Source organism: Phasianus colchicus, chromosome 9, assembly GCF_987193195.1.
Source record: "Phasianus colchicus chromosome 9, bPhaCol1.hap1.1, whole genome shotgun sequence".
In the NCBI taxonomy this organism is placed as follows: Eukaryota; Metazoa; Chordata; class Aves; order Galliformes; family Phasianidae; genus Phasianus; species Phasianus colchicus.
In genome coordinates, this window is record NC_143444.1 from 2,363,730 (window position 1) to 2,586,393 (window position 222,664).

Genomic DNA, 222,664 nt, shown 5'->3' on the forward strand with positions numbered 1-222,664 from the left:
ATAATAGTTATGACAATAAATATATATGAATGTATGTAACAAGTAATGCACAAGCAATTGCTTGCCAGCCCCCATCCGATGCCCAGCTAGCCCTCAAGCAGTGGAAGAGAGATGAACTCGCACCCCCTTCAGAATCCCTTCAACACGATATCATATGGCATGGAATATCCCTTTGGCCAGTGTAAGTCAGCTGTCCTCACTCTGTTCCCTCCCAGCTCCTTGGGCTCTTTGCTGCAAATGGCCTCAACTCTGTGCAGCACTCCTCGGCAACAGCTATAAACATTGGTGTGTTACCAGCATTGGTTTTCTCCTAGAACCAAAACAGCATCACACCAGGCACTTGAAGAAAACAATTTCATCCCAGCTGATACTAAGACAAACCTACAGGAAATTACATGTGGAGGTGCAGCACTTTGCAAGAAAAATTGTGCAATTCCTTCCAAATGTCAGTCCTGGCAGCAGAATAAGGCACAAAGCAGAGCCAGGGGATGAAGCCTGGGTCAGGTGCCAGAGGGAGAACTGGAAAGGTGGCACAGCCCACCATGCGTCACACAGTGGTGTCCAGGAGATAGGAAAATCACCGCCAGCTGCTTTTCTGCACTGGCTGAGTATGAAAGCTATTGAGTGCTTACAGCAATGAATCAGTGCAGAATCCATAGCATAGGTTACAGGAAAATAAGTTAGCAGGAGGGGACAGTACTCAGTACACACGGGAGTAGCCGTGCCTGGAAAGCCAGTGTCCACACGCCAAGTACAGTTCAGGCAACCAGTGCTAAACTGAGCAGATGGCCAATGAGCAAAATGCCCAGCATCACTCACACAGTGCAGCACTTACAGCCAGGCTGCTCTCAGGACACAGAGGGGCTCTGGCACCCCATGCCTCTGGTAGTGTTTAGTTCTGGCAGTGCCACCATGGGTGCCCTCTGGCTGGCACTGGGTGAGTTGAGCTCCTGCACAGCCACACTAAGTGAGGTGAGGGGATGCCTCCACCAGGGACCTCATCTGCCCTTCTCTTCTGTTTTCTGCAATTTCTGAAGCAGAAGGGGAAAAGCAGGTGTGGGGCCCTGGCTCTGGGTGCAAGCTGAAGAAGGAAATGAACTAGAGCAGCAGCAGATCACAGCATTATGTGAGGCTGCCCTGCTTCACACCTCCAGTATGCACACCATGACTTCCAAGCCCACAGGAAGGGCTTTGTACTGCACACCTGGGTGCAGCGAGCATGGCTCGAGGAGCTTTTCATATCACTGAGTCCAATACCTTCAGCACCAAGCAGCTGGTGCTTCACCTGCTTGCTGAACTGAGCACTCACAGATAGAGACAGAGGCAGAGAAGGAGAAATGTCCTTTAACCTCATACATAAACACAGGTTCACCTGGGAAGTTCTGAAGAGTCACATGAAAAAGGCATTAGGAGCACAAGCAAGTTCAGAGCCATTCATCATTCAGAGCAGAGACTGTCATGGTTTTGTGATTTTTGGTTTTCGGTATTCCACATCATAACATCATGTGGGGCAGTGGGAGTTTAACTGTTAATGCTCAAGCTCTGGGTACCTGCCTGGAAGAGAAGAAGAACTACGTTCCCCAGGGGACTTTGCGGTCACAGAGAGCCTCGAGATACAACTCCTGGCAAGGTCACCTGATGCGCTCTTCTTTTGCCTGCTCTTCGTCGGCTCTCCTCCCCTTTTCTCCCTGCTGCTCAACTGGACTGCGCATCTCACCTCAGCTCTCCGCGTTGTGGTGAGGCCTACCCACCTTTCGGACATTCTCTCTCTCTCATTATATTTGATTTATTAGCTTTAAATTTAATTATATTGTATTATAGTGTGTTATCTTGCATTCCGATAATATATTTTGTAAATTAGTTGGTTTCTCCTCAAATCGTTGCCGCTGTTTTTAATTATTTTGGGGTCCCCTGTTCCCTTTTTCCAGAGGCGCGGATCTGCGGATCCCTCTCCCCGCTAGTCACGGAACTGGGCCGAACCAGCCCATAAACCGTTGACAGAGACCTAAAAGCGCAGTGAGCTTCTGGGGATCTCCATCCCTGCCAGATCCCTGGAGAAACCTGGGGGCTGCAGGTCACAGCTCAGCGACCGGAGGCTGTGGCTATGACAGGCATCTATGAGCAGAAGAGTTCCTACGGCAGCCCTGGGGGGCAGAAGGATGCAGGCACATGGAACACACTGATGGAAGTAAGCTGAGCACAGAAGGAAGGAAACCCAGCCTCCACACACAGCCATTGCCTTAAGTGCTGGCACATCCTCTGCCCAGGGTCACAGTGACAGCCACAGCTCTGCATGGTAGTAGGAGCAGGGGCACAGAACAGTAAGTAGGCAGTGCTTCAGAACACCCACAGCACCTGCAGCACTGTAGGCTGCCTTGTTATCTCTTCTCAGTTTGTCCCATCTGCTACAAAAATGTTCATACATACCTTCCTTGCTATCATACCAGAGATAATAACAGAGGAGATGTAGAATTGCAATACTTATGTAGAGTAGCAATGAACTGCTGCTACCACTGCTTTTTGTCTCATAACTCTGTACCAGCCAACTAGATAATACCTGACATGAACCACAGTATCCCCCAACAGATATCCTTCACCCAGGCTGCTCCTCCTGCTCGTGAGGGAGGAGGAGAGGGATTGTGATGAGCATAGAACAGCCATGTAGTGATTTTAAAACTGTGTCCTTCTGAGGACTAGGAACAGTTTGGGAGAGCTTCTTGAGCAAAACATGCAAGAAGCAAAAACATGGTTTGCAATAGAGAGACCTTTCCTAAAAAGGGAAGAGATAACTCACACAGGGAGTGCACAGCTGTTAAGCTATCAAGAAAAACTGCAAAGTGGCTTGAAATTCAACACGATGCAGCTGATGTTACTGACTAGCTTACATCTAGAGAAGACATTCAGAGAAGACATTCAGCGGCATGAGCTGAGTGTCTCTGAAGCGTGCCTTGTAAAAGCGTGCGTGCTGCCGAAGGCATTGCACCGTGGATGCGACATGCTGGGGACCCGGTGAGTCAAAGGTGCTGAGCAGGCTGTGCTGCATGCAGCCCTGTGTGGGGATTGCCTGGGAAGTGCGCAGAGAAGTGTGCTCTGCAGGCAGCTTCTGGCCTGTGGTGACAGCAAGGCCCTCTCTGGCCGCAGGGAACTGGCAGCAGGCTGCCTTTGGCAGGCACTGAAAGTCGGATGTGAATAGAGTTTTACAGAAGAATGTGATACATGAAATACCCTGAGTTTCCAAGCAAAGTCAAGGTTACTTTCCTAACAATCTTCACAAATGTTGGGCACAGGTGTTTAGCCAGGATGCCTCCAGCATCTGAAATATAGATCTAAAATGTAAGGATGGAAAAGTTAGGAGAAAATGAATTCCCAAGTAGCACAGAAGATAAAAGACTATCCTAGCTTTTTGCTGAAGGCCGGCTGATGAACAGGAGTCCTCTGGTCCAGGAAGAAAATGCAGAGTGCTCTGGTACAACTATGAATGCCTGAACTGAAGAAGCAAACATCAAAAACACATGCTGGTAGGACTACAGGGGCCTCAGCAACAAACCACAGCAGACAGGACATTGATGTACCAGAAAAGCATGAGATCTGCATAGATGCGCTGGCATTTCATCAACTGGGGATAAATTTGACATGACAGAGAGCTGATCAGAAGGAGATATTGGCTGCAAAAACATTTGATTACAATGGACTGTCACCTCCATTTTCTTTTCTGCTACAAGGAATTTGCCCTTGAATATAAACCTTGTAAATAAGCCAGATTACATTGAATTTGTTCATCCTGCCTCATCCCTGTCTGCTAACTGAATTAGCTCACAAATCTTCAAATATTTGCTAACGAACAAATTTGGTCAGACAACTCTTCTGTGTTCTGGCCTTTTTCAGAATCAAGTACTTGTGGTTTTCTTGCTGGTTCCCTTGTGATCACTCCCAGCGATGTGGACACCGATAGAGAAACTTAAATTGGGTGTAACCCTGCAAAGCCTTACCCAAAATATTACCACTAACATCTCATAGCTCATGTTTTGAAAAGTTTGGGGATGTAAAAGCATGATGTCCTTTAGCAGATGAGGCCATATCACAGAAGGGGTTATGCATTCACCAACTGCATTGCTCAGGAAGGCAGTGCCGTGGTATCTTTACCATGTACAATGCAACTTGACCGCAGACAAACAGAGAAAGCTGTCAGTGTTTTTTCCAAACAGTCACCGCAAGTGGAAGACAGCCACTGCCTTTCTAGAAAACCCCAAGACTCCTTGAATTTTAGACCTCATCTAAAAAAAATCTCTCCTAATCCACGAACAGCCCTCAGTATATACTATGAAAAAGAGCAAAAATTTCCCTCAAGTTACTTGGCTGATGTAAAATGGATATTCCTGGTAGAGATATGAAAATGATAACTAGAACAAGAAGGATACATCATAGAATGAATTAATGCAGCATTAAAAACAAACTGTCTAACGAGCAGTGACTGTTTTGCTGAAATGTAGCTTTCTGTGATGGAAGATTTTTATCTGAGCAGTTAGGCTCACCAGACTCTGAGAAAGTAGACATCAGTTATTCATAAAGCTTTGTTTAAATCATATACTGCAGGTTTTGATTCCATCTTTTGTGCTACAAAAAAATTAATAGAAAACAATCAGCCTGAAAGACAAATAGCTCTATGCCAAAGATCTCTAAGCACTTAAAGAAGAACTGAGAAATCCCATACATTTTTCTTCTAGCTAAAATAAACCACATACCCTGATGGATGGATGATGGCAAAATCAAAATAGTCTCCTCAGTGGCTTTTCTCCCAGCCTTTGCCTCTTTGAACAGATGTTTTGAATACTCTGAACATCCCAGACACCATCCTCAGGTGATGTATTTAGTCTGAATTGCACTGAAGTAAAAGTTTTTTCATATACATGAAAACAAGGTGGCTATCTATGGAAAGTTACATAGATTGCTTTGAAAATAACATCTCATATTTATTTCCCTGGAAATTACAGCAGATACAATGAGAACAATAACACTATTTGGTAGAGCAGATTCTCATCTACAGAATAACACTGTTCAGCATAGCGCTCATCGTTAACTACCCATTTTTGCCAGTGATGAACAGAAACCTGCACGCCATGCTGTAAAAGCCTGCACCAGTGGAGATGACCCACTGTCTCTGTCACCACTGCTGAAATGCACCACCCACCCTTCAGTGTGCTCACATACACTGCTTGGGCTCCATAAATGTTCAGCAAACGTTGCTGAATGCCGATCGGTGCCATTTTTTTCCTGCATGGAGGAATTCAATGATATATTTTTGTTTCATACACACTTCTGAGACAGACACCATTCTGTCAGACTGCCCCTCTGCTGCCATTTGCCGCACAGCAACAGCTTGTAATGGAGTATAGGTGGGAAGGTTCAATCTCTATTGCTATCCCACCAACATCTGCCTCTGATGGGCCAATATCTTACAATAGAAAGCATTACTCTTGGAACAGCCCTCCATATTCAATGGATTTAAATTTTATCACTCTGTGGTGGTAAATTAAGGGTAAACATCACAACATTCTGCAAAGGGTGAAAGGGTGTTGCAAAATAAAGGGACTAATGTACTCCTTGCATCTTAATCAGCTAGACAGTGAATGGGGGTAACCCATCAACTCAGTTGGTTTCAGATTAGAAAAAGGAAGAAAACAATCCTGCCCAAGTCCTGGTTTCATAACATTCCTGAAGTACTGAAAGACATTGATCTGGGAGCAAGGACTGTAGTTTTAGGTTTGCTAATAATCACTGCTATCACCTGAATTATCACAACAAAATTAATTCATATTTTTAGGTTAAGCATGAGCAACATGAACAGCACAAGCAGCACAAACAAGGCATTATTAAAAAAACTCTGCTGGCAATAGCAACATCTATGTAAGAGTTACTTGGTTAACTTTGTTCTGAAGCTTTCAACAGAGATCGTGTAGGTAGATTATTTGAATGCATCCACATATTATGCAGTGGGGTTTTTTAAAGCTGTTCTGGCCCTATTTAAGGTAATTTTAACTCGAAGGATGAACAACAGCACTTGTAGATCAGAACATCTGGTAAAAGTCTGCAATCTGCCAGGGAGTCTTGTGAAAGAGTAATCATTCCAAATAAATGTTGCAGTTTTACACCAAGACAGTGATTATAATAAATGTAAAAACTTTAAAAGAACAGAAGTAACATCACATCCCCAGAATCATCACTAGGCAGCCGTAATTTCTGCAGTTTGCTCACAAGTCACAAGCAAACTACTGTCCTGGCATGAGGCTAAGACTCCAGAGGATGAATGCTGTTTGCAGGACACTAACAGGGGAGAAAACAACAGTTTATCATGTTCTGTGGGTGTCTTCATTCTCCAGTGAGAACATTCTTGCATTCATAAATGAAATGAGAGAGCTACGTTTGAGACCGTTTCCATGAAAAAGTCATATCGCGATGGACTTCAAAGAACATGACCTTATTTTACAGCTGAGCTAATGCAGCTGTTGCCTTTCATTTGAGGGTCACACGGAGAGACTAACGTTTAACACATGCTTTCTCACACTCTGCTATTTAGTAATGTGATTTTGCTATAAAACATGGAAAGCTGTACTTAAATGATTTTGTGTTATCCTAAGCTGGTATTTCAGTCAGATACTACAGCACAACATTGAAGATTGCCCTCTTTGTCTCTAAGAAGATACAAATTTAAATTTTGCTTTGATTTTGTAATTGGATTTTAAAATGACCTTCAACAATACAAACAACATCATTTCTTCTAATATGAAAGTACTGGGTGAGAACTGTTTTGAACAGCAAGAATTATTATATACATATATTACATATTATATATAAAATATTATATATTTTTCATATAAAATATGATATTATATTCTATATGCCTTAGCTTTTAGACTGCAGTGCTACAGACTGTTTTTTCCTACTCTCACTCTCATAGAAATCTATGCTGCTTAAATGATGAGCAAGAGAAAGCCGACAAGAAAAGCAGGAAGCTCACAGAACTGATTTCAGAGTAACAAGAGCTCCCCACTCCACTTCCTCAGCACTCTAATCTAAGAATGAAACTACCCTCAGGAGGGAAGGGATTCAAGTGGAATATCAGCTCCAGTGTCAGGAAGCTGGAAAAGTCTCTTGTTGCCTCTTTGTATAATTATGTAATGGCAAAGCATTACCAGCTGCCCAAACAGGACTCTTCAGCAGATGGTCATGATACACAGCTTAGTAAATGGAAACAAATCACATCTATTTACAGTGAAGTAACGTCTCTAAAGAAATCATCCCCGCTCAGCAGTCCTGTGTGAGAATGGCAGCAGGTTAGCAGTAGAGCTTCCATCTCACTGTTTTATTCTGCTTATACAGACCAGGGCCACAGGTGAGGGGCAGCAGGAAGGCACTCCTGCATCATCCACAGCTGCTGCAGCCTTTCACCGCATTCGAAATCAGATCAGATATTAGGAAAATATCTAATCCAAAAGCTTTGGAAAAAGCTGCCCAGGAAGGTGTTGGAGTCATTGTCCCTGAAGTGTGGAGCTGGGGCACTCTGGGAGGACACGCTTTCCTGGGCATGGTGGTGATGGGCTGACAGTTGGACCTGATGATCTTAGAGGTCTTTTCCAACCTTAGTGATTCTATGAAAAAGCATCAAGCTCCACCTCAAAACTTGCCTGATGGGAAGGCTCTTCAAAACCCTCAGCGATACTGTCCTTAGGAGCCTTGTTTTGATTTCCTGCCTCATTTTGCTTACACATTGCTTAGAACTATTTGACTTTAGGCTGTTGTTTTCCTTTAGCTCCAATAACCCTCTTCAGCTCACCTTCCCAGTCCTTACTGCCTGGAGGTATTTACACACAAAAATCAAAGCCCTTCTCTGCTAGAATTAACAAGCCAAACTCTTGTAAAGAGCTTCCTCCTGCATTTTTCCATTACTTGATCTGTTATCATAGCCCCTCTTCTCACCTGTCATACTTCCAGTACCATTTACACAAGCAGCTCAAGCTGCTCACAGCATTCCAAATAAGACGACAGTATTTAGTTAATATTTTTATTTTCTCCACTTTCACTGGATGGAGGACACTGAAGCCCTTAGATGTGCTGGGTTAAATATCATCAGAAAATCTCAACAACATGTCACAATAACTGTAAAGTTTTATCTGGCCAAATAATGAACTTCTCTGAGCAGTCTGAGCCCTCAGGAGGAGAACATTGGGGCGTTACCATGAAGTAAGGCGAGTCATCAGTCCAAGACAGTGCTCTGGAACATAATGTTACAAATATAACATCACCCCTAATACCATGCCAGGCTGCTGCAACCTCTGCGAATTCCACAGTTCTTTCATTCAACCCCTGTAGATTCTCAAGTACAAAAACACACACTATCTGTTGGCAGAGGGAGTTGCTCCTGTTCCCCTCATGACTGTATATTCCAGTTAGTCTCGCTGCCTACAATCTGGCAGCTGATTACTGATGCTAAACTGTATTTCTCACACATCCTGTGTCTGCGACCCAGCCTGTTACCATCAGTACACGCTGGCTGGACAAACCAATACCTCATCTCCACCCATAATGAAGCATTCATTTATGCTTTAAATGCCTCTCAGTCTTTATTTGCGTTCTCTACAACCTCCTTGCACTTTACTACTCTGGATTCAAGCTTTCCTGTAACACTGCTGCTAAACTTCACATTAAGATATGAAATGTAAAGTTTACCTTAATTATCCCAATTTATCACTGGATCTAATAATGCATCTGATCAAAACAGAAGGCAACTGCCAACGCTGGATACCTATTTCAATTCTGAAGTGAAACAAAAGGGCTCATCACATACCTACATCACATAGAAAGAGGGCAATCAGATAGTAGTACCAGTCTGTCCTTCATCTTTTCTCAACAAAAATGATATGCTCAAAAATTCAATGATCAAAGCAATATTCAGATTTTGTACATATTCTGAAACTCCTTTAGAATGGGAAATGACTTCACTTTTACATTTCTCCTGGGAGTTTGTAAGCATTGTCATGTTTAAAATCTATCACATACAGGGAAAGAAACATCTTGGATTCTTTGTAGTATTTTCACTAAGTAGTAAATTAAAAAGAAGGATTACATTACCACAATATCTAATATTTTAGGCACATATGTTGATGTCACTTCTTTCTACTTTAAATGTCTTGTGATTTCATATTAAAACAGATTGATTTAGAACAAATACAAGACTTTCACTGGAGGTGTTTATCTGCAAATGCAACTTGTGCATCATTGTTAAATTCTAAGATGAATTTCAGAAATTGAGTGTAGTCCTCCTGCTTTAGCTGCTTCATACTTACATCTATACTAATAAATCTTCCTACTGGTAGATGTCAGATCTTACAGATACAAAAGACCATTTCAAAAGTTTGGAACTCACCTAGGTTTTGAACTCTCTACCACGAAACGTGATCTCCTGTTACCATCAATGCAACACTCAGATGTAATGTGCCTGTGAAATATATAGTACAGGTGTTAACTCACGTAACTCTAAACTTAAATGGTTCCTAATCCAATTGTGATTTTAACCCTCCTCTTTTTTAACAGGTAAAACAAGCCTTTTTCACACACTACCCACTGTAACACAGTTACAAGACTCATTCCTTCAAGACTAATAAAAACACTGATTTTGCCTTTCTCTAATCCTGCTTCTGTAGGCCCTTGATAATGTATCTACTGATTTATCGAATTGTTAGATCCTTGAAACTTAAATCCAGTCTTCTTTATATCTGGAGATCAATCCCTCTGAAAAAGTCACATGCATGGCTATGGTGCACATCTGCCTGTGTTTACTGTTTCTTGAAGTGGTAAATGCCTAAATATTAACTCACATCCTTACACTAACACCAGTTATAAGAATATGTCCGATCTTTACAGAAAGGAACACAGCAAGTAATTTGAAAACACAGACTGAAGCTGAGACATAAACTGAACATTAAAGAAGTACACTGAAACACCATTATGAGCATTTACTCAGCGTAGCCATAAAGTAGGATCTTACTGGCGCAGACTCCAAAAAACTGTATTTTACTTTGCAGGTCAGTTCCCACAGTAAAACAGAGCATGTCCGTGAATCCCCAGCACTCGTTTTAGGCTTTTAGTATCTTTAGTACCTGAATAGAAAAGACAGCTGTTCTGAGTCCAAATATATACTTACTAACATCAGTATAGTGATCAATCCCTATGGTAAATGGGATTAAACAGTCTCTGCCAGACACACTCCTAAAACTGAAAGCCACAAAGATGAATCACTAGGCTCTTATAATTTCAATTTAATCCAAAACATAACCTTAATTTGTAGTCTAGATGTGGAATGAATCATTAAAACACAACCTCCTCCACCCATGCCCCCCTATAGAATCATAGACTGGTTTGGGTTGGAAAGGACCTTTAAGATCATCTAGTTCCAACCACCCTGCTACAGGCCTCCTGCTGCAGTCCCTGCAACTGCCAGTCCCATTTAACACTTTGAGCTTTAAAAAATTGTCAATGGAGTTCTTGGAAATTTTATCATTCTAAAACATGACCCATCCTCAAGCATACCTGCACCTGGGGAAGGAAATGAAAACCATTTCAAATCCCCAGCCCTGACGGCAGCTTCTAGTTATAGCAGCCCATACTGTAAAAGTGAATAATCCAGGGGAGGTAAAGAACTAAACTCCCTGTCAGGACCATTCCTGCTCCCATCTACTTGTGCCCATGACAGTCAGGTACTTTAACAGACTTTCAGGTTTCTAACAACTAATACTTCACTTCTAATCTCAGATTAATGACACGCAAACAGAGACCAATGTCTATAAATTTCCTGACAGAACAGAAAGCTACAAGCGAGTAAATCTGGTTATTTTCCTCATTTTGCCCTGCAACTCCCTCAGAATGCCAGGCTAAAAGGCTTGCCTTTGCTGCCAGTTATTCCAAGTCAGATTTAGATAAGCACTGCACAACCTGTGCTGTAATACAGCCTCATTGAATAATTTACGTTTTTGGAGTGATCTTATTTGTTGCAGACACCTGCTGCAGAAGCCTTCCTTACTTAAGACAGTGCCATTTCTTGTACTCTGTTATATTTTTCTACCTGACAAAATCCTAGTCCATTACATTTATTTGCATACTTTTAATAAAGAACTCTGTTTCATTCAGTAAAAAATCTTTTCAAAAGTGGTGTATTTGCACAGTTAGACTTTCCCCTTAAATACAGATATTTAAACAGACTATTTCTGCTTCAGCGTATGAGGCAAAATCTTGAGCATGCGTAAAGAAAATTATTTATAGTAGCCTGAGTGAGATGTTTAAGAAAGATGATTCTTCATGTAACAGGAAAATTACTTCACACTAAGTCTGAGAATAGAACAAAAACTTGCAATGCTGTCTCAGATTCTTCTGGTGACACTTTGCAAAAGCCATGTAAAGAGTGGTGTCTGTTTCTGGGAATCTTTATTAACGATCCTGTAGATGGGGATGAAATCACTGCAGTCTAAAATAATTTTCAGCGTCTTTCAACAAGAGCAACAAGAGTTGCTGCTCATTCAGCTTCTGCAATTTAATTGGGAACTCCCTCTTCAATTCCTCCAAGTTTACCTCTTTCTCCTATCCCACACACCTCTCTCATGTTTGTTTTCCTTATAATTCTGTTCATTTGCAATCCTCACATCGGTCAAACCTCTTGTGACTTTTTTTCCTTCCTGTAGCTGAATGTCTTGCTTTCTTCCTGCTTTTATACAGTAGGAGAACTATTTCATACGCTACCTTACTGAAAAAGAACAAACAATATGGAATGCAATTCATTTTGTGGGACACTTTAGATGAGGCAGTAGCCGCTTTTTAGTCTGTCTAGATTGAAATCAATAACCACTTCAACAGACTAACTAATATACTTAGAAATAAAGGGGAGATTAATAGCTGTGAGTTAGTAGCATCCTGCACCTGCACTGTCAGATACTGTCCTTGAAAGATTTCTCCCCGTAACTTGCCGACATGGAACAGCCTGGTTGCATGACTCAGAGCATGCATTCACACAAAATGTGATCCCAGCCTAGTTCAATCCACGCTCTAGCTTTGAGACAAAATCCTGTACATTTCTTTCAGAGGAAAGATTTAGAATCTGCAGAAAATAATTATAATAGCTATTGAGTGATGATTAGAGATAAGGTTTCAGGTTATGTATATGTCCATGTGTTACAGCCAGCAGACCGGCCTCCCCTCTTTCTTCTCCTCAGGATATTCAGTAATGTCTGCAGCTGTGAGAACTATTACAGGGTCTTCTGGAATAAAAGCTGTTCTCCGACTGATTCAATAGTCCTATAAAAATAGCACAGACACCATGCAGATTTCAGCTTTCATCTTCTATCTGCTGTTATTACCTCACCTGATATCACCGTGTGGAAAAACATAATTTTTAAGTCAGATTCTTCTACTTTTTACTTTTAAATCAATCTGTCAACATCTGAGGAATTGGAAATGCAGGAAGTCTGTGTTTACATCAACTGGACAATGACTGTGACCAACTCTTATTACAGCAGCTTGCTAGAGATGAACACATTGCAATACTCCTGCTGCTCACAATACTCATATATCACAGGAAACCAGTGGTATTAATATTCTTAAAAGTAATTAAGTCAGTATATTTAAGTATTTTTCAAAGTTAACTCTTTTCTCTTCTTCTTTTTTTTCTCCCCTTAGAATCAAATAAAATATGCAAATAAGATGTAACCAGCACCTGTAAGTGAAAGCTGATTGATCACAAAAGGTAATAAAAGGAAAATTTACCAGCTGCACAGAAGAATTAATTTGTAACCCCATGCCCCTCCCACATTAGGACTTCTTCCTCCTCTGCATTGTTCTTCTTCCTCAACCCTTCAAAGAGAGAAAGCAAAAGTGTGCCTGGGATTCTTCCTAATTCCTCTTAGGAACTAATTTAATTAAACTCTCAACACTCTCATCTAATTTTTCAGTTACATTTCTTTTACAATTCCTACTACGTAAAGATTAAAAAGAGATACACTAATCAGTGAATATTCAGTAGATCAGCACTACCCTAAAAGCACTCTCTTCTGTTTTCTTTTCACTTGCTGCACTGTTGCTCAGCTCACTTTCTCTGTATAACTCCTGCTGGCACATCACTACTGCTATTGCAGCCACCTGAGTTCTCACAGGGATCCATAGTATTCCAAATGTAACTTGTTTTTAATGTAGAAACTGTACTTTGAGGATACGAATGGGTTAACACTGGGGATCAATAATAGGACTGACAAGCAATAAAGCATGAGTCAGACCAGACTCAGGCTGACACCATGACCATTTTCTTGGATCTTACTGGCATACATTTTCCGTGTGAATCTCACAGGACATGAGCACAACCCAGAGAGCGCTATCATGAATGTAACTGGCTGATGAACTCAGAAAAAGCCACGACCTGGAAAGGCATAAGAATATAGCTGAGTAATGGGCATCAGCATGTGGGATTCATTAATCAAAAATTAAATTAAAAAAATAGTGCTGTAAATGTGATGATCTCAGTATATAAGCAAAGCAATTTATTTTATTTTTAATGTGCTCAGCCTGTGAAGCTAGAAAATACTGATAACATTTGGGATACACATAAAAATATTTCATCAAGGGCTCATGCTGCCTGAAGCCTTTGTCTAATTAAATTACTGGTCAGCTCATAGCTACCTCATAGAACTGATGATAAGTTTTTATATATTTTGCCTGAAAGACAAAGCAAACATTACTTTTCAGAATGTTATAGTGTAGAGATAAAATGTTCATTGAAAATGTTGGTTTTCTGACCAAGTAATATCTTCTCAATTACTTACTTGATTCGAGTCCTTTTATAAAAATCAGCCTGTTCTGAAATTAAAAAACAAAACAAAACAAAACAAAACCATTTTCTGTCAAACTGAATTAGGCAGGGTGGTTAACTGGAAATGTTTTCCTTCAAAGTGGTCTAAAGTGTAAAGTACTGTGAAGTTGCCATGTTTTATTAAATTAAATGAAGCCACAGAGTGGGTATATTCTGTAGAGTATTAGGTTTTTATAATAGTGAATGGAGAAGCAATGTTGACACATCAGTGTTCTAGCTTTAAAAGCCTACATTCAAAAGTACCAATGTGATGAATGAGGAAGGGTTTGCTGATATCCTTTGTGTCACATGTACAGCTTATCCAGAACATGAAAATCACCTGACACTTCAAGATAGCTTTGTGTGATTAATACTCTCTTTCAAGAAAGTTTTGAATAGAAAGCTAGTATTTCAGGGGCTCCAAAGGCCTGACAACAGAAAACTGTAATTTAGAGTAAAAATAATTTTGTGGAATATAAGAAATGCAACATTTTTAGGTGGAGTCTGTTGCAACTTTTCTTACAAAATGAAGTGAAATTCCTCTTGTAAAACAAAACCAGACAACTAGATATTACATGTGTGCCAATTGTAAAATGCTGGTCCTTGACAGCACCAGATATGTTGCTACACATAAAGATTTAATTTTTAAATGTCATTTAGACACTCAAGTTTCTAAGAAGTCTTTAGCTCTGGGCATTACCAGTAGCCATTCCTAATACTCTGAATAGGAAATGGATGATAACAAAGGCTTTTAGAACCGTTTAATGTCTCTTTCATTCATTTTTGTTGCTTTGCATAGAATAGATATAACCAATTTGAGATTTGACTAAACTGTATGATTTCTTGCCAACACCTTGGCAACATTTCTATTCAGCTCAGGGGAAAGTGGCAGACACTCAGTGCACAAGTGGCGAATTATATATTGCTGAATGAATTGGATCTTGAATATTTTTGGAGAAGAAACACCATCAGTAGCAGATAGTACTGCATAATTTTAGGCTACTGTCACCTAAGCTTCTTTTGACAAGAAGAAAATATACTCAACATTTGCCTATAATGATTTTTTATTGCTACACACTAACATCTAATGTGTTCCAGATACATTCAGGACAATTTGTTCATTTCACTCAGTGATCAAAATGTGTTTTGACTAGTAAGTCTCTGTTTATTTTGTTCAGTAATCTTTTTTCTTAATGGGAGTGTTTTCCAGATGTTGTGTTAGTCTAGTCATCTGGGATCTCTTCCAATACGTGTGGAAAGTTTGCTGTCATAGGCTGTCACTGGCAGTTTTGTTTAACAAGCAGACTAATTAGTTCACCCCAGCGTAGTTATAAAGTGATATATAAGGCATCTGAAGCATCCCTGAGAGCAGGCACATTCTATGTTAGGTAAGTGTAATTCCTTTCTCTACTCAGAGCATTCTGATGCAAAGAAAATGATGGGCTGGAACAGAAGGAACACTTTTTCCTTTTTGAAAGAGATTTACCTTTGCCCTACATTTTCATTTGTCATGCTTAATATTTTGATGATGGATTATGTTTATAAAAATATGCAGATTAATCACAATTTTGACAGTATTGATTTTGTTTCTAGATTTATCTTTATTGTAGTCTTAGAGGCTGGTGTACCAAACTCCACCCATTTCAAATGTGGAGACTGACTGTAGAGCTCACCTAATAAAGAACTGCAAAAAATCCTCCCATTTGTTAACAATGAATATTCCTAGTCTTACTGAAAAATTTAGCAGCTAATTAGCTACTAACTATGAGAGGATTAAAGGAGTAATTATAAATTACCAACCTCTCCTGGAGTAATTATAATGTGAGCTGTATGTTGCAGTGAAACTCATGTTCTGTATAAAGATATGCATTTCAAGTTTAACAAATTCATTATTAAAAGATACAAGAATTGCATGTAGTGATGTGAAATTATTTCTTTTTAGAGATGATGTCGTACCTGAAAGTAATGATCATATGGAACATAATTTGCGTATCCCTGGTGGTCCTTTCATTGTCCCTGATTCAAGAAGTGGCTTCTCAAGGTACTGTAACATCCAGTTGAAGGGAGGCTGCCAAACAGATCCGGAAAATGATAAGAAAGCTTCAAAATGAAGCTTTGAATTTATCTTCTTAAAAATACTGAACTCTAAAACTTTTTTTTTTTTTTTTTTTTTTTTTTTTCCACACACAGTCATTATGATTCAGTTTTATTTTCATTGAATAATTCCATAAATTAATTTTGGTAGAGCACAGTCCTCTGTTTTTGAGAAATAACATATGTGTGAATATCAGGCAAAATTCATATGAGTTTATGTCTCTTCCTGCAGGCATATTCTGTTGATCCTGTTGTCCTTATGCTGATATATTTAGCAAAAGTGATTGGCAATATACTTCAAGGAAGAATTTAGAATTATAGTATTCATAAACTTGAGGTAGAAATACCTAAACAGGACAGGCTGGGGGAAAGGAATGTGCATGTGGGACTAAGTTCTTTGCCAGTAAATGCAGAGGCTGATTTTGGCAACTACATGTGTAATACTGCAGATTTTAATTTACTCTCAAAGCTCTGCAGTTGCTTTGTAACTAAAGCGGCCCCATGAAGAAGGAATGGAAGGACTAGTAGCCTGGCAAGCCCCCTGCTGTCCCTCTTCTCAAGTAGCTCTGAAGTGGTTACACTGATAACACAGTGTATCACTGGCTTGCAAAATACATTTTATTATTACCTGTGAATACTGAACATAAGGTCTGCGCGGGTGAGCAGCTCAGCAGGGCTCAGGCGTCAGACACCACCTGCAGGACAGCAATGTCTGACACTGCACCCCCTGAAGTCAATGGGTGCCTTCATACTATTTCCAGCAAAAATCAGATTCTTGCCAAGAGCAACTATAAGCACTGAGGTGCTTTCCATGCTTCACAACTGAATTGCTGAGAAATCACAATACAGGTTCAATCTTTTGTTATGCTGAGCTCTACCTCCACCTGCACAGTGTGTGTGCTGGTAGCAATGGTTGTCTTTGGTGTTGTGTTGTGTTACATGTTATTCTTTGTTGTTTCCTTGTTGTTCCTCAGTGTTTCAGCTGGTTACCCAAAGTCTGTTGTAGCTCGCTGATTGTTCAGCTTTTTGTTTGTATTTAGGGACACTCCACTTGCGGTCCTGCATTTCCAGAAGAAGTGATAGAGCACCACGTTAGAGGGGGACTCATGTAGTAAGCCCAGATGAATATATGATCCTTTGGAAGCAGACCTCTGATGTCTTGCTTGCCACCTGTGGCCTGCACCACATATTTATTATCTGGCATTTTGCAGCACTGCAGCAGTCAAGCTGTAATGCCAATGTGAAATAAGCACCTAGGTTGTTCTGCTAGTACCAACCTTTTCATTAGTAAACAGAGAGCACTTTGTAGAAGGTTGGAGGACCAGATCTCAACTTCTCCTAACCTCAGGGTCAGCACCAAATTCATCTCTGACTTTGGAGGAAAAAAAACCAAAAAACAACCATGTGAAGGGCAGGCTTAAAACTGGCAGTAAAAATGGCTCTGGGGACCTATATTTATTATGGCAGTGCTCACCATTTAAAACGTGAGCTGATTTTATTACAAAGAACATTACCAAAGTAAAAATCAGACAGACCTAATGTATCTGTCAGATGTGCTGGTGCGGGCCCACTTCTGTGGCCATGCTTAGAGTGAATTTTAAGATAGAAAATGAAACAACATAGTGCCTGATATATTGCCTCAGATAAATTGGAACAAGCTAGTCTGAATGCCATAACCAGTGCAGCCATCACACTGAACTGGTCCTCAGGATTTACTGCTTTTTAGGAGAACAGGACAAACCAGCCCAGACAGTGCCCATCTCTGCTGCCTGCCCACGGGCCAGCCCAGGGATCAGCTCTGATCTGCAGGACTTCCAAACGGGCTGCGCTGGCTCACAGCTTCCATGGCTCTGAGTGCAGAAATGGCATTCTTTAGGGAAATGTAAATCTTCCTGCTTTGCCATTCAGTTTCCTCACATACCACCTCAGTTTGGCAATGTTTACACTGGTGTCGTGTGATTTTAGATTTATGGAGCTGTACAGGGAGATGTGGGGAAGGGTATTCTAGAGAGCATGTCTGCCACTGTGATTATAGCTGCCAACACTACAAGGAGTGCTGCCCTGACTTCAACAAAGTCTGCACAGGGGGTAAGTTCCCAAACACAGCCAGCTCCTATCAGCAAAGGCTTCTCCTGCTTGCACCAGCCTATGTCCTCTGAACGCTTAGACTCTTCTTTTGGTTTGCTCATCCTTGTGCTCCTCTTGTCTATGTATAATTCTCCCCCTTGAAAACTTGGTGATAACCTCTCACAGCCCATTAAATGAAAATTTTGCATCTGCAGGTTGTCACCAAGAAAAGGGGTTTGCTTTTTGGAAGAACAGAGCAAGAGAGGGATTTCCCCTATTGCTTGTTTTCTCCTCCTTTGTGCATTTGTACTGTATTTGTTTGTCTGTAATATAAAAAAAATAATAATAAAAAAAAATTAAAAACAAGTTCAGGTGAGAAGGAAAGTTTCAGGATCTTTCAGAGAAAATTTCTGTGGCAGTCCCACCCAAATTTAAGAGGAATGGAATCTGTGGGGTCTGATCCAAAGTCAGAGGGAGTCCTGACAGAAACTGAGTGGATCAGAACTATGGCTGGAGTGTGATGGATAAGATGAATGGACATGTATTAGTTTGTGTGAAATTTATGACTGTATGGCATAAAAAAATACAGATACTTCAAACTTGTTCTGTTGGAGAAGTTCTCAAATTATTTTCTTATGCACTACCCATATGTCAAAAATAGCAGGGCTTTAGATTAACATAGTTACACTACAGTATAGTTCTAATAAGATTAAAGGTGTGAGACAAAGATTAAAGGTCTTAGATCTAGCTGTACAGGCTAACTATTTTAAATGCAGAAACAACATTACCTGAAATGATCATTCTTTAAAAAATAAAAACCATTTTATTGCTGAGGCAAACGTGGAATGAATCCACTGGCATCAGCAGAGTGCTCCACCTCCCCACTGGTCCAAAGCTTCCCAATCCTGCCTATGCAGCAATCCTAACTTTGCTAGATAATTACTTAATTGTAAAATACAGTTGTATGCAATAGATCATATGATAATTTTGGAAATACCACGTGATGGTTAATTCTTAGCTCAATTCTATGTGATGCTAAGCAACCTAAACAAACAAACAAACAACCCTCCCCCATCCCCACCCAAAATGTCCATTTTAGGTCTAATTTATTCCAATATAGTTCACCAACAGCTAAGATACAGTACTTGCACACTGACAACTAGTGCAGTCAGTCATAAAGTATGTAGGCCCTATTCTTTTTCAGAAATGCTATGGTAGACACGCCACTGTTGATGCAGCGCAGTGTCATCATGCAAATCCTTTTTGAAAACGTGGCTCAGAATTATTTTCTTACTGATTTTAACCATCATTCTTGAAACAACTGCTATGCGATTAGGGAAACAGCACACGTTGCCCAGAGAGGCTGTGGAGTCTCCTCCTTGGAGATCTCCAAAGCCACCTTGACATGGTCCAGGATGCTCAGCTCTGGTGGCCCTGCTAGAGCAGGGGACGACGAGACCTTCAGAGGTCCCTGGCCGCCTCAGCCATCTCTGGTTCTGTGAAGTCTTCTCTGATGGGACCTGTCTAAAGCAAGCTCCGTGGTTTTGTTTTTATTCTGCCACAGATCCTAAGTGGTCTCAGTACCCCCAGTAGCACAGCACAGTTCTGGTTATATGGCCTGATCCAAAACTCATTGGAATTAATCACACAATCAAGTTCTGGGTCAGACCAGAATAATCACGTAGGAAACTGGTCTTTAAATCAGCTTAAGTCACTGTAGAAAGGTCCCAGTGTCACATATGAGCTGCACAAGAATATTAACTCTGTTGTTTGTTCTGCCTTATGTAGCAGTCTCCTGCAAAGGACGTTGCTTTGAAGTCTATCAAAGAGGAAGAGAGTGCGACTGTGACATAGACTGTAAGCGATACGGAAAATGCTGCCCAGACTATGACGAGCACTGCAAAGAATGTAAGAAATTTCTTAATCACAATGTTTTTCCTATATATATTTAAATTTATATACCTTGGGCTGCTGTGAACCACACAGACCTTGTTCTGGTTATTATCCACGTTCTCAGGTGAATCTTTCCATAAAATTAAGCCAATCCTACTGCTGGCCAATACACCTAAAGTATGGCATTCCCAGTCTCCAGGTGCACAGCAGTTTATACTGAAATAGACTCCGTCCTGAGCACTCCTGACTGAATGCGCAGAAGAAGATAAATGTCTTAGAAATGTCTTGAGGTGAATTTGCTGCCTCTGAGGCTGCTTAAAACCTGCTTTTCTCAGCTGTTGTGCCAGGATGCCACCTGATTTAAGTGATATTGTCTACCATTTTGTCAGTGGTTGCATTCCATCTTACTTTCCTTTTTGCTTTTTAATACCTGTGATAAAACCCCTTCAATTAGAGCAAAGTTCCCCAAAGGATTACAAGTGTAACACTGAGACTGCAACGGGCATAGACAAAATGAAAACACCTCACTCAGAGCTGCTGGTTGAGCAGATCTCTCTCTGTGACTCAGAAAGAGCCAACAACTCTACCTTTGAGGAAAGCATGACCTCCTGGCTTGGTGGTGGCTCTGCCCCAGGCAGGAGCACATGTGAGTCCCACGGGTTGCATCCAGCACCACACAGCAGCTTTCAAAGTGACAGCAGCCACTGCTACTTTGGTTTGCTGCTAATTTTTGTCAAAACAGCAACAACAGATAACAACACAAACCCAAACATTCCCAAATCCACTCTGCTCTCTACCAACATTTTAATAATTTTGCTATCTGTGAGTAATTTATGTGTTTGTAACCAAAAGAGGTGTTTCTGCCTATAGCAAGGGGTTGGAACTATATGAACTTAAAGGTCTCTTCCAACACAAGGCATTCTATGATTTTTGATTAGACAAGTTCTCAGAGCATAAAATTCCACTTAGAATTCATGTTCTTCCCACCTGAAAATTCCTGTTAGCTTGGAATGCCTCACCTCTCACCTCTGGGAAAAAGATTGCTCAGGTCTGTGATAAACACTTGGGGATCCCAAGAGTATTTTTCTCCTTTTCGTTTCTCTTTTTCCCAATAATACCCTAAAAAATCCCACGGACAATATATAATATAAAAAAAGATGCATATGGAAAAGTGTCATTGAAGTTGTGTACCACAGTACCACCTTCTTAGAACAAACATCTCTATGCGATCCCATTAACAGATTGTGTCGTTTCTTTCAGTACACACAGAAAAGCCAGTGCCCAAGACTCCTCCCCCAAACAAATCGACGTCTAAAAGGTCGTCTACAGATGAGGAAAAGAAGCCAGAGGAAGGTAGGAAGGATATGAATGAAACAGGGTGGGTTTTATATGAAGGGACATTAGAGACTGTTTTCCTGCTCTGGAAATAGAAAAGTGATGCGAGACATTACCAACCTTGGAACCACTCAGAGTATAAATTAATTACCTCACCTACACTTCAAGAAAGACTCTACTGACTTTGCAGAGTTTGCTTAAGACACGATGGGGTGTGGTGACATCTCCTGCACCCCTATTTGATTTCCACACATATCTTCAATAAGATAACACACCACTGTCAGTTTTGGACAATATCCACTGCAGGAACAGGAAGGGTGCTGTATCCTGGGACAGTGAAGATCTGGCAGAACCAGGACAGAAAAACTTCCTAACAGGTTTCTTTAGCTTTAATCAAGTCAGGCATCCTGCAGCTTCAGAAAACACACATAACTTATTTTCTACTGAATGGAAAACATGCTGCATTCCTGTGTTCTTTGATACTCTATTCCAGCATTATTAATGCTAACTTGGGAGATCCCTTTGAGCTTGAAACCTTGAAGTAATAACAATGAAACAAGGCTATAAGTTAATACTGGCCAATAGCTTAACCCTTAGGTTGTTTTTCAGTTTTGACTGTTTATCTTTTTGTTGTGGCAATTTCCTGTTGCAAAGTCAACAAAAATCTAGAAGGTCAAATGGAACAAAATTAAGGAGAAGTAGACAACAGGACTTCACTTGACTGTTGGTATTTCAGACATATTAGGTAGGATGAAATTCTATTCTGTAATGCTCTGCTCACACTGTACTGTCTCTGTAGGGATTATTTCTCATACTGCAAAGTCCTCAGTACTTCCAGCCTGCTGAATAACTGTCAGCAGCAGCTCAGATCTTGAAATACTGTTTTTTAGGGGATTTGTTCAAAACAATGAGGTCCAAAGTCACATGCTGCTCTTGATTTTTTCAGATTTTCAAGAACCAAGTGTCAATTTGGTTGTAATGGCAGAAAGAATTTAAAGAAAAATAAAAAGTCAATCAAACAAAAAGAACTCCACAACAAAACTGTGAAAACAACTACATGGCAAAACACCACAGAGACCCCAGTAAGAGATCAAAAGATTAAAATGCAGAAACATTTTTTGTTAGTTTCTGCTGAATCTATCTATATCAATAATTTGACCCGGGTTCATGTAGCTACCTATAAAAGTAGAGTCTTTAAGCTGCACGTCACAAAGAGGAAAAATACCAAAGACACAGCACAGGAGATGTTATTAGGTATCTGTACTCACAAAGTTCCTTTTCCTCCTGTTTCTGTAACTCTCTCCATCAGGTCTAGGACACAGGTGCAGGCTTTATTATAGGTAAGGACAAAAAGAATAAATCAAAGGAACTGACAGTGAAGGGAAGTGTTCTTTTAAAAGAACTATATTTTATAAGGTGGGTCTCCCTTTCCATGAAAAAAGATGGAAACATTATATGGCTTCACATATAAACACCAATTTTAAATCTTTCCTATTGAATTAAGAGTCATTACAGTTTAATCCATGGATGTCCAATCTTTCGGCTTTCCTTGGCAGAACTGAATGAAGAGGAATTGTATAGGGCTGCATTTATGGAGGTTGCTCGGAAAGTAATGCCTTCTGATTACTTCCTTGGAAACTACAATCAATACAGAGAGCATAATAACACTATTTAATAGAGTAAATTTTCAGCTACAAAATGCTCTTCAGCACTGTCACCACTGATGTCTAAGAATTTTCAGCAGTGATGAACAAGACATGCATGCTGCACTTGTAACAATCTGCACCAGTGCAAGTGACCCACTGCTGAAATTCATCACCCACCCCTCACTGTGCTCACATCCACTGATTGGTCTCCATAAATGTTCAGCAAGTGTCAATGAATGACAGTTTTTTCTGCATGGAAAAATTCAGTTCCACCACTTGGCTTCATATGTACTTCCATGTCAGATGCTGTTCTGTCATATTACCCCTCTGCTGCTGTCTGTTGCATGGCAGCAAAATGTAATGGAATCTTGGTGAGAAAGTTCAATCTCTAATGCCATCCCATCAATATCCACCTATGATGTTGTGGGAAGATAAAATAGGAGGCATTTCTTTCAGAGCAGCCCTCATAAAATATATAATATAGTAAATATATATAAATAATAAAGCTTATTTTATTTTTTAAAAAATTATTTTTCTTTTCACTGAAACATATAAAAAAAGTAGCAAAAGCATAAAACTAGTGGAATATGTGACCCGGTTTTTGTGAAACCAATGCATCAGCCTGGTTCAGTGACAGTGGTTGTAATTCATATTGAGTACTGGAAGTGTTCATCAGAGATTTTTGATAAAATTTTAATCTTCCTATGCTTCATTCTTGAAAATAGCTGTTCACAAGTGTGTACGGCCAGAAAGTGGTTACACGACTAAAGCATGATTGTGAAGCTAGGGGTATTTCTTTCTGGTAAGAGAGTACATATAGATGTCTGGTAAAGAGACAAAGTCAGATTTTTTATATACATTCTATATCATTTGAAAATTAACAGGTAATGGATTTATGTTGACTGAAAACCCAGTTGCAAATTAACAAAAAAATTGATTTTTTTTTTTTTTTGGCCATCTTGAATCCTTTCCTCAAATACCTTCATCAAGACAGAAAGCATGGCTGCGCGTTTTCCAGTGTTAGCAGGACGGTGTTCAGCCAATGTGTCAAAATCCACAAACTGATTCAACACTGAGTTAGCACTGCACTCTACCCTCCCTGTGCCTTGCATTCAGCCCAGATGGGGTCATAGTGCACCAATGTTCAACTGGTGCTGAGTAACGGTTGTGTGCACTGGGCTGGGCAGAGCAGAGACACCACCATAATGGCATGGGGCAGCCACATTATGAACTATGCTGGTGTGGGTTGGATGTGCCTGGGTTAATCAATAGTACTAAACAAAACCTAGGTGCTGCATAGTCCCAGGCATAAAAAAACATTCACAGTCCAGGTTAGTTTAAAGAATGTTTATGATTCTATGAATGTATCTTTTCACTTGTTGTAACAGGTATTCATCAAATTTAACATAGGTTTTCATGTACTTTTATAAAATGGCAAAAAACAATGGAGGTTTCAACAACTGTAACACAAATTAAGTACAGTTTTACGCAGAAAGCTTTTTTTTTTTTTCAGCAAAGGCTATTCACAAGACAAGCAGCTATTTCTTATCAGTGTAGTAAAAAAAATAAGAAAATGTGCATGCATTGCAATTCCTATGCCATCCTATTACATCCTATTATATCCTATTACATCCTATAACAGATACAGGTACTGTGACCAGTCCTCCTCCAACTACAAAACAGCCTGATACAACAGCCCCAACCAAAGCAACTACTACTAAACCTACTCTACCAGCTACCACACGTACTACCACAAAACCAACAACAACCACCCAAAAGCCAGAGGAAACAACCCCTGAAGCCACAGAGGCACCAACAACTCCCAAGGATGAAGAGACAATCCCTCCAACTACTGAGGCACCAACAACACCCAAAGCTGAAGAGACAACACCTGAAGCCACAGAGGTGCCAACAACACCCAAAGCTGAAGATACAACCCCTGAAGCCAATGAGGAACCAACGACACCCAAAGCTGAGGACACAACCCCTGAAGCAAGTGAGGAACCTACAACACCCAAAGATGAAGAGACAACCCCTAAAGCCACGGAGGCACCAACAACGTCCATAGATGAAGAGACAACACCTGAATCCACAGAGGCAGCAACAACACCCAAAGATGAAGAGACAACCTCTGCAGCCACAGAGGAACCAACAACACCCAAAGCTGAAGAGACAACACCTGAATCCACAGAAGCACCAACAACACCCAAAGCTGAAGATACAACCCCTGAAGCCAATGAGGAACCAACGACACCCAAAGCTGAGGACACAACCCCTGAAGCAAGTGAGGAACCTACAACACCCAAAGATGAAGAGACAACCCCTAAAGCCACGGAGGCACCAACAACACTCAAAGATGAAGAGACAACACCTGAAGTCACAGAGGAACCAACAACACCGAAAGCTGTGGAGACAACCCCTGCAGCCACAGAGGCACCAACAACGTCCATAGATGAAGAGACAACACCTGAATCCACAGAGGCAGCAACAACACCCAAAGATGAAGAGTCAACCTCAGCAGCCACAGAGGAACCAACAACACCCAAAGCTGAAGACACGACCCCTGAAGCCACAGAGGCACCAACAACACCCAAAGATGAAGCGACATCCCCTGAAGCCACAGAAGCACCAACAACACCCAAAGCTGAAGACACGACCCCTGAAGCCACTGAGGAACCAACAACCCCCAAAGATGAAGAGACAACACCTGAAGCCACAGAGGCACCAACTACCCCCAAAGATGAAGAGACAACACCTGAAGCCACAGAGGCACCAACAACCCCCAAAGATGAAGAGACAACACCTGAAGCCACAGAGGCACCAACAACCCCCAAAGATGAAGAGACAACACCTGAAGCCACAGAGGAACCAACAACACCCAAAGCTGAAGAGACAACACCTGAAGCCACAGAGGAACCAACAACACCCAAAGATGAAGACACGACCCCTGAAGCCACAGAGGAACCAACAACACCCAAAGATGAAGACACGACCCCTGAAGCCACAGAGGAACCAACAACACCCAAAGCTGAAGACACGACCCCTGAAGCCACAGAGGCACCAACAACACCCAAAGATGAAGCGACATCCCCTGAAGCCACAGAAGCACCAACAACACCCAAAGCTGAAGACACGACCCCTGAAGCCACTGAGGAACCAACAACACCCAAAGATGAAGAGACAACACCTGAAGCCACAGAGGCACCAACTACCCCCAAAGATGAAGAGACAACACCTGAAGCCACAGAGGCACCAACAACCCCCAAAGATGAAGAGACAACACCTGAAGCCACAGAGGCACCAACAACCCCCAAAGATGAAGAGACAACACCTGAAGCCACAGAGGAACCAACAACACCCAAAGCTGAAGAGACAACACCTGAAGCCACAGAGGAACCAACAACACCCAAAGATGAAGACACGACCCCTGAAGCCACAGAGGAACCAACAACACCCAAAGATGAAGACACGACCCCTGAAGCCACAGAGGAACCAACAACACCCAAAGCTGAAGACACGACCCCTGAAGCCACAGAGGCACCAACAACACCCAAAGATGAAGCGACATCCCCTGAAGCCACAGAAGCACCAACAACACCCAGAGCTGAAGACACGACCCCTGAAGCCACTGAGGAACCAACAACCCCCAAAGATGAAGAGACAACACCTGAAGCCACAGAGGCACCAACTACCCCCAAAGATGAAGACACAACACCTGAATCCACAGAGGCATCAACAACACCCAAAGCTGAAGAGACAACACCTGAAGCCACAGAGGAACCAACAACACCGAAAGCTGTGGAGACAACCCCTGCAGCCACAGAGGCACCAACAACATCCATAGATGAAGAGACAACACCTGAATCCACAGAGGCAGCAACAACACCCAAAGATGAAGAGTCAACCTCTGCAGCCACAGAGGAACCAACAACACCCAAAGCTGAAGACACGACCCCTGAAGCCACAGAGGCACCAACAACACCCAAAGATGAAGCGACATCCCCTGAAGCCACAGAAGCACCAACAACACCGAAAGCTGAAGAGACAACCCCTGAAGCCACAGAGGAACCAACAACACCCAAAGATGAAGAGACAACACCTGAAGCCACAGAGGCACCAACAACACCCAAAGATGAGGAGACAACACCTGAAGCCACAGAGGTGCCAACAACACCCAGAGCTGAAGAGACAACCCCTGAAGCCACAGAGGCACCAACAACTCCCAAGGATGAAGAGACAACCCCTGAAGCCAATGAGGAACCAACAACACTCAAAGCTGTGGAGACAACCCCTGAAGCCACAGAGGCACCAACAACACCCAGAGCTGAAGAGACAACACCTGAAGCCACAGAAGCACCAACAACACCCAAAGATGAAGACACAACACCTGAATCCATAGAGGCATCAACAACACCCAAAGATGAAGAGACAACACCTGAAGCCACAGAGGAACCAACAACACCCAAAGCTGAGGAGACAACTCCTAAAGCCACTGGGGCACCAACAACACCCAAAGATGAAGAGACAACCCCTAAAGCCACAGAGGCACCAACAACACTCAAAGCTGAGGAGACAACACCTGAAGCCACAGAGGCACCAACAACACCCAGAGCTGAAGACACAACACCTGAAGCCACAGAGGTGCCAACAACACCCAGAGCTGAAGAGACAACCCTTGAAGCCACAGAGGCACCAACAACACCCAAAGCTGAGGACACAACACCTGAATCCACAGAAGCACCAACAACACCGAAAGATGAAGAGACAACCCCTAAAGCCACAGAGGGACCAACAACACCCAAAGATGAAGAGACAACCTCTGCAGCCACAGAGGAACCAACAACACCCAAAGATGAAGAGACAACCCCTAAATCCACGGAGGGACCAACTACACCCAAAGATGAAGAGACAACCACTGAAGCCACAGAGGCATCAACAACACCCAAAGCTGAGGACACAACACCTGAAGCCGCTGAATCATCAACAAACCCAAAAGAAGAAAAGACGACCCCTGTAGCCACGGAGGCATCAACAACACCGAAAGCTGAGGAGACAACACCTGAAGCCACAAAGGTGCCAACAACACCCAAAGATGAAGAGACAACCCCTGCAGCCACAGAGGCACCAACAACACCCAAAGATGAAGAGACAACCCCTAAAGCCACTGAGGGACCAACAACACCGAAAGATGAAGACACAACACCTGAAGCCACAGAGGCACCAACAACACCCAAAGCTGAGGAGACAACCCCTAAAGCCACTGAGGGACCAACAACACCCAGAGCTGAAGAGACAACCCCTGAAGCCACTGAGGAACCAACAACACCCAAAGATGAAGAGACAACCCCTAAATCCACGGAGGGACCAACTACCCCCAAAGATGAAGACACAACCCCTGAAGCCACTGAGGAACCAACAACACCCAAAGCTGAAGACCCGACTCCTGAAGCCACTGAGGCACCAACAACACCCAAAGCTGAGGAGACGACCCCTGAAATCGCTGAGTCATCAACAAACCCAAAAGAAGAAAAGATGACCCCTGTAGCCACAGAGGCACCGAAAACACCCAAAGCTGAGGAGACAACTCCTGAAGCCACAGAGGAACCAACAACCCCAAAAGATGCAGAGACAATCCCTGAAGCCATTGAGGCATCGACAACCCAGGTAGTCAAAGGAACAACCCCTGAAGCCACAGAGGCACCAACAACCCCCAAAGCCGAAGACACAACCCCTGCAGCCACGGAGGCTGTGGCTACCCCAAAACCTGAAGAGACAACCTCTGCATGCACAGAGGCCCCAGCAACTCCCAAAGTTGAAGAGTCAACCACTGAAGCCATTAAAACACCAACTCCTATGGCCAAAGTGACAACCCCTGAAGCCACTGAGGCACCAAGAACTCACAAAGTCATGGAGACAACCCCTGCAGCCACAGTGGCCTCAATGACTCCCAAAGCCAAAGCGACGACCGCCAAATCCAAAGAGACCACATCCCCTAAAGTTGCGAAGACAACCCCTGTTGCCACAGAGGTAGTGACAGCCTCAAAAACCGAGGCCACAGATCGTCCAATGACTCCTAAAACCAAAGGGACAACCCCTAAAGGCACAGAGATACCGACAGCACCTAAATCTGAACAGATAACTCCTGAAGCCGCAGAGGCACCAGCAACCCCTAAAGCTGAGGAGACAACCCCTAAAGCCACAGAAGCACCAACAACCAAGGCTGATTCTCCCACCACTCCCAAAGCTGAGGAGAAAAGTGCTAGTGCCACAAAGGTGCCAACAGTCCCCAAAGAAATAATGCCTAAGGCCACAGATGCTCCAATATCCCTGTCTGACTCTCCCATCGTTCCTGAAGTTGAACTTTCTACACCTGCACCCACAAATGTTAAGCAAGGCACAACTACTATATATAGCAAACTAGTAAGTATAACTGATAAAAGTGACAAAACAACTAAGCCTATTATGACCCCTGTAACCATGGAGATCTCAACTAAAAAAGAAACAACCACAGAGAAAAAGGAAGTAACAATACCCAAGAAAGACAAAACTACAGTGCTTAAAGACCTTTTGAAAGGTAGAAGAGACACAACTACTGTAACTATTCCAGATACAACCCCTGCACCCAATCAAGTTGTTAGTACAACAGCTGTATTAGAAGCAACTACCACATACAAAAGGGCTGCAACAACAGCTACAGAAGGAGAAGCAACCCCAGGTACACAAGACAAAACTCCCACAACAAAAGAGACTTCACCATTTACAGCTAAAAGAGAAGAACATGCTGTGGGAACCATAACTGTAACAACATCAGCAGCTAAAAGCACTACACGAAAGCCCACTATGCTGCCAACAACTGCCGAAACAGATTCAACTCCTAAACCTGGGGAGATTGTGACAACAACTAAAAGAGACACAACTATGGAAACTACACGGGCTGCACCAGCAGTTGCTGAGTGCATCATTCCCTCTAAAGAGACAACAGCTGGTGAAAAAGAGATGACCACCCTTGCCAAGGAAACTAGCTATACTACTGAAAAAGAAATAGAGGATGCCCCTGAAAAGTCCCCTAGCCTTGACAAGAAAGAAGAAACTACAGTAATCAGTGGTAGAACAGCAACAGATAAAAAAGACACAATAGAAGAAATGTTTCTTGTTCCTAGAGGGACATCCAAACCAGCTATACATTTCCAGGAGATTACTGACACACATGATCGGCCTTCTCGACTGAACCCTGAAACCACACCAGTAGAAGAGCCGGAGATAAACAAGCCTTTAATACAAACTGCAGACTTGCCAATTTTATCTGGAGGAGCAGAAAGTAAGTGTACAAAACTTGTGAGTAAAGGATGTGCAAGTACTTTCTAATTAGACCACTCTCAGCATCCTGAATTCTAGGTAGTACTTTATTTTTCAGTTGTGTAGTTACTGAAATTCCTCATGTACTTCAGAGCATGATTTTATTTTGTGCTCTTATTTCGGTCCTGCTGAAAAATATTTGCTGTAAATACTGTGGAAGATGGAAACAAACAAAAAAGATATAAAGGAAAACCAAGATAAATTTCTAAGCCTTATGAAAATACAGTTCAGGAAACAGACTGAATCTACCTAACTTGGGTAGTAACATAGTCACTACCCAAGTAGTGTGGTAGCAGTAGTATAGTAACATAGTTGGGTAACATAGTCACATAAGTAAGATAAGACAGCTTTTTCTTATTTTCTTTGTTTGTACATTTTTTGCCACAACTTCTTTGATGTCCTCACTATGTATATATATGTATATATATGTATATATATATATACACAGTTCAGAAGCTCTTGGGCACTTCTAGATCCAGATATATATATATATAAATACAAATAGGTTTTTTGAATGAAAATACTTGGGATTTTTGTTGAAAAGATATCCTTCCTTTACATTTAACTGAAATAAATGTAAATGCACTCTTAAGAATGAAGGATGTGAAACTTGTTAGGGAAACTTGAAGTAAACATCTGTAAGCATGAAGGAATTGAACGTGAGACACAGCATATGAAGCACCTATAGACCTTTATCTGAATTATAGGTACTGAGGTAAACAACAAATGACAATAACTGCACGTAATTGTGTAAAGAGCTGGTCTTACGTTCCTTGGAGGAAAACACGAGAGTTAAACTTTTCAAGAATATATCCTGAACAATGCCCAAAGAGAGCCCTGAACTTGGTCCTACAGAGAAAAAAATTACACTTAACTGTGGTAGCGCTGCTTCAGGTGGTGGGGAGGCAATGTACTTTTTGTTAAAAGAACCAACCATCCTGAGACTTGCTGTTTTGCAGTGGGGAAGGCCAACGAGAAGGACCTGTGCAGTGGGAAGCCAGCGGATAGCATGGTTGCCCTGCCCAATGGAACCCTGGCCGTCTTCAGAGGTACGCAGGCCCTGCACCCTCCATTGGCCTCACTGTTGCTGAGGGGCAGCAAGTGCAGGAGACACCTTCCCCTCCTTCCCAAGCTTTTCTCCGTGCATTACTGTCTGGCCACGTTTCACCATGCAGGCCATGACTCCTCCTACCTGCAGGTCACTACTACTGGCTGCTGAATGGCAGGACCCCACCAACAACCAGTCCCCAGCGGATCAGTGTGGGCTGGGGCATCCCATCCCCCATCGATGCTGTCTTCTCCAGGTGCAACTGTGATGGCAAGACTTTCTTCATCAAGGTGGGAAAAGTAGGGAGGCTTTGAAGCATAGCAGTGCTTCCTTGTGGAACCTTGTGCTTCAAGGCTACGTTGCTCATTTTGTAGAACATTCAGCATTTTCACATGTGAAATTAAGCAGTTGAAGTGAAACCTTTCCCATGTTCCACTGCCTCTGCTTCGGCACTGTGTTTCTCAGAATGTCAAATTCTGTGCTTTCTTCCTGTAATTGCTTACTGATCAAATATCTGTCCATTACTATGACCATTATTTCCAAAAATCCCTGTGCCCCCAAAAAAACCTTCAAAATGCAGTTATTCCACTGAATCTTTCTTTTGCCCAAATATGACCTAAGTTTGCTCCCACTACTTTACCCATCCTTAAGGAATGATAGATGCATACCTAATTAAGAATGTTATGCAATTAGAAAGCAAACTGTTCTGTTTAGTTATCATTATTCCAGATAATTTCTGAAACACTCACCCCTACTTAAAGGCACTGCTAAATTACCATTGTAGTTGTTTGTTTTTAGTGGCTCCTAAATACAAGGATAACAAGGCAGTTCTCAAAATGCTAGCATTACAATTACTTTTAATATCTGCGTTGAAGCCCAGTTACCAAAAATGAATTTCCTCTGAAGTTCATATTTTGCTTAAATCACTAGGGTCCTCTATACTGGCGTTTCACTAATGGTGTAATGGATAAAGGCTATCCCAAACCTCTCACAAATGGATTTGCAGGGCTAAGTGGGAAAATAAGGGCAGCCCTCCCAGTGGCAAGTTACAATGGCAGACCAGAATCTGTTTATTTTATCAAAAGAGGTAAGTCTCATATTTCAGATGTTCACAAATGATCAAAATGTACTCAAATTACATTAGTGAGGAATAAAACAGTTACTGACTGATTGACATATCTCTTTCAAAAACAGATATCTAAGTGATATCAGAGTACACTTGTCAAACTAGTCAAAACACAGCCTAAGGCTATAAACATCCCTAAGTTCTACAAATTTTTAAGTGCTTTTCAAAATATATCAAATTGCATGAGATTACATCACAGAAGACAAACATAAAAATAAGTTTTATCTGATGGAAAAAAAAAATCAGTCTCAAATTAGTCAAAGGAAAGGTTTAGACAATCTTTTTAGTTCAGAACTAATGCATGGAAATTTACTTCATTTCTTTCATTCTTAACTATTTATCCTGTTTCAAATGAGCATAATTTCCTTACTACATATGAACAATGTATGGCAACAGAAGAATTGTTTTGGAAACGAAAGAAAGCTTAGGATAATTAAATACAAGTCCTTTTCTGGACTCTAGCCTTCCCATTACCTACTCCAAAGAGCTGGTCTTACCCTGGTCTTGATAAATAGGTACAGTGGCAACCAAAGTAGTTCCCCTGGAACTGTACTTAGTACAGTAATGTTAATGAAGTTGCAGGAGTTATTACTACATCTAGAAGTGTATGTTGGATTTAGAGAGCAAGGCTTTTACATTAGAATGTAGGAACGGATATAAAAAGCAGCAAGTTGCAACAGCATTAGACAGCTGTAGGCATATCGAAGTGATACTGTTTTCCTGCCCATTACAAAATACTATCCAACATCACCACTGTTATCAAGCTGTTTTTTTTTTCTGTTTTTTTTGTTTTTAACATATTAAACCAATGTCTGTTTTAGATGGCAACATGCAACAGTATGTATACAGGCAAGAACCAGCCAAGAAGTGCCAACGGAAAGCACGCATTACCATAAGATACCCAGCTTTTGTCCCAAGACTTGTAATAAGGAGACGCTTTCAACGTGCAGTAGGAATGCCAACAGTTATTCAGACTGTCAGAATCAATCCATACCAATCTGGTAACTTATGTTTATTCATTTTTTTATACAACCATTGTAATCTTTGTAGCTTCTGAAATGTAACACTGTTCCATTTTTTTCCTAATATAATACTTCAATTTTTTCTCAATCTAATATTTCTTGTTTGCTCTAGATAATACAAGTAAATGATAGCTTTTGGCAGACACACTGTGACACTTCCTAACTTTTCTTTTGCTTGCAGGAGTTTTGCGCAAGGAAATCAAAGTGACTGCCTACTGGAGAGGGCTCCCCAAAGTAGTTCACTCGACGATCTCAGTACCCAACTACAGTAAACCAGACGGCTATGATTATTATGCCTTCTCTTACAGTAAGTTAAAGCTAACACAAGTTACTCTATTTCAAAAGACTAAGGAGCGAATGAGTAGGAAAGAAAGAAGCCTCTGAGCTTTCTAAAGCACAAAGTTACAACTTGTGATTCTGCATCACTAATTTTGAGCAAGCACTACTGAGAAGCCCTGAGAAATAAAATGTTGCCTGTAATTGAGAGATATTTCTATTCAAAAATCGAGTTACAGAACAGCTAGTAGCAATGAGGTACAATAATTCAAACTATATAGTTGTGGAATGCATTGTCCTAAGAGTTCAGATTTATAAAAAGAGAAAAATCTTGACACTTAAATGAACAATTATATATCAAAATCCTTGGACCATTATACACTGATAGATTTTTCACTGGCAACATGACCCATTTGATTTCCCAGGAAATAATTACTTCTAGTTCCAGTGTAAGAAGATCTTTCTCAGTCAGCCAGGATCAGATAAAAACATTTCTTGAAATTTTCAGTGAAAAAAAAAATTTAGAAGTATTAGACATATATCCAAATACAGGAGGATACTAAAATAAGTTTCTGCCAAAATAATTTGATAACTTTAACGTAATTCACACTCAGGGACCACAGAAGTTCCCACTTTTACAACTGGTGCAGGACTGTTTTGTTTCCAGTTTGTTTGGTTTCTAAATACTTAAAACTATTTCTGTGCTCTAGCAGTGCTAGTGTCTCCTGTATTCTCTATTCTTGTGACAGACTTAATTATTAGTGGTATTATGGCAATTAAATTTAGCTAAACAATGATCTACATGTCAAAAAGTTGAGGCTAAAAATGGATTTTTATAAAAATCCTTGTATAGAATTGGAATGAAAATCTACTGTTCATACCTAACAAAATTAAAAGGCAGGCTTTAATTTCAAGATTCTTTCTGTAGCTAATGAAATTTAATTCTGATGTCTATTCATTTCAGACCGGTACTACAGTTTGGATGTGGGCAAAAGAATAGCAAGACCTGTAACCGCTCTCACGGGAAAGACTGTATCTAAAGACTGGTATAACTGTCCTGAAAAGTGATGCAGAGCAGAGGATTTTTTAGAAAAGATACCATTTGAATTTTGACAGTTTGTCTAATTTTATTAATAAAGACATTGAAATGTGTGCACACAAATCTAAGTATAAAATGCTGCTTTCTGCATTCATTACACTAAACCAACCACAGGCAAACTGGCACATTTCTATACACAGCTGTAATTACAGATCATTTAACTAATATTGCCTCTGTTCAGGCCTCCTCTGCCTCCCATTGCATGAGTTACACCTGTGTTGGGAAAGAAAACAAATGAATTAATAGAAATCCTTTTCAGCCATTTAATCAAACATTGATGCATCTGACGTTTCATCCTCCAGTAAGCAATTGCTATTGCAATGAGACACTTCCTTTCTGGAAAAACTCAATCTCCCTCTTTCTCCCCTAGAGCCTGCTGATATGGCTATATTATACTTCTGTCATTAAGAGAATCTTATCGACTTATGGTCTATCTCAGGCTGTTTGGCAAAAGAACAAATATGGCATTCTTGCTATATTTGATATCAGTTACCTGATAATTAAATTAAAAATAAAAAATAATGTTAATAACCCTTTTGGTTGTTAACAGCAAGGGTGATAAATGATTAGGAAAATCTATCCAAAGTCATCAACCTCTCTTAGAAAAATTTCATGTATTTCAATGCTACTACTTCTAGAATGTTAACATAATACTAAATTAAATTAAATTTGACTAAGGGTTTTTTTTAATACTGACACAAAAAATGTCACTTTGGCTTTAACGTATGCCCTAGAAATATTTTTTAAAGACTTTAAAGACTCTAAAATTTGTAAGTGTAAGATCTTTTGCCATTCACTTTCTATTGGTAAGAACCAAGTGTCACATAAAACGTTTGCTTATTACAAAAATGCTTGGACAAATATACAAAAACCTAGAGCTTTTAGGATAACATTGAAAGCTAGGGCAGGGATGTGGTATTATTGTCTTACAAGCAAACATATGCATAGAAAGTAGAACACATGTGGTCCCCAAAGGAACAAAGTATTAAATACTAGTTTGACAGGGAAAAAAAGCCCTGAACACTTACCCCTCTGTCTGTTGAACTGACGACCACGAACACCAGTTCTTAATGTTGGTGGCTGAAGCCTTACACGTCGAAACAGCTTAAGCTGATTACTGCTTGTGTCTGTGAAGAAGTGGAAGTACAGGGAAGAATATCTGTGTTTAGTACAGTTTTGCACCATTAGTGTTTACATGACTTGATATACATTATGCTCTTGAATTTACCTAAAAATTATGAAGGTGCATCCTATTTAATAGACATAATCTCTGATATAAATAAAAGCCTCAGAACATGTAAGTTTGGTATTTTGTTCATCGTCTATACTATCTGGTAACATGGTAACAGAATAGTGATAAACATCATTCTCTGACAATTTAATTGAATAAAAACTATTTTAAATCTGACATTGGATGCAATCACCTATGTATCTGGAATTTGCTTACCATGGACACATTAGTTACTCTGGCCCAAAATGATAAAATGATTTGCCATTAGGACTAAAAACATATAAGCATGTTCTTATTTTAAGTAAGGCTTGCTGCCTTATTTTGTATATCTTAGTCATTAGCAGCCCATGATCCTACTCCAAAAAGTTCTCACACTTAATGGAACTGTGCAAAGCAACTTCAGTTTCCAGTAATTAACCAGTACCTGCAGAAGAACTAGATGGAGGATCTTGACTTGTAGAAGGAAGATCTGACTCATCAGATGCTTGAACAGATTCCTCTTCTTGCTGACTATCAATTTCTAGGCCAGCTTCTGAAGTAATTCTAAAAGAGAAAAGGAGGCGGGCAAAGGATGAAAAGAGATACAAAGGTACCCAGTGTCAAATAACTCAGGAAAAAAAAAAAAGTCCTCATCACAAAGCAGAAAGATTTCTATCCAAACATCTATCCCCAGAAATTTTCTTCTGTGCCCTCTGCCCCTAATTATAAGAGATTCATATGGCTTTGAAGTAAGTAAATAAATATTTTCTTTGATATGTAGCCCAACATACGATGTATACATAACATTAATTACCTCCCAGAGAAGGTCTCAATTTTGTTAAAATGCAGCTTGCCATGTCGTTTACATTTACTTCAGTTATAAAAAACTGTTACAAGACAAGTAAAACTCCTAAGATGTGAGAAATACCTGTCGACTTGCTCTCCTGTCAAGCTAAAGGCCTATTCCTAAGCACAAACATAATTCTGTGAACCATTTAATTTCTCTGTGGATATAATTCACTAAGAATTGGGTATTTGGTAGGAAACGATTCGTGATCGTAACATCCGAAAACCCATCTTGAGTAACAACTGCTCCTCAAAAGCACGATATAGGCAGACTGTATAATCCAAGCTGGTGCTGCATCAAGAAACCTGTATGGCACATGTAACCTGCAGCAGTAATATTATGTTTACTTATGATGAAACCAGTAATTAGTAGATGCAAGTTTTGAAAAATTGTGAATTACAGTATTATTATTTTGCATCCAATAAAAATCAAAATGTATAATAAAAATATAACCTCCTTCCTTCTAGATTCATAATTTATTTGTTAACAATACAAAATACAGGAATCATTATAATATATTTTAAAAAAAAAGCAATAGCAAGGAAGGAGATAAATCATTTATCTATGTCTATCAAGTTCTTTAAAAAGTCACTAATTTTCTGCCCTTCTGGACTGGCTTAACAAAATGACTACTGTACGAGTGATTCTCTTTGCTGGCCAACAGAAATGCTTTATTTTTATTCTACAAACTCCAGTCACTCAATCTGTGGCCTTTACCATCTCTATTTGACTACCATAGGGCCCTTCACGTTATGAACATTTACAGAAATGTCTTTTATTTTTTTAAGGTGACATGTATTAGCAATGTTAAATCATAGAATCATAGAATTACTCAGGTTGGAAGGGACCTCAAGGATCATTAAATCCAACTGCAGCCTAACCACAGTACCCTAACTCTAACATTCCTCTGCTAAATCATATCTCCAAGCAAATTACCAGATGAAAAGCTTTGCTTTTACATGAAAAGGTAAATAACATTACTTCGCAAAATTGCCAAAGCTTGCTTGAGGGTCCTTCATACCAGAACAGGTTAAATCAAAACTTAGTGGATCACAGGCGTATTTGAATGAAACATCATTAAAAAACTAAGGTGACTTCAAGTCAAACAATCTAGTCACAGCTTACCCTTCAGATTCTGCCTCTGCAAAAACTTCATCCCCATCATCACCTGCTCCAGCCTCTGTAGTTGTGGACAGATTGCCAGTAGATGTGGTAACCATTGGAACAGACTGAGAAGCATGCTCTGAAGCGTCAGCTGATGTACTTTCAGTAAAAACTGTAACTGTACAGGAAAGGCAGCTTAGTAAGCATGGAGTTAGCTTGAATTTCCTAAATAAAATTTATGGAAATCTTAAGCACAAGGAAAAGCTACTGGAATATTCCTGACTGTATAATCCTTTTCTGGAAAGTCAAAGTTTCAAACTTTTACCTGCGAGTTTCCTGCTGCTTACCTGGTGCTGCTATTTGTAAAGGTGTTGTTGGAACACTACGACCGCCTGATTCTTCCTCATGAGCAAGGAAGAGTGGGGTTTCATACATTCCCAAACCTGCAACACACAATGTTGCAGTGACAATAAGAACAGACAAAAAAAAAAAACAACCAACAGACTATCTACTGTCTTCTCTCTATACACTTGATGAAATCCAATTATACATATTTACATTTAAATATGGAGATATGTTACTGCAAGTGGTTTTGTCTTACTGCCACAGCTAATTAAAATTTCTTAAAAGGTAGCAACTTGATAAAAATACTACCACTCACTTCACTTTAGCCATTTCTTCTATGCTATTATTTTGCACTGACCTTTCTTCAAAGAACAGTATACTGTTCCATGCTGACAAGGATGCAAAAGAAAGGTACCAAGTCAGGACAACAGCGAAGACAATACAGACAGACTGTCTGATCTTCTCTTAGCAAGTAAGGATATACCCTGAAAATTTCTTTTTAATTGCTATTTTCTTCTCTTATTTATATCCATCTGGACAAAGTGTCCAGAATACAGCTAGACAAGTATGTGAACAACTGGGTGATGAATTCGGATCAAAGGGTTATAGCAGATGAACTGCATCAGGCTGATGGTTGGTCACTAGTAGGATATACTCCACTTTAGGGAAAGTTTCCTTTAATGTTTTTATACGCGATCTAGATGCAGGACTCAAATGCATACTAAGTAAGTTCACAGATTATATTAACTTAAGAGGATGTGTTGACTCCTTTGAGGGTAGAGCAGGACTGAAGAGAGATTTTGACAAACTGGAAGGCAATCAACAACTGCATGGAGTTTAACAGCCTCATGTAGGATGGGACAACCTTGCTGTACGTACAAACAGAGGGACAAGAGGCTGGTGAGCAGCCCTGTGAAAAGGGATCTGGGGGTTATGGCTGGCAGCAAGTTGAATCTGAGCCAGCAGTGTGCACTGGGTGCATAAGGCCCAGAACTGCTAGCTGGGTGAGGTAAGGGACCACCCTGCTCTGCCTGGCACTGCTTTACCTCAAGCACTGTGTGTGGGTTTGAGTGCTACAAAGTAAGAAGGACATAAAACTATCAGAGGACATCCAAAGCAGGGAAATGGGAATGAATCTTGGGAGCAAGATATGTGGAGCTGAGGTCCCTAGGTTTGTTCAACCTAGGACGCTAAGAGGAGGCTTCATGGCAGCCTGCAGCTCCCTCTGATCTCTGCTCTCTCATGACAGCAAGAGAACCTAAGGGAACAGCATGTGGATGTGCCAGAGGAGCATCAGGTTGTGCATTAGGAAAAGACCCTGCACTAGAGGACAGCAGGCATGGCCTCAAGCTGCCGGAGCTCAAGGAGCATTCAGACACTGCTCTTACAGATATAGTTCAGATTTGGGGTAGAATCCAACTCTCAGTTCTACAAACAGTTACACAAATTTACTACAGAAAAGCTATTATCAATAGGAAAACTAAAAGAAAAAAAAAAGGCACCCCTTCAATCCTCCTTAAATTAAGCTTTATGCACCTAGCAGTCAATCTGCATAAAACTGCAGCTATGATTCTTCACTTCAGAAGCTGTCTTTCTCACCCACAGAAGCTTTCTACTTTTAAAATCATATTAAAAATAGAAGTATAGAACCTTGAAGGAAACACTTTCCCATTTTCCACTAGTCTGTCTGCTGACAGAGAAGCTGCAAGTACCCAAAATAGAACTGCCTTTCTATGAATGAATTATTATTCCTTCTGTACTCAAACAACCATGGAAAAGTAGACAGAAGCACAGAAATGACTTACCTCCTTGTGAAGCAAGCTGACCAAGGTCAGAGTGACTTGAACTAGTTTGTGGCATATCTTCAGGGGGTCCAAATCGGAATCGAGGAACTCCAGCTACCTGAGGGGAACTATCAGAATAAAGATTTAAATAATTCTGCGATTTTTCCAAATACAGGGAGACAGGGACAAAAAAAACAACAAAACTTTCTAAACATTACAAGAGAATAACTTACATGAGACAAAATTAATCAGTAATAACCATAAAAAACAGCTAAAGTACTAGTAATTCAATAGCGATGAGTTTCTCAAACTTATCTGGATTACACCTGTAAGCAATACAGGAATGGAACGGAATATTGAATATGAATGGAATATTCTTTGCTTACTCATGCTATGAATCCTCGCAATTTTACATGGATAACTGAACATGCAGAACCATCTCAAAACTAGAACCTGAGATAGTCAGTAGCACAAATATCACAAATCTATCCAGTTGCTACTAATTGTTAAAATATTAGCACACGGACTGAAAGAAATAAATAAAAGATCCTTATTTTATGCACATCTCCTCCTTCTTGGGTCAACATGCTGCCATACAGTGTAGATGACCTCTTTCCTAATTTGTTGCTAACTTTCGCAATACAGAGTTTAATATCTGCTTAACTGCAAATGTAATATATGTCTATACTACTTAGCATGTCACTCCAATCACAAGTTCATTTCATTTATTTTCATTCCACTAAGGGAAAAAAATGCAGACACCAAAAAACTACTCTTTTATTTTTAAATTACTACTTACTGAATTGCTTCAGCAAATCCATCTGTACGGTGTGGAACTACTAGAGTTGGTGTGCTCGGAACTGTTCTGTCCTCATCATCAAAGAAGTGCTGCTGCTGGAAAAAAAAGAGGCTGAACTGAAAGCCCACAATGTATTTCCAGTTCCTATCTAGTCAAATAAAACATACTGTTGAGCAAAAAACCCCAAAACCAACACCAGACTTAACATCTGAAATGCGTAATTTCAGATGTCTGAATCTGAGCTAGTTATACAGATTGCGCTAACGGGTGACACCTACTGCATGAGAATACTATGTTGATGTGTCACATCTCCCTGTTGACTACAAATAAATCTTCAGGTGACTCATTCATAAAAAGATAGAAATGACCTGTCTTAGTTTGGATTGTTGTAACATAACCTAATATATGGGATTCTTCACAACATGAATCAAATCATCTGTTTTCTATGGATTTGTATCCTTTGCTCTTACATTACCTACAAAGCCAGACATCTCATCTTCCTCCTTCTCATATCCTAAATACAGCGTTCTCTTCATCTCTGGAGAACATACATTAATTGCCCTGCTCCTTTAGTGAGAGACTGAAAACTACTTCTTTCAATAATACATTAACTGTAAAAGACTGACTCTAAAAGTAAGTAATTAAAAATGACTTGGACAAAATAAGTTCAACTTTAAGAAAAGTTTCTGCTTTCTTGGACTTTTCTCAAGTTTGTTTTCCATTAATGCAGAAATTAACGGCACTAAGATGTTACCTGCAAGGCTACAGAAGTCATGCCATCCCTGACTTCAGTAGCTAGACTTCTTAAAAGAAAACAAAACAAAACAAAGCTCACCAAAATAAAACTAAAGAATTACAAATATATCCTCAACACAGGATTTTAGTAGTAGACTTTCATGTACTTACCATTCCACCTATACCAGGAGTTAGCTGAAGTCCACGTCCCACTGACTGTCTTCGAGTCATCTGGATTCGCTTTACAGCAAAAAAAAAAAAAACAAAACAAGTGTGAATGCTTCTCTAGAATTCTAATAGCACAGAGTTATTCAATCAGTAAAGAATAGCAGCTACATCGGTAATAGTATAAAATTATATTTCAGTATACAACACTGCCCAATACAGCATCATATCTCTTTAAACAGATTACAGCAGCAAATAGCCAGCATCTCACATCTGCTGCCTGGCCTAACCACAAAAGAGAAACACACAGATATAAATCTTGGATACACACTATTACTGTTTCATTCAACTTTCTACTGAGGACAGAAAACTTGGATGCAAAAATATAATGGTCACAAGCCTCACAACAAGTTAACAGTAAAGCATAATTTCGTAGCCATTACATTTTTTTTTAGCAAAATTTATGTTGAGATGTTTTCATTTAATAAATTTATGCTTACATCAAAGCAAATCATCAGTCAAATACTGAAGGTGAAAATTTTAGCTTAGATAATGAATACGGACATTCCTTTGCCCAATCTGTATAGGGGCAGAGACTAATAAAAATCCTAGCAATCTGAAATACAGCCTGTTCAAGAAGAGGGTTTTTTCTGCATTAACAAATAACGTTGGTATAATCACTTCAAGATACAAATCCATGATGAGTACTCTTCTGCTTTCAATATTCCTTCTCCAGCCATAATCTGCAGAATGACAAATGTTAAATCACCTTGCCCAGTTTCCATTTTCAGGATGCTAAATAGATATGATCAATTTTTACAATTTGCAGAGTGCTCAGACTTAAGTTAAGTTAAAAAAAAAAAACATTTTAAAAAGGTCCTTCTGAACTATTTTATACCTGGACTGGGGGACCTAGCTCTTGAGGAGGAGCGTGAATAGTCAATCGTGGAGGCAATGGATGTGGTGGTCTACGTGGTGACTGTGGTGGCCGAGGGGCCTGTCTCTCTGAGGCAGATGATGGCTGCTGTTCTCTAGAACTTTCATGAGGAAAAGTGGACTCTGCTGCACTTGTACTTCCTTCACCTAAAAAATATGGAAATTCAGAGCATTAAATTTATGCCATCCAACATTTTTCTGAGTTGAAGATATTAAGTCTTCAAATTCTGCTACCACATTTGAACAGGCATTTTTTACTCTTGTGTAAGTGGAGACTGCTCAGTATTATTTAAAGTCATTTCAAAGAGGATTTATGTCAGCTAAGTCACCACCAGCACTGAAACAAACCACTGATTATTCAAGCAGTGATTCACATGGAGGAGGTTCATCTTTTGAAACATCATCAACAGCTTCTATAGCAAACTAAGTCTACTGTGTTTTCAAAGGAAAGTAGAATATATCTAGAAGAGACCACTTCAAAATAATCCACATTTTATGTTACATTGTTTTACATTATATTAACTTTTTAAACACATGCAAAATCACTTATGTTTTTTCCTTTACAGACAGATTTTGAAGAAGCAAGAATTAACCGTACAGCTATTTTGAGAATCTGCTGCCCTCTGGTTGCTTTCACCTCCTCCCATGCTTTCCTCAGTTTCTGTTCCAGGATCGGTACCGTCAGCACCCTAAAATCCACAGACATAATGGTTTAGCACCAAACACCTACTAGCTGTAAAAAAGACTATATAAGCAGTGTAAAAGTATTCGGAAAGTAAAGAAACATATATGAAAAAATCTTCAAGTTATTTCTGTAAATTTCTACAAAATTATCTAAATCACAGAATCACAGAAACACTGAGGTTGGAAAAGACCTAAAAGATCATCCAGTCCAACCACCCACCTATCACCAATAGTTCTCACTAAACCATATCCTCCAATACAAAATCCAAACTTTCCTTGAACACCTCCAGGGTTGGTGACTCCACCACCTTCCTGAGCAGCACATTCCACTGTCTGACCATTCTTCCAGAAAAGCAGTATTTCCTAACATCCAGCCTAAATCTCCCCTGGCGCAGCTCGAAGCCATTCCCTCTAGTCCTATCACCAGTTACACAAGAGTAGAGGCCGACCCCCAACTCACTACAGCCTCCCTTCAGGTAGAAAGCAATAGTCTCCCCTGAGCCTCCTCTTCTCCAGACTGAACAATCCCAGCTTTCTCAGCTGCTCCTCATAACGCCTGTGCTCCAGACCCCTCACTAGCTTTGTCGCCCTTCTTTGAACCCACTCCAGGGCCTCAATGCAGTGAGGGGCCCAAAACTGGACACAGTACTCAAGCTGCAGCCTCACCAGAGCTGAGTACAGGGGGACAATCACTTCCCTGCTTCTGCTGGCAACACCGTTTCTGATGCAAGCCAGGATGTCACTGGCCTTCTTGGCCACCTGGGCACACTCCTGGCTCATGTTTAGCTAAGCATCAATCAATTCCCCCAGATCCATTTTCTCTATACAGTCTTCCAGCCACTCCACCCCAAGCCTGTAGCATTTCCTGGGGTTATTGTGGCCAAAGTGCAGGACACGGCATTTGAACCTCATCCCATTGGCTTCAGCCCAGCTCTCCAGCCTCTCCAGATCCGTCCGTAGGGCCTCACTACCTCCTGGCAGATCGACACTTCCAGCCAACTTGGTATCATCTGCAAACTTACTGAGAGTGCACTCGATGCCCTCATCCAGGTCATCAATAAAGATATTGAAGAGGACAGGCCCCAGCACCAACCCCTGGGGAACACCACTTGTAACCGGTCGCCAGCTGCATTTAGCTCCATTCACCACCACTCTCTGGACACAGCCCTCCAGCCAGTTCCTCATCCAGCCAAGAGCGTACCTGTCCAAGCCACGGACTGCCAGCTTCTGCAGAAGAATGCTGTGGGAGACAGTGTCAAAGGCCTTACTGAAGTCTAGGTAGACTACATCAACAGCCTTTCCCTCATCTACCAGATGGGTCACTAGATTCTAGAAGGAGATCAGGTTGGTGAAGCAGGACCTGCCCTTCATGAACCCATGCTGGCTAGGCCTGATCCCCCAGTTGTCCCACACATGCCATGTGATCTCCCTCAAGACAATCTGCTCCATAACCTTCCCTGGCACCAAGGTCAGGCTAACAGGCCTGTTGTTCCCCGGATCTTCCTTACAACCCTTCTCATAGATGGGAGTCACATTGGCAAGCCTCCAGTCTTCTGGGACCTCACCAGTCAACAAGGAGCACTGATAGATAATGGCGAGCGGTTTGGCTATCACCTCCACCTGTTCCCTCAGCACTCTCTGGTGAATCTCATATAGCCCGATGGACTTGTGGCAGTCCAGTTGGAATAGTAGGCCTCTGACTGCATCCTCCTGAATTGTGGGGGGTTCAGTCTTCTCCCCAGCCGAGACTACCAGGTCAGAGAGTGGAGTACCCTGAGGATAACTGGTGTGACCTTTAAAGACAGATGTAAAGAAGCATTCAGAACCTCTGCCTTTTCCTTATCCATGAGTGGTCACATTCCTAGCCTCATCCAGTAAAGAATGGAGATTCTCCTTAGTTGTCCTCTTACTGTCGATATATTTGTAAAAGAGTTTCTTGTTCCTTTTTACTCCAGTGGCCAGGTTGAGTTCAAGCTGGGCTCTTGCCTTTCTGATTTTCTCTCTACACTTCTTAACAGCTTCTCTGTACTCTTTCTGAGTCACCCGTCCCTTCTTCCACAGGAGGTAGATTCTCTTTTTCTCCCGGAGCCTCAAGAATAGCTCCCTATTCATCCATGCTGGTCTTCCTCCCTGCTGGCTTATTTTGCGACTTACGGGGACAGTCAGCTCCTGCGCCTTTAAGCCTTCCTTCTTGAAGAGCAACCAGCCATCTTGGACTCCTTTGCTCTCTAAGACTGAATCCCAGAGGACTCCCACTACTAGTCTTCTGAACAATTCAAAGTCCACCCTCCAGAAATCCAAGCTAGCAGTTTTGCTGCTCCCCCTTCTGGCTCCACCAAGAATCGAGAACTCTACCATTTCATGGTCACTCTGTCCAAGACAGCCCCTGACCTCCACATCTCCAGACCTTCTCTGTTTGTGAACTGCAGGTTAACAGGGCAGCTCTTCTCATAGGGTCTCTCACCAGCTGCATCAGAAAGTTATCCTCCATATACTCCAGAAACCTCCTAGACTAAATGAACACAACTGTAAGAAATGTTAAAAATTTTGCATATCTGCATACACAAATGTGAATGCAATAGTCATCATCACTTAATGACAATGAAATACTGCCTTATTAACTTCGCATCCATAGTAATTGATGCTGTGTCTTATGTTTTACATTTTCATTCAGTTCTTTTATATATTCAAAGCTGACCTTTTTCCTGAGAAAAGACCAGTTCTAAGAGAAATCATCATCATCATCTACTATATAGCCTCAATTTTCTGGGAGAAATTCACACTACGATTTTCAAATATTCAAATCTTTACAGTTGCATTACAATGGCAATTTATTCCAAGTGCTTTAACGAACTATAAAAAAGTGCAAATCTCACCTCAGCATCATCTGCTTCATACCCATCATTACCATCAGCACTACCAGTTCCTTCATTACTGTCATCACCTTCGTCTCCCATCCCTGTGTCTTCATCATCATCTTCATCTTCCTCTTCCTCATCTTCATAATCCTGTGATAGTACCATAAAAACACCTTACAGAAACGCTGAAACAGTGGGAACACTTCATATAGGGAAGTGGTAAACTTCACTTGCTTCACATACAGAGACCACCTTTGCTTGTGGAACTCCTCTATCTGAAGATTTTCAGCATTTATCATTTGTAGACTGGTTGTATGTATTTTCTGATGACTGGCGGGATGCCAGACATCCACCAGCTGCTCTCACTCCCTCTCTTCAACAAGGCAGATGGACAAAACAAGATGGAAAAATTTGAGGAGCAAGATAAAGATGGGGAGATAGCTTACCATCTACAGCCACAGGCAAAACAGAATCAACTTGGGGGAGAAAAAGAGACTTGGTGGGAAGAGTCCTATAAGCAGTATATTGTGATGGACAGTATAGACTCTACAAGACAGACAAGTAGGGCAGGTGACATAGAGGGCAGCACTGTATGAAAAGGAGTGGTTGGACTGTAAAGCACTTCAAGCTGGGGACAACATGGTTGAGAGTTTCCAGCCCAGATTAGAGAGATAATAAAGCAGAGATTGTACAAGTCTACTACAGATCACCCAGTCAGGATGACAGTGCTGATGCATTATTCTATAAGGAATTAAAGGAAATCTCTAAATTAGTTGCCTTTGTTCTTATAAGTTACTTCAACTTCCCAGATGTTAACCAAGTCTATCATGAACAAGTTCAGGAAATTCCTGAAGCACAATGAAAATAATTTGTGATAGATGGACTAAGGGAGCTGACTTGAAAAGTATGCTCCTTGATCTCTTCTTTGTGAATAGAGATGGACTTGTGAGTGAAGTAATACTCTGTGACTGTCTTGGCCACTGTGCACATAAATCTTTGTCTCATACAATAAGAACTAGCAGTAAAGCTACTACCCTGGATGTTGGGGGAGCAGACTCTAGACAGCTCAAGAAACTGATTAGTAAGATCCTCTGGAAATCTGCTTTTGAAGCCACTGAGGTCCATAACCATTTTGTTACTTTTTAAAAGCCATTTGTTAAGAGTGTATGAACAGACAACTCCAATTTGACATAAGTGAAACAAAGGCTGCACAGGGCTGGCTAGGCAAAACAAAGATTACCTCGTGGAACTCAGAGCCATTGTAGATTTTTTAAACTTAAAAAAAAAAACAACAAAAAAAGAACCAAAAACAACAGGTGAAATTAACAAGAGTCTTTAAAACACTAAACATCCAGGCAACAGAAACACAGACAACAGTTACACACAAAAAAAGAAGGATATTTTTGATTAAATTAGTTGTGCAAGATTAGCTTTACAGTTGATCAAAGACAGAAAAGGTAAGTACAATAATTCCTAAATAGAATTAATTCCTCAATATACATACTTCCTGTTCGCCTTCATTTTCATCATCATCATCATCTTCATCATCACTATCAATCACAATGACATCATCTCTCTTGGACTGACCATCCTGAGATGAAGTAGTATTTTGTTGATCTGACTGAAGAGGCCCAAGATCTATTGGGATAGACTGAGAAGTTTCTTCACTATCCTCCATGGGAGCATACTCTCCCTGTGTAACACCCTGTAGAAGATAAAAGTAAATTACAAAAGGAAATCAAATGCAGCGTACATATTCTTTAAAGTGCTCATCTCAAAAGTGTCCTCTGTATTTCTAGGAGTTCCCTGCTTTCACTTCTAAGCTCAGTAAAATAGAAGACCTGTTGAACAACACAAGTATTTCGACCTTCACTTCCAACTCTGATTTGGGATGTGGGGCCATCACTAAGTGCATTGTGTTCATATAGGATGTATTTGAAAACACAGCCATAAAAAGCATTTATTGCTAAACATCTATCACGTCTTCTAAATATATAAAGGATATGAGGGAAAATGCCTGACTTAAGAGTACTTACCACTGCTTAAAGAAAATAGATTTCACAACTCTACAAGGGACTAAGCTAAGTTAGAGAATTACCATGTGCTTGTATCTAAAGATAAAGAAGTTTAAATACCTGCTTTTCACTTATATTTAGCATTCCTAACACAGCTGTAGCATGCATTTTACAGAACTAGAATAAAAGCAACTTTTTTTTCCTTTGTTTATTATACAATGATCCAAGGACACGTCAAATATTTCTTTAAAACTAAAGCCAGAAAGCAAAGAAGTAAATAAAGAAATGTAAACTCCAAATCTGTTTTCATACTGTGATACATTTAACCTCTATGTCTCAGCTTCACTACACAGCCCTGGGGCTAAAGATAGGATTTCTAAAATGTCATATTAAATTGCATTTCAAAATTGTAAAGTCTCCTTAACATTCTCACTGTCACTTATATAGCTGCACATAGAGTGCAATTAATAGAGTATCTATTCTTAAAGACAGCAAGTTTAAACTTCAAGTGGTTAGAACTGTTTTCCACTGACATTCTGAAGGATCTGATTTGCGAGTCCTTTTTCAAAAGCATTGTATGACATAATAGTAAAAAAAAAAAAAAAAAAAAAAACCATTTTTTTTTTTGCTGAAACTATGATTTTTTTTCTTTTCAAATATGCTTACTTCTCCAATAGAGTCCTGTGAGTCTTGATTGTATGTTTGAGCTTCTACTTCACCATCAGTGCTTTCTTCTGCTGTCACTTCCTCCTGAAAGACCATATACTTTTCTTAAGACATACTGTTAATCCTAAAAATCTGATTCTCTAGCATGTTAGACTTCTTTTCTATTCCTTTTCCCACAGAGATTATGGGTAACATTTTTTCTCCTTTTGCTACTATTCCTTAGTTTTGTTTTTATCTAGCACCTCTGATTTCTCTGTCCTGAAATACCATCTTCTCGTTCTGGTTCACTGGACTGACTCTCTTCAGTGTCCCTAGATCTACCTAGAACCAAACAAAATCCTTAGTTTCCTATTCAGTCCCTATCATCTCGGCTAATTAAGTGATAATCTCATTAGAATCTTGCCCTTCTATGTTATGCGCCACCCCTATCCTGCATTGCTAATGAAGTGTCTTTATTCCTTTACATTTTTCAGAAATTGGCTGCTGTGAGGAGTCTCAAGCTCATTCTATTTTTTCACGATTCCTGGTTCCCTCACACCAACATTTCATATGCATTGTCTCTATGCTTTTCAACAAAGCACTTTGTCTTTGCTTCTCTGGCATCTCCTCAAGCACACTATTTTCTTCCACAATGAGTAGATAATGATCTTTCAGACCACATCTAAAAATGTGTTAACTTCTTCCTCTTCACTTGCTAGGCTATGGCTCTCTCGCTCCCCACCCATGCTCCAGTTCACTACAATTTGTGCTAGCCACTGTAGCTGGGACAACCTCTGCCTTTTAAGGCACCCAAACATGCTTCTTATCTGATAGATTCAAGACTCACATTTAAAATTAACTGACTTAACTCTGAAGTACTGTACTTCCTCTTCCCATTAGAAATCAACCAAAGCAGCAATGTACTAGCAACATTTTTATGTTCTTACAAACCTCAGGTCCAACCCTCTGTATGCTTCTCAGTTTCTTTGGAAGAGGTACATCCACTGTTTCCTCTGAAATTTGGTCCGAGTTTTCTACAGTGTTATCTTCCTCTTCCTCTCGTGGACGTTTAGACAGTGAAGAACTTGGGGTAGCTGAAACTTAGAAAAAAACTCTCAGTTATTTGCAGGAGAATATAAATGTACAAAGCAGAAAACTGTAAGGTTTGGTATTTTACTCTGTAAAACCAACTTTTTCTGCTCTGAATAACAGAATTGGAACTGTTTTGTTATCTTTTAGGACAAAGAAAACATCAGTATGCTACATTACAAATCTTATGTTCTTGGATCCATATTCTCTAACTGGACTCCAATGTAAGATTCCCAGGGTTACAACTAAAATACTTTTTACCACATCTTTGCTTCTGAAAAGTGCACCTAAGAACTAACAGAGTATGTACTGAAAAACAAAAAAGCTGTTTACAAAAGTGTTTTTGGGGAAATAACTGAGTTCCATACTATGTGTGGCAAACAGACGTAAAACAATGCACTACACAGAGTAGTTTTAGTGTTCTCTATATCTCAAATTCCAACTTAAGTAGTTTACTCAGGAACCCTAAAATTAACCTTGCAACAAAGCTACTGTGGAAACAGGAGCAAAAAAGTTTAATGTATCAAACCCCAAGACTGCTATGGATAGATACACATGAGTTTTAATCCCTATTTAAGGAATGTCATGACAATAGCATTTCAAGGGTAGCTCTTCTGAAGGTTTATGAAAGTTTATGAAAGAAGTCCACTCAAAGAGATTGTGCAGAACGTGCTATATAATAAGGGAAAAAAAAAAAAAAGAGTGCCTTGTCTGAAGTTAGGCCCGGTTTGACAACGGAGCTACTTCAAAGGAACTGTTCAAGAAGGTAGGCCAATAAAATGAAACCAACCTGTGCCAAACACTGCTGTAGAAGTGGACGGCCTCTCTATTTGAGAGCTCTGTACAACTTCTACAATGGTAGGGGATGGCTCCTGATTAGCAGGCTCAATCTGAGGATGACTTTGCTGAGTGGGCTGCACAAAAGCAGTTGCTTGAGTCTGCTGCTGAACAGTCAAGATGGGCTGAGAGAGAGATGTCTGAACATTAGGACTGGTGGAACGCACAGAGCCACTAGTGCTTCCAAAGACAGGAACATGCTCCACAGGTCCTTCTGATTGCATAGCTGAAAGGCAAACAGTAGTACATTCAACTGTCATCATATAATTTAGTGAGGTTCACATTCTCAATTTCAGAACGTCCTGAATATGAAATGTTTCTCAGATTCAGTTAACACTGCTTCTATCCATGCTCAGATGAGGAATTGAGAACTATGTGGCAACAAAAGTGTTCATAAGAGAGCAGTATTTAAAGAGACATGGTAACAATGAAAGTACCTCAAACATCTAGTGAGACTTCAAGGAAAAAACAGCATTTATGGCTGCTGTAGATCGCAGTACTACTAAAATGCTCACCTTCCTGAGTCTCCACTTGCGTTGTAGGCATAACTGTGGCTGTTGGAGTAGTGGTAGGATTAGTGACCGTAGCAGGAGTAACCATTGGACGGATACTAGCTCTTGGAGTAGATTTATTCCCAGCTATAGCAGCAGCAGTCACTTTACTTGGAGTTGACACAACAGGCGTTGGCTTAATATTTGCTGTTGGTGGATCTGAAGTGCTAGCACTGAAAAACAAGATATTGGATTCATCATAGAAGCACAGAAAGCAAATTCTAAAAATACTGAATTTAAATATATTACCATATTCTGAAATATTCATTTTTAAAGACTTTGAATTTGAAAACCTGACAGGACATAACAAGCTGTCTTGCAAAATTTGCTTATATGTTAATGAAAAAAAAAAAAGGAAAAAACAAACAAACAGGCCCACCATCCCATCAGTAACATCCTGTCCAGCTTAGAGGATTGACAGGCTTCTTCAAGGGTAATCTACTAACAATCTGTGAGCAATCTATAAGCAGATCAAAAGGACAAGCACAGCTAATAATGTTAGCTGCACTCGTTCTTTGTTAAGGTAATACAGTTTATATTAAAACTAACTGGTTCACTAAATACAGAACAATATAATCTCTTGACTGACATGGGGATCAGTCAAATTTTACAAGGCATTTTTGAAGATCGGAGTCTTAGTTTAAATGTATGATATAATAAAAATTAAAAGGGATTCAATTCACTAAACTTAGTAAAATGATAATATTAAGCATTTTGGAGCTTGGTTGCTGTTTCATTTGACAATTTTATCTGCTAGTTACGATCAACTTAGTCCATTTCTCATGTCTGAGCTCATTGCACAAGGAACTTTTCCCATCTCACCCTCCACTCCTACAAATAGGGTAAAGGTAATAACCAAAATTGTACAACTTTATGAATCTTCAAGTATTTTTGAAGAATTTGTCAGCCTTAGTGTTCTACAAATATCTTGTCCCTGGTAGTTACACGACAATTCACACTTGGAAAGCTTTATTGATTAATGACTAAATGGGTCTAAGAAAACAGGAAGAACATATGACAATCAGTATTTTAAAGCTGGTTAAGAAAACTTGGAAAAAGCCAATTGTTTTCTTAAAAAAAAAAAAAAAAAAAAAAAAAAAAAGCAACTAAATGAAGATAAAAACAAAAAAACCCAACAGCAGAAACTCTGCAGAAAACCCCAAGCCCTTTAACTCACATTCCTCTTTCACCTGAAGCTGGAGTAGACTTGAGTGAAATTTGCCTCTGCTGCTCTGGAACCTATGAAGTAAGAAACAAAAGATATAAAGCATATAAAATACAAAACAGAGTAGGCAAGTTGGTAGAATACTTCAGTGGACAAATCTTTCCATTAACAATTGTTTTTAAGAACATCTTTGTTAGTGTGCCTAATCAGACTCTATGATTAATCAAAAGTTCTCCCAAAAACATCACAGTAATACCAAGTATGCGAACCAATTCAGTAATTTCTTAAATGTTTTCAGCTATTTTTTGAAGCTGTTGAGACATAAAATACTGCTAATAATAGCTGAACATACATACAAAAATATAAAAAGCATAGTGAAAACAACTTATCAGCTAATCCCCTTTGATCAATATAACTATATGCTTGCCAGCTCTGGGTATGTTGACACTGGCAGGAAACAAGTTTTAAATTAAGTCCCAAATCCTTACTAAAGCCAGCTTACATATCTCCAAAACCACAAGTCTGGGATAATGGAACTTGAGTAGTGCAGTTTGCTAGGTTCACTGCTATTTATTTATTAAGAAGAATTTTCATCTACTGTTTACTATTAGATAAACCAGCCTTCAGCTAAAGTTCTCCCATATGAATACATTAAAAAAACAAACCAAGCTGTACAACAGTGCTAGTGCTGAAAGCTGCTGTATTTCAGTACAAGACACATAAAAAGGCTAACTTGTTCTCATGCAGCTATCTAGACAGATTCTGTACCTTATTTGTAGATTCTGCTGGCTCATCTCGCTGTTCATGGTGTCGCTCCTGCTGCTCTCTAAGCTCTCTTTCCAGACGGCAGATTCGACCTTCATACTGTGACTTGAGTGCACTCATCCGTACTTCCAATTCAGTCTTCTGTTCTTCTAATGAATTGCTCTTCTGCTTCCACTCTTCATTTTCTTTAGTTAGCTGTTCTTTTGTACCTAATTTAATAGGAAAGGATCCAGCTTTGCTACTGTAAAATTGCATACTAGGTCTCTGCATGCTGAATGCCCATTTGATTTTATAAGACGACTGAATAATTTTGAAATCCTAAAAATGTTAAGCTTTAGGAGGAGGCTCTTCAAGACAATTTTAACTTCTGCATGTCATTCATTTAATTGCAATTAAATAAAAAATTGAATATAAAAATATATCCAAAAAATAAATAAGCAAACAAGATGTTTTAAGCACGTTCTTGCACAATAATTCCTCTCAATATCTATTTAAAATAGAGGAAGCGGGATATTTTGCACCTGTAAATTCTGAGGAGACAAGGGGAGAATTACTGAAGTCTTTAGGAGAGTCCATGTGCTGTAATCAACAAGAGAATCAAAAAATTGGCTGGCCAAAATTAGGCAAAATTTTGATTCCCCAAATGTACAATAGTTATGTACCTGCACCATCTCCTTAAGGAACTAAAATTTCTCAATCTTAGAACAATTTTAAGACATCTGATGTAAAAAATACTGTTAAGAATACTGTCCGAATACTTCCCCAGAGGAATATTCAAAAACCCAAACCGAAGACGACACCTTAACAGAAAAAAAATTAATACCAGCTAACTGCGCAATTTTCTGCTTGGCTGCGAGAAAGGTTTTCCTAGTTTTCTCTTCCTTCTCAGAGATTTGTTGCCTAAGCTGTTCCTCCTGTGTAGTCTTCTCTTGCAGATCTTGACGAAAACGAGCAAGTTCTGACTGTAGCTGTGATACCTGCTCCTGAAGATTTCTTGCTTCAGTTTCCTTTTCTGTTATAGTCTATAGAAAGATTGGCCACAATGAGCTATTTCAGAAAACAATGTTTCTGTGTGTACACACACCTATGTGTGCATGCACACAGACCACCATCATCATGGTCTTCACAGTTACTTATTTAAGACTCGAGTAAAATTCCTCTGAAATTCCTTGCTCTGTTCTTACCTTTTGTAAATTTTCAACCTGATTCTCCAAAGTCTTTGTCTTCACTTCAGACTGATTGAGAGAGTCTTTCAATTCTTGTACTTCCTGGACAGAAACTTGTTCTTCTTGTTGCTCTACGAAAGACTGAGTTGCTGCTTCGGCAACCATCTGAAATATGTCAAGTGGTATCAGATTGAATGGTGCTGTCCAGTTAGAATGTGTTCACTTTCACAAGTTGCTGTTGCATGCAAACCAATAATTTTAAAAGTTCTGGGTAAAACACAGGCATTCAAATGTACTCCAGTGTTGTGTTAACAACATAGCAAAGTATTAAATGATATTCAAACTAATAGCAGTTTCTGAGTTAAGAGCATAACTATGTAATCTTCTGCTTTTCCCTTTGCAAGTAAGTGCTCATGTTACAGCATACTAAGGGAGTGTATAATCCAGCTAATGACTTTTACATGAAAACACACAACTGAATTTCTTTGCAAACAAAATCTTATCTACCTTATCATGCTGTGCCTTCAGCTCCTCATACTGAGTCTTGTATCTGCGCCCAATTTTCTTGACCTGTGTTATAGTTTTCACTTTTTCCTGTATATCAGCCACTTTAACATCTAGTTCTTTCTGCAAAGTTTCCTTCTCTGTCCTTATTTTGGCTACTTCATCCTTCAAGTTCTGAAGAAGATTCTGGCTTGTAGTCAAGGATGCATTAGTTCTAAACAGCCAGAACGAAAAAGGAGATGCAAGTGAGAAGTCTGAAATAATATACTACAATATCACTCATTTATGCAATACTGCAGGCACCATCCACAGTGAACTGTGTTCTCAAGGATTTTACAGTACAAATGTTTAATGTATTTTAGAGTCTCTTTAGCTATGAGACATCTTCCAAAACAATTCTTATTTCATTTGTATGTTATCAGGCTACATTAAAAAAAACAAAAGTTTAATAATTACATGGAAACAGTGAAGAAGTTACAATTCCATATGCAATTTTATTATAAACATTAAGCTTTGCATCAAACGTTTTACTGATTGACTTTTACAATACCTGGCTATTTCAGCTTTAAGCCTGCCTGTTTCTTCACTCATTTGCTGTATACGCTTGGTATTTGCCTCCTTCTCTGAAAGTAGCTTCCGATATTCTTCAAGATCTGTGTCCTTCTGTTGACTCAACAAATGCTGAAAGGTTGACAAAAACAGTCTGCATCAAGTTTTCACAAGATGATTAAACAGATACATTCAGGAAATCTTTTCAAACAGAGCTATTATTTTGTTAGCTCTGAAGAGAAGGACCTGGGTGTCCTCGTTGATAACAGGTTGGCCATGAGACAGCAGTTGTGCTCTCACAGCCAAGAAGGCTACTCCTTTCCCTCTACTCTGCCTTGCTGAAGCTACATCTGGAGTACTGCGTCCAGTTCTGGACTTCAAAACTAAGGGTTTGAAACAAACAAGGATCTTCTAGAGAGAGACCAGTGGTGGGTAACAAGGATGAGTAGGGGCTTAGAGTATCGCCCATACAAGTAAAGGCTGAACGATTTCAGACTGTCAACCTGGAGCAGGGATCACTGTTTAAAAATACCTAAAACGTGGAAGTCAAGTGGATGAGGCCAGGCTCTTTTCAGTGGTGCGCAGCAACAGAACAAGGGGCAACGGGCACTAACTGGAACACAGGAAGAGGCCTCCCAGAGAGGTTGTGGAGACTTCTTCTCTGGAGACATTAAAGACCTGTCTGGATGGTTTCCTGTAAAACCTACTGCAGCAAACCTGCTTTTGCTGGGGCAGCTGAACTCAATGATGGATCCCTTCCAAACCCTATGATTCTGTCATTCTGATTTAGTCTGCCTACAAATTAGAACCTATAAAACATTGCTTATGCAGATTTAAATTTAAGTACATTTCCTAGTTTTCTGTTGCTTTAATTATATAGTTTTGTGTGGGTTCTTTTGTTTTAAAAAATGTTTTGGAACTTCTTCCCTCTTCTTTCTCTTCCAAAACACTTCTTAAAATGTGCATTTCCCACCTGTGTTCGGGTTTTCCAGCGTTTGACATCTTCTTCCAAAAGCTTTTTCTCTGCCTGCAACATTCCACTTTTCTCACTCAGTTCAGCATTAGACTCTTGTAGAGGTAGAATGTCTGCCTCAAGCTTGCGTACCTGAAAATCACCGTTGGAGATTAAACTGAATCTTATGAGACTCAAGAAAATGGAATATCATAGGCTTTGCTTAATGACTATAAGAAAGACAGAGACAGCAAAAAGACTATAGATAAAAACAAAACATCCCCAAGAAAGTCATTATAAAGCTTTTTTTCCCAACTCTGCCTCTCAGTAGCCAGCTGGAGGCAGGAAAAGTAACAGAAAGTGAGAGTAGACTATGATCCTACAGGAAAAACAATTATAGTTATAGCTTCACAATCTCAAAACCATTACTTTGTCTTTCACTATAGGAATTACTGCGTATTAGAAGTCAAGCAACACTACCCTGGATACCATTAAAGCAATGTGTATTTAGAAATGGGAAGACATATCTATACATTTCCTTTTTACATTCTCAATAAAACTGTGGCCTACTTTGCATGTATTTTTGTGCCATTATCTGCTGATGACATCCTTGTTATAACATCACCGATAAATGCTGATTTTCAGTCTCACGTAAGAAAACTTAACTTGTGACTCTGCAATATTCTAGGAGGAGCAATGTCACCTTAAATGCAAAATGGAATATCTCCTCATTCGAGTTTGATGTAAAAGAATAATAACAATTTAAGTAATTAACAGTATATCCAATGTTAACTCACCAACTTGAATGCCTGCAAACACATGTGAAACTCAGTACTAACCTTTGCTTGCATTTGTTGCAGCTCCTGTTCTAGCCTCTCTTTCTCTTCTCTTAGCATCTTGTTGGTTTCTATCAGCACATTCATGGTTTCTGTTTTCTTCATTAATTCTTCATGTTGCGCAATGGTTTTTGCTGTTACCTTTTGAAAATATTTAACTCAATCATTTGTTTTGCTTGTACATGCTCACTGAGACTAGGCATAACACTAACTTATGTAACTACTGTGGAATTCGTTATCTCACACAGACATTCAGAACAAGTAAACATCATTGAGGAAAAAAAGTTTGGGAAAAAACAGATAAAGGATCTTTATTTTCCCCATTTACGTGCTTTTGGTATTGCCAGTGCTTTACAGGAGCCAGGACAAACCTCCATTTGGCTGGATACCAACCTCAATTTAGAAGGTTCTGATTCTTCCAAAATTCTTGAGCACAGGCAGCAATGAGAAAAAGCAGAACATAGAGAGCAACCCTCTATTTCCTGATATCATAAACATTAATACTGAACCATACCTGCACCTTCTCTCTCTCTGCATTGAGACTGTCTTGCACTTCCTGGAGTTCTCTTTCCAGATGCTCCACTCTCTGACGAAAACGCAGACTTTCTACCTGGGCCACCTCAAATCTAGTTTCTGCAATCTCCTTTTCTCGACGTATAAATCTACACAAGATGAACAGGGCATCATGTCAATGAAAACATGAAGCAAAGCATTTTAAGTAGAAGCACCTTCTATCTAAAGAAGTAAGAGTATAGAAATTGATCAAAAAAGATGAAAATTTGAAACAAAAACCATAGAAAAACTTAGATTAAGAAAAAAATTATGACAAAATCTCTATGAATCTTTCCTGCTAGTCACATATTGTAAAATTTACTTTAGCTTCCTGTCAAAACTGACTTCGCTGTTTTTCTAGGAGTAGAAAGAAATTCTCTTTACTAGCTACTGATATAGGACAACCATCTCCTACCTAGTAAAAACATATTTAAGCTTTATACATTGTCTCTCAAATATAAAACAAGACTGAACTATTTATTTTGGAAATTGAATTAAAACCACCAACAGAAGGAGCTCAGAGCTGAATTTACCTAAGAATTTCTAAAATTTGTTCCTGAGATTTCCCTTCCTCATTGAGAGAAACATTTAATGCAGCTGGCATGGCTTCTTTCATAGAGGTCACCATCTTGTCACTCAGACTTTCCAGTTGTTCATGTAATAACCGATTTTGTTTTTCCAAATCTTCACAGCGGGATGCAAGTGTTGAAGCTTCATCCTACGACAAAATTATTCAGTAATTTAAAGTTCATGTAGACTGGTAACTGAAAACACTTGCTACAACCATAAAAACGATCATACCTTCATCATTCTCTCTCTCTCTTCCCAGGAGGCTTTGCATTCTAGCAATGTAGACTCAGCTTTCTGTGCAGCTTCCTCAAGCTGCTGCTTTATTGCTGTATTCTTGGCAACTTGTTCTTTAATAGCCTGTAATGCCTCAACATCAGCAGCATGAAGCATTAATTCCCGTTCATATTTATTTTGAGCCTCAGAAGCCATTTTTGCCTAAAGAAAACAATTACAGATTCTGTTACCTTTAATGCTGTGCTTGATACGTACCTGGAGATTCTGAAATGCTAGACAAAATTAGTGACGGCTGATCAAAACCAAAACCACTGGCCAAAACCTTTTATCATTCCTAAGTGTAAAAGACATTGATACTTTTAGAATGGCTCCCTTAAAGAAATTATTCTTTTCTTAAAAAGTTAGAATGTGTAATCATTTCTTTTTAGAGGGTCGGTGGAAGAAACATCTCTTGTAGATAATCTACAATCAATGCTCTTGCTATAGATTCTGCATAGATGAGACATGGAAATTTTTATAAAAACATCTGCCAGTTATTTCTACATGTGAATGGGCAAAGACATTTAGTACATGAGGATAAAAAGCTAAGGACAGCCTGTGGTCATAACATAAGGTGAAAAAAATGGAAAAGACTGTGTAATAAATTTTGGGTTTGGATTAAACAACAACTAATCTTATCACATGCTGCTAATATATTTTTTACACAATAAATCAAAGCTTGGAATTCATTGCATTTTTTTAATGACAAAAACTGTGCTTGCAGCATTACTTTATCTCAAAGTCAGTTTAATTTACAAACCACGTTTGATAATGTAAAACGATGAGTTAAGAAGGCAGATATTCACAAAATAGAGAAAATGCTCTTACAGTTGTTTTCATTTCTCTGTAATACAATTGTCAGGATTACCTTGAAAAATGCCCTGAGTTCAAGAGAAAAACAATGAAAAACTAACATTAATTTTACTACCTTTGGCTAAAATAGGCAAATATGACAAACATACTTGTTCCTGGCAGTCACGTCTGGCTTGCTGTTCATTATTTAGAGCTGTACTGGCTCTCTGAAGGGCCTCCTGAACTTCTGACTGCAAAGTTGACAGGCTCTTCTTTAGTTCTGATAGCTATAGTGATGAGTGAGGGAAGAAAAAAAAAAAATCAAATAAAAACTTATAGACTAAGTAGCAAAGTATTTAACTAAGTATTGAATGCAGCTTTGACTGTAGGCAGTTATGAATAAATTAAAGCCAAAGCATAATTATTTTATAACAGTTAAAACATAAAAAGAAACACTCCCACATCTTTGTCTTATAAACATTCAAAGTTCTTTCTTAGCTGAAAAACAATACTGTTCTTTCAGAGTCTGGCTTTAAGCAGTGCTAACTGCATTCATTATGTTTCTTTTCAGCCCAGTTAGAGCCTAAATAAGAGACAGAGACAAAGGTCACTCTAGTTTTAGGATAATGCATCCTACAGATACTGCTTTGGCTCATGTTCCAAAACAGATTACCTGAAACCTTTCTCAAAGGCTTTTATTCAAACTTTTCTGTAACTAGCACTTAAAGTTCAAGAGGACGGTAGTCCATTTAAAACTGTCACTATACTAGTGAAATGATAAACTTCATGTACTACACACATTTGGAAACCTCTCAGATTTAGTTAGACTTCAGTATATCCTAAGAGATTTAGTTTTGGACACTACTACAATGTGCAGCTCCTACAGAAGGAGGGAATCAAGTAAAAGCATATTCTTGAGGACACTGCAAGAGAGTCTAAGAGAGGTGGTATCTGATGTGTACCTGTTGTTCCATATTCTCCACAGCTTTACGCTTTTCCTCTTGAAGTTCCTGCTTTTCTTTTTCTGACTCCATCAACTTCTTTTCCAGCTGTGATTGATACTCTGAAGACTCCTTGAGACGAGCTTCAACTGTTGCACGAACTTCTTCTGTCACCTTTCATCAAAGCTCATAATTAGATATAGATAGGTTTGTGTTTTTGTTTTTCTGCTTTAAATATGGTACTTTGATTTTAGTAATACTTTAAAGTCAGAGAAGGTATTCTCAACTCTCATTTACTACATCACTGAAGATGCTGAAACTCACAAATAGCACTGAAAAAAATTCATTTTTCAAAACTATAATACATAGAATCAAAGAATATCTTGGATTGAAAGAGACCATAGAGATCATCTAGTTCCAATCCTCTCCCTTGGGCAGGGTTGCCTTCCACTAGATCAGGTTGCTCAGGGTCCCCATTCAACCTGGGCTTAAATGCCTTCAGGGATGGGGCATCCATAACTTCGACACATTCATCATTAAAATGGTCAAGTATTTCACAGAAGGGAGAGTTGTTATAAAGCTGTTCCCATGAACACATATGAGTGTTCTTCAGAATCACTGAAGACTATTATTTAGCTAAAGAAGGTATGAATTTAACTGCTTTGACTCAGAGGTAATATTTTTAGAACAATGATCACAGTGTTATAGGAATAATTTATAGAAGAATTCCCTCTTTTGAAGGAAGTACAAAGCTAAGTCAAATTTACAATTCAACATTTTAAAAATATGTCACAAAAAGCATTTAATATTTCCATCGTTACAAGTATTTTTAATCAAGTTGTCTGAAGTCTGGTCTACCTACATTATTTTACAGTGCTTTCTAAACTAACCTCAGGTACTTTCTAATTCCTCCCATAAATCTACAGAACACAGTACAAACGAAAAGTAAAATCTTTCATTATATTTCTCATTTTGCTTTAATAAAGAATGTTAGATGTTAACTACTTACTTGTTTTTCTTTATTAAGAGATTCCTCTAGACTAAGAACCATGGCCCTGTACTGTTCCACATTACTAGAACTAGTCTTGAGTCTTTCTCTTAGGTCATTAACTTGTTCATCAGCTTGTCTTAGTCGACTTACAAGATCATCCACATCTTCACTTGTACCAGGCTGACCTATAACATCAGAAGATATTCATTAACTGTAGAAATCTACTTCAGTTTTTTAGACCACTGTTCCACTTAAAAACTGACTTTTTTGAGGATAACTGGGAGAAAGATTAAAAGAAAACAAAATCACCCTCATAAATCTTCCATAAAGAAAGTTGTCATTTCTAATCAAAAGAATGGCTTACAACAAACTGTTGATTCACAAAAAATTGGCTACTTAAAAATAGATACTTTAAAGATGTAAGAGTCCTGAAATAAAAATAAAAGGGATTGTTTAATTAGTTTGGTTTTACTTTTTTCCATTTTTAAAGTCAGCTGGATATTGATTTTATTTTAAAAATTTATCCTAGTTATCTTTTGCTCAAATTTGTAGTTGCGAAAATGAGATGGTTTATTATTTAGTGCATTGCCTCCTTAATTCTAAACTGTGATGAATCTTACCATTCTGCACATAATAGTGTTTAACATAAAGAGAAATTCAATGTAGGAAAACATCTTTACCTTTCCCTGGAGCCCTCTGTGATGATTGAGATGCTAGCTGAGCCTCTGTATTATTAAGTTGTTGTTTCAACACTGTAGTTTCTTTCTGGGCATTCTTCAAAAGTTCCTTTGTGTTAATGTGACGGTTTGTCTCAGTCTCTAGCTGCCTCTTAAGATCCAGGATGTGAACCTGAACACACAGCAGGAAGTTCCAATATACTTGAGCTCCTAAATTTCACATCTGAAAATCCACAGTAAGCTGGCAGAAGCCATTCAAGTCTTGCTTTATTTTCACTAAAGCAAGTTTAGCATAGTTATACTTACCTCTTGATTTTTGGTAAGAGCATGTCTTTGTTCCACCTCACTTTCTAGTTTCTTCTTTAGTTGAGATATCTCACGCTCCAGCTTTTCTACCTGATTATTGAGTCTTTGTTTTGTTTCTGTCTCAGACCTCTCCAGTATTCCCTGATAAATAAGATAATGCAGTATGCTTACAACATATTCCAATAATTTCCTTCTGAATTACTGCAGCACTTCATAAAAGTTTATTGTCATAACACTTCTCTAACCACATTAATTACTAAATGGAACAAGAATTATACATGAAACAGCAGTTAAGACAGATTTAGTTTTGAAATATTCTTTAATCATATAGATACAACAAGTATTATTAGGAGAAAATCCACTACTCAAGGAGTCTAAGTGGGGATTAAAAGAACAAAAAGCCTTCTACAAAAATAGAAAATGACAAAATGTGCAACCTTACACATTTATGCTACAAAAGAAGTTTACATTAAAAACTGAAAACAATAGTTTATTCCCCTATTGTTTTAAGGCATACTTATTTCTATTAAGGCATCAGTAAATTTTACTATTATAAAAATAATCAACTTTTTTTGTTTCACATTTTGTCTCCATCGTAATGCAAAAACCCTGCTCATCATTTCAAAATTCTCTATTATCTTCATAGGCAAAATCTTGAATACAGGACAGGAATGAAAAATATCTTAAAGAAGTTGCTCAAACAATTTATGTTTAGTGTCAACTTGTAACAAACAAACAATCCTCCTTCAGACCCTCCTCTATGATTCAGGAAGTTAACTTCAACTGACATTTACTGAAGACTGACAGATATCTATCATGAGTAACATCCCATACCTGAATCGTTCGCAAATTAGTAAGTAGCAAGTTCTGTCCTCTTTGTTCAACCAGTAGAGACTCACGTTGCTGAGTCAAACGCACATCTGACATTTTCAAGATATCCTTCTCTTTTTTCAGATTTTCTGCTCTCACCTTTAAGATAACAAACAATAAGAATTTTGTTATCTGTCCCAAATCTGGCCTTTATTTTTTACTTCAGACAGTACTAGAATGGTCAGTTAATACTATTGAAGCAATCTTTTGATTTAAAGCTACAGGCTATAAATCAAGGCCAAGAACAGTAATAACATAACTGCTTTGTTTATCATATTCTATTTACTGTGTAAATACAGGTACTGAAACACCTTGGAAATTCCATCTTTACTCAGTACTTGAGATATTTTCTGTAAAGTTGCAAATAGCATCATTAGATTCAAAAACACACAAGTATACATACTACGAATATAGTAGTTGACATATTTAAAACGATCATGCATCTTTTAACAACTTTTAAGAAAAATTCTAGCACTAACTTGGTTTATATGAAGCATAATCCATTGTATTACCTCTGCCACTGCCAGTTTTTCATTAGCTCCTCTCAGGTCTTGAGTCATAGTGTTAATGATCTGTTCTTGCTTCTGAGTTGTTGCTGTGAGTTTCTGGGTTCTTTCATGTAGAGATGTTATTTCTCGACGATAGCCTTCAACATTATCCTGCAGCATTTCATAACTTCACAGAGAACAACACAGCAAAGAACATTTGCTATCACTTTTTTTTTTTTTTTTAATTTATACGTAAGATGTGTAAGTACACAGACATATATTTCATGTTGATATGCACTAGTTTTCAGATAGCCTCATATATGCTGCACTTAACTACAGAGTATATTCTTGATCCCACCCATATGATATTTTTACAAAACAGATAATACTGATGTTTAACTGGTAACTCTTCCCGAGCAATGTATATCAAGCAGTCCATGTGATTCTTCTGATAAGAACACATACATAAAGTAATGCAATTAAATTGCCAGTTTACCGTTTGGAGGCAAACTCCAGCTGTGTGGATATCTTTGCATTTTGTGACCTCAATTCTGTAACTTGCTCCTGAAGCTTTTCATTTTGTTCATTCAGCAACTTGTCATTCTCTGCTTTCTCTTTTTTATAGTTCTCAAAAACTTCCTGCAACTGCATCAAAGAATAGACATTAATATGCTTAGAAAAGTAAAAAAAGAAACAAACAATAACAGCTTTGTGCTGTGTTTTCTGAAAAAAAAATACCTGCTTAAGTGCAGCCTTAGCCTCTGCAGTCTCCACCGACTCACTCATTGATACTGGAGCAGGAGTTGACATGGCTTGAGGAATACTTGAGCGCTTTGGAGTAGATGTAAGAGACATCTCCTCTGGCAACATACCAGATGCTAGAAAAAATAATTTAAATTTTAAACGCAACAACTGAATGAAGCAGAAAATTGTATAACCTAAGAACAATACTATGTTTCTAGGAAAGTCGTGTGTTTTCCTAAGCAAGCAACTGACTGCCCATTCTTTACATCTACAATATGCTACTACATCACATATGTAGTCATCACTACAGGCGAGTCATTATGTGGAAGTTACTACACTGAAGAAATAGAATCATGTGCCCAAATCCAATTCATGGATTTTCTATTGAGTAAGTGTAAAAGTGGAATAGGAGATTAACAGAAATTACTAGTTTCATTTTAGCATCATCACGGGAAGCTCATCACAATTGGCGCAGAACCATGGAACTTACCTTGCAAAGGAATGATAGCTCCTGTGGTCTGTGCCAACAATATGCGAAACATGTCACGCTGACGAACGATAGACTCAACAAGCTGCAACTGATGATGACGTGATTCACGCAGTTTCTCTAGCTCATTGAGAGCTTCATCGAGTTGACTCTGAAGCTCAGAAATTCTGAAACCAAGACCAGTTGTTTTTAGTAATATAACAGCAAGGTTACCAAGGTTACGCACTTCCCAGATTTTGTGACAAGTCTTCCAGAGTTATTTTTGAAAGCAAAGCATCACTGAGATTTTTCAGAAAATGGGAAGAATGGCATAAGGTCTTGATTTTTGTAGATGACTAAAAGAGAGTAGGCCTCCTCTTTCATGAAAGGTAGAATAGAGGTAATTCTGTTCATGTGAGTAACTTTGAACAGTAGCATTAACAGAAAACCATGCTGAGAATGTTTAATATCGAATTACATTATTTGTGGGCTTTATAGCCCATACACTTTTTTTTTCCTGAGCACAATTGAAAACTTAATCTCCTTCTTTGAATAACAGCTATGTGTGGAATTGCATTTAGTGGAAGACTGACAATCATTTTTTTTGAATGTCACAGGTTTAAAAGATTTTCACACAGACTACTCCTATTTTATAATAGGCTGTCATTTCACTGTGTTTTCTCAGACCTGCATATCTATGAATTGAAAAAAAAAAGTTTAGGAAGAATGAAGTAAAATTATTTTCATTAGTCAAATAAACAATGTTGAAGGAGAATGATGAGACATAAAGCTATACAGCTATATGGAATTTGCGAAATAATAATTGCCATTCTGTATCACTGTCCCAGTTTCAGCTGAGACAGTATAGATTTTTCCTTTCACCGTGTCCGGTACAATGCTGTGTTTCGGCTTCATGAGAAAAACAATGTTGACAACATACCAATGTTTCAGTTGTTGCTGAGCACTGCTGTACAGAGTCAAGGACATTCTGCTTTTCTGCTTCTTTCATTGCCCCACCAGTGAGGGGCTGGGGGAACACAATGAGTGGGAGGGAACAGAACCTGGACAGCTGCCCTAACCTGGCCAAAGGGATATTCCACAAGAACTGGAAAACAGTGAGGATTTGGCAAGGGTGGGCAGTAACTGCTTGTGCATCATTTGGTGTGTGTGTGTGTGCGTGTGTGTAATTTTTAATCTCAACTGTTGAGTTCCATTTTTTTTCCCCTTTCAGTTCTCTCCCTTATCCCACTGGGAGTGGAGATGAGCAAAGAGCTGTGTGGCGCTGAGCCCCCTCTCCCAGGTTAAACCACAATTATGGAATTGCTCATATATTAACTTGTATACACATAACCAGTAAGAACAAAAAAGTGAACAGTTTGCAGGTAAATCCCTGTTACTACACAGTATAAAAACTTCACTAGAAAGAACAAATTACTTACTTGGATGATGTTGTTTCTTGCTCCTCTTTTTCTCTAGCCTCTCCCAGCTCCCTAAGAGCCACCAGGAGACGCTGATTCTGCTGCTGAAGTTCTTCAATATTTCTGTAAGACACTAGATGCTGAGATATTACTTCAGAAGAGCTACTGATGTCAGCAGAGCTCACTTCTTCATCACGAATCACATGATTGCCTCTAGCTTCTTCCAGTTCCATCAGTAGCACACGAATCTGAAAGAGAACATTCTAGCATAAGACTTGCACATAGCAATAAAAGTTCACTCTGAAAAAAAAAAAAAAAACATTACAAAATAATTTCAAGTATTTTCTTTTTCCTACAATACATGAACTGTTACAATAAACATACCCTTGTGAGATAATTGCATTATTAAAAAGGCAGGCTGGCAGAAAGTAAACCACATCAAAATCAGAAGTAGATATTTCTGGTATTCAATTCCTGGAACCTATCACTGGGCTTTCCAATAAAGCAAAAACCAAATTATACTTTAGTTTTCCAGACAGATGTTAAACAGTACTACAGCAAAGATACCTCTCCTCTATCCATAAACTTAATCCAGTTTTATAAGCAGAAATGTAAATACCATATAGTCTCAGGGAAAAGCTATTAATAGTTCTCATGACAGTCCAAGAACAAGTATAGTTGAACACAACTTTCAAGCAAACTACAGAAAAACAGCACACTATATTAATAAACAAACTGTAAATAGCACATTTTAAAACTACAGCAACATTTGTTCTACCTGCTGCGAAAGGTCTTTCACTTGTATTTCCAGTCTCTGGTTTTCTCTCTCAAGCATAGAGGTCTGCTTATTGGCTTTATCAGCATCCTCCTGCAATCTCTGGATTTCCTGCAGTTAAAAAATACACAGTAATTCATTCAAGACATTTCTTTTTTTTGAGAGAGAAAGATGATATCAATTACTGAGGTATGCACTGTGAATTAAACATGCATAATAGTTCTCAATTTTTACTAATCTTGCTTACTTCAAGACTAGCCAGTAGCTCTACTTTTTCAATTAAAGTGTGCAACTCTCAAGCTTTATTTCCTCAAGTTAAAGGTTAAACCTCATGCACTTAGGAATCAGAAGCCAACACGTATAATGCTCTATTAGTATTAATACAAACACTGAAGTCTACATTCTTTTTCCATCACAAAGATCACACTTAAGCCTTCAAACTAATAAAAATGTTGTTTCTGTAAAACACAATGCATAGCCCAATGAATCTCAAGCTGAAGTTCAGGGGACATTTCCCCCACAGGAAAAACTGAACAAAAGACCCTATTTATACGTATTTTATCAGTCTTTGGAATTAGGAAGTCAAAATCTTCTTTTTTTTCATATTTTTTGTGCTTTTTTCCTTTTATACTAACCTTCATAGCTTGTTCAAGCTTTGCAGATAGACTAGCAACAGCTTTTTGGGAACGTTCAAATTCTTCACGCTGACGTTTCAGAATTGGTGCTTTGGCTTCAACCTCCTGCACTATTTCATCCAAATATTTATTGATTCTCTTATTCTCCAGCTTTTCCAAAAGTAACTGATCCTGAGTTTCTACATATGCATTGTAGAGCTGCAACACAAGATTTTTATTTATTTTTACACACAAATCTGTCCAGATGTATCAAAGAACCATTGGTAATTACACAATTCGTATCTTAGAGCAGTGTAGGTTTATATGGTGGTAAACAAATTAATTCAAAAGAACCAGACTGACTTAAAAAGAAAAAAAAAGTTCTTATAACTCACACCATGGTAGAGCAGTTTAGAAATGCAAACTTTTACAGTGCAACTGTATGCAATAAAAGAATTCCCTGTAGAAGTGACAAACCTTAAACAAATGTAGTATCACAATAGAAAATAGCAAGCATGGAATATAATTTTATGGCTGAACAGAATGACCAAAACAAAAAAAAAATATTTCCATAGACAGATGGAAAAAAACCTACGCATTCATGTATCATTACGCCAACCCCACAGCAACCTCTAAATTACGCAAATATGCATCAACAAAAAAATGTCCTGTCAAAAACACAGAAAATAAGCTGTGCACATACACACAAAAAATCCAAAACTACCTTCAATACCAAAAAAAACCCCAACAACTAAAACTTCTGTATGTTTTAATGCACTAAGTTGAGTCTAGAAATGTATATTGCATAAACATGTAAATATTTTAGCTAGTCAAGCCTGTCTGAAACACAAGATTTTGTTTACTATAGTTGGGAATTACACCAGTTCTCAGACTGAATGAAAATCTACACTCCTCCATTACTAGTATATCTCTGCTGGCTTTTCAAGGGCCTTGAAACTTGGAACGTTTCTTCTCACTTACCTCCGTTAATTTCATTCCAGGTTTTACTACTTTAGCTACTGCTGCAGCAGTGGGAGACATGGCTGCCAGTTCCTCCTCAGACAATATGGCTCCTGAAGACATAATACCACCAATTAGCCAAAAAAAAAAGGAGCAATAATACCCATTATAAATATTCTTTATTAATAATAAAGAATGTCCTCATATACCTTTGTAGTTTACAACTACTGTATTCTAAATAATTATATTTTAAGTTCTTAAAGTTACTGGTGGAAGAGTTTTCGCTAGATATACATTGCAAGTGATTGATATTATATTTAATATTCTTTATTGTACATCATCAAGCCCTTCAACCAGTTTAATTTGAAATTATGAACAGCTTTTGCAGAGGACTTTTTGACATTCCTTACAGAGATAATAAATGTACTTGATGCCTCTGTTCCCTCTAGGACTGTTCTCTTGCCTCCACAAACTTCCCACAGGTATTGAATAAACAGGCTCTTCTTTCCAGAAACAAACAAACAAAATAACAAAAAACTAGGGCAATTAATTGAGCAAGATTTAGCAGTAAATATAAATTTAAGGACAGGTTTCTTTGTTGTAAGTCTACCATTCTTGCTATACTCACCATAAAACCATTAAGAGCAGGATGAATTCAGCACTAAAGAAATTTCCCTCTACTTTTTCTATGAAAAGGTATATAAGATTTAACACAGGAACTTGAAAAAAAAATGTATTTCTCTTGTGGAGAAAAAACCTACCTACACACACATTACATATGAATTATTGCATTCCCTATAAACATGCAGCATTACTAATTTCATGGAAGACTGGTAAGGATAAAATGTCTGAGGCTCTATGTATTTTAGTTCCTAATGTTACTCCTACCTTTACGTTTTGTTGCTGACAGTAGATCATTGGCATTCTCCAGCTCCTTTTCCAGCTTACTTATCTTCTCTCTCAATTCTTTTTCCATTACAGCTTTTGCCTCTTCCAACTCAGCCAAATGCTCTTGGGTTGCTTTATTTGCTAAAATTGACAGGCAATTTTCATTTTTTCCCCCCCCAATTAGAACAATCTAAGTTGGCATACAAACTTTAAACTCCACTTTATACAGCTTGCAAAAGCTCATGCTTATAAGAATACCCAGTATAATGACAGAAACAAGAACTGCTGCCTATCACCCTTGTATAGAAGAGAGAAAAATAAGAATTACCCTTTTATCAATGAAATCCAAACCAAGAAACAAAACAGAAAAGAAAAGCTCTCCTCAAAAATCAAAATAAAATTTCATGTATATTTGTAGATTCCCTCGCACACACAGACCTCCAAGGAAATTAAAAAAGACGCATAAAATGTTTGTTACAAAGTGTAGTGTTTCCTCCATCCCCAAATCCTAAAGCTTATCCCTTCATAAATGCTCAACTCAGTTATAAAGCGTGTGAGCTTAGTAATAAAGAAGCAGATAGGTTCTGTTCCTCCACTTCTCATTTCTCATTCAAACTTACCTTCACCTGCTTCCTTTAGAAGCTTATGCAGCTCTTCTACCGCACCTGTCAGTTCATTACTCTTTGCCTCTGAGTCATCAGCAGCGCTCTAAATAAAAGCATTTCATGTGATCTTTCATTATGTAGTACGAGCAACTATCTTCACAATAAAGCTCAAACAGATCAAAACTATAAATATAGAGATTTTGAGTAAAATAGTGGGAGATTCACCTAAACTGGACAACTGTTTCCACGTGGATTAAGTCTCAGTTGATGCAAGCCATCGAACCGAAAGCAAGACGTGCAGACACCGATATGCTATGACAAAGCTAACTAATGTTGGCAGGTCCTTTAGCTGCTTTACAGGTGCTAGCTTCTTATTTATTGAAGAGAATAAACAGTTTTAAGAAATTTTGAGTATTCAAACTTGATCTCCTTAAGAATTTGAGATTTAAAATAATTATTATATAAACAGTTCATGTTTTTTTGTTTTCAGTTAAAGATTTCAGAAGTGCAAGACTTCTGAAGACTTCTGCAATGCCTCAGCAGGCATATCATCTATGATCTGACCAGACAAAATATTCATGTAGAAATCAAACATTCTATTGCACTTAATGATAGATATGTAACTATCAATGCATGAAAACTCACAAAACAGGATTACTTAATCTGTAAAACTGACAGATAAGCAAAAGACCAGTCAGCTGGCTCTTCCAGCTGTCTGACTCAACACACTACAGATTATTTTTCACTCTGAGCTGACAAAACAATCAACACAAAGTCCTGCTTAGATGCTGCTTATTTGACACAGTGTGTAACATCCGGCTGCCTGAACCAGATCAATGGCACCTGTGGTGTTCATTGCAGTAAACTTGTAATAGTCAAACCTAAAACACCTCCATAGTCAACTTCTACATAAGAACCTTTAACTGCCATACAACATCATAAAACACAACTCATATGATACAATATGAAGAACTAAATCAGTAAGCATAAAGTTACTGTTTTAACCAGTTTTGATTAAACTGCCAAGTGATGCAAACAATTTAAGATTACAAATGTTACCTAAAACAGGACACTCTACAATATTTTGTAATGTAAGGTAGCCTTTCTCACATCCACCACTTAGTGGGGGGAGAAAACCAATCAACCAATCAGTGTGCAGTATTCTTAAACCTAAGACTCAGCCCCAAGTAATGCTAATAACACCTACCGCTGAGTTATTAACTTACCTTATACAAATTAGATAACTTAATGTGGGCATTCAGTTCATTGTGGAATCTTTCCTCCATGCCAGCTTGTTGTTCTTTTGCCTAGTAAAGAAGAGCCAGGGTGCAGAGCATTCCACCATTAATTTCACACATTTTTTATTTTGTAGAATCAACTGTTATACATGTACTTCAAGTTGCCCTACCTCCTTCAGTTTATTCAAAAGATCTTCCACATGTTTCTGAAGATTTTCATTTGACTGCTTTAAGCTGTTTACCTGTTCTTCCATCCTGGAAACCTGTCAAACAGTAAAGGAGAGTACTGTGTACAAATTTGTCATTATTTCATACAAATTAGTAACTTATTTTAAAAAATATCATCTCACTGTCTTCTACTTAAAATCAGACAAAGATAGCAGAAAGAGTATATTAGTTTACATTCTAACAGGCTCTCATATATTCAGCTAAATGAAATAGTGACAATTCTCAAACTGCTCATGTAACTCCGTGATTCTCAGAGGAGAAAAACAGTACAGAAAACCTGACCAATTGACACAGTTCAAACTATTTAAGTACCCAAACAGAAACTCAATAAAGCTAAATATTTTCAAAAAATATGATTGTGCCATGTATTTTGATTCCGGGAAAACAAACAAACAAAAAAACGCATCATTCCTTGCTCTCCTTCCCCTCCAAAAGTTAAACCAGATTCTTCTGCTCCTTACACAATTGAGAATTATATTCCCGTACATTTTAATAGCATGATATTGTTATATCCTTTTGTTATCAGTGATGCCAGAATCTCTAGTTTACCATTAAAATCTCTGACTCTAATTTTCAACAATCATATATATTCCTTATAATTCACAAGTTAAATGAAAAACCTCTTTACTGCTGGCAGAAATTACACTTCTTTTTCTTACGATAGCTATTAAAGTATTTGTTTTCATTTAATTCAGTTAATAAGTATAATTTGGAAAAAAAGAAAAAAGAAAAGAAAGGCGAAAGCACTAAATTTAAAAATACCTCCTCTTTCTTGTTCTCCAGATTACATTTAAGTTCTAAGATTTCACTGCCTTTCTCCCTGGCAGTATGTAGAAGTTCATCTGTTTTGGCTTTCAACTCAGAGTTCAGCCAAGTGTTTTGACTCTGCAGCAGTTCTTTTTCTTGCTCCAACCTTTTCTCACGGTACTAAAAAGAGAAATGAACAACACAATTGTACTGGTTCCATAGAAAGAAAAGAAGTTAACAAAGTACTACACTCAAGAGTACATGTAACAATGATTTATTGTAACCACAAAAGAGGTTGTTGCATTGGTAATACAGAGTTACAGGTCTCAGACTACTAAGAACCTCCTGACACACAGATTAGTTTCCTCAACATTTATCATAATTTGGAACATTTAACTACGTATTACCCTAGTCAAAGCAATAGATTAAGACATCAAAATTTTCCTTCTCTTTTCTCCTTTTACCCTCTCTTTCAGTTCTTAATGCAGAGAAACATTCACAAATTGCTTCTCTCCTTCCTACCTGCTTTTGTGGATATAGAATCACTACTTTTCATTGATAAAAGCAGCCACCACTGCCACGGCTGAAGCTTGGGCATATTTATTTAATTTAATGTCACTCCTAGCCTTCCATAAATACACTTGTCACCTCCAGCCCCAACCATCAATTTTATAACAAAATCATTAGTCATAAATAGCAGGAATAGACTTGATCTACTTTTATCGTCAACAATGACAAAATGACTACATTACTTGTAAACAACCACTCACTGGTAGTTTTAGCCTTAACACATATTGTGCACAGAAAAATCACTCACCTTCACAGTAACATCTGATGTTTGAAGTTCATCCAACTTCAGCTGAAGTTTCACTTTTTCTGTGTTTGCTTCTGTAAGCTTTTCATTTAAGCGTTTAACATCCTCTGTGGAAAATGAAACCAATATTTGAAAAATGCTAATTGCAGAATTAATTGTAGAACTATCAGTTTTCATTACTGCCCGAATTCAAATAAGTTTTAAAGAACGAGGACAAATGACATATAATGTATATAATTGTATATTGTAAAATGACATTGTTTCATTTTGTAGATGTAAAATTATACAATGTACATCTGTTATCAAACTGTTGCGAGTCATTTTTTTTTTCCAATTACCATGAAACTTTCTGCTTTGCTTCCTTTTGTCTAGTTTTCCAATCCATTTCTTTGGAACTGCCTATACTAACTAGATATCCCATACTTGTAAAATTGTTCAAGTAAGTCTTCTACTTAGCATAATCATGCAAACCAATTTGTTAATATATTCTTGGTTATACCATTTAAATGCTCAACCTCCTGAGATCTTCTTTCACTTGTACGAACCAAATCTCTCTTTTCAGCTTCCAGTTCTTCTTTTTCTCTACTTAAATGGCTCTGAAAAGATTTCAAAAAAGGAATAAAGAAATGTGATCAGCTTTCTATGAGAGGTTAGTCACTATCTACATTTATCATCACAGAGAAGTGTGTTAAATGCTACCCCCCCCAATGCTAGTGAATGAAAACTGGGATAAGAGGCTTCTATCATAGACAACTGAATCAGCCTAAACTACATAACATGAAACTATGGTTGAGTCCACTGTTTCTGTCACATTGGAACAAGTCAAACAACTGCAAGTTAACATATTTTTCTTCTAGTGCATAATAAATAACAGATTTCAATTTTTTTTTTCTCATAAATCATTCTGATATTCACGTCTAACAGGCCTTTTGTCCTTAAATGCAAAATGTCTAATATCAGACAGCAAAGCACAGAACGAAGCATCACACAACTTCCAAGAGCAGCATAGGTAGTCTGTGCCTTTGCCTTTTAACTCTATCTATAGAGATCCAAACTGCCACAGGATTCCTGATTATAGCTGTATGCAAATAAAGACTAGAATGAAAATTTTTCTACATAAAGCAGAGGAGATCAATAAAAGGGCCAGCAGAAATAAATAATTGAAAAAAAAACAACAACAAAAAGAACTATATATAATTATAATGTGCTTTGCAGGACAGCTTTGTTAGCTAAGGAGTTCATTGAAACTGTTTACTTGGTTAAACAAAGATAACAGAGTAATCAAGGAATGAACACACACAAAAGAAAAATAAAAATGAAACACAAACTCAATACCCTTGCATAATTTACAAGTCAAAGCATTGCCTTTGTCTTCTAAGGAAGCACTATGAACTACTTCAGCAAAGCTGAAATAAAGCCCTGCATGGAAACAATCAGATAGCTCTTTCATAGTTGAAGAATTACTATAATAACGATATACTACCTTCCTGCTGGATCAGTCATCCAACGTGACTCATCCTGCAATTCCTTATGACTTATGAGCATAATGCAAGGAAAACTGTACTAGAGTAGTGGAAAGACTGGAGGAAAAACAGATCTCTAATTTGCAGCTCAATGTTTGATAAGGAGTAACATAAAACACACTCTTGATTTCTGAGATTCACTTTAAAGTCATTTTGGAACAGGTAGGTTTCAGATGGGGTAAGACAATATATTCAAATTGAAATAAAAGGATCTGCTCTGGCTTATGTTCACCTGTAACTCAGTTTGCTAGAAAACTAACTTCTTAACAAAAAAAAAAAAAGAAAAGACATGCAGTTATCTTGCTCAAATGTCCACAAAGACTTATAAATATGTACATCGATACATGTGCTGGTATTAAACCAAATTTCAAGTTGGACTGGATGTGTTCTTCGCAGGATCAGACAGGTAAACTCAACTCTTTCCATTTATTGTGTCTAATTCTTCCAGTACCTGAATGGCTGCATTACGATCCTGAGCAGCTTCAAGCTCTTTATTTTTCTCATTCAGCAACTTCAGCTGTTCATCTGTTAGATAAAAACAAATAGTTGTGAGGCATCTGAAATAAAAATACAGTAAATGGACTGGGGAGACAGTATTGTGACAAACTAAAACCATCATAGGGCCAGAGGCATTTATAGTGAAGAACAAAATGTAAACCACTCTAGAACTATTACAGTTTTTTTCCCATTAAAACAGAAAATTTCACTAAAAGCAAAGTCTCTGTTTGCGGAAATAATAAATGTATTTTATGGATTTTAACTCCTCTTGAAAACTTAAGACATTTCAACACAACATTGAACTAAAGAGTGACAATTTTGCTCTTATGAACAAGCAGTAATACTCACGAAGTTTTTTAAGCTCCTCACGGAGAGTTTGACATTCTTGTGTCTCATTTACAAGTCTCTCCTGACTTTGAGCCAGACGCTTTTCTACTTCAAAGTATTGTTGTTCTGCAAAATTAACAACATTACCTCAATTCTACTTCAAATCCACTTTTCTTCTTTCTTCTCCTTATAGAGGATGCATACTAATGGACTTTAGTTTAAAACAGTATTTAATCATAAAATATTTTAAATTTCAAAATCTACTATAGTAGATTTTTAATAAAAATGTCCTTTTGAAGCCAAAAAGCTGAAATTTCATATTGAATTAACATTGCTTTAAACACCTCATTAATATGGGGAAAGGATACGCTTGCAAAACCAATCAACAAATAAAGTGTACTGTACTGTTATACTTGAACGTTTTTGATTTAGCTAGAGTGCCACAGCAGCACAACCATACACCCTTGGCTCAGTCACATTACCTTAAAGTTTCTTGCACGTGTTATTTGGATAATGTTTAATAATTCTTAAAACTAACTCTATGCAGCTCTATGCCACGCTTCCCAGTGCACTCAAAAAACTATTAGACTGACGTTCTGACTTATCATCTGAAAGCACTTAACTACAAGATATGCTGTAAAACCAGTGTTCGTCTTGTTATCAGGCACTTCTGGGGAATCTGAGTGATTTTTGCATATTTTATGCTTCAGAGCGTATTTTTAGCTCCAAGTAATACTGCCCTCCAGTTACGTGAGAGAAGCATGGACATGAAAGAGTATAACCCGCTACAGTGTGTAGTGACCTCAACTTAACTCACAGTATTTATTGACGCACTACAGTAAGACTTCTACCATGAAAAACACAGAGGCTGATGAGGAGACAGCAGCTCGCAGCCCCCAACAACTCGACCCAGTGCTCTCAATCCTCCCTGTTTGCACTTTTGCTCCAGTTCTCTACAGCCACCAAGTCTTCTGTGACCAAATCAATACAAATATTTAGTTTCTTTAGTTTCTATTTGGTGTGCTTTATCTGGAAATGTTGTGATCTCTAACAGAGAATCAAGAAGGAAAGCTATTTGAGAGCTGAGCGAACAAACAATTATCGCTCCTCCACGGCAAGGATCAAAGCAGACCCAGGGCTCGTTACAAGCCTGACAAAGAGCTGCTCCTTAGGTCCATTCTGAAGGCAGTTTTAAAGCCGTACGAAGCTTCACAGAAACGCGACAAGGCATCGTTCCCTCGCAGCATGCAGTCCCGGCAGCAGGAGGCCCCGGCAGGGGCCGGCTGAGACCCGCAGGCCCGGGACCCAGGCACCTCGCAGGCCGCGGCAGACACTAAGCCCTACATTCTCCTGTCCGACATTCCCGCGGAAGACACCTCGCCGCCACTACCCCTCAGCCTCTGTCCCGGCCTGTCTTCTGAGAGAAGAACGTTCCCACCGGGCAGCAGGACGAGCCACTCTGCCCAGCCAATGCCGGCCCCTCACAGCGCCCCGGCCCCACTGCCGCTCGCCTCCCGCCCTCCCTGCCCCTAGACTCACCGCTGTCCACCTTGAAGCGCTCATGCCTGGCTCGCAGCCCATCGATCTCGCTCTGCTGATCTGCTAGAAAACGCTCCAGCTTCCCCTGCACCGGCTTGGACAGCTTGGCGAGCTCGGCCCGCTCCAGGACCTGCTGCAGCACGGCCGCCATCTTGGGCGCAGTGCAGTGCGCCACCGGTCGCGACGCGCTCAGGGCGCAAGCGCAGCGCACCCGACGGCGCGGCCGACGGGCCGGACCCCGCGGGACCATGGGAAACGTAGTTTTCCGCGCAGCGCCGATCAGCGCTTTCGCTTCCGGTTGAGCAGCTCGTTCCGCCACGTTGGGTGAGGCGACGGCTGCTGCAGGACGTGGGAGAGTGGCTGGTGTAGCGCCAGGAGGCTCGGGCGCGTTGCGGGGAGACCCACCGCGAAGTCGCTCCCTTTCCCCAAGCGTTCTGGGCAGTGCGGACAAGGTGCTGAGGCCTCGGCCACACAAAACATGGCGGCCCGTCCCGCCGCGCGCTTTTTTCCCGCTCTTGAGCGTCATCGAAGTGCGGCGCTGCGGCGAGGCTGACATATCGCCGGCTGCCGTGCGTGTTGGCCGCGCACCTCAGGCTGCGGGACCGGCGGCGGCCCGAGGCGCTGAGGTGCAGCAGCAGAGCAGCGAGCGGCACGGAGGCGGTACGGGGCCGGCTGAAGCGAGGCGGGCGCCGGCGAGGTGAGGGGATGGCTCGTTGTGGTGCCGAGCTCCAGCTGTGCGCGGTGCGGTTACGTGCAACTGGGCACCAAAGCAAGTTCCTCTGGAAGGGCTCTGAAAGCAGGAGGAACGGCGTGTCGTGAGCTCGGGCGCAGCGTGGTGCAGCAGAAGGTCGTTGCTCGGAAGCGTGATTTTCCTAATGCTTACTGAGCTTACTTGACTTGCTGTGTCATTTCAGCGACGGGCACTTAAAGTGGGTATTGTAAAGTAGTCTTTCAAGTAAGGCTAGTGTGTACTTTTTCTAGCCTGCGGAGTTATATTTTTCATTGAAAAACAATTGTAGATCATAAAATACTTTTATTGACAAATAAAAATTAACCTGCTCAGGATTTTTTTTTTTTTTGTGATACTCGTTTTCATGTAACCAATTAATTACCAGTGTGTAATTGATTTGACTTTATATGTGTTTTGTTTTGTAGGCTGAAACTGAAATACCTGGTCTTGAACTTGCAGCAATGGGCAGAACGTATTTTGTTGAGGAAACTGTTGGGCAGTATCTTTCAGACCTCAGCGTAAAGTTTAAGCCTTATGTCACTGGGCTGTTAATAGGGCAGGTATGTATGTAGTGAAGGACTGCTAAGCCTGTATTGTACTCTTATATTAGCTGGAGAAAACCCCATCGACTTCCAAAATCTGTTGTCTGTTGCCATTCCATGGGGCTTCTATATTGCAGGAGGGTGGTCCATGAAGCGTTTGCAGCATCAGCTGAGTACTCAAGTTTTCTAAAAAAATGTTTTAAAGGACTGGACACAGGGAAAAGAAAAATCTTAACGGTAACACTTAACACTAAACCAGTTTTTTAAGGCAAAGACAGGAAAAGTTCATGCAGGAAGTAGTTCTGTAGCAGGCTATTATACAATTTAGCCCTAAGTGTTGTAAAGCAGCACTTACAGGTACTGTGTTACATAGTATGTATGTTTCTGGACTTGGTATTAGCTTGAAACTGTTGGCTCCCATTGTTGTTTTTGCAAGTGTTCTCCGCAAAGAGACTACGTAATTCGAGCTGCTCGAACTCCTCCAAAGGAAGAGCAGAAGGAAGGCAACACCAGTCCTTCAAAATTGGATTCCATTGACGAAGAATGGATCACTGCACATGCCAGTCAGGTAGTGCTATCTGAGTTTCTGGAGGGGCTGGGAGAAACGGAAAAGAGATGGAATGCACGGAGCTACCATCGCTTCTGTAATCTCTAGCCTTTTTTTCAAGAGAAATATGCTTTGTTAGGCATGCTTTGGTTTATTAAACCAAAATGTCTTTATTTTTTGCTTTCGAGGTTTATGATAAAACAGAAACGTAATAGGGCTGAAGCAAGAAAATTTGCAAGATAATCTGTTCCTCTATTTTGGAAGAACCTGTATGGGAGAAATGGCCTCGCTTATATCTGCTCTCAACTCATACTCATCTCATTAGAAGTTTTTGATGCACCGTGTTACGCCTCTGCTATGATTTGTATTAATACATGTTGTTTCCTGTCTTTTAGGTTTCTAGAATGCTTCCTGGAGGCTTATTAGTTCTTGGTGTGTTTATAATTGTAACTCCAGAACTGTCAAAAGATAGTCAAAATGCTTTACGCAGGGTAAGTAGAGAAAAATGGGAAAAAGGCTAGGATATTTTTAGGCGTGTAACTGAATAATTTTATGTTATTGTCTTTAGTATATATGGTAGTTTGTGTTTTTTTAAAAGATAAAGTAGCAAAAACATTCTGGTTTCATTTATAGTTTTGAGATTGAAACCTCCAAAATTGTTATCTTCTGGCATTTGCTAGCTTTCTGTCTCTTGTGGTGTTTTGAAGCACTATACAGTGCTCAAGTATACAGACACTTTGGTTTAGAGAAAATCTCTTTAATGCTGTTTCTATTAAATCTTTGTGGCATGATCATTAGCAATGGAGCATATTAGCTTTTTGATTGTTTAGAGGCATTTAAAATAGTGAAAGACCTATAATTTCTTTAAAAGGAGTATTTTGTGTAGAGATATTATTTGATTTAGGTCCATGGGATTGTATTTAAAAACTACTTTCTGTCATGTCTTACAGGCTTAAAATGCATTGTTGTAGTACTGAAACATCTTGTCTTGTGTTTAGTTTTATTTCTTTAGATGTAGGTTCATTTTCTTTTTTTTACAGGCCAAACATAAGTGATTTTAATGTGAAAGATTTGCAGCCTTTGGTCTAAGTTGAAATGCTGTAGTATTTTTTGTAGGAGAAAATCTTACGAGTTGAACATGTGAATATTGCTTGCTTCAGTTTGTATGAAGGGTGAATTAAGTTTGCATGTGCAACTTTCACTTTGGAGCATTAACCTATGAATCTTTGCTGAATTTTCTTTCAGTATGACATTTTGGTGACATACATGAAAATGTTATTTATCCATAATCACAATATTGTTGGAATTACAACTTCAGTACAAAACTGTTTTCCAGAACTTGTAATAAATCAGTTGGCTGGGAAAATCTGTAATATTTTTTTACCTTTAAATCTTCAGCTAATCTTTTCTATAGAAAAGTCCTTGACTAAAAGACGGCTCTGGAAACCTGCTGACGAGGATATCTCGGACAGAGCAGCTCTTCAAGTTTGTTCTGCTACAAAAAAGTATCCTTTCTTAGCAAGCTTTGTTGACTGAGACCCCAATCTGGTTTCTGTAGTTATTTTTGAATACAGGATTTTGTAGAGATTCCTAGAATTAGGTTACTACACAAACCTTAAAAAAGCAGTCTCTTCTGATTTGCTCATTTCATGGCACCATGTCCATTTATCATATTTCTGTGTAACTGGTCATAAGGCTTTGTAAGGCATGTTTAGCTGGCATCGGTATTCTCTTTTTTTGGTATTGTGTACAAGTACAGTGAACTATCAGACTGCTCATACTAAAATTATAGTTTTCTGTGAATTAAAATGAATGGGTGTCCTACGTTTGGTGGTACTTCTAATGTAGAAGCTGCAAAACAATACCATGTCTTCTGTAATCATTAGTTGATAGATGTGTCTTTTGTTTCTAGAGTAGAGAACAAGGTTTTTGGCTAGTAGAACTGGAAGGGGAAGTTAGTTTTTTAGTTGAGATAGACCTTTAAGTTGAAATCATGGACTTTTCTGATTAGCCATAGTAAGACTGTTGGCCCTCTTACTTTGGCAAAATTTCCCCAGTTTCTTACTATTAGATTTGTGTGTGTGTGTGTGGTGGCATCAAATTATGTTGCTCAGCATTAGAAGAACATTACATAAAATAAGAAAATCTGAAGTATTGCATAACTTAAGCTTGAAAATGATGCTCATAAGGAAATAGGAATGTGCCAGGCATGTGGGATCTATACTAGTCCTGCAGAAGAAGTCTGGGTTTGTTGATAATGAGATAAATGCAAGAGGAGAAGGTAAGATTTTACATAACGAATTGAGAGAAAGTGGCAAACTGCAAATTTGTGCATTGGTGGTTCTCCTTGTGAGTACCTGTTGATATTAATATAGATGACACAGCATCACTATGGTATTTGGAGTTTAGAGTCAAATGTTTTTCTACTTTTTTATGTTAATTAAAGTTAAGAACTTTCTTAGTTCTCAAAAAGGAAGCTACTATTATAAAGAACAAAGTAATTGCAAATTGTTTCTATTTGTTTTTTGCTTTCCTCTGAATCTTTTTCTTTAAGTAGTGAAGAATAGTTTGCCGGACTTATGATGTACAAGATCCAAAGGTAAGTTTGTTGCTCTATGTTGTATGCAGCTTGTAATGCATGACAACTCATGTTTAAAAAATACCTCGTGTGAGTTATATAATGTTTTATATAGGTGTTTTCTTGCTTACTTCTGCCATCAGGGTTCAGCTAAACCAGCAGACTGGAAATATCAAAGTGCTCTGTCTGCTTCCTGGTTATCCTTGGGCTGCACAGTAAATGTTAACATCCACATTCCACTTCTTGCGACTTCACCCAACCATGACTTGGAGAAGAATACCAAAGTAAGTAACTGACTGCATCAATCTTCTAGTTATTTTTCCTCTTTTAAATGTTATTTAAAGTCAATTTGAAGCATTGCTAGTATAGAAATACTGATAGCTCTTCTTTTGCTGTGCTTAATGTTTGTGGTTTCCTTTCCACAAAATTATTAGCAATTATCATTATGATCATAGAACCGCCAGGTTTGGAAAAGAGTTCAATTCCAATTGTCCACCTGCCACCAAAACTTCCTCACTAAACTGTGTCACTTAGTACCACATCTAAATGTTACTTGAACACCTTCAAAAATGGTGACTCAACCACTTCTCTGGGCAGTCCATTCCAGTGCCTGAGCACTCTTCTGGAGGATAAATTTTTCCTAACATCCAACCTGAATCTCCCCAGGCACAACTTGAGGTCATTCTCTGTTCCTATTGCTAATGACATGGGAGAAGAGGCTTACCCCCACCTTGCCACAACTTCCTTTCAGGCAGTTGTAGAGAGCGATGAGGTCTCCCCTGAGCTTCCTCTTCTTTGGACTGAACAATTCCAGTTCCCTCAGCCTCTCCCCATAACACTTCACTAACACTTCACCAGCTTTGTTGCCCTTCTTGACACGCTCCAGGACTTTGGTGTCTTTCCTGTAGTGAAGGGCCCAAAATGAAACAACACCTGAGGTGCAGCCTCGCGAGATCTGAGTACAAAGGGGTGATCACTTCCCTGCTTCTGTTGGCTGCACTGTTTCTAATACAAGCTAGGATGCCGTTGGTCATCTTGATGCCTTGGCACACTGCTGGCTTATGTTTAGCATCAATCAACACTCTCATATCCATTTCTTCCACACAGTCTTCTAGCCACTCTGCACCAAGCCTGTAGTGATGCACAGGGTTGCATCCAAAGTGCAGGATCTGGCACTTGGTCTTGCTGAAAGGCTGCAGTGAGGTCACCCTGCAGCCTTTTTTTCTCCAGGCTGAACAAACCCAGCAGTCCATCTTGTCCAGATCTGTTTGAAGGGCCTTCCTACTCCAAAGCAGGTCAATACTTGATCTCAGCTAAAATCTCTCTGTTTTACCTCATAAAATGTTGCATCCAGTTAGAACAGGGCTATGGAGTGCTTTAAAAAAATCTTAAAGGCTCTCATAAATATACCCTCTTTACAAAAATAAAATCCCTTGTTGTGTTCCTGGAGAAGCACTTAACTATCTTAAAATATTTGTTTCTTGTTTTTAAGATTTGACTTAGGAAAGATACATAGACAGATATTTCAGAGATTTTAAAACTTTTTTCAGGGTACCTTTTGAAACATATTTTGGTGGTGTTCAGCATGATACTGTCCAAGTATTATGGTCAAATTCTCTTTTTAATGACATTTTTGTTTTCACTTTTTTGAAGAATGGGTTAAATCGATGGTCAAAGCAGATAGAAGACAGTATTTTTCTGATCAATGGACAAGTTAAAGACAATGATACAGAACTGCTGGAAGGGCAGGTGAGTGCCATATAATAAGGAAAAACTAATATATGAACCTCCAGTTTCATAAAACAGTGAGCAGAAGGATTTCTGTACAATATTCATTGATGTAATTGGCCTATTTCAAATAGTTTGCAGAACTTGTTGTTTTCCCATTTTTCATTGCTGCAAATTGTCTCTTCTTCCTCTGCAATAGTGAAAGTAATGTGAATATATGACGTCTGACTAAAAAAAAACGTTCTGTATGTTGTTTCTGGCCTTACTGCCTCATTAAAGAATCCAAGGTAGGTGTAGATGTAGGTGATGAGATTACTAAGACCTATCTATGTCTAAATGTTAAAAAAAAAAAAAAAAAAAAAAAGGAAAAACCTTGATTGGCTGCCCCAGTCATTTCTCCTTTTGATTTTGTGACTATAGCCTCATGGCTATTTAGCATTTTTTTTTTCCTCTTAAAATATAATTGCACTATATGTTGCACATTTTATGCCACAGTGAAAATGATTATAAAGCAGCTTAACATAAATACTTCATATGACACGTGTTCATTTTCTTTCAGAAAAAGTTAAGGGGAAATACTCATTCCAGTACTCAGATTTTTGATGTCAAGGTTCTAACACAGTTGGTAAGTAGTGCTATCTGATAAAATGCAGTAAGAAATGAAAGAAGATTCTAGAAGAAGTGAAGGAGTCTAGAAATCCTTCTCAGTTTATCCTGCAATTTTTTTTTTTTTTCTCTGGGTATTGACTGTGAAACTGACTGTGGACAGATCTGCATGTTTTCTGTCTTGGAAGTTCTTTTCCTGATGTCCATGTTGACTAAAAATTGCACAATATAGTTGTGAGGAGAATTTGAACCATTGGCTAGAGAAATGAAGTCCCACAGACTAGTTCACTTCATACTAAGGTACTTGTGTATCCTCACTTACACTGAATTCATGGTAACTGCAATTGTTCTGAATTCCAGAATGAATCCTATTTGGAATGGCCAGCTATGGACATATCCTTGAATACTTTCATCAGAAGCTCAGTCAGTAGTTTTGAATTGAGGTATAGATCCTGTGAGCTGAATCAGAAATTGGAGTTGTCCAGGTCTAAGTTAGAAGTTTCCTCTCTAGCAGTTGTGCTGAAATGACTCCTGAGTTAGGCGCCCCAGTTGTGTCATGAAGCCTTGTGCCTAGGCATTGCTTTGTAGTCTTCCTTCATAGCACAGGTCGTTCTGTTTTGTCAGGTAATTCCTTGGTTTCGTAAAGTTGTGTCTAGCAGAACATTTATAAACTTATAAAAAGTCATTTTAAAGACTTTAGAGTATATAATCTACTTTCTTTGTTATACTGTTCCAGTGGTTAATTATCTCAGAAAAAAAAACATTTAAAAAAACCCTAACTTCTTATTTTGGCGTAATCATAGAATTAAAGAATGGTTTGGGTTTAAAGGACCCATCTAATTCCAGCCCCCTGCCATAGGCAGGACATTTCCCACCAGATGAGGCTGCCCGGGGCCCCGTGCAACTTGGCCTTGAGCACCTGCAGCAATGGGGCATCCACAGCTTTTCTGGGCACCTGTGCTATTCCAATGCCTGACCACCTTGTGAGTAAAAAAAGTCTTCCTAATATTTTGTCTAAATCTATCAGAAATCTTGAACTGTTCCCTCTTGTCCTATCACTGCACTTCAGAGAAGGAGTCCCTCCCCATCTTTCCTATAGATCCCTGTTAAATACTGGAAAGCTGTTCTAACTTACCAAGCCCTAACTCCCTCAGCCTGTCTCCATGAGAGAGGTGCTCATAGAATTAAAGAATGGCTAGAGTTGGAAGGGACTTCAAAGATCGTTTAGTTCCAACCCCCTGCTGTGGTTATGCCAACCACTGGATCAGACTGCCCAGAACCCATGAAGCCTGGCCTAGACTGCCTCCAGGAATGGGGCATCCACAACTTCTCTGGGCAGTTTCTTCTAGTGCCTTACCACCCTCTGAGTGAAGAATTGCTTCCAAACATCTAGCATAAATTATTTTCTTTCAGTTTAAATCCATTTCCCTTTGTCCTATCACTACCTACCTGCATAAAAAGTTGGTCCCTCTTCTGCTTGGAAGCTCCTTTCAATTACTGGAAGATCACAATGAGGTCTTCCCAGAGCCTTCTCTTCTCCAAGGTAAATAGTTCCAACTCCCTCAACCTTTCTTCATAGGAGAGGTTTCCAGTCCTCTGATCATTTTCATGGCCCTTCTCTGGGCCCACTCCCAGCAGCTCCACATCCTTCTTGTGCTGGAAGCCCCAGACCTAGACATAGTACTGCAGATGGGGCCTCACAAAGGCAGAGTAGAGGGACAATTCCCCTCCCCCTTCCCTGCTGGCCATTCCTCTTTTGATGGGCCAGGGTACCATTGGCCTTTTTTGGCTCCAAGAGCACACGCTGGCTCATGTCCAGCTTTTCATTTACCGGGACCCCAAGTCCTTCTCGGCAGGGCTGCTCTCTAGTAGTTTGCCTCCTAGTCTGTACTCATAGCTAGGATTGCCCTGACCCATGTGCATCACCTTGCACTTGGCCTCATGGAACCTCATGAGGTTTTCGTGGGCCCACTTTTCAGCCTACCTGGTCTCTCTGAATGGCATCCCTTCCTTCTATGCTATTGACTGCATCACTCAGCGTCATAGCGTCATCTGCAAACTTGCATCCCACAGGCTAAGTCATAGATAAAGATGTTGAAGAGCACTGGTCCCAAGATGGACCCCTGGGGGGGACTCTGCATTATGACCGGACTCCACCTGGAAGCAGAGCCATTTACAACAACCCTCTGGTTGTTCTAAATTCCTTATCCTCTGAACAGTCAACCCTTCAAATCCAAATCTCATTAATTTAGAGAAAAAGGTGTGGTGCAGAACTATGTCAAAGACCTTGCACAAGTCCAGGTACATGAAATCAGTTGCCCTTCCTTTGTCCCCCCATGCTGTCACTCCATAGAAGGCTACCAGATTGGTCAGGCATGATCTGCCCTTGGTGAATGTGTGCTGGCTGTCTCCAGTCATCTCCTTGCCTCATGTGTGCTTTAGCATCTATTCCAGGAGGATCTGCCTTGCGATCTTCCCATGCACAGACCTGAGACTCACTGACCTGTAGTTGCCTGGGTCTTTTGTTCTCCCTTTCTTCAAAAATGAGAACAATGTTTTCCTTTTTCCAGTCACCAGGGACTTCACCTGAGAGCCGTGACTTTTCAAATACGATGGAGTGCAGTTTGGCAACCACATCAGCCAGTTCCTTCTGAATCCTGGGATACACGTTATCTGGCCCCATAGACTTGTACACGCTCAGCCTTATGAGGTGGTCTCAGACTTGCTCTGCTCTTAGTCTGGGAGGGATTTTGCTCCCCCAACCTCTGCTTTAAGTTCAGGGATGCGAGAGACTTGGGAAGCCTGACTGGCAGTGGAAACAGAGGCAAAGAACTCATTGAGTACGTTAGCCTTCTCCACATCTGAGGAGGCCATTTTTCTCTTTTCATTTTTCAGAGGGGGTGCGCTCTCCTTCACCTGACTCTAGTGACCCATGTACTCAAAGAAAGCCACCTAGTTTTTTACATCCCTTACAGAACTAAATTTCATCCGTGCCATGGCTTTCTTAATCTCATCCCTGCATATCCTGACAGCATCCCTGTATTCTTCCGAGGCCACCCTTCCCTGATTCCACTGCTTATACTTTTCCTTCTTTTCTGTCAGTTTGACCAGTAAGTCCTTGCTCAGATATGATGCCTTCTCTGCCTGATATCTTATTCTGGAGTATGGAGAGCTCTTGTGCTCTCAGAAACATGTTCTTAAACCACTGCCAGCTCTGTTTTGTTTCTTTGTCCCTAAGGAGAGTTTTCCAGGGGGATCTCATCCAACTGCTCTCCTGAAGTTCAGTGTCCTGACTCTACCCTTTTCCTGGTCCACGTTCTTTGAGATCACAAACTCTACCATGGTCACTGCAGCCCAGGTTGCCTCCAATCTTAACCCCTTTAAGCAGCTCTTCTGCTCTGGTGAGCAGCAGATTCATCAACACTTCCCCTCTGATTTGTATGTCCAATACCTGAACCAGAAAGTTGTCATTAATGGACTCCAGGAGTCTCCTGGATCACTTGCAGCTCACCATGTTGATTTCCCAGCAGATATCTGGGTGATTGAAATCCCCCATTAGGATCAGAGCCTGGGAGTGCAACCCTCTTGCAGCTGAAGGAAGAAGGCCTCATCAACAGGCTTCCCTTGGTTATGTGTCCTACAGTAGATCAAAGGGCATGTGACCTGTGATAAGCCTTTTGGCCTCCACTGAACTCACTCCAACACCTCTGTGTCTTTCTGGTGCTGGAGGCCCTAGAGCTGAATGCAGCACTGCAGGTGGGTTCTCATGAGGGAGAAGCAGAAGAAGTCAGTCAGACAGTTATCTCCTTCCCCCTGCTGGTCACACTGCTTTTAATGCAGACAGGGTGTGTTTGGCTTTCTGGGCTGCAAGCTCACATTTCTGGCTTGTGTTCAGTTTTTGTACTCTGACACTTCCAAGTCCTTCTCAGGGCTGCCCTCAATCTAGTCTCCACTCAGCCTATATTCATGTTTGGGATCACTCTGACTCATGTACAGGATCATGCTCTTTGCCTTGTTGAACTTCACGAGATTCACATGGACCCACCTCTCTAGTCTGTGTCTGTGAATGGCATCCGTTTTATTGACTACATCATGCAGGTTCGTGTTGCCTGCGGACTTGCTGAGCGTGCACTCAGATCCACTGCCTGTGTCACTGACAAAGATGTTAGATAGTGCTGGTCCCGATGCCAACCTCTGAGGAGCACCACTCATCACTTGTCTCTGCCTGGACACTGAATTGTTGACTGTAACTTTTTGAGTGACCATCTAGGCTGTGGATGTCCAACCTTTTGGCTTGCCTGGGCCACGTCTGAGTGAAGAGAAATTGTCTTGGGACGCTTATGAGATGTAGAATTAAAGAAAAGGCCGTTAAGATCCAGGCATATCCTACCTGCGGCCCACCATGGCTCACAGTGCAGCCCACCCCTGCCTTGCAATTTAAAGGCAGTAGCTCTTCAGCACAGGACAGCCCCACACCTATCTCTTAGCAATTGCTAAACTGTCATTGTGCTATTAACACTGTCACCTGAAACCAGAGCATAGGGGGGGAGTGCTGCAGTGTTGACTCAAGTGATAGCAAATTACTATATGCATTTTGATATACTGGCTAAAGTCAGAGCTTTGAACAGCAAGGAATATGCAGCTGTGCTTTCTGTTTTGATAAAGGAATTTGAAAATGCAATAATAGAACCCTTACAGTTGGAAGGGATCTTTAAAGATTATCTGGTCCAACTCTCCTTCAATGAACAGGGACATCTCAATCAGTTGCTCAGAGTGTGGTCTAGCCCGGCCTTGAAAGTCTCCAGGGATGAGTCTTCCACCACATATCTAGAATATCTAGACAATGTGTTCCAGTGCATCACCACCCTCACCGTAAGAGACTTTTTCCTTATACCAAACCCAAATCTACCCTATTTTAGTTTGAAACCTTTTCCCCCTGTCCTATCGCCATGGACTCTGCTAAAGAGTCTGTCCCCTTCTTTCTTATAGCTCCCCATTAGATACTGAAAGGCCACTTGCAGGTCACCTTGGAGCCATCTCTCCAGGCTGAACAGCCCCAGCTCTTTCAGCCTGTACTTGTAGAGAGGTGTTCCATCCTTTGGATCATTTTTGTGGCCCTCTTCTGGACACTTTCCAAGAGGCCCATGTTTCTACCAAGGACTCCACATCTGTTCACAGTGCTCTAGGCGAGGTCTCAGAACAGAGGGGCAGGATCACCTCCCTCACCCTGCTGGTCACGCTGCTTTTGATGCAGCCCAGGACACGTTGCTGGCTCATGTCCAGCTTCCCATCCAGCAGTACCTGTAGGTCCTTTTCAGCAGGGCTGTGCTGCATCCTTTCATCCCGTAGCTTATATTGGTAGTGGGGGTTGCCTCAACCCAGATGCAAGACTTTGCACTTGTATTTATTGCACCTCGTGAGGTTGTCCTGGGCCCACTGCTTAGCCTGTCTAGGTCACTCTGAATGGCATCCTGTCCCTTGGGTGCAAAAAAAAAATAAAATAAAAATTCAGTTTAGATTTGTGAGACCATTTTCAGTTGATATAAGTACAGGACCTGCAAATTTTCAAATGGAATGTATAGAGTTGCAGTCAGGTATTCAACTCAAAAATCTGATCATGCCTCTTTACTAGACTCTTATAATCCCTATCTTAGCAGGAAAAATTATCCTTCGCTTCTCAATCATGCCTTGTTCATATTCATTGCTTTTTGACAGTACACACATTATGAACAATTACCATCAAGGCTGAAGTACAAAAGTAGTAAAATTTTATCACAAATGAGTGAACACCTGGATATCTCACTACGAATTGCAACTGCTGCCATCAAATCAGACTGGTGTGTTAGTATCACAAAAACAAAGTCAAATATCCCACTAGTTTTATGCTTTTGTTCCTCTCTCTTTTTTTTCCTTTTTAATATTTTAAGAAAAGTATTTTAAAGTAGTATGTTTTGTTACTAAATAATATATTAATAGAATTGTATATTTTGTGAGGGCTGCTCTGAAAGTAACACCTCCTGTTTTATTATGTTGGCCCATAACATCAGAGGCAAATGTTGGTGGTATGGCAGTAGAGGTTGAACCTTCCGACCAATATTCTGTTACGTTTTGTTGCCGTGTGACAGATGGCAGCAGAGGGGCAGTCTGACAAAATGGCATCTGATGTGCAAGTGTGTATAAAGCTGTGTCACTGAACTTCTCCATTCAAAAAAATTGCATCAATTGACATTCGCCAAAGCTTTCTTAATTGTTATTGAGAGCAAACAGTGGATATGAGTGGTGGTATGTTTCAGCAGTGGTGACAGTGGGTCAGATTGTTCTGAGTATGGGATGTTGTTTATCGCTAGCAAAAATGCACAGCTAATGGTGGGGACTATATTGAAAAATAGTATTTTGTAGCTGAGAATTTGCTCTATCAGATAATATTATTGTGCACTCTGTATGTGTTGTCATTTCCCTTGAAATAAATAGGAGGCATTACTTTGGGAGTGGCCTATATATCTGTGGCCCAAAACAATTTTTATTCACAAAATGTGGACGAGGCAAACCAAAAGGTTGGACACCCATTATCTCTCACCAGTATTGCCCACTAAAACATGCCTAAATACTACCTCTACCCTTTCCTTAAACATCCCCAGGAATAATGACTTCACAGCTTCCCTGGGCAGCCTGTTCTAATGCCTGACCACTCCTTCTGAGAGGAAATTCTTAATATCCAACATGAACCTCTCCTGGAACAACTTGAGGCTATTCCTTCTTACCCTTGTTGCTGCTTACCTGAGGGAAGAGGCTGATTGCCACCTTGTCACAACCTCTTTTCAGGCAGCTGTAAGGTCTCCCCTGAGACTTCTACAGAACTACTGCAGTTCCCCCAGCACGACTTGTGCTCCAGGCACTTCACCAGCTTCATTGCCCTTCTCTGAACACACTCCAGGGCCTTGATGAGCCTCTTGCCATGAGAGGCCCAAAACTGAACCCAGCACTCAAGGTGTGGCCTCTCCAGAGCTGAGTATGGAGGGATGATCACCTCCCTGCTCTTGCTGGCTGCACTATTTTTCTGATACAAGCTGGGATGCCATTGGCAATTTTGGCTAAAGGGGCACACTGCTGGCCCATGTTCAGTCAAGACAACCAACACCACCTCTACCTTTGTGCAGCTTTCCAGTCACTCTGCCCTAAGCTTATAGCACTGTATGTGATTTTTGTGACCGAAGTGCAGAATCTGACACTTGGTTTAGTTGAACTTTATTATCTCACTGACCTCAGACCAAAAAGTAAAAAGAAAAAAAAATTGAAAAATCGATTTTTTTTTCAGCATTCTTGAAACTCGTTCTCAAATTCCTTTATCAAAATGGAAAACAAGGCTGGAATTTTTTTGCTGTTCACAGGAGTGTGTTTAGCCATCATATCAAAATGCATACAATTATTTGCCATGGCTTGAGATAGCTCTGCACTGCTCCCTCCCCATGCCCTGGTTTTAGCTGACACAGTGCTGACTGCTCACTGATGTTTGGTCATTGCCCAGCAATGAGTGCACACCTGGGGCTGGGTCGGGCTGGGCCGCTCAATGGGAAGAGCCACTGACAAGATGGTGCAGGGCAGGGGTTGGGCTGCAGGACAGGCTGGGTTGGGCTGCAGGATGTGTCTGATCTGGGCAATTCCTTACCTATCAAGTGATTCATTCACCAAATCTGTTTCTCCATTTTAGAGACAAGGATGTTGTGTGGGACTTTGTTATCAAATGCTTTGGACAATTCCCAGTTTATGACATCAGTTGCTCTTTGCTTATGCACCAACAGTTTAGATGGCCAGCAAATTTGCCAGGCACAATTTACTCTTAGTGTGTCCATGTTGTCTGTCACCTACCACTTCTCTGCTTTCCATGTGCCTTAGCATAGTTTACAGGAGGATTTTCTCCAGGATCTTGCCACGTGCAGAGGTGAGACTGAATGGGATGCAGTCCCCTGGATCTTCCCTTCCTTCCTTTTTAAAAAAGTGAGGGTTACGTTTACTTTTTCCAGTCACAACATAAGTTGATTACACAGTTCCTGCAAAAGTTACACATCCAGGTGTTTCCAGGTGTGTCTTAAAATGCTTCCTAGGATGCACTCATTGCTTTTGTAAATAGGGAAACTGTCTCTAGGGAACAGGTTGATGTAGTTCTAAATACGACATAGATATAGATATTAGATATATATGTATTCATATATATATTATATAATAGATATTAGATAGATATATAATTACTGCTTGTTGATGGGTGGCTCTCTGACTACCCTACATTATGCTTATTATGCAGTAAAAATAACTACTTAATTACTAAAAAAAAGTGCTTAAAAGCTTGCTAGATTGCGATACCAGTACTTAACAGCTTTTTCCTGAAATGTTTTGGAAGTCTCACAGACACAAATATTTAAATCACAAGAATAAGTTTTAAGTAATTGAAAATGAGAGATATTTTGAGTTATAATTAACAAAACTAAGAAAAAAAAAAGAAAAAAGAGGAATTATGAGGGAAGGCAAGTTACATGTAAACATCTAAAGTATGTTTTTAATTTCCTAGCTCTGTTTTTCATTATTCGTGCCGCAAGTGCCTAGGTAACAAGATAAAACTGAAGAACATTTGTTTTTCAGTCCCAGGGTTCAAGTCATAGATCAACAGCAACAGTCCAGGTCTGCAGTGGTTCCATAAATCTCAAAGGTGCTGTGAAGTGCAGAGCCTATGTACATAACAACAAGCCAAAAGTGAAAGAAGCTATTCAGGTAATGTCCAGTTCCTCAGAAATAATTTTCCAAAATACATAAAATTTATCATGCTTTTTTCATCACTGAAATGATGTGGCATAAACTGGGGTTCACCCCTTGAACGTATAGATTAGTTTCTGAAATCACTGAGGGGAGAGGTGGTGCGTTCAGTTCATTTTTCACTTTTTCAGCTATTTCTTCTGTTAAAACTATCCTTTGGTGAATCTTTGCATAATTTGTGTTTAGGCTGTTACAGATTTTCTTAAGAAAATGTTGCAGACTATAATTTTGTACACGTAGAAGGTAAAATACAACTTTGATCAGTGTTTTTTTGTTGTTGTTCTTTATTGAGTCAATGCCTTGTCATTATTTTTGTTTGATTTTGATGTCCAGAAATCATCAGTTCTAGCACTACTAAAATTTTTCTCTGCTTTTCGTCTTTGTTGTTTTCTATTTTATATTAGTTTTTGTAATGCTAGCTTCTCATTACTGAACTTTTAGTTCTCACTGGGGATTTTAAAATCTGATAAGATTATCTCTTATTTATTTTTCTTTAGAGTTTTTTTTTTTTCTGGAGAACTATTCTTTCTACATGGTTTAGACCTATGAGGCACTTCTGTTCTTGTTTCTTACTAACGGAAAGCTTTGCAAATATCTTTTGTGTTGCTCAGTTTTTTACTTTTTCCTTTTGCAGGCTTTGAAGAGAGACATAATAAACACATTGAGTGATCGTTGTGAAATACTGTTTGAAGATCTCATAATAAATGAAGGACGTTGTAAAAAAAGTAGGAATTCAGAGAAAAAATCCGTTTACACTTGCAATACACTTGCAATTTTTGTTCTTATAGAAAGCTCTGCTGCCATACTGAAGTCCTGCTAGAGAAAAAAAAACACAAAAAACCAGCAAAACAAATTGCAAAATTTCCATTTGTCAGGATTGACGTTTTCTTAAGTCAGAAGAGTTTTGATTAAATTTAGATATGTTTCTTGGAACCAGTTTTCACACAAAGTTTGTGTTTGGTTCTTATGGCCATAAAATGCAATTTCAACCTGACTGTGAATTCTGTAATTTTTTAAAATTCCGTAGTTAAAACTCTAACTGAACTCCTAATTTGTAGTTTGTGTTTTTTACAAAATCCCTCTATGGCATTCTTTTCTACTAATATAAAAATGAAAGATATGATAAAATTTGGCAAGATTATAAGAACCAGCTGTGGACATGGCCTTGGTTGTTCCTATGTTACCTGTATAGCATTCTGCATTTCTATTAGCCAACTTTATCTCAACTCCGTAATTTAAACTGTTTTCAGTTGCATGCAAGTTTCAGTTTCCTCAATAGGTGGCACCCTTCCTTCGTGGCTGTAGATAGCGAATAAAGCAGCCAAGTGTTTGCAGCCTTCGAGGTGTTGAAATTATATGCTGTCCCATTCTGATTCATTTTTTTTTCTTTCATTCCTATGGTTGGGATATAGAACACTGCTTAAGAGAAATGCACTTCACACTCCATGCTCTTATCTGCAGTCTTTCCCAGAGTTCTTCTGCTAGTCATTCTAAACACGATAAAAGATCTGTTAAACATTTGTGGTCTGTTTTGGAGGTCTCTCAGATATTTCTGGAGAGACTAAAAACTTCTGTATCATAGCAGCCAAATCTTTCATAAAATAATAACATCAAACAAACCATGTTTGTAATCAGGATTTTTACATGGAAACCTTGAGCAGTTCTTTTGCAACAGCTTGGTCTTTCTATCAGAGATTAGTTGGGAATCTTATCATAACTATCAAGGCTTTTACTTAGATGATATTTTTCCCCCTTTTCTTTTAGATTTTGAGAGGGTATATCATGTCTTACCTCAAAGACTGTTTGTTCCTTTTGCTGGATCCAGTGTGATGCTCAGTGATTATAAGTTTGGTGATGAGGCTGCTGGAGAAATTCAGGAACGTTTTCTTGAAATGTTGGACCAATTTGTGCAAGCTGAAGATATCTATGTAGCAGAGGAAGTTAACACAGGTAAATAGAGTATCTGAGAGCCAGGCTAGAGTGCATCAGAAATTATCAAAATGTTAATTGATTGCAAAGGCCAGTTTTATCCAGACAGGGATTTTAATATGTTTAAAGTTGCTTTACATCATATCAATATTTTTGAAGCTTGTTTATATCAATCTAATTGCATTTTAAACATATTTCTCAAAAATTGTATGTTTCTTGCAGCTTCTCTTTTTGGCTTATAACAGAGCACTGCCAATTATAATGCACTTTCTTATCGATTGTATTATCTATGCAACCATGGTTGCAGCTCATGAGCTATAATAGATATGGAAGTATATAGCTGAGCAATGTTTATATAGGATGAGAATATATAAACATTGTTCAGCTATATACTTACATATCTATTATATCTATTTGAGAAAAATCTATAAAGCTTTATACTCTGCTTATTATTACAATAATTCAACTTTGCGGTTCAAGAGCAGAGTAATTCTAGTGCTAGACAGAAAAAGAAGTTGAGAAGTCAAATCTGTTTTTTGAATAAATGTTTTAAAAAAACCCTAAAACAAAAAAATAATCTTAAAAATGCTTATAGCATGACTTTTTCAAAAAATATAAAGTCTCTTCTTTGTTCTGAGTGTTTTTTCTTACGTACTGAATGCAGTGCTCAAAACTGAAGTTTTGTGGTTCACTTGGAAAGAATGTGGTTTACTCAGACAGATCTTTCTTTTTTCTACTGAATGTTTTACAAGTTTATGATCTCATGAAGCTATTATCTTCTATTTAATACACATACTTTGCTACAATCTAGTTATTGGTTCTTTTTCTGAAACTTCTCTGATTTATTTTCCCATATAATCTGAATTAGATTGTACCCTATTTTTTTCCATAAGAGTTTGATTTCAGTCTTGGAGTCAAATCTGTATTTGAAATGCATCTAGTAATACTTCCTTTGGTCTCTTGGAAGAAATTCCCACCCCAGTGTCATTGTGAGCTGCACAATGTAGTTTAAGTACAGTAGTTTAAGTACAAAAAATTATCACTAATTCTTAGATAATAGTAGTGATATCTTCTTGATATTGGTATTAGTGGACAAAAAAAAGCGTAGCCATGATCGTGCTCTCTAAATTGAACTGTGATTCCTGAAGTTCTTGTTGACCCCCTCACTCATTTTTTTAAAACTAAAAACATTTAAAACATTTAAAACTTTGAAACATTTAGAACTAACCATAAATTCTTACATCTTTCTGAATTTATTGGATTTCCTAAGTTTTAACTAAACTTAGCAGTGAATCTGACCCGTTGAATTGAGAAGCAAAAGATGTGCACAATGTAAGAGCCTGGAGAAAAAACAGTAAAGGCAGTAAAAATCTCTTGTATTATGATAGTACCTTTTATTAATCTTAAATCTAGTTATTACTAAAAACTAATAACTTAAAGCAATTAGTTTAACTTATGGAAGTAAATTAATGCAGCACTGAAGGTAGGTGTGGGAAGAGGTGATTGTTCAGTTCAGCTTTACTGCTTACGTAATGATGTAGGATCCAGAGATAGGAAGAAAGGCAGCACTTAATCTAACAGCAGTGCATCAAAACGACCAGGAGCTATCGTACATGTAAAATGATGTCTGGATAGCTCACAAAGTACATCTGTGTTCTTGTAACTTATTGGTTATGGAGCTAGATATGTGGGATTTTTTAAAATGTAAATTAAAGTAAATGCATAAAAGAGGAAAAGGAAAAACATACCAAGAGGATTTTACAAAAGAAATGAGACTGAGTTCGCCCCGGTGAACATCTAAATGTTTGCCCATAAGAATGGGTTCTGGCATTGCTCCTGGTGGTAATTATGCTATCCATGCAGTGCTGTTTGATGATTACTGCTAGGAAATTATTAACTTGAGATTTCTCAAAATGCTTCTTCAATTTATTAGCACCAGAAGGCTATTTTAGAAACTAGACCTGCTAGCTATGTTGTTTTACTTACTTTATTGTAAAGAAAAGCATTAATTCTACAGCTTTTTCTTGGTACTTTGAGATTTTGCAAGTAGGTATTGCTGTAAACATACTTTTGTGACAGGATAGTTTGGGGCTTCCCTTGTGCATTCCCAGTGTATCATTCTAATATGGCTAGCATTTGTTGTTTCTCAAAGCTTGATTGTCATTACTAAAAATATTTCTAGTACTCAGTATGTGGTATGAAAACTGATTTGCTGCAAACGTTGACATCTACCTGCTTGTACTGCAGTTACTGTTATTTTAGACACTGACCTTGAATTAGTGAGAGAAGTGATATCTGCTACAAAGTTATGCAGAAAATTTACTTACAAAGAAACCTGTTTAAAAATCAAAAACTTAGGGAGGCTTTTCAAATGGTGTCTTTTTTTATGTTCTTTAAACAGTCTAAATAAGAAGACTATCCAATCAATACAGTGAAAAGATCTATGATTAAGAAGCACATAGCCAGCACACGTGAAATGAAGATTTTTGGAGAAGGCCAGGTTCATGTGCTGACTTCATATGGCCTGTTGTTGTCACCTGCAGCTTTATTTTCTTAATCACTTGAACATCTCTCCAGTGAGGTCGCTCTGGGGTCTTGCTTTAAAATTGTTACATGGAAAATGAAAAGCAAAACCAGAACTATCTGTAACTGAAAGATGTAAACAGCTGTGGTTTCGAGATATAAGATACTTTAATGCAAGCAATTGAAAGGTCTGCATTTATGACTGGCTTTTCGAAAGCCCTGTTCCTCCTCAGGCTGGGGGTGTTAAGTAGGCTGAGTAGATGAGATGGTGGTGGTAATCTCTTCTCCATCTTTGTTAGCGAATTGAGGAATTGCTGAGGAATTAAGCGTTCGTATAATTGGTTCATAGAATTCTGCTTTCAAAAACTCTTTATATGGTTTATAATACAACTGCTTCAAATACAGGTCTTCCTTAACTTAATAGCATAAATGCCTTCAGTAAGTAAATAGCCCAAGAGTATTTCTTTTTTGCTTTTTCTCTCTCTTTCTTTATTTTCATGAATAAGTGGGCATTGCTGCCTTGATGTTTAGCTTCAAAATTATTTTCAGAAATGTGTAGCTGTTCTTAGAACAGTGCAAAGAAAAGTAAATTTGGAGGGCACCAACTGTCCTACTTGCTCATCAGAAGTAAAGCAGAAAGTAACCTGCTATATCTAGACTTTAAAAAGGACCCAAGAAATGTGGTCAACTTCTCTAAAAGCAAGAGGTTATTTTAGGGAACTGAAAACTCTTCTAAGTAATTTGAGAGATTGTAGTGCTCTTACTACACTGGGTACAGTACTTATTTAAAAAGCTGTCATGTAACTGTTAATCATTTACTTATTGTACACTAGTTACAGATTTCTGCTCATATTTTGGGTAGATGAAGTTGTGTTCTTCTTCGCACAGAAAAAATAATGATGAAAAAACAGCCTCAGATATTAAAGTTAAGATGATTTCTCTTCAAGAAAGCAACCCATGCATTGAATGTTTTTATTCTTATTTTACATAATGTGAAGCTTACTGGCAGATCTCAGCCATGTTTATGCTTAGTATATGCATACATATTAGTGTAAATTTAAAGCTACCCTGTTAAGTTTTGTATAAGGCAGTTCTTAATTTCTGCCCTGGAGTACACTTTATACAAAACCAGTGGATTAAGGGATATAAATGGCTAAAGACAGGTTGTAAATGGCTAGTTTGAATACTTTTGTGAAAAGCAAGATCTTGTGCAAGTTTGACTTAAGATTTTGAAGATATGTACACATGACTCATCTTAGATGACAGAAACAACCTATCTGATCACACATTCAGATTATACATTACCCTCAGACTTTAGGATAAAGTACATTTCCATGAGTCATTCGCACATGAATCATAATGGGATGTGCCTTGTGTTACTCAGCTATGTAATTTGTAATTAAAGCTGATTAACAACCCCACTCTGAAAATGAGACATCCTTTTTTTTTTTTATTTAGATCAATATTTTGTAGACTTAGTATTTGGCACTGCTGTTGTTTTTCCTTTATCTTTGGAACAGGAACAGTATGTTTGTCTCTCTTTTGTATCTGTGTTTCTATTCCCTTCTTTCTGAAGGCATCCGGGTCTCACTGCAATAGCACAAGCACTTTCTCCCACTTCCTTTGTACTTTTCCACTGCAGAAATGCAGTAGTAATTACTGAACTGTAATTAAAACTTTTGATGCCTTAACAAACTGTGCTTGGGACAGGAATGGCAACTGAAGGCATTTGGCCCATGGCCACCACTGACCTTATCATTAGACTGCAGAGACCAAAGCGTGCTCATTCTGTGTGGGACAAACAAGCAAATTCATGTAGAGGTCTTCTTTCTCTCCTCCCTCCTCTCCAACATGCTGGTTATATCAAAGTGATTAGAGAAATCTTTGGATAGGAAATAGATAAGGGTCTGAATTCCATTAGTCTGGAAATAGTCAAGCTCTTTCTCATCCTGGATGAGCAGCCCAAGAATTTAGTAATTGTTCCAAAGGAGAATAGACCCTCTATTCCTGTTCTGGAAGAATATTTTTTAGGGACTTTTCAGAAGAAGTTTCTGTGCTTTGAAAAGAACATTTATTTTTGTGCAACAGGTGAATGATGCTGGTCTTTTAGTGGCAATAGGTTTTGCATGTACCCTTAATTCTGCACAAATGGCTTTGAAGGGAAATCTTTTAATACTGTGCTGTTGCTGCTATACCATTTTTACAAGGATAAGCTGATTTTTCTACTTTGTGAAGTTGTTAGGAAGTTCACAGTCTTCTGGATTAATTCAAGTTTGAAATGCAAATGTTACCTTTTCACCTGGTATTTACTTGTTCACTTGATTTCCATGCAGTTGGTATTTGTCCAGTTTCTGAAAACGTGGATCATACACAACAGAAACAACTGACGGAAGCAACACTGCTGTTGAAACTTCAACAAAATATGGGTATGTTACTTCCCTATTTCTACTCTGGCAATGTAGAGATTATGATGGGTCCTTTCTCTATATAATTTGCTTCCATTATTATTCTCACAGCTGGTGAGATTAATTAAAAAATATGTATATACAAAAAAAACCACCTTAATTGCTTCTGCGAAGAGATGCAGTAGCTTTTCTAGAATTTTACTGTTGTATATACAGGGTGTTTCTGGGGAAATAGGAACCTCAATTCGCTGTTTGAACAAAACCAGTGCTTGTAGTTCATTCAGCCTACAAGTCAATACAGAAAGCTTAAGTTATTGGAGAGCCATCATTTCTATAATTTTGTAGTTGGGAAAAAAACCCACATCTGAATGGCTCTGTTGAACAGGCATCCTTAAATTTGCTAGTAACTCAGTAAGCTTCTTCTTTTGATGAATACATATGGGCTTGGGTGGTATTTCTCAGCCTCAGTATAGGAAAGAGCAACTACAGAATTCTTCCAATTGCTGTCTCCATTATATCCCTTGCTTCAGCTTTCCAGCTCTCATACATCTGTCTGCACTTACTGCAGTTCTCCTTGTTGTGAGCCTTAGCTGTCTTTTTGTATTACAATAATTGCACTTTAGTCAACAGTAACATTTGCTTTCTATTAATTCTTAATTCTAGAACATGGTAACTTTAATGGAGGAAAGTATTAATGTCTGTTAGGTTTGCACATAACAATGTATTATTCTCTCTAGTCATCAGTCCTTCCTTTAACCCCAGCATATTCTATTCAACTGCATCAGTAACAAACTATTAGTCAATAAGAAAATTGCTTTGAAAATTGCTGGTACAAAGAAATTTAAGGAACAGATGAGGTGCCACAGAGAAAAACTGTGGAAAAATTTAGTAGCTTTTGTTTCTTAAAGCCTGAAGATTTTGTTATTTTTGCTAGTTGTATTCCTAGAATTAAGCAGTAGTGTGGAGTCACTGCCTTATTTTATGGGCAGGGCATGACCGAGTTAGTAGAGAAGGTGCAGGTTTTTGGAAGGAGACTGCTCTGACCAAAGATTTTATGAGAAACTTCTGTGATTTAATTATCTGAGATCATAGCTTTAACTTTAGGCTTAGCAGTGGTGTGCATAGCTTTTGGGGTGGCTTTTGCTGTGTCTCCTCTTGCTTGTCATTCATACTGACCCTACCCTCCACACCCTAGCTGCTGACTGTGCCACTCACTGAACTCGCTGCTCACCAAAAGTATTTCCTTTGTTGTTTTTAGGTGTGGTAATAGCAGTTGCTGTTGCAGTCTTTGCATCAATCTTCTCTTTCAATTACTTCAGCGACTAAAGTCGAGCACAAGCAGCCTCACTGAAGTACTGACTGGTGATTACATTTATACAGGATGGAAACATCGGGGTTTAATATACCAGTAGTTGAGGATTGTTGCCTAAAAACCACCAGTTAGATGTGCAATATAAATTGTTATGATATTTTCGGTTACCTTGTTCCAGCATGCAATTAATATATCAAGTAGCAGGTGAATCAAATTTATACAAAACTAGTTATGTTACTCTTATGTAAAGAAATGATATTATGGTTTAGAAAGTGTCCTTAAACCAACACAGAACCGCCATTTTCCTCTAGCTTCTAATTTTAACATAAAATGTTACTGCTGGTATTTTTCAATCTATTGCTAATATTAGCAGAGTTACTTAGCATGAAAATTCTTTCTTCAGGAGTTCCATTGCTAAAATATATCTCATCTTATTAAACTTAATCAAGGGAAAATTAGATTTTATGAAGCCAACGTCTCACCACACGCACTTTTTAGATAATATTGGTTTAACTAGCTCAATAGTTGTCGAAGTAATTTCCAGTAGGCCAATTCAGATTGTAAATAACTTAGTTTAAGACCTGGAGAACTCAAAAATCAGTAAAATGTGTAGAATTTTGTGGGTCTTCTGCCTTTTACCCTGTAACTTCTGATGACAATATCTCTATGCTGAGCTAGGACAGAAATCTGCATCTAGGCAGCTGTTAAAGACTATTTTTTTTTTTTATAACTAAGCTGTCAATTTTTTTTTGCTAGTCCTGATTTTTAGACCATAAGCAGATAGCTTTCCATGATTAGATATTCTTCTGGATATAGTGGGCAATATCATTATCATAAACTTGACATGAGGAATGCAGGGGGAAGAATAGTTCTTGTAAAGTTAATAAAGGTAATTCATATATGAAACACGATGTTTGCTTGGATCGGAATCATAGTAGAATAGAATTTCAGATTTTAGCACGCTTAAATATCACTGCAAGTTTCTTTTTAGTCTAAAACATAATCAAGTACATAAGTATGTATTTGGATACTTTCAATAAAAGGTAACAATGGGAAGTATGCATTTTAAATCCTCTTACCTTGTCTGTGTATTCTGTTTTCACATGTTTGGTAAAATTATCTACTTTTAGTTTTGTAACTTTATTGTGGAATACAGCTCCTCTGTGCTCAGTATTGTCAAGTAGGGCCTCACAGGGAAAAGTGAAGGCAATAACTGGAGACACTGTTTTCAGGTAAGTCCATCAGCTACTGCATAGTTTATAGATGAGTCATATTCTGTGCAAATAAAAATTGAGTGCTGCCCAGAAAATGAGGTGAGTTTACCAATATGCTTTATTATATGGTTGGTCTAAAAATTACTCTGCTGTAGCCTCCAAAAGAAGGTATTGTAAGGGAACAGAAGTAATGGGAAGAAAAAAGGTTTTGTCTCCCTTCCTCTCTCTCTCTCTCTCTCTCTCTCTCTCTCTCTCTCTCTCTCTCTCTCTCTCTCTCTCTCTCTCTCTCCCCCCTCTCTCACTCAGGTTTTTGGTTTTTTTTTTAATATTCTTGTCCTGTTTGCCTCATTCTTGCTCAGATCTCTAGAGGACTCAAGCTTGATTGCAAAGAATTAACATCTTGTGTTTTAAACAGTCACACTTTTAAACTTGTGTTTGCTTGGTATTCTTGTGTGTGTGTGACTATTTGTCTGATTCACTTCATGGTTAAATCATTCTGTATGAGATAGAATATTTGTAAGCTAGACAACAACAAAGTCACTGAATTGCAAGTCTTTTCCTTGAGCTCTTGCCCATCTCCCACCCAGGTTTACTTGCAATTTCTGTATACAGCACCATGAAGGAAAGCCAAAAAAGGGACTGCTTCTATAACACTGTTTTAAGTTTTCTTCTTCAGTCTCAGACAGCCCATCCGATTTGTAAACAGAAGTGTTCTTAACTGCAGAATGCCTCCATGGAAGTAAAACTACAAAGCAGTTCTTTTGTAGCTGCCGTTACTCACAACTCCACCAAGGAAGGGAACAACATTTCAGATGCTACATTACACCCAAGAGGAAAATAGTAATGAAATGCTCTTCCAATAGTTTTTTTGTTTGGCAGTTGTGTAAAAAGTACAGCTTGTTTAGATGTTCTGTGGATCACCTAGGGAAGAACTCTATTGTTCTTTTCACATGCAGGCTTATTCAGAGTATAGTAAATATTCTTTACAGTGTTATCACAGACCATCAAATTAATCTTTTCTAGGTATCAAGGATCTGTGGAAGTCTAATACTGCACTTTGATATTGAAACGCAAAGAACAAAGTTCCTCTGGATAAGCTCTGTTCTTTATATCACGGGAGACTTCATCTTTGCAGTATGAATACATTTTAGCCCTGTCCAAGAAAAAAAGAGTAATTCGGCTTGTATCTGCAGATTGAACCTTCCAATCATCATGCCATGAGAAACAGTGGATGTAGAAGAAAGCAGGTTCTCGCTTGTTTAAGAATTACAGAACTAACCAAGATGATTTCACTGCCTTCTTGCTTCCCATCCCTTTTCTACTGTTAGCCATTGACAATGTAAGATACTGGTTTTTTTTAAAGGAAAATTAAAAGCAAACTTTTAAAATCTATTAATAGACTGTTTCTTAACTTTTTCTCGGGTTTTATATAAGCATGTCCTTTTTTTGACTGTAAGCTTCAAAAGCTTACAATTTGTGAAAATTCCATTGTGATTGAAACTGAGATGTTTAACTCCTATCCCTGGATAAAAGCATATTTTTATTTTAATTTGTAGGAGTCTAGAGGAGCTGTTGAGACTTCCATTTCTGAATATTTGTCTTCTCTACATGTAGTTGTTAGTTGTATAGTTGAAGTTATGGAATAATTTTATACAAACTTTATTTCTCTGCTTGTCCTTACTATTCTGTTTTTTTGTTTGTTTGTTTACAGTGTTTAAATCTAGATGCTTCGCTTTTAAACAGTATAATTTTGATGTGTTCCTTCCTTCTTGAGCTTCTGTCTTTAGTCTAGTCAGCAGAGACACCACCGATAGTTTCCCCACCTTCATTTTTGTCTGAATCAGTGTATGTGAACACATGTAGGATTTCTGTCGCTTTGAGTCAAATGGAAGAATAACTTTATATTAAGGAGGCAGAAAGGGTGCTCCCATGTGCTTGTTAAAACATTTACTGCTTGCTATTCAAGAACCTTTGCAGTAGGGTGGTGTTTGAGTCAAGTCTTGCTTTATGTTTTCAAGGTTCTATTTTTTTTTTTCTTTTCTAGCAGAATAAGGATGTGATCAGAGCTTTATTTGAAACTTAGTCATGAGCTGTTAGGGCTTGGTGTCACATTTCTCTTTCTTTTCTTTTTTTAATTACAGGTTGAAGGAAATCCTGCTTAAGCATGTTTAATCTGTCTTTTAAATTGGAGTGTCAGCTTGTTTCTTACAGCTTACAGCATTTCTTACAGAAATGCTATTAGTGCATTTTCTAGGATGGTCATTGTTTGTAAAGGGATTTGGTTTTCAGTCTGATTTCTCAAAGAAATGAAGCTTACATGATTAGACTGCTTAAGTTCATCTCCTACCAACTTTTGAATTAAGTTTGATAAAAAGGAAGAATTCTCAAAAGTGTTAAGTTCCAACCAATTATTTGGAGGCTTTCCTATGTGTAGAGTACAGAAATCTTTTATACCTCCTGTTTCAAATATTTCACAAAAAAAACCCCCACCAAAACAGCCAAACCCAAGATAAATGTCTTGATACGCAGGAAGCTAGCTGTATTTGTGATGGACAAAAGATAATTGATTATTTTCTGCATAACCTTCTATATGATGTGATTTTCATACTGTTAGGTTTATCTGCAACTGGTAGCTTTTTGAAAAGTTGGCATGCTAATGCAAATGAAACACTAAGAGGAAATGAAAATGCTAGTAACTGAGGAGTAAGCATCATGCTTGATGAAGAGAGAAAAGGTCTGGTCTAAGGAAAAAGACTGCCAGTTTTATCCCATCAGGGGGTCTGTTAGAAAAATGTATGGTATTGTGTATTTGTTGGTTCTTCAGAAATTTATGACACAGAACTCATGGAATTTTGAGAAGATATTCTTTGACCTCCTGGGGGAATAAAATCATGTATTGTTTCACATTTTAAAACAGCTGATGCATTGTTAAGATATGAAACTTCATTCTTATTGCTTAATTTATGCAGGATGAGGTTTTGAATGCTCTGTTAAAACATAAATCCGTGGTAAAACAAATAAATTCAGAAATATTTTGATAGTCGTTAAAAGTAGACACTTTTTAAAATGAAGCCTAAGTTTTGTTCTAACCATTTTATTTGAAATGCTATCTTGCTACAGCAGGTTTTTACAGGGCAATTTTTTTTTTTTTTTTAAGTATAATTATTTTGTTGTGCAGATCTGTTGAAGAGTGGTGTAACTTTGGTTTACCCTGTGAATTTTCCATGTGAATGAAAAGTAGAAAAAAATTTAGAATGTTTAGAAGAGTGATCAGGAGCCTACTTTTAATGAAGTCACGGAAATTTGGCTGTGTGCGTTAGATCACAGCAATAGTTTCTTGATCATAGAATCCCAAGGTTGGAAACGACCTGCAAGATCATCTAGTTCAACCGTCCTCCCATTACCATTGCTACCACAAGCCTCTAAACCATGTCTCGTAGCTCCTTGATGCTGATGTCTGAATTATAAATTTGTACCGATCCATGTTCAGGCTGTCACAAGGTGACATTTCCATGATGGGATCCTGACCTGAAGAAAAACTGAATCTCTCACTCTGAAGTGGTCAAAATGTGAAGCTAGCAAATCAAATGAAAACTGGTAAGTGAATCAGGTGAGTGCCAGAAGATTTTGATAATATCAGACGTTATCAGCAAAACTATGTGGTTAAGATGCAGATACCTCTCTTTTTGGAGTGAAGTTTAGCCTTCAAATTTGCCACTGAGCAAAAGAAATTATTTAAACATTATTAATGTCTTGCTGCAAAAGCTGAACGTCTTCACATGTACAGAGAAGTGGTGAGCAAGATCTGTAGGGAATCTACAATATGTCTTCTGAAATTATTTTTAAAATTGTTATCAGCAGTATCCTTTTCTATAAAGATAAAAACTTGAATGAGTGCTTTCTGATATTTCCCACATTTTTAATGTTACAGATTAAAAACATATTTTGCACTTCTCATGGCAGTTTTTAAAAGCTGTTAAGGTTTATTCAGAGTTATTACATAAGCACAATATACTTTTTCAGTAGCTTGCAAATATTTTAAATATTACAGTTCAAAACACGGAGAAATGATAAACTGAAATTAGCTGGTAGGTTGTTTGTGTTAGCTGTTGTATTTTCACAATTATTAAAACTTAAATGCGGAAACATGAAACAGTATCCTAGGTACCTAAGCCATTTAAGATTGCAAGGGCTTCAGGCTATTTGTTTGCCCTTAAAACTACATGAATCAATGAATCTTGTTTCTACTGAAAGTAGTTGGAAAAGTGAATCTGTGGAGCCAGGACTCTCTATAAATTCTGACGATGGAGATGGCTTTTCTTGTATGTGCAGGGACAGATCAGTTCTGTTCCTGTTGATATGAAGTCATTCTCGTGCATAGCAGAGACCCGCTCAGGCCCTTCATTTTTAATTTTGTGCATGCCTAGTTTCTTACAGATCACCAGTATCATCTCTTGTTCTTCCTGTTACCTGTGCCTGCTGTAGAAATAACTATGTACATTGCTGGCTGATGTATGTGTTTTACTTAAAAATTCATATGCTAATGATTAAGGAGTATTTATATATGCATATCTTAAAAATATTTTAGGAAGCAATGACAGCCTTCTCTAAATGAGTTGGGTATTACTGAGATTGATATATAATGTGCAGGAGAGAAAGGGAAGGCAGCGAGGACTAGGCTTTCTATTCAACATCTTGCTCATCCGTGTTGACATTTCCCAGTGCTGGAAGCTCCCTTTCAGGTAGCAACCCATACTCGTTTAGGAAAGATTCCACATCCACAGCAAAGAATTCCTCATTGAATTGTTCAGAAACGCTGATGAAATTGCTCAGAAGCTCTCCACCCTTGTAGACGAGCAGAGTGGGAAGCACTTCGTCTGAGAAGCGATCTCCAGCCCCAGTGCTGGAGGCCTTGATCTTGCAGAACTTCACAGTAGTGTACTCAGCAGCAAGGCAGGTTAAGCTGTTGTTCAGAGAATCACAGCCCTTGATGCCGTCTTCATAAATGTGAACAATGACGGTGGTAGTTTTACGTTCTTTTTCAATGGCTTCCAGGAACTGTTCCCCATTTTGCAGCTCACACAGATAGCCATATTTAGGCCCAAAACTCAGCCTTTGGTGCATATCCTGCATGCAGCGTTTACGGTATTTTTGTAGGCAACTTTCATCTTCTTTCTCATCATTTATTAATTCATACTCCTGCATACTCATCTGTGAATATTGAGAGAATACCATATGAATAAGTGGTTGTTTTTTGACACCCAAACAGGAAGATAAAAGTTGCTATCTAAAGAACGCTGCATAGAAAGCTTAGCTAGAAGAGCAACTTCTACAGTTTCTTTCATGTCTTCTGAAGAGATAGGCATGAAGATCCCATCCCATGACTTTTAAGCATATTACAAACTTCTCAGTTACCCTAACCAAAGGTAGAGTATTAAAGCAGGGATTGGAGAAAGAAAGGTCAAGCTCTCAGAGTTGTGTGATATATTGTTGTGAAGTATACTGCTTATTTTACAGAGCTTAAAACGTTCTGGAGAGAGGGCTAGATAAATGGTTGGGTCTGTGTTTTAGGTCAGATGCTGCTATTCTCTTGGCAAGTCAGTCTTTTCTCTTTGAATATGGTCTTATTCTTCAGTGGCATTATGTATGTGCATGCCACTGTGACAGTTGTATGGTCTGTAGCCAAGAGGATGCTTCATATTATATTTGCAATATAAATACAAAGTAAAGTTACTGTCAGTAATTCTGATTTGTTTGTCTGATAGGTCTTCTGCTAAGCTGCAGAGGAATTAAGGCTAGCAATTTCAGTATTTTCTTGTTTATAGCATTGTATGTTTTATATAGAATCAAAATGGTTTTTTGTTTTTGTTTCTTTGTTTTGTTTTGTTTTTGTTTTTTTCTCTTACCTTACGGCAGAATCTCTCTCTGGTATCTTTATCATCTTTACTGAAGGACCTGTGTGGTGAAGACATTTGTCTAAGAATTTCTTTCTTGCTCAAGGGTAAGGAGTCTTTATCTTCACTTTCTAATTTAAACTTTCTCCAGTCATTGATCACACCTTTGGGCCCTAAGAGAGAAGTTGTTAGATGAGAAACTGGTGGCAACAAAAAGCTTCCTTAAATTTGCCCTTTATTGGCTTGCCTATCTATGCTGCAATTTATCCACCCCTTTTCCCTTCAGAGTACTCTCCAGGAGGGCTGAGAACCAGAGCTTTACAATCAATGTATTCATTAGCTTCCAGAAGAGGAGGATCATTTTGGTGATCTAGTTTATATCATTATCATTAAAAATATTTTAGTGATCTACATGAATAGTTAACAAGGATGAGGATGTGGAAACCTTTTAAAACTGATATCTTGGCCAAAGCCAGTGCTTCATAAATGTACATTTGCCTTTCCTTACGGACAGGGTCTGAATGCAACCAGGCATAAGGAGTTGGCATTCATTGTAAAACTAAGATCCTGGAGCCCTCAAGATTTTATTTATTTTTAAATCCATGTATATTCCACTGGAAGTGTAACCGGTAAAGCAGTGGTATAGTAACTCTGATGGTAATGCAGATCTTGCTCTTTGGAACTGGTTGATTGAATTGGTTAAATTTTGGAGTGGAGAAGGGAAAAGACTTTCAAAATTCCTATGTTGTTTTTGTCAAAACAAAACACTTAAATTTGCACCATAAAGTAAAACCAAAGAATATTTGAATGTTTTCAGAGATCAAGTTTACTTCTGTGGAAATTCAGGAGTGGCTAGTTAAGAAGCTCTCCCACTCATGAGAAAGAGTAGTGTTGCCAGTTGCTAAGAGTCTGTTTTGGATTAGATTTTGACATCTTGAAAAGCAGCTAAAAGGGAAGGTGAACTATCTTTTGCAAACAAGATTCCAAGACAGGAATTAACCTGTAAGTCTTGGCATAGTGATAAGGCTTTAAGTATACAGTGACTTGATTTTAAAAATTATTTAGAAGCCTAAGCGTGGATATAGTGCCCTACATTTGAGTCTCTGAAAAATGCCAACAGCCAACAGCAGCAGGGCTTCTTGGGAAAGAACCCTAAAAAATAGTTATTACAAGAGCTACAAGAGTTATTACAGCACAAGAAAAGAAGCCTTCAGAACACAGAGAGGAATGCTTGTCTTAAAGCATATAGATACCTGTTAGGGAGATGGGATGCAGTGATACCTGTCCATAGAATTGAGTGCAGTGTCAGTACTCATGAAAAGGCTTAGTGATCGAGCGCTAGATTAAAAAGAATTGTGATTCCAAGCAAGAATGCCTTTAAAGCTTTTAAATGCTATGCTGTGTTTGCCAAAAGGATGTATAGATGCAGTTTTAGCACTGAATGTTCCTTCCAAAAGAAGGAAAAAAATAATTCAGCTTTTATTGTGGAACCTTGTAACCTAATTCTAGCATTAGTATGATTCTTGTTTTTTTTCTTTTTTTTTTTTTTTCCCCCCCCAAAAGAAGAATGGTAGTTTGTTTCTGACTGCTTTGAGATATGAGAATGACTGTCACAAAAATTGGTTTGATATTACCTGCCTTTCCATGAGAGCTGTCACTTAATACAAAATATACTCTCATTGGATTTGGAGCCTACATTTCTGTTGAAAGACTTCAACATCCCAGTTAGTGTAGATGAATTCTAGGCTTCCTTAGTGATCAGAGGAAGTTTCGCTTATTTTTAGAAAACAAGTATAGTCAGTTTTCTTGCCTGTGTGTGTAGCTTGTCCTTCGAAATCTTCTTCCAAACTGGTGTTTGCATTTTCTTCCATCTTGGTGACTGGAGTAAAAGATGCTGCAGGTTCAAAAAACAAAAACAAAAACAGGATAGAAAAGGGATATGTTTACAGCAGGATGGCATGTGATGTGTAGTTTCTGTAGCAGTTAGGTGTCAGTAAAGTCAGAATACACGTAGGTGTAGATTTTATTATCATCCTGTAAAAAGCAATTGTCAATCTCTTCTAAAAGATCTCTGGACAAACCCTTACTGAAAGTGCCTAGGCTGCTGCTTCATAGTCATCATAGGATATTCAGAGCATAGTCTTCTGAATATAGTACAGACTAGTGCTTGTAAACCTTTCTGCAATGGGACTGTTTTCCCTTTGGAAGTGGAAACCTATTAATTCTCCGTTCTGCCAATGTCTTCGTTTTTAAGGATTACTTGAACTGCTCATTTCTCATATAGAGCATGAAGCCAAGTATTTGTACCTTTTGGGCAATGGACTTCAGAATATCCTGGAGCTAGACTGCTTGTACTGGCTCATCTGGGTTTTTAAGGAACAGAAACAATTATATAAATTGTTTTCTTCTACCTGTTTTATAGAACAAACCCAAGAGCAAGGCACCAACCATAGAATATTGTGATACAGTGAAAATAGAACCACTGCTCTCTAAGGGAAGAGAGATGTTTCTGTGCATGGAGAATTCAGAAGTTGAGTTTTGGGTAGTGCCAGAGCATTACAAAGCAGCAGGATTTGACGAGACCATTTGGTCTCATACTCATCTGGTCAAGATGGTGTTCTGCTGTTTCCTGAAAGTCACAATTAATGTTCTTGGGGTCTTGCAACTTCCACAAGTGGATCAATTTTCTGTGTCAGAAGGTTAAAAAAAGTTTTCTTTGTAGTTGAAAACTGTAATTTTAATGTGACCAGATGTCACTGTCCACGGGAGTCTTAAGGCAGACAGTTGGAGTGTTCCCATTTGGTCTAAACCAGGTCTATTAAGTCTTAACTGTTCATGTGTTAAGGCAGAATCTTAAAGCAAATCCTAAGATGCCACACAGCCAAGAATGGCATATTTGAAAGCTGCTGATGAGTTAGACTGAATGGCTTCAGTGTGTTTGCAAGTGTGCACAAGAGGATATACACCTTCTTTTTTTACCAATTAGCGTCAAAGGACAAAGTGGAATGGTGGCTGAGCAAGACACAAGGGATCTGATTCTCACGTGCATTGGGATTAATTCCAATTAGTAATTCTAATTAGTAAATGTGAATATAAGTCTTTCCACACATATGTTGCTGGTGATTAATCAAAACAATCAAAATTATTTTGGGATGAAAGTACATAAGAAACCAGTAGAAATTCTTTATGTAGGTATTATCTGTAGGTAGGTCTTTGTGCATAAATTCTGTTACTGGACCAATTTTCTTCACAGAATCATAGAATCATAAAATCAATCAGGTTGGAAAAGACCTTGAAGATCATCAAGTCGAACCACAACCTAACCATACTACCCTAACTCTTAACAACTCTCCGCTAAATCATGTCCCTGAGCACCACATCCAGATGGTTGTTAAACACATCCAGTGGTGATGACTCAACCACCTCCCCGGGGAGCCTATTCCACTTCTTAACAACCCTTTCTGTAAAGAGGTGTTTCCTGATATCCAACCTATACTTCCCCTGATACAACTTGAGGCTATTTTCCCTTGTGCTGTCACCTGTCACCAGTGAGAAGAGACCAGCCCCGCTCTGCTGCAGTCGCCTTTCAGGTACTGGAAGAGAGCAATAAGGTCTCCCCTCAGCCTCCTTTTCCCCAGACTGAACAGCCCCAGTTCCTTCAGTCTCTCCTCATGTTCTTCAAGTCCTTCACAAGCCTTGTTGCCCTTCTTTAGACCTGCTCCAGCACCTCCAAGTCCTTTCTGTACTGAGGTGCCCAAAACTGAACACAGTTTTTTTTCAGTTGATTTTGAATATAATTATGAAGCTAATCCCTTCTCGCATATGCAAAACTGAAAATCTTTCCTATGTCCATAATATGCACCCCTGTGGACATGCTAGCTCAAAGCCTTGGAAGTGCGTCTCAGCTCTTACACTGATATCTACAGGAAGCTGTACTGTGTGCTGATGCTGAGGAGATTTTTTCTTCTGTGAGGAAAGAGAGGATTTGATGATGGAAACTGATTGCCTAATAAATGAAAGCTCTCTTTAAAACATACATTAGTGATCTGTTGTGCCTAATAAAGCTGAAAAGATTAGATGAATAATAGCAACACAAAGTTGCATTTCACCACTCTATTGAAGTGACATGAGGCAATGATCCTAGCAGTATGCAGGCTGGTAAGCTGACCATAGGCCTGGGAGTTGGGAACTCCTAAAATTCTACTTCACAGCCTTCTACTGAGTCAGACTATGAGCCTGGAGCAAGTCATGCAAATTATTCTTCTTTCCTCTCAATGAAGTTATAAATATTTATAGGTTTTAGCTTGATGTGGCAAGAATCAGGCTGTCCAAGCCAGGTGTTTCCCAGTTAGGCACCCGAGGACACACATACATGAACATGTAGCTGCAAGGAGATCCATGGGAAGCTCCGTTATTAGATCAGTTGTATCTTCTGTAATACATACTCTTCCTTCCAAAATAGCAATCATGAGGGTAGGGAATTCTCCTCTGTCTTAGTGGAGTACTCAGATATGTTCTTTGTTGTTGCTGGTTTATTTTGTTTTGTTGGATTTTTTGGGGTCTTTTGTGACATAAGCACGCTGCATTTCCCAAATTAAAAATAGGTTCTTAATGTTTGGATAAATATGAGGATGCTGGTAGCTGAGTTCTGCCAGCTGTAAAGCATGTTCTGCAAGTACCTCTGGTTAGAAATATGCCCAGCCATTACTTGTACTAATTTTTAAAATCGAAGTCAGCAGGATGCTGAGGTAGCAAAGCAAACAGTGTAAATCCACATGGACAGACTAGAAGATTTGTGTTCACTTTCCCAGCTGTCTGTGAATCCCAATTAGTTGACTGACTGTGCTGTTTTTCAGGAATTTAAGGTCATGTTTTAACGCAGCCCTCATAAACCTGAATTGACTCTACAGCCTGGTGGATCGCAGAGCTGGAAGGCAGTGGTTAGTTGCATGGAGGTGGTGCAGGTGAGAATTATATGATAACTGGGGAGTTCCTTCTCTTGTGCCTTTTTGGCACAGCTGTGCACAGTGGCAAAGCTGCTGTTCACATCTCTCCAGATTGCTCTGCAACAGTGTAGTTCTCCAGGCTTTTCAGTGATTACACAGGTGTGATCTCTTTTGAGCAGAAGCTGGCAAATGCACTAATACCGGGTAGCTTTGTACCTGGGGATATAAAGACTGTAAACTCAATTTCACGTATCTTCTCTTACTGTTTTTAGAATGATTGCTCCCCTAAGCCTACAGAATTACTGAGCTTCTCTACTTTTATATTTCTTATTTTTGGGCTACAAGGTCACTGGAACCTATTAGAACTAGGAATTGCCACAATATAGCCCGTTAAGTTCAGTATCCTGTGTTTGATGGAGGCTGTTGTGAAGGGCATCAAAGCCGCGTATGTGAAAATATGTTGATCAGATGGTTATAGGTAATACATAAAAATAAAATAAAAATAAAATTGCCTATGAACTATGAAATTTATTGGACTTGCGGAAATGGAAGTATGAAAAGTAAATGGTGTCCTCTAAAAGATATTTGCCAGTGAGGTGTAATTGCATGTTTATGTTTTGAGCTATGTGTGATGGTTGGTTAGCCAGCATGTGAACCCCAGTTGTCAGGTGAGGCTCTTGCCTCATGAAAAAAATGCTTCAACTGCACTTCCCTGTATCCAAGCACAAATTTGAGTCTCTTCTCTACTCCACTTTTCTAGTGTCATTTGCAGAATTTCTAACCTGTGAGACACATTGCCTCTATCACTTGATAGTGAACTTATCAGGCGGATGGGCACTTGATAAGCAAGCCAAGAGAAGTAGTAGGTCCAGACTTAAATTTCAGATTGAATTTAGAAGAAACAAAATAATATATTCTGAATAATATCTTAAAAACTGTAGTCTGCACACTATTTCAAATAGACTAGCAGTAGTACTATAGCAACTCTATAGAATTTTATGATTTCAGTTTCTTATGTCAATATGCGTTTTCCTGCAGGTGTTTTCCTTTTTGTGGTCTTTGTTCATGACAAAATAGTGGAAATATAGAGACAAGTGAAAATCTTGCATTGTGAGATCTGAAGGACTCTGGTCTCATTACATTCTGTGCAATCCAATAGTGAGATCTGAACTTCCTCTTCTAAATTGTGTTCAAATGTTGCTCCCAGACAGTTTCTAGGAAGAGATCCCGACTGTAACTGGAACACTGCATCATCTGTACCATGTAGGCAGTGGCAGTTTTCCAGTATAGCAGAATCAGGAGCCCTCCACGTGTGAAACTGTACCTGCTGTTGGGACTGGAGGCAGCAGGTGCCCTTCTGTGCTAGCAATAGTGACAGATTTCCAAAGAGCCTAATCCAGCTCACCAATATCACTGAAGCTTTCACAGTAAGTGCATTTTGTGTGCATTGCAGGGTGTGATCTACAACAAGGAATACAAATTGTGTACAATTGAGATTATACTTGCACAGTTTGGTTAGTTAGGATGCGTGTGCTTTAGCTGTGGACATGATCTACTTATTGCTGCTATAGTGACTATACAGTTATGACCTTTGCAACAGATTGTTCATATTTTGCTCCATGTTCTGTATGTTGTGTAGTTCTTTCTGTTAAATGCTTAATAAGAAACTTGGAGGGGGGAGGTAGAAAGCACAAGGTTGAACCAGCTGGTCTCTTGTAAAAAAAAAAATAATAATAATAATCCATCCTCTGTCATGTATGCAGTTAGATTTGCAAGTGGTATTAACATCATTACATAAGCAAAGGCAATGTCAAGGTCTGAGGTCAGAATTTCAGACCAGTTGCCAGCACAATGCAGAGGGAGCAGAAAGCCTTAAGCACCTCTAATCACCAGGTCATTGGTGCTGTGCACCAAAGCAGACAGCTGCTAGCTAGAAGTGCCTGAAGAAGTACCTACAGCTCCCTTTATATTCAGTGGTGCGTGATAGCTTCCATCTAGGTGGGTAAATTCTGTTTTCAGAGCCGATCTTCAGAACTTTAGTCACCCTGCATGATCATTTGCACCAGTGCAGTGCTGCTGCGACTTGCGATGAAGACTTAGATGGCTGGGTGAACACTTTAGTGCTTAGCTGATGTGGTATATTACATAGAGTTACACATCACTGTGTCTGAGTGGAAAAAAAAAAAAGCCATAATGCTGGAGTGGACCTTATTAGCTTAAAGAAGAGTTTTAGGAGAGGAAGAAACGCAGGAGGGCTTGACGTAGAAAGCTGTCAGCTTCACTGCAGATTACTGTGACTGATGAGAGGGTTATTGGATTATTTGGTCGATCTGCTTTGGGGCAGTTACGTTGTTCTTTATCTGTGAGAGGGAAACATTTGAAACAGGTGCAGTTCAGTGTTTCAGTTATCTTTAAGGCTTGGTCAGTAAGAAAATTCCATAAATTCTCAATGTGCCCTGGCTTGACAGCATTGACTTAGGTTTAAAATCACAGGGTAAAAATGTGTATACTTTTTTTTTTTTTTTTTTTTTGAAGGATTTTTCTAAATGAGACCTATAATTAATGCATATGCAAAATAATTGAAATGTTATGGATCATGTTTTATAGCTTGCCAATTTCCTTCATTATTCACTTATGCAACTGCAAGTTCTGATTGTCTTTATAAAATTAAACTTTTTATTTCTGGATTTCACTCTGAAATGGAGAATTAGCTCAACTTCTTTTACATCAGTCTACTTCTCCATAGTGTCACTATGTCCTGTATGGGGAGGCAGCAGGCAGGCATTTTAAAATTGCTCTTGGTTTATTGTTTCAGAAAGAAAATCAGTTAAGTTTAAGATTATCAAATTTCAAGTAAGATTAACAAGATTAAAAAAACACAGACAAACAAAAAAAGCAGAAAAAAAACCACCCAACAAGCAAACCCAAAGCCACAGAAGACCACCCAACCCACAAAACTAAAAACTAAGCAGTAAATGTCCTGAAATTCCGGATTTTGCTCAGAGAGCAGTCAACGTTTTGAAATGTAGATATCTAAGGTAACAAGCTTCATCCATGTTTAACCTCAATGCTTGACCTGAGTTGTCCTGCAAAAGTCAGGGCAGATGTTTCAGTTGATATTAAAGCATATATTTACTTTCTGAACTCAAAGTAAACATCTGTATGCCAGCTCGAATTAACATATCCATGAAAGATTTGCTGGAGCTTTTTGCTGAATAACACTGAATAACAGTACTGCTGAGAGAGGTTTTCCAAGCTCAGTGTTTGGCAGTGCATCTCATCCCTGTGTTTTGTCTAAAATCTCTTGTGTTTGAACTAGAACTCTGACAGTGACTGGAGACAAGCATTCAGAGAGGCCAAGGAGCAGTTTATATGAAAAAGGCAAGACATATTGGTTGAGGAGTTAATTGTGAAGGTCTAGAAGCAGAAGAATCTGGTGGGCACTTCAAAAGGGCTCGTACTGTTCTTTTCTGTCAAGAGGAAAGAGCCCCTGCCGGGAGGGCTGGGGAATCTAAACTTGTGAATTTGAGTGAACCTCCACTGACTGTTTGGGGGTAATGTGATTGTGATTGCCTGTTAAAGCTCTGGATGCATGAGAAGTTGCCTACAGAAAGCAGCAAAATAAGTTTGGCTGAGAAACTATATTTAATTCTGATGATTTTTCTTCTTAACTTGGTTAAAGGTTGTTTTTTGTTTGTTTGTTTTTTTAAATGTATATTTGTAAAAGTATGTCAGCATGCATTCTTGCTTTTGCTTTTTTCATAGCTATACTTTGTTATTATTATCTGCAAAAGACAGGATTGACCTTGCAATCGGATTTGGTATAAATGCTGGGGAAGCATAATAAGCAGCTTTATTGTCAAATTTGATAGAATTAGGCAATTGAACAGAATTTGTTTACAACTGCTTTGAATTTCACATTTTCTTAATTCCTATCTCTGACCATCTTCTGGGATATGTGAAGATTTTGTTTGTCACGTTCCCTTCATTTGAGAAGTTGTGTTAGCTTGCAGTTCTGATGCTGGATAACAGCAGTACCTTCCTCTGGAGCAGGACTTACTTGCTCCAGTTGGAATTCCCTCTGAGAAACAAGAACAGAGTGCAACTTGTAACACTTCACGCCACCTAGGGCAGTTGCTCTTGAGAGAGAGTATTTATTAACTTCTTGTCAGTTTTATTAAATTGTCTTTTGTGGTGATTATCTAGCATAAGGTAAGGCATCACAGACAAATTAAGAATGTGCTCTGTTAAGAAGAGGGATACTGTTTAAGGACTCATCTTGGACCGGTGCTTTCAAGAAGCTCTTGTGTTATCCTTGCTGGCTTGGAATTGTTCCCTTAGGACTGACAGACCCAAGCAGACAGGTTCACTCGTAATGGCAAAAGTGTTTTGTTTCTGTTCTTACTCTAATATAATAGCTACATCTTCAGTCATTAAAGGATGGAATGTTTTCCTTTCACAAAGTAATAAGCTGGGCTTCCTGGTTTGGAGGTTAATTTCCATATTTATCTTATCTGAGAAGGTATGCATGTAGAAGTAGTGTATGTTGTAAAGGCAAAAAGGACACCTGAATGGGATCAGCATGTCCTAAATAAGGAAAAAAAACGTTTCCTCTGATGAACTATAAAGCTGTGTAAGTTAGATGTATGTTTTTTACTTGGATATTTACCAAAGAAAGTTATAATTGTTTAGAAGCCATTTGATTGAATGATGAATGCCCAAGTCCCATTCCAACCACCTGCAGCTTTACAGTGCATTGGGCTGGATTGCTTTTCCTTTTCACTCACTTTATCAGATATAACAGTATCTTTCCACTGTATGATTCTGGCACTCCTGTGGCAACTACAGATGCATGAAATAAAAACAGGAATAGGAATTTATTCCTTGTGTTACTTTAACCAGGAAATGAGAGCCAAAGCAGACAATATGATGTGACCACAGAGAACACAGCAGAGCTGTAATTTCAATAGGATTTACATTACTTCTCAGTTTATTCCTTTCCTGTATAGCTTTTTTTTTTTTTTTTTTTTTTTTTTAAACCATTGGTATCATTCCAGTGATTTCTCATTTTTCTTTAGCTCCCATGATAGATTCTTACTTATAAACAGCGAACCTTTTGCCAGCAAAATTGTAAACAACCTTACATGTATTCTAAAACTGCTGGAGATTAGAATTAATGTTTGTGCTTTCTTTATAGACTAAGACTAAGGAAACTGGGAGTGTAGTTACATATAGTAACTAATGCATTTATACAGTTTTTCTCTGAATAAATAAGCGTCACAATTTAGAGAGAACACTGATGACTTAAAGCACATGCCTTTCCTATCCTACCCCAAAAACAGATCTTGCATGAACAGCAAATTGAATTATTTTCCTGGGACTTGAATTTATTTATGTACAGCAGAACTTCTGGGCTAAATTTTCTGTGTAGATCTAGATGTTCCTAAGACATTCCTAAGACAACTGACACAGCCCTATTGTGAAGTTAATTCTGAATATTTTAGCCTTTGCCATGGTCAGACTGTAGTTATATCAGCTTTTAATACACTAATTTCATTGCAGTGATATTTTATTTTTTCTGGAAAGTTTCTAACGTATTCTCCTTTCTTGTGTTGAGATGCATCAGCATCAACAGAAAATGGCTTGTTGTAACACGAAGTATGAGATATCAGGAAGCTTATTTGCCTAAGGCAGAGCAAGGGAGAAGAAGAGAAAGGGGAAAAGTAAAATGAAGGGAACGTAATTATCTTCTCTGGAAAATATCTTACTATGAATTCCTCTGATTCATTTCAATCTCTTCTTTTATGCACGCCAGCCCTATGTGTGCAGTAATACAGTGTTCAAATGCCAATTTACCTCCCAGTGACAGAATTTGGAGCAAATTTGGTATTACGTGTCACCTATGTGATGTGAAAAGAAGCAATGCTTATTCAAAACAGAAGTAACAGTATTGCTGTCCTAGGTATGGGCAATGATATCTGAATTCCTTTGTTTTTTCAGTTCTGATTTCATGAACAAACTGACAGTGTATGCAACAGCATGAGTTTCTGGTGAGTAAAATAGGAAGTGAATTGCAAATATCTGAACACCATGTTCCTTGTCATAAAACCCATAGGCTGGCATCTTGTCCTACATCCCCAACTTTTGCAACACCACTGTGCATAGGTTTGGTGCAGCTGCTTCAAAAACCTGCTGCAGAATTTAGGTACTTTCTGCAGAGTGTCACAGTAGTTCTGTTTCATTGCTGCTGTGGCTAATGTGATAAAATCAGCCAGGTCCTCATCTCTTCTCATAGTAGCAGCTGGTCAGATAATCGAAAATGTGAGATCAGGAGATAGAGAAGTGTTCTCGTAATGTTTTTTCTTCTCCCTCCAGATGTGATTATGCAGCAGAACGTAACACTTGGTTAAATGTGAGCTGCTGTAGGCACCTGACTATAGATTTGGAAATTAACTGCAGCAGGCACTGGAGGTGGATAGAGTGGCAGACATATGCAGCTTGCTGTATGTCTGAAGGGAGAAGAATTCTGTGAGCTCTAGGAGAAATAAAGCCTGATTTTCTAGAGGATTTGGTGTTTAAAAGCTTTTTGGTATGGTTTTAGCATTTGAAGGTTTTCTGCCTGTTCACCAGTGTTGAAGATGTAAATGCATGCTAGAGTGCTCTCCCTTTGGGAAAAATAAGCTCAGATACAAAAGCATAGAGTACCATAAATAAAAAAAAAACAACAAAACAACCCTATGCTATTACTGATGATCATGACATCAGTTAATTGGATTTACCTGATAAATGATTGCTACAGCATTAATTCTCCTAACAGAACAGTTCAATTATGAATCAGTTGTTAAGAGCCTCATTTATTGATATTACAACATGATTTCTGAAGAAAATCAAATGATAATTCATTTAACTAATTAACAGTCAGTAAACACTAGATAGGTCTGTGTGACAGCAAGTAATATCTGTATTTGATGTATTGTAGGAGAGCCTTAGGTGGCTTATCAGTGTTCATACTGAACAAGTGATAGTGATAGAACTAGAGAGAATGGCTTCAAGCTGCGCCAGCAGAGATTTAGACTGGACGTTAGGAAATACTACTTCTCTGAAACAATGGTCAGGCAGCGGAATGGGCTGCTCAGGAAGGTGGTGGAGTCACCGACCCTGGAGGTGTTCAAGGAATGTTTGGATTTTGTGTTGAGGGACATGGGTTAGTGAGAACTATTGGTGATAGGTGGGTGGTTGGACTGGATGATCTTGAAGGTCTTTTCCAACCTTGGTGATTCTGTAATTCTGTGATACCTATTTAAAACAAAAGCTTATTATTACATTATAAAGTTCTAAAATTACTGATATCTTGAAGAGGTTTCAATTCAGTGGCCTTTTGGTCAGAACCCAATTTTAGTATGCTGAACGCCGCACTAACTATTCTTGAGAGGATACAGGCATGGATATTGGTAACAAAATTTTGTTTTCGTTGTGAGGAGTAACATATTGGACACCAAATAGTGCCTGGACATGGCTGTAGCAAGGGCACTGAGGAAATCCCTAAGGTCTAATGGCACTATATTTAGAAGTAGGATAAATGGTTGGCATGTTTCCTCATTCCATAGAGCCCGACTTCAGCAGGAGCTGGGAGGTGGCTGTCTCTCTGTACTTGGCACTGGTGAGGCCACACCTCAAATACTGTGTTCAGTTTTGGGCCCCTCACTGCAAGAAAGACATTGGTGCCCTAGGGCATGTCCAAAGAAAGGCAATGAAGCTGTTGAAGGGTGTGGAACACAACTGTTAGAAGGAGTGGCAGAGGTAACTGGGAGTGTTTGATCCGGAGAAGAGAAAGCTCAGGAGAGTCATTATTGGCCTCTTACAGCTACTTGAAGGGCTGCTGTGATGAGGGGGGGGTTGGTGTCTTTTCCCAAATAACTAGTGGTAGGACAAGAAGTAGGGCAATAGACTTTTAGTTGCAGCAGGGAAGATACAGGTTGGATATTAGAAAAAATATACTCTCAGAAAGAGTGGTGAGTATTGCAACCGGCTGCCTGGGGGTTTTCAAGAAACGTGGTGATGTGGCACCTACAGATGTGGTTTAGTGGGCGTGATGGTGATGGGCTGATGGTTGGACTAGATGATCTTAGCAGTCTTTTTCAACCTTGATTCTGAGATACTATGAACTCTTTCTGATGGTTTACTTCATCCTGAGCTTATTTTTAGCTAGTCTGTAAGTATATTTTATCTGTGACCAAAACTGATATGTGACAAAACGGAGACAGCATCCAGCATACATGTGAGTGAAGATTAGCAGTTGTGAGATGCTGCCTTTTGGGATTTCTTTTCAAGAAAGAAATAAAGTTTTCCCAGGACCAGTTTTGCATATCAAAGAGAGAGAGTTCAAAAGGCAACATCATAAACCTTAGCATTGATATGCGTGGATTTAAAATTGCCAATGAAGGTATTTCATCATTGCATGATTTCAATGCAAGGCTTTATCTGATAATTTCTCTTTCTTTGCAAATACTCTGCTTTATTTAAAAATTTCAAAGGAATTCCTTAGGGGATCTTGGTGAAAAGAAATAACTATTATCTTTACTGGTTTAAACATGGACAGCATCCTGCTATAAGAAGAAATGCTAATCTGTGGTTATCTTTGAGTACTGCTAGCTATTTAAATAGGATTTCAGTAATTATGAAGGGTAGGTCTCTGCAGAGGAATTATTTTATTTGATCCTTTTGTAAAAACAACAAGCCGTTAGTATGGTATGCTTTCATCTCAAATTGAGATAAAATATTTAGTTCCTTGCAAAACAACTGTCCTTAAGGCATTGCATAAATGGGATAATTTAAGAACATTTTAACTGTGATGTCATTATGAATTATTGTTATATCAGTGAAATGGCAAGAACATGCAATTATAAAACAAATTTAATTTCAAGAAGTCATTTTAATTCATTACTTTAACACGTTCAAAACAAAGGTACTGTGCTGGGATTTTTTTTTTCGTTTTCTTTTTCTTTCTTTTTTTTAAAAAAAATTCTTTTAAGACATCTTCAGATGGTTTTATGCAGGAATAGCCATTTTGTATGAGACTGAACTAAAAAGACCTGAATGTTCCTCCCAGCACGGTTGAGGTTACTTGCTTACGTGGTTACATGGTTGAAGTTGCTGCTGCTCCTACTGTTTGTAGAGCCTTATTCAGTTGGCTAGCTTGAATAACAAGAGCAATAGTTCAAAAAAAATATTTAAGGGACTTTGACCATGCAGAGGTTTGTCATGCAGTTGGTACTTTTTTAGGAATATCTGAGATAAACCCAGATCATTAAAACCCAGCTTAGCTCTCTACAGTAATCATATTTTGCACAATGATTCTTTCTCTTCTTTTGGCTGATTGCAGTGAGAAAAACTATTTGTTTTTTGCTCAGTGCAATTTCTTGTGTTTTTCTTCTTTCTCTTCTATTATCTGTAACAGTTACAATGGGAGAGGTTCTAGGTCATCAGATAGAGTTTGTTATTATGGCAGCCAAGTATATAGTTATTTTTTTTAGATTTGTCATACTTCCCATACTTGTTACCCACATCTTGCATACCTGTTTGAAGTCAAACTATCAATGAAAAATTGAAACATTTCTTAATACAAGACTTGACATAAATTCACAGAGTCTTAAACTTGAAGTAGTTGGAAAGGATTATTTTTTGTTTGAGTTCTTGTTCTTTTACCAGAGTGTGCTGTTCCCTTAATCTTGCCAGCACTGTTCCCACATGGTATTGGGTAGATCCCATGTCTCTCATTCATTTTATGTTCTACTCATAGTTCTTGGTAATCTTCTTTCCTTCCTAACAGCAGAATGGGAATTGCTCTGTACTGAAATACTGATTGTAAAAATTCGTCTTTCACTTGAACTCAGTAGGTGTTGAGCATTATAACTTAAAGGCAAAAACTGTGGCATATGCTCAATTCAAAATAATGAAATACTTCATGTAGATTTGTGGCTGTTCCAGCTTGCGTTTAATTCTGTGAGAATCATTTCACTGTGCTGGGGACTCAGACTAAATCCTTCTGCTCATTCAAGAAAGCTAGCACCGAGATTATAACTCAGTCTAACTGATATTATTACCTGTATACCTTAAAGTGGAGCCTATTATGTAGCTTAGCATAACTTAGTACTGAAAGCTAGTTTGCATTCTGCAGCTGAGTTTGCTGGATCCTGGCACCACATTAAACAGACCAAATTGTGTGAAGGCAACTTGATTTTTCTTTCCTTTCTTTGCTCACAAATGTCTAACCACACAGCTATACAATGTCTAAGAGTTTTCCACCCATGTGTGACTAGTGGAATATGAGTTTGGTATTATGGTTTTATAGTACTCATTATCTGCAAGTGATCTAAGAAGACAGTAGATCTAAAAATGAAAATTTAAGGCCAATGAAGTTTTTTTTTAATTTCAATCTTCTGCACAAAAAAAGTATTCTGCATTTGCAGAGTTTTTGCATATGGTAAGAATTACAGCCTCATATATCTGCTGTTGATTGCACAACAGAGCTGACTATTCTCTGTAGTACAGTCTAGTAACTGGTACAGTATTTATTGAAAGTTATCTGCCTGCTGCTGGGAGTTCTGATTCTATCAATCAGGTCAATTTTTTTTTCTGAATCCATCTTCTCTTTTCTTTTTTTAAAAATTATTTAAAAAAAAAAAAAAAAAAAGGATGGAAGGGGCCAGGAATGCCCTTTAAGTTTGTAATTTGCATAGGAGAAAGAAATATAGATGAGATAAGTATATGAACAGTTGGCATCATAAGAATTTTGAAGATGTGAGATAACTGTTGGCTTCTTAGCCTCTGTAAATTAGGAATAAATAATATTTTTTGACAGCACTAAATTTTGTGGTGGTGTCAAGATATATTGGTGCCAGTAATGAGTTTCCTTTTTTACTGGAATCCAGTCGTTGCAAATAGAGCAACCATCTTTAGCTGTGTAACTTGTTCTCAAGTTTTATTTTTATTACTATCTCTCATTCCCTTATTCATCTCCCCATAATTTGAACTGTGCTGTAATTGGAATTCATAGGATTAGGCACTAATATTTATAACAGAGATCAGGTTAAAATCCCATTTTGAAATAGGATGAAGTATTCATGTCTAATGATCTATGTGATAGCAGCTGCAGAAGAATGGCTTTTTAAACTGTTCCCTCCTGTTAAAAAATGTTCAAATACTTGCACGAAGCTTTTAACGCCATTGCTTGTGAAGGTCATAGCATATTACTTCTGTAAGCTGACTGGAAACAAACCGCTTAGAACTGTACAATTCACAACTGCTTATCTTTTGGTGAACTCAGCCATGGAGTATCAAAAAACAAGGGCATACCGAACTGCTATATATACTAACTTCTCTATGTTTGCTTATGCCATAGCTATTTTCTAAGGATTGACACGCACGAAAAATGTTTGTGCCTGTTAAGTCCACTACCAAATCCAAATTTTGAGTACAAACGACAAAGATATGCCTTTAAAAACAGCAAAATACTGATTTCTAAGTAAAGCCTTCTCTGCATCTCCTTTAAGCTGTGAACTTAATGTGCTTTCCATTGGGATCAATGGCAGTGGCCTCGAAGAGGGTAGGTTCGGAAGCTACTAGAGGGGCATATGTCACTTATAATTTTAGTTACACACTTGCAACCTGCCTTAAATTAATGATGTTATACCAGCTACATTCTAATCCAGTATGTTTCATTTATTATTTTTACACCAATATCAATATTTAACAGAACACTCTTTTGCAGCAAAACAATTCCAAGCCTGAAATTAGGTACTTGAGTAAGAATGACTTATTCTAAAGTTGAAATTTAGAGTTTCTTGAAGGCTATGAAAATAAGGAATTCAGTCTCTCTGACATAAAAATATTGCGTGAATTATCCCAAACAACTGAACTCATCTTTCACCAGTGTTCAGAATGCAATCCAAGTAAAGGCAGTAGAAATGCTTATATTTCTCTTGCACATTCTTTTGTATGGATTAGTATCTCAAGGAAAGTTACAAAAAAGAACTTCAGTTTCAATGAAATCAATGACAAAATCGAATATAAGAGGTACAATTCCATGGAAGGAATATAAAAACTGCCTTAAATTAGACATAGATATCCGTTCCAATAGTCTGGGCACAGGCAGCAACTCAGGAGTCAGATTTACAACATACTTCCTCTTTGCCAAAATTACTCCCATCTGGAGTGATTCACCTTTTACTAGAGTAAAGCCTGCATTTATTTAAAGCATGAATGGTTACCTTTCAATCTGATGCCAAAGGTGAAGTTCTTCTGACAGACTGCATCAGTGAAGTTTATCTACTAGAATGTTTAATACACTACTAATAATCTATTTGCAGCTGTGGCAAACTTTTAAAAGCCATCTTTTATTCCCTTACTAAAATAAAGATTGAAAGGCAATCAGCATACAGATCACTCTACCTGAGAGGTTCAGTCACTCAACTCTTCTTTTTTCAAGCGTTGACAAATGCCCTTGATGGTTTCCAGGAGGGAGCTGGATTACAACTGAACACAGATAGACCTGGTCTCAGATTTACGTCTCTGTATAATGATGACCCTTGCAGAAATAGCTTCAGACGATAATAGGATTATCATAAGGGAATTAAAAAATTCTGTTCATTAGTTTTAGCCAATGAAGTTGCAGGCTAGATAGAGATTTAAAGGATTTAGTGCGTAGATATAATTGAGAGGGGAGAAAAACAACTGTGCCTAAGCAGACATACAAATGGGCACCTTGGTATTACAGAGAAGGGTGTATTAAAATTATCAAGATACACAAATGAATTGTAAAACACAGTAGGAGAACCATTTCTGTATATAGGAAAGCTGCTATTCTACATCTCTATTTGCCTTTTAAGAATTTCTGAGTTGTGATAGGACTCCTGTTTATAAAAAAGATTGTGCTAATATTGAAATTACACCTATCTACTTGTGAATGTAAAAAAATATACTTCCAGAATGCAAAAGGAAGGAAGCAGAATTTTACTCTGTGAAGAACAATGAACATAATGTCTATGTGACAGTAAGAAACAGTTAAATTTGCAGCAGTTTTCAATGGAAAACTTGTAATTAAACCTCTGCTACTGTGGCTCACATGCAGTTGGATCCCCTGCAGCCAGAAAAGTCCAGCAGTCACCCACCATGTTGCTCAGACAAGTTTAAGGAGTGTTGCCCTGTGGAAATAAAGACAAGCGATGGCCCCAGCAGGGAGCTGGGAAGGGCTTCCATGCCCAGGTGTCTCCTGGAAGTGCCTTGGCAGTGCCAAGATGTGTGTGTTGTGGTACCTTAACTGAGTCCTCCTTCTTCCTTTCAACTCATGTCTTGTTTTCTCTGTGCAGTAGAGCAGAACTGTAGCAGCCGGACACCTTAGCAGGTGATCGTCTACCAAGCTCTGCTCAGTCAGTGGTAAGTATATTCATTCATATGTTACTCTATTTGAAAGCATACTCTAATAATTCCTTTTAAGTTCAAAGAAACCCTGTGAACTTCTTTTGAAAGAATGAGGATTACAGCACCATGCACAGACTTTACTGTGCTCTGCACTACTTGCCTTTGAGCTGTCTCTGCATAAAGCACATATCTGGGGCTGTTAACTTTGTGCTCTGCGCAGCTTTAGGGTTACAGGGCAAGCAAGAGTCACAGTACCCAAAACCAGAAATTCTGATTCAGGGATGACTCCTCCTTGCAGTGAAGGAGGATCAAACTAGGGAACAAGAACTGGCCGTAAGCCCATGGGACCTGATAGCATGCACCCACAAATGCCGCAGAAGCTGGCTGATGTCACTGCAAGGCCACTGTCACTTACTGCTGCTGAGGCACGTCTGGGCGCTATGTCCAGATTCCCCAGTACAGGAGGGGTGCAGACTTGCTGGAGTGAAGCCAGTAAGTGGACAGAAAGGAACTGGAGCATCAATTGTGTGAAGAGAGGAGGGGGTGTCTTGGTTCAGCCTGCAGAAGAGGAGGCTCAGAGGGACTTTATCAGTGCTAGAAATACATGATGTAAGTGTGGAAAAGTGGAGCCAGACCTATCAGTGGTGTCCAGTGAAAGGAGAAGAGGCAATGGGCAGTAGCTGAAGTGCAGGAAATTGACTTTGAATGTATATATATAGAGAGACATTCATATATATATTCAAATATATATAGGGGGTGGTTGAACAGGGATAGGTTGCCTGGTGAGAATATGGAGCCTTCACCCATGAAGATATTAAAATCCCAGCAGGGGCCCTGGCACTCTGCTTGAGCAGGAGGCTGGGCTAGCTGATCTGTAGACTTCAACCTCAGCTGCTCTGTTAATTTATGACATAGTAACAGTATAATTGTTTAAAGAATAGGAGCAAATTGTTGACAAACAGGATTGCTGTTATCTTAGAAATCAGGCTGTAGAGAAGGATAATAAAAATTAGTATCAATGAACTCTGATTGGTTCATCCTTAAAAATAACAAAGGAAATCTGTTAGGGACCTGCAAAAATTTTCCACTGAGATCTCTGCATGAAAAGACGAAGCAAAGCATTATTGTAGATTTTCCTTACATCTTCAAATTTAATTGCAGAAAGTTGAGACCATGGCTGTATTTTTGGCATTCAGGGTGCCTAGATGCTTTGTGGCCTGGAGAAAGGTCTAGAAGCCCAGAGGACTAAAGGCATAGAAGCTGATCTAGAGGTGTAGAGACTTAAGGACTCAGAGACCAAGAGGGAGGCCAAGAGGCTGGATAAGAGACCTTGGGGTTTGAACGGCCAAATGGAGGCCTAGAGGTGTAGAGACTTGGAGACCAAGAGGCCCAAAAAATCTGTATTACTTTTTAGTACGTTTTGCCTTATTTATCTTAGCGGACTCAAAGCTCGTGCATTCGCATTTGTACACATTTGTTCTTTCTCTCTTCACTTATTTTTCTTTCTTGCTTGATTAGGTTTCTATTTGCTAAAAGACTGCCCTGGGCTATTTCCTACCGGATGCACTTTAGCTTTCAGAGATTTCAAGTACTTCAATTTTTCGCTTCCCTGCATGATATTTAAATGTCTTTTTATGAGATAGTTGTTAATATTTAATGGAAGATCCCATTAAATTGGAAAGTTCAATAGCAGTGTTCCAAAGGGCAAAAGCAAGATGATTACTTAAAGAGCAGTTCACACTTATAGAAATATATTACTGTTTTCAGCCAGCAGCAGGTAGGCAAAATTCATTTTAACAAAGAAGTAGTTGGGCTTTTCCAAGGCCCAAATGGAGGAGGACATATTTATGGAAAAGAGGGCAAATAGGGGATTTCTAAGTGTAAATTCATCAACTTCCAGGTCTTCTCTTTCAATACAGAGTCATGTTACGTTTGAATATTACCTGATTTACCTTTGAGTATGATAATCAGTATAATTGTTTTTAAATTTTTGAACATGTGCTTTTATCAATTTCATCTGTTTTTTTACAACATTAGCATTCAATTCTGTCTGTGAGACAGCACTATTTTATGAAAAAGCCTGGATATGACAACCTCAGCCATAACTCCATCACCTCCTCTAGATCTTCCTTTCTACAAGTCACAGAGATGTATGTTCCTGGTGTGCCATATGGAGATAGCCTTTTAAATTAGCATGGCCAAAAAGCATAAGGAAGTCTAAAAAGGCCATTTTGAAATGGCTTAATCTACAACTGATAATTTTCTTAATTTTTTTTTCATGTTTTCTTTTTTTCCTTATTTTTTGACGAGATATCACTTCTACAGCATTAGGTTAGAAGGTGCTCTTAAGGTCTTTAATGTAAAACTGTGTTTTTTCTGCTAGCGACATGTACAGCATGTACCATGATTTCACAAAGACACCTATTAAATTGATTACTAGTGTTATTTTGTGATAGTTTTGTACCTAATGATGAGTACTTGCAGGAAGATTTACAAAATTATTATTGTTTATCATGTCTATCATTCAGTAGACCTCTGTTGCAAAAGGGTGGATTAAGTCTTGGCATGGAAACCAGTACTAAACCAATTAGGAAAACTCTGCTTGTTTGCATCCTTGTCATTAACTTGACTGAGATTAACATGAGGAGCCGGAAGAAGAGCAGTGTGTTTCTTGTGTCTGGTTCATCACAAAGCTGCAGGGTTATTGTTTTGCACTCCAAGCACAGCAAACCTGAAAATTTTGTCCCACATTCAGGTTCTTCACAAAAGCTTTCAGAATGGCCCTCTGCAACAGAGCAATGCAGGTTCTCTGGGGATAGCTCTCACATCACTGGAGTGAGACTTCCATCTTCCTACTGGCCAACCTTGCGCTATCAGTTCATATTTTGCATTTGTGTTCTATTTTGCATATTGGCTTTTCTCCCACTGTCACCCAGTGCAGTCCCTTTGTCAGGGAGAGGCATGTACACACAGGTAGCACCCCATTTGAAGAGTGATAAGGAGCAGGCCGTCCTCATCTCAGGTGGCCATCCTGCAGCACTCCTCTTTCCTGGTTGCTCAAGTTGTGTCTTCCGTATTGCCCTGCAGCAAGGGCTGCATCACCATTGTGTCACTGCCATCTCAGATGTTGATGTGCAGCTGAGAAATTTTTGGGTCCCATCCATGCTTAGTGCCACCAGCAGGCTGTAAGGCTGGGTCTCCTGAACTATTGAAGTCTCTTCCAACCTGGGCTGCTCTGGGCTGAGATTTGGAGTGCTTTGAACACGAGGGCAATAATCTATTTTGCACCATTATATGTGCAATACTGACCCATAGAGGTCAGTGTTTGCCTTTGAAAGGGAAGAGGATCGTGTGTCTGAAGTGCTAATACCTGTCACGTAACATGCAACTTGCCTTCCTAATCTGCTTCTACTGATTGCTCGGGGTTAATAATGTACCAGTGTCTTTCTAAGCTTGGAAGATATGGCTGAGAAGGCAAATACTAATACATTTTAAGTTTTGCTGTCTAACATTTTAAAGGCTAAAATATGGTATTTAAAAAAAAAAAAAATCATGAAATATTTGCAGACCTACCTTAAACAAAATCATTTAGAGGGAGAACCTATCATATCTGTAGTTACAGTGTTAAATTTATTTCATGCAGTCATCTGCGTGGACATGTGGAATGTTTGCAGCAACATGCTTGTAGGGTGAATCTCTCCCACCTGTGTATCATGGTTTGTCCGTGATATTAACAGTTGTGTCTACATGAAAGTAATTACGTGTGAACTACTTGCCTCTGATTATGGAGGATGCTTTCAGAAATGAAGCCTGCAGAGTAGTGCTGGGTCAAGAAAGTATAAAAGTCACTCCTAAAAGAATGAATGAACATATTTTGTATCTTTTGGAAGCAGTATTTTGTGGAGACTATCTTCTCAAATGTTATTAAAATGAGCCCTAGTCAGTGTTACCTAAGCATGTTAAAAATGATTAGTTTTGGTTTGTTTCTATATGCTTTTGCATGGTAAATGAGGTAAGAATGCATAGGTTGCCCCATGTTTACTTGTTTTCTCAAGTATGTCAAACTGCTCCCAGGCTGTGCACATTGCAGTTTGTAATCATTTAATGCTTGTTAAAGAGAATGTGAAATGTGTTTTCTAGCTGGATAAAAATCTTACCATACCATAAACGGAAAATTTGTTAACCAAAATAAGCATTCCTTTGCTTTGTCAGGTGTGACAGCTGGAAATCATTTTGAGCAGTATGGTTGGCTGAAAAACTGTCTGAGTTCCAGTGTCTCGAGCAAAGAAACCACTGCTGTTACTCACCATGTTCTCTAATCAGCTCAATTGCTTGTTGAAGAATAACTATTTGTCTACAAAATCAAAACAATTACCATAATTGGATAATAAAAAGTTTGCAGAGATATGGCGCAGCCATTGCTTTTGAAAATGTATTAATGGAAATCTTCAGCTGAAGTGCTTATGCCCCTGCTCTGATTTCTTCCTCTATAAATAGTGTTTTAACCTACATGTTTCTACATGTTTTGGGTGTGAAGTGAGAGGCTCCGATACGTTGAAATACCCTGAGTGTATCCTAGCTGTCTTTTTTTTTTTTTTTTTTTTTTTTTTTTTTTTTTAAATTAAACGTTTAAGATGGTAGTGCACAATTTTCTGAATTTATATCTTAGCAAAAGATTACTGTGTTTTAGATCTTCCTTCAGACCTGTAACCAGAAGGGAGCACTCTTACTTAAGGCACAGAAATGTTCTCCTCAGCCTTTAGTTTCTACTATTTACCCAGAACAATGAGTAAAGGGTGAGCGTGGAATTTTTCAGTAGTGCACCCACAGTCTCTGTACAGATTTGTTGCCAAGTATTGAGAGATCTGTTTCTCACAGTCACTATGATTGTACCGTTGCTTGCTGAAATTGAATGAATGGCAATTCTGATTGAGATGGAGTTCTGCTACCAAATTCATGAAGGGAACTGGCATGTACAGATCTCCAACACAGTGATGTGTGTCTTTTATTGCTTTTATTTTTTATTACTTCTATTTTTCTTTTCAACATGAGTTGTGTTGTATCACCAATTTGGGAGTGCCACTGTTTGCCATGAACCAGGTGAGAAGGATTCTAAAAAGACAGGGATCTCCTACAGAGAGTCCAGAAGAGGGCCACAAAGACAAGTTAGGAATGTGGAGCATCTCCCATATGAGGAAAGACTCAGAGACTTGGGACTCTTCAGCCTGGAGAAGAGTAGGCTGAGAGGGAATCTCATCACTATTTATAAATATCTAAAGGGTGGAAGTCAAGTGGATGGGGCCAGGCTCTTTTCAGTGTTGTGTAGTGACAGAATGAGAGGTAATGGGCAGAAACTGGAACACAGGAAGTTCCATATTAACATGAGGAAGAGTTGCTCCACTGACAGAGTGACAGAGCACTGGAACAAGCTGCCCAGAGAGGTTGTGGAAATCTGTTGTGAACACTTGTAACAGATTTAAAATATTTTGATGGACAAGAAGGTTAGTCCAAAAACAAATCGAGTAAGCTGATCTGTAAGTCACTCTGCTGTTCAGTAGCTCTCAGCAGCCATGTGCAGGCAACTTGTGAGGGCTTGTGTTCCTTTCCAAGGATTAATCAATGCTCCATGCACAGTTTAGCCAAGATTTTAAAAGCAAAGAGGAACCGTGTGTTCCCCTAAGGGAGTGCAGGCAATGCAGGTAACCTCCTCTAGCTATTGATTTAATGGCAAGACAATAGTAAAGATGACTGCTAGCTGCAGGTAGTACATGGGTGCTTGAATATGGGGTGTTATGTGAGTTGCTCCAAAAGTAATGCCTCCCATGCTATTACGTTGCTCCACGGTGTCATGGAAATGCATATGAAGCACTGGAACTGAGCTCCTCCATGCAGAAAAATGGCATTCATTTACATTCATTGACACCTGCGAGCATTTATGGAGACCAAACAGTGGCTGTGAGCACAGTGTGAGGTGGATGGTGAGTTTCAGCAGCAGTGACAGCAACAGTGGGTCACTTCTGCTGGTGCAGATCTTTATGAGTGTGACATAGTGGTTCGTGTCCACTGCTTGGAAAATGTACAGTGGTGACTATGCTGAAAAAGAGTGTTTTGCAGCTGAGAATTTGCTCTATCAAATAATGTTATTGTTCTCTTTGAATCTGTCATAGTTTCCATGGAAATAAATTGGAGGCATTACTTTCAAGCAACCCAGTTCCTGGTCTGAAGAGGCTGCACTGAAACATTGCTGTCCTGCTGCTGTACACCTGGCTCATCTTGAGTTGGCTGATGTCTCCAAGAGTGAGAGTGCTTGGGTCTTACATTAGAGCTGCAATGGCTGCACGATCCATCCTCCTCTGAGCAGTGTCCTTGAGGCCCCACAAGAGGTATTTGAGACCTCTCTTTTGTTTGCCTGTCTTGAAGAAAATCCAAACAAATCATTTCTAACAGTGAGGTGAGTGCACTGCTGCTCACTTCCTCAAGCTCTGTCTCAGATTTTTCTCTAATTGTAGTTACTCTTCCAAAGTTTATTTAAAATTTGAAAGTCATGGGTAGCAGGGGAGCCTGGTTCAGATTCTTTCTGGTCAACTAATTGCATGTGATAATCTTGTCTTTTTGCAGTGTATCAAGGGCATCTTTTTGGCAGATCTGTGAGGAATACACCACAGGAATGTCCTACTGCTGGTGCTTGCTCTCTGCATACAAGGTTCAGGTGGAGGTTTGTGTGTAACGGTTACAGTTGGAATGTGGAGAGAGTAAAATTATCATAAAATTAGGGGAAAAGGGTTGCGGGAGGACTAGGAATGTCTGGGACAGACATACAAAGGGGGTGGGCAGTTATTCATAGGTCCTAATATAATAATGCACGTCATCATGTGATTCAGATCTGACTGATGAATTTAGAGCAAAATGAGGAAATAAACTGGCAATGCAAACAGGTATTTAATCAGCATATAATCTCAGAAACATGTTTGGAAGGAACACTTCATTGGTCATTAGGTCTGTTCCCCTGCGTCATATGGAAGAGTTCAATTATTCTAAGCCACTCCTCCTTGGATGGATGTCAGGCAGTTGCTATGTCCAATGCTATGTCCATTTCTGGGCAGTTTGCTGCACTTTCCTTGTCATAGAAACAAAAGCACTGAAATGTAATGTTGTTATACTCAGCAAAATGACAATAATTTGGGTTCCTTGTTTACTGCTTCCCCTGCTTACAGTAATTTCTTACTGCTATTAATGCTTACAGTAATTTCTGCCTAAATATTGTAAGTGGATAAGTAATCTTCTAATTTTGTTTTCTGAACAGGAGTCCTGGAAAATGTCCTCTGGCAGTTGAAGTTTTGGCTAGTTTGTGCTTTTTCTGTTTTAGCTTTTTACTAAAGCGTCTGTCTTCTATATATGTGTATTTTATATTGTCTCATATGACTATATGCATATATATGTTCCTGTTCCATACCCATATAGACATGGCAGATTGTGTGTTTTAGAAATGATTCTGTTTCCTTGAAAGAACTGAGTAATTACAGTAAAAGTTTAATGAGTTGAAATTGTTTTTCCAGTTAACATTTGCCCTTTAAGTGTAGAGAGTTCTTTGAACAGTCTGGTTATTCATGTTGTTCCTAGATGAAATTTTGCAGAGGAACTTGGAGCTTTATGTCTTTGCAAACATCTTCCTTGGGATACTTTGAGATTTAAATTTCAGTGCTTGTAACTGAATAAACAAATCTGATTCCTGTTTCACTGGGAGAGTGTAGCTTCCTGTCGGGAAGGCCCAGGACAGGCTTATGCCAGCAAACTTCTGGTAACCAGGAATGTAAGGAGGCATCACCTGTGCCCAGCATTGTGATGTTCATATATCTCTCTTTCTGCGGAAAGAAATGGAAAAGAAACACACACAGAGCATTCCAACCAAGCATGTTCCACAATCGGCCATGAGCAACACTCACAATCACCGTGTTCAAACTATTCATTTTCCTTAGTTTAAACAATCGTCTCTTTTCAATGTTGTTTTACATTTGTTTTATCAGTACTTTTTTTTCTGTTTGCTTAGGTTGCTTATAGATTATGAAATTAGTACAGATTGAATGAATGTAAAGAAAGACTGCGGACATGAATTATGCTTTCCAAATGATGTTTTTTCATTACCCTCTCAAGATAATATAGATCCATTCTTGTACCAGCCGAGGAAACTCTTGTCATCAAGTAAGTCTTGGTCTAATTGTGGACCTGGAGATGGAGGAGCAGCGTAGGCTACCAGCCTTTGCATCTCTGGCCTTTTTTGAGGACTTGCTATCATGGCCAGCTCTTGAGTTCTGGATCTGGTCTCCCTGCCTGCCTGGGTTTAGCACCTTATCAGCCCTCAACAAGTCTAGGCAGCTGAACCTAGTCATTTACTATTTCTGCTGGTATTGTTGCCATAGAATTGTTTTCATGTTCTAGTCGCTGTGTGCTCTTTTTCTTGGTGAAAACTACTTACTTACTTTCTAAGGATAATTATTTATTTATTCATAGTATCCAATAAAGGGCAAATTTGAATTAGGAGATGAAAATTTTGAGAATTTATTCTTGAAATGGTGGAACACAAGATTGTTTCAATTAGAATGAGCAACTGACACACTAGTGAGATGTGTTGGTTTAAATATATTGATTTTAATCTTAAAAAAATAAAAAATAAAAAAAAAGGTGAGATAATTAGTTTTTCCTTTGGGAATTCAAAATTCTTGGTACAAAGTATAGTGATTTGATCAAAGTTTTGGTGTTAGCTCTTGATTATCTAAGTAGTTTCAACATGTTCTTTGGCTTTGCTCCTATACAGTGAAAATAATGGGCTAATTGCCTTACCTGACTGACAGGTATGTCAGATTTGCAAAGTTAAAAGATATGAAGTGGCTATAAATAGTCCCCCAGTCTTTTCTTGTTTCTTTGGGTATTTACTGCCTCATTTAACCTTTTGAAGGATTCCTTTGTTAAAACAACCAATCAGTGCCCGAGGAGGATTCTTGTCTAGTCTGACATGGCATTAATGGCGTTTAGCCCAACAGCATTATAATCTGGCAGATTCCAAATTCTAAGGGAAAAAGAGAGCTTTCCCTTGTCCTGGGGCTTTCACCTTCTCTATTATTTTAACTAATACGTTTCTTGTTGGCTCTGATTCTTGCTTACTTCAAGTGATGTTAACATGTCTGTGCTGAAGGCTCTTCTCTTTTTTCCAGAAACCTCTCAAGGCTTTGTTTGTATCAATTATATTCCAGTACTGTAGCCTAGTCAAGATTATGTCTTGCAATATTGCATGAGCCCAAAGGCCAGCCACCTCAATGGTGTGTATACCTATGGGGGATTGTCTTGCATCCCTTTAGGGAAACCTGCGTCCTTTGCTCAGTTTTCTTATCTGAAATGCCTGTATATCAGTGCACACAGCATGGGGAATAAACAGGAAGAGTTAGAGGTATGTGTGCAGTTGCAGGGCCATGGTTTCACTGCAGTCATGGAGACATGATGGGACAGCTCCAATGCTGTCATGGATGGCTAAATATAAACAGATCAGCAAGGCAGGGCAGTGGAGTTTTTCTTTATGTGGGAGAACAACTTGAATTTATGGATCTCTGTCGAGGGATAAATAATGAAAAAGTGGAGAGCATAAGGGTGAGAATTAAGGGGCACACAAATGTGGATGACACCACTGTGAGTGTTTATTACAGGCTACCTCATCAGGAGAAGGAAATTGATGAGGTCTTCCACAGATAGCTGAAAGTAGCATCACAACCATGGTTCTCATGGAGAACTTCAGCAACCCTGATATTTGTTGGAAGAGCACCGCAGCCAAGCACACACAGTCCAGAAGGTTCCTACAGTGCATGGAAGATTACTATCTCATGCATTTGGTACGGCGATGACAAGGAGAGATGTACTTCTGGAACTTGTTCTTACAAACAAGGAAGAATTGGTTGGAAATGTGAAGTCTGCAGGCAGCCTTAGATGCAATGACTCTGAGATAGCGAAGTTCAGGATCTTACATGGAAGAAATAGGGCAATGTGTAGGAGCACTGGAAAGTATGGGGGCCCAAGAGAGTTGGTTGACATTCAAGCACCACTTCTTCTAAGCTCAAGATTGGTGAATCCCTAAGAGTAAGAAATCAGACAAAAGTGGCAGGAGACCTGTGCTGATGAGCAAGGAGCTCATGGAAAAACTAAAATGAAGGAACAAATCTATGGAATGTGGAAAAAGGGTCTGACCACTTCAGAAAAATATGTGAATGTTATCTTCTTTAAGTATATCAATAATAAAAGGAAGACTATTGAAAATGTGAGTCCACTGCTAAATGAGGTGAGTCTCCTGGTAACAGAGGACACTGAGAAGGCAGTTACTGAATGCCTTCTTTGCTTCAGTCTTTACTGCTAAGACTGCCCCTTGGGAACTCCAGACCCTGGACATTCTCAGGAGAGAGTCGGGGGAAAGGAAGACACCCATTTGTTTGAGGAGGATCTGATCAGAGATTGTCTAGACAAATTCAACACATAGAAATCCGTGGATACTGATGGGGCACACCCATGAGTACCGAGGGAGCTGACAGAAGTGATTGCCAAGCCGCAATCATCTTCAAAATAGGAGAGGTGACTGAAGACTGAAGGGTAGACAGTGTACTCCAGCCTTCAAGAAGAGCGAGAAGGAGAAGCCAGAAAACTACAGGAATGTCAACCTCACCTCTGTTCCTGGTGGTGAATGAGGAGAGGAGAGGAGAGGAGAGGAGAGGAGAGGAGAGGAGAGGAGAGGAGAGGAGAGGAGAGGAGAGGAGAGGAGAGGAGAGGAGAGGAGAGGAGAGGAGAGGAGAGGAGAGGAGAGGAGAGGAGAGGAGAGGAGAGGAGAGGAGAGGAGAGGAGAGGAGAGGAGAGGAGAGGAGAGGAGAGGAAGCAACTTGTTCTGGATGTCATCTCCAAGCAATTGGAAGAGAAGAAGGTTATCAAAAGTAGTCAGCATAGATTTATCAAGGCGAAGTCTTGCTAGACCAATCTGGTAGCCTTTTATGATGCCGTGTCTGGCTGGATAGGTGAGTGGAGAGCAGAGTACCTTGATTTTTGCAAGGCTTTTGACACTGTGTACTGAGAGTGCTTAGGAGGAGAAGACTGAGAAGTGAACTGGTATATGCGTATAAATATCTAAAGGGTGGGAGTCAAGTGAATGGGGCCAGCCTCCTTTCAGTGGTGCACCGTGACAGGACAAGGTGCAGTGGGCACAAGCTGGAATATATGAAGTTCCAGACAGAGCACTGGAACAAGTTGCCCAGGTAAGTTGTGGATTCTCCTCCTCTGGAGATATTTAAGACCTGCCTGGACACTTTCCTGTGCGACCTACTGTAGGGACCCTGCTTCAGCAGGAGAGTTGGACTAGATGATCTCCAGAGGTTCTTTCCAATCCCTACGATTCTGTGATTTGAGTTGTCCTGTGGGGAGCCAGGGGTTGGACTTGGCAATTCCTTTCCAGCTCAGAATATTCTATGATTCTGTTGCACATCTGACATGAACAGAAGGAAAATGTCAAGCCACATTTCAGTTACTTTCATAGTTTTGATCAGAGAATTTAAGAATAGCATATCAGCCAAAGGAAAGGCATTAGCATCGATCAAGTGTGTTGAATGAGTGCCTTGAAATGATTTGCTGAAGAAATTATACCAAAAGAAAAATGTATAAACTTCTCATTTATCTCAAACACCTGATGCAGTAATATTTTTTCTCAAGAAAAAAAATTGATAAAATTATATCACAGAGATGTAGATCACAAAGAACTTAGGGACTTCTCAATAGCAAGTAAGGCATAGCTAATAAGGAAATACTGCAGAGATGATGCAAGAGGTACACAGGAGGATGAAAGAGAAATGAAGGCTTAAGGTGAAATGAATATATATTGTTCTTTCCAAATGCAATAAAGAGTCACAGTTTAAAAGCAATTGAAAATGGACTAAATGCTTTAAAAAGACCTCAACTTCCTTCTCTGTTCTTTTTCTATCTTGTCAACAGAAAGAGGGAGATGCTGCAAGGGAACACACCTGCTTGTAATAAACTCCAGCAGCCCCAAGGTCAGATATAACTAGTTTGAATTGTAGCAGGATGCTATGAGATATGTTATGTGATTGAATAGGCACATCTGGCCTCAACATGGGGATTGCAAGGATGGCTTAAAGATTCTTTGGAGTTATCCCTCTCCAAGTTAAATGTATCCCACAGCTGTTCATGAAGACTGCCATTATTATCCTTGCCTGTATTTTTTCCATGTTTAGAATTTTATAAAGTAGAATAATTTGGACGGGATTTTTGGAGAGAGGCTTTCTCTCATTTTTTGTGATCTTTCCTAACCTCACAGTGTGATTTGAGAACATTTTCCCAAATGGCTAAATAAAACTCTCTGATAATGGAAAAACTCATTTCCATGTTCCAGTAGTTTAAGTCTGAACTTGAAGTCCAGCCCTGTATTTTGGCTTCTCTCTGCTGCAGCAAGAAAACATGTAGATGAAGGCAGAGGAATTGGCTGTCTCCTGTTTCAAGGTATTTGCTATACACACTTGCATATTTCAATAGGTTGTTCCAATATAAATATTTAAAAAAGAAGGATAGGAAACCCCAAACTAAGTGGACAGCAGTTTCAAGAGCTGCTTTACAGAATGCCTGTGGCAGGAAAGCTCTTGAGAGTGAAGGAGTAGAGTACAGCATGTTATCAAAAGATAGAAGATAATTGCTAGGCAAAACTGTGAAACACTCCGGCACTCACGTCTCCTGTGCTGATATCCAGACTGAAGAAAAACAGGCTTGGTGTCAGGCTGTGGGGGGCTGCTGCAGGAGGGGTGGAAGGGAACATACTAAACCACAGTCCTTCCTCTCTACTCCTCAAAATGTCAAACGCGACTATTTCTCTTTGCTGTTCCGTACCACATGCATGATATTATTCGAGAATGTAAGCAGCCAGAGCACATCAGCACCCAGTCACGTCTGCGTGGCCTGTCTGTCTTGTGGCGATGCATCATGCTGCGGTCAGTACTGACATGGCAATGAGCAGAAGATGGCCATGTCTGGGGGATCTTCCTCCTCCTTGGGCTGTTCCTTTAAGGGGCTTAAAGTTGCCTGAAGACACCAGATAAAATTAGAAACTCTTAGTCCTATTATTCTTGTGTGCAAATGTTATTGCCAGTTACCAATGAAAGAGAACTTTCTGCTTATAGCCAAGGAGTACTGCAATAATGAAACTTTCTGCTTTCTTTGCTTGTGAAGCGTCGTCACAATGGTTTGGGAATCCAGTGCAAGGAAAAATAGCAATTTCTGGTTTTGTTTGTCATCTTACTGATCTGCTATAAATACATTCTCTGAAAGAAAAGAAGTGCTCATGCTCTGAAAACATATTTTGCATTTTTCTTTTGGCCAAGAATAGTTACTTTAGTCTCATAAATTGCTGAGTACATATAAAGTTGAAAACCTTCAGAAAATAAAACGCAGTCCATACTACGTACAAATCCAGTTTTGCATGCCAGACTGATTCCTGAAGAAAATCACATTAAAAACATATACTTTTTAAGAATAAGGAAACTTAATTCTCTTTTCTCCTCCCCTTCTTCTAGGCTAACTTACAACTTCTGAAATTGAAACTTTTTTTTTTTTTTTACTGTTAAAAACCTGTTCAAATATGTATTTGCAACATTAGTTGCTCTCATTTATTTGCTGTGTGGACTCCACACAACCTTCTTCTGCAGTGACTGGCAGAAGAGAGATGCGCTTCAGAAGATAATCAAAAGGTGGGAAAAAAACCCTTTTTTTGAATCAAAATAACACATTTTCTGCTTCTTGTTGAGAAATTAAAGAAAAAAGTTCCTTTGGTTTACTTTAGTGCCACACTAAGTTGTCTTATTTCATATTTAAATTAATGATGTATTTAGATAGTGTTTTAATTTTTAATTTAAAGTTTATTGTAAAGATTTTGTTATGTTTGAAGTGAAACTTCCCAGTTACAGATCTCCAAATTCTGTTGAACTTTCTTTGTTCTTTCACCCTTGAAGCGAAAATAGCTGATAATCAAAATCAAAATTCTGGGCTTTTTTTTTCACCCCAAGGTTATTCTATATTTTGTTGCTTGGAGGAGAGCTAAGGATGGTGTAAATCATGCTACTGTGCATAGAGTCTATTAATGCTTTTTGGGGGGCCCATCCTTGTTCTATATTGGCTTTCTTTTCATTAGGTCTCACATTTGAGGGCTGACTTCTGAGAGGTGCTGGAAAGCATGAGGGTGCCATGTAGGTCTGTGCTGCATATCCAGAAGGCAGACCTCTGGTGTGATGGCTGAACTATAGGTGCAGCACCTGCCTGTACTGTGTGAACCTGCATTACAGTCAAACTCAGCCACAAATAGGTGAGATCCATGACATTATGCTGATTTATAGGAGAAATGACTATGTTCCATAGACTGAGGCACACTGTCTTGTAAGTAAATTAATTCATTCTGATTGTCAGACAGTGCTACCACCAGTCCTCAGCTTGTGTATGGAGAGCCAGTGATCGATGCCTTGGATGACGTTGGGTGTTTTGGCAAGATGGATGTTTGCAAGCACTGGCTGCCGACTGTTGTTTTATTGCTTTATGTAGTAAAGATGTGATCTGTATTTCCACCTTGTTATTGGAAACAATCGGCCAAGTTGCACAAGTAGTCAATTTAAAATACGTAGGTTCAAAATTAGCATAGGATAAGCAAAACATGATTAGAATGCCTGCTTCTTTATGATGTATTTTTCTAAACTCTCCTTGCCTATTACCATATCTTTGGTATTAGTAGGGAAAATGGTAAATCGTTTCACTTCAGACATAGGTGCCATTAGTTAGCTGCCACGCCTATCTACAGCTTGCCTCCTTACTTCCCTGCATCCTGCTGCCAATATGAAGTTTCTACATAGTGATAAGTCAGTGTACACCTGTAGTCAAGTTCCAGGCTTGAAATGAAAGATTTTAGAAGCCAAATGGTGCTTGCAAAATCTCTAGACCACGTGTTTAACATCTTGAGAATCATGTGTGTTTAACATCATCACGCTTAACATCACTGGAAGACAAAGGGACATGACCAGCTTCTTTTCAGTGGTCTTTGGGGAAGTGGTCATAAACTGGAGCATAGGAAGTTCTGAAGGAACTTATTTATGGTGAGGGTGACAGAGCACTGGAACAGGCTGCCCAGGGAGGCTGTGGATTCTGCTTCTCTGAAAATATTCAAGACCTGCCTGGTCGCTGAGCTGTGTAGCCTGCTTGCTGTAGGTGGCCTGCTTTGCAGGGGGCTGGACTCGATGATCTCTTGAGGCCACTTCCAAGCCCTTCAATTCTGTGATTCTGTCACTAAAATGTTACCTAATTCAGGAAAGGATTCCTACTGCCAGAAGATGATTTCTTCAACTATTCCTTCTAACTTTGCGTTCATATTTTCCTACTGTACTCATCGTGATGGTGTCAAAGCACTTTGTCAGTGATGCAGCTTTGAAATCCAGTGGATGTGTCACATATTTGCTGTTGCATATACTAGCCTGGGTTTCTTCTCCTTGCTAGCATGGTGCAAATGCATGTAGCCACTTAACAGTGAAAACATGAATCACAGCCTATTGTATTATTTTTTTTACTCATTTTTTTTCCAGCTTTCTGATTCATTGAAATGGAAGAAATTTCTATGGCAAAATTCAAGGTGTCAAAATATCCATCCCAAGAACACAATGCTTGATTGTCTTGGCTGCTGTAATTTCTTTCCTGGAAACCATGATGGTGGACCAAATACTGATGACTTATTTTCAGAAAAGAGAATTTATTTGACTTCTTGGAATTAGTAAAGTGGTATGTAAAGGATCTCCAAGTTTTCAGAAGAGTCCTGAGCGAGCAAGCTGGATGATGACCAGTAACAGGATTTAAAGAGAATAGCCTTGAACTTGTTCATTTCACGTGAACAGTATATCCAGAAATGGAAGAGGTCATAATTGGTGTGTGGACTTCAGTGTACTGGTAATCAAGAAAACAGATTGAGTTAATGCGATCATTAGTGTTTAAGTGCAGATTATTCATGCCAACTTGTTGGCCTCATTGCAGCGTGGTAGATAAAATTTCTTCCTCCTTCAGCAATAGTTCAGGTAAATGTCTTACTGTAGGTCATTTTGCCTTACAAATGACTTGGCAGGTGAGATTGCAGAAAATGGTTTAAATATGTGATAGCATAAAGGTAACTGATGAAGAGGCAGGAAATTTTTTTCTACTATAAAGTATCTGATGGAATTAAGTTCAATTAAAATTTTCATCGTCAGGCTCCTCACTGTATTGAGAAATGTTTCACAGATCCAAGTCCTTGTCTTATTAGTCCAACAGCATTGTAAGTGGGGAACCTCCAGTGTTTTCCAGTTGGGTTCCCTGCAGCATCATCAATTTCTGGCTTTTGCAATGCAGGTCTTAATGGCTAGAAAAGGACCCTTGGATCTTCCAACTCTGACTTCTGCTTTACCCTTAAACATGGCTAGATAAGCTAGTCTTTAATACAACTGAGTTTAAAATATTTATTCCTTTAGATTTCAGGCCTCTTTGTTTTGTTTTGAAACAAACAAAATCGTAGTGCTTCATTGCTACTGGGGTGCTTGCACAAGCCTAGGAGAATTGGATAAAAAGATGATGTCTTCTGGGGTCTTCTATATATTAAAAAGCTCTGCATCAGCTTTCCAGATCAGATGGTTCCCCTGATGTTTTGCCCAAGGTGAGTCAGCTTGCTGTGCAGCATATCTGAGCTGAGCGGCCCATGTTTGGAAGTCCCTGAGCCATAGCCTTGATGGAACAAATAGGTTCTACGCACACAGGAAAACTGGCTTTAATCACCCTTAGTCTCCCAGAGAATGTCTCAGATTTTCTTAGAAGCTCCTGTTTTCTGAAAGGTCAGCCAGAGGGCTCTTTCCTATTATGAAAATAGAATTAAGATAAATGTCTTACTCCTAATAATTTCAGTCTCTATCAGGTTCTGTTTCCTGAAATCCTTCTAATCTCTGCTGAACTTCTCACAAAAGCTCTGGTTTTAATGGCCTTCTTGCTGGCCTTAAGATTGATTCTCAGTGTAACTTTACAGATTTAATTTTTCTTAAAATTCTAACTAAAATCCTAATGCAGCTTTGGTATCAGCGGCAGTTGAGTTTCCTGAGTGTCTGAATAGAAGTCCTAAATTATACCCATAAAAAGAAAAACTGCTGTTACAACTAGCCTTTCAGTTGAATAGTAACTGAGAAATAATCTGCACGTTTATTTCATTTTGAGCAATCAGTCTCATTTTAATCCTCTCTTAAAGGCAGAATATGCCCTGCCAAACCACACTCTGGTGGGTTTTATAGTTTTCTTTATCTTGGGATCGAATTGTGCTATTACTGCAGGTATTTGGATCTGAAACTCAAATTAGAAAAATTAGAATAAGAAAGAATATGGGAAAGACAGGAATAAGGCAGTATGATAAACTCATATTCATCTCTCTGCTGAGGATAGAAGGATTTATACTCTAATCCCTTTCCTAAAATATAGCAAATCCCCTTTTAGTAAGGCTGAATGACTCCAATCATATTTGTCAGTGAGGAAAAGTGGCAAAGTTTATTTAACACAGCTCTAGTTGTAAAGCTATTCCCCCTAATATTTATTTTAAAAGCTACAGATATTTAACACCTTATTGACAAAATGTTTTCTTCCCTTTAAGCATCACAGAGAGCCGCTGTCTGCAGTGAGCACTGTTCTTGCTGCTGCTGTTTGCAAGGAATGCTTCCTGTTGGTGCTTGTCTCCTGCAAGGCACACCTGTACCTGGTGGGATCCCTGTGCAGAGCTATGTGCTGCAAGGATTTGGTGACCTTTAGAGAGCAGCTCACTTTGCAGAACGTTCTCATGCACTTCATCTCATCTCATCACTTCCTGGGAATGCAGCTTACAGGGAGCCTCGCTGCTCTGCACTGCCTTAGCCAATGCCCCAGGACTTTTTTCCTTCCTTGTGGTCTAGGTGTATGCATGCACACATGTGGATTCACATGCTCCTGGGCTGTGATTCTGTATGAAACATATATAGTGGGAAAGAACCCACAGCCCAGAAACAGCTGCTAATGGAACCAGTTCAAGCATCTTTACTTTGTCCAGAAACACCACTGAGAAAACAACATGCTGGAAAATGTCTCCTCCACCCCATCATTTTCTAAGCTGTCTTGTCCACCTACTTCTCAGCTCCCAACCAGCTCGTGCAAATAAGGCAATAAAACCACATTGCTGTATCACCCCCAAGGCAATAGGTATTTTTCCATACAGCACTGGACCCCAGAAATTCTGTTTTGTTACTTTTTATACTTGTTCCACAAAGTATGAGAATATCTGTTTGGTGAAGTTTCTTGCCATGTTATCAGGCTTCAGTGTTTTCTCAATGCTTTGCTCCATTGGCCAATCTAGTTTTAAACATGCAGGACTGTGAGTGTACTTAGAAAAAAAAAAAAAAAAAAAAAAGAACACAACAAAAACAACAAACATTCCCTACCAGTTTTGTTACTTTTCTGATAAAATTTCAGAGGAAGATTACTAACATGACTGTTGAGTAATCTGACTTGGGAGTGTATGATGCAAGGGAGTGGAACTGAGCTCCTCCATGCAGAAAAAATGGCACCCATTGACATTCACTGACACTTGTGAACATCTATGGAGACTGAACAGTGGATGTGAGCACAGTGTGAGGTGGATGGTGTATTTCAGCAGTGGTGACAGCAACATGAAAGAGAAGTCACATTCCAGATGCTCATCCAGATTTTTATGAGCACAGCATGCAGGCTTGTGTTCATTGCTGGCAGAAATGCATAGATAATGGTGGTGACTGTTGAAAAATAGCACTTTGTAGCAGAGAATTTACTCTTATCAAATAATGTTGTTGTTCTCTTCGTATCTTTTTTAGTTTACACGGGAATAAATAGGAGGCATTACTTTCAGAGTAACCTACATATGGTACCAATAACATCTTCATGAGCACATAGCAAGTAAAATTTTTGAAATTTGCCTCTTTATTTACACATTTCTTGTCTGCATCATTAAAGCTGATGGAAATTTCTTAGAAGTATTTAGGTCAATACTGGATGGTTGTTGGTGACTTCACAGTTAGTCTAAGATTTGGAGTCTTTAACAGAAATTAAAAATGAACTTCCCTTACCAATAATCATAATAAAATTGGCTATTGACATGATTCAATGTGGTATTTCCAAATGGTCTCCTGAAAAATAAGTCCTCTGTATTATTGTTTTGTGGGTTAGCAGAAAAGAGCAACGTTTTGGTTTCTAACTCACTGCAGTTAAAATTCTAGGGAGTTTTTCACAGTAAAGATCCCACTGGGCTGAGTACGTGAAATCATACACTGCAGTCAGCAGAAATGATCTTCATCTCTTGGCTTTTTTTCCCCTCATTTAATTGCTTAAGTATTTTGGATGGACTTACTCTGACCTTGTTCATCAGATGGCTAATCCTGACCACCGCTGCTGGAGCACTGTGCTGTGGTCATACTGATTCTGTTTATGTCTCTGCTTCCTGATAGCAACCCTGCCCATGGCAGGGGGGTTGGAACTACATGATCTTTCAGGTCCTGTCCAACCTAGGCCTTTCTGTGATTTGGTGGAATACTATATTATGAGCAACACTGCAGATTAGTCTTCCATGTTTATAGCAACAGCCATTATTTCTTAGTTCAAGTTTATTGAGAAGAAAGTCTTTTATGAAATTCAGTTCCTAGTATCAGGCCAACATTTTTGGTGGAATAATAATGATACAGTTCCAATTCTGTGTTCAATTTGTGGCAATTCTTTACCTAATTTAAGTTTTAAAATCATTTTTTAATTTTTTCTTTAAGCTATAATTAACCTTAAAAAAACATTTTCTAGGATCTATAAAATTCTCAAAAGAATTTTTTTCTTCATATCTTCTTCCCAGGACCCCAAGAGGTGGTATGGTGTCCTTCCACACCAAGAGGACCCCAAATGGGACCCCAAATGGGACCCCAAGGGGGAGAATGTGGAAAAATACTTTGTGTCCGTAAGATTTGGGAATGTAATGTTTGTGCCTCGTACACAGGTGTCGTTATAATTAATTAATTAAGTATATATATTCTATTTCTATATGTGACCATGTCTGAACTTTGTGTTAGTTATTATGCTTAGTTTGGGGCTAACTGTAGCTTCTTTCACACACAGTTATCATTTTATATCAATCTTGACTCCATTTTAACCTAATCTTTCATCAGAAGTAAAACGTTTTATATTTTATGACTTTCTCACTTGATCTGTGTAGTTGCATTTCTATAATTGATTTCTAATTGATAACTATGGCTGGGAACAGATTCTCCTTTGTTAACAATACATTGGTATATTGTAATAGTAAAACATTTCCTTCATGAAAGGAAAACTGAAACCGGCATGGGAGAAGGCTATAATTTTTCCAAGGAAAATAAAACATAATCATGTAAAAAAACAATTGCTTAACTGTCACATTAAATAAATATATTAGGAAGCAGCAACCTGTAAGTCTGGTCTGAAATAAGTAGATTCTCTAAGATGAAAATTTATGTGGATAACTTGATTCTCCACTCATAAAGCTAATTGGCTCATAATTTTGGAAATGGAAGTAAACCTTAATGTACTCAGTAGTATTAAAAGACATAATGATAAAACTGGAATAGTGATATCCTTCTGCTAATTCAACATCTAAGAAATGATTATATTAATAAATAGCTTGGCTACATGAATTCCAAGGATTATAATTAGAAATCATTTTCTATTGGTTCCTTGACTCTAAAGAGAGGGAATTTAGAACAGAGAAATTTTGTGCACTAAATAAAAGCCTCAAGCTCTTTATACTTCAGAGGTAATGCTTGCTCCATAGTTATAACTGTTTCACTTTTCTATTTTTAATTGTTTGCAATTTGTTTCATAGGACAGACACTGCATTACAAAACTAGTGTAAATAGAAGTATTCCTTCATTTCTTGTTTGTTTAATGTTTGAACTAACATTAATTATAACAATTTTATGAGTTTTTCACGTGAAACGCATGTAATTGAAGTAGAGGAAGATTAAATCTTGTGCAGGTTGTTTTGCAAATAAGAAATTATTTTCCAGGAGCTTGCTCTAAAGAACTTTCAAGTTCCACTGGAATGATTTTGTGTTTTAAAAATACAATGCAGATACTGTAAGCTTATCTCCTTTTATTGTAACAATCTCACCATAAATACGTAAAGGGATCGCTGGGGACAAGTGCTGGTAGAGGGCTTGATGTTTCCCTCACTCTCCCACTTAAATTAAATCTATGTATATAATGATGAAAAAGAAGGTTTTAGTCTTTGTTAGAACCTTAAGGGCCTGTAAAAGCATATTGTCCAAAGAGATCATCTCATAGTCACATAAAGCATAAAGACATAAAGCATGGTCTGTCCAGGGCTGCTTCCAGAAGGATATTTGGAGAACAAATGCAGTGTTAGACCTTTCAAACGCCAAATTGATTTGAAGGGTAATAGAAGCTGCTATTCTTAAAGTCTCTGAGAGGAGAAGGAACTAGAAATACTACAAAATTTTCAGAACATCAGCTGATGATATCCTTTCCATGACATGGCCTCTGCTATCCTGGATAACATGGTATCGGGATATCTGTGACAAAAGAGCATAGTTTTAGGGAAGGTTTCAGCATTGCAGAAATCCAGTTCTTGGAGGCAAAGCCCCAAAGCAAGGGGCAAAAAAGCAGAATTTTTTTTTTTTATGCTTTCTGCATTTTTCTAAGTTCCTTTTTTTAGCAACTTCTCTCACATCCCATTTATATATGCAGGCCCATGTTGTGTAGTGATGCGGAGTTAGCCGGTGACCTTTTTTGAGGGAAACTATAAACACTAGCTTTGGCATAATAGATGAGTGGGTTGTGTTTCATGGGTGGCCAGCCACCCTGTGTTTTTCCTCTATCTAATTAGTGACCTAGCATGCTGGAGGAAGGTCTGCAAGGCAGGGAGATGCTCCATCCCAGGTATGATGCTCCCAGATATCCCAGGTAGCTCCCCAGCACTGCTTCTTGTTGATAAAGGAACAGAAGGAAAACCACACAACTCCTGCTTCTGTCCCACCTCTGCCATGCAATACACAGAATGTGCCAGCAGTCTGCTTTTTGGGGTGCAGGAGAGCTCTGCTGTGGTGCTTGATGAATAGTGTATGGACATGGGCTAAGTGGCTTTAAATGAAGATTTAATTCCTAACAGCAAGTAAGTAGATTTGCTCAAATTACTTGACAAGAAAATATATGACCAACATATCCTGCTTATTAAAAAAAAAAAGAAAAAAAAAAGAAAAAAAGAGAAGAGCTATTCAGTTTCTGAGAAGGGAAGACGTGCATTACATGGGGAACACATATATACTGACATGGCTGTATATGCTTGAGTACAGTGCGTGCATCAAGTGCCTCCTTCCATGCATGAGGCAGCCACTGTCACTCCTGAGAGCTGCAGTGCAGCAGAGTGTCAGCATGCATGCAGCTGGAGAGGGTAAATGCTCAACAGGAAATAAGCTCATTCTGCATCTGTCATTTTAGCTTTAATTCTTAACGTTTTCTTCAAAACGTTAGGCAAGATGTTGCATAACAAGGAAGTTTACTTTCTACTCATGCTAGCTTTCCCTCTAGACTTTCTTATTTTATGTAAGAGATAGTTTATTTTGCATGATTCAGGAGTGGCATTTTGGCTTTTAGCAGTTAAGATGATGGAAAGTTTTGCGAAAAGTATTCCCTGTCTGCCTAGGGAAGGATGGCAGATTCCTCAACCATAAGACTCTGGTACATGTGATTTAACAAGCTTTGGCTTATATTGGGAGCATAAACACTCTTAGTTGTTCAGAAGCAGTGAAATCAAGAACCCCTTGTAGTGTACAAAGTTTAAAGAAACAAGGAAAGAATGTTGGCAAGAAGCCAAGAGCCATTTTTGAGCAGGAAGGGAAAATAGAGAAACAATGTGCATAACAGTGTGACTCCCATCTACAAGAAGGGAGGATCTGGGGAACTACAGGCCTGTCAGCCTGACCTTCATGCCAGGGAAGGTTATGGAACATGTGTGGGACAACAGGGGGATGAAGCAGAGCCACTAAGGGTTCATGAAAGGCAAGTCCTGACCAACCTCATCTCCTTCTACATCCAGGTGACCCCCCTGGTTGATATGGGAAAGGCTGTTGATGTAGTGTACCCAGACTTCAGCAAAGCTTTCAACACTGTCTCCCAAAGCATTCTCCTGGAGAAGCTGGCAGCCCATGGCTTGGACAAGTACACTCTGCTGGGCAAAGACTTGGCTGGAGGGCTGGGCTCAGAGAGTGGTGGTGAATGGAGTGATATCCGGCTGGTGAACGATCAAGACTGGTGTTCCCCAGGGGTCAATACCTGGGCTTGTCTTGTTCAATATCTTTACTGATGATCTGAATGAGGGAACTGAGTGTGCCCTCAGCAAGTTTGCAGATGACACCAAGCTGGGAGGAAGTGTCAATCTACCTGAGGGTAGAAAGGCCCTAGAGAGGGATCTGTACAAGCTGGATTGCTGAGCTGAGGCCAATGGGTTGAAGTTCAACAAAACAAAGTGCCGCGTCCTGCACTTAGGTCACAACAACCCAACCAACACTACAGGCTTGGAGCAGAAGGCTGTGTGGAGGAAGAGGATCTGAGGGTTTGGTTAACACTCAAAAGAACATGAGACAGCAGTGTGCCCAGGTGGCCAAGAAAATCAATAGTATCCTGGTTTATATCAGAAATAGTGCAGCCAGCAGGACCAGGGAGGTGATCATCCCCCATACTAGCACTGGTGAGGCCACACCTCGAGTACTGTGTTCAGTTTTGGGCCGCTCACTACAAGAAAGACATTGAGGCCCTGGAGCGTGTCCAGAGAAGGGCAACGAAACTGGTGAGGGGTCTGGAGCACAAGTCTTATGGGGAATGGCTGAGGAACTGGGATTGTTTAGTCTGGAGAACAGGAGGCTCAGGGGAGACTTTATTACTCTCTACAGCTTCATGAAGGGAGGTTGTGGTGAGGTGGCGGTTGGCCTCTTCTCCCAGCTAACAGCAAATACTTCAAGAGGAATGGCTTCAAGTTGCACCAGGAGGGGATCAGTTTGGATATTGGGAAAATCTTCTCAGAAAGAGAAGCACTGGAAGCAAGGGAGGTGTTGGAGTCACTGTTCCTGGACATGTTCAAGAAATGTGTGAATGTGAAGATGCTCCAGCATCTAACTGGAGCAGCTCCCAGAAATCTGTTCATATCCTACGTGGAAGAGGAGAAATTCAGAGTTAGGTTATGATAGCAGCCAATTTTCACTCTTTTGCTACAGATTCTTACCATCCAGAAATAGGGTTGCCTGAAACCTTCTTGTCTGCTCAAGGAATGATTCTTCTGAGTTAATTCACATGCTATGCTGTGGGGAGGTACAGGGAGCTTAGATGGTCCAAGAGCAGGTGTGCTGAGTGAGATAAGGAATGAGGATGAGATGAAGGCAGTGATTGCTGAAGAATGAAGGAAAACAGAGAAGAAGGGCAAGACATGACAACCATGCATATTGATGCCCGGGGAAATGTCCATCTCCTGGCTCTTCTGTAGCACAGTCTCTCCCCTAAAATTTGTGAATCTGCATCTTCTGAGACATTTCTTTCCTTAAAGCAGATGTTTTATTTTCTGCGGCATAGGTAATACTGCTATAGATAAAGGGAGATGCTCCTTTACGTGACTTCTATGGAAACAGGCTTTTTGGCATCCTGAAGCTTCTGTCCTCTCTGACCAGTTTGTGATGCTTGGTCCTGGGTGTCACTTACTCTGAGCCTCCACTGCAAGGGGCAGGAGGCTGTTTTGAAAACCTAGTCCCAGTGCTAACAATGAAAGCTTGTTAATGGCGATTGTTTTCAGCACCAGCTTTGAGTTCTGTAGTGCAGGCTATTCCCAGCAAAGTTGGAGATGACAAAACATTTTCACAGTCATCCCCTTGTACACATGTAGTTGGAGGGAAATGTTGCTGCCCATGTGGAGAAATCCAGCTAGGAAGAACAGAGATGCAACTGTGAGTCTGGCCATCACGCCATTCTTTCTAAATAGTGTGGTGTGGCCACAGGGATGGAGGGGAAAGCAACTAGATGGTGAAGTGCGGATATGCTTGTGCATGGTGTGTGTAGCAGTTGTTGCAGACCACATGGTGCAGAGGCAATGCATCTGTAGCCAGGACTTTGAAAACTGTGTTGAATTGTCTGGTTGCCTATACCCTCTGAGGCCACCATGCACTGAGCCTGCTACTTTCAGTATCTAGATCTAGAAAATATCTGCTGATATAGGTGATTTTTTTTAAGGTGCATATCTTCTCGATGTGCTTTTCTGTCTCCATTTCATTTAACAGCATCACAGAATGGCTGAGGTTGAAAGGGACCTTGGGGTCCACCTGATCCAACCCATGCTCAAGCAGGAACACCCAGAGCAGGATATCCAAAATTGTTATTCAGATGGTAAATTATTGTAATACAATACTTACATATTTCAAGTTGTAATATTCTCTTGTGTGCAATTTTATCTCTCTTACAAATGACTGCACATTATATATTTCCACATTTAATCAGGGTGACACCTCCAAGAGGAATAAAGTGGGCAGATTTAAACATAAGCTTCACTCAAAACATGATCTGCAAATAAAATGTCTTTTCTGATGTTTTTATGGCCTCACTTTTGTTTTTTTTTAAGCACAATAATTTGCACTTTCCCAGGCTTCTTACTGCTCAGGCTGGGAAGGGAGATGGCGTGAGAAGCACTGGGGCAGGCTAGTGTTTGTCCAGCATAAAACGGGAAATTCTGAGACCTCTCAGGCGACGGGTATTTCTCGACAGAACTTCCTGGTTGATTGCAGTCCAGGAAGAACTGCATAGGCTTGGAGAAGCACTAGAAATGGGTCAAAATAGGGCAATGCATACAGTGTATTTAATATGCGGAAGGAAGTGAAGTAACTGGTAAGTGTGTGCTTTTTTTCATGAACTCTGCTCTGTCACCCCTCTCCAGAAAAGAGTCTTTTAGGAGTGAAAAGTGGTGACAAATGCCTTTTCCCCCCCGTCTTGGTCTTTCTGGAAAGCAAAATCAGTAATGCAGAGACCTGTCTCTGACACCTATTTATGTCTCCTAAAATTTGGCATTTTCCTTGTGCTGAGCATGCAGTGTAGTGCATCTACCTGCCCACAAAGCCACCTCAGACTTAAAAAAGGCAACAACCAGAGAACCATGGGGAAGACAAATGTAAATGCATAAAATATAATTACGAGTGGCCTCACATAGCTCTATGAACCGCTTTGAGACGTGTCCTAGTCTGAATTAGGCTGTCCATCTTCCTTTGCTCCATGCTCACAAATCATGCCCAGTGTTCCCCTCAAGACTCACACTCTCCACTTGAAAATAAATTAAAACAATAAATAAACGAAGCCACTTCACCTACAGCATTGCTGCCCTGACCTCCCAGCCTCTGCACAGAACCATGGAGGTTGCTTGAGGCCATGCATGTCAACATGCTCACTGTGGGAGCGAGGCTGCCTGCAGCCCTGGCCTTCCTGTAGTTCTGTTGGAAATACCTGGCCTTGTTTAAAAATATGATTTCATCTGCTCCAGATCACAGAGCCCGTGGTGGCATTCCAGTCTGATGTGCTTGGAAAGCAGTCATGGAGCTCTGAAGTTTAATTATAGCCTCCGCAGGTGCTAATGCTGCCTCCCACAGCTCCAGAAGGGCTTCCATCACAACAGGGCAATGATTGGCAGGGGGAAGTGAATGAAGTCAGGGTGGTCTCAGGCTGAAAATCCAACCTGAAAGCTAGTGATTAAATTTGTTACTGCAACAGCTGGTTTGTTAAAAGCTTCCTGATTAATTTATCCTGTTCTGGGGGAAGGGAGGACATGAAATTGCATTTTTTTTTAATATATCTTCTGAGGAAAATATATTTAAAAAAAAAAAAAATCTTCCATATCAGATAGAAAATATGATGTTCTGTTTTACTCATTTTTTATGCTTCTGTTCTTTCTGTGTGATGCTTCAGTTGCAGCAGTGATTTTTTATATCATTATTATGATCATATGTATTAATCCAAATACTTTTCCTTTTAATCTGAACAGGTTTTACAAAGGAAATCAGCCAACAGCACAAACTGGAACTGCTCCACTATTTGAAGAGTTTCTGTTTGTATTGTTGGCTTTTTTGCAACTGGATTAACAAAAAAACATTAATAAACAATGCAACAAGCAGCATAATGTCTGTCTTTGGTCTCTCTTGTTGTTACTCTGAATTGGAAAGGAAAACATCAGATGTGTTTTCTCTGAAGGAGGAGTATTTAGGATGTTCGTGTGTTGTAGATGAGCTGGGTGCATGGAGGCCAAGAGGTGAGGAAGAGGAAGGGGCCTTCCTGGAGTGACACGAGGAGGCCTGGGCCTGGTTTCTTGGGGCTCTGTTCTCCTCAGCGTCTGGGGGGGGCAGCCTGGAGGGCATGTGCATCTAAGTCACCTGCTGTGCTCAATGTGTGTAATTGTGTGTAATTGTGATGAAAAAGTTCTCTAGTGGTAAGAAGGGTGATGATGGGCATATGTAGCAACGAAAGCAGCAAGATAGCTGTTGGCCTGCCCACATGGCGTGACCTGACAGCAGAGCAGTGGTTTGAATTGCTAAGACTTCTCAGCTCTGCTCCTGCAGCTTCTCCTTCCAGGAGTCACGCTCTTCTTGGGAAGGACTTCTATAGGCTACTGTGTCAAAACTGCGTGCACTTTGGCTCACAGAGAGGTCATACAATCATAGAATCATAGAATTACAAGGTTGGAAACAACACGTAAGATCATCTAGTCCAACCGTCTTCTCATTACCACTGCTACCACAAACTAAACCATATCTCATAGCTTCTCATCCAAACGCCCCTGTGCAGCCATTCCAGTGCCTGACCACACTCTGAGAGAAAAAGTTTTTCCTCATGGCTAACCTAGACCTCCTCTGGTACAACTTGCTGCCATTTCCCCAGGTCCTGTTCGTTGCCTGGGAAAAGAGGCCAAGCCCCTCTTCACCACAACCTCCCTTCAGGAAGTTGTAGAGTGCAATGAGATCTCCCCTGAGCCTCCTCTTCTCCAGACTAAACAATCCCAGCTCCTTCAGCTGCTCCTCATAAGACTTGTGCTCCAGACCCCTCACCAGTTTCGTTGCCCTTCTCTGGACACGCTCCAGGGCCTCAATGTCTTTCCCGTAGTGAGGGGCCCAAAACTGAACACAGTACTCAAGGTGCGGCCTCACCAGTGCTGAGTACAGGGGATGATCACCTCCCTGCTCCTGCTGGCCACACTGTTTCTAGTGCAGGCCAGGATGGCGCTGTCCCTCTTGGCCACCTGGGCACACTGTCGGCTCATGTTCAGCCGAGCATCAACCAACACCCCCAGGTCCCTTTGCTCTTCACAGTCATCCAGCCACTCGTCCCCAAGCCTATAGCACTGCATGGGGTTGTTGTGGCCAAAATGCAGGACCCGGCACTTGGCTTTGTTGAACCTCATCCCATTCACCTCAGAACAGCGATCCAGCTTATCTAAGTCCCTCTGAAGGGCCTCCCTACCCTCAGGCAGATCAACACCACCTCCCAACTTGGTGTCATCTGCAAACTTACTGAGGGTACACTCAATCCCCTCATCTAAGTCATCAGTAAAGATATTAAACAACATGGGCCCCAGTACCAACCCCTGGGAGACACCACTTGTAACAGGTCACCAGGTGGACTTCACTCCATTAACCACCACCCATTGGGCACGGCCCTCTAGCCAGTTTCTTACCCAAAGAAGGGTATATCTGTCCAGGCCATGGGCAGCCAGTTTCCCCAGAAGGTGTTTGGGAGGATCTCAACTCAGCTTCATGCTTCGGCACAATGTTAATCAAAAGGATGCTGAAGGCTGTAGTACCCAAGCCCTGCTGGTGGCCCTGGACTCTGCCCTAGGTTCTCCAGAATGTGGTACTGCTTTGAAAGTCTTTCTCAGAAGGATTTTCCTCATAGCCACTTCTAGGAAATTAGGAATAGGAAACCTTTTTCATTATTCAAGAAATTCACCTTTTTCATAATAGCCACTGTGTTAAACTTGAGAAAGCTGGAAAAATTCCTGTCTCTTTTTCCTGGGCATTTTCTGTTCGAATTTTGGTGACAGATGTTTGTGGATTTCAGTGATGCAGGCAGCGCATCACTTCTGCTAAAAAATTTGGGGATTTTTCAGTGATGCTCAGTTCCCATAAATGTGCTCAGTGCAACGTCCTCAGGAAGTTTCTCATGGAGGGAGATGAAGGCTGCAATCATGCTCTATGGAGGCCATAGCTCTGCTCCTGGTGGGCAGGTGTGCCTCAGCCCTGCTCTACAGATGGAGACGGTGGTGGTGGGATGGGATTCTGAGGAGTGAATGCTCCATGAGCAGCCCAGGGGGAAGGAATGGAAAAAAAAATCTTCAAAAGGGAACACTTGTGTGGGCATGGGTTTCCTGGACGGCCTGCCAGGGGGGAGGGTAAGGAATTAAAACAAACATTGTAGATGGGGTGGTTTGTTCTGAACACATCAATGAAACTTAATGCTCTTACTGTCTGCATTTGTCTACAGATTGTTTTAAATTGGCAGAGGTTTTGAAAAAGACTCCTAGGCTCACGACCTTGGAGTCCCATACACAGCGCTCCAGTTTTAATTAAATAAAGGATTTTCATGAGAAGCAACTGCTAAAATTCTTGAATTAGTGAAAGTTTTGCAGAAAAATAACATTTAAGATGTGTTCAAAACAAAATACTTGGTTTTCAAAAATATGATTGCAGGCATAGGAAGGAGCATTTGCTTCCCTCAGCAGGACAAAAGCAGAGACTGCTGTTGGTGTCTCTGCTTTGAGGTGGGTATCTTGCTCACCAGTGCACCCAGGGCATCTCTGCTGAGAGATGCTCTCTGCCTGCATAGTGTGCAACTGTCCCCCTGCACCCATAGCTGGGGTCAGACACACGCCCTGACGTGCAGGCACATTGCTGGAGAACGTCGAGACCTTGCGTTATTTCCATGAAACAAAAGCCCTGGTCCTCAGCCAGCTTTGCTTCTAATCTAGCAGCTATTTCTCTGGGGGCTATGCATACTGCCTGCTCTGTGAGCTTGCCTTCTTTTGCCTGCCACACTGTTTTAGATTTATAGCTGACAAAACTAATTTATATATAGATTTAATTGTAGGTAATGTAGGTAATACTTCCCCTTTCCTATCTGATACCTACCTAGACCAAATGTTGGATCGCACTGTCTTCAAAATACCTTTTTTGGATAGTGTCTTCTGTATTGCAGTAGCATCTTGTTTGTTTCCCTCACAGATACCCTTTGCCATTGGAACTGATCTTGAAGCATCTCAATGTGGCTGTTTGGTGGGCTCAAGCCCAAGCTCTGGCTGGCTGGCTTGCACTGAACAATGTGTTTGTTAGCAGGGTCTCTGAAATCCTCATTTTATCTTGTGCTTGTTTGAGCTTTGCTACTAGAAGATGAAAAACTGACTCCATGTTGTATTTCCATACATGTGCATGAGCTCAGCTGAATCACCCGTTTCCAGAAAATCCTTCTCATGTGTAGCACTGTTTAGGTTGTGTGAGGCAGCCTCTGTAAATGTAGCATTAAATAAATGATTCAGAGTCAGCCTCATATACACAGTCTGAAAGAGATGTACACATTAGATGGACAGAGTCAGGAGCTATAAATAGTTGCCAGAGAACTGCGGTGTACCAAGGGAGCTCTGATACCCACAGGGAGCATTAACCGGTGTGCTTGTCTAGATGTTGAATGCAGTCACTTTTGTTTTGCTAAAGATAACTTAATCTCAAATTTCAGTAAAACTTCTATTAAAGCAGGCTTTAAACATGCCTTTAAAACACCAGATGATCTGCAACAAGAAGACAGAGATATATAACCTCAAAGACTACGTCTGAACTTATGCTATTCCTACTGCTGGAGTCTAGCTAATGTAGGTATTTGGGCTGCTCCCTTCTTCATTGCCACTTTAGTCTCTCCAGAGTTGTTCTGCAGGACACACACATTAAGATATGTCAGAAATTTACTACCAGCAAAATTAGCCTACCCTTGTATTCAGATGAGAGGCAGACTTTTTGGATAAGCAGACCTGCACTTCTTAAGGTGCTTCAGGGAGATATCCTTGCTGAAAACTGGACAAAGGCCAGGTATAGACAGAGCAAGCTGCATAACAGAGTGGAACAGAGACACTGAGCTAGGAGACAGTGTAGGAAAACAGGAAAATGTCCTTGCTGTCTGAGAGAGAAAGATGATGCAGAATAATTTTGGAAACTACCTCTTCGCTATCTTGGCACTGTAATAGCAGCTGGTGTCTTTCCCAGCACCACTCATCATTTTGCATGTCCCATTCAATTTGCTTCCAGGTTCTGGCTGTGGCCAGCAGGAAGCAAGAACATCCCAGCACATGACATTGTGTGTCATGTCTATGCACTACATTCCCAAATAGTCGTGGAGCATGGCAGCAATGGAGCATTACTTTGGATTACATCCTCCAAGAAAAGCCACTGCCTGCATGTGATTTATTCTGTCTCCCACTGAAGCTGCAAATGTCCATTAATCAAAAGAAGTTTTTAAGTACCTGTTCAAATAGAATGGGCAGAATGGATGCTGCCAGCTTGGGACACAGCCAGGTGAAAGATAAGGAATAAGACGTTCTCCTACCACACTTCGAAGGTACTTGGATTTTTATAGAACTTGCTGGCTTGAGTTTTATGAGGGCATTAGAAACACAGGATGAGTTCAGACTTTGAAAACAAAGTTGGCCAGTAAAACTGCCTGTGAGGCTAACTCACAGTAAATAGCAATGCAGCAAGCATGTTATTAAGTGTTCTGTCCCTGGTGCCCTTTTTTTGAACATTTCTTAAATGGCAGAGCCTTGTTTTCTGAAAGCCTCACTTTGGCTTAACTGCAGGTCTTCATCTGTGACTGCTATTTTGTAATTGAATTATCACTATTGATGAATGTTAAAAGAGAAGCTAAATAAAATTTAGAGTATGTTTGTGGGTGCTACAAATGTTTTAAGTGAAAGAAAGATTTTATAGGGTGTAAGGAAAAAACATACTGAGAAGCACTGATACTGAGATGCACCTATAGCAGGCAGACGTAAGGGCTAATAAACATGCTCACATGTGGCACATGCCAAGGCATACCTGGGAGTTACATCTCTAAGAAGTCATAAACAGCTTGCCATTCACTATTTCTCCCTAAATTTCTCATAGGAGTTGACACAGGCTTCTGATATCTTTCACTCTCCACTTGGTTGTGCAAGTTGTGCTGCATCTGCACACTTGGACCTCAAAACTAAGCATCTAGTGATGCAAAGTGTGGTGGGGTTTTTTAACTGTGAAATGAACTGCCTTCCCTGTTGGATGCTTTTCTGTGTTGCAAAATGAGTGCTTGTTTCCGTATTTTCCACTTTGCTATAAGGCTGAATACTCTTACTGTGTATGGTGGTGACAGCATGGGAAGAAACCTGCTCAGTTCAAGGCATCATCAATAAACCTGGCTTTGCCACAAAATGTGCAGTATAAATAAATTCATGTTAAGGTAATAGAAAATGCGTAGTGTTTTAACATGAGAAACGTATCTTCCCAACCACTTAGGTTTGCTGTAATGGGTCTCTGTAAGAACAACAGATGCAGTGAATCCCTGAATGTCTGTGTGGGGGAATAAGCAATTATTTGGGTGCTTCATGGTGTGCTCACCAGAGTTTAAATTTTCATTAATTAAAATCTGAGATCCTTGAGGAACCTCAGCACAAGCTTTGGGGAGGGCACACGTTTATTTGGCTGCACCTCTGGGGAGCACACTCCAGAAAAACCACTCCTTGCAGCTCAGGAGCACGTGCTGCAGGGAAAACTTGGGGTCTCATCAGTTCCTTGCTCACAGAGGCTACACAAGAACCTGCATGCCCAGGGAGAGGGGACAATGTGGTTGTGGGAAGGAGGAGCTGGCAGGCATTACATACGTGCAGAAACCCAAAGACTGCAACAGTGCTGCTGCTCTCATGGGGGAAGCTTGCTGGGTCCGGCCAGTTTCAACCTGCAGTTTGGTGATCTATGTGTTTGTTTTGACAAGGGAGGTGATAAAATAGGGGTTCCTTCCCACCCCCTTTGGCTGTGGGTGTTCAGGTCATCGTGGTCTGGCTGCCGGGAAGCTGAGCAGGGAGAAGTGCTGCTTTTACTCTGTAAAACTCATCTGAGAAAGTCCATTTCCCATCCTGCCTATGTTCTTTTGAGGGGAAGCATGAAAAGGAAAGGGAGAGGGGAAAAAAAAAAAAAAAAAAAGCTGCAATGAAAAGGGATCTTGCTTTCATCTCATGGAAAGCCTTCTATGAATAAAGTAGTGGCTAAATACTTAAATTTCTTGGCATTATACTAAGGCAATTGCACTAATGCAATCTCATTCACCTGATAGAACTTACTGCAAGAGGAAGCCTGGTGAGGCTGTAAAACCTTTTCTGCTCATACACCAAAGTGCTCATGAGATTGGAGTAAAGCAACCATTCTGGTCCATGGAGAATTTAGGCACTTAGAAAAATGTTAATCAGAATCACACATATGGACTAGAAACTAATAAAGCTTCCCCACAAGGTTGTTCTTCCGCTCTTCTCTTTTGAAGAGTCTGTTTTGGGTCAAGAAACTTCAGAACTCTGAGTCTGCCTGTGCAGAGCTTGTGTTTTGGGAACAGTTTTCTAAAATTAAGCATTTTCATGAAATAGTTGAGTTCAATAAAATGATATCATATAAAAACTTTTTCAAAAGAACAGTTAACCCTAGTTTCTTCTTTTTTTCTTATTTAACTGAAGGAGTGAAGAGAATGCTGCAGCCTCATTGTCTCGGCCAGAAATCTAGATGAAAACATTTGCCTAACCTTAGTCTTGAAAGTGGCCTGTTCCTAAAGCCTTTTTTTTTTTTTTTTCAGTAGAAAAATGATGGTGAGCTGTGGATGACTCAGCTGATGGTTATTAGTGATTTTAGTATGTGTGCTAATTGTGGAATTGAACAAATTGTGTGCTTTCTAAAGATCTTAATCTAGAGTCATTAGACTGTTCCGTTTGGGGTGTGCTGGTATAGAAAAGGGGAATTTGGTAATTGCCATAGAAATTTTTGGGAGAACTAGTTCACAGAACATAAATGCTGTGTGGCATGACTGGAATTAAGATGTGAAACAACAATGGATTTTGAACAGATGACTCAGTGATGATGAAATGCTAACATCTAAATATGAGCAAATCTCCTGCAACATTCATGTAAGAAGGGCAAGACTTCACAGGTTCGGGATGAGATAATAGTTGATTTATAATGAACTTGTTCTAAATTTAGCAGTCTTTAGGAAAGACTTGCCTAAACGAGGTTTGTACCACCCATCTTGAGAATCTATCTGTCTGAGTGGAGGGACTCACACTCTGAACAGATTCACCTCTTATCTGCTGACCATAGATGGAAACCAGATGACCAGATTGCTCAACTTTTACACTAATGAAGTGAAATGAGATGAATCTGAGTGTTTACCAACTTTGTATTTCTTCTAATTTTTGGGTATTTTGCAGCAGACACCAAGCACTACAGCCACTTTGCTTACTGGAGAGATGTTTTAAGTTACTGCAAAGGAAGTCTCTTAAAACTGATTACAGAGCTTCACTTATAAATTAGGGCAGCCTGTAACAAGCTAAACTTGGCTTGCTGGAACAGAAGTTTCTTCTTTACTTTGGGGCTTGAATTGCACATCTTTGTGAAGAGATGCATCTTGCAGTCTGTGAGGCTCATTCTGGCAAGAAGCTTCATGTTTTTAATCCAAGACTGGTAAGAAGCCTGTGCTTCTTTCTGGGACTTGTTTGCTTTCCTCTCGGGCAAGAAGGCCTCAGGGAAAGCAGAAGGCTTCAGATGTCTGCCCAAAGGCATGTGGCAAACTGGGGAAGAGAGGTGGGGCAGTAGGAAGAGTGTGTGTTGAATATCACCACCTGGATCAGTGCTGGCCATGCTACTGGGAAAGGAGCATGTGAGCTTTTCTCACCATGTTAGATGTGGGCTGAAACCCTGGACTCGGACAGTGTAAAGATTAACCTCTTGCTGTCTGATCTCTTCCTCTCCTATAGAGTGAAAACTGATCTTGCGGTGGGTTAAAATATTTGTTCCGCATTACCCACCACTTAGTTTTTTTTTTTTTTAAATTAACTTATTCAACTCACAGGAAAAAAATGTTCTGTTTGAGGCATGGAGGGAACTGAACTTATTGTGTGTGTTTCTAGTGCAGACAAAATATCAGAGATGCTGTGAACCTTTAAAAATCTTGCTTCTGTACCATGTTAAATGTGATAAGCACCTGAATAACAATAAGGCAGTGAACCTAGCTTGATTATATCTTAATAAAACTAAGACAATGGTCCTTAATCAACTTCCCTCCTGCCCCAAAGCCAAAACCCTTTCCATGCAACTAAAGGGCTTGGGGGGAGCAGCTCTTCACTAATTTGGGATGAAGCCCCAGGAGCAGCCTCATGCATCCAGCCCCATCCCACAACAGTGCTGCACTCCTGACACATGGCTCAACATCTCTGGCACAACTTGTGTTGTGTTCAGCTTGCTCATTTCGTGGGTAGAGCCTGCAGCCATGGGATGAAGAACTGTGATGGATCTTGGCAGGGGAGGACAAAGTCAAAGTATCCAAGAAACAGTGATTTTGTTAGTTAAATCTGGACTGTAAGGTTCTTACTCTTATCTGTGTAGTGACTGTATCTCTAGTGGATTTAAACAGGGTCTCAAAGAATACAGACCTTTAAAAGACATCTGAATACGTAGGATCCTCCAGTGCTTCTGTGCTTGTCCATGCAAATTTGCTTGTTCCTGTGGCCCAAATCTAGGTCTCATGAAGGCAGCTTGTCAAAGCTCTGTGTGGTTTTCTAAGGCAGGATTAGATGGATTGTATTTTGGTGTACAGTAACTACAGAGAATTCATCCAGCTCCCAAGCTACCAAAATCACTTTCATTTGTGAAGAGATTTTTTACTCCATAATTGTATTCATAAATATGCGTTAGAAAGAAGCCAAGCCCACAAAAAAAGCAAACTTTTACCTTTGCTTTTGGAGTAGAGGGAAAATCCCCCAAAACTAGTGACTGAAACTTGAAGTATATGAATTCGAAATTTAATGCAATTTCAGTTCCCAAGTTTCCTCTTTCTGTATATTTTAAGACTAATACTTGATGTGATGAGCGTTCAGAAATAATTTCCTCCTACAAAATGCTGCGTATTTTGATTGATTTCCCTTTTTTCACCTTGATCTCTTAAGTATAGAGGTCAGCGCTTTCAGGATACACAAAAGTGGCAAATGGTAACTTGATTTCAGATTTTTATAGGGGGGAAGTTAATTTATTTATTTGAGGTTATCACTGGGCAAACTGGACTTGTTTAATGAGGAACTGCAACAGTAAATGATAAAAGAAGTAACACTTTTCAGAGCACATAATTGAAAATGTGTTTCGTAAGCCTTTCCAGTGTCTCTACTTTTTCCCTTTTCTACATCACTTTATTCCTTAGTTTAACTGGCAAAGTCAATTTCAAGAACCAGAAAACATCAGTAACATGGTAGAAAAAAGTGATTTCATAAAAAAATATCCTATTGAAGGTTTTTTCCCTTTTGTTATTGTCTATTCCAAAGACCATGAACTGTTAAGAAAGCTTTCTAGGAGAATTTAACCTTTTGTTTGTCTTTCTGATTCATTCCAAGATGACCTGAAATTAAAATCTGCATACAATTTATTTTTTTAAACTATGAAGTTAAACGAGACACCTGAAATTGTCTATATCTAATTTTGTATTTATCTTTTTTTTCCAGAACACTGCAAAATCTCAGTAGGAGAATAAAGGTTCTATCATCCAGATACAGCACTGACCAGGCTGTACATTTTGAAATTGAAGCTCAATCCATGGTTTGAAATCATGCTTGTAGATGTAAAATGTAACATAATTCATCTCAAATATTTTTTACTTAGGTTAAATTAGATTATTAGTCATGTTTATGTTCGTACTGTATGCTAAGTATACATAGATAAGATTCTTAGCTCTGCACTGAGCTGAATAAGGAAAGGTAACAGGTAGTAAATGAGATTGTGTTCCTTTCCCATGGAAAATTTGAGCTAATGCTAGGCAAAGAGCACGTTAGCATCTGCAGGGTTATTTCACTGTTGCTGTCATTTTATCAGTCATGAAGCAGAATTCTCTGCTTTACTTTTCTGAGGACAGGCTTATCTGAATTCTGGAAGGGAAAGTGCCTCTGAGTCAGACATGGTCAGGGATAGATATGGTGGGAGTTTTGCATGCCACTTGCAAATCACATATCTCATCAAGAAAAAAAAATCATTTCCTTGGGACTCCCCTTGGATCTGGGCAGATTTTTGGATGTTTTTCTTGGTGTAAGAGTTCTGAGTTTTGTCTTATAAGGCTTATGTCTTTTGAAAGGAGGTGGAGAGAGAAACCACATCTTAAAGGAGATGGAGAGAAAAACATCCTGCCCAGTTTTATCTTGGTTTTTGTCAGTCAGAAATACAAGATGGGCTGTTACCAGCTGCTTTTCAGACTTCATGAAACTCCTCAACACAGATTTCCCATTGCAGATTGCGCAGTTTCCTCTTCTCTTATTTTGGTTCTCATCCTGTATGAGCTAGTTATGGAAATGATTCCTATTACAAAGTGTAGGGCAATATCTTCAAAAATGACATCTCAGTTTTCAGGGGAAATTTTGAAAATTTTTGAAGGCTTCTATGGAAGAAAAAAAGAAAGGCACCCACAGTGCATCCCAAGAAATCCCTCATGGAGAAGGGACACACGATGTTGAGTTCTTGACACTGAAAACATTTCAGGGAAAGACATAATTTATGAGGGACTAGAGGCCAAAGCCACCAGGGTTGCAGTAGAAACTTGTCTGGTTACCTTCCCTTGGGCTTGGAGTTACTGGGAATCCCAGTGAACAGAGCCTGTTTTGGGAAAGCTGTCACGGAGATGAATAGGAGTCTGGGAACCATTCTGCTTTCCAGTCTGACCAGTTAGGGTTTCCGGTTCTTGGAAGAGCTCATGCTGGCAGTTGAAAATGACCAAGTCTTCCTGTGAAGAAAGTCCATGGCACTTGCTGGTGGGCTTCCAGCTGCCCAGGCCAGGAGCTTGGAGCCTGTGTAAGATTGATGCAGGAAGCTCTGGCTCAGTTTGGGCAGTGAAGGCTTGTGTCAAACTGGGGGATATTTGTCTCCCATGAGGAAATAGCCCAAAGTACCGTCCTGCTTTGAGACTTCACCAGTTAAACCATCCTACTGAAATTCCTAGCCTGAATCCTGACAACAGCATACAGGATTGTCTGATCTCTCTCCCCATTCGCAGATTTTCAACATCTAAGTCGATGTTCATATCTTGAATCAGTGTTTAAACATGGCAAAAGCTGAGCAATTTACAATCAGTCCTGTATGGGTTAAGAGGTAGGTGATGGCAATGTCTTAGAAGTGCTTGAGTTTTTCACTCTGCATATACAGAACATGTAGGACATGAATCAAATCTCATAATTAGAATAATGATAATTAATCCCTGGATTTTCATTTACTCTGGCCAGCTGGCTATGTCAAATGCTAGGAAATTGGGTCATTATGTCTATTGTACTCTTTTTCAGCATGACTGGAAGCTGATGCTATCTACAAGAATGCCATCTGGCTGGAATATGGAGGCTGCATGATAAATGAAGAGCTGGGGGGTACATGTATGTGGGTGACCACTATTTTATCCCCAAACCAACACTCTAGTTCAGGCCTTCAGGCATTCAGTCTTGTTCGGAAAAGTTACCAGCCATCAATTCTTTGGCTTCAGATTCACCACATATCTCCATTCCATGTCTGATATTTAAGATGAAAAAACAAAAGATTCGAAACAAAATACAAAGCAAAATGTGCAGCTCCACAGATGCTTGCAGTGAGGAATAACATAACTTGTATCTGCTACATATAGGAGCACTGATTTTTCTTTTCTGAGAAGGCAAAAATGAGTAGAACTAGGTTTGACCTGTCAGAACATCTGCCTAAGGAACTGAGGCAATTTCAAAGGTGTGTTGTTAGTTGGAGACAATCCAGATTGCTAGTGGTGTTGGAAGGTAAAAGGCATCAAAGAAGGATTTTTCTTCCTTCTCTGCTTCTAATTCTGGAAGGGGAGGACAATAGGAATGTGAAATGGTTATTGTGATTGCCAATCTTTTTTCTCCTGTTTAATCCCAGAAGGGTGGATGTCTGTGCAGCACTTGCCATGACTGGCATTAAAGTGGTCTTATTCAGTGACACTAATGTTATGTAGTAGCACACTACTACATGGTGACCCATATATATAAAACAAAAAAGCAAACATAAAATCTTTTGATTTTGTTGGTTCAGATTCCATAACTTTGAAACAGTTTTAATAAGGAGCTTGAAGGCAAACTGATAATGAAACCAAAAAAAAGCTTTCTTCATTTTAGTAACTTCCTTCCCCTGCTGTTGCAGTTGTCATCAGCAACAGAGCTGGCTGATGTTGGTTGAAATCTACATTTAGCTGTTAACTTTTGGATTGAGCACTGCTGAAAGTGTTGCTTATTGATTTGTATTTGTATTTGTGTGTGTGGTCTAAAGTCAGATTCAAGCAAAAATCCTAATAAATAGAAAACACAGCAAGCAAGCCTCTTCTCTACCCTGAAAACATGCATTGATTCAACACACCCTTACTTTCCTTAAATATATTGAGAATTTTTCTGAAGTAACTAGTTTTTGATCTGATTTTTCAACTCACTCCTCTCCACCAGAAAGCCAGCAGCCTGGATAAATGGTCACTTCTGTGAATTTTCATGTTTATTAATCATTATCTTTACATACTTTATTTTCATTTATTAACAGTAGGATAACTTGCTTTTTTGCTGAAGAAAAACAACTTTTATGTCAGTGAAATTATCTCCAGGAGGGGCAGGGTGGTGGGGTGGATGCAGTGTACAGGAGCTGTGCGTGTCCTGTCCATGCTGTAGCAGGACAGACAGACTTGGAAGGCTGCTGTGCATTTCCCCGTCCTTAAAGCCTGTCTCAGAAGGGAGACAAAGAACAAACCTCCTCTCAGGAATGAAAATTAGCTTTTGAATGTTTTTCACAAGGAATGACTTCAGAATTAGATATCAGCTGATGCTCTACCAGACTTCTCTTTCTAAAAGAAAAGGGGCTGTTCTTTCTATTGAAAAATTTGCATGAAATACAGGAGTTTCCAACAATTAGCCTGATTGCTAATAGTGGTTTTCCCCTTCCTCTTGGCAACATGTCAGTTAAGGTGTATCTGCTCCAACTACCCCTGCCCATATTTACTGTAAACTTTCAGAAGTTTTGCTTAAGCTTGAGGTAAAGCGTGGAATTATGACATCAGTACCTTATGCAAAGTTTTGTGGTGATAGTCACGTCAGGAAATTTTTCTCATATGAAAAATGTTTTCAAATTGGATGAAAAATGGTGACGCTTCCTGCCCTCAATGAGTCCTGTTCCCATGGTGCTGTGAGGACTCTCCCATCCGTGTGGGAGAGAAAGAGACGCAGCACTTCCCTTCTGATCACTTTTCTACTGAACCAATGCCAAAAGCTTCATGTTGATTGACTAAAGAAAAGTACCACTTCATCTTCCTCAGCCTTCAGGACATAATTCTCCAGCATGGAAAACTTCTGCTGAGTGCACCTGGAGCCTCCCCACAGCAGCTCCTGGATGCTGCTGAAGCCCTTTGTGGTGACAAGCTGATCTGGTAAAAATTCAGCAGTGCTAGATGTGTCCAACTTGCTGGTGAGCTCCTGGTTCACAGATCTGCTTTCTCTTGGAGACCTCTCAAACAAGCCCTAAATAAAAGGTGTTTACCTTTTGGGAAAAGGTCATACTCTAAGAAACACAGCCCGGGGCTCACATTTCAAGGAAATATGCAGGAATAAAAACTCTCAGTCACCTAGCACAAACTCTGAGGGCCCTAAGATGGCCCTTCCAGTTTGCTTTCCTCATGCATGAAGTTAAGCTGAGCGGTTTTCTTTTACGCTGAGATCTGTCCACATTATGCCATTTTAGAGGCTTTTCTGTCTTTTAGGCCAGGTTATGCATATGTGATAGCTGCGGTAGGCAATGGCTGTGCTGGTCCCGAAGCCTTGTCCTTGCCTGCCATCCCACAGTGCTGCTGTCGGCTCAGGCCAGCTCCACACAGCCTGGCAGCCACCGCCTGCTTTGTCTGCTGCTGGCCCTCCACGTGGGCAGGTTAAAAGGGGACTGGAAGGAGCTCTTTCCCGTCCTCACTGGGAAGAGCAAAGCTTACAAAGATGCCCCAAAAGTGCCCCATGAAGGTGTGAGCACACAGCAGTGCTTTGCATAGCACAGTAACTTTGTGCTGGCAGTGTGCACGTGATTCAGGCATGTTGCATCAGCCCCATCACAGCCTACGTGCCTTTTCTGCCTGTAGGTCAAAGAAATTAAGGGGTTCTCCTTTTTATCTAGTCACTGTTCACATGCTCTCTGTATAGCCAAGGTCTGTTTACATTTCCCTGAGATTATAAAACGTTACCTCTAACTCCTACTTGATTAGAATGGAGATAATGAATCCTAAAATCTGCATTAGCCAATTGGCCTCAACAAGCTTCAGCCCTCCCGTTGTTTGCAGTGCAGCAGACCCAGATAGTAGAAACAATCAGGTATCGGATCAGCTGTCATTTCCCACAGCCAGCAATATGGAGAGACAAAAATGACATTGTGTAATGGCAAGCTACATGATGCAATGTACAGAGAAGAGTGGGGAGTCTTCAAACCCTGTGAAGTTACTCAGTGATTTACATTTAGAGAACTGGATGGCTATTTGTATCCAGATTCACAATGGAGTTTATTAGCAGATCCTAGCTTGTTATAAGAGACATCAAAGCTTCTTATAATAAAATCAACCTCCTGTGAGTCCTTCTATATTCTGCACTAGAGGAGGGACAGTGTTGTTCACACATTAATGCATTTGATTGCTGAGCACCAGCAAACACACAATACAAAAATTGCTGAAAAGGTCTAAATAACTTACATGGCTCTATGCTGCCTGTTCTGACTAAGGATACAGGACAGAGATACAGGAAAATATTTACTGTGCTCCTACTAATGTGCAGAACTTGCTCTGCTTGTTTGACATTTAACTGTATGAATAATTTGATTGAAATACAGATATTATGGAAGGAGAGCCTTTAATGTCTCATGACTTGCTTCCAGGAACAAACTTATCCACTAACTGTACTGAATAACATGAAGAACTTATTTCAAGATTTGAGTTTTATGAAACAATTCAATTGTTTCATAACAGTTTTCTCTATCTTATCAGAAACTCTAGAAGCAGAGTAAGTGCAGCTGCAGTGTTGAGAACAGTGTATCCATCAACAAAGCTTCTAGCATTTTATTGAAAGTAATCTGAAGGCAGAGCAAGGATTATGATGCAAACCAGAACAGTTAAGTACCTTGATCTCTTAGCAACTTTGACTTGAGAACAACCTGTGTGGCCTGATGGGACTGCTGGTGGGTGGACAGCCTCAGTGAGGCTGGAATCAAGTTTCTTTGAATTCTGCAGATCTGGCTGGTCTGCTTTAAGCCTATAGCCTACAACTAGGGGATATTTCCTAGCAAAGAAAAGGGATGCAAAAGGGATGCATGCCTTAGTGACCTAGAGTTTCCTCTAGCAAAGATGAGGGTTGGCCATCATCACCATGTGGAGGGAGGAAGGGCTGAGATGAAGCAGCCTCTGTCTTTCTGCCTGGGGAAACTGACATGGTGCATCCACAAGTGTCACTTAGGCCTGTGTTTCATGGTAGCAGAAAATACCTCTGGTGCTGACTGCTGGGGTGGATCACGAGAGCACACACACTTTTGCATGGACATTGGCTACAGTAGTCCAGAGACTGCAATTCCTCTCCATGCTGAGTTGCAGCGCTGCTGATGGGGATCTACACACAGCCAGCATACAGTCTGGTACATAACAGATAACTCTTTTCCCAAGAATCGAAACACTTTCTAAATCACATCTTTGAATCAAGCTAGCTATGACAATGAAAGCAAGTGTTACTGCTTCTGCATGCTGCAAAGCACGATTTGATGTTTGTACAGATGTTTGTTTTTCTTCAGTTGCGATGAGAATGGACACACAACACAATACTAATGTTTACACAACCAACAGTAATGCAGTCAGTATTACAGCATAGGTTAACACATTTAAATAAGGACTGTTTTGTCATTATAAAAATGCAGGAATACTGGTAACTTATTCATGAAGATGAATTTATAGTGCGTAAATATTTGCTAAGTCACTGGTTGTTAAGTTTGAGGAAACGGTTCATGCGGTCAGTGTGGTGATACTAACAAATTTCTCCTACAGCGTATGCGCAATAAGTCTTTGTCAAAGACTGATGACATCCTGTGCTTGCTCACTGATGTGTGCAGACAGTATCATGTCTACAACATAGGGTCACAAAACAGCTCAGGTTGAAGGGGACCATGGGAGGCTTTTGGTCCAGCTCAGAGCTTGTCACCTCAGAGGTCAGAACTTGTTACTCAGAGCTTGAGTCAGTAGGGTCTTCCAAAACTCCAAGGATGGAGACAGGATAGCCTCCCTGGGCAACGTGAGCATGTGCAAAACTTCCTCCCACTCAGAATGAGCAGTGGTGCTCTGTCACTTCTACCCAAACTGCATTGTAATATTTGTTCCCAAAATAAATTCTGTCACTGATAGTGAGTGCTCAGACTGGGGCTATAACATATTCTGGTCTCAAACCCATTTTTATTTTTCTGGTAGCCTCTTAAGTAGGTAAATTCCTAGGGAACTAAAATTATGGAGAAAAAATGTTAGGTAATGTGTTTTATACAGAAATGTTAGAAAAAAAATAAAATAGAATAAAACAGGAAAAAAAATAAAAATAAAAACAAGCTCGATAAAGTCCATGACCAGCCTCTGGTGAGTACAGAGATTGTTGGTAAGAGGAAAGGTGACAGGAATCTGCTTTGTGGACGTGGGCTTTCCATGTTTCAGGAAATAGAATGCATGGGCTGAATTCTTTCTTAAGACAGTTTTTTTCTTCTTTTTTTATGAGCTGCTTTTCAAAATCAAATTCTGCAATCTGTGGGGGAAAAAATGAATATACTGTTTCTGCTCCATTCTGTCTTATATTTCAAGGTCCACAGATCTTGGACACACCACAAAATTCTTGCTTTCATGTTCTTGCCTTGCAAAACAGAGGCAAGAACACCCTTTTCTTACCCAGACATTGCCCCATATGTGTACGTGGCAAGCTGTCCATGGCAAGGACATCTCATTTCTTACAAAACAAACTGGGATGAGCTGTAGTGAAGAACAGTTCCTGGAGGGCCAGTGAGCTGTCTGCTGCTTCTCATTGTCAAGTTTTCAATAGAAAATAGTCCTCATTTGAAATTGCTGAGAATGGTAAGGTTATGGTGCCCAAATAGATTTGAGTGGATTTTCTTTTCTTTAAAACAGACTTTTATTAAAAATTCATTTTACAAAGGACTTTAAAAGAAGACCTGGTCACAGCATCTTTAGAAAATGCTTCTTATCTACACATATTTTAAGGAGGCTGTGGATTTAGAGGCCACAAATGGACTTGGTTATTCCTGTAGTCTTTGCTAAAGTCTTCAAGGAAAACAGCTTAATTTATTTTCCTTGGCCTAGATATGATGTAAAAGAAAAATGATTTCCTAAAAACAAGGAGATGGTCAAAGTATTCTTACTCATCCTTGATTATGAGACAGTTTTATTGCTTTTCTTTCAAGGAATAAACTGAATTCCACCTGTTTTCCATCCCTATTGTAGAATTATTTTTATGTAAAATGTTGATCACGCACAATATATACAAAGTGAAGGTGATTTATATTAGCTGCCCTAAGAGGAAGTGTCACAGAATGAAGCATTACAATATATTGCTCAAGGAGGTGAAATTCAAGTCAAAATCATTCTTCTGATTTCAGCTTTTTACAATGTTGACATATTGCTTAAAAAAGCTTTTGTGAAAGCTTTGACACTGCTGGTTTTGTTGTCAGCCTTTTTTTTTTTTTTTTTTTAATAAACCAGTCTATTCAAACAGTATTAAAAAATGCACAGTCAAGAATGAGATTGTGCTTTATATTGATTAGGTAGTTTAATCTAAAGTCTACTTTGGATCGGCACAACTTTTAAGTAGGGATGGATAGGCAGCTTTTCTAATAGAGATATTTCAAAAAATACACACAAGATGTAACTGCTGGAAGCTTTTTATTGGTATAGTTGGAAGAATAATGGATTTCTTAAAAGCTTAAAGAAGTTTCAGGTTCATCAAACAAATATTTTTCAAGTTTAATATCAGTATGACAGAGTTTGGTTGAAACACTTGAAGTATTCGACATCAGGACTTTTTTCACAGGAGAATGTTTCTCAGTGTACACTTCAAATGAAATACAGCAAGTGTTGAGAACTGGGTTTTGGGAAAAGAATCACAAAATCACAGAATGGCCCAGGTTGGAAGGGGCCTCAAGGATTGTGAAGCTCCAACCCCCCTGCCACAGGCAGGGCCAACAACCTCCACATTTAATACTAGACCAGGCTGCCCAGGGCCCCATCCAATCTGGCCTTGAACACCTCCAGGGATGGACGGGGCATCCACAGCCTCTCTGGGCAGCTGTTCCAGCACCTCACCACTCTCTCTATAAAGAACTTCCCCCTGACATCCAACCTAAATCTTCCCTCCTCAACTTAAAACCATTTGCCCTTGTCCTGCAGTTATCTACCCTTTCAAGGAGTTGACTCCCCTCCTGTTTATAGGCACCCTTTAGGTACTGAAAGGCTGCAATGAGGTCATCCCACAGCCTTCTTTTCTCCAGGATGAACACTTGTTCAGCTCCCTCAGCCTGTCTTTGTAGGGGAGGTGCTCCAGTCCCCTGATCATCTTCTTGGCTCTCCTCCAGACCCTCTCCAACAGCTCCCTGTCTTTCTTGTACTGGGGGCTCCAGACCTGGACACAGTACTGCAGATGGGGCCTCACAAGAGCAGAGGCGAACAATCACCTCCCTGTCCCTGCTGGCCACCCCTCTTCTGATGGAGCCCAGGATCCCATTTGCTTTCCGAGCTGCAAGAGCACACTGCTGGCTCATGTTGGAGGATTTTTGGCTGAAACAATTGACACAAATTCTGGACTTAGACTGCAATAATTAAAACATCAATCAGTTTCAATAGCTCACCTCTGCACCGCAATCTGAGTCTACTTTGGAATTATGAGCAAGCATGTTGATCACAGTTGGCTTGTTGGCTGACATAGATCGGTGGATTTGTTTTGTAGTTGGAGCTGAGCTGGGAGCCAGGTATTTATGGGTTTAACCTCAATTTTTGTCTCCTTCTGTCACTCAGAATCAGAGAATCATAGAATGACTTAGGTTGAATGACAATTTAAAGATCACCTAATACTAACCCTCTGCAATGGACAAGCTTTCACTAGATCAGGCTGCCCAGGGCCCCATGCAACCTGGCCTTGAATGCCTCTGGGGACAGGGCACCCACAACCTCTCCGGGCAACATGTTCCAGTGCCTCACCACTCTCTAAATAAAGAATTTCATCCTAGCATCTAACCTAAACCCCCTCTCTTTTAATTTATAGCCATTCCCCCTTCTCCTGTCACTATCAGACCATGTAAAAAGTCAGTCCCCCTCCTGCTCGTAAGCCCTCTCCAGGTACTGGAAGGCTGCAATGAAGTCTCCTGCAGCCTTCTCCGAGATAAGCAAGTCCAGCTTCCTTAACCTTTTTTCATAGGAAAGATGCTTCAGCTCTCTTATCATCTTTGTGGCATTCCTCCAGACCTGCTCCAACAACTCTGCATCCTTCTTGTACTGGGGGTCCCAGGCCTGGGCACAGTGCTCCGGAGGGGGGCAATGACCTCCCTCTCCCTGCTGCCACCCCTCTTTCAATGTAGCCCAGGGTACCATTGGCCTTCCAGGATGCAAGAGTGCAATGCTGTCTCACGTCCAGCTTTTTGTCCTCTAGGACCACCAAGTCCTTCTCCACAGGGATGCTCAATGAGTTCTCCCAGCTTGTACTCCTGTCTGGGATTGCCTTGACGCTTTGTGCCCTATCAGAGCATATATAAATAATAAATGGAACAAGTGGGACTTCTGCTGGTCCAGGGCCCAGTAGGGTGGATCCACAGATGTGAAATATTTTTTGTAGTGGACTAAACTATTCACATTTCTTAAATTTTGTGCTGGCCAGGGCGAATTTGTTTAATCTGCTCTGCAGAATGTTTTGCATTTTTTCCATTTCTGATTTTGTTCCTCTTAATTTTATCTACCTATCTGTCTGTCTGTCTATCTATCTATCCATCTATCCATTTATGGTATGGGTTGGCAGAATACCCAACCTTTCTACACTATTTTGAAATCAAGACTTTTCTGATAAAAGTGATCCAACTGTTGTCTGCAATCAAACAAAATATTTCTTTTTTGCTAACTTTCCAAAGCCTAGAGATGTTCCGTCTGTACTCATTCTCACTATTTCATTTAAGCAGTTCAAAGTAAAGCGTTTTTTTTTTGTTTGTTTGTTTTGTTTTTTTTTTTTTTTCTTCTGCAGATGCAACTTTAAAAATAAAATCAAACTTTCCACAAGTATATTTAAATAAAATTTGCTGGAACCATAATTAAAATTAGCTTTAAAAGAGTTGAGAAGTCTCTTAATGAAAATAAAGCCTTGATTTTATTCTTTTATCCACCATAGTAGAAACCTTATTTCAAGCACTGGTAAATCCTGCAGTTCAAATCTACCACTTTTGCTTGCTTTGGTCATAAACAATGTTGAATGCCCAGTAACTCACAGAGCTGCTCCAGGTATAAGGAACTTGAGAGGTCTCTCTGGATCACAGTAAGGTCAACACTAAATTCAGACCATGAATTTGTCTAGATGGATCTTCAAAACTTCCAAGGATGGAGGTGAAGCAACTGCTCAAGGCAAGTTGCTCCTGCTCTTGAACTGCTTTCATGGTTAAAAAATGTATTCTGTAATGCAATCTGAATATCTCTTCTTTAAGTTTGTACTGGTTGTTTTCTGCCATGTCCCACTGAGAAGGGCCTGGCTAAACATTCTCACCTTCAACTCAGTGAGATAAGTACTTTTTCTCCTCTTCCAGGCAATTGATATTAAGAACCAGGACAGACCATTGTGGTACCCTACCATAGGAGCTAGCAAAGAATCCCTTAAGACAGGAGGACATATGTTGCCCTCCCTGCATTCACAAGTGTAGGCATTTCACCGCAGGAGACAATCATGTTTGTCAGGCCATGCTTTTCCCAATCATCATGTTTTCCCTTATGTGTCCAGAAATATGCTCCAAGAGGGCTCATTCCATGCCTTTCTGGGGATTGAAGTGATGATGTCTGACCTATGCTATCCCCATTCTCCTCTTTGTCCATTCTGCAGCTGGATTTACTGCAAGTAGCATTCAACTTTTCAGTTGTCTGTGTCCTCCTCGAATCTCCAAGACATATCAAAGCTGACAGAGAGTGACCTTGCAAGGGCACCAGCTAGCATTTTCAGCTCTGGTATATGTGACATATCCCTTGGATTTGTATGGACCAAGACTTGTCAGGAATCCCTCACTTGGTCCTCTTGTCCTACTGCTAGATTTCATCTTTGAACCCTCTTCCAAAACTCAAGCGCCTATGCAAATTTCCTGGTGGGATATGAGACAAGACATTGGGACCTTATTCCAGTCTAATCAACTACCCAGCAGTGGGCACACATTTTTGCGTTAACCTTTTTACTGCTGATGTTGTTGTAGAAACTCTTCTCGTGGCCCTTGGCATTCCTTACAAGTATCAGATTGAGATGAGATGTGACCTTCCTGGCACCATCCTTGCACACTTAGGCCATGTTTCAAAGTGCCTCTCTTCTAGCCTATCCCTGCTCCCAGATCCTTTTTGGTTTGAGCCTCAGCATAGATAAGGCTGCCATACACCTCCAAATGGTATTTCCTTTACTTATGAGTAAATACTTCTTCAGTTTTGACAAGAAACAAAGACAGTTATTTCCTTCCGTGTTTATGTCTAAGAGCAAATCCTGACTTTTAACTGTTTTCTCGTTGTAGTGGATATGAGCAGCGTGTTCAGCTTCTTACCTGAATGTTAAGCCTAGTAAATATTCAAGTGAATATTTGGATGAGTAGTGCATCTGAGTCATGAGTTGCCAGGAGGGAGTATTTATAGTTGCCATTGATGTTTATAGAAATGAAGAAACATAGGAAAGTTTGCTTACATGCGAAAAAGAAAAGTTTTTAAAGTGTTTATTCTAGAAGGCAGAGTTTAACTCTTATACGATTATGTGATGCTGTTGATATTCTACAGGCCCAGGCAGATCTCTGAATGTTTTTTCAAGGGCCACAGTGACCTTTATATGCTATATTTAATGGCAACCTAGAGAAAAAGAAACATTATTTGCATACATTCTAGGATAATTGATTAATCCATGTTTACATATATAGTGAGTCATCAGATAAGTGCTAAAACTCTTAAGACGATAATGCTTACAACTTTGCAAAGTTCTTTTTCAAGGTAAACAGCTTTGTGTTGCTACTATGCGATATTTTTATACCCACTGTATTTAAAGAAGGTGTATTCAAGAAGGATGTGGTCAAGCATCAAACAGATTAAAGGATTAAAGTAATTTTCCCTGCTTTTGTTACAGTCAGCATGTTGTGAGAATTAATTGCTACAAACATTTAGCTTCCTAGAGTTCTATGAATACGCAGTGCACAGAAAGGTAATTCATGTTTTCATATAATCCTAGGTACTTATTCCTGTTAGCTTCACAGGTGACATAATGGAACTAATTTTCATGTGCATAGTTAACTGTGCAGCTAATGGAAATTGGATGATTTTGACCCCATCGTATCTGTTACGATTGGTAGAGTGTCTTTAGAAGGTGGCTCAGTATCCTTGTGAAGAGGCGCTTGAAATATATTTTATTTAGGAGACTTGTGATGAACAGACACTGTGTAACACTGAACTGCATATAAAGCAGCCAGTTTCTTGTTCAATATTACAACAGTATCCTAGGTTTCCCTTTGTCCTTCTGAACTGTAGGTGTACATATGAATGTGAACAGGAAAGTAAATATACTATTTTTTCTGCGGTGAGTCTTGCCATGAGAGACTTCAGAGTTGCGTTATAACACACGGCTATAGCAACTAGATGATGAAATCAGTCTTTCAACGGCTGTTGATCCCAGTCACTATTATTTCTTATTCCTGATGCTGACATTTTTGAATCTTTTTCAACAGAATCTGTAGCCTATGGCAAATTTTGAAAGCCTGTTTATCTTTGAATTGCAACAAAACCAAGTTCAACACAAACTGAAAGTGCTCAAATTTTCTGGAAATTGAAAATGTTGAGTTTTGACGTGCTGTACGTAGCAGTCTTTTCTCTCAGCAATACAACCAGCCTGAGTCAATGCTCAATGTGGTTCTGTGACAACAGCAGGAAAACAATAGTAAGTGATATGAAAGACCTATTTGGCTGCTGGGGCGTGTGTTTGTGGCGAGTGTTGGTCACTTCCGCCTCCCTGATATTCAATTCATGTCAAAGGCTTTCTCCATTTCATGACCTCAGTGGAGATGTCTCAGATGAGAATATTTCTAAAATTCCCTTGGCAGGTTATTGCAGTTTTATAGATAGACATTATAAACAATACTTTTGTGAGCATGCTAAGACCTTAAACATATATATATTTGTTGAAGCTTTTGCATGAGCTAATGTGAGCTAATGCAAGTTCTGTAATAACTAGATGAGATAAAATGGACTTTCCCTCAGATGTGACAATGAAGGCACAGCACAGGGAAAAAAATAGCCAAGCAAAATGAAACCCTTGCACAGCATAGGCATGGTGATACTGTTAGCTCTTGCTTCTCTGCCTTGAAAATGGAGGTCAAAACAGCTGATGTTGCAGACACTTGAATTTGATAGGTTTTTTTAATGCCAGTAGTTCTTAATATCAGTACTTTTCTTTTGTTCACACCCTAGGGTTGATGTTTTGCCATCTCTTGTGTGGCTGGTTTTGCTGGCACTTTAGGACATATATTAAAATAAGGTATGGTTTCGTATTATAATGATGACCTTATTGTCTTGCATTTATTTATGACTTGTAATCAGTGAATGACCTTTCTTCTATTAATTATGACTAATTATTAAATCTGTTTGTGCATTAGGCTTCCCCAGTACATCACTGCAAAATTTTATTTTATAAGTTATATGAAAAAAAAACCCACCCTTTACTTTAAAATTGCACTGGGTAATTTGAATAGCTATCAAGCTGTGTTGTGAGAAACAGTGACTGCTCAAGAGCTAGACATCTTCTGAATGCCATCTGGTCAGACGTACATCTTGCAGGACTGAAGCAAGCACTCTGCAACCTGACCTGCTTTTACAATGGGGCTTAGACAGAAACCTCCTGAGGCATTAGGAGCCTGTTTGTCCCACCAGCCCAATCTCCTCCAAATTAGCTACTCTTAACATTATGTTGTTTATTTTCAGTAGAAACAGTTATGTTTCTTGTCATCCTTATCTTTCTGTTTTTACTTTTTTCTCTTTTCTTTGTATCATTTTTTTAATGGATGGGGAACTGGTAAAAGTCCAAGGGTCCCAGTTGCTTCTATTACTTTTCCCATGGAACATATCTTCCTTGAAGGCCTTTTGTGTTCTGCTGCAAGCTAGTTATCAGGGAATATCAAGATCAGATAAATGTGCTGAGTTTTGCTGTCATATTTGAATAATGTACAGTGCAAAGCTGTGCTTATGAGAAAAAATTCAACAGCTGTAACTTTGCTGTTCTTTAATATTCTCTAACAATTCACTCCTAACAGCACTGGTTCATATTGAACACTCATCCTTTAGTCAGCTAACCTTGAGAACTGCACTAAGAGACCATTTAATGGTGCCTGGAAATGAATTACTTTGTGTCACTAATGACTTCTGCTTTTGAACTGGTGAGCTACCAAATGATTATTATTTTACTTTATCTTCAGTTTCAAAATTCAGCCAGTATTTGGTATTTCGTTTAGGGATTTCAGCTTATGAAAAGGCAATTATTATTTATTGTCATTCAGAATGACTGCATAAATACCAAAGAAATAACGTTTTCCATCCAGGAATGAGACTAGGAATATCTGAGGAAAGGCTTTCAGGCTTTAGATTCAGACACTCTGTTCTGCTGTACTCACCCACACACACCTAGACTGTCTGTTGGACTGACCCAATGTCTATTTCTGGTAAAAGAAAGAAATTCATTGAAGATTCACAAAAGACAGTCTCTGAAAATTAAAGTTTCTTTAAATTCAGACTATTAATATATGCAGTGCATAAAATTGAAGTTAGTCAGCAACAGTAAATTATATTACACATGTAATGGACTATGCTACAGTTTTAAAAAACATTTCAGGTATCATCGTTAGAAGTCTCTTGGTGCTTGTTTGGATGCTAGTTTATAAGGTGTATGTGCTGTTTATGATATATACTGCAACATGATAATTCTCATTTCTGAAGGACAGTGTTTCAAAGGGGGATGGTAACGTGAAAATTTATGATCAACATCTAACATGAAACCAAACAGATAGAATTAGTGAAGGTAGTGAAAGGGCTTTGTTTTAATGGACTAGAAAGCTTTATCCTACACTGGTGCTTGTGGTCTCAGTCTGGGTGCTGCTGTGCTAGCCAGAAGAGAAGCAAATGGAAAAACAATTAGTCTGCATAGCTACATTTTTCTAGAAGTCATCATTTTTTTTCCTAGTAATAACCAGAGAATGTCACAGTCCGGGGAGTTAAAAAAAAATTATTTTTAAATTATTGCTGCCGTTCCATAAAATGCTGGAACAAGTGGGTTGTTATGCAGCTATTCAAGAGATAGATGAGAGAAGGCATGGCTATGAAAAAATTTTCAAGTATCATAATACAGCTCCTTGCTGTCTAAGCCTGTGTGCTTTCATAGTCTTCCTAGTCTCCAATTTGTAGGCCTTTGGACTGTGAAGCAAAGGAATTTTATTTTATTAGAGTTCTCACAATTCTGGTTTATGATGATGTGATTACACTCTTCTCTATGAAATGCTTTACTCTGGACAGTATCTTGTTGCTTGAATGACAGCATTAATATCTGAGAGGACAGAAATCATTTCTACTTATAAACTGTACCATCTTTTGGTTATTCTGTACATTCAAAACCCTCTAAAAGATGGAGAGGTTGCTATTCTAAGTTATTTAAAGACCAATCCTAAAATTTTCATTTTATTTCATCACTACCAAGTGACTCATATTTTTCCCCCTATATTTTAGTATGGCTCATAGATCACGCAGCTATAGCAAGCATTATGATTTCAGAAATTTTAGGAAGGTTTCCAAAAACCAAAGCACTTCAGAAAACTAAGATGCTCTGAATCATCTTTTGAAGGTATGTAGCTCTGAGAAGAAAAGGTTCGTTTTTGGGACCTCTAAGTCACAACTAAGTTGGATTCCTAAAGCAGGAGGAGAAGGATTGGATAGGAGGTAGATCATGGTTTGCCTCTTCCCCTTGGGAGAAGATTCCTGGGATTTGTCAGTGTCAAAGTCCTGGCCCTGCCATGGTGGATGATTTTGGTGGCCAGTATGGGCCAAAACAGCCCATACAGGGCTCATGGGAGAAATTCTTCCTCTTCTGAAAAGTGACCATAGGGGCTCTTGTACCCAATCAGTGTAATTCAAAGATGGACACACTGTTTTGAACCAAAGCTTCTTCCAGCCCTGTACCCATCTCCTGCCTGGGAAAGAAGCCCTATCTTCCCAGCCTGATGTGGATTCGCACTCAAAACACAGTGACTTTTTTCTGTGCACTAATGCGGCTCCCCCGTGTAATTCTTCCAGCTTATTCTGGAGACCAGAAGGTGACAAATATCTTCCAACAATGTATGATCCTTGCTGCAAACCTCTTTTACATCCTCTGAGGCCCTTACATCTTATGTCGGAGCACAGTGACCTCCCCAGTGAGGTTTTCTCACCGCATGCTTCAGCAAGTCTCATCCAGCTGATTTGCAAGTAGGCTCCACGATGGCAGATTGATGGATTCCTGTGGTTTTTGTGCCCATTTACTTCAGTAAGATAGGAGATGACAAATGCATGGAGCTCGTCTACTGATGTCACCTGTTGGTGTGATGCTCCTGGAGACCCTTGCATCAGCCCTCAAAACTGCTTCCATGCAAGGACTTGCGTGGCTATCTGGTGGGTGTGTGCTGCGGGGGCTGCTGCATCCCAAAGGAGGATGATGTGCTGGACTCTCTCAGCTGTTCCCAGCAGCTGGAAAATCTGTTCTCCTCACAGGAAAGTGTCAAAGGGCTGGAGGCCCCTTGTGTGGTTATTATCTGAAACACATTTGGCTATCTCTGACAGAAATACATCTTAAAAATCTAAATTGGCATTTTCCTCCAAATCATTTGGCAATGTTTTGTAATGAGAAAAATGAGTGCCATTGGCTCAGCACTTGCAGGGATAAAGCGCTGAGCACTGGGGCGCTATGTGTACTGCAGGTGGAGGGTGTGCCATATAAAGCACAACATATATTTTTCCCCTACTGCTGGGAGACTGACTTTTGCATTGTTTCCTTAAGGCCTCTGTGGCCCAGCTTTCCTGATCAGAACTGAGCTGGCAGCTTCTGGGGGGAAAATTTTCTGAAAAAGTGATCAAAACTCTGTTGGGCAACTCTGCTGCTGGGGAGAGGGGAAAAAGTAAGGGAAAAAAGGCTGAAAAAAAAAAAGGACCAAGGAAAGGGGAGACAGGAACAGGACTGAATGGAGATGTATATAATGGAATGGTGACTGTAGTAAGGGGCAAAAGAATTAAAACTGGGGGAAAGTGCTGCAGTGAGGAGATGTGAAGGACATGCCCTGCCCGTGGTGTCCCCGTGGATGTTCTGGCCAAACATGCTGGCCCCAGGCAGCCCCCAGTGCAAACAGAGGCCCCAGCACAGCTGCAGCACTCCTGCCCCAATAGCCGTGGTGCGGGGTTGTTCACACAGCTGGGCCTCGCAGACTGCTTGCTTCCGCTACGGCCCACACTCACGGCTTGTCTGCCTGACCTCACACTGTGCTTTCACTGCTTCTTCTCCATCCAGGACTGCCTTTCTGCTGCCATTCTTACTTTATCCTCAGCTTTTCTTCCTCCTTTTTCTATACTGCCTCCTTCTCTTTTTGCCCCATCCTTGCTATTTTTTCCCTCTACACATGTGGATACTCAGCATTTACGTTGATACTTTGCTTCTCATCTGTGTTTTGTCGTAGTAGAAAGAAACCCATCACATAAAAGTCTGCGTTTTTCTTAGCTTCCACACCACAAAACCTGCTCCCCACAGAGGTCTCTGGGCACCAGGACAATATAAATAGCAATAACTAGTGGAGCAGCGCAGGCACAAAAAAAGATGGGAGAGCTACATGGTGCAACAGTTTGGGGATGCATACAGGCATTAACAGGAGGCCGTCAAGGTATTTCTCCTGAGCTGCAGAAGCTTTTACTGCTTCAGTCTTCTCTTGGCTTCCAGGAGTTACTCAATTAACACATGGGCAGAGCTGGGGCTATTTCAATATGGAAACAACCTGCGCATGAGTTTAATGAGCCATAGCCGCGGATAGAAGTAGGAGCATTGGCCAGGTTTTTGCAAGGCCTGTTCCGCTGCCACTAGCCAATGAACAACTTACAGATGCTAAAGTGCTTTTCATATAGCAGTGTCTATCAACCTACATCTGCTGGCAGTACCTGACAAACAAGCTCACAAAGCAATGCCCTTTCCTGTAACTTCCTTACCAAATGTCCCTACCTGAAAAGAGGGATTTCTGGGTTTTCTCTGGCATCTGCGTTGATGCATACTGACACCAATGCCAAGAGCAATTGTGGCACTTCAGGAGGCAGTGAGCTGAGGGGTGACATCGGGCTGTGATGACAAGTGTCTTCCGAGTTTCTGAGGATTTTGCGCCTGCAGAGAGCTCCAGTGGGAGGAGAGGGCAGTGAGGAGCAGTAGGGTGCAATGTGAACAAGGTCTGGCGGCAATTCCACACCCAGCTGGGAGCCACTGCCTTCTCCAGGACCTTGGAATAACTGCCAAACAGTTCTCCCCAGCAGCTCTGTGGTAGCACACTGGCACTTGAGGTTAGGCCCACTGCTACAAGGCTTCAGCAGGTTTCACTTCTAGTGTCCCATGCTACATGTCTGAGGAGATGTGCACAGGAGATGCCACAAGTTTTCTTACAGCTTGGATTGGCTGGGATGATCCTCTTGCACATTGTGATGCTGCTGTGATCTATGACTGCAGCCTCTCACTGCTGTCACTGTAAAATTGCAGATGCTCTATGGTGGCAGCCCCAGGGATCATAGCACCCCATAGATGGGTATTTTTAGGTTTGTATTCAAACAAGCATTGTCAGACTGGCTTCATGGTGACTGGAGTTGGTTCCAAAATGGGCCCGGCCACTGGACACTTCAGTGCCTGGTGCTGTGTATGTGCTGTGTATGGCTAAAATGGGTTTGGTATAAACAGCTGGCTGGTCAGTTGCTGTATAGTTCATAAGTCTATGTAAGAAAGGATGTCACAGAATCACAGAATCACAGAATCACAGAATCGTAGGGGTTGGAAGGGACCTCCAGAGATCATCGAGTCCAACCCCCCTGCCAAAGCAGGATCCCTACACCAGGTCGCACAGGTAGGCGTCCAGGCGGGTCTTGAATATCTCCAGAGAAGGAGACTCCACCACCTCCCTGGGCAGCCTGTCATAGAAGTCTAGAACAAACAAACACATGTTTTTTCTTCCTTGTCAATTTGAACACACTTATTTTGCTTCCCAGAGACACTTTTACTCTTGCATATCTTTTTGTGCTTGGCAATGACTGTATTTTGTATGTTTAGTGAACTTTTTCTATATACCAATTCACTTGAAGACAATATAAAATATCTCCAACCTTTCCTTATGCTTCCATCCCCAAGACAACTTACACATCCTGTTTTATACATCTTTTTCTATGGTAATGTAAGGGCCACCATTCAGGTAGTGCAATGTGATTTTGTCCAGAGCACTTCTTTTTGGCACCTGTTGGGCCTGGGAGTATGCTGTCCTCTCCTGGCATGCTGTGTCTCAGTCAGCTGTCCCTAATAACAGTATTTCAGGCTTTTTTTGCATGGCATTCATAGTCTCTTTTTTGTAAAAAATCCCCCTGACAGCTTAAAAGACTGGCATGAGCAATGTGTATATCTCTGGACTTGGATCTTCAGCACTTCTGTTCACACTGCAACTCCTCATAGGAGAGGGGTGAGCCTGGCATGTTTCCTGCTCCCTTCCACTCTTGGAGCCAAGAAAGGGAGAGGAAAGCTGAGGTAAACCAGTGGATCCAGGAGGCCTCCTAAATAGGGCAGCTCCCTTTTGGACAGAAAAAAATCCAGGTGCTTGTAGTATTTATTGATGGTAAATAGGGGCCATCATGAAATGCAAGTCTGGGGTAAAAGCATTGCTTGTCTACTTGCCTACTGTCTTCTGAATCCAGTCAACAACTAAAGGTGTTATATTTTGGGGAGGGAGAGATTGTGAGATGTTCATCAACAACCAGCAGCAATCTGGAGCATTTCACTAAGAGACAACTGATCAGCATGACATTATTTTTTAATTGCAATGTTTCGTTAATTTTACAATCCCTGTTTAAGCATTCATGCTTAAATGGGTGACTCTACAGTGTGCTTTTCAAGGAAACCTTCTTTTGGAGAAAACAATTATTTTTTTAAAGTGCTAGGCCCATTATGAGGTGAGAAACATTTGCACAGATTACTGCTGGACAGTAAAAGGTTTGTCATCCTACAAAAATCTTTTCTTGTTTTATGGTGAATGGAAAAGAAAATTTGAAGTTGTATTTCTTTTTAAATGAGAAACCAAGGAAGTGATCAGTGGGGAAAGAGTGATCCTGTAGTAGGTGACTAATATTGGTGACTAATGCCTTTATCAGTAAGATGAAAGCGTTGCAAAAGCTTATCCTGAGCACTTGCCTGAGAGCATCCATAGAGAGGTAAACAGAGTAAACCTCTATGTGATCTATCAAATAGAGTGGAGGGGGAAGAGTTCAGCTGTGTTTTGATCAGAGTTTCCTTGCTAGACCCAAGAAATACTTCCCAAGGACAGCTTAGTTGAGATTGGCTCAATTCCATAAAAATATAACTTTCCAACAAAGGACGAAATTGTCTGAAAATTTCCATCCAGAAACATTTCCTCTCTTTCCAGAATCCAAAGAGTTGAAAACAACCTTTTATTTTCTAAGGAGGGTGTCTCCAAGTACTGAATGAATGTGGCTCCACATGTTCACTTCTTACTCATTATGACTAGACTCAACACAATATTATTAAGCAAAATAAACTTCTCATTAAAGATGGTTTTGTATGAGATCAGGAAAAGGCCAGGAAAAGTTTGAAAAGAATTACAAGTGAATTTCCGTTGCATGGGCAGTGGCCCACCTTGTCTGAAAACAACAGCTTGATTATCATCTGCAAACAGTGCTTTTTCATTTATTGTTGATGACAGGGTGAGGGATTAAAACTTGGCTCGTGATATAAGTATTTATAAGTAGATTGGAAAAATGTTAAGAAAAATAATGGAGGGTTAAATACAACTTTTCTTACCTAAGTAAGTGTTATGATCAACCAGGGGAAACTTAGCACTCCCTGTTCACAGTATTTTTTTCCCATTATGGAAATCGGTTATAATAAACAAATAATACATCCATTTCATTGACTTCTTTACCTCTCCTACAAAGGCAGGCTGAGGGAGCTGGGCTCGTTCATCCTGGAGAAGAAAAGGCTGTGAGGAGACCTCATTGCAGCCTTCCATTATTTAAAAGGGGATTGTAAAAAGGAGAGGAATCAACTTTTTACTTGGGTAGTCAGTGACAGGACAAGGGGGAATGGTTTTAAGCTGAAGGAGGAAAGGTTTAGATTGGATGTCAGGGGGAAGTTCTTTACAAAGAGAGTGGTGAGGTGCTGGAACAGCTGCCCAGAGAGGCTGCGGATGCCCCGTCCATCCCTGGAGGTGTTCAAGGCCAGGTTGGATGGGGCCCTGGGCAGCCTGGTCTGGTATTAAATGGAAAGGTTGGTGGCCCTGCATGTGGCAGGGGGGTTGGAGACTCATCATCCTTGTGGTCCCTTTCAAGCCTGGCCATTCTGTGATTTTGTGATTCTAGGACTCTATGATTCTATAATTTTATATCAGTGTAGAGTAAAGGTAAAGCTGTATATTGCTTTGGCAATCTTAATAGGTTTGTATTTCTTTTAAACATTAACTTTATATCATTCATTACAACAGTCATATTTTATTCCAAATTAAAATTGTTCTTTTTCATACACACACACACACACACACACATATATATATATATATATATGCACTATAGTCAGGTGTAAAAGTAAACAAGAAGACATAAATAAATCTTATGCTGCTTTGGATTATTTTAAATTATGACAAGAAAAACTTGAAGATATTTGTTATAACTTTTACAATTAGATTCAGTACTACACGCCAGTTTTTACCTCAGAAGGCAATAAATGGGAAGCAGTTAAGCTGGCTTTGCATCTGATACGTATATATGTGGTTGTTTTGTTGTTTTTTTTTTTTGCCAGGACTGTTAATAGCACCAAATATAGCTTAAAAATTAGACAGGGCTTCTTCCCACCACTTGTGCTGCCCCTAGTGCTTTGTGTGCTGTTGTGTTGCCCATACATGAATGCTCCTGCCTGTGGGAAAATGTTGGTATCACTCAAGTGCGTACATGCACATGCACACGTACGTGTGACCTTGGGTAATGTCTGCTGAGGAGCTCTGGTTCAATGGACACAGAGGTGAGGCTCACCAGCCTGTAGTTCCCTGGGTCCTCCTTCCTCTCCTTGTAAATGGGAGTGATGTTTCCTTTTTTCCAGTCCCAGGGACTTTGCTGACAGCCTTGACTTTTCAAATATGACGGAGAGTGGCTGAGCAGCCATATCAGCCAGCTCCTTTAGGACTTTGGGATGCATATCATCTGGCTCCATAGACTTGTATACATTCAGCCTCATGAGGAGGTCTCAAACTTTCTCTGCCCTTACAGTGGGGAGGGATATGCTCCCCCAGGTCCCACCTAGGAGCCCAGGGATACAAGTTTCAGAGATGTTAGAAATACAAGAACCCTGGCTGTCAGTGAAGACCGAGGCAAAACACATTTAATGCCTCAGCCTTCTCCATATCTGTCAAAGCCAATTCTCCTTTCTCATTTTCCAAAGGAGGTACGCTCTCTTAGGCCTGCCTCTTCTGGCCAATGTACCTTTAGAATCCCTTCTTGTCATATTTAACATGAGCTAGATTTAAACTGTTAGAAACTGGCTGAATAAAATAAGCTAGAATAGAAAAACTTCAGAGAAAATAATTTATGCAGTTCAATTTTCAAGTAGATGCACTTTTTACTATTTCTTATCACCTTAGAATCTGTGCCCTCAGGCTTATGAGAAACAGGGAGTGTAGTGAGGAAATCAAGAGGGGGTTTTGTGAAGGAACCAAAAGCTTACATTTAATTATTAAATTCTTTAATATTTGACACCAACAATGAAGTAAGGAGAACTTGACCTTATGTGAGAAGAATCAAGCATGGCTATGAACTTGAAGGTGGGGCTGGTTTTATGCAAGTCATGCATATCTAGACTAGTCTAAAATCTGATGACGGATTGCTCTTTCAAAGCCTTATTAAGATGGGTGCATTTATGGCCATTTAACAGTATGGAATCTTATTCATAATCCCCCATTCTTCCTACCCATTCATGGATTGAATCATAAGTAATGTAACTTATTTTCTGAAGGAAGGGACTTCCTGTGGAAATGCAGCTTGGGGCAAATAAATAAATAAATATATTAGACACAAGAAAATTTACATCTTCTGGATTTCGGTTCTTCCAGTACATTTTGTTATTATAGAGAATGAGCAAGCAGCTTTTATATCTAAGGAAGATAGTATATCCTTTCTGTCAAAATCAAATCTTTTTTCAAACCAACCATTATGAAAATGCTGAAGCAAATAATCGGTCAGTCTGCCTTCTGGCTCTTGCTCAGTAAGGGGACGACAAGGGGTTAAAGATCTGGGGTATGGGCTACTCTTGTAGTATCTTTCTATGATTGAAAGCGGAAGTGTCAGAAATGTCATGGGAACATTTAATAGGAAGCTTCTTCCCTGTTCATTTTTTGCAAAGTCACAGATGCAAAAAAGCTCTTGTGCTTTTCAAAATTAATTTCTAAATCTGATACTAAGTTACTAGAAGAATTTTTCAAGTTGTTTCACAGTACTGAGAGCCTCAGAGTGCTGCTTTACATTTAATAACAGCTATTGATTTTTTCTGTCCCCTTACAAATAGCTTGTAAGTCTAACAATGGCTTTGAACCTGTCTACCACTGCATCCTTCTGAATATGGAGATTGGAAGTACTGCTAAAGGAGCTGCTCCTTGCTCCTCAGAAAGGGCATAAATTTGCAGGTGTTGTTTTCAGCAGAACAATGTAATTTAAAGCATGTGCAACTTCTACATTGTCAGTTTTTATTACAATAGCTGGTGGAATTGTAGAATCGACTGTTGAATAAGCAAGTATTTGAGAAGAATGTGGTTAATATTCTCTATTTGCAAAAAAGGCTGAAAGAGAGTTCTGAGAAATATTTGCAACCAAGTATGACTGAGAAAGAGATTTTAAAGAGGAAATCATCTTTCCCCAAAAAGAGGAATCTGTGAGATTTTAATTCTCTATTCACAAAGCCATCTTTTGAGAAATTCATGACTTCACTTTGTATTTTGCTACAGTTTAGTATGAAACATTATTGATCTTGGCTCACTGGTAAGCCACTGTTTGCTCTTATTTTTTTCCAGTATCTTGTTTGTGGTCATGTTTTGGTTTGAAAAGCCTTACATATTTGGTACCTACTTACCTTGTGACATAGAGCTCTAGCTGGCTCTCTGGCACAGCCCTGAATGATTGCTGTAAATTTCACTGTCAGTATATCTCTACAGACATTTTCAGAAGTGACAAAATATTGCAGAAGATGAAATCCTAGGATCTGTTATGGCAGAATCAGTTTTTGAAGGCTCATCTTTAGTTAAAAGTTTTAGCATTAGCTTTGGAGTTATGGGAGGTACTAACTTGGCACTCATGGGGGGCTTTCATGTGCTTCATAGATTTTCCTCAAAAAGAGAAAAAAATCCTTTCTCTTATTTTAAATTGTGGAAGAACTATTTGAAACTTCAGTACAGTGTTTTATCCATTCCCCCACTTGTCTTGCATCTGTGTGAAAAGCAGACATAGTGATTGTGTCTGGCAGAGGGATGATATTTAGTGCCCTGAACTTTCCAGGCCTGGGGAGATGAGGTGGAGACCAGGCCAGCGCTTGCCAGCCAACGTGGGATGAAGCTGGTGCTTCCCCTGCAACTCATGAAAAGGAGAAATGGCTAAAAACAGTCACAAATGTCTGAAGGAGGAAATGCAGATTAAAACACAGATGTGCATAAAATTTGTTACCACTGATTTTCCTGTTTTGCTGGAATTCTTTGCAGGAGATGTACTTATTGCCAGGACTTGCTAAGTTTGTTCTGGAGATTATTTCCAGAAGTGCTGGAAAATTTATTTTTTACATCGTATTTGACTTGGTCTAGGTAGTTGTAGGTGGTATAAATTACCATAATACTGGTGTGGAAAAACATTTGTGTTCCCCTCTATGTTATATGAATCAGATGGCCATTGACAAATGCAGCCTCACAGACTCTCACTTCATAAGGCTGCTGATTGCAAACTCGATTAGCAGGTTTCCAGCATATTTTTCCAGTGAGGTGAGCACTGAGAGATCTTGCAATCACTACAGCACTTCTGCACGCCTCCTGTGCTTCTTCTGCTTCAAGAAGAATCTACCCTAAGCAAATAACTTTTGTCTTGATGGTTGTTTACAGTATAACATATTTTTGAACTAAAACGGTTGGAGCATCTGCCAACAGTGTCTTCTAAAAGGGTACGTTGGAAATTGATATTCTCTTCCTCCATGCATGTCTTGTCCCCTGGGAGAAAACAAAAATCTTTCCCCTGGGGAGGCAGCACTTAGTCAGCCCTGACAGAGGGTAGGGCATGGCAGGGATACTGAAGAGGAATGATAATTGGAGTCCTTTATTGTGTTTCAAAATAATCACTATTTAGAAAAAAAATCAGTGTGTCAGAGTGCAACTCTGCGTGTCCCAACCAACTACTTTGGGAAGGCATGCAGGTTTGATGATATGGGGAATGAATTGCTCGGGAAGGCGCAGTCCTGGGATATACTCCAAAGGCAAAGGGACTTGTGAGTTTTTATCCAGTATAAGATGTAGGAAGTGAAAAAACAGCAGCTGAGTTTGAAGTGGTATGGTAGAGAGGCGGTTGATTCATTCTTGGTGTTGAATGGGAGATAGTTCCTATCTCCATTGTTGAGAACTGATGGTTGAGATGCAAAATCCTTCTGACTTGCCTAAGCACTGTCAGAATCTGGAAAGCTGTTATGAGAATGAAACTGCAAAGCCACAAAAGAAAATAATAATAAAGAAACACTAAACATGATACTGAAACCTCTCGAAAAGGCGTAAAGGTGAGATCTGCCATAGTACGTAGCAACCTCATTAACAGGCATTGCAGAAGTCCTGACTCTTGGTTACTCTGCAAATCCACAAGTAACTGCATTGGAGAAGTGGTGGCCTAGGTGGCCTACAAACATTTTTTTTCCTAATCTTCTCAGTCTCAGATATTGTGTGGGTCTGAAAGGGTAATTTGATGAACTTGACTGTAGATATAACAGGTAGAAAAGGATGTCCATTGTCCTCAGAGTCGTTTTGTGCACAACAAGGGTATAGAGACTTTCATTTCTCAGAGGTTAAACAAACTGCAGAACAAACTGCAGAAATTAGGGAAAATATCCTCACGCTCTGTTTCCTAATTTTGAAAGCAAACTGAGTTATCTCTTTCACTTCTGAATTACATTAAGATTGAAGTAATCTGCATTTCAAAATTCTCTGAAGATAACCCAACAACTGTGATGAAAACGAAGACAAAAAATTCACACTAAATACCTGTTGGTTATGGGATAATCTTTAAAGAGTATTTTGATCAGACTTGTTCTTCTGCGAGAGATAAAGTGCTTAACTAAATAATTTGAATACAATCATAAAATAAAACCTAAGGAGCTGACCTGTGGGCCTGCTTTTGAAAAACAGCTACTGCTGCTCTCTGCAGGCTCCTGCCCTTGGTTTCAGTGCTAGCACCTCCTCAGCGCAATGCTACGTGCTGCCCTGTCTCTGATTGAACACAGGAGAGCTCTGTCATGCTAGCAAGGGCTGGGATGGCCCAGTGCAGTTTCACCATATGCCTGTAGAGGCCCATTATTCTCCTACTTGCAATTGAATGAAATATTAATATCAGATTAGACTAAAGATTATAGAGAATATCTAAATGAATTTGCTGTACATTGATGCCAAGTTGTGTTTTGGATTAAGTTTTTTTTTATCTATAAAAGAACCTGCAACTTCATTGTCATGTTAAAAAGTCTGTTGTTTACTATAAAAATTGAGGTATAATTTCAAATATTGAAATACTTCCCCTAGAAAATAGTGAAAAGAATCTGATTTCATTGTTCTGTGAATAAAAATTTGCCATATATTCAATCAACTATTTGTCTGAAATTATATTCTTTTATTGGACACTGAGAAAATTCAATCAGTTTCTAATTTGGAAATGCATTTTTTTCTACTTTCACTGAAATTCTGTGTCATGAAATCTCAACCTTGACTTACATGGAACAGACTCTACTTTCCTGAGTCAGAGGAAATAATACCTTTTTAACAGCTCCTCTAAGATACGATCAGATCACCAATGTTACATCACAATCTTATGTAAGATTGTATTTCACAGCTGAACAACCCCAACAAAATTTTATTTTAATTATTACCTATGACTACCACTTAGCAACTATGCCATTATTAGTAAAGTAGGATTAAATAATATTGTCTAGGCAAGAGACTTTATAGCTGCAACTGAAAGGATACTGAGCTGTGTCAACTCCCAGGGTAAAGTTTTGAAGGTGCTCAAGAACGTATCTGGAACTGGCACTGCTGCCTGTAACCATGTTATATTGCTCTGACAGAGTTCACTGAAGCTTTTCAGGCATAAAATTGTACAGAACAACTGATGCCTGGCTGGGTTTTTATAGCAAAGTCTTGTCACTTCTTGGGTCATGTTCTCATCTATATCTGAAGACATGGCAGCATAAATTGATAAATATCCTGATTAGCGGTCATGCATTAGAGTGCTGTGTTGAAGCAGCAAGACATGCAGTATGGTTTGTTGATGAATACTTACAAAAATATTTTCTTTGGGTAGAACTTTTGTGCTATAGTGCAAAGCAAGACAAGGCAAGGTGCTGCTTGAAACATGATGCTCAGTGAGATGGACATAGCTTTCAACCAACTCTTCCTCTTGCTCACCTTTGTGGGGAAGAAAACAGTAAAAAGTTTCATGTGCTCTCATAGAAATGTCTACCACAAATGCAGTCATTTTACAGAAAATGAATGGGTGTTAAATTTCCTTGTCAGCAGGGCAGGTTTCAACAAGGATGCTTGCACACACCTATATCCACTACTGTGTAAAACGAGCTACACCTGGTTACCATTAAAAAATAGGGTGCCTTTTCCAAAAGATCTTCCTTTATTTTTTTGAGTATTTTCTTGCTGTCCTCATACAGAGGTATTAATATGTTGCTACTGAATTATGTAAAGAACTGAAGCACTTGGAAGCAGGGAGCTCCTACTTATGTGACACTGCATTTTCACAGTGTTTTCCTTGGAAGAGCTATTAATTAACAGGGGAGAAAAAAAAAAAAAAAAAAGGATGTAAGGATAAGAATTGGTTAGTAGATGTAATAAATACATTTTCAATTTTGGAAAACTTCTTAAGACTCTTTCCTTTTCATACACATTTTGAGTGGCTTTTTTTGTTGTTGGTGGTGTTTCTTTAAAAAACGTCCAAATTCTATTTATGTTTTTGTAACAAAACTAAGAAGCAAGGGGAAAAAGATACTTTTGAGAGATCTATTTCCTATTTTTTTGGAAGTGAACACATTTAATCATACCCAGTTTGGCAGACAGCAGAAAAAGCTACACCCCTGTGCAATTCTGATTAAATGAGTGAAGTTGTCTTTAAATAAAAAAAAATTCCAACATTTGCATTATATACTTGAATAGGATACAGACAATGGCCACAGATTTTAGTAGTCTAAAAGACTAGGTGTGAAAGTCAGAATGAGTTTCTGTGTATGTACCCTGCTATGGACCAGGTACTTGAGTGGTACGGAATAGTTTGAAAGTAGTTGTTTTGAACATTATTTGCATTCCTCCCCAAAATTAGGAATTCAGTGTTTTGCTTTTTGCCTGATGGCAAATACTTTCTTCATATGGCATGGCTTGCCCAGCACTGAGGAATCAGGAGGCAGGGAATCAATTTTTTATTCAGGTAGATAGTGATAAGACAAGGGAAAATGATTTCAAGCTCAAGGGGGAAGGTTTAGATTGGATATCAGGGGGAAGTTCTTCACACAGAGAGTGGTGAGGTGCTGGAACAGCTGCCCAGAGAGGTTGTGGGTTCTCCATCCCTGGAGGTGTTCAAGGCCAGATTTGATGGGGCCCTGGGCAGCCTGGTCTAATATTAGTTATGGAGGTTGGTGGCCCTGCCTGTGGCAGAGAGGCTGGATCCTTGGGGTTCCTTCCAACCCAAGCCATTCTGTGATTCTGTGATCAGCATTGGGCAAGCCCTCTCCTGATGGAAAACCAGTGAGACCTCACAAACTGTAATATTATCTTGTACTCGTTGTGTTCAGCTCTTGGCTTGGCCAGGCCACCTCCCATTGTTTGATTTCTATGTGGAGGTAAATAGCCTTACTGTGGCTGTAAGGGAATGCGGAGATTTTCGTTACAGTCTTTGGTTTTTCAGGTAGAAAAAAAAATCCCCTAAAGGAAAATTTTTGAATTCCTTGTCTCACCCCTTCCTGTTTCTCTTTCTTGACATCCGTGTTCAGGTACATTTCAATCTTGAACAGCACATGAGGAAAGTAGTGAATTTTTTGGTTGTGAAAGTCTGTTGTAGTCAATATTAATTAAAATAGCTGCACCAATCATATTACATCAAAGTGCAATATTATTTTAAAAGTGAAGCTTCTAGTTGAAGTAAGATGAGTACTCAGCTCTTGCCAAGGAGAGGTTTTCTCATTGTAATGTTTCTTGTGATGCTGCTATGTTTCTGCATTGTGTGGTTTCGGGTTTTTGCATGTCTTTTAGCAAAAATGTTAGGATTTTTCTACTCATCTCCTTTTCCGTATTTACTTTTCTACAGCCTTTCTGCCCAGCATATATCCTTACACCTTCCAAGACTTTTCCTTTCCAGTTCCCGGAAGGAAGCAGCATGTCTTTGCCAAAGTCTTTTCCAGCACTGTTCCCCAGTGTCACTCTATCTGTGGCAGTGCAAGGCACAGGAAACAATGTCCATCTCCCTGTCAGAAGCGGCTCCTATGTCTGTGCCTTCTCTCTTGTTCACACTCTTCCTACAGGTTGTTCAAACTACCTGGCTGATTTTTCTGTAGATTATGCTGAAAGCTGAAGGAGTACTTTCTAGCAAAGCTGGAACTGTTTCTGCTACAGATGTCTCTTGGAAGGTAGGTAATGTGTGTCAAGGTGTAAGGCAGTTGTCTTGGGAGAATTGGTGCTCCAGAATAAAAGTAAGCACGCCTCTAGCGAGTGCATCAGAATTAATGAACATGGTCAGATGCCCGTGAGGCTCCGACTCACTGCCCGTAAAGAGCTCTTACGCAGTGGGCATGCGAGAAAATGACGTGCAGCCAAAGTCCTCGATGAAGGCGATCGTGTATGGTGACCTGCCTACCGAAGTGTTCCATTCTTGTGCTCCTTGAGGGACTTGTCTCCAAGGTGCGGCTCAGATGCTGACCCCCTCCTTTCCCTCCCCTTTTTGGCATCTTTCTGGGTGAAACAGTTACCTCAGCTCAGTCCCAAGAGAAAGCATTTTTCACAGGGCAGGTTTCCCCTGGGGAACATTCTTGCCTCTTGTATCATCGGGACATGCCCCTGCTCAGAGGGAAGGAGGAGCTCCTCCATGATTGAGCTATCTCATCCATCATGCTCCAAATCCATCCCGGACCAGCCCATCCCTAATTAGGGCAGCACTCACCTGAAACACCATTTGCATAGATGACCTCTGTGCTGTGCCCCCTCACAAAGCACCCCGCTGCCCCAGGGCCACAGCAGAACCGCTGCCCTCTGAAGTGCTGGACCTGTTGTGCCACACCACTCCTTTCAGGGCATGCTTAATGCACTTTTGGGGCCAGTGTTTGCAGGGGTACTGGGCACTTTCCCCCCTACTCTGGGCCTCAGGAATTGCTGTGTTTACTTGGGAGGCATATAATAATCTTTTTTTCCCTACTATAACAATTGAGCGAAACCCCCAGAAATGCTTGAGGCTGTCTAAATGCAGCTGTTGGGCTGCAGACGTGTGGCGTTTCTGCATTTTTTTAATCAAGGTGAGAGCACAGCATGCCAGCGTATCCTCCCTTTCTTCCCTTCCACTGCACTCTCTGTTTCTTGGAGTGCTTGAGCAAAGCCACAAGACAGACTCAGAACCCTCCCTCTCTGAGTCAGAGCAGCCACTGTCAGGAGCCTGCCTGCGAGACATGGCCGCAGGCCCTGCGCTGCGCACTGTGCTCACTCTCGCCAGTTGCACCAAAGCACTTCGGTGTTTATGGGACTGGGGCAGATGTGTGAGAGGGCCTATGGGTTCCCTGAGGGAACTGGCAGCAGCCACATCTTCCATGGGCAGGCAGGGAAATGTTCTTCCCCACATCAGAGGGCCTTAAGAAATGTGCCAGAAATGAATTAAATCATAGCATTAATGGGCTATAAAGAAAAATTAACCCACATTGCTAACACAAGGTCTGCATGTGATTCCATTCACACCCACTGTCTGAGGCCAGGAGAGGGACTGGAGAGATGCTTTTGACAGGGCTCTCCAGATGTCTTTTCAGGGCTAAAGTGATCAGAACTGGGTCTCAATTTATTAAGAGTTGCTGAAGATTTTTTTTCAACATGTTAGCAGAAATGGAAAGCTACAGAGCAGAGGCAGGAGGACAGTCACATGGGTGTATGGACTTGTGAGTCACTGGGTTGAGCCTCGGACCAAAGAGATTTTGAATGGCTGGCAGGAAGGTGACGAGGTAGAGGAGGTTCAGTCGCTAGGATGGGGCTATGAGGGAGCACTGCCAATATGGGGATGGGTGACTAATGGGGATAATCACTGCAGGATACTATAGGTGCTGAAAGTAGCATTTGCTCAGCAGCTGTGTGGAGGTGGTAGTCAGTACAAGGTGCTGGATCTCCTGAGGGATACCTTCCATAGCTTTCTTTAGTGAGATGAAAATTAAGGGGAGAAACTGGGTTACTCATGGTGTTCGCTGAAGGAGAGGAACCAGTGCAACCAATCCTGTCTCTGGATTTTATTAACTGTACTGCTTCTCTTGTCCTAGCCCCATCACCCACCATTCTGACTTGCAGAATTCTTTGCAAAAGCTAGTCAAAGGTGCCTTTGCTATTTTTCCCCCTCAAGCAAAGCTGGATCCTCAGCAAAGGTAAGACATCTGATTGGTGGTGTTCATAGAGAACATAACTGATTTAGCCTCACTTGCTTCAAAAGGAGGTTGCTCTCTGACAGCAGTGGCAAACTACCATAGAGGAAAACAACACAGAAGGCTATTTCTAGTTATTACTTCTATCCCAAATCACCTTTCCCTTTCAAAGTCTATTAAGCCCAAAGGGAAACACCTATGAACCGTTTGTGCTTCAGAGAGCCTGAATAGTCACAAGGAAGGGATATGAGTTAAACTACCACACTGGCAAGTGATTCCAGTAGTGACCCCTCCCTCCAAAACACTTCAGTACAAAGACAGCATTGCTGGCATGCAGCATGATGAGCGCTCTATACATTTCATAGTGAAATCACTTTTTATGGGTGGCAGAAAAGATAATGGTAGCTGGAGGACGTACAGCTTCCTTCAACAATACTTGGCATGAAACAAAGGAGCCCATCGACATAATGTTTTCAATTTATTTATATAAACAACTGCATTTTAAAAAACCATTCTTGTCCTATAAAAATAGAGTGAAAAACAATTCACAGAATTTTAAATAAATAATCTCAAACATACACATTTATCACGATCAACTTGAACCCAGCCAAACCCAGCAGGTTGGGTCACAGATAAACATGGCTTCAGAGTACAAAGCGTAGAGTGAACTGGATTGAGTGAACTGGATTCCTTTCCAAAGCAGCTTGTAAGAACAAGGCTGAAATGAACTTTTTTTTTTTTTTTAATGAATTCTTTTTTACCTACCTCAAAATAACTAGATCTGCCCAGACTTGTCTCCCTTTGATTTTAAGCCATACAATTTTCCTTGCGAATGGTACGTAAGTGCTCTAAAGCATGTTCCAAAGTGGTCTGAATGATAGCTACATACTTAACCGATAATTAAGTAGCTTTCATTAGTTGAACACAGTACTGGCCTCCCCCCCCCCCCCTTTTTTTTTTTTGTTATAAGGTTATTGAATTTTCTTCCTTCTTTGTGCCTCAAATATGAAAACAAAACACCCTTCCATCTCCCAAAGCATTCATACCAAGGACCACCTCAAATCAGTCACTAGTATCAATTGCTGTAGGAGCTCTGAAGTCAGCTATTTGTGCTACCAGTTACAAGTTTGCACTGTAGAACATGATCAGCATCTTTAAACAAATCAATAAAAATACAGAAGTCACAGTCAAACTATACTAGTACCACAGTCATTACAACACAAGCCTCTACAAGCATTCAAGAGATTCAGACAGAAATATAAAACAAGTCCTTTTCCACAAGAGGCCAAGGAATTTTGGCTGGGGACATAGAATACCAGGTTGCTGCTCTACTCCAGTCTGAAGTAACATTCTTTTTATCTACAGTTCCCCAGCTGATTTTATGGGAAGATCATCTTCTACATTTCCTCTCTAGAAATTAAAAAAAATACCCTTATATGCAAAGGTTGAAGTGCTGGTACAAGATCCCACTTAAGTTCTTATGTGCCCCCATGAGACTAGATACTTTAGTGCTGGACCAGGACAAATGTGTCTGGGATATTTTGTGCTTAGCTAGCTATTATTTTTTTCTCCTTAGAGCTCAAGCCACTCCTTTAAAATGCCTCTGTTTATACTGTAATAAATAAAACATTAATATCCCCCCTCCAACCAAATAAACAATTTACAGTCATGAGCTAGACCTCTATTTACGTAGACGTAGACTAACAAAGCCTTGGTGCCTTGAAGTTCAGCTCACTCAGTGCTACTTATGTTTATATAGTGTCCCAATTTTTTTTTTTTTAATTCTCTAAATTATTCCCCGATAATTTCCATTTGGCTACATAAACCTATATTATAGTCATGTCCTTAAGGACAAAAGGAATGTATAGTTTTATCTAGAATGACAGATTTATACCATCCAGAGTATTTATATTGACCAGACAATTACAGCTACAAAAAAAAAAAAAAAAGCAACCCCACACTAATAGACTTTGGATTAAGATCTCCAAAAACTTGCAAAGTAAGATGTCTACTGATATACAAGCAGCCTTGTTTTCCTGCCTGACAGTCGTGTCTAAGCTCAGTACCACTGTTAACATCATCTCACATAAATAATACTTCTGCAACACATGCTTCAAAAACAGGTAGCATCTCAGACGAGTTCTATTATCCTTAAATAATTAAATTAATAATTAAATTAAAAATGATGAAAAAGTATAATGCCACACAAAAGGACAGACTTACAAAAAAAAAAAAAATCAATCATGTAAATTACTGTACAAAGTGCCTTATTTGCATGAGGGAGAGGTAGTATCACTGACAAACGCAATGCATTTTCTGACTATAAATAAGCAAGACTCAAACATGTATTTGTTAATCTTGGAGTGCTCATACAGAATTCAGAATCTTTTCTAGCAGTTTTCATTAAATCACGTTCTCATTTTTAGTCTGAAGGTCATTTTCAAGTTTAAAAAATTGCTGAGGCAATAACTTGCTTTCTGTAGTGTTACGTGACCTGTCGAAGTGAGAAGACAACCCTAACACCCTTTGTCAAGTATTAAAACAAGTAAAAAACCGGAACTTGGTCCATTTTGGAATACGTAGTTCTGCTACAGAAGGCTTTAAACAAGGGATTCACTACTGCAGAGCTGAAACACAGAAAATCCCTTTTTCTAAAACGAAACCTTACTTGAGTAAGGAATCTAGGGCAACCCTCAAAGTGAAGATGCAAAGGGTTGCTTTATGTTTTCTAAATACTAGATCTATAAATAGAATAACTTAGATAAATAAATAAATTAGATGGCTAATTTACAACTCAGCAGATCGCTCTTTCAGTAGTAGTGTGGGGTTGATATCTTCCATTGCTGTGTTTGAGGTACTAACATTAATAGTTGCCTCTGTGGGTTCAGGATTTAAGACATGGAAAGCAGTGAAAGGACAGCCTTTCACATTGTTGCAGATGAGCTTCTGTAAGGAGGCAGTATTGATTATTTCAAACCCCACTTTGCCACCAAAGGTGCTTGGCTTCCAGTACTCAGGGGAGCATATTGTATTTCCCATCAGTCCTTTCAGAGAGAACGGTGCACCAATTTCTACCATTGTTTCACCAAAGATGGCACCTGGTCTTGGCTTTTCTACAAGAAGGCCTGGATACAGTTCCATAGCATCTATGTCTCCATAAAGCTCTTCTAGTTCAGCAGCCATTTCTTTTTCTCCTGTAATTATTAATGAATAAGAACAGTAAGTGGAAAGTCCTGTTTCAACAGCAGCAATATCCTGCTAAAGTTCAGAAATAGCGCCGCAGGTTTCTATTACCCACTTTAAGGAAAAATGGAACTTGTTTATAAGGAAAGATTAAGAACTGTTACCTGTAAGTTCTTCAAATGATTTGAATGGTTTCAACATGAAGCGTTTCCTGTACTCATTCAAGGACTGGTATCTCATTTGTCTGCTTTGGTCAATTGAAGCCTTTGCTACTTTCTGTACTGCAGCTGGAACATTTTTCCCACCAGCAACCTATTTGACAGGAACAAAAAAGAGTAGTAAGATCTCCAGATAAAAGTTGAGAAAGTTGTATCTTTATATTATTAGTTCTGGATAGATCTATTGCATTGTTGGTCAACCCCCAAGTTGATGTCTCTGATTACTATTAACTTGAGGAAAATACCTACCCTGCCAGCACTTTGCTTGGAGAAAGATTTCACCATATGGGAAAGGCCATGTTCCAGCATTATGGAGTTGTTGTAGAGGAACTGCTGGAAAGTGTACTCCTGGTCATGTATCTGAAAAGTGTCAGGCAGAAGTGGGTGCCAGTGGTACAGAGTATTGAATTCAGCTGCAATTCGGTTCTGGTATTGAAAACGCTGGTTGAACAGAAGCTCAGGATCAAACTTCAGTTTGAAGTGGTAGCCACTCAAGTGCTGCACATAATCTTCAATAACTATCTTGATTGTTTCTCCTGTTGGAGAATAAAGAGGATACAGAAATCAATACTGCTTCCCTAAGAAACACCAGGCAGTTACCCTGCTCTGAGGACATATTTCTAAGCTTATCTAGGGGAACACATGAACACACAGAAGACCTACAAAAACTATAGAAATCAAGAATAATACACTCATTAGCATTCTGTAGTACCTTATGGAATGAAGATTTATATTTTGGGAGATAAGTTTTCCCCCCTACCACCTCCATAGCTTGCTCCACTCTGCTTATCCTCTCCCAGACTACACTTCTTTTGGTTTTCTACAAAATCTGTAGGAAGTCATTAATTACTGTCTATGTTGCATTTGATTATACAATGCTATCTAGGATAGGGGTAGGAGGAAAAGGAAGTCAGCATCTCAAGGCAATCTCTCAGCTTCTGAGCTGCTTAATGTAATTGCTTTCTCTTGGTTTACTGTTTCATTCAGTATTTAGGCACAGACTTTTTCCAACTGCATGCATCAAGATTAATAAGATGCAAGACCACTTAACAGAAAGTAAGATGTAAGAAACATGTACAGTTTCATTCTATGCCACTTCTGACTTAACTACAACCCATCTCAAAGCATACCTGAATTCACCCAGTCCCAGAAGAAAAAGAAATTGTCAGTTTAGGAGCAACTGAGGTCACCTAACCTCACAGGCTCTCTCTGAAAAACTAACCTTCCTGCTTTTTCAGTTCTGCTTTCCTGAGATAAAGGGAACTGTCTATCACTTGACTCCATTTTTTTCATTTTGGTATTTAATGCGGGCAGGAGGAAACTGTATTTTAATACAGTTTCCATGAGGGATCATGAAGGCTCTGATTTACTCCCTCACATATCAATTAAACAGTTCTTCCTCTTATTATATTGACTGCGGCTGCCATAGGAATGGACAGAAGTGTCAAGCTCAAGAGAATGTTAAGAGTTTCACATGCAAAAGTAACACACCTATCAATATGAGTCTTGTAGTCTGAAATAGCCGCTCATCATCCCACTCCGGATGCTCCTGTTTCAAGATGTCACAGACTCTGTTGTGTTCTCTCAGCCATATTGTTGCATACATCATTAGGCCTGGGACCAAGCCAAACACCTCCTGCCCAACAGAAAACTGCAGGTGCTCAGGAACATGAGGAGGGTAGATCATCTCTGCTTGAGTGTCCTTTACTGTTGGTGGATACATTTCTCCATCAATCATCTGCCAGGGAGGAGGCACAGGAGAAAGAACAAGAGAATTATAAGCTAAGATGCTTACAAGTTATACCAACTTTAGGCAAGCTATGCTGTGAACAGAGCACTAATTTTAAGAAACATGTCATCCAATAAAAAGGTGGCAGTTGAGATGTACCTGATACTTTAGTTTTCCATCCTTGCGAAGTCTTAATTTAAGTTGCCTCTCCAGAGTCTCTCCATAAATGTGGTTCAAGTCAACCTGTAAAATAAGAGCATTAAGAACGTGAAGACAAGCCACATTTTTTGCTATTTTAGGACAGGTCCTATTACTAATAGATGATCTGGCATCCACAGATGTTTACCTTTTGATTACAGTATTGTTACCTTATAAGTATCACACACTGATATTTAAGATGAAGCCAAATTATTTCCTGGCAACTGCAGCAATCTCTGCATTAAGTTTTTAAATCAGACTGGCAATTTAAGAGGACTCTGTTTAGAGTGTCAATGGCATTTTATTAAGCAGAGAGCTCTTTATATATACAAAGATGTTACAGATTTCTGCTTTAGACATGCAAACTATGTTTATATTGAGAATTTCTTTATCCCAAACCTATTTTTTTATAGATAAATACCTATAAGTCCAAATTTGCTTTTCAAGTTATTTTAAAACTATCTACTTAGCAGCACAAAATAAGATACTGTATAAAGCATCTCTGCAACTGATGGAAAGAGTCCAGAGTAGTTCTAAAAAAAAACACTCATTACACCTAGCACACTTCAGGTAAAAGCAGATTCTTTGAAGAAATCACAGCCCTCACTGTACAGAGATTTTAAGCAGAATTACGTGCTTGGCACAAACAATTCTGACCTAAGAGATGCTACTGAGTTGCTGGAATTTTGCCTAAAGAGAAGCCATGTAAGGAGTAAAGCCAACAGTTGCTGTGTTGCACAGTATATGCACAGTGTTTGCATATTCTGACTACCTGTAACATATCATTCTAGCTAACTGCTTGGTAGCTCCTGAGAGCTCAGTGCTGCATTCAAGTTCCAAAGCTATGATCTTACCCCATGGCCATAAGCTTTGGTGAAGCCAGGCCCTTTCTTATGGTCTGTCTTAAAGAACTGATGAGTGAAGTGCTGGGCAAAGAATGTGAACATCACATTTGTGCCTTGTGGGTCAGGAATAAATTTTCTCCGCAGCAAGAATTTCTCCACAATCAGCTTTGAATCTGGGAGCTCTTTTTTACCTAGAAGAAAAATTTCCTTATAGCAAGATATTCATGACAATTATGCTTCATACTTATTTTTGCTCCTAAAAACCAAACAGGTTTCCTATTTTCAACTCTTTAACAAAGGACAGCAGCTTACTAACAAGGGGAACTATCAACTATCTTCTTTTTGTTGGTCATAGCTTTCCCATGCTTATTTTTTTGTGTTTATTAGAAGCTTTCTAATTCCTGGTTTTAGAACAGTTAATAATGAGTGCCAGAATGATTATCTTTTAGGTTCATTACACAATATAACTCATTCATTGCCATTCTCAAAGTCAACAATGTATTAGGACAGTTGTAGACAAGCAGATCTCTTGGTGTTTTCTAGGACAAAAAGATAAATAAGATTCCTAGAAATGAACACTATGTATCTATTTTGTTCCTTACCTTTAACACCCATTGGTGTTGGACAGTCATGTCCTACTGGTGGAAGGCTTCTTGTGTAATAGGAAAGATTGGAATAAGCTTCCCAGGATTTGTAATTATAGTCACTGTTGTATGTTGGTGGGCTGTCAATCAAGTGGGATCTTGCTGGAAGAGGAAAAAAAAGATGTATTTCACATATATTAAAATGGAGATTAAGAAGTACAAGGAGTCACAGTGCTACATTGTTTCCATGTATTTTTGGCAGCAGTTGCATTCATAAGTTCCACACATATAATCCCATTTGACTCCAGTAACTTGTGGCTAATGAATAATCAGAACTGGTCCCAGTTTAGCAGTTGGATCCAGCTATTCTATAACAAATGATGCAGATTGTGTTAGCAAAACTGGAGATTCTATCTGAGATGAGGAAAAAAAAAAAGCATGTCTGAAAGACTATTTCACACCAAGCGTGAATATGCTTATAGATCCTAAGTTTTCTTTTGAGTGCTTTTACCATAACACATTTTATTTTGCTATTTTATCAATAAACTAATCAAATAAAGTATTTGGAGCCCTACGTGTAGCTCCTGTCAATTAGGAGTACTGGAAGAGTGAATGTATACTTACACGTCAACACGTATCTCATAATAGTATCTCGTAAGAAGGAAATGTTGTTGATGATGTTCCAGACTCCTTTGAAGTGGGTGAGAATGTAGTGGACAGTATTTGGTGTAGGTTTCAATGTTAATTTCAGCCACGTGAAGAATTCCGCTGTGAGCAAAGATGGAAAGATTGTAAGTTGCCATTCAGAATAACCTGCAATTCTGTAATTGAGTTCTCAGGCTCCGTTTCCGTGCAAAGAGATCAGAGGTACTTACGTGTCGTACAGTTTTCCCCATAATAGCCTGTCCTCGTGCAGTCGCATTCATACCGATCAAATCCTGTTGTCATGCACACACCTCTGTTCTGACACGGGAGGGAGCAGCAAGGGTTGGCTGGAAATGAAATCAAACGCTGCAGTTAGAAGAGCGCCTTCTCTACTGGATCAGCATCACAGGGCGGGCAGCAGAACGAGTTCCACCCGCACGAGAATTCGGGCAGCTCCCGGCAACATCGGCGACACAAGCGGGGAAGCGCACTGTTTGCGGGCTGCAACGAACCAGCTCCGAACGCTGGCTCAGAGGGGGTCCGACAGCCCTGCTACGCTAACTTCGGTGTCACGAAGTAAAACAGAAGCCCTACGCTCCGGCTGCGAGCATCGCCGCGGGCCCGGCCCGCCGCCGCCTGTCCGGGAGCTCCCCGCACCGCGGCCGTGCGGCACCGCGCAGCACCGGGACGCAGAGCCGGAACCCCCGGGGCCAGCCGCCCACCGCGCCCCACACTCACCTGCGTGGCCGGCAGCCAGGAGAGCGGCCAGCAGCGCACAAGGCACGAGCATATCCCGGCGGGCTTCTTTACGCTTTCCTCGCAGCTACCGAAATCCCAAGGACGCTCGAAATCGCACAAATCGTACTGCAGCCAGGTACTCACCCTCATTTATACATCCCGCCGTGAGTCACCTCCCCCCCCCCGGCCCGGAAACTAATGAAAGATTGGGGGATTTTGTTGCCTTGCTCCGCCCCGTCCCGCTCCTTGCTCCTTGCTCCCACCTGCTGGGGGCGCCCCCGGGCGCGGGCCGTGCTTCGTTCGTCTCGGTCCGGTCTGATGCGGTCCGGGCGCGGCGCGGCGCGGTACGTGAGGGGGCGGTGGGGGAGGGCGCCGAGCTCGGGGCGGGGGAGCGCAGCACCGCGGGGCACCGCGCAGCACCGCGCAGCACCGCGGGATGCCTCTGAGCGCGCGGAGCGGGCAGCCACGGGATCGTGTGCGCCGGGCTCCTTCCGCCAGATGCTGCTGACCCCCCGCTGACCCAGCCTTGGTTGGATCGTTGGCTATTAATGAGGTCATCTCGGCAATTTCGTTTAGTGAAGCGCGCTTCCTCACGCGCGGAGCAGAGCCCGTCGCACAGCGTGGTACTGCAGACGGATGCTACGGGGGGAGACGGGTCTTTGGGGCGTGCTTGGTTTGATTTTTGCACGTTTGCCAATCCCGTTATTAGGTGTCTTACCTCAAAACGAGCAACGCTGCTTTTTTTCTTGCCTTCGCCTTAAAGTGCCCCTGCTGCTGCTGAGCACGGTCACGTTGTAAACAAAATCTTAGCTCATTTCCTCCCAGCAGCACGCAGACGGGATGCTTTTTGTCACAGATTTCTAACCGGCACACGTTACCTCTATTTTTACTCTTTGTTGCGCACGGAAGGTTACGAAACAACAGGACGTTGCCGAGTTGTGTAAGGGCCGCGCGGTGCTGGGCCCACCGCTGCCTCCCCCGCCGCCTGCACGCTCCGGGAGCAGAGAGCCACGGTCGGGTCTGTAACGACACGCCTCGAGATTTGAGGTGATGGTGTTTACATTGCAAATCGTTGCCTTGAAAAGGGATTTAGTCCGATTTAAACAAAATCTTATTTTTGGCTCTGAAGAAACACTCTGTGGTTGAGTGAATAATTTGTGCGCATCGGTAATAGGTCATCCGAGATGTTTTAGAGAGCGGTGCACAAAGGTCTGTCATTGCGTGATTCTTCTGCAGTAGCACAAGGCACATCTTCTCATTTTATGCTCACACACACAGAGGTATGTGTAGGTGTCAGTGGCCCTACAAAGCACTGCTAGCCTCAGCCGCACATCTGGAGCACACGTGGTGTCGGGAGCCTGTCCCTGCATGCACTGCTGCATGCTGTGCCTTTGTGCAGGTTGTTCAGCCCTCCATGGTGTGAAACAGGGAGCCTGGCTCCTGCGTTATGAGCTCAACGACCAGTCATGAAACACAAGTGGTGTTGGAATCACAGAAATCACAAGGTTGGAAAGGACGACAAGATCATCTAGTCCAACCATCCTCCCATCACCATTGCTACCACAAGCACTAAACCAGATCTCGCAGCTCCTCATCCAGGTGCCTCTTGAACACTGCCAGGGATGCCGACTCCACCACCACCCTGTGCAGCCATTCCAGTGCCTGACCACTCTCTGAGAGAAAAAGTTCTTCCTTATGTCTGATCTAAACCTCTTCTGGTACAGCGGCCATTTCCTCGGGCCCTGTTTGTTGCCTGGGAGAAGAAGCCAAACCCCTCCTCTCACAACCTCCCTTCAGGAAGTTGTATGGTGTAGTGTTCCATGGGTATAGAGAGGGACATCCCCTACACACGGCACCATGGATTGAGGTCTAGCCTTGCAGGTTTTGCATTTCCATTTCACACCGTTCCTATTCTGTCTCACAGAGCGGTGATGGATGTTGGGCACTAAGACCTCACTGAAAACACCAGACAAGCGAGGTGTTACTCTTTAATAAGATGTGTGGGAATTGGTAAATGCAGAAGGTATTTCTGAGATGTAGAAGCAACAGTGCTAAAGGGAAAACTGAATGAGTTGCATAGTAGAGAATTATCTTTGAAATGATTAAACCTTGCTTGGGTACCATGTAGATATGGGAAACGTATTAGTAAAAGTTTTGAGTTATAAAAACAGACGTTATACATCTTGAGCAACAGAGCAGAACTTGTCTGCTGAGAGTGAGGGGATGCTGCTGCTGGCACCACGCCGTACCTGCTCCAGGCAGGGTGTGTGGTGAAACGTGAGCTCTCTTCAGTCTGCTTTATGCTGGGAAGGGGCATTTATGCAGTGAATGGCTGTGCTGGAGCTGGAGGCATCCATCGCCTGCTCTGGCGGGTTGAAGCAGGATGATGGAAAATCAGGCAGGTCGGGTATGGTTGTTTTTCCAAGGGGTGCCCTTCACCCTCACGTGTTGTTTTGAAATTGCTTGTAATCAAGATCTGATCATATTTTTGAAGGAGATTTTTTCTTATGAATAAACTGTTTTTGCTGTGGCAGCATTCAACACCAGGTGTAGAGTCTTTGCATCAACTAACAAGTTCATTATTTATTTAACATATGAAGTGTCCATGAAAAAAATCACCATTATTTTTACTTCTCCAGTGATCGTTTCAAATATCCTTTGCTCTAGATGAAGGAGTGTGTGGAACAGAGTACCTTCCTCTACCTGAACATTTTCACTTTGAAATTTCTGAAGATGGTGATTCCCGTATGTTTCCCTTATGTCCTGTTTCTGTTCCAGGTAGTTCTGTCTAGAGCATCTGCCGGATTCACAGTTCTTTACTGAGGCCAGCTTGCTGGCTCCTGATGGCTGAGTTTCAGGAAAGCACTAGGAGAAAATTCAGCAATCTGGCATGCCTCAGTAATGCCCCTGAGGGACACAATGGACATCCTTATCCTTCTGCATTACCCACCACGTGCACCCAGGTCTCTGAGCAAAAGCAGTCCCACAGATAAGCTTGCCTTTGTCTGAAATCCTGAAAACTTAGGCAAATTGTGTTGTTCTGGTAAGAATGATGATGTTCCTGAGATGGCGTGTTTGTGGCGGGGAGATGGAAGTTTTGCAAAGTGGGAATGTTTGTCCATCATTCATCTTCCTTGCAAGGTGTGTACAGTGTTTAAGCATAGCTTTCAAAGCCACCATTTTTTATTTTAATTTTATTATATATATTTTTTAACAAATGCAGTTTTTCGTCTCCTGATTATCTTCATTATTCATTTTATCTGTAGCCATGGCTTGGAGGGAAAAATTAGGAAAAGCTTCATTTGTCATTGGGAGCGTTTATACCCCTGAAATTTGTCTCTGCACTCTGATATGTTTGTTAATGACACATGGAAATTAAATGATAGTTCTATATACATAGTGGAATATAAAGTAACATAGATTTTCTCCATATTAGTAGGCAGAACCCCACCTGGCCTGTTTATGACAGACAGCAGAAAGTGTCTGAATCAAGGAATATCCTAGGTTGGAGGGGACCCATAGACATCACTGAGTCCAACTCCTGGTTCCACACAGGACTACCCAAAATCTGAACCCTATGCCTGAGAATGTTGTCTTAGTGCCCCCTGAGCTCCAGCAGCTGTAGGCTGTGCCCACTGCCCTGGGCAGCCTGCTCCATGCCCAACCACTGCTACAGACTCTTTCCCTAACCCTCCACCAGCCCCTCCCCAATTGCTCCATGCCTCCAGGCCCTGCTGCTGTGACAGAGAGCAGAGCTCAGAGCAACCCTTCTGCTCCCCATCATGAGAAAGCCATAGGCCACCATGGGGCCTCCCCTCAGCCTCATCTTCTCTGGGTTGAACAAACCGAGGGACCTCAGCCACACTTCGCATCTCTTTCCCTCCGGACCCTTTATCATCTCTGTAGCCCTCCTTTGGACACATTCAGACAGTTCTATTCCTTTTTGTACTGTGGTGCCCACAACTTCACGGTGCAATGTAGACAGTCACTTCCCTTGGCCAGTTTGCAACACTGGAGTGCTTGATGCACTCCAGGATACAGTTGGCCTTCCTGGCTGCCCGGGCACAATGCTGACTCATGTTCAATTTGCTGTTGAGCAGGTCCCTTTCAGTGGGGCTGCTGTCCAGCATCACTCCCCAGTACAGATAGCCAGGAAATGCAGAAGGGTTCACTGAATGTTACTGCCCCCTTCTGCTGGATGTTTTTTTTCTATTGTATAGCATGATGAATGATGATATTCATATCATCAAGATGTTTTGGGTTTTTTTGCCATTTAGATGGATGGCACTTTTTTTTCAAGGTGAGCTCTAATAAGTCACTCATTCACGAAACAAGCCACATAGTGTTCTGTTTTGTAACTGAACTCCATAAGATGAAGTTGTTGTTAGATTCTTAAACAAAAATGTATATGTACATGTTAAGTAACTTCACTGTAAATGCATAATTAGAATTTTTGCTCTTGCAAGATTTCAAACTGTAACTATTCAAAGTGGAATTGAAGAAATGCTTGAGGTAGCAGACTATATTGTTATGCCAAAAAACGCTGCCTTTCTTGTAGGCAAGAATCCCATCCTGGGATGGCACGGCTCCTGGGGCTGCCACGCTGAGCTGGGTGCTGTGTGTCAGAGGGATGAGAACTGAAAGCTGTGATGTATGATTTGCTGGAAAAAAAGAGAAGTGGTAAACATCAAGTGTTTATAATATTGCCACTTAATGATCATAAATCACCTTTCTTACTTGGTTAAGAATCAAGTATTAAGAATAGCTTCTGAATGCCTTTTTCCTTTTCTTATTGTTTTCTACCTGCCCTCTCCTTCCATATGGTCAAGAAGTTAAGCTTTAAAAGGAGAAAGGTGAGTTTATTCTTATTTTGCATCATACGGGGTGAAAATGACAAAAGGTAATCTGCCTCTAAGTTACAGACCTATTAAACTTTTAATTGTAGTGAGTGGAAGGATCTTGTGCATCTAAAAGAATCCCTGGGAAAATTGCTTTTGCAGGTAAAAAAAATACTCCAAAACCTGATTCTTTTCGTTGAGCTGTATGCTGTTGAGTAGAAATAAAATAGAGCATGAGAAGCTGTGATTTAGACGTCTGCCATGTTCACCTGTGTGGTGGGTTTTCTTGTTGCTCCAAGATATGATGGGTAGCAGAAAGACTCTTTTCTGTTGGGAATGTTCTGGAGAGGGAGCATCAATCTCCAAAGATTGCTTGTGTTTCCCAGCGAGATGCTGATACACTGTGCTGGTCAGCTCCTTTAATGAACGGATTGGATTTTGTAAATGAACAAGTATACAATGCACGGTGTCAAGTAAAGGCATGCTTTTGCTGATAATTACAAAGATCCATGTCTGAACATGTAACAGTTTTGTGTTCATTATGAGCTCCAAGTCTAACATCTGTCACAACTGTTACAAATTAAGTGTGGTATTTGTATCACATTCATGGAAACATGAATCAAACATTTATAGGCACTTTAGAGGATGGAATGAATCAAAGTGCATTTTTTTTCCTATCCACTTTTTGCCTTTATGGGTTTCTAAGAAAATAGAAAAACAGCCCGATCAGTGAGTTGTGTGGGATGCACACATTGCATGGTAAAAATGGTAAAACCAAAGACTTGTTGCATCAGCTGGTCTTGAAATCAGAGGGGCTGTTTGCACTGAAGCTGCAGTGAATTTATTTTCACTTCTTTTTAATATGTTTCAAATGTTTTCCCTTCCTTTGTGATTGTAGGAGTCTCATCGTCATGTTATTTCCTGGCAAACAGACCTGTTATATATTTCTTCAGCCTGTACTTTTCTGTTCTTTTATTGCAAAATGTGCTTGATCTGAAGCTCACTGTCACCATATGTTAAATATGTTGCAGCACAAACACTCTGCAGAGTTGCTGGGTACAAAGATATGATAACAAATCTGCGTGTTCTGAAAACATTCTTGAAAACTGAAGGACCTGAGGAGGAAGTCTGTCTTTATGCTTCTTTTGCTGCCTTCTGCTCATCAGAGATGTGTTAACAGAAATGTGTGGTTGTGTACTTGCTTTAAACTCTCATGAAACCAGCCGGTTTGTCTGGCCAGAGTTGCCATTTTTCTGTCTTTTTTTCTGTGTTCTCTTGGAGAATTCTGGTCATTTGGGTCAGTTTCACTGGGACCCCTACGTTCTGCAGCAAAATACTCAGTTACCTGGTTTCAATAAAGGAGATCTATTTTTTTCCAGGTTAAAAAAAAAAAAAAAAAAAAAGGTAAAAACAATTTCTGGAGCTTCTAGACTGCTTCAGTTTTGCTTTTGTTGTCTGGAATGCAAAAGAAATGTGTTCTAGTGAAAGCTGAGTATGAATGGGAAATCTGTGAGGTCCAGGATATGGGCAGCTGTGCTCGGAAGCACAACACCATGGACAGTGTGTGGGCCCTGCCTGCCAGCACAGAGCTGCTTCAGGGAGCAAAGTGGGTTGAGATGGGAGGCCAGTCAGGTGTGGATATTGCTTAGGAAAAAGGAGCTGTACTTTAAATCCAAATCAGCTGTTTCTTCCAGAATTATCCCAGAAAGAAACAGGCAGAACTGATGGGTAGGTGGAGAAAAGAGCTGCTAATTTAGGTAAGAGCTGTGTGAATTTGGTCCCAAATTAATTTTTGTTTTCTGTTTAAGGAAGCTTGCCCATGCACTTCATCTGCTGAAAAGGAAACAAATCCACTGCTTGTGTTTTATTTGGAAGCCGAGAGAAATTTTGGATTATGCTTTCCAATATGGGAAGATTGCAGTTTCTATCACTAATGTCTTCTGAAGTAACTCTTTCCTTCTGTTTTACTAATGCCTGATTTTTTGTTTTAATCCTCTGAATCATTCTGGACGGATGCAATAAAGAGTGAAAGGCCAGACTGAAACTAAGTTGAAAAGAATGACTTAATGTCAGATTTAACTAGTGAGATGAGGTGTGAAATGAGACACCTCATTGTGTGGCATCTTGGTCAGGTATTTCCCAGTGCTGTTTGCTTGCTTTATAGATTATTTGCCATTTGCATGCGTTATAACACAGCTGTAGAGAGGCTGTGCGTTTCTTGGTGCTTGATAAACAGCAGTTTGTCACGCAACCAGACAGAAAATAAGGATCCCCGGGTAAAAATTGAGTATCTGCCTTATTCAAAGCAAGGGTGAGCTCTCTACTTTGGGAAGTGACTAGATGTGGGATTCATGTCATTTTAAATGAAAATTAATCCACAATTCTTCTGCGGAAATGGCTTCCAGAACCATGTCTCCTGTTTTTCAGATGAACTGTATTAGACAGAATTGCTCTTTTCCTCATTTGCAAACTTGGTAGTCACAAAATCAGTCCTGCCCAACTAGTTCCTGAAAAACAAACTCTAAATGACTTAAACTCAGCTGGAAGCACTCTAGGATGAATTTTTTCCAAGGAGTGTAGGCAATGGTGTATGAAACAGAACATTTTTATCCTATGGGGTAGTTTGAGTTTGCGGCAGAGGCTGCCCTGGATATTTCACCCTCACTGCTATCTGTCATATTTTGTTTAGGTCGCAAGACTCTTCATTTCTTTTATGGGTGAATTTAAAGGAAAAGGCCATAAATGAAAGCTGTCAGGTTTCTTTTTGTCAGCCTGGATGCATCAAATCTATGGATTATTATTGTTTCTTTTTTTTTTATATAGCTAAACATTTTTCAGGAAGCCTTGTTTGGATGCCCTTGCCTTTGAGATTTTCTTCCTGTTTTAACAGTACCTGTGAGAATGGAAAACATTTTTCATTGTTACTTAAATGAAAGGAAATAGATTTTCGTTACTGGTAATCAGCACCCAACTTCTCTGCGATTGTGATTTTTTGTGTGTGATCTTTTTTTTCCCAGTAGTTTCCATTTTTCCTCCATATAGCCTCAATGTGTTTTCTGTTTCCTATGAAGACATTTGATCTATTGGATGTGACAAATACGTCGTGAGATTTTATAACTTTCTTACATAAAGAAGCATCAGCTGACATTTTGTCTGCTTTGTCATCTCACAAAGCTGTAAATTGTATTAGGGTAATTGATCGTGTTACGCCATTTATAATAAGCATTTTAGATCAAAACAATCAAAAGGTTACCTTTCCGTGGAAAATCCATCCATAGAGAGAACGTTTGCAAATGCTGCTCCCTTCCTCATTGCAGATGCTGGAATTTTCTCTTAGCTACTTCCTGCTTAACTGAGTGAATTCTTTCACGCAATCTCACGCTCTTTTGTCGTGCAGCTGAAAACCAGTCATTTGTTACAGCAGTGAATATTTTATCTTGGAATTTTCCATCACTACCAAAGGGAAGAAAAGGAGCACTTCAGCATAAACAATGTAAAATGGACTGTGACAGGGTTACCTGAATAAAAGATTAAATCTAACTCAGTGTAAAGCATTTATCCATATATGTATGCTATATAAATACTCTCCATATATAACTAGGAAAACAAGGAATAACCTGGAATTAACAGAACAGCATGGCAGAGCGTTCAGACCCCAACTGCAGTGCAACAAATTTGAGGCTGGGAGGTATGCAGAACAGCTATGCAGGACTGCAGCCCTACATCCTAAACACTCTGTGGTTGTCGGTGCGTGTGCAGGGATGGGCTCACTGATAGGTGGTTCGCTGCAAGCCTCTGTCCCTAAAGCAGTGCTTAGTGGAAATACTGGGATATTTTAGTTTTTGCTACCTTAAATGCACAAGTGTAATGTCTCATCGTGACTTGCCATTCTCTAATCTAACGCATCACAGAATCATAGAATATCCCGACTTGGAAAGGACCCACGAGGATCATCAGGTTACCACAACAGGCTGTCTGTATGTGAATCTCCAGGGTGAGTAATAATTGGGACATTTGATGTGTGCAGTGCGGTAAGGCAGGCTTTTGGTCAGGGCTCCGACATGTTAAATATGGGACAAGAGCAGAATCTCAGGAGCTGGGTACACCTCCTTCCTGCTGTGAGCATTCACGCAGAGCCCACGTGAGCAGGTGCCATCAGGGTGCGTTCTCGTTAAGGACTGGATGTGGATTAAGGTGTTGGTGTTAAGATGTTGAGTTCATTAAAACTGACTCTTCCCATTGCAGAGGCTGGAGGAGTCACTGGGTGTCAGGCAAAAATGTTCCATGACACAGATCTGGTGGCAGTGCTTTGTGATGGGCAGGGACCGTGCGGGCACAAATTGCAGCGGTGTCTCACAAGGTGTCTAGGGAGGTTGTGCTCCAGGCTGGGCTCCCAGTGTGGGCTGCCCAAACCATGTCTTCTTGCTGGTTATCCCTGCTCCCAGGTGTAAGTCAGGAGAGTTTTCCAGTGTCCCAGTGTCCTTGTAATTGCTTGTTGTTTTTCTCTCCTCCAACTTGTTCTTATCACACACACACACACAGAATTAAAAAAAAAAAAAAGAAAAGAAATTTTGAAAGAAAAAGGTTGAAAAAGACTCAGAGACTAGAGAAAGACTGTTCCATGTGATCGTTTTCCTTAAAGACCTTTGGAAACTCAAGCTAGGTGGGTAACTTGGTGTAATTTCTCGCAATTACCAATGTGAACTGAAGGCACTGGGGAATATCGTGAGTTGCACTGCTTAGATCAGAACAGGAATTGTAATGCAGGATGATTCTGCCAGCAAAATATGGGGCTCAGGAGAGAAAATCTGGAGAAAGTCCTGCCTTTTTCAAAGCGAAATTAGATTGTGCAGGAGACATCACATCATGTTATGTCTTGCCAGACATACGATCCTTACCAAAGAAAAAATAATTCAGAAATTGTTCAAATGCTTTTATGCTTTAAAAGATGGCCAGTTATGTAATGGCACCAGCAACTGACTTGCTCACTGGGCTGAAAACCAAGCCCCCGAGGGAAATAAAGTCTCACTGTTTACTCTCTGAAGATCTTTAATTTCTTTTCCCTAGAATTTTCAAATAAGGGTAATGTGTAACAATCAAAATTATGTTCAAATACAAAATAATTAAGGAGATATAAACACTGGAATGGCTGTACTAGATCAGACTCACAGCCTGTCTTGTCAAGTATCTGCCAGGGAAAATATCTGTCATTGCTTGAACTGTGTTAGAGGTTTTAGCCTGCTTACTGTGAAAGGAAAGTCAGCTACTTTTAATTTATATCTTAGTTCATTAGTGTACCAGAACACAGCAATTCCACTGCTGAAATGCACCTTTTGCCAGTGGAACATCCTTTTGCAAAGCAGGAGAAGGTCTGCTTCCTGAGAGGATATTTTTTCAGGAAAGGGTATGTGCTTATTTCTTTCAGGTATAGCCAGATTCCAGGTGCTGGATTATCAGCACACAGTCTGAAGGACTAACTCAGGTCTAGCTGATAACATCATTACCATTAGTAAGTGCCATGCATCTGATCTTGTGATTAGTTCTGTTATTCCACTCCACACATTATGTCTTATATCACAAACGTTGATGGTGTTTCTTGGTGGACCTGAAGCAATTGTCTGTTTGGTATCATACTGCTGTGACTGTTTCACTATTTATCTGTTTATACAGTGGATACCGCTGAAATATGTTTCCATTTATTTCTCATCCTATGCCCCAAGGAGGAGAAGCGGGCTGAGTGCTATCACTGCTTCTCCTTACAGGCCACTCATTAAGTAAATGAGGGCTTTCCAGCATGCTATGGCAACGTGTGTTATTTTGGGTCATCGCTTTGTGTGGTAGTTTTCCTGAGCTTGTTTGGAGAGAGTTGTCAGAGACCTCAGGACTGCCAGCCCTCGGCTTCTCTGGAGGCCAGGTCTGGAAGGAAATGGCAGAGCACCTCATCAGCACAGAGCTTGTCTTGGGAGCCGGCTCTGTGCCGGAGCTGTTGCTTCTCTAGGCCACCATCAGCTCCTCTGAAGGGACTGGTTTCCAGCTATTGCAATGGCTGTCAGCATCTTGTGACGCAGCCGATGAGTTCCTGGGTCAACAGCTGGTCCCAGGGGTTACTAGCTATGAGCTCTTCTTCCTCACCTGCTGCTCCTTTGGTCGGGAGAGGGGCAGACTGCATTTAGGGCTTTTAGCTCCTGCTGGGAGAGGAGCGGCTGGCACTCTGCAGTGCTTGCCTTTCCTCTGGACTTGGCTGTGTAGGGCTGTGGCTGCTGTGCAAACAGCTCTCCCACCACCCTGACCGCAGGACACCTCCCAGAGCGTCCCAGCCCACTCTCTGCCCTCACTGTCCTCGGCTGGCTCTGGGTGAGGCCCACAGAACCTCAGGGCACTGTGAATGGAACGTGGAGGGGGCAAGCACGGCCTTGTGAACTTCCTTTCGATGTACTCGTTAGAGCGCTCCTGCCTGTGTCAATTAAACATGCAAAGTAGTTCTTGAGTGTTATAACTTAGCTCTTGGGGATTTGAGATGCTTATACACTTTCCCGAGGGAAGGAAAAGGAAAAATATTCATGTGTAGAACACTTTGTCGTTTCCTTTTGCTGGTGAGAATGATTTGCCCTCTTACCTGAGGCTCCTTGTCCCCTGCTCTAACACAAATTAATGTAAATGACATGTCGGCGGTACTGTACTGAGAAGTCAGGTATTATTGTCACACTATGAGCAATACTGAATGGGAAAAAAAATCCCCAGCAAATGCAAAGCACTTTGCAGAGCAGGAATTTCTAGGTAGTGTGGGTAACATTCTTTGCTGCACCACGCTGTGCAGCAGTACTGTGGTGTTGGCTCATGGTTACCCGCTCCCCAACAAGTCTGTGCAGCTCCATGGGGATTTACACAGCAATGTTTTGGATACTCTACCAGCACTGTCCTGGGGATGGAATGTTTCAGTGTTCTCCTACTGCCTGGAAGCCCTTCTCAACACAAATCGGTGTAAGATTAATGTGAAATAAAGAATTTACGCACATCATCAACATTTGGTCAGCTGAACTGTTGTGGAAAACAGGAGAAAAAGAAGCCCATTTGCAGAAATCTGTCTTCAGATCAAATCCAGAAGGTTTCTTGCAGTTTACCTGATAGGTGGATCGCGCTTGTCTAACTGTTCAACTGGGGAACCGGTTCCTGTACCAAGCTTGTGTCTGTGGGTTTGCTGTCATGAAGAATAACACTGACTGAGATAGATGGCTTTCACTTTATACCCTAAGCCTGTTTGGATTTTATCCAGATGAAAATCCCCTTCTTGGGGTGCTCTGATTCTAGCTTAACTAGGAAGTCACTTTTAATCTTCTTTTTTGCTAAACTATTCTATGTTGCTCAGATACTTAACCAAAATATTAATGAGTTGTTAACCTACTTTGGATTAAAACGAGTCTTTGTCACCTGGCATAGCCATGCCCTTATCTTAAAGAAAATCTCCTCTTTCTCTGACTTTAAATACAAGGGCTCCAAATGTAGTGCCTCCTATTTTATGATGTTGGCCCATGATGTAGGAGGCAGATTTTGCTTGTTTGGCAGTAGAGGTTGAACCTTCCCACCAACACCCCATTACATGTTGTTGCCCTACGACAGATGGCAGCAAAGGGGCAGCCTGACAGAATGGTGCCTGATATGGAAGTGTGTATGAAGCAAAGGAGGGTCATTACATTCCTCACTGAGGAAAAAATGGCACCCACTGACATTCACTGACACCTGCTGAACATTTGTGGAGACCAAACAGTGGATGTGAGCACAGCGAGGTGGTCAGTGGTGCATTTCAACAGTGGTGACAGTGATGGGAAAGGCAAGCCACATTTTGGAGAGCCACACACAGCTGTTATACCACAAAATGAAGAGCATCTCAATCAACTCATCTACACAAATTGGCTATAGTAGTGACTGTATTAAAAAATAGTCTTTGTTGCTAAGAATTTGCTCTATCAAATAGTGTTATTGCTCCCTTTGTATCCTTTGTGATTTCCATGGAAATAAATAGGAGGCATTACTTTCAGAGTAACTGAAAGTATATTGATGCTTGCTATATCCATATTCATACCCAGGATTGAAAGGCAAACTTCAAGCTTGCCTCAAATGATGTGTTCCTCATTTGCATAATTTTGGTTTAAAATACAGCACCGTGCTGTTCATCGGGCACACACAAAGTACTTCCTTCTGACAAGGGCTGGCTGTTTCAGCGCCGCCTGCCATATGGACGTGCTCCTCTGCTCATCCACTGTGTCTGTTGTAGATCAGACTGTGGCTCCCAGTTTTTTTTTTACTGGTTTTGGAAGACCACAGACCATTAGGAAAATGTCCAAGCAGAACTTGGGCAGTCAGTTCTGGAAGAAAACTTGTCGTTTTTTGTCCAAAAGCACATCTAGAGCAGAACTATCATGGTATGGTTGTACTGCATGCTTTCTTGATATGAGATGAACCATGGCAGGTGAGCTTCCAAATTGGCTTGCACGGGTATGTGTAAGGACCCACATAAATAGTATTTCGTTATGTTTTGCAGTGTATGGAGGATTTGAAGCTCCTCTTGGGCTTACAAAAGTCATAAAACAAGAAACTGCCAATGTATTTAATGTTCATTTGTTCCCAATTAATTTGATAGGTTTCATTGGACAAGAGCTGATTTATTTCCTGAATTAAATACCACTTCAAAAGTGTATTCACTCTATGCCTGCTAATTTGGGAATGTGAGGCATCATTTTGTTGACTTCTGTACAAAAAGGAATAGGTAACTAAAATCTCCTTTTCTCCCTCCTTTTAATTATTGCCTTCATCTTTTTCTAGTGAGAAGACAAAACAAAAATGAGACTTTTGAGAGCTAATGAATCTTCGGGCTATGGCAGCTAAGCGGAAGACCTCTAAAAACCCACAGAATTTGCTAACCTTAAAAATAAAATGTAATAATTTACAAAAAGGCAAACAACCCTACCAGCAGTAGATGTTCTATGCAGTTACTGAATAAAGTACCGTTATACAAATCAGCTTGCAAATTTGACTCGAAGTACGAATTATACAGGAAATGCATCTTGAAATATAAATGTAGTGATAGCCTCCTTTTTGTTCTCTGAACTCACTCCTCTTTTTGTCTATGTGGCATGGCATGGCATGGGAACTGTGTGAGGGGACTATTTGCCTTCTCCTGTTATAAGAACTTTCCAGCTCACAGAGGCTGTCAGAAACCCCACTTCTTGAAGAGCTTGGGACTGAGGTGAGCTGCCAGCTGCACATCACCAGGTTATTCCTGTGTAGCTGGGGAAATGCCTGGAAATTGGACTTAATAAATAATGGGAACAGACAGTTTATTGATTTTTCACCCAGAGAATATGGGAGAGAACTTATTAAGACTGAAAGTGATTGTCCACTTGCAGGTTCTCCTCCTCTTCCAGTCTCCCCACTTTCTTTTCAAAAAGGAAAATCATTGATTTTGCAATGTTTGCCAACTGAAAATGTACAGTGAGTTGCTCTTGGTTGGGTGTGTACATGGACATGATTGAGAGCCCTTGCTGAAATTTATGAGAACATACACAGAAAACAGTAAGCACAAAGAGCAATGTACACATAATGCCTGTTTTTATCTCCTATCAGGTTCTATGCCCAACATTTTCCTTGCCAGGTTTCTAGTTTTTTTCTATTGTATGAATTCAGTGAGAGAAATATGCAGAAAGGTGAATTCGTTATATCTAAGCATAGCCTATTAATTGCAAAAAGAGAGTAACAAATAATTTCAAACAAGTTAACATTTTTGGGAACAGACTCCAAGTTTATCTGCTCATACCCCCAAGAGTCAAATTCCCAAAGGGATTTGCTTGCGAGGGAACGGAGCTACAGAGGGCTGCTTTGAGTAGGATCAAGCTTCATGCAGGTCAAGCTTCTGTGAAATAGTCGTTCTTTTTGTGATGTCTCACTACATCTTAAAAATGGGAAAGCTAAATGCCAAATGAGGCTGATATTGTGGAGTACTTTGATTTTAAAACATGCTGCGAACATCTACATTGAGAGGGGTGTGACTGTGTCCCCAGGCTTTTTTCACAGGATTATGATTAAGAGAAGTGGTCACTCTTGAGTTTATTATGGTAATGGTGTGTACAATACATACAGTCTATGAATCTGATACTGCTTTGCTGAATCTGATCAATTAATACTGATTTTAACAGACATAGCTCTGAACAGTCACAGTTCTCTGCAAGGGTAACAAAAGAGGAGTTAATAAGTGGCATCCTCCTGGAAAAACTTTTCAACAGGAAAAAATTGAGTTCATCGTTTGTTCTTAAGCTACTAATATAAAACTTAGAAAAAAACATAATGTAAATTTATGCACTGTGTTAAAGATTTTTTCTGTGATAATGCTTCTCCTGTTTCAAATGTTGACCATTCCATTTACAGGAGGAAATTTCCATACACCAACTGTAGACATTTAAGGCCTTCTGTGCTCCTACAAAATGTGATGTCTGGATTGCAGCACCAGTGGGAGTCTCTGGTGGCAGAAATTGCAAATAATCCCCAAAACAAGGAGGACTGAGAGTTTGGGATTTGGGATTGCAAAGAGTGAATATAAACATGATTTATGCCCATTAAATCAAACTTCTTTCTACATTTTCAGCTAAGTTTTCAGGTTCTTCTCATGCATAGCAAGAAGGGATCTGCTAACATAGTTGTCTCTGGAAAAAAAACCCAACATTTATGATGTGCTCAAATAGTTTACATTAAAATGTAGCTGAGCACAATGACTGATATGCATTTAACCCTCTGACTGGTACAGGGGTGATTCCGCGACTCAGCTTTCTGCCTAATGTGGGGTATTTTTTTCCTACCAGCAGCACTGGGTAGCACACAAGGTCAGGTCACGTTCTTACCTGCTTCCTTGGATTACCAGTGGCAATGACCATTCTGAGTCTTTGTGGCTCCTGCTCCGTGGCCTCTTGCCATCTATTTCTATGGGCTGCGACACCCAAAAGGCTGAAGCTGCTCCTGATCAGAAATGTGCTACTGCAGTGAGGTCCTGGTGGTGAACATCAGTGGGGACCACAGCTTACCTCCAGCACTGAGATGGAAGCTGTTTTCTGGTTCTTTTTACGTGTTGTTAGCTTTAGCTACAGCTACCTTAGCTTAGTACTGTGGCGTATCTGGAAGGAATTGGACTTTAGCATTTCTGTTAAGTCTGGGTTTAGCAGTAAAGACTTTTTTGGCCTTCTTAGCTTTGTGCAGGTGTATATTTTTTTGTCTTACACTAACTAGTCCCAAGAAACTCCCACAGAAACTCCATAAAAATCCCATCCTCACCCTATCTCAGCACAGAAGGGTGGTGGGCATTGTACTGGAGAGCTACCAGAGAGCTCCATGCTGCAGTATTCGAGAACAACAGGATGGACCTGATGGTGAAGAGCCAAAGGTTGCAGGTATTTTGGTCACCCAGGTCTGCTGGATCAAAAGCTGAACATGAAGTTGTAAAGAATTTTTCATCATTTGGCAAAAAATAGTGTATGAAATTCAAAGTAAAGCATCCAAGGAGAAACACTCTTAACTGTGCATAATCAGTGGTGCAATGCTAAAGCAAGTCCGTGAGCAAGACAATGTGGAGCTCCCATGTTTTCTTTAAATCTTTAAAGCCATAGGAAGAACTGAAGTGAGTTCCTGACACATGAATGTATGCTAATTCATATGTCTATGGATGTTTAGTTAGGTGTATCAGTGCTTAGACCCTTGATGATTTTCCAGACACCATTCCACATGACATCCCTTCTTCTAGGATGGCTCTGCTTACTTGCTCTCCACTGCTTGACATCTTGCTGAGTAAGATCTCTGTTACACAGTTCAGGTACATGGCCAGAATATTTCCAACCAAAGTTTGGATGATAATGATATCTATCCATCTGCCTATCAGGCTGTCTCCCTTCCAGCAAATGTTTTAGCTGTGCTTTGTATCCCTTTTAGCTACAGTCAGCACAGTGACATTTACGGCTTGTGTGTTGTGATTTAACCTGTTGGGCAGCTCAACACCATAAAGGGGATTGCAGAGAGAATGGAAAATAAACGAAGTAGAACTTGTGGGCTGAGATAAAAACTAAGTTTTACTAAGACAGAAAATGAAGAAGAAAAATGATAATAGTAATGATAGTAACATTTACAGGTTGCATCCACTGTTTGGTCTCCATAAACATAAGCAAGTGTTGATGAATGACAGTGAGTGCCATATATCTTTATATATTTATTTAAGACAAGTGATGCAGAAGCAATTACCACCTGCCAACTGATGCCCACTCAGTCCCCAGACAGCAGCTGCCTGCCTGGCCAACTCTTTTTGATTTTTTTCTTTTTTTTTTTTTTTCATGATGCCATATGGGATAGAATATCCCTGTGACCAGTTGAGGGCAGCTGTCCTGGTTCTGACCCCTTCCAGCTCCTCATGCCTTCCCAGTCCCTTGCAGTGGGGTAAGCTGAGATCCAAAACATCCTTGGCTCTATGCAGCCCTGCTCAGCAACAACTGGAACATCAGTGTTTTATCAACATTGTTTTTCTTCTAAAGGCAAAACACAGCATCATACCAGACACTGAAAAAAGTCAACTCTGTCCCAGCTGAAACCAGCACAATGTGCCTGTTGTGATCAGAAAAATCAGATTTTACCAATTCTTCAGACTAACAAAGAAAGGAGCGGCTGAGCAGGGCCATAGCTAGGAAGTGGTGATATGGATCATCTGAGAGAAGAGCTAAGAATTAAGCCTGATAACATAGTTCAGCCATTTCTTCCACATGGTGAGAGACTGGGCAGGATTACATCCCATGAAAACACCCAAGATTTGCACTATTTGGTGAAAATCCAGAATCAATAGGAGACACAGAATGATGAGTCAGCTGGACACAGGGACTACTCTTGATGCTGATGAGTATTTGGCTGCTAGAGCGGGACGAGTGGCATTCTTAGTCCTCCTGCTGCAGTAAGAGCATTTTGCTAAACAGCAAGAGGATCCACTTGTATGGAGAAAGCTCAGCTGGTAAGGATTGCTCTTTTGATTTCTTCTAATGCTGCTCGGTTGTTCTTCTCTTTGCTGTCGGTATTACATGCAATGATGCAGATTGCTCACTATATTGATTATACCATACTGATATATCAGTACAAAGGATATTTGTGTGCGTATGCATGTGGTATATCTGGCTATATAGTTGTATATGTACAGGGTTTTCTGAGAGCCCAGGATGAAGCACAGTTTGCTTTGACCTAATTTTAATCTGTATCAGAAATCTAAAGTGTAATTTCCGAGGGTTCTGGCTGAAGATAAAATGTCTTTACAATACTGGTTTGCAGAACTTGGGACCACCTCAGTCTATATGTGCACTGTGTATTGTATTATAGGCTGACACAACAGGTGATTGGT

General features: G+C 40.0%; 5 protein-coding genes and 2 long non-coding RNA genes across 14 annotated transcripts; 4 read left to right on the forward strand and 3 right to left on the reverse strand.

Moving 5' to 3' along the window:
- Positions 1–1,671: 1,671 nt before the first annotated feature.
- Positions 1,672–34,835, forward strand: PRG4 (proteoglycan 4). Its single transcript, XM_090145745.1, has 13 exons — positions 1,672–1,736; positions 12,721–12,787; positions 15,825–15,923; positions 17,942–18,064; positions 19,832–19,951; positions 21,197–21,289; positions 24,560–30,235; positions 31,233–31,322; positions 31,472–31,611; positions 32,252–32,408; positions 33,269–33,448; positions 33,651–33,776; positions 34,710–34,835. Exons 3-13 carry the CDS (start codon positions 15,827–15,829, stop codon positions 34,811–34,813), a joined length of 6,906 nt encoding a protein of 2,301 aa, XP_090001871.1. The 5' UTR covers positions 1,672–1,736; positions 12,721–12,787; positions 15,825–15,826; the 3' UTR covers positions 34,814–34,835.
- A 25-nt stretch (positions 34,836–34,860) lies between these two features.
- Positions 34,861–77,431, reverse strand: TPR (translocated promoter region, nuclear basket protein). Of its 3 annotated transcripts, none has more exons than XM_031608486.2 (51): positions 77,230–77,431; positions 75,712–75,816; positions 75,317–75,390; positions 73,842–73,938; positions 73,346–73,449; positions 72,544–72,708; positions 71,724–71,816; positions 71,542–71,622; positions 70,331–70,418; positions 69,711–69,851; positions 68,844–68,935; positions 67,884–68,081; positions 67,252–67,359; positions 66,495–66,721; positions 65,080–65,243; positions 64,584–64,723; positions 64,342–64,490; positions 63,870–64,032; positions 63,322–63,456; positions 62,488–62,628; positions 62,185–62,353; positions 61,523–61,689; positions 60,535–60,687; positions 59,743–59,859; positions 58,739–58,942; positions 58,471–58,655; positions 57,900–58,047; positions 57,389–57,526; positions 56,571–56,702; positions 55,599–55,729; positions 55,052–55,262; positions 54,563–54,709; positions 54,202–54,400; positions 53,382–53,587; positions 52,626–52,687; positions 51,413–51,621; positions 50,851–51,123; positions 49,923–50,065; positions 48,993–49,076; positions 47,816–48,016; positions 46,330–46,461; positions 43,368–43,458; positions 42,732–42,916; positions 41,840–41,908; positions 40,934–41,028; positions 40,156–40,262; positions 38,353–38,448; positions 38,027–38,183; positions 36,500–36,618; positions 35,873–35,971; positions 34,861–35,057 (listed from the first exon to the last, which is right to left on the reverse strand). In XM_031608486.2, exons 1-51 carry the CDS (start codon positions 77,378–77,380, stop codon positions 35,002–35,004), a joined length of 7,101 nt encoding a protein of 2,366 aa, XP_031464346.2. In that variant the 5' UTR covers positions 77,381–77,431; the 3' UTR covers positions 34,861–35,001. The 3 variants fall into 3 exon arrangements, with proteins under 3 accessions (XP_031464346.2, XP_031464345.2, XP_031464344.2); XM_031608485.2 differs by having other exon boundaries at positions 40,934–41,025; positions 49,923–50,071; XM_031608484.2 differs by having other exon boundaries at positions 49,923–50,071.
- Positions 77,432–77,490: 59 nt separating this feature from the next.
- ODR4 (odr-4 GPCR localization factor homolog) lies at positions 77,491–102,004 on the forward strand. Of its 4 annotated transcripts, none has more exons than XM_090145893.1 (16): positions 77,491–77,926; positions 78,385–78,519; positions 78,938–79,069; positions 79,444–79,539; positions 80,447–80,553; positions 81,611–81,647; positions 81,770–81,910; positions 83,280–83,375; positions 83,914–83,979; positions 84,321–84,403; positions 91,854–91,899; positions 92,595–92,723; positions 93,400–93,490; positions 94,530–94,715; positions 99,551–99,643; positions 100,881–102,004. In XM_090145893.1, the coding sequence occupies exons 2-16, from the start codon at positions 78,421–78,423 to the stop codon at positions 100,946–100,948; spliced, it is 1,470 nt and encodes a 489-aa protein (XP_090002019.1). In that variant the 5' UTR covers positions 77,491–77,926; positions 78,385–78,420; the 3' UTR covers positions 100,949–102,004. The 4 variants fall into 4 exon arrangements, with proteins under 4 accessions (XP_090002019.1, XP_090002020.1, XP_031464347.2 ...); XM_090145894.1 differs by having other exon boundaries at positions 77,491–77,681; XM_090145895.1 differs by lacking the exon at positions 77,491–77,926 and adding an exon at positions 78,138–78,158.
- Positions 102,005–105,321: 3,317 nt separating this feature from the next.
- Positions 105,322–112,607, reverse strand: PDC (phosducin). Its single transcript, XM_031608480.2, has 3 exons — positions 109,853–112,607; positions 108,055–108,215; positions 105,322–107,359 (listed from the first exon to the last, which is right to left on the reverse strand). The coding sequence occupies exons 1-3, from the start codon at positions 109,911–109,913 to the stop codon at positions 106,832–106,834; spliced, it is 750 nt and encodes a 249-aa protein (XP_031464340.1). The 5' UTR covers positions 109,914–112,607; the 3' UTR covers positions 105,322–106,831.
- A 13,347-nt stretch (positions 112,608–125,954) lies between these two features.
- Positions 125,955–134,939, forward strand: LOC149916720 (uncharacterized). The gene is made up of 3 exons (XR_016468933.1): positions 125,955–126,422; positions 132,575–132,790; positions 133,026–134,939. It is a non-coding gene; the product is annotated as an uncharacterized LOC149916720 (long non-coding RNA).
- Positions 134,940–199,064: 64,125 nt separating this feature from the next.
- Positions 199,065–205,304, reverse strand: PTGS2 (prostaglandin-endoperoxide synthase 2). Of its 3 annotated transcripts, XM_090145896.1 has the most exons (11): positions 205,137–205,303; positions 204,419–205,057; positions 203,911–204,027; positions 203,660–203,803; positions 203,054–203,197; positions 202,461–202,642; positions 201,568–201,651; positions 201,171–201,417; positions 199,929–200,215; positions 199,626–199,773; positions 199,065–199,472 (listed from the first exon to the last, which is right to left on the reverse strand). In XM_090145896.1, exons 2-11 carry the CDS (start codon positions 204,468–204,470, stop codon positions 199,066–199,068), a joined length of 1,812 nt encoding a protein of 603 aa, XP_090002022.1. In that variant the 5' UTR covers positions 204,471–205,057; positions 205,137–205,303; the 3' UTR covers position 199,065. The 3 variants fall into 3 exon arrangements, with proteins under 3 accessions (XP_090002022.1, XP_090002023.1, XP_031464339.1); XM_090145897.1 differs by lacking the exon at positions 204,419–205,057 and having other exon boundaries at positions 205,137–205,304; XM_031608479.2 differs by lacking the exon at positions 205,137–205,303 and having other exon boundaries at positions 204,419–205,130.
- LOC149916721 (uncharacterized) lies at positions 204,695–209,272 on the forward strand. Its single transcript, XR_016469055.1, has 3 exons — positions 204,695–204,762; positions 207,197–209,098; positions 209,248–209,272. It is a non-coding gene; the product is annotated as an uncharacterized LOC149916721 (long non-coding RNA).
- The last annotated feature ends 13,392 nt before the right edge of the window (positions 209,273–222,664 follow it).

Coding starts and splice junctions, on each gene's coding strand:
- PRG4 (XM_090145745.1), top strand. CDS start 15,827: ATGATGTCGTACCTGAAAGTAATGATCATATGGAACATAATTTGCGTA. Junction 21,290..24,559: donor GGAAAAGAAGCCAGAGGAAG/GTAGGAAGGATA, acceptor ATCCTATAACAG/ATACAGGTACTGTGACCAGT. Junction 30,236..31,232: donor TTTATCTGGAGGAGCAGAAA/GTAAGTGTACAA, acceptor GCTGTTTTGCAG/TGGGGAAGGCCAACGAGAAG.
- TPR (XM_031608484.2), bottom strand. CDS start 77,380: ATGGCGGCCGTGCTGCAGCAGGTCCTGGAGCGGGCCGAGCTCGCCAAG. Junction 54,401..54,562: donor AGGTTGAAAATTTACAAAAG/GTAAGAACAGAG, acceptor ATCTTTCTATAG/ACTATAACAGAAAAGGAAAC. Junction 40,263..40,933: donor GGATTTGCTGAAGCAATTCA/GTAAGTAGTAAT, acceptor TTATTCTGATAG/TTCCCCTCAGGTAGCTGGAG.
- ODR4 (XM_090145893.1), top strand. CDS start 78,421: ATGGGCAGAACGTATTTTGTTGAGGAAACTGTTGGGCAGTATCTTTCA. Junction 79,070..79,443: donor TCACTGCACATGCCAGTCAG/GTAGTGCTATCT, acceptor CCTGTCTTTTAG/GTTTCTAGAATGCTTCCTGG. Junction 91,900..92,594: donor GGATCTTGCCACGTGCAGAG/GTGAGACTGAAT, acceptor TTTGTTTTTCAG/TCCCAGGGTTCAAGTCATAG.
- PDC (XM_031608480.2), bottom strand. CDS start 109,913: ATGGAAGAAAATGCAAACACCAGTTTGGAAGAAGATTTCGAAGGACAA. Junction 108,216..109,852: donor AGGACAAGCTACACACACAG/GCAAGAAAACTG, acceptor CTTCTCTCTTAG/GGCCCAAAGGTGTGATCAAT. Junction 107,360..108,054: donor GAGAGAGATTCTGCCGTAAG/GTAAGAGAAAAA, acceptor CAATATTCACAG/ATGAGTATGCAGGAGTATGA.
- PTGS2 (XM_090145896.1), bottom strand. CDS start 204,470: ATGCTCGTGCCTTGTGCGCTGCTGGCCGCTCTCCTGGCTGCCGGCCAC. Junction 204,028..204,418: donor CCTGGCTGCCGGCCACGCAG/GTGAGTGTGGGG, acceptor TTTCATTTCCAG/CCAACCCTTGCTGCTCCCTC. Junction 201,418..201,567: donor ATGGAAAACTAAAGTATCAG/GTACATCTCAAC, acceptor CCTCCCTGGCAG/ATGATTGATGGAGAAATGTA.